Here is a 288358-nt window from a genome sequence, read left to right as displayed (position 1 = left end):
TACCGGGAATTGTTAGCGACCTAGATATACTTAATTACTGTGGTCATAAATACATTCAGAGTTAGGAAGTAATCGAGTAACAGTAATCGAATTACTTGTAACGATTACATTGTTAGTAATTTTTACTTGTAATCGTTACTTTTTACAAAATGTAATATTTACTTGTAATCGTTATTTTTTACAAAATGTAATATTTACTTGTAATCGTTACTTTTTACAAAATGTAATTTTAACTTGTAATCGTTACTCTTTACAAAATGTAATTTTTACTTGTAATCGTTACTTTTTTCAAAATGTAATTTTTTACTTGTAATCGTTACATTTTACAAAATGTAATTTTTACTTGTAATCGTTACTTATTTCAAAATGTAATTTTTTTCTTGTAATCGTTACATTTTACAAAAAGTAATTTTACTTGTAATTGTTACTTTTACAAAATGTAATTTTTACTTGTAATTGTTACTTTTTACAAAATGTACTTTTTACTTGTAATCGTTACTTTTTACAGAACGTAATTTTTACTTGTAATTTACTTCTCGAAAATAAATTGTAAACATTACATTTTAGTAACTCATATACATCAAGCGGAAACAGAAACGGGTCAAAATGAATGATGATGATGATGATGATGATGATGACAATTCTATTACAGCAGAATCAGTAACTTCACCGATTCTGAACGAGGCACTTTCATACCTCTCCAGTTCTTCCAAAGACATAATTCTTATACCAACGATTTTCTTAAAATTAAACACGGGTATTGCTTTAGGTGCCCCTATAGTAAACGCAAAGATGCCCTTTCCCCCGAAAACGTCGAAGGTTAGCGATGCGAATTTTAACAACCAATTAATTTAGTTGCAAAGTTATTAACTAAGACAGAAATGACGGAGAACTATCATTTTGAAAGTTCCAAAGTATCATGTTTAGTCTCGCCTAGTGATGATAGCCACTTAATGTCTCTATGCTAAAGAAACACGCACACAAAATAAAGTAATACATTTTCCTTGCAAACTTTGTATTATGTGGGGGAAGATGTCAGTGATTTCCTTAAGACTAGCCCAATTTTACTCATTACTTATCTAAAAAGTAATTTGTAATTTGTAATTGTAAAATATTTATTTCTCAGGTAACTGTAACTCAGCCCAATTACTTTTTTTTTTGTACTTTTCACACCACTGAATACTGGTGCGAATAAAACTCCGTCTGTTTTTTTTTACTCTGGTGTATTTCAGGATGACCCAGTAAATGTACGTACACACATGTATAAACTGTACATACACAATTCTATTTATCCATGCATAACCACACTCGCTAATTACAAGTCTCTCTTCCTTTTACACAGCAGGCGGTCCAGCCCGTTGCTGTTATCTGGGGACGGCTATAATCCTTACTTTCACTTCTCCAAGTCCAGTCACCTCATACAGCAGCTGCGTGCAGACAGCTAGGTTCGAACACAGTGCTACTGGCTACAAAACACACGATGACTATTCCTTGGTTCGACTCCACAGACAGTCCTGTAATTCACACAGTCGCATGCAGTAAACAACTAAACAGCTCAACACTATTCAACAGTAGGACGATACTCACAACAGCGAATATTAATACACTCACGATAACTGCTTCAATCCCTTAAGAACTATCCCCGCATTCGCCTTAGGGCAGGAGAATGGAAAACCACGGAAAACCATCTTCAGGGCTGCCGACAGTGGGGTTCCCTGAACCCACTATCTCCCGGATACAAGCTCACAGCTGCACGCCCCTAACCGCACGGCCAACTCGCCCCCTGCATTACAGTAGTTGAATATTATCGATTGTCATTGTAGAGCCCGGATTTTTATGGAATAATAGGTTAGTACGCAAACTTACAGAAGCGAGCAGCAAGTATAGTCTACCATCACAATGATTATGCTATGGGGCTTGCATAAACATTAGGGGTATGGCCCATCAGAACCCCTATAATTTATGTTACTCTTGCTACATTACGGAAGAGCGGGTGGCCGACACTTTTTACTAAATTACAGTAGTTTGCAATCTAACCTGTTACTGCATGAAAATCCGGGCTTTAGTCATTAGCAATCCAGACCTGGAAGATGTCATTTCTTAAAAGTTGTACCAAACCCGATCATGGTGCATTGCATGTTCCTTTTATTTTATGCTTCTTGCGCTTTCCCTACAACTTTCTTAAGGTGGAAATAGCACCTTTCGAACAGACACTCCTCAATTGGTATTGATGGGGATCGCTGTAAACACCTAGGAAAGATCTTCACTAGTGTCATCGCATTAATGAGAATGTAAATAAAGGTTACAGATCTCTTCATCCGGTTATGAGGGTATTTAGAGGCTTGTAGTAAGGATGGAAAGGAGTCACTAGTATGACCCCAATTTAGAGACCTTCACCAGGATTACTTGATTCACGAACTGGGAAACACCCAAAATATCCAAAGGAAGCACCGTGATTTCTTATGAGTGACTTCCAACAACAAGAGTAGTGTTACGAAAAGGTTGCTGGACAATGCTATGTTCCGAGCTGTCAGTGGACAGATGTCTTGGAATGGCAATAGTAGCGGAATAAGTCTGAATAGGGTTTCTGTTAAAATCAAAATAATTGTATTGAACATTTCAAGGAGTTGCTGAAATGTTGTAATATTATTTATTTCTCCCTTACAGGTTCTTGCTATAATTGACGTGAATATGTTCTGCTGGGTAACATGGGACTACGGTACGTTTGCTCTGCATTACTTATTTTAGGGTAAATATGTTCACCGTACTGGGGAACTGTGGTCTGAGGATAGATTATTTAAAGCAATCAAAGGTATTTGTGTTACAATTGGGCTGCGGTGAGAATTGACTGTGGATACCTAATTATAAACTCTTGGTTCAAGGTACTTACAGGGGCTAGACAAGGCTGTAATATTTCACCTTCATTGTTTATAATTTATATGGATCGTCTACTGAAAGGTATAACCTGGCAGTGATGGGTTCAGTTATGTTCGAGATTTTCTTCTGAAGGCGTGGAGTTAAGTTCTCTGCGAAACATAAAAAATTTCACCTTGTTTTCTCAACACGGCATAAGTCCAAAAGACTATATCATATCTATAAGTACGGTCTTTGAAGGCATCAATGTTAACATGTTGTAAGCAGTTTGAGAGCTATGCCTACTTGTTGGTCTTAATAGTAAACGTGCTAGAAGCCTGCATTCTAACGTCTTGGAACTTGAAAATTGGTTAAGATATGAAAATTATCCTTTCCAAAACTAAATTGATGTCAGTAGGTAAGAAAACTAAGTGTACTGAAAGTCAGGTTGGATATTCAAAGCTGGAACAGGTAGATAATTTAAAGTATTTAGGATGTGCATCCTCCCAGAATGGTAGTATAGTAAGTGAGAATGAATCAAGTTACCTCAAAGCCAATGCAGTCAGTTCGCAGTGGCGATCAACAGGATTCTAGAAGCAGTCAGCTCCCGGACGAGGCTATCTTTACGTGAGTGAAAGCCTGGTGAACTCAGGATATCATATTCTTTAAGTTAAAAGTAACGGAAATGAATGTAACGAGAATAATCGCTGGTACAAACAGTTGAGAACAATGGCAGGAGGGTGTTCGGAATGAGGATATAACGGTTAAGTTAGGAATGAACTAGACTGATGAAGCTGTACGCATGTGAGACGAATGGAGGAGGAGAGGTTTCCGAATAACGGACTCAGCAAAAAATGAAAGGGCGTATGGCTTTTTGTGCCGGGAGTGTCCGAGGAAAAGGGCGACTCGCTAGATGCAGGTCCCTTGATTTGACTGCCGTAGGCGACCTGCGCGTCGTGATGAGGATGAAATGATGATGAACACGACACATACACCCAGTCCCCGAACCAGCGAAATTAACCGATTATGGTTAAAATTCCCGACGCCACCGGGACCCCTGTGGCCAAAGGCCAGCATGCTAACCATTTAGCCACGGAGCCGGACAGGGATATAATGAAGATGTATGTTACTACTAGGTCTCGGAAGTTGAAGATACATAAATTGCTTTAAAAAAGACCTATAAAAAGACCTAAAATACATACAAAAATAACCTAATTTGCAAAAAGGACGTTAAAATGGCATCCAAATTAACTCATAATTTTAGTTGTAACTGCATATTTAATGAAGGAATATGATGTTTAAAAATGTAAAATTCTGGTGTATGCACCGTACAGTCGAAAATATACGAGTGAAATACTTCTTTCAGACATATTTTTAGATTAACGTACATACATAATCATTATAAACTGTTATGCCTTTCAGCGTCCAGTCTGCAAGCCTCTGTGAATTTACTAAACGTCGCCACAATCCTCTATTTGCAACTAGTGCTGTGCCCTCATTTAGTTCTATACCTCTTATCTTTAAATCGTTAGAAACTGAGTCTAACCATCATCGTCTTAGTCTACCTCTACTTCTCTTACCTTCCATAACAGAGTCGATTATTCTAATAGGTAACCTATCCTCCTCCATTCGCCTCACATGACCCCTCCACCGAAGCCGGTTTATGCGTACAGCTTCATCCATCGAGTTCATTCCTAAATTAGCCTTTATCTCCTCATTCCGATAACCCTCCTGCCATTGTTCCCACATATTTGTACCAGCAATCATTCTTGCTACTTTCATGTCTGTTACTTCGAACTTATGGATAAGATATCCTGAGTCCACCCACTGGATCATTATCCGCGCAGGGTTCCACTAATAACCAAATTATTAGTTTGCATTCTAACCTATTTCTGCATAAAAATACCGGATCTGGTTGTTACTATGGCAATGATTGGCCCGTAGAACGCTACAATGTCGGAGCAGCGGTGACAACATGGTCAGGGAGAATTGTGTAGGCTCGCGACAAGGAAGCTTCTTAAAAGATGCTGGATTCTGGCTAACAATGGATAAGACAAGCGGAATGATCTGGAAGTGGAAACTATGAGAATCTTCCGCTGGCCTATATAAAGAGCTAAGGTTCGGTGCGAGTCAAGCACGACTCATTCGGGAGTGCGAGAGGGTGTAAGAGTAACAGGTTAGGCGGAGTTCAGCGCGGCGCGTAAGTAGAGCTGTGAAGTGTTCCGAGAATGGCACTGCACTGTTGGGAGGCCATGTTAGAGAGAAAGAGCGTTCGGCCAAGTTAGTGACTACAAACTGCGACAAGTGGAAAATTCGAACGCGTGTGTGTCTGTAAATAACTGTAGATAACAGCTTTCTAAGTCTAGTCAGTAGTAAAACATGCTCCTCTCTTAGTAGTCACTTTAATTATTATTAGTATTACCAAATGATAATGCGACCGAATTCTAATCGTACATTTCCATCAATGTACTGTGTTCAAATTCCAACAGATATTATATACACTTTCTTTACATTTTGACAGGTACGAACAAGACAGAAGTTAATGCAATGCTGAATTCTATGTTCGACCTCGTTTTTGCTATAGCCCTACTACTTCTGTTCTGCTGGGTAAGTAACTCATACAACTGTAACCCTTAACAGTCAAATGAGTTTGGATGGTTCGTACTTATTTTTCTGGAAATGTATGGGAGTTTTAGTTCACATTCTTAAGGCTAAAACGTTTGATATTACTATCTATCTATCTATCTATCTATCTATCTATCTATCTATCTATCTATCTATCTATGTATCGCCAGGCTGGGTGGTTCAGACGGTTGAAGCGTTTGCTTACCCCAACTTGGCAGGTTCGATCCTGGCTCAGTACGGTGGTATTTGGAGTTGGTCAAATACGTCACCGTCATATCGGTAAGTTTACTGGCACGTAAACGAACTCCTGTGGGGCGAAATTCCGGCACTTCAGCGTCTCCGCAAACCTTCAAAGTAGTGGAACGTAAAAGAATTATATTATTATTATTATTATTATTATTATTATTATTATTATTATTATTATTATTATTATTATTTGCGTATGGACACTGTTGGATCACGCAGCGCTTTTATGATTCGGCTTGCACTTTTTCTCTCCGTGGGCTCTCTTCCTTTCTTCGGTCCACCTGGTTCCTGGTCTCTTTGGAACTTCATTCCCTAGCTGTACTTCCCATCTGTTTACTTTTTTACGGAACAAATTTCTGTCCAATATTTCTAATGTATCTATCTGGGCTTTCTCCAGGTCCTTTCTGACTTCTTAGATCTATGGTAGACTTTCCAATTTTCTGCTGTAAGCCTTGTTGTTGGGAGTCTTTGAACATGTCCATAAAATTCCAATCTTCGTTTTCTAATATCTCATGCCAGGTTGAACAGTTTCTGTGTGCTTTACGGAATATCCGTCTGTATCCGTCTTCAGTTTTTTCTGGACAAAGTATTTTACTCATGATCTTCCGTTCTTGCTTCAGAATGTTCTCTAGACCCCCTTTTCTATTGACTACCAGCGTTTCGCTCGAGTATAAAACTTCAGGTTTACCGGGCGAGTTGGCCGTGCGCGTAGAGGCGCGCGGCTGTGAGCTTGCATCCGGGAGATAGTAGGTTCGAATCCCACTATCGGCAGCCCTGAAAATGGTTTTCCGTGGTTTCCCATTTTCACACCAGGCAAATGCTGGGGCTGTACCTTAATTAAGGCCACGGCCGCTTCCTTCCAACTCCTAGGCCTTTCCTATCCCATCGTCGCCATAAGACCTATCTGTGTCGGCGCGACGTAAAGCACCTAGCAAAAAAAAAAAAAAACTTCAGGTTTGATCACAATATTGTAGAGCCCGATCTTTGTGTTTGTGGATATGCTTTTTTTTTGTTGCAAATGTCACATGTTCTCCAGAACGCTGTCCTGAATTTCTGTAGGCGAACTTCCTGTGCTTGTTTTTCTATAGGCCACCACACACAGAAAGCTAAGCTAAGCTAAACTAAGCTACGCGGTGTTCTGAAAAATATCGCTCACAATGCATTTAAGTACGATGACACACACAGGCCGCTATGCTAAGCTAAACTATGCCAAGCTAAGCTAAGCTAAGCTAGACAGATCGCTAGGCACGCGATTTTCTTGGCTGTAGCTGGCCTGGCGCATGCGCTTTTCATTTCTGAGCAGTTGGTCTGGCGGGCTGTCGTGTGTGTTTAGTCGTGTCGTGTGAGTCTCTTCTGGTAGTACTTCGATATTTTAATACAATGGATAATGGGCCAAAAGAAGAACGACTAACTGAGGAGGTAAACATATATACCTTGCCTTTATGATATGTCAGCAAATTACTAAAGAGATTTGATAAGAAAGGAAAACTGTTGGCAGGAAATAAGTTCAGTACTTTAAATTGATTGTAAGTAGGCTATCATTTATAAATTAACTATATAATCAAAATTTTGACAGTTCTAATTGTTTGAGAAGAATACATTTTTCACATGGCTTTACACACATTTACAATTTAGCAGATACTGTTGACGCGCCTGTTCCGCAACTGTGTGCCATATTCCTAAATATATCAACAGTTACTAAGAACGTAAAAGGTAAAATAATAGCATATATTGTTTTAGGTAAGGAACTTAAAAACTTATGAAAAAGACTGAGAGACTGTTTTAGGGAGGCACTAACGAGACAAAAAGAGAGGAAAGTGGGCAGGAAGGGAAAAAATGAAGGAGTGGAGATTCCACAAACTAATGAATTTCCTTCTGCCTTATATTTCTACAAAAAGGTGAGCTGTCATTTTAACGCACGCAGTATCACTAATGTTTAAAATAGTTTTAAAATATTAAAAATTGATGAAATTATGTATGTGTATGTTGAGTATATTATAAATTAAAACGTATGCAATTCATTTGAGGTTAGAAGAAAATAAGACCGTCTCGATTTGTTATGTTTTGCAGCAAAGACGTTATAAATATTTCACTAATAAAATGAACAACATAACTGCGTTTGAAGCACAAGGACTAGGACAGTTCAATATGCTCATTCTCCATAAACAGATCTCCATGTGTCATTTCTTAATATATTTTTGGATGTACATTAATAGCTTAAGTTTCGTTACAGCACACATTCAAACATTGACAGACAGGAAACATATCGACGTCAAGAGGTAACTGAAGTAGCCACCCAGATGAACGTGAAAGTCCGGAATGTGATCTGATGACCTACACTCCTTATCACATATATTTGATTCATCATCTGTTCCGTCCGCCCACACACCTTCACAATCTCAGCCAGTCGAACCACTTCGAAAAAAAATCATGCCACCGAGCAGTAGTGCAGAGAGAGTAATTGATTTTTTACAACAGTGAGACAAAAAATGTGCTGCCTAGCATAGTTTAGCTTAGCTTTTTATTCGTGACATAGCACACCACAGCTTGGCATTGCTTAGCGTAGCATAGTGTAGCGTAGCTTAGCTTAGCTTTCTGTGTGTGGTGGCCTTAACCCTGTTGGTTCTACAATTTCACCAAGGTACTTGAAGTGTGGAATCCGTTCTATTTGCTCGTATTTTGTGTTCAGTTTCTGAATGCTTCAAGTACAAATGAACTTAGTTCTCTGCACCACCACCACCACCACCACCACCACCACCACCACCACCACCACCACCACCACCACCACCACCACCACCACCACCACCACCACCACCACCACCACCACCACCACCACCACCACCACCACCACCACCACCACCACCACCACCACCACCACCACCACCACCACCACCACCACCACCACCACCACCACCACCACCACCACCACCACCACCACCACCACCACCACCACCACCACCACCACCACCACCACCACCACCACCACCACCACCACCACCACCACCACCACCACCACCACCACCACCACCACCACCACCACCACCACCACCACCACCACCACCACCACCACCACCACCACCACCACCACCACCACCACCACCACCACCACCACCACCACCACCACCACCACCACCACCACCACCACCACCACCACCACCACCACCACCACCACCACCACCACCACCACCACCACCACCACCACCACCACCACCACCACCACCACCACCACCACCACCACCACCACCACCACCACCACCACCACCACCACCACCACCACCACCACCACCACCACCACCACCACCACCACCACCACCACCACCACCACCACCACCACCACCACCACCACCACCACCACCACCACCACCACCACCACCACCACCACCACCACCACCACCACCACCACCACCACCACCACCACCACCACCACCACCACCACCACCACCACCACCACCACCACCACCACCACCACCACCACCACCACCACCACCACCACCACCACCACCACCACCACCACCACCACCACCACCACCACCACCACCACCACCACCACCACCACCACCACCACCACCACCACCACCACCACCACCACCACCACCACCACCACCACCACCACCACCACCACCACCACCACCACCACCACCACCACCACCACCACCACCACCACCACCACCACCACCACCACCACCACCACCACCACCACCACCACCACCACCACCACCACCACCACCACCACCACCACCACCACCACCACCACCACCACCACCACCACCACCACCACCACCACCACCACCACCACCACCCCCCCCCCCCCCTGTGAGTAATATTAGTCATCTCTGATGCAGGAGAAGCCAAAGCCTCTGCAACTGTGGTGCTTCTTGAAATTAGTACAGATACTCATCTTCACCTTTCTTTTGATCATCTTCTTGATACTCGAGTGGAAATGTGAGGATTTAGACAACTGGGAGTGTGGGAATATCCAGTTATTTATCCTCGTTTCTCATATTGGACGTGTAGGTGAGTACTGTTAACTTACTGAGCTAAGTTTGTTAAGTTCTTTACTACGAAACTATTGTAAGTCAAAACTAAAATGATATTGTTCTTAGAAACAATTTGATTTAAACAACGCATTCCCTAATGTTAAGTTCTCTTTCCAGACTGGACCGTGTTGCTAGTTTATGTTCATTATGTACAAGTTGCATACGTTTTCTATATTCTTTATCCAGGTGACACTGATGTATCCCCCACAACCTGATTCAGTAGGAAGTAATCATTTTCCCCAGAACTACCTGAGATGGAAAGAGGATGTAAGGTCAGAAGTTGTCTTCTTGAAGAAAGTAATCATGATCACGAGCTCATGAGTTTCAACAAAGTTTAGGATCCTCTCTCCAAACTTTTTTTCTCACTCCTGCACCATAGTTTGCGCTACAAATTATGAATTTCATGTTGGTTCCGTATTGACAAACATGTCTTTCAGAGCCCATATAAAAGAAATATCTACAGCAGCAATAAAGGATACACACGATATAAAGAACATACAACAACCATCGCTAGAAACTGTCATGAAGCTTTTCTACGCCAGCATTTTACCCAGCCTAACATAAGGCATTGAAATCGTGTGGTCCAAATTATCCCTCCATGATCTAGCTATAGCGGAAAAAGTTAAATCCGGGTTCTGGAAAGTTGTTCTCGGCCTATCAAGACTCTCCTCCATTCTTCATAGAAAACTTAAGAATAAATCACGGCTTGGCTTCTACCGTGAGTTACGAGAAGATACTCAAAGACCGATAGCGAAAGAGAACCGAAATATGGAGCGAATTTTACTCCACGGATGCCATGACGATCAATGACAAAAAGCAAGCTAACTTCAACCTCTGACACATCATCACAAAATTCGCAACTCATGAGTTCCATCACAAGATAAGTGCAAATAAACGATTCCATGCACCAAGACAGGACTGTGTGTATGAAGGATGAAAACTTCATTGTGACAGAGATCACGCTATGTACTGCGAACTCAGAGTAGATTCTCTGACAAAATTCTGTTCGTCTATGTAAACTCTTGCACATTGTGCGCATTTCCTAATTAATAATAATGACAATACATATAAATGCAATCCTTATAAAATAATTTTATTAACAGCTCCGCCTATTCAATACCTGTCTTTGTACAGTGTATTTAAAATGTCAGGATATGCTTCGGCCTGTCATATTTGGCCATCTTCATCTGCTGTAAAATTTTAGCTATACACTTTAATAAAAAAAGTGATTGTCATTACAAAGAAGCAAGTTAAAAGAGGATATTAAAAACATATACAAAATGTCCACTTTAACGGGCGTTGAATTGCTGACTGTAAGATGGAGAATGTAAAAGTGGTTTCCTCTTATCAAATCAAATGGCCATTGTAAAGACATCGCTTAAATAAAAAAATTGGCATGTTGTTGTGTGCTAGTCGTGATGAGACTGGAAGCATTTGACTCTAAGGACCTTGACAAGCTTTCTGTGGCAATATATAACATTCTACTGCCAGTCAGTAGCTATACGGATCTTTATTTTCACTGCCATTCTTTAATTGTCTTTACTTGTGTGATTCCCATTGTTGGTGTATTTTTCAAAATGCTAGATTTTAAATTTTCGGATTTTGGATACCCCTGTGGATATTTTTAGAAGAAACAAAATAGACTTTTTTGTTCTTGTATTATGTATGTTTTCCCTCCAGTGTTCGTTTTTACTCCATTTGTAAGCGTGTGCTAATAGGAATTACCAATTTTTCCAACTTTTATTTTTCTTAATAAACTATTTTAATTAATTAATAACATGTGGAATAAATGTCTGATCTAAAAGTTATTCAAAATTTAGTTGTCTATGTTTTACACTCCCTGAGTAAGTTTTGCTTTCATATTTTTTTTAAAAACAGAGAGGTTACATTATTTTTTACGAAAGCCTACATTTTCATTCAAAACCTTTACATTTTCGCCTGGCACTAAAAGGGTTTCCAAATCAACAGGTGGTATATACAGCGCATGGGTTTGCTTTTCCTTATTCAGCCTCTTGTCAGCCTAATCAAATATGAACGAGACTTTCTTAAATCTCTTCATTCATGGGCGCCCGCAAGGTGGGGTAGGGGGGAAGGGGGTAGCTTGCCCCCCCCCCCCTGGAATTCTAAAAAGTCATCTAGCATATTTTATAACCGGAAATTTCTGTAAACAATTTAATGTTGCTGACGTTATATTGGTTTTTATATTCAAGAAAATTGTTAATGTGCCCCCCTCTGGAAAATATCCTGCGGGCACCCATGTCTTCATTAGATTAATATGTAACAAAACACACATAAAAATAACCTTTCTACTTAACTCCCACTAACATCTGCTCATTTTTGTTCTATCGCACTGGCAGTCTGCTGATTGTTTCTTCATAAAGAAGTATTGTATTGGTGCGTGGCCAATTGCACACCGTCTTGTGATTCTTTACCATAGGAAAACTCAGTTCCACCAAAGTATTTCTTCAGAGTTTCAAACAAATGATAGTCGCATGGTGACAAATCTTGAGAGTAAGCGGGGCAAATCGATAGCTATCAAGAGCATTTCTTTTTAATACTGGGCTATCCAATCTGGTGTCTTGGTGTTATCAGTGGATGTCAATTACAAGAAATTTATATAGAAGAACCAAACAAAACCCCATGGCACTACAGCCCTTGAAGGGCCTTGGCCTACCAAGCGACCGCTGATCAGCCCGAAGGCCTGCAGATTTCGAGGTATCGTGTGGTCAGCACGACGAATCCTCTCGGCCGTTATTCTTGGCTTTCGAGACCGGGGCCACTATCTCACCGTCAGATAGCTCCTCAATTCTAATCACGTAGGCTGAGTGGACCTCGAACCAGCCCTCAAGTCCAGGTAAAAACCTCTGACCTGGCCGGGAATCGAACCTGGGGCCTCCGGGTAAGAGGCAGGCACGCTACCCCTACACCACGGGGCCGGCTTGATATAGAAGAAATCGGCCTTTTTTTGTTCTGGTACTCCCTGTTCTTTCACTGACTTGTCACTGTGTTTATCCTATTGTGCATTCCAGTTCATGCACGTATCATTCTTCATATGCCTTGACATACGTAGAACAGTCATTACGTTCGTGGACTGGCCGCCTAGTGGCGCTGTGATGCATTACAGCAGAGAGTTTACACCACAGGATGTTGCCGTGACAGTTCTTCGCTAGTCCCAGCAAGAGGCAGTTGTGTGCATGACTACGGTCTCTGTTGTGAAGGGTAGTTGAAGGTCTGCGGCGGAACTTGAGAATGTCGTATTGTTGGGAGATCAAAAGAATGCACATGCCCAGTGAGGGACGGGGCGAAGGGGTTTTCACCAGCAGAGCCAGTGACGCAATGGTTACCATAGCAACTCCGCTACTACCCATGCGACTTTATATTATCTTCTACTGGCAACTCTTCGCCCTTGTCAGTTGTAATCCAGCAAACTGCGAAGTGTGAGTCAATGTTTTCGTGTAGCAGATAAGAGCCGATCTGTCCGGGCAGAACAGGAAGTTCGTGCTCGCAGGCCACATTCCTCATTCTTGCATTCTTCTCATCTCTACACAGTAGTTTGAACAACGGGCGAATTTCAAGGTCTGCTAAAAATGAAGCAAATCCGCTAGCGAAACGTTTGAGATGATCAAGTCGAAATCTCCCAGATCACCAAGAGGGAAAAAAAACCGCGAAAAAACGGTCGAAAGACTATGTGAATCTTAAACTGTTAGCGCTAGTCCACGAACATATCGACAGTAGTACATACATAGGTGTACACTACTTTGCCTACACTGTAAGCGCCAGTCTAAGAAGTGATTGTCTGTAGTACATGAGTGTACGCTGTATTGCCTACAATGTAGGTATCAGTCCACGAAAATATTGACTGTAATACATACTGTACGGAGATGAGAAGAATGCGAGAGCGGGGAATGTGCCTGCAAACACGAATTTCCTGTTCTGCCCAGACAGATCGGTTCTTATCTGCTCCTGACTGCTACAGGAAAACATGGACTCACACACAGTTTGCGGTGTTCAGCGTCTTGCCTGATCTAATCATATGTGTGAACACTCAGATGAACATGGACGAATCTATCTGAATTTTTCACTTAGTTGGTTCATATATTGCTCGCACATACCAAATCACAGCCTTAATAAGAATAAAAGTCTGCAATATTACTGGCTAAATCTTTTGCAAGCATTATTTCAGCATGCTACGAAAACGCGGATTATTGCCTCAAAAAAAATACAGCGACAAAGTTGGAGATAAAGGTTCAAAGTTTATATTATATCAAATCTCTAGTTGATTGTGCTATTAGTTCATGAGTAAGGGTACGTATTTTGAGGTTGGTGCCACTGCTTCAATGTGTTCGGGTTTCTAGCGAAAGAATTACTCTTAGTAATGATAAAGCATGCCAGATGTATGGTAAAACATAATTTATATAGACATGTCATGTTCCAGTAGGCCTATTTTTATTTGCGTCCATTTTTGCATTTCATTGATGACTCATTCGCCTCAGCATAACTCTCGTCCGTTAAGAAATCAATTGTTATGAACCTCTTCAGTGACGCATTTATCTATCATAGCAATGAATCCATATTAAATGTTATTAAAAATCACTATTATATATGGTATTGGCCTACATGATATACTTTATGGAAGGAGATATACAGTGTACTTATTTTTAATTTATTTCATTCAGGTTGTTTAATGAAATGAAATGATGTTAAAATTCATCATATAATTATATTTTGTGATGCAATATAAACAATGCAATTCAGTAGACATTGGACTTATACCTATTTTGAATCTTCTCTTGAGATTTGAATAATAATAATAATAATAATAATAATAATAATAATAATAATAATAATAATAATAATAATAATAATAATAATAACAATAACAATAATATCCGGATATTTCATCAAAATGGATCTCTCAAAGTTTAATAAAGCATGATAATTCTTTTTCTCTCCGGACGTGTACATTAGGCCGTGTTGTGGTCACCTTAATCGGGCTTATCTAACCGTCTCAAAACGACTAAAAGGTTAGGGAACTGCACCTGTGTTGTATACATTCAAAATGACTTAAAATCAACCCGCTGTTTTCTATTATAATATATGCACACGTAAGCGTTTCACCAGTATCTACCAGTACCTTATAAACAAGCATACGGTAATAATGACCTTTATACAAATAAACCAAAGACTAGAATGTATCCCACTAACAATTGAACATAGTGTATATAATAAAGATAAAAGTACATGAAAAAATATGGTCCATATTCTTATACTTTTTTTCTAGTCCGTAATTAGAACATAATTTCCAAATACTGCACATTCATATACAAAAAATATCTAGTACGGAAAACCGCCCTACATCTAACATATCAAAACAATTAATTCTGAATTACACGTAATAGTAGGTCTCAGTGTTATGATATCTGTCTCAGTACAATAACATAGTTCGTAAGTAACACTTTACAATATATAAACGATGAAGTTAATTGATAGAACAGTTTGAGACTGAATAAATGGCATAAAATACCGTACTGTGGATATTTGGGCAACGGAAACCTTACCTGAGGAACGGACCTCAGCGGTGATCCATCCCCTACACAAGAAAGGTAGTAAGATAGACCTCGACAACTACAGAGGCATCCCTCTAATATCGGTTACGTACAAGATATTTTCTAAAGCCCTGCAAAACAGAGTGGTCAGTCAACTGAATTCCGAATTAGGTGAATATCAGGCCGGTTTTCGCGCAAATAGATCTTGCACGGAGCAGATACAGAACCTCAAGACAATCCTGAGGTACAAGAATCGTGGCGGACACCAATGGGTAGTCATACTGGTGGACTTCCAGAAGGCATGATTCAATAGATAGGCAGACCCTCTTCTCCACCTTATGGGAATTAGGCCTGGACTAATCCAGGCCACGCTGAAAAACACCACCTCCAAAGTAAAGTTTAGAGGTGAGCTCTCAGAGAGTTTCTCTATCCAAACGGGAGTTAGACAAGGTGATGGAATTTCTTGCATTCTCTTCAATTGCGTTCTAGAGAAGATTATCAGGGAATGGACTGCCACATTACCTCCAGGAAGGGGACTGAAAATTGGCTACAAGAAATATAATCTCAGTGTACCTTGCCTGGCCTTTGCCGACGACCTTACCTTATTAGCCAACGACAAAGAAGAAGTTACTCACCAGCTACAGAGCCTCTATACCATAGCAGCTAAAACCGGCTTGAGGGTCAATATAAAGAAAACTGAGTTTATGACTAACATAAAGGGAGTCCCACCTACTATGCCATTGGAAAACACCAGCATTCGTAAGGTTCCTGCAGTGAAGTACCTAGGGGAGTGGATTTCAGCAACCGAGAATGGGACATTAGCAATAGACACCAGATGCACCAAGTTGGAAAGGATCGACCATACCTGTAAGAGCATCTATACATCCAAGTGCCTCTCTAAGAACCTTAAACTCCAACATTACAATTCAGTAGTAAGACCGTCCGTACTGTACGCCTCTGAGTGTCTTCTGATGAACAGGAAAGGTCCACTGAGGAAGCTAGAGCTCAAGGAACGAAAAAACAGTAAGGAGGATTTTAGGACCAATAAGAGAAGGGGATGGTACTTACAGGATAAGGCACAACAATGAGATCTATGACCATCAAGAAGACATAGTTACATCCATGAGGAAGAGGCGATTGACTTTCTATGGGCATTTGACTCGTATGAGTACTTACAGACTTACCAGCAAGATCCTTACCACTACAGGCAGAGGGAAAGCGTCCAAAAATAAATGGATCACCGCAGTGAAGTCCGACTTAGAACAGCTGGGGATTTCAGGACAAACCATACAGGATCGTGTACTATTCCAGCAGTTGACCTTTCAAGGTGTCTTTCCAGAGTCTCTCACCAGCAGACAGAGTACAGGCACCACCCGACCGAAGTGGACCGAGGAAAGGAAACAAGCACACAGCCAGAAGATGAAAGCTTTCTGGGCGAAGAAAAAAACAGAATTTCCATACAAGTAGTCGAAAAGAGCCTCGTGGTCCTCAGTAGGCCCAAACGACAAGAAGAAGAAGATATAGGCTGCAGCTGTAATTAGCAGCCCGCAAGTTACTCTCTGTTACCAAGTGTGTAGCTTCCTCATCACATTGGTTTATGATATTCCTGATCACTTCTCTAGCTTCACTGTGAATTGTCTTTCCCTTCTTACGTACGACAGACATTACGCAGTCTTTACAAAACAGTTATACAGAAATGACAAGAGAAATGAAGAGCAAGAACAATAACAACGAATAAATGGCAAGAAATGAGAAAGGAATACGAACGAACGCAGAACAAAGCAATAGCTGGGTTAGAACTGACAAGAGCGAAAAGCTGCCAGTAAAGGTACGCTTTCCTAGAAGCGACTCCAGCGATAATCGCTCCACGATAGTCACTCAGCGATCGTCGTGGAAGATTCCTCTTCTGAGTTTGCATGCTATCATTGTCCTACACGTGATGATCGCTGAGTGACTATCGTGGAGCGATTATCGCTGGAGTCGCTTCTAGGAAAATGTATCTTAAAGGTAAATGTAAAGTCGCCTGTTTAGTAGCGGGGATGCTATGGTAACGATTACGTCACTGGCTCTGCTAGCGAAAACCCCTTTGCCCCGTGCCTCACCGGGCATGTGCATTCTTCTGATCTCCGAACAATACATACATAGGTGTACACTGTGTTACCTACATTGCAAGCGCTAGTCGAAGTAGTTATTGGCTGTAGTTCATGAGTGTGCACTGTGTTGCATACAATGTAGGCGCCAGTCCACAAACTTGTTGACTTTAGTATGTACATAGGTGTACACTGTGTTGACTACATTCTAAGCGCCAGTCCAAGGATTTATTGACTGTAGTACATGAGTGTACACTGTGTTGCCTATACTGTAGGCGCCAGTCCACGAACTTATTGACTGTAATAGTAGATGTCGCAGTATAAATACTGAGGCGAGATTAATGTGGTTACTTGGTTGCCCAGTCATTTATGGTGGATACTAAGGTGCAATTTGCCCTTGAAAAATTAAGTGGCGTCATGAAGGCAATCCAGCTGTAAACCATTCATAACTCAAATGATCCAGGGAACCTCTAATGACTCTAGAAGTACCTGGGATAAGCTGAGGATCCTGACCTTGTTCAGTATGTGAAGCACCTCATTTCTAAATTGGATACTAATGCCTACCATTCCTCTTCCCCAGTGTTCTACCTGTGCGTCGTGTACGAAGTCTACAGCCTACAGACAATAATCAAGGAATCAGGTGAGGTCGAACCTTTAACTCCACGGACCACGCCAGAAGAGTGAACAGGGGACAGATTCTGTGTTATTGATAGTGAATAAAATACATACTGAGAACAATAAATAGCTTACTTTATGTGGTGGAAGAAGTAGCGGGGAGGACACTGAGTACAAAACATCGACAGTGTCAACTGGAAGTCAGTAAATTCTGAACAGTCCATCTTGGCACATTTTTTGAAATACACTGACTGACAGTGACAATGCAACACCAAGGAGGAGTGGTTCGAAAGGGATGAAAGTTGGGGGAAAAAAACAGACGGCACGGATGAATAATTGATGTTTATTTCAAACCGATATGCAGGTTACACAATGCGCACGGCATCGACTCAGTAGGATGTAGGACCACCGCGAGCGGCGATGCACGCAGAAACACGTCGAGGTACAGAGTCAATAAGAGTGTGGATGGTGTCCTGAGGGATGGTTCTCAATTCTCTGTCAACCATTTGCCACAGTTGGTCGTCCGTACGAGGCTGGGGCAGAGTTTGCAAACGGCGTCCAATGAGATCCCACACGTGTTCGATTGGTGAGAGATCCGGAGAGTACGCTGGCCACGGAAGCATCTGTACACCTCGTATAGCCTGTTGGGAGATGCGAGCAGTGTGTGGGCGGGCATTATCCTGCTGAAACAGAGCATTGGGCAGCCCCTGAAGGTACGGGAGTGCCACCGGCCGCAGCACATGCTGCACGTAGCGGTGGGCATTTAACGTGCCTTGAATACGCACTAGAGGTGACGTGGAATCATACGCAATAGCGCCCCAAACCATGATGCAGCGTTGTCTAGCGGTAGGGCGCTCCACAGTTACTGCCGGATTTGACCTTTCTCCACGCCGACGCCACACTCGTCTGCGGTGACTATCACTGACAGAACAGAAGCGTGACTCATCGGAGAGCACGACGTTCCGCCATTCCCTCATCCAAGTCGCTCTAGCCCGGCACCATGCCAGGCGTGCACGTCTATGCTGTGGAGTCAATGGTAGTCTTCTGAGCGGACGCCGGGAGTGCAGGCCTCCTTCAACCAATCGACGGGAAATTGTTCTGGTCGATATTGGAACAGCCAGGGTGTCTTGCACATGCTGAAAAATGGCGGTTGACATGGCGTGCGGGGCTGCCACCGCTTGGCGGCGGATGCGTCGATCCTCGCGTGCTGACGTCACTCGGGCTGCGCCTGGACCCCTCGCACGTGCCACATGTCCCTGCGCCAACCATCTTCGCCACAGGCGCTGCACCGTGGACACATCCCTATGGGTATCGGCTGCGATTTGACGAAGCGACCAACCTGCCCTTCTCAGCCCGATCACCATACCCCTCGTAAAGTCGTCTGTCTGCTGGAAATGCCTCCGTTGACGGCGGCCTGGCATTCTTAGCTATACACGTGTCCTGTGGCACACGACAACACGTTCTACAATGACTGTCGGCTGAGAAATCACGGTACGAAGTGGGCCATTCGCCAACGCCGTGTCCCATTTATCGTTCGCTACGTGCGCAGCACAGCGGCGCATTTCACATCATGAGCATACCTCAGTGACGTCAGTCTACCCTGCAATTGGCATGAAGTTCTGACCACTCCTTCTTGGTGTTGCATTTGCTCTGTCAGTCAGTGTATGTAGACAAGACCAATAATTATCTGCAATTTTGCTCTAACTTTTTTTAGGTTGGCTCTATGGCGCTGTGTGCTCCCCAGACGCTAGATAGCACTGTTGTCTACGTCTGTGGTAGGTTTGAGCGTTGTCAGATCTGTACAGTTTGAGCTGTTGCACCAAGGAAGTACAGCATTCCGTAATCCGTTTTTTATCTCTGGTCCGAAGATGTACCAGAAGTGGAAATTCATAGAAGACTTTCAGCACATAACGGAGAAAATATTTTGCCACACCGAAGTGGTTACCAGTGTACTGAACAGTTCAAAAGAGGTCGCCCGAGCGTGAAGGATGAGGAAAGATCCGGGCGTCTCTTCACCTGTTGCGTTTCGAGGTGTTGGATCGTACAGTCCCCATCTCACCCTGACGGATTACCATTTGTTTGGTCCACTTAAAAATGCTCTAAGAGACCGTCGATTCAGCTCCGATCATCAGCAGGTGAACGAAGCGGTGCATACGTGGCTTGCTTTGAAACCAAAAAAACCTTTTTTTTTTTTTCAGAAGGCATCAGAAAGCTTGTGAAAGTGTGGACCATTTACATTGACTATGTTGAAAAATAATAACAATAAAAAGTGTGTACGTTTTGTAATAAATTATACAAAGTGATTGCAGATAATTATTCACTTGCCTCGTATTTTAAAGGATACAATATTCTACCTCCAAAGAGAATTCTTCGTTTTTTTAAAAAAAAGGTGTGTAAATCGTATCCAATCAGCTACCAAAATACTGCACATGGTTAACAAATATGGTCACCGAATAAGTAATGGAAAGGAATAATCAAGTACAGGATATTCCCACACATGGGGAAAGTAATCGGGGGGATGGGTGGATAGTACTAAAATAACACAAAAAAAGTCCTGTAAACATATGTTCTACGGTCAATGGTTTACGAGTGACAGACTTTCAGGCTTTGTACGGGAAATTTTGGTAATAGCCTTACCTGGCACATCTTATGTCGAGTAGCTGTCGCCATGTTGGTATTAGCAGCAGGGCTGCTGCATTCTAATACAAGAAGTCTTCAAAATGTCCACCATGCGCCTGAATATACGTCTGATAACTCCGCTTCATTGTCGGACACGTTGCAACAGTTTAGGGATTGCACGTATTCGAAGGCAATATTGTTTCACTCCCTGGCGAAGTGTCGCGTTGTCCGTAACTTATTTTTCATCATCATCATCATCATCATCATCATCATCATCATCATCATCATCTTCTTCTTCTTCTTCTTCTTCTTCTTCAGTTCTCGACTCATGGGTTGATTTGCAGCAGTCTTCCATTCTTCTTTTCTTTCGGCCTTCCGTTCCATGTAGTTAGCGCATTTCATGTCTGGCATGATTTGGCTCATGTATTCCAGATGCGGCCTTCCTCCTATTGTTGTCATTGTGTTATGGAGTAGTAGATTGCCTACAAGTCGGTCTCGTCTAATCTGAATCTGAGGCCAAAGACGTCTCGATTCCCCTGCTCTAACGAACACCACATCATTCGTTTACTCTGTCCATCCAGCTGATTTTGAGCATTCTCCGGTAGCACCAGGTTTCCAAAGCTTCAAGTCTCCTCTTCTCTACTGCCCACACTGTCCATGTCTCACAGCCATACAAGGTAACACTAGAAACATATGCCTTTATCAGCCTCTTCCTTAGATAAGTGGGTCTCGGCCCACAAGTGGCCACGGCTAGTCAATGGTGCAACAGCTCTGCACTCCGACCGACCAACCGACCAGAAGAAGGGTGGCCACGGCTCTACCATAGCTCTACGCCTCTGCATTCGGGAGATGGGACAGGGCTGGCCCCAACCGTCGGCTGTCCTTAGAATGATTTTCCGTGGTTTTCCCTTCTCCTACACTAAAGCGAATGCTGGTACAGTTTCTCACCTCCGTGCATCCCCTTCACCGTAACAAATCTCCCGGACTGAGAGACGGCGTTACCGTGTAAGAGGCCTGCCTCCCCCTTCAGGGCAGGAGTGAAAACGTTTTAGTAGTAGTAGTAGGAGTAGTCTTCCTTGGGTCGGCGGATGCAGACTGGGCCACGGCTGGTCCGTGGTCTGACAGCTCTGCACTCCGACCGGCCAACCGAGCAGAGGAGGGGTGGTCATGACTTTACCGTGGCTCTACGCCTCTGCATTCGGGAGATGGGACAGGGCTGACCCCAACCGTCGACTGTCCTGATAATGGTTTTCCGTGGTTTTCCATTCTCCTGCAGTAAGGCGAAAGTCAGGACAGTTCCTAGTATAGGCCACGGCCGCCAACGCTCTCACCTTCTCCGATACAGATCTCCAGGCCTGAGAGACGGCGTCATCGTCTAAGAGGCCCGCCTCCCACTTCAGGGCAGAAATGAAAACATTTAGTAGGATTAGTAGCCGTAGTCTTATTTAGTTCGAAATTGAGGTTAGTAGATATGTCCATAACGACATGACTGATTTCAAATTTTAATTCTAAATGAGAACGCTCCCCTCATTATAGCTAATAACTGAAAGAACCACCGTAGGGTATATGTTCTTAGCGACCTTTTGTGTTGTTTTGGGGTTTATTATCTATTCCCCTGATTACTTCCGCATATTTGCGAACATGTTGTATATAAGGCGCTGTCAAACTAAAACGGGTCACCTGCCAAAAAGGATAGCAAAACATTTCGTACCTGAAAAGTCATCATCAGAACTGTTAAGGCATTTATCCAACTGAGTGATAAAACGGTGCCATAAGCACTTTGGAAAAAGGGCATCCAAATGCCTTCACGAAGGCTCGAAGATAGTATCTAGCAAAGTAACATTAAGGCGGAATATAAAGGTATATACGAAGAATCAGGGATATAGTTAAACTGTTATTGGAGTAGGAGCAACACGAGTTCAGGAAGAACCGAAGCACTACAGACCTGATATATTTCCTCAGAATGCTAACAGAGAAGCACTGGGAATATGGTAAGAATTTAGTGATGTTTTTTATGGACATCGAGAAGGCCTACCGACAGTCTACCTAGGGAGATAATCTGGGAATGCTTAGAACAGGGCCTCTCAAACGCCCAAAATCTCACGCGTGCAAATCGAGGCGCAAGAGCTCCGTGCACTGTGCATCGCTGCCGCTCGGCACGGCTCGAACCAACGCTTCGTCGCTGGGCTACTCGGCTAAGCTCGGCTCAACTCGGCTCGGATTTGGAGCGTTACGCAGCAAGTGAGGAAGAGGGAGACAGGGGGAGCGAGCGAGACAGGCGTGGGGAAAGAGAGAGACAGCGCTATTGCTCCAAATCGAGGAGTGGGGGGGTCTGCACTCTGGTCAACCAAGCGAAGTCGTCTTTTGCACCGTGCACAGTGCATGCACCAAGCGCATGCACCCTGAGAGGCCCTGGTTTAGAAGGTATAGGTATACCAATATACATGGTCCGTTATTGGACATTACAAATTTTCCAGTTAACTCATTCCTGGTTGCCAGCGTTTCGCCCCCGTGAGCTAAGTTGGGCCCATCAGTTGGCAAGACGCATGGCAAGTGCATACCGTGGAGGCCTCTGCGTAGGCTACTTGGAGCCACCGGCAGTGCCAATGCACTATGAGAGACTTTGTCTCATTTACAAAAATTGATGCCTGCCCAGAATTGATGCCCTCTTCAGAATTCATACTGTGAATGACCGACGTTCCACTTGCCCAACGAAGTTACTCTATACGTGGTGAAGCTGGCCGAACCACATTTTGATGCTGGCTTTAGCCACTAAGTAGGGTCATACTGAACTACAGAAGTGGTCGGACTGGCGACGGAAGAATCTTCAGATAGTAAGAAATCCACCATAACGGTGGGGGGGACCTGTATGACCTCTGCTTGTCTCCTGAGATAATGTTGTAGACTTTGTGCGGGAACGCTCTCGATTTCTTGTTTAAGAAACCCACAAAGGGAATATCCGTCACCTCAGACATAGCAGCCAGGCTTAGTGGCTCAGGCAGATGAGGCGCTGGCCTTCTGACCCCAACTTAGCAGGTTCGATCCTGGCTCAGTCTGGTGGTGTTTGAAGTTGCTCAACTACATCAGCGTCGTATCGGTACATTAACTGGCACGTAAGAGAACTCCTGCGGGACTAAATTACGGCACCTCGGCGTCTCCGAAAACCGAAAAAATAGTTAGTGGGAAATAAAGCCAATAAAGCCATAGCTGGTAGGGAATTCCAGCAGTATTGACGGAATCTCCTTTCTTTCTTAATCTGTTTACCGTACAGAGTTGGTTTTTCCCTCGGACTCAGCGAGGGATCCCACCTCTACCGCTTCAGTGTCTTGGAGCGTGAGGGGCTTTGTGAGGGATGAGAAGATTAGAGGGGATAGAAAAGTAAGAGGGAAGGATGCGGCCGTGTCCTTAAGTTAGGTACCATCCCGGCATTTGTTTGGAGGAGAAGTGGGAAACCACGGAAAACCACTTCGAGGATGGCCGAAGAGGGCATCGAACCTCCCTCCCCTTTACTCAGTTGACCTCCCGAGGCTGAATGGACCCGTTTGCAGCCCTCGTACCACTTTTCAAATTTCGTGGCAGAGCCGGAAATCGAGCCCGGGCCTCCGGGGATGTCAGCGAATCACACTGACCACAACACTACAGAGGCGGACATTTACGGAATCGCAATCGGAAATTAACATGGACCCACTGGAGTGGGGGAAATCTCAAGAAAAGTACTTCCATACTTGCAAAATTAGCCAAGAAGTATCTGTGACATCGGAGCGAGTGTATTCCATTGCCAGTATACAGTATTCGGGAGATCGTGGGTTCGAACCCCACTGTCGGCAGCCCTGAAGATGGTTTTCCGTGGTTTCCCATTTTCACACAGGAAAATGCTGGGGCTGTACCTTAATTAAGGCCACGGCCGCTTCCTTCCCACTCCTAGCCCTTTCCTGTCCCATCGTCGCCATAAGACCTATCTGTGTCGGTGCGACGTAAAGCTACTTGTTGTATTCCATTGCAGGTAACGTTGTACAGTCCGGTCAAGGGGCCCCTGGTTCGATTTCCGACCGGGTCAACGATTTTAACCTTAATTGGTTAATGCCACTGGCTCGGTGTGTGTGTGTATGTGCGTGCGTGTGTTTTTGTCACTAACATTAGAGAGAATAACAGTATCCAAGTAATTGTACATAATGTACTGTAATGTCATCCAAATTTTCGTACAGTATTTATAGAATAAAATGGCCCGACTCCTTAACTGAATGGTCAATTGAGGCCTTCAGTTCAGAGGGCGCCGGGTTTCATTCCCGGCTGGGTCGAGGATTAATCGCGTCTGATTAATTCTTCTGGCTTGGGGACTGGGTATTTGTATTTGTTCAAACACTCTCCTCTTCATATTCAGACAATATACCACACTATCAACCACCACAGAAACACTTAATAGTGATTACATCCCTCCACATATGGTTGACGTCAGGAAGGGCATCCGGCCGTGGGAATGCTAATAATCCTGAAATACAAGTTTATTACCGGGCAGGTGTACCTACGCAACCTAATATACGCCGTGGCATCGCTCTGCAAACAGCTATTCCTCCAAAGTACATATTTATGGTGCCGCTTGTAACTTTAATCAAATTCAGGAGGGATACCTTCTTGTGACAGAATTGTTGTCATTGTGGATACCGGTATTACCGTAATGAAAGTGAATAAATGTTTTCAAGCTAACTGAAATGTCTAGAAATAGGTTTTTTTTAATTTAGTGGATGTTCAAAGATTTTAACTACCAAATAAAGTAATGATGGTTATATTCGAGTATTCATTAACCTGGTTCCAGCCCTCGTACCACTTTTCAAATTTCGTGGCAGAGCCGGGAATCGAACCCGGGCCTCCAGGGGTGGCAGCGAATCACACTGACCACTTCACCACAGAGGCGGACATTTACGGAATCGCAATCAGAAATTATGATTTGGGGTGAAACAGAAGAGGAAGTACAGACCAGACTCAACGTATGGAAATCCCATTTCCAGGAATATAACCTCAACATCAGCGAGACCAAGAGAGTGGTGATGGCAGTCAACAGAGAAGGGCGTCCAGCAAGTGTAAAACTAGGAGACCACCAGCTAGAGTGTGTGGACATTTTCCTTACCTTGGAAGTGTAATCTCCAGTGATAATTCGGTCAGAAAAGAAATTACAAACAGAGTGCAAAAGGGATCAGAATTCTACCAACAAGTAAGAACATTTTTATGGGATGACATGATTCCAAAACCGGCCAAACTGATTATGTTTAACAGCTATTTCATACCAATATTGACCTATGGGATTGAAGCGTGCACCCTCACAAAAAGAGATTCATCAAGACTGCAAGCATCAGAGATAAAATTTCTTAGATCCACCATCCAAAAGATCAAGATGGAAAAGTCAAGAAATGAAGAGGTGAGGAAAGAAGCCGGAATAAAGACATCCCTAATAGACCAAATCGGCACATCTAGACTACGGTGGTACGGGCATGTGATGAGGATGGAACCTACAAGAACAGCCAGAATATATTACTGGAAAGACAGGTGGAGGGGGAAAGACCTCCAGGAAGACCTAAAACCCGATGGATGGACATGATCAAGGTTGATCTAGTTACCAGAGGATGGACAGTGGACGATGTTCTCCATGACAACTTGTATATGGACAGGAAGAAGTGGAATAGGCTCATTAACAGTACCCGGGAAACTGGAACTGTACAATGATGATGAATTATCTCATTCATTGGCGCGCGGCAATTAAGTGTAGCAAGTTACCACAATTTTACACGCTGACTTCGCAATATCTTCTAAACTGCCATACGTGTTGCATCTTATTCATATTTTGCACAGTTCTTATCCCATTAGGAAATCAATGAATCCAACTGAATAACTCACCCTCTTAGAAATCCAATTCAGTGTGGAATGTTTTGAAGCATTTTATTATACTTGCCGCGTACCTATTTACTTGTCCCTCGCGATAATATCCATCAATTCTTCATCAAAAATACCGGTACCTAACATATAAAACATGTGGAAATGATACACTCACATGTACACACAATAACAACTACAGTGCCGATTTGTGGACAAGCTACGATTCGGGAACGTACCACGGCCGACTTGATGCGCCGCTCCGGCTATATAGCGGGATCGCAGCGTAGATCTAGTTGGCCATGGTACATATACAAACATACCGCTTGTTTACGGCGTGAATCTTTTATGGAAAATCCCAGCAGGAAACTAATGTTGCGTTAGGATGGGGGAGTTAGTCGTCTAGCGACCGTCGCATGGAAGCATGTTGCCCTTGTTAGGTTGGTACTGTGCAGGCGCCCTCAAGGGGGATCGAGCTAGCGCTGATATGTCACCACAAACACTTTCTGACACTTCAGCCGTGCTTAATCGTAGTCACTTGATTCAATTTTATCACTAATTTCAGTTCATGCCGTCATTTCACTCAACTTGTCCCATAGGAGTGTAAACCTCGCAATGTGCTTGTCATGCTGGTCACTGTCAGCTTACCGATGTGCGACAAAGTGAACTTGTTGGAATAACTTCTGTTATGTGCTACCACTGCTACCGATACCACCCGTCGGCCTCGCTACACAATATTATTGAAAGAAAGTTTACTGCAATGACCGTTGCCTACGCTATAATACAAGGCCTTGAAATGCACTCGTGGAAACGGGTTGCTTCCTAGTTCACCATTCAGCCGCTAGGATTGCGGTCTTGCCCCCTTGTTTTCGCATGGCCGTATATGTCAATAAATAAAGTATATCCTAAATAAAAAGAACTGAATGTTTTTGCGGGTATTGACAGTACTTTATTTATAGAACGGTGCTGCATTGGCTTGGATATGTCATTGAAGTTTCAAAACTTTCCTTTTGAGGGGCTTCTTATCAAGTTTCAAAACTTTCTCTCTTCTACTTGAGTGGCTCAAAGCAATGCTGTCTAACAGAGGTCTCAGAAATGTTCATAGTAGAAAAAGAGGTGGTTTGTCGCCTTTAGACTTTCCACACTTAATTTCACTGTTGAACATGTCTTTCGAAAAAATAAACGTACACCTTTTAGTAACTCTCTTCGGAACAAATACTGTGTAGCGGAAGTGACAAATTCCGTCGTTCACTGCAGAAGTGCCAGAGACGATGATTATCGGTATCTGAGGGCTCCTCGATCTTGAAAACGAATAAGACACAATGTTGGACTTTGAGTAGCTGGAGAACAGATATGTTCTAAACAGCCTTTACAGTCTTTCTTTTGCCACACGAACCATAATGTCATTGTATTCCGGTTGACGTCTTAGGTAGCTGAAGAAGAGCTCGATGTCATAGCTCGTTAGGTTCCTCGTCAATGCATAATGCAAATGTATACTTATGAGGTATTTTACGCTGGCCACAGTGGACTGGGTAGTCAAGATCTATGCTGGATACATTTCTCTCATGATTCTTTTTTACTTTCTCTGAATGCATTTTAAGTTTCTTCATATATGACAGGAAATCATTAATTAACCAACTGAGGAGTTCATCTTCAGTACTAAAAGATGTTTTTTTTTTTTTGCTAGTGACTTTACATCGCACCGATACAGATAGGTATTATGGCGACGATGGGATAGGAAAGGCCTAGGAGTTGGAAGGAAGCGGCCGTGGCCTTAATTAAGGTACAGCCCCAGCATTTGCCTGGTGTCAAAATGGGAAACCACGGAAAACCATCTTCAGGGCTGCCGACAGTGGGATTTGAACCCACTATCTCCCGGATGCAAGCTCACAGCCGCGCGCCCCTAACCGTACGACCAACTCGCCCGGTTAAAAGATGCTCGTTTGTTCTCGTTCCTGAATATGCCCCATGTGGGGTGTTGCAGACGTTATGCGCATTTAACACTTTAATAAAATGCTCCATAAAACAAATGGCTTATTTTAAACTGTATTTTATGCTCTCGGGACAAAACCACCTCCATACTTTTCAAACCAGAGATTGTTTCAGCTCTTGCTACATTCATTTTCGTGAAATTTGTTAGGCAAATTATTTTCCTCGTTGGTTTCCTAATTTAAGATTTCTGAGTTTGAAGATGCCTCTCAAATGATTGCCGGTCACGGTAGCACAGTTTTAAAAAAGTCCAGTGACAAATTTTGGGATCGCCCGATTCTTATGACTTAACTCGGATCAAAACTTAGGAACAGAGGCCTACTTCGATCAGCTTGAATTCGTATCTCATGCGCAATGCTTCCTCTGTATAATGTTTCGAACATTGAACATTCACTGGAAATTGTGAAACGAAATTCCACTACCTTTAACCCATATATGCCCGCAACTTTTGTTTTTGAATGAAGCGCTCATTTTCACATTTGTTGCTTCTTTTAGTGATATTAGGTCAATGGCAACACTGATTTTGTGTTTCTATTAGCGTTACTGTCTGATTGGCCATGGGTCGAAAACGACCCTGTGGGCATATAAACTACCTTTTCCTAAATTGTTGTCATAATATATCTTACAGTCATTTACTAATACAGACAACCATTATTGTGTGAAATGTTATTGTTTTGTTTATTACAATTATACACAAATATTATTACACAGATAATTATGAGTTCAAGTACAATGGTGAATTACAACACATTCACAAAAATATTGCAGCACTAGAAAGTTACAAGCACTGTGCATCTTACACTGAAGTCTCAGACTTCATGAAAAGCTATGCATGAAACTTTAAGAAACATTTATCATGCAACGCGACATTGCATCTCTTGCATTCTTTCGTGGTTTTACTTTTGCACGAAACACATCTTTTACATTTCTGACCCACAGTAATCATATGACCATCACTTTTGCGTGCAATTTCCGGGACATTCTTTATGACATTCCTTGATCGGGTAGATGGGCCGGGTTGTGTTCGCGCAACTCCATATTTCAGAAGAAGCGTTTTAGCTAGTTCCCTACGGAATGATAGAAGGTCATTGGTTCTTCCAAGGGAACGAGCTAGAAGGTAGGCATTGTTCACATAAACATCTAGCAGCCAAAATACAATTGGTGTGTACCATTTCTTTCCCCTAATTCCAACCCGGTACACAACAGCATTGCTATCCATTTGATCCACTTCGCGCATATAACCATTGTACTGATGAAAACCGAATGTCTGAGGAATGACAATTCCTTTCTTCTGTGCTGAAGAGTACCTTTGCGTGGATCGAATAGGATGAACTCCGTACTCACTTGACAGGAGCGTAACAACGTTGTTATCACGCCACCTAATTGCATTGATACCGTTTAACATGGTGTCAAATGCTCCTCTAGGCTCCTTGCCCATAACATCAATTCCCTTTAGTGGACAGTGTCCTGTACGGTCCTTTCTAACAGTTCCTGTTGCCTTTACACCTTTTGTCTGAAGCAATGACCTTCATCAGCGGGAGGTTGTATAGCCACATCAATAGTTGAAACCTCTTATTTGGAAGAAAACCTTTCAAGCTCTTCTAAAATCTCAAAAGTTATAAGACTGCTTGGGAAACTAGCAAACATGAGAAGAACTCAAGTTTTAGTACCGAGTCGGTAATAGATTCCCGTGATAATTCCCTCTCCCCAAATATAAATACGTTGCAATAATAACGGAAAGAAACTAAGCTATATCTTATCATTGAGCAATAATGCAATTATGATCATATTTGATGAAGTGCATGAAAGGTTCCTTATATGCCCACAGGGTCGAAAACGACCCATATCAAATATCTCGTTTTATTACATGACCATATAGAAAAATTTAAAAACTTGTGACATGTACTCGTAAACTATATTCTTTACTCTAAGTAACAGCACAAGAACCAAGCTAAAATAATACATAGCAAAATTGTCAACTTACATTTTCTGCCGCACTGCATCAATACTATGCTGAAGGATGTAACACAGCAATCTGTTTGCAGTTACAAGGCAAACAATACAGCTTCAAATCAACAATCACATATTCACAATAATAGCCAACATGCTGACAAATACATAATCATGATTTTAAGTCGAAAACGAATGCATGGAGATAAATGATGGCAAATGACTATTGTGGGTCGTTTTCGACCCTGTGGGCATATATGGGTTAATTTCTCGTGAATAAACCATGACTGGAACTGCGAATGCTTAACATCAGACAAATACATAATACATTCACAACCAACTCAGTTAATGAACACGTTTAAAGGCGCGAGCCTGGTAGACAGGGGGCAAGAATGCGATCCTAGCGGCCCGGCATTGAACTTCAGTGTAACCACTTCCATAGCGTTTTACGGGCTCTATTTCCAGGCCTTGTATTATAACGTAGGCAACGGCAATGACACACACCGTATGCAGAACGAGTAGTTAGTGGGTCAGCCGCAAAACAGCGCTGTGAGAGACACTGGCGTTTGCCGAACACGTGTTTGCAACCCGCGGTATATAAGTTAGTACACGAGATGTATGCGTGGAGTACGTTCAACCGTGTTGAAAGACGAATACCGGTACAGTGTAATGTTCCTTGTGCGTGATATCAAGCAGTGAGCGTGTTATAAGTGGTTGTTAAATAATTTTTTCAGCCCGTCTAAACAAAAGGATTTGAATACTTGAAGTGTCAATTCTTCAAAGGAAATCCGGGAGATTTCCAGGCTTGGAAATTTGTTCGCAAATTTTTAAAAAGTAACAGGCACATGTTGAGAGTGAGTATTTTAATTCAGTTCTGTGTATCATCTTTTGCATGCATTTTGAATTTAAATGAGACTAGCTCCTTTATACATGTTTTCCAGTTTAAAACAATGACCAATGTGTGTGTTGTCGTCAGCCCGAAGGCTGGTTGGATCCTCAACAATTCTGCCATGAGCTGTCATAGATGACCTAGGCATCACTGATGAGGTGTACTAGGGAAATGAGGAGCGAGGTAGTTTCCCGTTGCTTTCCTCACTGAGCCAGAAGTTGCTATTACATATCAGTCTGCCAAGCCCACTGAAATGCGTGCACCAACCGACCCTATGAGCAACAGTTTCACACCGTTCATAGCAGGGACTGGCTGCATAAGGATTGGCATTACTAGCATCGCTCATACCTCAGTCACTTTCATATTGTCAAAGCCAAGGATAAGACAGAGACAGATCAATGAAAGTAACAAAATTGCTCTAGCCTATACCAGAAGACTTAGTGCAGTGTAAACACTAGGTCCCGCCAGCAAAGGCATACTGGTGTAAAATAAAGAGCAAACTATCTAGTGAATCCAACTGAAGTTCATTGACAACTTGTAGGGAGTTTTCCTCAGGTTGTGCATGGTGAATAGTCAGAAAGAGGAGCTTGTTAGGACTGAAATACAACTACTTGCTTATGGGCAAGGAGTGTACTTCTTTCTGACAGAGACAGCTGATAGGCAGACAAAATATCACACCAGTGTGTAGAGATAACAGTGGCGTATACCGAGGGCTATCAAGGCTACCGGTGAAGCCCAAACATCAAATGAGAACCATGGAAATCTAAAGCACAATATAATGTGAGCATCTGACACATTGTTTCATTTGCAAAACTTGAAAGCAATGAGAAGAAACGTCACATGTATTTCTGAGAGCAAAGCATCAGAGACTGACATTGCAGCCAAGGTGCTGCGTCTGTCTTCCCTCGCCACATCTCGCGTGGCTTGCTGCTTTATGGCCGATAGGTGCGGGGACCAGAGGGATAGGTGTGCTAGGCTTCATTCCGTCAGATTGCCACTGCTAACAACCATGCATTACTCATCGTATATACTTCCTCACCTCATACTTTTGACTTAATTATATAGATAACAGAGTGCTGGTATTTCACCCCCGTTTACTTCTACATCCTTATATACAAAGACACTGCAGGGTTGCTGTGTTGTAGGAGGAATACAGTTTTATTTTTTATTAGTAGATCTGCTAAAATGAAATGCAATATTTCAGGTTTAGTCTTCTCTTTTGTTGGTTGAAATGGGTCGCTCAGGTACCACCACTGATCTCTCGAGGAAGATAATAAACCTCTGAAGGGTGGGTACGACTGCTGGTAATTCTGCAAAATTCAAAATTTTAATTTAATAATCATCATAAAAATGGTGCATGGCATCTGTATAGGTTTGGTGGTGACCTAATGAGGATGAAATGAATGACAAAGATGTCATAAACACCCAGTCCCAAGTCAGAGAATTAAGAGTACAAGGGGTTTGATTCTGAGAATTGAACCAGGGCCATTGGACCAAAGGCAAGCATTCTATCCATTTAGCCACAAAGCCGGACTTCAATTTGCTAAACCTTAGGCTACCATCTCCACTGATCAGATGTTGATTATTGGGAATAGCAGAGGCCAGGGCAGTAGCTTGTGAAGCAGCCTTGACAACACAGCAGGCTACACCATTAACTATTGACTGCAGCTCAAAATGTTTAAGGCTTGGCGTTCACTAAACCAACTATCAAAAGCGATAACCTAAGTCTAGTGGTAGCCCACATCTTGATCCCAGCATACGCCACTGAGAGATAAAGAAGTGACCTGATGTTCAACTTGCTACCTCACAATCTCTAGGACTAGTTTATTCTCTTGACTTTTATAACATTTTATAGTAGGTCAAACTGTTGCAGCACCAAATTCAGCTGATTAAACAGTCCTACACCCGACTTTTATGTTACCTTAGACACCAATACTGTTAAAACAGAACCTACTGTATTCTCATAATATACAGTTCCTTGAAACATCAAGATATTTTAAAGCAGAATATGTTGTTCTATTCTATTTGAAAAGTTCTGAACAAGCTACTATTCATAAAATCCATTTTCTAGTGCAGCCTATTTTTTTCCTTTTTCAAAGGAATGTTAAGAAACATTGATTATGTCTTCTTGATCAAAAAGTTTGTAAATTCAGTAAGTATATAAGCGTTTAAAGTTCAGTATAGTATTGCATTTGGTTAAATACAAGAACAGATGGCAGTGAGATGTGGTATGATCAGTCAATATAGCCTACACTAACACCGTATGGCGGTGACATGCTTAAACACAAGGAGTGACGACATTAGTTCTTTCACTCAGTGCGTGAACATACTAACATACAGCCAAGAGATGGCAGGAAACTAAACATTTCCCACACAGCTAGCAGAGCATTTTGTCCTTGCCTTTTCATGTTTTCTTTCTGTGTCTCCCTCTTCCCACACTTCCTGTCATTGTGTTTATCACGTTATGTGTGCCTTTCGAACTACTAATCTAGAGCTGTTAAAAACTATTTAAAATAGTAAATGTTTGGTCCACCTTGTCAATACACTTTTTTTATTTTATTACAAGATATTAGAATCATTCCATATTGACGGTTTTCACTTAACAAAAGTGAAAAAATGAGTGTATCCTCCTAATACATCATATATTCCATCATTAGACGGAATAATCAAATTCAAATATGTTTTGGCTCGTTTGAGTCATTTTCAGTGAGAAAAAAGGGGTGGGGAGTGTTGAAATAATTTTCATAATACAAGCTTTAAGAAATGCCAAAAAACACAATGAAGGAACAAATGACAAAACACAACAGGGCCTAGACGGAAACAAAATTAGCAACAATATACAATATTTACATCATCATGTGGAGCAAAAAACAGCTCACTGTGACAAAATTCAGTGAAACAGGGGTTAACACAAAACTTAAAAGAAACCAAAAAAAAAGAGAGATTTTCTGCCTGAATTTTCGACAGTGATTTCATCCTGTTTTTTATTGTTACAAAACCAATATTTTGTAAACTAAGAGGTCCACAACCTCACTATGTGCACTTATTGTTCATTTCCATCTGTATCATTTGTTTTCATTTCTTTTCTTAGTTAACAGTTTTTTGTTTCTTTTCCTGAACACAAGTTAGATAGCCTGCAGCATGTAGCCAGCTTGCTTGGTTTTGTTTCTTTCGCTGTTCCTATGTATGACTTAAAAAGAGTGTGGTTTCCAATACACAAGAAACAGGCAGCAGCTTGGTTGTAGAGCTATTTTTCCAAACATACAGACTATTCAAGGGAACATCCACACATCCACTGTGAGCTCGGCTCTTCCTGACCAACAGACTGTCAGTTACAACTGAACTACTGTACATTTAGTGGCGTCACCTGTGGGGCAGATTCCGTATCAATAGTTCACCTTGTCTTTTCTTAAATAATTTCGAAGAAGCTGCAAATTTATCGAACTTCTCCCTTGGAAAGTTATCCCAACTTGTCCACTTGAATTTCACCTTCTCAGACCATCTCACACTCGTTAACTTGTCTGTCTGGTTGGATCATCAAATAGCACCACCAAAGGCTATGCAGTTATAGGGAAACAACAAAAACCAATGACAGCACCAAAATGAGGCGTACTAGGCAAGACGAGGAGTGAGGTAGTTTACCATTGCTTTCCTCACTGGTCCAGCAAGTGCTACTGCAGCACGACTAACCCTATGAGCAACACCTTTCATGACACTCAAGACACACTTGTTGTCATTACTCAGCAGCACACACACATCCCAACAACTTCCGCGTTGTCACAGCCGTGGATGAGGCTGGGACTTGGGTGGAAGCTACACTTTGCTCTGGTCTGTGCCATGTTCGTTAACTTATCCTCTGTTTTTCTACACACTTTCTTTCCATTCTTCAGCTCTGTTCTGGGTTCGATGAACTTTATTTCTTCTTCGTGAATGGGTTGCTTAGGACCACGCGGTATCAACAGTTTCTAGCCTTCCTGTTGGCCCAGTATTCCTTCATGTGCAACGATTGGGTCTGTTTTCGTTGCTCTGACCATGTATGTTGTGTAGTTCTTCTTCCTCGAAACCCCGTGTGTGAGTGACTTTCCTAATTTCATTCTGGTCAAGTAGGTTTGGTGATCCTAATGCCTTCAGGTCTTTTTCTGTAAGCTTGTACCAATTCGGTCTAGTAGCCTTGTTCTTTATGAATGTATGTATTTTGTGCTTTAGTCTGTTCGGGTCCATTCTTTCTAAGTGTCCCATGAATTGAATTCTTCTCATTTGCATTGTGTCTGTGATTTTAGGATTTAAAAAATATATTTCTTTGTTAGGCTTTGGATAATGTATACCTTCTTTGTTCTCGGCCCCAGGATTTTTCTCATTATTTAAAGTTCTTTCAGTTCTATTTGGTGTTTTAGTGTTTTGTGTTGGAGGTTGAGTGTCTCTGAAACCAGTGGCATATACTGAGGGCTACCAAAGCTATCAGTGAAGCTCAAACCTTAATTGAGAATGATGGAAGTTTAAAACACATTATAATGTAAGCATCTGACACATTGTTCCATTTTCAAAACTTGAAAGCAGTGAGAAAAAGCGTATTTCTGAGAGCAAGGCATCGGAGACTGATATTGCAGCCCAGACTCTCGTCCCTCTCCCCTCAACTCACCTTGCGTGACTTGCTGCCGTATATCGGATAGGAGCGGGAACCGGGGGTATAGGTGTTCCAGGCTTCGCTCTGTCAGATCGCCCCTGCTAACTATCAACCATGCGTTACTCATCGTATATATTTCCTCACCTCATACTTCTGACTTAATCATATAGATAACAGAGTGCTGGCATTTCACTCCCGTTTACTTCTACATCCTTGTAGGAAGACACTGCAGGGCTGCTGTTATAGAAGCAATGTAGTTTTCGTTTTATAGGTATATCTGCTCAAATGAAATGCGATCTTTCAGGTTTCGTGTTCTCTTTTGTTGGTTGGAATAGAACCCGTGATCATCGGTCGGACACCACCACTGATCTCCCGAGGAAGATAATTAACCAGTGAATGATGGGTACGACCACTGTAAAATACAACGTTTTTTAAAAATAATAATGGTGCATAGCATCTGTATAGGCTTGGTGGTGACCTAATGAGGATAAAATGAATGGGGAAGACATCATAAACACCCAGTCTCCAAGCCAGGGGAATTAACAGTATGAGGGGGGTTGATTCTGAATATTGAACCAGGGCCATCAGACCAAAGGCAGGCATTCTATCCATTTAGCCGCAAAACCGGACTTTAATTTGCTAAACCTTAGGCTATCATCTCCATTGATCAGGTGTTGAGTATTGACAGTAGCAGTGGCCAGGGCAGTAGTTTGTGAAGCAGCCTTGACAACACAGTAGGCTACTCCATTGGCTATTGGCTGCAACTCAAAATGCTTAAAGCTTAACGTTCACTAAACCAACCATCGAAAAAGGGTAACCTAGTCTAGTGGTAGCCCATGTCTTGATCCCAGCATACCCAACTGTCTGAAGCATAGAATGCTTCAGTTGTGATTACAGTTGTATAATGTCGGATTTTGCAGTTACAGGAGAGTTTTCTTTTCTTGTATATACTCTTTTTTAATTGAAAAGCATTTTCTGGAGTCTCGATTCAATAGATTTCTTTTCTTTACAGTTTGCTGTAATCCATTCACCTACATACTTAAATTTGTTTACTCTAAAGATCTTGTTATTGCCAATTAGAAGTACATTTGATGTGATTTTAATTTATCTCATTTTTATTTCTATTTATTTCTTCTACCACATTCGTCCCTGATTAATCTGGCGACCTTTCTGTTACATCACACGCACACACGGTGTAACAAGGAACATCTTACTTGGAGCTAGTTGGTGTCTCTCTCCTCATCATTCCCCGTTCTTCTACCTCCATTTCTTTTCAGCACCTGCTGGGCCTGTTTCTTCTTTCCAGCTTCTTCAGAAGGACATACATCAACTCTCATTGATGGGCCATTTCGACAGATCTTCAGTCTTGATGCGAGAAGTGTAGGATAAGAAGTTTCTCCTACCAGAAATTTCTTGAAGATAGCAGATGAAGGAGACATTAAGGTTGTCACATGCCCTCACCCAGCCTGACTCACTCATCCCTTCCATGAAGTACAGGCCATAAGACCTATCTGTGTCAGTGTGACGTAAAAAAAAAAAAAAAAAAAACATGAGTGAAAAGATACAGTATGTGCTATGTTTGGCTGCAAGAATCTATGGTCTTTCTTCCATTTCCCTTGTGACAAGAATGTCTAAGTAAATATTGTATTTATGTACATATTCTCCCAGTGACAAAGAGATTTTGTAGTTTTCCTAAACTTCTGAGCTCCATGACTCATATTTTAACTGGCTTAAAATATAATATGCTTATTTTATTTAATAGTACAATAGTACAATAGTTAGTGATTTGTTGTTGTAGGTGTAATCTGTGGGTTTTGAAATGTCACAGAAGTGACTTAGATAAAGAGTACAAGAAAGAATGGACATTACACTAATATAGGAGCTATAAGATCTGTTCACATTACTTCCAGGTTAGCAACTTCACGGTTTCCCAGTTTTACAGCCAAGGGTACGTTAAATTCTTGCTCAAATTTTACATAAATATTCCTCAAAACATAACTATTGATTGTATTAAGGGATGAAAATATAGCAGCTTTAAAGTTGTTGTGAACAGAATTAAAGAATGATTATGAGTTTTTCTACCTTCTGACAAGATGGCTTACTCAAGATTTTATAGAAAATGTGTTTTCTGTAATTCGAGCTCTATCAAACTAAAAAAGCACTTCGAAAATCACTTCCGGCCTAAATACAGTTCCGGAAAAACAACCAAAAATCACTTGTTTCTTTATTTGTTTTATTTTTTATTCAAATCCTAGCTAAATGAACTTATTTACATAATTCTTTCTGTAATGTGTTCCTTGGTTCAATACCCTAAGGTGTTTTTTGATTTTTTGAAAAATGTCCCTACTGAGGTTTCAGTACACTTGTCATCATATAGGCTTTTATTACGATGGGTTCACCTCTCCCAAAAACATTTTAGAGCTACCCCCAGCCGAAACTTGTAGGCTGCTCCTAACATGGAGAACAGACACTTTCTGTAACTGCTCCTCTGGAGTACAGACGCTACTGCTGATATGGGGTTTCAGTGGCATTTCCTCCAATGAAGGCCCATTTCCCTTCTGTAAGGACTCCTCCGCCCTTAGCCATTGGTCCTTATAGTGGGTCAGGCTATTTACCGCCGCCCAACACTCGGTGTGGAGACACTGGCTGTATGGTTTACTCCATTACCATAGCAGATTAACTGGCCGGACATTCAGCCCTCCTAAGTGAATCTTTCGTAGGAGATCACAGAGTTGTGATAGCTAAATTAAAGATGGGAAAGATACAAAAGATGATTGAGATTTTTTTTTTTTGCTAGTTGTTTTACGTCGCACCGACACAGATAGGTCTTACGGCGACGATGGGACAGGAAAGGGCTAGGAGTGGGAAGGAAGCAGCCGTGGCCTTAATTAAGGTACAGCCCCAGCATTTGCCTGGTGTGAAAATGGGAAACCACGGAAAACCATCTTCAAGGCTGCCAACAGTGGGGTTCGAACCTACTATCTCCCGAATACTGGATACTGACCGCACTTAAGCGACTGCAGCTATCGAGCTCGGTATGATTGAGATTAGGCAGAGAAAGCTAAGGGTGTGGAAATTGCAGGAGAAGGAAATAAATGGAGAGTTCCAGACACACATCAAAACAAGTACACCTAAGGAAGAAATTGGAAGGGTCGAAGAAGAATGGTCATACTTTAAAATAGTCATGTTCGAGTCTGCAGAAAAGACCTGTGGAAGAGTATCAGGCAGGAAGAAAGACCGAGAAATGTCCAGGTGGAATGACAGGGTAAAAGATATAGTTAAAAGGAAGAAACAAGCTTGGAAAAGATGGCTGTGAAACAGAACAACAGAATGTAAACTAGAATACAGGCACTGTAAGAAGAAGTACTCCAAGGTCGTTCAAGAAGAGAAAAAGAAATGCTGGCAAAAATTCACTGAATCTCTGCAAGAAGATACAACTGAAAACAAAAAGATCTTATGCCAGTGGGTTAAAAAGAAGAAAAACCCAGGAGAAGGTGCTAACTTCATTAAAAATGAACAGGAGGAAGTGATGACACAGTTAAGCAGGATATACTGCAGAGGTGGGGAAAATACTTTGAACAGCTTTACAATGTGCAAGGAGAAATCGAAGAACCAGATGGAAGATAAGGAAAACGCGGTGTCGATGGGAGAGATTGAGTGGACCACTAAAAGAATGAAACGAGGCAAGGCGCTGGAATTGACGAGGTCACCATAGAAGTGATAATAGCAGCAGGAGTAGTTGGTCTACAGTGGTTGTATAGACTCTTCAGAGTGATATGGAGAGAAAAGACTGTTCCAAGTGAATGTACAAACTATCAGTCAGTCTGTGTCTCTGCAGCACTGAAGCCAGCCAGCTATACACTTCTTATGACATCCACAATGTGGAACAGTCTTTTAGCCTCCACAAAATAACCCTTGCTTGTGACAAATTCTTCACCTCTTTGTCTGGCAGATACAGTTGGCTACAAAGTGGCTATATTACTTTTTCCACTCACTCATTCAATTTGTCTTGAACATTAATAATCATCTAATAAACGTAAACAGTACAATCTCCATAATTACCGAGCGAGTTGGCCGTGTGATTAGGGGCGCGCGGCTGTGAACTTGAATCCAGGAGACAGTATGTTCGAATCCCACTGTCGGCAGCCCTGAAAATGGTTTTCCGTGGTTTCCCATTTACACACCGGACAAATGTTGTGCCAGTGCAACGTAAAGGCACTAGCAAAAAAAAATAACCACTCCATAATCCAGCCACATGTCCGGTAATACGGCTTTATTTCTCTGCCTGCCATACTGTGTTGAAACATTTGAATTCTGTTTAGTTCTTTTTTCTTTTCAGAGATATTACAAGAGAAAGCCTTCAAAATATCTCTTCACATAAGGAATCAAACTTTCTGGAAACCAAAAATGTAGTTAGTGCGATGTAAAACAATAACAAGAATCAAACTACAATTGACAGATTTTTTATTGAATTAAATTTTTTTTTTAATGTTGTACTCACATAGATAGGTCTTATGGGATAAGAAAGGGCTAAGAGTGGGAATAAGCCATGGCATTAATTAAGGTACAACCCTGGTGTAAAAATAGGAAGCCACGGGAAACCATCTTCAGGGCCGCCAACAGTGGGGTTCGAACCCACTATCTTCCGAATGCAAGCTGATGGCTGCATGACCCAAAACACACTTGCCACTTGCTTGGTTCTTACTGAAAATAACAATGTGCAGGCTACTTCCCTTTGCCAAAATATATTGAAAGTTGTTTGTTCCAGTGGTTTGTAAGTGTTTTTAATTGAAGTGCATATTTTTAAGTATATTTTAAAAATTCCAGTATGTTAAAAAAAGGAATGAGTGCATGGTATTATATATTCCTCACATTTGATATTTTGTTAGACTTAATTTTAATTATTATTAAAATATAATTCACCTCCTATGAAGATACATTTTTTTATTTGCTAGTTGTTTTACGACGCACCGACACAGATAGGTCTTGCGGCAACGATGGGACAGGAAAGGGATAGGAGTGGGAAGGAAGCGGCCGTGGCCTTAATTAAGGTACAGCCCCAGCATTTGCCTGGTGTGAAAATGGGAAACCACGGAAAACCATTTTCAGGGCTGCCGACAGTGGGGTTCGAACCTACTATCTCCCGAATATTGGATACTGGCCGCAATTAAGCGACTGCAGCTATCGAGCTATCAAGATACAAACCCTCTGGGTAGAACTGTTAAGCAATACACAACACCATCACAAGAACAAGGCTAGTAACTTCTTTGGCAGAAAACAGTTGGGAAGTACAAGAAGCCCACTGTGTAACTCAAAATAATTGCCATCAATAAAGTACAAAGAGTCAGCTTCATCATTTTTCGCACAGTGTGCTTCAAAACAGGTATAAACCAGTCAGCAGTCGTCGACCAAGAGAAAGAAGAAATATGGGAGCAAACTGCAAACTTTTTTGAAACTGCAAACAATTTGGAATGTCACAGTCACTGCACTGCTAGTGGGTTGCAGGGGCACCATTCCAAAATTATTTCAACAGTTTTGTTCCCATTTTTATCTTTGAAATAATCTATATAAATGGCATTGTTAGCCTTCAGCGGCTCTCTTCAACTTCTAAGGAATAATCTGTACAATTAGCAATAAATGTCTTGGTTAAAATATTTGAAATCTTCTAAAATGTATTATGTTTACAGATTTATATACCGTAGTAAGATACTTCGTATGGTATACTTTGTCCTATGGGAACCGATAAATTGGGAAGTATGAATACCGAGCAAGTGGCCATACAACTTGGGTTGTGCAGCTGTGAGCTTGCATTCAGGAGATAGTGGGTTTGAATCCCACTGTCAGCAGCCCTGAAGATGGTTTTCCATGATTTCCTATTTTCACACCATGGTTGTACCTTAATTAAGGCCACGGCCGCTTCCTACCTGTTCCTTTCCTAACCCATCGTCGCCATAAGACGTATCTGTGTTGGTGCAATATAGAACAAATTTTTTTAAAAATTAAAAATTGGAAGAGAATACATAGAGCAAATATGGAGTTTGAAAAGAGTCATAGAAAATTACACCTCAAAAGATCTGGTAGTCGTCTTTGTAGGTTTCAAGAAAGTATACGACTCAGCAGACTGTGAAGTGTTAATTGACATCTTGAGTGAATTTGGAATGGATGACAAAACAACAGCTATTATCAAGCAGACCCTAACTCTCATCTGCTCTAAAGTAAAATTCATGGGTGAATTTTCCAAGGAGTTTGAAATTAAAACAGGAGTAAGGCAGGGCAATGGACTATCACTGACGCTCTTTAACTGCATGTTGGACAAGGTTATTCGTGAATTGAAAAAATAACTTTGATAAGACAGCTTTACTGAACCATGTATACGTTGAAGGTTCAAAGAAAGGTCTCAAGATCAACTGTCTAGCTTTTGCTGATGATATAGCAGTCCTTTCTAGAAACACAGATGCAGCTGTAGAACAGATGAATCTTTTGAACCAACAAGCAGAAAAGGCTGTATTTTGGATCTTTGAAAAAACATCCCCACAGCCCCTCAGTGACTGAAGACAAGGTGTGGTAAGACTGAAAGAGTTAACAGCTTCAGATGTCTTGGTGAGATTATGCAGATGGGATCTAATGAAAGAGAAGCTAGCAACAGTAAGCGAGATTGGATGGCTGCAGTGTTTCGCAGAACACATGACCTGTACAAGTAAAAGGCAATTTCAATGCAAGCTAAACTCAGACACTACAACATGGTGATTAAACCCAAATATATGTATGAAAGTGAATGCCTCAAAGTTACTGAAAAGGCTGGTCTAAGAGAAGCTGAAAAGTTTGAGAGGAAGTTCCTTCAAAATATAATGGGCCCAAAGATCATGGCTGGACAATACAGGTTGCAAGGATGAGAGGAACTACAGTGGAACCTTGGATTGCGAGCATAATTCGTTCCGGCAACATGCTTGTAATCCAAAGGGCTCGTATATCAAAGCAAGTTTTCCCATAAGAAACAATTGAAATATAGATGATTCGTCCGCAACACAAAAAATATTTATTCGCATACCATTTCTAAAACAAAATATAACGGAAAACAAATTAAAGTGCACTTTACCTTACCATAGAATCATTGTTGGTGTGAGTGTGACGAGAGATGACATGCGAAAAGTTACTGTGTAGCACGAATTTCACGAACAGAAACACTGCTACCTGTTGGCTCACGGGAATTTTTTCTTTTCATGCAACGAGGAACCTGTCCAATGACTGTTGCTTTTGCCTCTTTTTGAGGATTTCACGAAAATGTGACATTGCATTGTCATTGAACTGATTCATCGCTCGCACTGCTACAGCCTTATTCGGGTGGTGTTTCTCTACAAAATTTTGCACCGTTTCCCACATTTTGCACTTCTCCTGAATCTCAGTTGAAGTGAGAGATTCCAATGACTTTTCCTCCTCTTTTTGCCCGGACGAGATCTCCTCCATAACATCCTCCTGTTGTTTGCGATGCAGGTCCATCAGTTCGTTGGTGGTCAGTTCCTGGCTATGTTCTTCCACCAGCTCTTGAATGTCCATGTCTTTCACCTCCAGCTCCATAGTCTTCCTTATGGACACAATTTAATCAACAATCGGCAGCTCATTGTCACCAACAATCCCCTCAAAGTCACGTCCAAGAACACAGTCAGGCCACAGCTTTCCCCAAGCGGAAGTGAGAGTTCTCTTGGTGACTCCATCCCTAGCTTTATCGATGATCTTCAGACAGTTCACGATGGGGAAATGATTTCTCCCAAACTCACGGAGGGTAAGGTTTGTTCCTTCGGTCAATTCGAAGCATCGCTGAAATAGTGCTTTGGTGTATAGGTTCTTGAAGTTCGAAATGACTTGCTGACCCATAGGCTGGAATAGTTTTGAGAGGAAGAAACTTACCCTTAACGAACTTGATTTCCTTCAGTAATGGTTATGAATTTCATGTTTTTGGTCCTATTGAACTGAGAATAATATATAAGTAATAATAATAACAACGTAAACGTTTAGATCTTTTCAATACTAAAATGTATTCACAAAATTATAAATTACACGGTACTAGTTTCGACCCATCTAGGGGTCATCATCAGCCGTATTGGAGCAAAGATCACTTTTGGCGAAATCCTAAGAAAATGTTATTTTAAAGAATAACAAGTGAAATGAGATGTTATTATGATAATAGTTAATAATACAAGGAATATACATACTAAGAGGTTTTTAACAAAGAATAAAGTATAAATGGGGTGTTGTAAAAATTATAATCATGGAAATCAGTAAGTTCTTGTATTGAAATGACATATATAAAATTATATATGGCTTAGGAAGAGGGCTTAAGGTGGGGCTGAAGGGTGCGGGAGAAAGTGTAATTGTCTTGGAAAAGTACCTTTGATTAAATTTAGGATTGAGTTTAGGTTGGCTGCATTATTGTTTCTGAGGAAAGTGATAAATAGATCGAAGAGTATGTTGGGTTTCTCTGAGATTTCATTGAGATTGTGACTGGCATTAAAGTATTGGTCTAGGTGTATGTAGTAATTTTCCATTATGTTGAGTAAAGGGCCCTTGTTTGCTAATACGAGGATGTCCATGTCTTGTTCAATATTGGTGAAATTATAACCATAATTTCACCAATATTGAACAATCCTCCCACTTAATATTCAAGATGAATCTCATTTTCTGTTGGTGGAAGCGCTCAAGTTTTTTGATATCACAGCGTTAGTGTGTCCAAGTTTCACAGCCATACAGCTGCGTAGAAATGACAACAGCTTTGTACACCATGAGTTGTATGCAGTTTTAGGTCGTTATTCATAAAGACTGTGCATTAACCATCCGAATACTACATGCTACTGTATAAATATACAATATTAAACAAGGAGTGCATAAATGAACCTTTCTGAATAGTATGGTATTTTAGTACTTAGACTTTCACAACCACTAAATGACATAATAATATTAATAACCTGGGGATATTAGGTCACATAATGTTAATAATCTGCTGACGCGTTTCAATCCTGCGACCCTCCATACTTAACTTGTCAAAATCTTTCTCCATGACTCTGGAGGCCCTTTGATGAACTATATTTCTAACAGGGTCTCTTTAGCTTGAGTCTGCTTACTATGGAGTGACTGTTGCCAATACATTATTTATTATTGCTCTACCCTGGTCCCAGGATCGAAATGCGTCAGCAGATTATTAACATTGCGCGACCTAATATACCCAAATAATAATTATTATGTACAGTTTTTTTTTTTTCAATAAAACCGGAACTTTGTACCACATTTTGAGAAGCTAGCTCTTTTGTGATGTTATCACAACAATTTGGTGATACAGCCCATCAATTCTTTCTAACTCCTAGAACTCATGGATTTAAATAAGGACAATGATTTGGAACTTTAGAGAAACTGTAGCATTCTTTATTTCTTTTAAAACTCTTGATACAGACATATACATACATACAACGCACTTCATATCTATTAAAAAAATGTTTTAAAAAATGCATACAGGTCATCTGGAGAGTATTCTGGATCATCGATTCTTCACCAATCATCAATGCTGTATTACAAGCAGTTCTGATAATATTTTATACATAGGAAATAATTGCACAACCAAAATAAATAAATCAATCACAGTAAAATAAATTAGCTAAATTCACATATGTACAAAGCGTTAAATAACGTCTGAGTGGCACAACACATTTGCCTCTCCAATGATTAACAATATGTCGCTTCAAATTTTGTGCTGAACTCGATAAAAACACATGATTAAAGCTAACAAAGATGCAAGAGGCAAGTTGGTCGTTCATGCAGATATAAAGGGGACTTGCACACAATCACATTTTCCATCACATCAAGGACTTTCTACAACAAGCTCCAGATTCACAACATTCTTCGTCAAATATTGTCATAAGTCATCAATATTCTCCACGTAACTGGAAGAAGTAACTTTTGTCTTAAAATTCTTGTTAATGTAACCAATATGAATATAGAAAATAATAAGGAAGATCTACTTCTGTTTTTAATCTTAAATACAATAACTAATGTATAATCTTGACTCATTTCTCATGGTTCCTTTTCTTAGCATTAAAAAAAAAAATCACCACCAGGAGACCTAACTATTTAAGTCTTGATATTCAGTGATGGAATTCATAATGAATCTTCATCGTTCAAATTAGATGAAACTTCAGTTTACTGAAAATGATGGCTCTAAAGGCAAAATAGCTAAATAATTTAGAAAGGAGGAGGAAACCACTGTCACACCTGCACACGTCTTGGATGACTACAAGCTCGGCAAAGCCCTTAAAAATGCCCACCATCAACGTACTCGAATGATCGCTAATGCCTTGTGGGTACATCAACACAAAGTATACGAGGAAGTTCAAGGACTTAGGCTCATTGGATCCTCGAAGTGGATAGATATGATAGTCATTCCAACAAGCTCATTTCGTGGGTTTATATCTGACCCTACCATTAGAGGTGAGGCTTCTGAAACTCAATCAGCAGAAGTTGATGAACAGAAGGGTGATGTCTATGAACCCACTATTCCATACTATAAAGAAAAGTGTAAGTTAATGTTTATAGAAGTAGAGGGTATTACGGTTGAAGCTAGAAGCACAGTAACAGTCATATATGAACTGTTCTGTGAGCTGGTCAGATTGGATAACAAATTTATGAATAAGTCCTTTCCAGTACTTAAATTTATGAATAAGGTGGTCTTTGCAGCTGTCAAGGGTTCATTTGCACTTGTGAGGAACCATCTGCAAAACAGCTGACTCCTCTCTGCTAGAACATATTTAGGCTGTTACTATAAATAACATAATTTTCTTTACGATTGCTCGTGTTGGACTACACAATTCTTTATTGCCCTTATTTTACCAAGTCAACTTCTTATGTTGTGATTTCTTTCCCTTCATTCTGAGAAAAGTCACTTCAGAATTTTAGGGACAACTTATTTCAGAATTTCAGATAATTCTCACAGCTACAGAAGGAATGAAAATAAAATAAATTTTATACGATTTTGATGGCTGAATCAGCTTTAGCTGCCCAAAATCACAGGTCTGAGAGACCAATGGATTTTTAGAAATAAGGATATTTGTGTTGTACACATCATCATGAATACAATGCGGTTGAAATTGCATTATTAGCTTTTGTTGCTGAGTGCTTGTCCCTTGAATGTGATGTTACTTACAAGCCAATGTTGACATTTTCATCTTTGCAAGATGCCACAATTGTCAAAGTTTTTAGTTCCTAGAATTTTTAAACATTTTAAATGTCAAAATTGGCTTGTAAGTAACATCGCATTCAAGAGTCAAGCACTCAGCAGCAAGTACTCCCTACATTTATAAATGATTACGATAATCAAAGAGGGGAAGTTATGGTCAAAAGAAGACCAATTTTGATTTTCCCTGAACAGATGAGGATGGAAAATGAATTACCCTTGGCACAGAATACTGAAAACTACTGTATTTCATAATGTAAAAGTCAGACTGTTATCTATAGACAAACTGATCAGGACCACATAGTCATTGTATGGATTTTTCTGTTTATCATGATCAAGAATTATTTCAAAATCTGAGGTAGATCAATAGCTACATTTCTAAAGCAGATCTGTTTATACTACCTGTTAGCAAACATAGGCCTAAAAATTTCCTCATCTCCCTGACTGTCACTGCATCAATCGGCATCATATTTTCATCATCTGAAATGTCATCTGCTACCATTTCATCCAAAACTGCCAAAACTAAGTACAGAAATCAATCAAAGCTTCACTGAACAGTATAAGAAGATTTCCTATGTTTGGATTCCATCAATAAGCAATTATTTGAACCAGTGTTCTAAAACATTACATGGAAGCTAATCACTGAAAATTAACATCTGAATTTATTCTTCACATAATAGTAGCACCATACATTTTTTTTTTCCTCCAAAAATATTACAAATGTGACAATTATGCAATGAAATACGGTATTTTATTCATTTCTTTCTGGCTTGGATTGAAAGGATCTTGGAATATTCACTGTAAAGAACTAACAAGACTGTAGTGAATGTCTTCCCTGATCATTCTGGTTTCCAAAATCTTGTCAGATCAAACTGATAAAATGATGGCAAATTTGAATGTGTACAAGGGGAAAAGGGGAAGCAAATTTAACCTAATATCACATACGCTACTGGCTCAGCCACTTCACTTAATAAATTATCATTGTTGTTATGTACAGTAATACTGTTTAGTGAAAATATTTTCTCCGTGTATCACTAAACTAAGATTGGCACAGTCCACAGATGTCCTTTCAGCATTACAACATCAAAATTAGACACAGGAGACAGCATCAAGAATAACAGACAGTCACGAGGAAGAGAGAATAGCAAATCTGCAGTAATGGCTCGAGTAATAAAGCAATGGAGATGGATGGCTCACTGTAACAAATGAAATGAAATGGCGTATGGGTTTTAGTGCCGGGAGTGTCTGAGGACAAGTTCGACTTTGCCAGGTGAAGGTCTTTCGATTTGATTCGATTCGATTTGATGCCCGTAGGATGAAATGATGACGAAGATGACACATACACCAAGCCCCTGTGCCAGAGATATTAACCAATGATGGTTAAAATTCCTGACCCTGCCGGGAATTGAACCCAGGACCCCTGTGACCACGGGCCAGCACGCCAACCATTCAGCCATGGAGCCGGATACACTGTAACAAGGAAGTGTTCTTCAAGAACAGCAGGAGTCCAAAGAATTCTTCAATGGATCAAATCAAATTGGGGTCGCTGGATGAAAGATCAAATGCAATTGAAGACCAATCACACCATCATCCATCCTATAACACTCTGTGGTATCGAATCTTGGCCAATTACTAAAGAGACATAACATCAATGAAGCATCATAAATAATTGGGTATTGAGATGGTCAGCCCTACATCGTTAGATTAGATTGTAGACATAAGAAAACAAGCATTAGGGAGCCCAATGCTTCAATCATTGGCCAAAGAACAGCCAATCAGCGCCTCCCACTTCAGCGTGGCGGAGCAATAGGCGAGCAGCGCACCATAGCCTGCACTACATAATGAGTTGGAATTGCAACACCACTTCATTCCATTGTTAACTTCGCTGCTATGGAAGTCGGTCGGAACCCCTGATAATTATTACATGTTATAAATCTCATTTTTGGTCCGTATTGAAAATTTACAGTTCAACAACAATAAAGGTGTTTTAATTTAATCCACCTATTCAATACTTTTATTTTCACTTATAATGGTTACATAAATAGACTCACAGTTAAATGGGACATGTTTCGCCCTCAATTAAGGGCATCTTCAGCCTAAAAACAATCATCAAGAATTTGAATAACTGGCTAAACTTTTAGCTTCCACTTTTAATATTAGTTGTACTCTTGATGATTGTTTTTATGCTGACGATGCCCTTAATTGAGTGTGAAACATGTCCCATTTAACTGTGAGTCTATTTATGTAACCACTATAAGTGAAAATAAAAGTATTGAATAGGTGGATTAAAACACCTTTATTGTTGTTGAACCCCTGATAATGCCAAACGCAGTCTTCGGTGAAACGTCGGGACCATCACATGCTCCTGGACCACGATCTACAAGCCCGGAAAACATAGACATGATCAGTTACATTTTGATCAAGGCCACTGTAGCTAAATTAGTAGAATATCAGCTGCAAAATCCGAGGGTTGGCGGTTTGGTACTCTTCGGTATCCAGTTGGCTATTTCTGCTCCATACTTAACATCTCTTCACCACACACTTTAGTTATTCAACACTATCTAAAAGATGATAGTTTGTTTTAACTGAACGACTTTGTGTACAAACTGTACTGTAACTCGCGACCAATGCTATGCAAAGTGAACCTCTCATTATCCATAACACAGAGCCACCACTGCAGACTGTTGCCCCTACACAAGACACAAGAGAAACAGATATGTCCAGTACATTTACAATCCCAAGCTAATGTAAAACGGTCTCGGACATCTGCGGACTTGTGAGGCTCCGAAGGTGCCCGCTCGTGGCTAATGTAGACAGACAAATGCAGCAGTTGGTTTGGAAAAGATCCATTAGAAGGTGAGACTAAAAGATATAAGATGAGTGGATAACATTGTCTGCTGAAAGCCGAGAAGCAAGCAGTCTAGCTGGCTTCTATGTGGGACATAAGACTGTAACAGACAAAAGAAGAAGAATGAAAGACATCACCATTGATTGCGACCAATTACAACAAATTATGTTTTTACACAACCTGTCAGTAATAACAAAAATTATTCAGAAATGGTCCACCTTTTCAATCCTATATTACGTTATGTTTACATTAAATTTTTTAGTCGAGGAACTAGTTTCGGCCTTGGCTGGCCATCATCAGCCATAATACAAATCTGTACAAACACATCTAATGACTAAAACAAATGTACAAACATCCACAAATGACATTAAAAGGTATTAAAGACATGTAGAAATCCTGAAAGGAACAATGTGCACAACACGTAAAACACAAAATGGAATTAAAATAGGGCTCTTAGGGCCTGCACTGCAACAGCCAGATAAAAGTGCGATTTAAATTTATGTGGCAGCTTGCACATTTATCTGGGAGTTTGGTTGAAAATGCATACTATGACTTTAGTTTATGTGCAATCTGGGAGAATATTCTCAAGTTTAGCTATGCCGAAGCTGGAGAGGCAGTTAACGCTCTTATCGGGGACGCTACAGTAAGAATCAAGATGGCTATACATCAATATGAATCTATATCTGCATGATGCTATATGAAAAATAAGTTGTTTTAATGTAATCTATTTACAGTATATATTTATAATATATATCTTGCTTCCTGTCAAGCTATCGCAGAATTTTTAAAGATTTCCCAAGCTAACAAGTTGTTGCTACTAACTATATCAGTTGCAAGCACGCAATTCAATAGCAAGCTGCCATGCAGTTATTTATGGATTCGAGTTCCAATAGTTCAACATTTTTTTTAGCTTCTAAATGTTATTCAGTAGGGTACTAGAGGTGATAGTACACATTTCTTAATCATTAGAGTGCGTGTCAAAAGTTTGGGCTCTATTCCAAATCTATCCACAACGCACATATGGTGTAGAGGTATACCACATTGTTCATGGTGATTCGTCCGTCGAATGAGACTTGGAGGTTATATTTCTTTGACTTTATAACAACTTGCTACTAAGTATTTACACTAAAGTAAGATAAATGCTTGCCAGTTACTATTCTAACATTGTCTTGGAAAAAAGAAAGTAACTACTTATTAACTTAGCAACAATAAATTGAATAATTAATAATAAAATTAATGATCATCCGTTGCATACAGTGGAGTTGATTACGAATGGAAACGTTATTTTTGTTGCAAGTGATAAATATCATTATGGTACCGTATTGAGGATACTATACTTGTAGGATGCTAATTAATTTATTATTTAACCACCTGTTCAATACACTAAAATTTTATACAATTAGGAATTGATCATTGTTACCTTATGAATGTGAGACATGTTTTGGCTTTCATAGAAGGCATCATCAGTCACTGTACCTCCTCAAGGTTAAATCAGCTTTGAACAGGGTTCGTAAACATGGGAAAAGTTTACTGAACATTATGGGTGGAGAATCGTTTCAATTTCAATTAATTTGACTACTGGTAAATGTGGTAACTGAACACACTATTTTTATGGTTGTTGTCATACTTACTAAGATGTAATATTAACATTTTTACAACAGGAGCAGTCTAAGGAAAAGAATACAATATTCGGTATTAATGTTTATAACAACAATATCAGCCGTTGGCTGTTGATTACTAGCTGTGTAAGGAACATACACAGTGCTTAGTAGCAGTGGTCTGATTTGAAAATTTAAATATTACATTATTTGGTACCTGATATGGTTTGGAAGTTTTTTAATGTATTCAATTTTGTAGTCGATTTTAGATCAATTTTAACCAGTTATTTGATATGGTTTGAGGTAATGATACGGCTGACGATATGTTTTGGAAGTTTTTTAATGTATTTTAGATCGATTTTATACAAGGTACCTGATATGGTTTGGAAGCTTTTTAATGTATTCAATTTTGTAGTAGATTTTAGATAAATTTTAACCAGGTACCTGATATGGTTTGAGGTAATGATACGGCTGATGATGCCCCATAGCAAAGGGCAAAACATGTCCCAAATCTCATTTTAATGAGAATTTAACTCTCTAAGTTTAACATTTTAAGTTGTATTGAATAGGTGGAAGAGTAATAAATTTCTTACATTTATCATAAGATACTCTCAATCAGTGGTGGTGGGCTCTCAGGAGCACATGAGCACGTGAACCAGTTCTGAAGCATATTCACGCATTCATGGATAATACAAAATTGTTTCCTTTGTTTCTGCCTGATTTTATCAATCGATCGAAAGTATTCGACTCATATCGAAGGTCTGTTACACTGACAGCTGTTTGTTTCGACTGACAATGCAGGGAGACGCTGGAGATTTTGCTACGAGCCTGAAGACTATACACATGCGCATAGACGTGACCTCATGGTTTATGCACAGATATCTCCATAAGCGAGGAGCACAGTAAGGTACGTGCCTTTCCATCTACAACTACCCTCAAACAAGTGATAGTATTACAGTTGATCACAAGGGTCCGCCATCTCCCATGTTACAGTTGGCCATACCTCCCAGAAGTTTCTATTGCATTACATCGCCGGAAGATTTCGCCAGTAGGCAATTCTGAACAGGGTTCGTAAACACGGGAAGAAGTTTACTTAACATTATGGGTGGAGAATCGTTTCAATTTCAATTAATTTGACTACTGGTAAACGTGGTAACTGAACGCACTATTTTTATGCTTGTTGTCATACTTACGTGAACTCTGTGCTATGTAAATCTAAGAATAGTGTTCGCATCTTATAATATTCGCTACAATGCAGCATTGTAGCAAAGTTGCTGTGAATTTTACTCTTACCGAGCTGAGTATCAAACCTGCCAACTTAGGGCCAGAAATCCGTCTAAGCCACTCAGCCCGGCAGTCGTAATGTTATTTAAAGTTAAAAACTTCATCACTGATCCATATTGAACTAATAATTACATGCTAAAAAGAGAAAGATGTTCCACCTATTCAATACAATAATATTGTTGCACGAATTAATGTAGCAACATATTTAATATGTTATGGGACTGGTTTCGACATATGTCCATGTCATCATCAGCCGACACAAAAATGGCAAGAAGTCAACACAATTGTAACACTTATGACACTTTTCTTGAATTAAAAATAGAAGTTCATGTAGAGGTTCTTGAGCACTCTTGCTGTAGATCTTGAGCTTAAAAAAATGATGCAGTGTAATTCACAATTGTTGTTATTCAAGGAATAAAATTTGTTGCTAGGTAACAAATGGTATGATTTTGTTTTAGTACTTCAAAAGGTGGATAGTGGTATATATAAAAACTCTTAGAATATGAGACTATTAGTACTGATATGGATTTTATGAGATCTAAGGAAAATAAAATAAATTAAAAATAAGAAATAGAAAAGTGAAAATGGTAAGGTAAGTAATATTATGAGGCTCACGTTAATTTAGCCTTATCATGAAGTACAAGAGTAAGTAAGAACCGAAAATTGAATATAGGTAGGGGATAGGAGGGGGGTAAGGGAGTAAGGGGAGTAGTTTAAGGTGAGTCAGGGGGCTGGGGTGTAGTGGTAAAGGCAAGTAGCGCGAGAAGGTGTTGTGTATTACATGGAAGATTGAACGCCTACTTGTCAACTTGAAGCTTTTGAAAACTAAGATATGGAAGTCAAAAAGAATGTTCGCTTTTTCAGACAAATCGTTAAGGTTTTGGTTAGGATCAAAATATTGATCAAGGTGTATTCAACAATTTTCAGTGATATGAAGAAGAGGGCCTTTGTTTAGGGTACTGAAAATTTCAATGTCTTGGTCTAATGTAGTGAAATGATGTTTTACGTCTTGCAAGTGTTGCCCTATTGCTGAGAATTTATTGTATTTTATCGCGTTAACATGTTCTGAATATCTAATTTTGAAGCTGCGTCCAGTTTGTCCAATGTAAGAAGAATCACAGGGCAACACATGCAAGACGTAAAACATCATTTCACTACATTAGACCAAGATATTGAAATTATCAGTACCCTAAACAAAGGCCCTCTTCTTGATATCACTGAAAATTGTTTAATACACCTTGATCAATATTTTAATCCTAACGAAAACCTTAACGATTTGTCTGAAAAAGCGAACATTCTTTTTGACTTCCATCTTAGTTTTCAAAAGCTTCAAGTTGACAAGTAGGCGTTCAATCTTCCACGTAATACACAACACCTTCTTGCGCTACTTGCCCTTACCACAAAACCACCCTGACCCACCTTAAACTACTCCCCTTACTCCCTTACCCCCTACCTATATTCAATTTTCGGTTCTTACTTCCTCTTGTACCTCATGACAAGGCTAAATTAAAGTGAGTCTCATAATATTACTTACCTTACCATTTTCACTTTTCTATTTCTTATTTTTAATTTATTTTTTATTTTCCTTAGATCTCATAAAATCCATATCAGTACTAATAGTCTCATATTCTAAGAGTTTTTATATATAACACTATCCACCTTTTGAAGTACTAAAACAAAATCATATCATTTGTTACCTAGCAACAAATTTTATTCCTTGAATAACAACAATTGTGAATTACACTGCATCATTTTTTTAAGCTCAAGATCTACAGCAAGAGTGCTCAAGAACCTCTACATGAACTTCTCTTTTTAATTCAAGAAAAGTGTCATAAGTGTTACAATTGTGTTGACTTCTTGCCATTTTTGTGTCGGCTGATGATGACATGGGAAACCGGTCCCATAACATATTAAATATGTTGCTACATTAATTCGTGCAACAATATTATTGTACTGAATAGGTGGAACATCTTTCTCTTTTTAGCATTGTAGTCGTAATTTTAGTTTTGTTGTACACTCACTCATTAGTCTCAGAAAAATGCATCCTTGGTTATAGGAGTTCTACCAAATTTTGAGTGGAGAAGCAAGCGTACAAGGAGCTTATAGTGTAATTATTTAAGTAAGTTATTTTGTAATGATTTGCATTCTACTTTAGTATATTTGAGACGTGAACATACATTTTGATGTGAACCCCCTGAAAATGTTGTCACGAGCCGCCACTGTTCTCAATACGGATTCGCAATGATTTTCATTACTTGTAACATAACCACTTAGTCGAGCAACTCGTCTCCTTTCTCCCAAGTCTTCCCAGCCCAAACTTAGCAGTATTTTTGTAATGCTACTCTTTTGTCGGAAATCACCCAGAACAAATCGAGCTGCTTTTCTTTGGATCTTTTCCATTTCTTGAATCAAGTAATCCTGATGAGGGTCCCATACACTGGAACCATACTCTAATTGGGGTCTTACCAGAGACTTATATCTTAAATTCCCCCCTCCGTTACATCATTACTACAACCCCTAAATACCCTCATAACCCTGTTCAGAGATCTGTACCCTTTATTTACAATCCCATTTATGTGATTGCCCCAATGAAGATCTTTACTTATATTAACACCTAGGTACTTGCAGTGATCCATATAAGGAACTTTCACCCCCATCAATGCAGTAATTAAAACTGAGAAGATTTTTTCCTATTTTTGAAACTCACAACCTAACTTTTAACTCTGTTTATCATCATACCATTGCCTATTGTCCATCTCACAACATTATCAAGGTCATTTTGCAGTTTCTCACAATCTTTTAACTTAATTTTTACTCTATATAGAATAACATCATCCGCAAAAAGCATTACCTCTGATTCCACTTCTTTACTGATATCATTTATTATCGTTTAAGAACAATATGTATAAGGCTCTACGAGAAAACAGGTTTACCAATGCCTTATTGCAACACAAATCAAACAAACATAATATTTACCTTTGAGAATGTAGTCCGTCAACAAGGTGGGTACTGTGGGACTATCCTCGTTGATGGCCTTCAGGACTGCAAGAGAAAATCAGGTGTTAGTGATTCCTACTTACAATATAATGTAAATGGAAAGAGCAAACAAGTAATGGATGATTGAACTAGCCAGTTCATATGGCCCCTGCCTGGAAAAACTGGTGATTTATGACTGAAAATTATATGTGGCAAGTTAGTAAAAAAAAAAAAAAGTTAAAAAAAAATTTGAGAAAATTTAACACATTGGTGACTATGAAACCTACCAGCGGGTTACACCAACTCATTACTTCTGGAGGTGAGACCCGCCAGCGGATCTCATGACACATTGTATATAATGGAGCTGCACCACGCTTCGTTCACAGATTAAGCTTTTGTACTTTCTAATTTGTAAAGTAAATTGTTATGATGTGGAACAGGATAATTAAGAATTGATTTAATGTGCATATTCCATGTATTTAAAGTCTTTTATATGAAAAAATGCTTACAAATATAAGAACAGAAGTGTATTTGACCAGTAGTCCAATATTTTAGGGTACCTAACAAACCCCATATAAATAATGAGCAGTGATAATAATAACAATAATCTGATGACACTGGCTGAATAGAAATCTGCTTGCACTACAACATTAATTAATTAATTAACTACACTGCAATGGCATTTATGCACACACACTAACACGCTAACAGCTAATGCAATCCCGACTACTATGGCACTGCACTGTTTCACTGATCACCATCACAAGTGATAATAACAACATTCATGAAAAACAAATAAACAGTGCACTCCGGTATTTCTCCCTCCTTGCTCGAATTTCAAGGCCTGAAAACGTATTTAACAATTTAACCACCCTACAAATAGTGCCGTCATGTTTTGGTTACATTTTGAATCTTTATTTTAGCTGCTTTAGAGAACTGAATTGTTTAAATAGTCAGTATAATGGAATTCATTGTTTTATGTAAAATGTTTTGAAATTAATCTCTAACAACAATTAATGTAAGACGCGGGGGAAAAAGCCTGGTTACATTGTTAAGTGGTTGGTGATGTTGCTGAGGGCTCCGCCGTTCAGCGCTTACACCCACCTGCACTCTTCCTTCCCCTGACAAGCCCATATCGTCCTTGCAGGCTCCTCCCGCTCCCCGCATACTTGCAAACTCTAGGAACCTACCGAGTGCTCTCCTGCCACAGTCCGAGCGCCTCAAGACTAAAGAGAAACACCGTGCTTGCTGAACACAGCCACGGTCTGAAAGCCTTTGCCATTTCCTTGAAAATATAAAAGCAAAATGTTTACAGCCGAAATAATAAAGATAGCATTGTATAACCAAATAGCACACCACATAAGTTTGACTTGGCTACATTTGTCCATCTCTTTATGTAATCAATAACAGAGTGAAAGAATGTTAAATGGTTTTTTTTTTTTTTTTTGAAAAGGCAGCGGGGCAGCGCCTAGAAGCCCTTCATGCACGAACTGCCACTGATAATGAGTGAAAAAAAGTTCCATAACTCAGGCTCAGTTACATCTGTCCGTTTATTTGGTTTTGTGTTTCTTCCATTTTGTTTTGTTTCCACCAATATGCAATCAATGATTTTGTTACTGAAAAGACCTTTGAGTACCTTCACAACAGTACCTTCGAAGCAACAAACAATACTGCATAAAGACTGCCAATTTCAGTGTAGGTTACAGAATGTGCACCACCCCCTTGTGGTTCTTGTGGACTATGAGATCCACCGAGCGGTCTCTGCACACAATGCACGTTAATGCCTCAAGGTCATACTTAAGATATATACCCATCAAAGTTCAGGTACCTGTGAATTTTTACTTCGTTCCGGAGAGATGAACTCTGAAAACAATATGCCATCATCAACATGTTAAATGATCAACTCTGTCAGACAAGTGCCTCACAGGTGTTGAAAAGACTGAGGTTGTGATAGTGATTATTGTTTTAAGAGGAAGTAAAACCGGGTAACCATCCTCTATTAACACTAATAGAGGGAAAAAATGGAAGGGTTCCTGTACTTCAAAAAATTAAGGTATTGGCCAAATAAATATAAAAGCTGTGAAGGGTGTGAAAATGAAAGACTCCCTAGGCATTTGAAACCTAATACCATCATGGTCAAAAAAGAATCAGAGTTTCTTTCCAGTCTCTCTCTCTCATTCATTCATGCCATTTCGGCCAACTAACAACCACATCATTTCAACTATCTCCTTTTGGCTAGTACTCCCTCATTCATTGTAAGTGTTGTTCCTTTCTTGCTTTGGTCCACGCCTTCCCTCTTTTCAGCTTTGGCTTTTCTTGGAAACTCTTGTGGTTGTGAAGATTCTTCTTAAGTGGGTTGTGCTCCAGGATTTCATCATGTGTGATGCCCGCCTCTTGTAGATCTTTTTCTACCTCACTGAACCAGGCTCCTTTTGTCTTACCATGGAAGTAGGGTACCATCCACTTGGTTGATCTTGCAGGGCTCATTCTCGTCACATGACCACAGAAAACAGTCCTTCTCTTCTGCAATGTATTGGTTATCTTTTCTACGTGGAAACAGACCTTGTGGTTGTGCTGTCTTGTATATTGACCTTTGTTTTTGATGGGGCTCAAATTTTCCTCAAAATATTTATTTCTTTGATCTCAAGTTTATCCATTAAGGCCTGTTTGATTAATTTCTCTCTCTCATGCTTCAGCTTACTCATGTCAAGCTCCTCACTTTCATCTATTCTACTCGACCTCCCTTGTTCAACTCTTATTCTTTTCTGACCCCGACGGTATTAGATATCGAGTCCTAGGGAGTCTTTCATTTTCATGCCCTTCATGGCCCTTGTCTTTCTTAGGCTGATACCTTCATTTTTCGAAGTGTCTGTTTCCTTCCATTTTCCTCTCCGATTAGAGTTATATATAGGGTGGTTGCCTTGTTGTACTTCCTCTTAAAACAATCACTACCACCACTCTCTCCCACACATATTAAATAAATGTACATTAAAAGTTGTAAAGAACAGTCATAATACTGGGGTGAAAGAGGGAGATACATTAGTCCAGAAAAACAGGTTTACTTACTCTTGATAAGGACCTGAAGAGCCTGGTTGTCTGGTGGTCCACTGCCCAGGTGGTAGGGGATCACCGTCGTCAGGTACTGAAACAGCATGAAATTTTATCAATGAGGGCATGATGACAACTACTGTGATCTGATTACAGTAGGCCAATAGCATTAGTCTAACTATACCTTGAGAGAAATCAGATCAAGGAATAGAAAAGCTAACAATGCAAATACATCTAATGGAAACAAGAGAGGTCCACCTATTCAATACCATATAATGTGTGTCCTCAAATTTAATCTGCTCGCACATGGTTTAATGTTTTTTAGATTCAGAGGACTTTTATCAAGAGGACGCATATTCATAGTTTTAAGACAGTTGGTGCTATTTTTTAAGTTTAGGTCATAGGTTAATGTTTATGGATCCCGTTTTTAATTTGGTCTTGTCGGTTTTGTAAAATTTGTATGTACTTTATGCATTGTTTATTGTAACTTTGTCTATGTATATTTTTCTTATTTTTGGCTGATGATGATGCACACCAGCATCGAAACCGGTACCGAGTATAATAAAATGTTATAATTTTTCTTATAAAAAAAATGGCGTATGGCTTTTAGTGCCGGGAGTGTCCGAGGACAAGTTCGGCTCGCTACATGCAGGTCTCTTGATTTGACACCCGTAGGTGACCTGCGCGTCGTGATGAGGATGAAATGATGATGAAGACGACACATACACCCAGTCCCCGTGCCAGGGAAATTAACCAATGAAGGTTAAAATTCCCGACCCTGCCGGGAATCAAACCCGGGACCCCTGTGGCCAAAGGCCAGCACGCTAACCATTTAGCCATGGAGCCGGACGTTTTCTTATAACATTATATGGTATTGTTTCCATTAGATTCTCGGTTCAATACGAAATAAACATGAAGTTTTTAAACTTGAATGCAAATACATTACAGCATTGATGGCATTTTGCAAAAAGTCAACAAACTGAGTCACAAAATATTCTCAAGTAATTGAATGAAGAAAAACATAATTAAACAGTGCAATTTTGTTACTGTGCAGTGAAAATGAAATGAAAATCCACAGACTGTTTCCAGTCATTGGACCAGGTCAGGAATGGGATGAATGAAGCCCCCATCTGGTGGCGCAAATGGGAATTGTGCCTCCTGCATTCCTCTGCAGTAATGATTAATGACTGACAAATGAAATGATACTGGAGAGTGCTGCTGGAATGAAATATGACAGAAAATCAGAATACCTGGAGAAAAACCATCCTGCCTCCACTTTGTCCAGCACAAAACTCATATGGAGTGACCAGGATTTGAACCATGGAACCCAGCAGTGAGAGGCCGGTGCGCTGCCACCTGAGCCACAGAGGCTCTTTACTGTGCAGTACCGGTACCATTTTATTTTCAATTTAAAAACATTTTTTTTAATACACTCTCTCTTGTTTCCCACAAACCACTTCATAAAACTTTCTTGCATCCTCAACAGCATTACTTCCATTTCTTGCCCTAATCCTTCCACAAGTTCATCCCTATTATTAGCTAATTTTGTCTAAAGCATGTCATGCATATATCCCCACAAAAACAAAAAAAAATCCATTTCTTGATCTTTCCCCATATACTAACAGCATATCCACAAACTCATCATTACTAAAACAACCCTCCTCCATTCAGTTACAAACAGGCAACTGGAATGTGTACTAAAGCTCTACTGTTGAGTGGTCATAACATCAACAAATACTCCTCTTCAAAAGGCACAGTGCTTTAACTAATTCCTATATAGTGATGCGTGGAAAGACATGCTGCTTTTAATATGAACCAGCAGCTTTACCTTTAGTTAGAATAGACCATCCCGCCGCACAGTTTTATTTACAAAAGCTTCCTTCAGTTGAAGATTGTCACAATGGACAAAGCAAAACAAGTCAATGAAAATGAACTGAAGGCAGTATGCTGACCATTAAGCCAACTCGTCGGTCGCCCATCTTACTGAGTGGTATGTATCTAAAGCATGCTGTTAATACTATAAACCTTGAATAGTGCATAACTTATTTTAAGCCTGGTATAAGAATTTCTTTTGACGCTTTCTGATTCAAAGTTTCAAAGCATTTATACTGTGTTTAGAATTGAAGGGCTTAGTGGAATAAGGGTATTAGATTGCCTGTAACTTTATCAAAATAATAATTTAAAAAAATGTTTATGGATTGGGTTATGTAGTTACTGTACCTATTAACTTCCTGCAAATGTAGGGCAGTATATTTTGATAATTACTATAAATATCTTTCACCTGACTAACGATATATACTGGAGGTGATATTTAGACAAAATGCACGTTTTTAAATACAATGGATTTAAAATAATTCTAAATAACAGCATTTATATTAAACACTAAATAACATCATGCTCATTATTTTCTATTTCATTTTCATTGTCTGATTTTTAAATGTTGATAAAAGCCATGGTGAACGGGAGGTACAGACTTCAACATTGACATTCTATCACACAGTTTAGCAGCTTTGTTGGGCCTTTCATTAGGATACTTTGGTTCTAGATTGGTCCATTAGGTAATCAGTTAACCAATCGGAACCCAGGTATCAGGCAGATGCGCGATATCCCCTTATTCTACTCAGAAGATTGAGACTGCTTTGTAAGGCCTGTTATCTTATCCTTTTTAGTATTGGTATGGAGCTATCCCGCACTCTAATACTTCAATAAACTGATGCTAGATGGACCCAGCTTACATAATATGTATCCAGTTCTATTTTCACCCAACTGAGGGATACCCCCTTATTCCACTAAGTCCTTCAATTAATTTCTTTTAAAGAACTAAGGTATATATGATATACGGTATGTTATACATTTACAGTTAGATGAGGGGACATCCCTCCTAATAAAAGACACCTCTCAAATGCTGACAAATTGCTATATCCGTTCAATGTCCATAAATGACAGATATTACTGTAGCTTATATCATGAGAAAAAAACTCTTCCAAAAAAATATTATTAATATCAAACAATTATTCATTCTTATATTAAGAGCCTAAGTCTTTGGTCTGATAAAGCTACAAATGCTGTAAAGAGAATTTATCTATTGTAGAACATACCTTGGGGTCAAGCCCGTTGGGCATTCGTACGGACCCATTAGCTCGACTGGTCCGCTTCCTCTCTACATGGTATTGCCTCCTCTTGTTCTGGACGGCCAGTAACAGGGAGATGAACGTGTTCTTCAGTTCCTTTTCATACTCCAACTCGTCTCGCAGCGCAAGCTCCGCGATGAGCGTCTCTGAAAATTCCCGTATCAACACTTCGAGCTCCAAGTAGAGTTCGTTAAGCTGGGACAGGGTCAGCGTTTTCAGTTCTAGAATATGAAGAGAAGATATAAGCAAGTTAAAAATAAATGGATCACTGGAACTCAAATGATTCACATTCCTAATTATTATTTATCATTAATTTTATAAGAGCCTTTGAAGATAGCAGTATGTGAAGATTGTTCATACAGATGAAAATCCATTATATAAACTAGCATATAATCATTTAGGAAAGAAAAGAAAAAGAAGAAAAAGTTAAGATTTGAAGTTCTTGAGTATATTTAAGATGTAATCTCATTTAAGATCATCTTAATATTGACTTCGCCGGGCTGAGTGGCTCAGACGGTTAAGGCGCTGGCCTTCTAACCCCAACTTGGCAGGTTCGATCCTGACTCAGTCCGATGGTATTTGAAGGTGCTCAAACACGACAGCCCCGTGTCGGTAGATTTACTGGCACGTAAAAGAACTCCTGCGGGACTAAATTCCGGCACCTCGGCGTCTCCGAAGACCTTAAGAAGTAGTTAGTGGAACGTAAAGCAACTAACATTATTATTATTATTATTATTATTATTATTATTATTATTATTATTATTATTAATATTAATATTGACTTATTTATATGATAGTAGTTTCCTCATGTACCATTAATAACTGTTTATTCACCTATTGTGATAAAATAGTTCTTTAGAATTAGACTAAACTAATGAAAACTGTTATTTTGTTTTACTCTTTGATGTTGCAATTATATAAAATCTCTGTTTGTATGATCGGTGATGAAGAGAATGGTTATTGTTTTGAAAACATCTACGATTTTTTACGAATAAATAAGGTTTATTATCTGAAAGTGTATTAACAAGGCATATCTTACCAGCATACTATTTTAAGTATTTTTTAATGAGATTACACAAGTGAATACAGGAATAAACAGAACCTATTAGGGTCAAATTTATCAAACATGACCTATCGACACTTACATTCCTATTCTCCTTTTTCCGGTTACAGACTGAGTTGCAAGACACCAACTGCCTGAAAAGTACAGTCAAATGCAAGACATACATGCTCTTTTTCTCTAATGAAGTGTCAAATCTCACTGCAAATATCACCAGTTTTCTTCATACCTACATTACTCAGAATCTCTTAAACAAGGCACAATAACTTACTACAAGAAGATGGGAATTTTCTTTTCTATTTTCTCAGTAGATCTGAGATCGTATGTTAACACAAGACTATATTTTAAAAAATATTTGGATATGTTATCCCAAATGTTTTCAGGCAATAAGTTTGTAATCTAAGACTAGATATCATGGATTCTATAAAAAGTGCAACCTTGACATGTTTTTTTAACTATCAAAAAATAGTGGTACATTTAACTATATGAACAGTAAATATTATAAATGGCCATATCCAGTTATAAATATATTTTAAAAATCATTATTATTAAAGTTTAGATACAGTTTTTGATGTTTCAAAACGGAAAATAGAATTTGTAACAATGTTAGCACTAGATTTTGTCTCAAGATAACTATTAAAATACAAGGAGTTTCAGAATAATTTTTAAGAAGTCATTACTCATTTAAACAAGCAATCTTACTTTAATTTGTCCTTATATCCTATTACCTCCTTTAATCTGATAAGCAATTTGCCAATTTTGCTCAGTTATTAATGTTTTCTATCAATTGTGTAACACCTGTTACAATTCCTGTAACACCCGTTACATTCAAAATAGTAAAATAACAAGAAAAACAGTGATTGTCCTTTGTTTGAATTATATGTTTAATTATTCTAGAGTTTCTTTGGTCTGCAATAAAATGTGCATGTTTCTATTAGGTGTCATCTCACAGAGTTTATTGATTTTCACCATCTACCTCAACAAATAGATTGCATTCATATAACACCTGTTACAGTATGTTTTTTTTAATATTTTATTTTATATATATTTAAAATACTGGGAAAAGTTTTATTTCAGAAAATAATAGCCCATAGTACTTACAAAAGTAAGAGCTATCTTTTGCAATTGATGAGATTTTGATCAATTGTTGTTTCATTCACCAAATTTGTCTTTTTAACTGTTCAACTGTTACACCCATTACAATGGAGTGTCTCCATTACAGTGGAATGTCTGTTAAATAGTTAATTTCATTTATCTGTCCCCCCTTTCTCCCCAGCCCCCACCCCCTCATCTCCTTCAAGGCTTAACAGTGGAAGTTCCTATGGTGTTGTGAATGTTTTAATACTAATGTGTTTTTATGCCCTTTAAGTATATCACCTACACATGCTATAGCTGATGATGTGTAGATATTAAACGAAACATGTACTACTGAAATGTAAATTTGCCTTAGGCCTGAGGCAATTTGTTATAATGGTTTACTTCACTTAGTTGAAAGTCAAGATGGTTCAAAGAATGTGAAAAAAAAAAATTTGAGACAGATCAGCATTCCAGGAAATGAGATCAGTGTCATGGACGAATTCAGACGGTTGGTCAAAAGCTATCTGGAGTTTAAAGAGACGAAGGGGATCTCTGACAGAAGAGCAAAAGAAGGCCTTAAGAAATACCAGCAGGTTGTCAAAGTCAGCAGACGAACAAGATCTAGACACTAAAATGTTTTCATGTACGGTATATATGGAATATCAATAAATTTGTATTTAAAATTATTTATCTCTCGTGAAAAGTTTAAGATTTGCAGTTTTGTTAGTTTCACACTAAACCCTTGAATTGACTGCTCATAATACTATATATAAAACAGATCAAAAAATGGTATTAAGAGAGAAGAGTTAGAACTTTACTAAGTCATCCATCAGGCAAAATTATACATGAGAAATGTAACTGCTTACAAAACATTAGATAAGTTATATGTCATCCTTTCTTGAGGAAACTGTGTGAGGTAGAAACTGTTCCTCATCTTTTATTTGAGTGTCTAATTTTTGACAAGAGTATAGATATGAATTATTAATGCGTTTAAACACATGCAATATTGAATACCAAGCACCTCTCACTATAATATTTCAGAGAAGATGCTGTTATAAAGTGTTTGTTAAATTTCTCCACCTCATTTATAAGTCATCTCCATTTTAAATACAATTTTCATGTATTAACCTAGCCTCACTATCTATAGCCCTAATATACTACTTGTAAAATAGGGTTTGTAACTGGATATTCAATAATAATATGTGAGGTAGAAAAGAAGTATGATGAGATTTTGAGATTCAATGTAACTTAACGAATTCCCTACAGCAATTTGCACACTCAAGCCTCTTCAACAGCTTGTACTGGTGAGGGGGAGTCTGAAGTGGTTGGGGGAGATTGAGGTAGGAAGATCTCAATATGCTACTCACTATCTTCATAAAGTGGGGATTGCAGCACCTCCTTGTTCTTCATGTCGAGAGTGTCTGAAGAGTCCAGTAACGATCCATCTGAGTCGGGGGAACATTCCGTGGATGGAGTCTCCTGGAAAACACATAACACAACTCATATAGCAAACGAACACTGTTATAATGGAGGGTTGACTTTTACAGTCTGAGTGGATTTTACATGAGATTGATGTGACTGATTTGTTCTTTTTAGAGTCATTAATTCATAAAGCAGTCTGATACATGACACTCTGTCCTGAGATAGTTCTTATATCTTTAAGCAACAATACAATACACTTTAGATCTACACAAAGACTTTCAGATAGAAACAGCAACTCTTCTTTAGTCAAAAATTATGAAATTAGGAAGGTAACCATATTCACCATCAAAAACAAGAATTTTACCTAAAAAGAAAAAAGTTCTGAATTTGTGCAGAAAGATATAATTGAATATTTTTAGTAAGTACATGAAAACAAGTCTATTAAACAAACGAAATAAACTTTATGGTGCTCTACTGGGCTTTGGCCCACCAAGCGAGTGCCAGCCTGAACACCTGCAGATTACAAGGTGTCACACGGTCAACACAATGAATCCTCTCGGCTGTTATTCTTGGCTTTCTAAACCGGGGCTGCTACATCAAAACCAGCCCTCATCTCCAGATAAAAACCCATGGTATAGTTGGGAAATAAACCCAGTTCTGTCTGGTAAGAGGCAGGCATACTACCCCTAGACCACTGGGATGACTGATTACCGTACAATTGTATTAAACGTTTCTTCCTCATTGTACTTCAATAATATGAACAAATATACAATTCAAACTACCCTCCTCCAAATCCTGATTAGTTTGATTCATCCACACTAGCATATGTCCAAACTCCCCCATTCTATTTTTCCACCATTTTATCACTTATTTTTTCCTTCTTCATCTCTCATTATCTCTTTCCTTCCTGACTGAACAAATTGTTTATAAATAATGAACGTAGGTTTTCGTGGCTCATTGTATTAACGTAAATAAATAAATGAATACTGGAGTAAAGCCACTATATTTATTTAATGAAGCCGAGCTTTCAACCAATTGCATTGGCCTTCATCAGGGCATGTTAAGTTCTGCTTCCGACAGTGAGCAAAGAAATTCAAAGAAACGTGGAAACCATGGCCGTGCTATACGCAGCCTGTCCCACTAATTGGACTCGAGGATAGTCGATGGTTTCATGAGTGCGTCCCGCTGTTCCGTCATTCATTTAATCTCATTAACTCCTCTGATGGGGTTGACGTCAGGAAGGGCATCCAGTCATAAAAACCCGCCACGACAGATTCATCTCACCTCATACCCGACGCCGCGCCGTAGAGAAACGAGACAAGGGTTGGACAAACAAATGTTCTATTTCGGCCATTTCCTCGATGTTTTTGTTTCCTTACTTGATGTTAATTTTTTACTTGGTAGGCACGCTTGGTGTGCCTAGGGACATTCTGAGTATTGAATGAGTTGACATCACTGCTACATGCAAAATATGAGAAACTACAGTAGTATGAAATTGCGCAGGTTGCTGCAATAACTTTTACATATAGTTACATAAAGCTTAAATATCATCGCCCTTAAGATCTGTCTACAAGGATTGGATCTATAATTCGCTATCATTTTGCGAAAACCCTGATTAGAGATGGCTTTGTGTAATATGTTATTCTCCAGTTTCACAATATGTCGGAAGAACAAACAACCGTTCCAATAAAAACACACACCCAGTTCACAAATTACAAGCGGAGAATCGCCGAATACTGTACAGTACACTGTCACTTGGATTGCAACAGCGCCCGAAAACAAGACACCTACAGTAGATCTCTGTAGTTCCTGTCACATTGACCAACACACCGAGTGACTTTTGACGTGTGACGTGGTTTTAGCAGAAGGAAACCTTACGTTGAATGGACAGCTCTGTGGAACAGGATTACTCAACATAGAGGCCATTAGTACGCCTCCATTCAGCGAGCTATCCCACACAAATCATGGTATCAAGACGTCAGATGGGCAAGAGGCAAAGTAACCAACATCATCCGGATAAGATTCAACCATGCTTCATTCCCCGCTCACCTCAACAGGATGGGAGTCCTCCAATCAGCAGAATGCCTGTGTTGTGCAAGAAACACAAGAGATCTGAACCACCTCATCTTCAAGTGCAGCAGAACTATGTCCTATGACATAGAGTTGTTCGGACCGGGCGGAGTGGCTCAGACGGTTGAGGCGCTGGCCTTCTGACCCCAACTTGGCGGGTTCGAACCTGGCTCAGTGCTCAAATACGTCAGCCTCCCGTAGATTGACTGGCACGTAAAAGAACTCCTGCGGGACAAAATTCCTGTGTCGGGGCGTAAAATAATAATAATAATTATTATTATTATTTTTCGACACCCTTGAGCACCTTCGAGTTCCATTTCCAACACATATCCTGCTGTTAATTGCAAAGTACGAGTGTATATTGCAAGCAGTATAATATTTACCCGGCGAAAACTGGTGTAGACATTTAAAGAAACAAGATTGCTCATTCCAGGTCGCCTGGTGGCCATACTTGTTGAGGCGTCAAGTCTGTATGGTCTGACACCGAGGTTAGCCGGTTCGAGTCCCGTTGCCCCCCAAAAATTCACCATCAGTATGTCGGTCGGTAGAATTGCAGAGTTAGTGGTATAGACTACAGTTTCCAATCATTAGATTGCGTGCCAAAACCTTACATTCAATTCAATTCCCCTCCACACTGTTCATATGGAAGTGAGGGGATATGGCACTGTTGATGGCGATTCGTCCGTTGGATGGGGATGTAAAGCCTCGAGCAGACCTGTTGGTGCTTTTCGACAAGAATAGTCTATATGCCGGTACTGGATTTCATCCTCTCCCGGTCTACTATCATGTATCCCGTCATTTATTTCATCTCATTAACTCCTCTAATGACGACGTAGGAAGGGTATTCGGTCGTGAAAACTTGCTATGTAGATTCATCCCACTTCATACCCAACCCCGTAGAAAAACGGGGCAAGGGGTGGATGTACACAGTAGCGTAGCCGGTATCGAAATATGGAGGAGGGCGGGGTTATAGTTACAAAATGATAGAACATACGTGTGTCGTGCGCGCAAGCGTGAGTGTTGTTATCAGTGCACTAATAGAAGTAAATTATGTTGATATTCATATTGCAATAACGGTATATTACACAATCTTACATTAAAATACAGAACAAGAACAATATGATTAAGGTGAACAGTTTTACAGTAAATAGTATATTCAGATTACAATCTAAAATCCAACTTTCGAGGCTCCTTAGAAAATGGATTCAACAGATCTGTTGGTTTTACAATTATGTCTCTGTTATTTATTTATTTATCTAGCGTATGGCAAAGTAACTACAGAAAGGAATACAAAAATACACAGAATACACACACACACAATACAATATATACAGAGACAAGAATGCTGGTAGTATTCACATTCACCGGGCGAGTTGGCCGTGCGCGTAGAGGCGCGCGGCTGTGAGCTTGCATCCGGGAGATAGTAGGTTCGAATCCCACTATCGGCAGCCCTGAAGATGGTTTTCCGTGGTTTCCCATTTTCACACCAGGCAAATGCTGGGGCTGTACCTTAATTAAGGCCACGGCCGTTTCCTTCCAACTCCTAGGCCTTTCCTATCCCATCGTCGCCATAAGACCTATCTGTGTCAGTGCGACGTAAAGCCCCTAGCAAAAAAAAAAAAAAAAAAAAAAAAAGTATTCACATTCAGAGAGCAATGTTCAGTTGATCCAGCCAAAGTAGGGAAGGAGGTGCAGCGTCAATGATATCCTGGAATGGTCCATCGTACTTCCTTAGTGGACATTCCTTCACGATGTGCTTCACAGTCTGGGAAGGAGCTCCACAGTCACAGGTAGGAGAATCCCGAAGTCCCCACATATGTAACATGGCGTTAACTCTGGCAAGGCCTGTTCTTAAGCGGTTTAGTTTAACCCACTTATGTCTTTTTAGATGGAATTCTGATAGGGCAGTAGTAGGGTATTCCGCCATTTGATGTTCTATAGGTGCAGAATTCCAAATTTCAGGACATCTTTCTTTGATATTGAAGTCAGTTACGCCGTGCCATATTGAGTTCCTTGAGCTAAGACGAGTTGGTGGTAGGTCTGTAATGAGCTCATGAATTGGGAGGTCTTGGGGATGGTGTAATTTTCTCCACTCACATATTGTTGCATACTGTTGTCTTAGTTCTGGTGGAGGTATGTTCAAAAGAGCTAACCTATTGAGTCGATTTTCTTTTGTTTATGGTCAGTTTCTAATTCCATGGTGGGGACCCCTCCCCCGTTGGCTACGCCCCTGGATATACAAAAGTGTTTATTTCATGTGTGTTTTATTTCCTTTTTCCTGCTCTACTGTAGGCTTTTTCTAGCATTCTATATGTATTTTACCTTGTTATCCAATTGTTTTCCCCTTTTTGCTGTGATATGTACATATTTTGTGCTAGTTGCTTTACGTTGCACCGACACAGATAGGTCTTATGGCGACGATGGGAAGGAAGCGGTCGTGGCCCTAATTAAGGTACAGCCTTATGTGAAAATGGGAAACCACGGAAAACCAACTTCAGGCCTGCCGACAGTGGGATTCGAACCCACTATTTCCCGGATACAAACTCACAGCCGCGCGCCCCTGACCGCACGGCCAACTCGCCCGGTGTAATATTTTAATCACTGCACATTGCTGATAACCAAGTGCCCCGAGGACGAAGGGCAAAATAATAATAATAATAATAATAATAATAATAATAATAATAATAATAATAATAATAATAATAATAATCCCATCCGTGGTGGCGCATTTGGATGTGCTGATCGCTTTAGTATTTGCGAGTGTCCCTGGTTACCTGCGTTCGGCTTGAACTATTTTCGGTACACTCGGTTTTCTACTTTTGACCATTAGACACCAAACTGTGCGCCGGAGTCCAGAGCTACACTAATTGTTAGCTGCGCGGCACGGTGATTTTAGTACCTCAATATGGCAGCGCTATTGTACGGCCCGATGACGCCGTATTATCGAGGTCAGACTCTTGTTACTAGATACTTCCTCTCTACAATGAGATACTGAACACTGTCGTCTAGAAATTATTTCAATTTGGAACTCGTGGTTTTCCAGCATTCATCGACCCGAGTACGGTTCCGAAAATAAACAGTTTTGACAGACATTTTTGGTACGCAGTATGATTTGAACATATGCGACCCTTTTCCTTATATGATTAGGTGGCATAACAGTGTTTTTAATTCTTAATTAACATTCGGAAACGAATACTACTTTGGCGCAAACTAGGCAATTCTACGACGGCTTTTACTCGTTCTGGAAAATGTTATAGTTTTTTACACCAATGCAATTTTTTGACAATAAAATTCAAAGTAACTGTGATGCAATTTTGACTGTTTGTTGGATTGTTCCTAACATATTATAATATTTTAAATTAACAGGGATGAAATGCCCCCAGAAAAATTATTTCGCTAACGTCCGAGCATTTTCTTAGTTTGGTTTTTCTAGATAAAGATGGTGGAAATCATGACATTACTTGTTTGACGTAACTTCCGAATGGAAGCGCCTAGCACACCGGGGTTTTTACAGCAATATTCCTTGGGATCCGCTCTGTAGGCGAGACAGGTTCAAGGTTTCCCCTCAGCCTGTCTAGAAAAATTGAAATTCTGAAAGAAAAAAATGTCAAGGGAAATTTCATCCGTGTTAATTTAAACTATATTAGAAATAAGAAAATGAAAACCTACATCTGTTTTCCACTCATTGACCGGGTCAGGGATGGAATGGATGAAGCAGATATAGGTTTTTAGTACGATGGGGTCGCCACTCCCAAAGTGATTTATTACTGACTGACAGATGCTATGAAATGAGAATGGAGAGTGTTGCTGGAATGAAAGATGACAGGGAAAACCGGAGTACCCTGAGAAAAACCTGTCCCGCCTCCGCTTTGTCCAGCACAAATCTCACATGGAGCGACCGGGATTTGAACCAAGGTATCCAGCGGTGAGAGGCCGACGCGCTGCCGTCTGAGCCACGGAGGCTCTATATTAGAAATAATCCAACAATAAATCAACATTGTATCACAGTTGGTTATTCAATTACTTTGAATTTTATTGTAAAAATGTCAATGAATTTCGTTTGCTTAAAAACTATAAGATTTTCTAGGAGCAGCTATCTTCGTAGAAACTCCTGTATTCGTTTTCCAATGAAATGAAATGGCGTATGGCTTTTAGTGCCGGAAGTGTCCGAGGACATGTTCGGCTCGCCAGGTGCAAGTCTTTCGATTCGACGCCCGTAGGCGACCTGCGAGTCGTGATGAGGATGAAATAATGATGGAGACGACACACACACCCAGCCCCCGTATCAGCGAAATCAACCAATTATGGTTAAAATTCCAGACCCTGTCGGGAATCGACCCCGGGATCCCTGTGACCAAAGGCTAGCACGCTAACAATATTTAGCCATGGAGCCGGACTTTCCCAATGATAATCTATACATATAAAACGCGAACGTGTATCTTCCCCAAAACTCAAGCTCTTAAACCAGAGGGAGTTAAAAAGTGCGGTTTGTACCCAAATCTTCCAAATCGTCTCAATAGTACAGAAAAAATCTTGCATTTCTTGAAAATTCAACGGAAATATATTTATTTTATGTAATTCATATAATTACCAGCCGCACCAGGATTTGGATCGACCTTGATGCATAGATTGTCGCTAGGCGACAGCGACTTACTCTGTATCATGATAGTCCGCTAAGAAATACTGTATGTAGGAGGATGGGAACACGCCGCCATGTTTTATGAAGTACATTCCTTGCTAGGAGGTTCATGTAAATAGGCAACTCATTGTCTGTTATTTGGAAACAGCAATCCAACATGCCGTGTTCGAGATGTTCTTTCATGTAACTAGGCAACTCATTGCCGAGGAATCTATTTATTTTCGTACCCGATGGAAAAATAAAGAATTTCATGTATCCGCTCGAGTTGCAATGAACATCATGCATCATACAAATAAATCGCCATTTATGTAAGCATATAGAAATAGTTTGATCAAATTAATAGACATAGGAATCTTAAAAAATAGAACATGTGTTCAGTAATTATTTGTTTTGTAAATAAATATAATAAGAAATACCGGTATATAAATAACAAAACCAAAAATCATGAAAAGATATTAATAAAAAATTGCATAAAGTAGAATTAATTAAAAAACATCTTTAATTTATTGAGGCGTAGTAGCGCATGCCGCATATCAAATAGTTAACAGTTAAAAACATTGTTATGACACTTAAAAATATAGGAAAAGGGTCACGTATGTTCAAATCATACTGTGTCCCTAAACTTGCTGGCAAAACTATAGTCTTATTCTACTTCGGAAGGTTGAGAACCGCTGCTGTAGACCTTCTCATTTAGAGCACTAAGCTAATCTCTGACAGCCACAGTATACTTGTTTTTAAAGCAATAAAACTCCCTGAAGGATTACGAAAGAAAAACTAATATTGTAAAGAAAACATGTTGTATGCTCTTACCTGCATCATGTCGTCTATCTCTCTTATAACCTCCTCGGCGGTCTTGACAGGCTCTGTATCCGTCTGCAGGCCGGACAGGATGAGGGAGTGCATGTCGAGGTCACTAGCCACAGCTTCGTCCTCTGAACTGAGGTCCAGCAGCTCTTCGTCAGGAGACAGTTTATCCTGCACACAAAAAGTATCCCTTTTAGTCGCAGCTACAAAGACGTAAATACGTATGAGCTTTGCGGCGTGGGAGTCTCGAGAGAACCCGATGTCATTCGTTTTGCGCCGCGAACGAACGAGGCTGGGAGCGAGTGGTCGATACTCCCGTTTCAACCCTCTTCGTGGTTGTAGGGATATCGTGGTCTGTGTGAAGTCTACCTGATAATCTGTCTGGCTGTCGCTAGTGTTGCTAGAGCTTTCGAATATAGGAAGATCACCCGATTACAAAAATAATAAACATTCTAGTAAGTGTGAAACTATGTAGAAATGTTCTGGTTCGACTCCCTTTAGTCGAAAAAATGTCACCATCTGAAGGCTGGCCGGCAGGTTAGGAGAGCTGGTGGTACATAATTTGTAATCACTAGATTGCGTGCCAAAAGCCTGGATTAAATTTCAAAACTCCCCTCAGTGCTCATATGAAGGGAGGGCTAATGATGCTCTTGTTGGCAATTTGTCCGCCGGATGGAGACGTTAAGCCTTGAGCAGACACCTTGGTGTTATTCGACAGGAGTAGGCTATGTGTCGACACCGGATTTCACCCTCTCCCTACATCATCATCATCTCACAACCGACTCGCAGGTCACCTACGGGTGTCAAAGAGAGAAACCTGCACCAGGCGAGCCCGGCGTGTCCTCAGACATTCCTTCCACCTGTGGGTGGGGGCGGTAGAATAACTTCCACGATATCCCCTTCTTGTCGTAAAAGGCGACTAAAAGGGAACTTGCCCTTAACTGAGTCCTGGAATTGTTTCCACTTACTTGTGCCAGCCTTCTCGCTTCCTTGGCCAACTCTTGTTCATTTCAGATCCCGACGGTATTAGATCATGAGGCCTAGGCAGCCTTTCATTGTCACGTCCTTCGTGGCCCTTGTCTTTCATGTTTCGAAGTGTCGGCCCCTTCCATTGTTTCCCTCTGATTATTGTTAATAAAGGATGGTTACCTACTTGTACTTCCTCTTGAAACGATAATCACGATCACACTCCCGATACTAAAAGCCATACAATAAATAAATAATAACTATTTGATTAAAAAAAACACAATTAGTTTTTACTAGATTTTTCGGAATTTCCTTCCAAAATATTATATTTTTGATCTGGTGATTTCAGCGTTCGAATAACACCGGCCATGGTTTTACTTGTAAGGCCTAGAGCTGGGTATGAATGTGGTAATTGACGAGGGAAATGTGTACGTATTGAAGGACAACTTTAAGGTTTCTACTCCTGACGACAACTTATTACCCCATATGTGAATCACTTCTTACTTGTAGCCACTTTAGGGAAGTCACCAATTTCACGGGATATTCTAAGACTCTCTGTAACATGACTGGTTGCTAGAACGCTGCTACTTTTGATTATATCACAACATGACACATACCATGGTTCTATTTTGCTAGCGATAAGTAGCATTACGAGGGGCCGTAGACCCGGATTTTGGATCCCTTTAGACCATAAGCATTATAGATTCAGGAATGTGCTCTAGAAGCAGTCCCTTGGTCAATAATACTATTGTTTTAAGATAGTTTCTGAGAAGGTGGGGCATTGCGGGTCAGATCCACTGATTATTTTAAATTAGTATTCATCCATTCATTCTTCATCGTCACGTTTTGGATTCTGCTCAATGGATGATTTCGGACTTTTAAATTGTCATTACATTTGGCCTCATTTCATATCATTAGGGGCCGATGAGCTAGATGATAGGCCCCTTTAAACAACAAGCATCATCATCATAATTATCAGCAGCAGCAGCTGCTAGAGCGTTGCTTCAAGAAAACATTAACGGTATCCATTTGAAGAGTTGACTGACTGTCTTTCCTATGAGTTTATATTTAACTCAAAAAATAAATAACGTGCTGGTAATAATCTACAGATTACAAGGGTGCCAATACAAAATTCCAGGTGACCGTACATCTGTGTGGTGATGAGCGTGGACCAGTGGTTGTCGTTCTATGGGGGAGGGAAGCTTCACCGCACTGATGACTATCCCATCACTGTGGATCAATACTGGCATACCATGTAAACTATTTTGGTTACAAGGGTGAAAATACGCTATCCAATGGTGTGATCCCGTTTCTTTTTTTTTTTTTTTTTGCTAGTTGCTTTACGTCGCACCGACACAGATAGGTCTTATGGCGACGATGGGACAGGGAAGGGCTAGGAGTGGGAAGGAAGCGGCCGTGGCCTTAATTAAGATGCAGCCCCATCATTTGCCTGGTGTGAAAATGGGAAACCACGGAAATGATCCAGTTTCAACAGGATCTCTAATTCCAACCAGTCGTGTCGTTCACGACTGTTTTGGGCATAGAACTTATCAATCGGATTATTCTGGTTTCACATATAAATCCTATTCAATAAATCTACGGTCAGGTACAAAGTCACACGAGGTCAAAATGACCGCAACCGGCTCCACGAACACAAAACTATTTGTGGATTTCGTATCTTACGCGAGGGTGTCGTGTGTTGGACGATTAGAAACTTTTATCAGGGCCTAGTGGGCTCGGTGCTTCAACGGAGGAAGGAGCAATGGAAATACAACAGAAGTTTCAATTTACTCGAACTCCATCGATATAACGATCCTTTTCAGGATTTCAGGATCATCAATAACCCGAACATTGCATACAGTGATGCAAGTGTAATGGACAGTATAACTTGGAAACTATTCTCTAATCCATCGGTAAATAATGAAAATATCGTGCTCGATTATTATTATTATTATTATTATTATTATTATTATTATTATTATTATTATTATTATTTACGTAGTTATGTACGGACTTTATTTGGTATAAGTCGTGATCGTATTATTTGTGTGTTATATGACCTGTATAGTGTAACTAAACATATGAGGTTATGTCATGATACATCTGCTGTATGTATATTAATAACAGTTCATTTAACGTAAGAACACGTAATTAATAGTATATCATTTATTATTACCTGCAAGTATGATGTATAAATCCAGTGTAATGTTCTGCAACACACGGTAATAGTCCAGAACAACGCATCTTGTCACTAGAATTGTGTTGGAGACTCTACAAATTACGAGAAAACCTGTGGTGTCATACTCTTCTAGAAGCCTGCCCAGGCAATGTATATAAAGAGGCATCCTTGGGAATTAGAGTTAAGTTGTTTAGCGAGACTTGTAGTGGAAGTTATTAGCTGTGTGTGTGAACCCATGTTGTGAGTCTGTTGTGTTGGTAATCGGTTGACATGCTAATTGAGTAGTCTTCTTCTTCTTCATAGCAGTGTTTTGTCCAAGACGGCAGTTTATTAGTCTCTCTCTCTCTCTCTCTCTCTCTCTCTCTCTCTCTCTCTGTGTGTAATGTGTATATAATTTGTAAATAAAAAGTGTACACAACTGACAGGATCTCCTGTGTGTCCTTGTGATTACAACAACAGGCCTAAGAGTGGATGTAGTGACATCGTATAAATTCGAAAATCCGAAAAGACAAGGGAAAAAAGAACAGAGGAGGGTACTTATTTGAACCAAGGTCCTTTCTCTGTTACATGCGACACATGCCAACTGCTGCTGAAATAAGATTATAATATAGGCTGTCTCTTTTCACAGGCCAATACGAAGTGTAACTTCCACTGCAGTCTCAGCTTCTTTCAAGGCTGTGGTAGTATGGAGGCTGCAGCCTACGGGTGGTGCTGAATAACGACATTCAGAGCACAACTAATGTATTTGAACGACATTTAATATAAAGCTATTACTTTAAGCCCCACCAACTACTTTTACAGTTTTCGGAGACGCTCTGTCGATTGGGGAATCGAACCTATGCTCTTCGGGCATGAGAAAGAAACGCTGTCCTTACACTACCTCTGACTTCTAGGGGATAGCGAACTCGGCTAGAAACCGCTCTGAGTGGCGGTAGTACACGCATGCACAAAAATGGTGCCCCGTTAAAAAAGTATGGCCTCCCCCCAAACGTACTTAACACGGGGTTTTCATCTTTCATGTCCGACCTCCCTTGGTCAATTCTTGTTCTCTTTCCAACCGGACGGGATTACGTCTGCGAGGCTTAGGGAGCTTTCCATTTCCTCGCCTTTCATGGCCTTTCCCTTTCTTTTGCCGATACCTTCAATATTAGAAGTATCCGGCTCCTCTGACTAGCGTTGAGATTATGGTTGCCGAGTGTGATTCCTCTTGAAACAATAATCACCACAACCGCCGATGAACTCTTATGCGTGCCGTATCTTCAAGTTTTGACGGAAATAAATTGTAAGCTCTGTTGTGCCATAAAATAGAATATTTACATTTCAAAAACATAATTTTAGTAATCATACCTCCTGTGGAGATGTACAGTTCCTGCTGCTACGTGCTAACGATAATGTTTAAAACGTGTGATAAGATAACCTACTTTTGATAAGCAGTCGACTACTTTCTACACTGGGCAATAATGAAGGTAAACAACACGTCGATTATGGCTGACAGCAAGGAGCACATCCGGCTGTCCCACAAGGAAATGGCCTTTCTAGACAGATAAATAAAAGCTAGCATACATCATAAGAACCAATTTTAATAAATGGGGCGGAAGGTACCTGACCGACCATTCTCCCCAGAATAATCCCCCTGTGAGTTGGGACGGTAGAATAACACCCAGGATATCCCCTGTCTGTCGTAAGAGGCGACTAAAAGGTTCCCCCAGGGGCTCTCAGCTTGGGAGCGTTGGTTGGCGACCACGGGGCCTTGATCTGAGTCCTGGCATTGCTTCCCCTTACTTGTGCCCGGCTCCTCACTTTCATCTCTCCTATCCGATCTCCCTTGGTCAACTCTTGGTTTTTTCCTACCTCGACGGTATTAGAGCATTCGAGGCCTGGGGAATCTTTCATTTTCACGCCCTTCGTGGCCCTTGTTTTTCTTTGACCGGTGAAATGAAATGGCGTATGACTTTCAATGCCGGGAGTGTCCGAGGACATGTTCGGCTCGACAGGTGCACGTCTTTTGATTTAGCTCCCGTAGGTGACCTGCGCGTCGTGATGAGGATGAAATGATGATTACGACGACACATACACCCAGCCCCCGCGCCAGCGAAATTAAGCAATGATGGTTAAAATTCCCGACCCTGGCGGGAATCGATCCCGGGACCCCTGTGACCAAAGGCCAGCACGCTAACCATTTAGTCATGGACCCGCACTCTTTGGCCAGTAACTTCATTTTTCGAAATGTCGGATCCTTTCCATTTTTTCTTTCTCATTACTGTTATAGAGAGGATGGTTACCTCGTTGTACTTCCTTTTAAAACAATAATGACTACTGCCACGCTCAGTATAATATCATTCGAAAAGAATAGAACAGGTACCTGCAATACAGAAGCGCCAAAATACACTGACTGAGCAAATGTCATGGGATAGCGGAGCACTGATGCGCAGGTGTGTTGTCTGCGCACCACACGCTCCCTGTGCCAGCGGCAGTTGTATAGGAGACCTTGTGAACAGTGGGTGTGCATGTGACAGGTGTAACATGGAACGTCGTCGTGAGTTGACACCGTTCGAACGGGGTATGGTGGTCGGTGCCCGACGGATGGGAAGTGCGATTTCGGAAGTGGTGCGGGAGTTCGGCTTCACGCGATCAACCGTGTCCAGGGTGAATCGTGAATGGTTGAATGCGAGTGTGACCGTCCACAACAGACGAACGACCGGCCGTCCAGCCACCCTCGATGACCGTGACTGGCGACATCTGAGACGGATTTTCAATAGTGACAGATGGGCAACCGTGCAACAAATCACGGCTCAATTCAACACAGGCCGTGCTAGACACGTCTCCCTGTGGACAATCCGTAGGAACATGGGTTCTATGGGGTATGGGAGCCGGTGCCACTGTTAACCCAACGTCATCGGGCACAACGATGCGCATTTGTCGCCATGTTCACCAACCCACGCTCCCATGTTGAGAGAACCTGGGGCCCCTTTTAGTCGCCTCTTAGGACAGGCAGGGGATATCGTGGGTGTATTCTTCATCTGCGTTCCCCACCCACAGGTGGTAAAATTAATTAAAACTCAGCTATTGATCCCCCCCCCCGACAGAGGCCTGGTTTACTCTGCCATCTGGTAGAGTAAAACGGGAAGTTTAAAACTGATGCGCAGGCAGCCTAGATGGCGTTGAGGCCATACGACGACGCTGATGGCCCGATGTCCTTCCTGGTACCAATCTATGTGGTGGGTTGTATTCACTGTTGCGTATTTCTGTGGTAGTTTGGTGTATTTATAGGAGCATATGCATATTGAGATGAACACAAATACTCAGTCCCCAAGCCAGAGGATTTAACCATACACACTTGAAATCCTCGGCCCGTCCGAGAAACGAACGCGGGACCATCTGAGTCGAAAGCGAGTACGCTGACCATTCAGGCAAGGAGGCTCCATGGCTGGTCTTTGGTCACAGGGGTCCTGTGTTCGATTCCCGGCAGGGTCGAGAATTTTAATAATTTTTGCTGGCACGGGGGCTGTGTGTATCTGTTGTCTTCAGCATCATTTCATCCTCATCACGACGCGCAGGTCGCCTACGGGTGTCAACTCAAAAGACCTGCACCTGGTGAGCCGAACTTGTCCTCGGACACTCCCGGCAATAAAAGCCATACACCATTTCATTTCATTCATCCAAGGAGGCGGACAAACTTTCTTCCACTTTTCCCACTTATTTCTGCGGTTTCTGGAGCCTCCCAACTTGGTCCAGGGTTTTAGGCTGGATGTCCATCATGCCACTATTTGTTTTTTTAAGATTAAAATCTTAACACAGGGATTCGAACGTCAGCCTTTCGGGTGGGAAAGCGGATAAAAGCAGACGTCAAACATATTGAAAAAAAAAAAAAAAGAACGCAAAAGCATAAGGAATATTCTAGCCCATGGCGTGTTTGTGTTTGAGACTGATTTTTTGGCATTGGTTATTTACGGAGATGTTATATAAGCAGCCGTGTGGCATACGTGCAGCACACTTGGACTCACATTGCAACGGAAGCCTCCGATTGATCCTCTCAAGCCAGTCTTCAAGCCACGTGGAGATTTAGCAAACACCACCTCGCAAAGCCCATTTGAATTCTCCCGCGAAGCGATCTGATTGACTAACTTCAGCAGCAGAAAAAAAAAAAAAAAAAAAATGGCGTATGGGTTTTAGAGTCGGGAGTGTCCGAGGACAAGTTAGGCTCGCCAGGTGCAGCAGGTCTTTTGATTTGATTCCCGTAGGCGACCTGCGCGTTGTGATGAGGATGACATGGTGAAGACCACACATACACCCAGCCCCCGTGCCAGCGAAATTAACTAATTATGGTTAAAATTCCCGACCCTGCCGGGAATCGAACCCGTGACCCCTGTGACCAAAGACCAGCACGTTAACCATTTAGCCATGGAGCCGGACACTTCAGCAGCTGATAAAATGACAACAGCGCGAGATATCGGATTTTGTTTTTCAAATTATGTATCAGTATGACCAACCTCTAACGCTTATATACCGGTTCACGTTATTTCCGACCACCCTATGTACAGAACAGAACACAACACACCGCGCTACCACCACCACAGGAACAGGCAGTAGTGAACACATACCTCCACATAAAGTTGAAATCAGGAACGGCAGTCGACTGTAAAACAGGGAGACACAGTTCGCACCTGTGACCCCACTAGGACGTGGGAAAACCGGTAGTAAAGAAGAAGAACTGTAAGATATGAAATATCGAATGGGCCTTAAAAATTTCCACTATCGTTACCGCCTTTGAATTCGATATATTGTGATCAGGAGATCGATACTTTGCCTCTGATCCGCAAGTTTCGGATAGTGGAAACCTTTACCTTCCACTCCTTCAGGGACCTTCATGGCCTGTACAGAGGTGTCATTTTGTTCGCTCAAAGCACACAAATATCCTAATCTCATTAATCAGTGACCCTGAACAACATCAGCTATCCGACTAACGATTAATGGGGTTTTATCGTCCGGAAGCCAGCCGCTTCCTGGAAGTAGACACAGGGGTGTTTCAAATGAATGGATAGTATACTGGGTGGGTTGAAAAATATTACATTCCAAGCTTTCGCTATCACTTCAGGAGTGAATTACGATTGTAATTCAAAGTAACTACTATAAACATCTGAGGTACTTCGAGGATAAAACACTGGCTTGTTACGTGCTCTCATATTCGTTTGCCGGTTGGAAATGGACACTGGCTATCTTGGTGTTGGTACGGGCCAAGGCAGCAAGGTTATTTAGCCTCTCAAAACACTGCCTGGCGAGGATATAGGAAGAATTCACGCCACTAGAAAATTGAGCGTGTTGGAGAAAGAAAGGGGCGCAGAATATGAGGAAATTAAGGACGCACTGGATCTTCCGTTGCTAATACCACTGAGACTGCAAGACAACAAGAGTTAACCAAGGGAGGTCAGAGAGAAATGATTACAGGAGGAGTTTGATGATGATTACTGTATTAGTGGGAAAAACTGTGGGATAGTCAGCCTCACTGCAGCTAAGTCACAGGGTTGTGGTTATTCTGTGCTAAATGTTACTTGCAGCAGAGCAGCCAGTTACTTTCTATTCATCTTGCAGGCAGTAGCATGTGGCCATCCCAAAAAATCCTGTTAATGGAGAGTGTTGCTTTATTTCGGATTTTATTTAACAAATGGATTTTAGATCCGGGGGGTGGGAGGACATGTTCGGCTCGCCTGATGCAGGTCTTTCTGTTAGACGCCCATGGGCTTCCTGTGTGTCTGGGTACGATCATTGCGGCGAAGCTTGGAATTAAATCCAGGCTCCTACCCTGCCAGCCAACATTCTGATGGTGATTTTTCTTTTCCTCCAACGGGATTTGAACCGGCTAACCACGGATTCAGACCTTGAAGACTTGGCGTAGTATCAATCATAGCCGTCAGCGGGGTTTTATTTCGGAAATCTCATTACATCCAGTGTTCCAACCCAACAACAACGTTCAATTTTACAGTTTAATGTAACTTAAATTTTGTGATCATAAGCCAAGAGATGAGCCTCCGTGGCTCAGGAGGCAGCGTGCCGGTCTCTCACCGCTGGGTGTCGTGCTTCAAATCCCGGATACGCCATGTGAGATTTGTGCTGGACAAAGCGGAGATGGGATAGGTTTTTCTCCGGTTTTCCCTGTAATCTTTCATTCCAGCAACACTCTCCAATATCCTTTCATTTCATCTGTCAGTCATTAATAATTGCCCCAGAGGAGTGGGACGGGCATGATTCCTATCCTCTCCGCTAGTTGGGGGACTCGTTCATTCTATTCCTTACCCGGTCAAATGACTGGAAACAGGCTGTGGATATTTATTTACAAGCCAAGAGGTCTACAATATTACGTGCAACCTAAGCTAGCATTGATCCCCATGAGGAACTTTCACCCCATCAACACGGCAATGAAAACTGAGAGGACGTTTCCTCTTCGTGACATTCGCAAGCTGACATTTCATCCCTCCTTCTAACGACATCGTCGAGGTCTTTCTGCAGTCGCTCACAATCCCAATCACAGTCATATTTATTACTCTATACAGTATAACATCATCCACAACAATCCTTATCTGTGATTTCACTTCTTTACTCATACCAATTTACATATATATGAGTGTAAGAAAATACATAGGTCCAATAGTACCGCCTTGTGGAACTCCCCTCTTAATCATTACAGATCAGACAATACTTTTCCTATTCTAATTCTCTGAGTTCTGCTTTCTAGAAATGTAGCCACCCGTTCAGTCACACTTCTGCCTAGTTCAATTGTCCTTATTTTTGTCAGTCGTCTCGCATGTTCTGGTAGTTGTGATGATCATCTTACCTTAGTCTCGTTAAGGTTTAAAGCTGGCATGTGCAGCTTGCGAGCGTACGACTTGGACCAGTCTATTGGAAGGATATTTCCGAAGTTTCCGGTGATGGTCCACCACATCCTGAAACAAAAGAGAGTAAGCTTTAATAGGTTGGCTCGGAATACGGTATGAGAATAAAGATAATAATTATTGATTGTTACAACCATGCGTCTCCACAATCCTCTATTTGCAACAACTAACTCTGTGCCCTGGCTTATTTGAGCACCTTTAATCAATAACCTTCAACGTCTTGCTCTCCCTCTGCTTCTCTTGCCCTCTATCTCCGAGCCCATTATTCTCCTACGGAACCTGTCCCCCTCCATTCGTATCACATGACCCCACAAATGAAGCCGGTTTAAACGTACAACCTCATCCATAGAGTTTAATCCTAACTTAGGTAGCGTTTATATCGCCTTATACCAAACACCCTCCTGCCATTTTCCCACATTTTTGTGCCAGCAATAATTCTCACTACCATGTCTGTTACATCGAACTTACGAATAACATCACTTTTTCCATTCCCCAAACCAGTGTGGCTGCCGGGAATGACAAAGAATTCCCACAAAAAATGGTGTCAAATTCGCCTTTGGGAAAAAAACAAATGATCATACTTTCAATAAATGAAACTCATAAGGATGTCTCTCCGTCATGGCCATCCACCAGTACTTCACATCACAGCCTGCAAGATCACATCGACCCTTTGTACTGTAACGACCCTCTTTGATAATATATCTCTCAGTCATGGCCGTCTATCAGTACCTCACATCACAGCCTGCACGGTTGCTAGGTATCATCGCGTCACACATTTTGTATCACTAATTTCGTGACGCAAGTTATTATCAGATGACCCTAACCCATAAGACATATTTATGTGAAAAAATGTATTCACTTTACAATAAAATACATTATTGGTGTAACGGATACCAAGAAAAACATAAGTCGAACATAGGAAATCTTCAGGCGGCGCAACAGATGAATTTGGGTAAGGTGGTGTGTGTTAAAACAGAAAGAACCGGACCGCGAGATTGTTCTCTGGAGTGTCTTTTGACTTTTCTAAGCATTTTTCACTAATAAATATTTTATAGTGGAAATATTCCTAGGAGAATAGTTTTGGTAATTGTGTCGAAAAGCGCAGACTCAGATAGTCTCTAACTTCTAAAATCTAACTAAATAACATCCGTGTAGGAAATGCCAATGCCTAAGACACTTTTTTATTATCAGGGAATTTTCAGAGATAGAAGTCTCTGAACATTCGGGATTACTGCTGTTTGTGACCAGTCATTAAAAAAAAACACCTGCAAGACGGTTAAAATGATGTGTGCCAAATGCTCTATTCTCAAAAATGACTTTCCTGCAGATGTCAGTGTCCAATTATTTGGGAATTATAAACAAAAATATCACTTACATCGAAGATTGTGGCAGTCTGTAGGCCTATAGTCATAGTGAATGCTGACTCTTCGCAAGTTCGCATTGTAATTCGTAAGTGCTTGTATCGAAACGGCTACGAACACAGGGGTATTGTATTGGCCACCACAATGCATAACTGTTCCAGAGAGATTCCACTACTCTCAACGTTCAACACAGTGAACAAGTTAACAATGACAACTAAACAGCGGTCATACAATAACAACTCAACAGCACTACAACATTCCTCATAACAATGACAATTCTTCTCACGTCAGGTGTTCCCCACACTGACTCCACGACGGTCTACAGTCCTCGAGAGTACACAATACTCCACTTAGTACTCCAAGGCAGTACACGCACAGTACTCCAAGGTAGTACACACAGACACAATACTCCGGTTAGTACTCCAAGGCAGTAAACAAAAAGTACTCAAGTTAGTACTACAAGGCTGTACACACACACACACACACACACACACACACACACACACACACACACAGAGAGAGAGAGAGAGAGAGAGAGAGAGAGAGACAGTACTCCAAGGCAGTATACATACAGTACTTACTCTGTGCTTCAGCACGACGATACTCAGGCTATGGTGGGACACAGCACTACTGCCGTCCCAGTCCAACTATTCCCATTACTGACTTTGCGGCAAGCCACCTTTTTACATCCTGATGGTAGAGTACTACAGACTTAGGGGCTCGACTAAAGACGGAACATCCTCGTTGCACCTTCCAGAGGGCACACTTGGAAACTAAGGAAAGCACAATGCAGGCAGAGGCCGGCCATGCCTTCCAGGCCGGATGGGAGGTCTACGGTCTGATTCACTAACCCTTTCCAGGAAATACCGAAGGGGGCTACGAGAGGGCTTGCACCTAACAATATCTGATATGAATAAACGGCAAGGAACCTTGCTTCTAAACCTAACTAACCCTAAGAGCATCAACAAAGATTGAGAAGAAATTTGTATTACCGAGGAAATAATTCAAAATAGAAGAAAATATAGGAGCTTAATAAGCTATAAATTTGCAGAGAAATCTAAAAAAAAATATACAGGAACGCAGAAAGGAAGTCTGTGAAGGATTGAAGAGAAAGTGGGGAGAAACATAATAATAAATAAGTTCAAAGGCGTTCCTTAGATGGACGTAGCGACATAAAATAGTCGATCACCCTCGAATTGTCATGATATATTTTAGGAATAGTTTCCCTCGGGAACAGAAGCTAGTTGCATTTAAACAACTCAATTGCAACCAAAATCAACTATGATCGAACCCACTATCTTGCATTTAGAAGCTTAGTGACAGAAGGGAACGACTAATCGAGTTAAACACACTACAACTGGAAGCTTTCCTTGACACGTATTTAATTTGTGTTTAGGTATCGTCACACTATATTCCTTGAACCTTGAAACGTTAACATAAGCATTAATGATGTATACTGTTATCATAGCTTATGCTAACATTAGGCAAGGTTCCACTGTCATTGACGATCCCTGACTCACTCGAAATCTAAATATGAGACTGATGTTCTTTCTTTCCAGTGTTGACAAATGCAAACTTCAGAACAACCTAGGAATAAATTAGCATCATTGAGCACTCACTGATGTCTTCTCTGCAGCATGATAAATTAGTTTCCTGTTAGCACAAGGAAGTCCACAGTTAGCAGCTAAAGATAAACTAAGGTAAGACAGAAAGGAAAGACGGCAGTAAAAAATTAGGCGTTCTGCGAAGTAATAATGGGGCTACCACAAAATACACAGCTAGTAGTGGAGTTAAGATTCTATATGAAGATATAAACATACAGGCCATGAAGGCCCTGGAAGTAGTGGAAGATAAAGGCTTCTGTTATCCCTAAACTCGGCACTTGGTGAGGTAGCGCTTAGCTCTACGCCGGGCCGTCTTTGCTTGCCCCCATGAATTAACCTGGTACTCATTTTTGGCAGTGTTGCCAACTTAGTGGATTTCCCGCTAAATCTGGCGGATTCTAAATCCTTCTAGCGGAGAAAAATTTCATTTAGCGGCTAGCGGAATTTTGATGTGTCAGAGGATTTTTAAGTGGCTTTGTAAAATGTAAACGTAATGCCACACATTTATGGCATAAATACTACTGAATCAAATTAGTGGGGGGGAAATGAGAATGTACCTAGTCCCCGGGGGAAGTACCACTAAAGTTGTCTCTCCATTCCGTCGGGTCGAGCTTGTAAATCACCTTCATGTAATTGGGAAGTACCTACTGCTTTTTATACTGGACGAGATCAGTTTTCCTTTGTGAGTGTGTATGTAATAGTTCAGTTCATCACTGGTGTCTACGTGGTACTGCGTCATTCTACAGCAGCACCACAGGGGTCATATTTTTTAAAATATTTAGTATTTTAGTGATTTTCGTCAGTGTGTTGGACTTGCATTCTGTGTTTTTTGATGTTTAAAAGATTTACTTCATCAATTTATATTACCTCTACCTTAATGACTTGTTGTGCTTACTGTATGCGCATGTCTAAATATCAAGTGTATTTATTCTGGAACATTGTAGTTTATTAACCACTAATCACTTTGCCGAAGTTTGCAAGACGATGTTTACAGACTCGGTTGTTGCCAGAGATTTTCAGATGTATAGAACAAAGTATATTGAAATAATTAAAAGACACTTGGCCCTCATTTCATAAATGAGTTGAAAAACTCATTGACGAATCAACAGATGTTGGAGTCTTAAAAATCCGCGGAACAAATTTTTACGTAGTAATAGCATCCTAATGCCGGGTGATTGTAGTACCCTGTTTATAATGCACTGATTAAGAGGGTATAGCTTGACAGTAAGCTGTAAGCAGTTAAGCCCTAGATTATCTTATATTTAATAAATCATACTCTCTTTTAACTAAGTGCTGCTATTGCAGCCATTCTCAATTCTATGCGCTATTAAGCTTCGTTCAGACTGGGGAAACAACATGCAAAATTGCACATTTTATTTGTTATTAAATTAAATGTTGAAGAATCTAGCAGATTTCTAGCGGAATTGGGACAGTCAATTAGCGGTTTTCATTCTCACAGTGTTGGCAACACTGATTTTTGGAATAGGCTGGGTGAACGCAGGGCCACGCACACCTTCGGAAATGGATATCTCGTTTCTTAGAGTTTTCGTCTTTCTGACGGGGATGCAAACAGATAAAAGTGAAACATATGTTCGAACGGGACATTGCCGGGATCATGGCAGCAAGTTTTGATATCGAATACTTTTTTTTCAAAATACGTCTTATGGCTGGGGATCTTCCGAAAATTTGCGTTTACGTAACGCGACAAAATGTGTGACGGAAGTGTAACCATAGCAACCGTGCAGGCAGTGATGTAAAGTATTGTTTCCTAGCAACCGTGCAGTTAGTGATGTAAAGTATTGTTTCCTAGCAACCGTGCAGGCAGTGATGTAAAGTATTGTTTCCTAGCAACCGTGCAGGCTATGTCATGGATGGCCATGATCATTTGATTTTCGCAAAGGGAAAGGAAATGGCGTATGGCTTTTAGTGCCGGGAGTGTCCGAGAACATATTCAGTGGTGGTGGTGGTGATTTTTGTTTTAAGAGGAAGTACAACAAGGTAATCATCCTCATCGCCAGGAGCAGGTCTTTTGATTTGACGCGCGTTGTCATGAGGATGAAATGATTACGAAGACAACACATACACCCAGCCCCCGTGCCAGCAAAATTAACCAATGATGGTTAAATTTCCCGACCCTGTGGGGACCGCTGTGACCAAAGACCAGCACGCTAACCACTTAGCCAAGGAGCCGGACTTCGCAAATAGAAAAGTGGTTTCTTTTTCCAATTTGTTGTACGTCGCTCTGACTCAAATAGGCCTAGGTCTTATGGCGACGATGATATAGGAAAGGGTTCGGAGTGGAAAGGAAGCGGCCGTGCCCTTAATTAAGGTACAGTCGCAGCATTTGCCTGGTGTGAAAATGGGAAACCACGGAATACCTCGTCAGAGATGCCGACAGTGGGGTTCGAACCCACTAACTTCCGGACGCAAGCTCACAGCTGCGCAGTACTAACAGCATGGCCAACTCGCCCAGTCGGAAAGGAAACGACCGTGGCCTTAATTAAGGTACAACCCCAGCATTTGTTTGGTGTGAAAATTGAAAACCATCTTCAGGCCTGCCTACAGTTGGGTTCGAACCCACTATCTCCCGAACGCAAGCTGACAACTACGTGACCTAAACCACGCAGCCACTAGCTGAGAATGAGTTTTATGAGCAGGCACAGCCCGTTTCCAGTCATTCGACCGGGCCGGGAATGAAACGAATGAAGCCCTCATTTAGCGGCGAGGATAGGAACTGTGCCGACTGCCGAAGCTTGACGCACTCCTCTGGGGCAATGAATAAAGACTGACTGATGAAATGAAATGATAGTGGAGAGTGTTGCTGGAATGAAAGGTGACAGAGAACACCAGAATATCCGGAGAAAAACCAGTCCCGCCTCCGCTTTGTCCAGCACAAATCTCACATGGAATGACCTGGATTTCAACCACGGAGCCCAGCGGTGAAAGACCGGCGCATGAGCCACGGAGGCTCTACTCGGTATGAGTATTGTTGAAAGAAAATAAACGCCTTAAGTTCTCTGCCCTATTTACGTACGACCTTTTATTACCTGATAAGTTTATGTGTGCAGATTACATATCCAAAGTCTATATGTGCAAATTACACTTCATTCATGTCGTATAAGCCTACCTGCAAAGTGTGTGCATTTTACAACCCCCCCGAATTTTCTTGCCGTTTGTTGCGTGTCGAGGCTTTCTCGGTGCTGTGTGTGATCTAAGATGCAGTAACTTGGTGTTGTTTCTTTGACTAGAACAACATAAACGTATAATTCTTCTTGATGAAGTATTTTAGGCCTGCCAAGCCTACTGTGTCCAGCCCAATGATAATCAGATATTAGAATGGCACGTGGCCAGCTTGGAGACATCCTCTTTTCTACTGCTTGGCATTTCATAACCGGGTCCATTGTCTCATATAACGACTGCTCCCTGGCTGTTCTCATGGCGCTGAGTGAAACGTATTCCTGCCCTCTGAGCTAGCGTACAACCCTTGTTCAATCAAGATTCAATCTCAGACCTCTGACCAGATATGCTTTCCCTACACCATGGGACCACCATGACAGGCAATCTATATATCTGTATGATGTAGTAGTTTGAAAATACTGTACAGTCGAACAAGAAATGAACATTCGTGTTTACCATCTTACCTAATTATTGAAAAATGAAAACCTACAACCTGTTTTCCAGTCATTGACTGGGTCAGGGATGGAATGAATGAAGCAGATATAGGCTATTAGTACGATGGGGTCGCCACTCCCAAAGTGATTTGACTGATAGATGCTATGAAATGAGAATGGAGAGTGTTGCTGGAATGAAAGATGACAGGGAAAACCGGAGTATCCGGAGAAAAACCTGTCCCGCCTCCGCTTTGTCCAGCACAAATCTCACATGGAACGACCGGGATTTGAACCACGGTATCCAGCGGTGAGAGGCCGACGCGCTGCCGTCTGAGCCACGGAGGCTGCACTTACCTAATTATTATGAGAATATAATTCACCTTCCATTTTTTCTCCGGGTACTCCGGTTTTCCGTGTCATCTTTCATTCCAGAAATACTCTCCACTATCATATCATTTAATCTGTCAGTCATTAATCATTGCTCCAGAGGAGTGCGATAGGCTACGGCAGCCGGCACAATTCCTACCCCCGCCGCAAGATGGAGGCTTCATTCATTCCATCCCTGACCCGGTCATTGACTGGAAAACAGATTGTAGGTATTCATTTCCTTTCAATTCACCTTCCATGTAAATACAAACCCTGTAGGTACCCACAACACACACTATTATCTGTATTTTATGTCAAATATTTCAAACAGAACTCTTGTGTTATACAACAAGCAGTTGAATGGATTAAGAATCACAATTGCACTTAAGTCACATTTTTGTTTTTGTGTTAAATATTATTGTTAGAATGGCGTGTTCGTGCTCCAGTATAAAACCGTCAAAAAGCATTGAAGTCACGCCCAATTTACATTTGGAGACGCACGAGCATGCCATTCTAACAATATTTTTTTTGCACAAAAACAAGAAGTGCTAAAATTACTTAAGTGGTGTTTGCAAGAGAGCACCTCAATTGTAATGCACGTATATTGGGCGATTCTTAGGCTGCTTTGAATGCAAATCAAGACAAATGTAATTTACATTCGATTACTGTTAATATAAGATCACATGCGAAATGAACTGAATGCCCACCGCTGCGGAAAAAAGTGATATTTAATTATGTATCTAGCGTATGTAATTCCAAAAATTACTAACATGCAACATAAAGAAAGAAAAAGTTCCAAATTAATGTCTAAATTATTTATAAATTGTACAGCGTCTAGAGTAGCATCCAAAAAATCCAGAAAATATCCTGTCTGATCGTTTGTCAGTGAACCGCATTTGCATGTTGACCTCAGGATTTTCTCCCCACTTGTACATCGGGTGAGCACATCTATAAGAATTTGTTCTGATCCTGTTCAGCGTCGACCACGTTCTGCGAGGCAAATTCAGAGTATCAGGTTTGTTTAACACTGCCTCTGAGGAACGATGCAGGTGCGGTGGAGAGCTGTTAATCCGTTCCAGGCCAGATTGATGTGAAAGTTAGTATCTACCTGCCAGGTGTTTAGCTGTCTTGATTGGAGGTTCTCTAGATCGGAACCTGTTTACTTCATTGCCTGCATTATCCTCATGAATAAACAGATAAGGGCTGGCAGCTATATTCTTATACTCCCTGACTGGAGCACGTTCCCTTCGCAGCTGAGGTGGTGATTATTGTTTTAAGAGGGAGTACAACTGGGCAACCATCCTCTCATTAACACTAATCAGCAGAAAAATGGAAAAGGTACGACATTTCGAAACATGAAGATATCGGTAAAAGAAACACAGGGGCGTGAAAATGAAAGACGCGCTAGGCCTTGAAAACCTAATACCGTCGGGGTCGGAAAAGAACAAAAGTTGACCAAGAGAGGTTGGATAGCATAGATGAAAGTGATGAGCCCGGCCCAAGTGGAAGCAGTGCCAGGACTAAGCTGAGAGCCCCGTGGTCGCCAACCCACGCTGCCCCAATTAAGAGTCTCTGGGGTTCCTTTTAGTCGCCTCTTACGAGAGACAGGGGGTACCGTGGATGTTATTTTACCGTCCCCACCTACAGGGGCATCGCAGCAGAGGTGGGAGAGTACGACTTACGGTTTGGCAACCAAAAACCTTGAGTGAACTTCTTTGTGGCCTTATGATGCGCATTTATTTGGATTTCATTGGACGTCGTCAGAATTCTATGGTGTACCAACTTGTCTACTGAGATGTGTCTCAGTTCGTACCTAAGTACTCCTGAACACTAAACGACTGTGTGTGGAGTTGATCCTGAAACCTTCGTCTGGCTTCTTCAGCCGGTTCGCGACCACTGCGCGTTGAACTGGGACAAGGACAGCGAGTTGGTAGACCTACTGAACCATACCGGGCGAGTTTTGTCCGCGTCGCGCGTATTTGTAGCCTACTACCCCTGCTTGGGTAACTTGTCACCATGTGTAGCGGAAGTCCGCTACTGTCCATCGGCAGACAGCAGAGGCTGTTTTGGCGCTCGGGACATTGAATTCAGCTGGCGTTTTCCCTCCATGTCCCTCTCCCTTCCTTTCGTCACAGACACACATTATTGTCTCATCACGTTCAAGTTGTGGAACGCAGAGGACCATGAAAACGATCCCAATGAGGAAGCAGTTCATGTCGTTATCTAGTAGGCGGTGTTTTGCGACACGCGCGCGCCCTGTCACACTCAGCCGAGCGGTAAACGTCCAGCACCTGTCGAGCCGGCAGACCAGAACTGAACTAAGCACGCTGATGGCAGGTCTGTGTCCGTTCGTTCAGTTGCTGATATGACGGTACTCTGTGAAACTAGTGGGTGTTGGGTTACCGTTCACGTACACCACGTGTCTAGTGGGCCGTGAAGGCTGGCCGCAAGGTCATTCCGTGTGACGTGATGGGAATGTTAGCACAAATTACTCCCATTGTTCATCTTGTAGCTTCAATTAGTGAGGGACAAAACTGCGCACATCCGTCCAGTTATACCCCAGGGCAGTCGAGAATAATAACATACACTGTAGGTAATGAAATTAGAATAGCTGGGTGGAGTGCATGATACAGGACCGAAATGTTGTTAAGATCAACTTATCAGTTGTTAAAATTTTCCCCGAATACATTCATGCGAAGAGATAATTTCAACAAGGTATGATCAGTAAATAGTAGATAATAATAATAATAATAATAATAATAATAATAATAATAATAGTAATAATAATAATGTATTTAAATTAATGAACTAGACAATGAAGCGAACACAAGAACTAAAAAAATGGAATTAGCGTACCAACTGCGTAAGGATGCCTATAATAAGAAAAATCTTTTTAATCAAATTAGATATAACAAGAGTAATAACGGCAGAAAGTCTCTGTGTTACAGAATGCACGTTCACCATAAAATCAGGAGAGATTTTTTTTTTAATTTGCTTTACGTCGCACCGACACAGATATGTCTTATGGCGACGATGGGATAGGAAAGGCCTAGGAAGTGGAAGGAAGCGGCCTTGGCCTTAATTAAGGTACAGCCCCGGCATTTGCCTGGTGTGAAAATGGGAAACCACGGCAAACCATCTTCAGGGCCACCGACAGTGGGGCTCGAACCCACTATCTCCCGATTACTGGATACTGGGCGCACTTAAGCGACTGCAGCTATCGAGCTCGGTGGAGAAATGTTTAAGAGGTAGTGAAAAAAGGAAAGACAGATTCTGAAAAAAAATGAGAGTTTAGGTACAGGAAGGACGAGGTTCTCATTAATATCGAGGAAAGAGGATACAATCAGAAATAGGAGAGTTGCCCTCACTGCTGGGTTCCGTGGTTCAAATCCCTGTCACTCGATGTGAGATTTGTGCTGGACAAAGCGGAGGTGTGACAGGTTTTTCTCCGGATATTCCAGTTTTCTCTGACATATTTCCTTCCAGCAATACTCTCCAATATAATTTCATTTGCCAGTCATTAATCATTGCCACAGGGGAGTGCGACAGGCATCGGCAGTCGGCACTTCGCCGCTAGAAGGGGGCTTCATTCATTCCATTCCGGATCCGGTCTAATGACCAGAAACAAGCTGTCGATGTTCATTTTTTTACAGAAGTAAGAATGGGAATCTGTGGGTTCAAGGGATAAAGAAAAACATGGACAAAATGAGAATAAGACATAACTTAATACAGGAAATAACTTATTTTAGAAGGCTAATCCAAGATTTTAGGGGTTTCCTGGAGAAAGAAAGCAAGAAAAGAAGTTACGTCTGGACGGAAGAGGGGAGGAAGCAACAAAGCGAAAAAATGAAGAACTATCGGCGAAGAAGAAAAGAAGCAGGAATTAAAAACAAGTGTAATGGGTTGCTTTATGTGGTCCTTCGATAGCCAAATTCGAAAGAAGAAGAAATACACTCAAAACAAATAGCTGAATTCTGCGCAAACAGGAATAAAGCCAACACAGACACTACGAAATGGATTGGAGAAATCAAAAACTACCTTGCATTTGCAGAAATCACAGAAGAAAACATCCAAAATTCACTAATGACAAGGCGTCAAACTGAAGAAACGACCGAATCAACATAGACCGAAGAGAGGAAAGAACCCTACAGGAAAACGAATGAAAGAAATATATGTTCAAAGGAAGGCGAACTAACATTTCTAAATGCTTTGCGTTGTTCTAAATGGGCTTATTCGATGATAATAACAATAATGATAACAACCGTACAGCCTCAGCTACGGAGTTGCAGACCTTCTGAAGAAGTGTCGTCTATACGACCTGTGTAACAATTTCGACATTCCAATTATGCTGGTATCTAGGAGCGAAAGCAGAATTCTACTGGACGCTTCTTGTGGCTGAGACAACTTGCCAACAACAACAACAACAACATAATGGAGTGCCAAGACTTTCGAGGCCAATTACCATCGAATCCACGAACATGGGATCGTGAAACGGATACACTACTACTGATCTACCCGTACAACTGAACAGCTAGCAACTAATTGCCATTCCTTTTTTATTTTTTACATAAAAATGTCTTATGGCTGGGGGTCATCCAAAAATGTGTGTAACATGACACGACATAATGTGTGACGGAAGCGTAACCAAAGCAACCGTGCAGGCAGTGATGTAAGGTATGGATGGTCAGACAGTGTTATTTAGCAACCGTGCAGGCAGTGATGTAAGGTATGGATGGTCAGACAATGTTACCTAGCAACCGTGCAGGCAGTGATGTAAGGTATGGATGGTCAGACAATGTTACCTAGCAACCGTGCAGGCAGTGATGTAAGGTATGGATGGTCAGACAGTGTTACCTAGCAACCGTGCAGGCAGTGATGTAAGGTATGGATGGTCAGACAATGTTACCTAGCAACCGTGCAGGCAGTGATGTAAGGTATGGATGGTCAGACAATGTTACCTAGCAACCGTGCAGGCTGTCTTTATGGCTGGCTACCAACTGAAATTAGCCGCCGTTGATGGATGGCCATGACCGGAAGATATACTCGTATTTATGATCATCTGATTTTTGCGAAGGGGAAAGTGATTTCTTTTTCTGGTACTCAGAAGAAGCATCCTTTATTTAACTTTTAAATCTTACAATAAATGAAATTTGCTTTGAAGTACGTAACAAACGCCATTTATAGGTAGCCGGCAGAGACAGAACGTCTTTTATGCTCGACGATGCCGAAATATAAATATTATATGCCAGAAAACTGAATCTTAATGAGGCTCATTATAGTTCAAGTTTCATTATGATACAGGTTCTCCACCAATCAGAGTTCTGATTTTCATTATGATACAACTGTTTGACCAATTAGGTAAGGATAGCATCGCACCTGCGCTCAGCGCACTAGCTTCGCACTTGGTCCCAAAATCAAACATCTCGGACACACATATTAACATCAATGCACCTTCTACTTCCAATATTCCACAACCACACGGCACATTCCCGAAAATTCACTTCACCACATGTACAATAAACAATTTGTATTTGAAATAAAGCTAGGTTATGATAACCTCCTGTCAAAGCTTTGAAAAATGACATTGTCAAGGTCTCTTAGTGTGTAAATTGTAATACTCGTGTCTTAATTATTGCCATTATAGGCTTGTTGCATAATGTACTATTTTTAACACACACTGTAAATTCTGTGAAGAGACTTTTCTGTCCAAATTTTTTAGTAAAAGCTCAACCATCCTTTCTCGCAACATGCAAATGACCTACAATATTGACCAGAGGGATAATACTACTTTGAATATGCAATTGCATATGCATTATGGAAAATACTATTCATAACTCTCCCTAGCCTATTCACAACAGAGAAACACGGCTCGCTCATCAAATCTCTCCCATTATTCTCCTCCATGGAACAGCCGCATACAATTTACGTACGGCTTGTTCTCCGTGTGTCTGCCGCAGGAGAATAGACCCGCTTGCCACCTGACGCAGGATGAATAGAGATCAAAGCTTCATTAAAAAAAAAAAAAATCGAACAAATAGCAACTAGCTTTGTTTAGTTTGGTATCAAATGAGTATGTTCAAAACTAATGTGATGTCAGTAGGGAAAAAAACGAAAATGGTTGAATGTCAGATCGGGAATACAAATCTTGAAGAGATGGATGTGTAATATACGAAGTCAGTTTGAATCAAGCTGCAGCAAAGCTAATGCAGTAAACGCACAGTTGCGACCAACAGAGGCACCGACTCCGGGAGTGCTAGGATGCTCGAACACTCTCCAAATCTTTGGTAGGGGTGTTCAACACCCCTACAATAAGGGAGACGAAAGATTTTAAAAAGAGGTAACAGAAGGAAAAGAAAGAAAAGAGGAGGGATCTTAATTTTTCGTCGTAAAACTTAACCCTAGCATTATCAACGAGCTGAGGAGTTCTCCAAAAAGATTTTGTTTTTTATTCACAATCACAAGTTAGGTATATGGACATTTTATTTTATTAATTAGATCTGATTCACCCAAAACTTGATCTAGGTTTATTGATTCCAGAAGTAGTTAAACTGACTAAGTTTTTTGTGTAATTTACACACCTATCTCATGAAATTTTCTTAGGCGTCATGTGACAAATTGGAATTTTTCATTTCATTCTCAACTTACTAGATCCTCCGTGACTCAGGCGACAGCGCGCCGGCCTCTCACCCCTGGGTTCCGTGGTTCAAATCTCGGTCAATCCATGTGAGATTTGTGCTGGACAAAGCGGAGGCGGGACAGGTTTTTCTCCGGGTGCTTCGGTTTTCCCTGTCATCTCTCATTCCAGGAACACTCTCCAATATCATTTCTTTTCATCTGTCAGTCATTAATCATTGCCCCAGGGGAGTGCGACAGGTTTCGGCAGCTGGCACAATTCCTATCCTCGCCGATGGATGGCACTTCATTCATTCCATTCCTGAGCCAGTCGAATGACTGGAAATAGGCTATAGATTTTCATTTTCATTTTCTCAACTGAATAACCAAAGTATGCTATGCATATAAGACAGACGGAACATGTAATAAAAGTTGAATCGGGAGTTTTGCAGGTCATTTGTGAGACAGGTATACAGGTATGTTTAATTACTTTCTATTATCATTAATATTTCACAAAATGCCCGGACTAAAAGTTTTAAAATCTCCAACTACACTGAAAATTACGATAAAAACGTCTAAAATAAATATGGATAGAAATGACCAGTTTAGGAAAAGAAAGTGGCCAAAATATCACTAGTGGCTTTTTTCGAAAATTTGTGGCTTGAAATGGCCAGATCTAGCCATATAGTGACTGAATTGGCAACCCCGAGTCTAATATCCTTAAAATGCAACAGATTTCTGCTCATTATTTAGCCAATCTACTTCAGTAGTGTCATTATCAACCTAATTTCATTGAACTTTCAATGTCAACTGTTTGTGTAAATCGTCTGCTGCTTCCAAAATTGTATGTTAACTTGTGGAAAGAACAAAGAAGTGTTATCCTCGGTTGGCAGACCTGCAGACGGCTCCACCCGGACGCCTCGACATCGATCAGTTCCGGCTGTGTTATGGTGTGCGTACCGGCGCAGGACATAGCTCTACTCCACGACAATCTTACAGCACCAGTGCACTTAAGCTTTACCTTTGTAATTTAACACACCGCTTATCTGAGACATCCTGAATCGTTGGCGCCGGCTTGTGGCTGAATATGTACAGGGAGTGAGAGGTAAGAGGGCACAGGATAGTTAGACATGCTTATAAAGGTGAGGATCGAATTAAGGAAGACAAACTGAGCGAACTGGCCGTGCGGTTAGGGGCGCGTAGCTATGAGCTTGCATTCGGGAGATAGAAGAAAAAGAAAGCCCACCTACATGATATTCGTAGGTCTAGAAAAGGGATCCGATAATGTTGATTGACGAAACTATTTGAGATTCTGGAGGTGATCGCGATCAGATACCGAAAAAGAATTATCTACAGTCCGTACAAAAATAGGTCACCGAGCTCGATAGCTGCAGTCGCTTAAGTGCGGCCAATATCCAGTATTCGGGAGATAGTAGGTTCGAACCCCACTGTCGGCAGCCCTGAAAATGGTTTTCCGTGGTTTCCCACTTTCACACCAGGAAAATGCTGGGGCTGTACCTTAATTAAGGCCACGCCCGCTTCCTTCCCACTCCTAGACCTTTCCTCTCCCATCGTCGCCATAAGACCTATCTGTGTCGGTGCGACGTAAAACAAATAGCAAAAAAAAAAAAGGTCTGTAGATATAAGAATCGAAGGTTACGAAAAGGAAGCCGCAATCCAGAAAGGAGTGAGGCAAGGCTGCAGTTTGTTCCCTCTCCTTTTCAATGTTTATATAGAACAGAACAGGCCGTAAAAGAAATCAAAGAAGAATTTGGAGAAGGGAGTCGCAATCTAAGGGGAGGAAATCACAACACTGAGATTTGCCAATGATATTGCTACTTTGTCACAGTCTGCAGACGATCTGGGGAAATTGCAGAATGGTATGTACACAGACTTGGAAAAGGACAACAAGATGAAAATAAATAAATCCAAAATAAAAGTAATGGAGTGGAAGTCAGGTGATGCAGGAAATATCAGACTGGGAAATAAAGTCTTATTCTTCTTCTTCTTCTTGAAAGGTGTGGTTGGACTCATGTGTTATCGTCCAGTCACGAAAAATAAAGTCTTATAAATGAAGCAGAGTGGCGTTACAGATGGTCGATGCGATCTTGCAGGCTATGATGGGTGGCCATGGCCGAGGCATATAGAAGGCTGTTTAATCAAAGAGGCCTCATCTCATCACACTCTAGAGGACTGATTATTTCATTCGTGGTAGTTTCGTAGGCTCTGAGTCAGATGCTCTGAATCCTACACCTGTGGACTCCAATTAATTCTATGTCTCGCGAAAACGGTTCGTCAGATGCAAATAAATGAATCGTTATCAATTGGAGTTTCATTTATTGAAATAAATTTTTGTGCTCCCTGTGTGTGGGGGCATCCCCTGCCTCGTAAGAGGCGACTAAAAGGGGCCCCACGGGCTCTTAATTTCGGAGCGCGGGTTGGCGATCACGGGGCCTTAGCTGAGTCATGGCATTGCTTCCACTTACTTATGCCAGGCTCCTCACTTTCATCTATCCTATCCGACCTCCCTTGGTCAACACTTGTTCTTTTCTGACGCCAACAGTATTAGGTTTACAAGGCCTAGGGAGTCTTTCATTTCCACGCCCTTCATGGACCTGTCTTCCTTTGGTCGATACTTTCATTTTTCGGTGTGTTGGACTCCCATTTTTTCCTCTGATTGGTGTTAATAGAGGATGGTTGCCTAGTTACACTTCCTCTTAAAACAATAATCACCACCACCAGACATTTTTGTGATAATTTGATTTACCCAAGGGGAAACATTTTTTTTGTTTTTTTTTTGTTTTGAGTGACTGGACATCCACATCATGCATCATAAATTCACAAATAAACCACGTAAATGTTATAAAGGTATCCTAAGACGTTTAGAATTTTAACTCCTGTCCTCATCCCGAGGTGTCGCGTCTCTTTTCAGACACACCACCAATGGAGGCGACCTACATGAACCTCTTCAACCAGGCACCAGCCCTCCTGCCCTTCTTAAATCTCTGCCAGTATCGGGAATCGAACCCGGGCCCCGCAGGACGGCAGCTAATAGCACTAACCGTTACACTACGGAAGCGGACCCCTAAGAGGTAAAATAGGACATTATGAGGGTGTGTGTGAAAATATGAAATGGCTGTTAAACGTGGGTGGAATGAGGTTTCTGGACGTGCCACAGTATCTGATTAACTGCGGCGCACGACGTGGGCCGGATTCAGCATCAAACGTACACGACGCGTCACGGTCGGCAAGAAAGCCGTGGAACTAAGTGATTAACTGTGATGCAAAATGCTTCATGAGGTGTGCAGCACGAAGAAATAATTGGGAGTGAAAAACCTCCTCAGGCCCAGGGGTGTAAAATATCTAAATACGGGGCTGGCGGTGATTATATTATATTTTAAGGCCATCTGGACATGAATTTTGCTCATTTGACAGGTTCATATCGAAGAAACTATTTTTTCGAAAACTACGAAAAATGTTCAGCGAGGGAAAATTACAGCCGCTCTTTCCTTCAATAGAAGGAATTTGGAAAAAGTCTCATTTTTTAAAAAAATAGGGAAGAAATGGGTAGCAGGCAATGATCTTTTCATTTTCTTACCTTAATGGCATAACAGCTGCTGAAAACATTTGTGCAGACCTAGCATCTTCGGAAGAAATTCTGAGACATGCATCTAATTCGTCTTCTGTTATTTCACGTATTACACTTCTAATTTCGTTTTCCAAAGCCTGTTGCACGAGGATTCTTCCGATAGACTTTCTTTTTCACATGAATATCTTACGACTGAGGGTCATCCGAAAATGTGTGTAACGTAACGCGACAAAATGTGTGACTGAAGTGACGCCACGTTAGTCGTTACCGTAGGCCTTGGTCGCCAAAGATGCTGCGGCTACAAGTTGAGTTCCTTTGACGTAGAGTTGCAGTTCTCCTTGATATAACACGAGTTTCAATTATTAAAAGACATTCATGATCATTAGCTTTTCGCGAAGGGAAACTTTTTTTTTTTTTTTTTTTTTTAAACAAAGCACGGACGGATGATTTTGACATTACAGAACTTCCCGATAATACTTCTGCACACACCTATCATAGGATTTCTTTGCTCAATGGTGTACTTAACCATAATGGATTATTCTTACTGTGTACTTTATAATCACCATCATTGAGCGCGTCAAGTAAATCAGGTGTCTCTCTACCTCAAGTACAGAGGTCTATTACGACCGATCCCGAACCTTGCAGGCCAGAGGATGGAACAATGAAATTCTTGTCTGTCACCCACCAGGTAGTTCCCTGCTCGTCCCTTGAGTGGGCAAAACAGCCTGTCCTCGTCAGTTCGCTATGCGCGCCTCACTTGAATTTGCCGTAAACGCTTGCCAGTTGGTCATTGTATCACCAGTGTGGGAAAAGCAGTAATAAGAAGACCTGCACTGAGGCTGGTAGCTCTAGCTTTTATCATTCCTGAGAAAAGTGTACCTAAAGTTTCAAAAATGCTACTTTCGGAAATATAACGGTAGCTGATAGCTGAGGTAGAGTGGCTGTCGTGACGCCATATTTAAATAGTTATTTAAAATATAGGTCATCAGCTCGTTGCTCTAGCGAGCAGGCATTATTTGCTCATATGGAGGAAGAACGGAACACCAGACAGGCTTCATGCATACCAGTGGTGGTACGCGGAGATAATGCTGCCATAAAATTCGTTTGTGCTTGTTCTTATTCACCTTCTTCTTCTTCTTCTTCTTATTATTATTAATAATATTATTATTCGAAGTATGGCCCATGTCCATCCAAGAGGATACATATTACAGAGCATACTAGTATGAAAGGACGAGAAAACTATTCGTAGACAAAGGAAAAAATATAGCATTGTATAAATCCGGAATGTTGTATTGTCGTTATGTTGCGTTGAGCTTGGTATATTCTGCGGCGGAGTACTGCGCACCAGTGTGGTTGAACAGCGCCCATACTAACAAAGTTGATGTCCAACTTAATAGTACTATGCGCATTATTACAGGAACAATCAGGTCTACTCCCACAATCTGGCTGCCTGTCCTAAGTAACATACCACCTCCTAACCTGCGAAGGAAAGTAGCTTTGATCAGAGAATACAACAAGATCCTAGCAAACCCTGGACTACCGGTACACTCTGACATCTCAGACCTCAAAATCAAACGACTTCGTTCGAGACATCCACCTCTTGCAGCCGAGATCAATCACATCGGATTCAACATCACCGATTCCTGGAGGGAAGAATGGATGCAAAATGCTCCAGCTATATGCCAGAAAATGCCATGCATCGATAAGACAGTTCCAGGGTTTGATCAACCCCGCAAGGTATGGTCAATGCTCAACCGACTCAGGACGGGACACGGAAGATGTGGGGATTCACTTTTTAAATGGCGAATGCTCTCCTCGCCGCTATGCGACTGTGGTGCACCGCGACAAACTATTAAACACATCAGGGAGGAATGCAGCATCAGAGCATATGGAGGGCCATATGAAGACTTCTTGATGGCAACCCCAAAATGTATTGAGTACATACAAGATCTAGATATTTGTTTGTAGATTGGTTCATTGGTTATTTTTGTTCATTTGTAATAATGTATTTGTATGCCATACGCTAAATAATAATAATAATAATAAACTACAGTATTAGGCACTTACGTCAAGAAGCTACAATTTATATAATTATTTTCATATTCCTCTTAAAGGAACATACATTTCAAATTAATTTTGGTATTAGTGACTACGAAAGCAAAGAAACAAATTACATTATATACCGGTAGTTGGTGTAAATCTGCCCCATAGGGCCTTCGAGCTCTTTCAGATTATATTATATTTATCGTTCGTACTATTGTTCGTGTACTGGCAAGTCGCAATGCATAATTTAGTTTTAGATCAATGAGCCTACTTCTGTGCCTTGATTTACAAATCTCCATTAATGAGAACAGCTGTTTGCATAAATATGTGAATCCGGTCATGCTTAAGATGTTTGCATTACGTCTGTACATTCTCTTTAGTGGAATATAACTATAAAACTCAGTGTGTATTTATGTATTTATCGAATTGTCACTCAATCAGCTCTAGCTTCGATAAGCATGACTTTTCGAACTTTCCCTCCGTTTCTCATTCAACTGTTCCCATCCTTCCCAAGCACTGAGCACACTTGCTCTAGTTTGACGATGCCTGATTTAAAATACACCTCTGTTGCAGGAACATACGCATATTGCATATCTTTGTATTGAAAAAAGTGTAAAACAAGAAAGTGAAATGTCGATCATTTTTCTCGTCCAGGTGCCCTTAAGAGGAAATACAACTAGATAATCTTCTCAAGTTCTCCGTGTTCGGAGAAGATTTACCGTTATGAAGAGAGTAGAATAAGAAAGATTGTTAAGAGGAAGAACATGACTTAAGCAAGTAGAAACAATATCTGATGTCATATTCTGTTACTTCTCTAAAGAAAGTTATTTAACACTACGGCGTTGTATTTAGTATCACATAACCTAGCTCAAATTTCACTCTTGTATTGAGAACCTTGCGTTAAAATACGTGCTGCTGTATTACAACACGCTCGAGCGGAGCGACTCTACCCACTGCAATGGCATGTACTGTACAGTGGAGATAATGTAGGTCCGAACACGGAGCCTGAGGGAACACTCCTTCAACACAAGCAGGTGGTCGCTTTTCGCATCGCTATCAGCGATTCAAGAAACCGGTATCATCGACTAACACCTGCAAGTGAACACCAGCTGAGGTTATGCAGCAGGCGAGGACGCCTGCATAATATTTTCATAGATGGACTCACTCTGGTGTCAACAAATCGTTTTAGCATGACGCTGATTACGGATCCTAGAGCAAGACTATCAAAATCGGCGGAAATAACTGAATCTTCGGATAACGAGTACCGCTGGATAGAAATATATTACAAAGGCAACCAGACAGGAAATAGATGAAAAGTAGTATGCCGTAACCTGTAAACTCGCAGTGAGGAAAGAGAAAGTCTTAGTAAATATATATAAAAGAATTAAGCAGGGAGACTACCCAAGTGGTCAATTATGTACTCAAAGAACTGGTTGTTGTAATTATGTAATTGCTAAACTGTACATACATTTTGTTTGCTTCTCATATGCTCACGGAAGGAAATAATGTTAGCGCTGGCTTGTCGATGTGGTAGCGGCATGCTGCGTTCGCCAGAATGGACTTGGGTTCAATTCCCCGTGAGAAAGTCGAAACATTTATGAGGTGACATATGACCCTACGTTTCACTCAGCCTACAGCAAACATGAGAACTAAGTTAATTCCTGGGGCAAAGGCGGGCATAGAACTAACTGCTCTATCCCGCAAGGTTTGAATTCTGGAAGCCTTTTTATTTCCTCGCCTCCTCTAAACGGATATGACTTAGGAAGTAGTGCTAGCCGTGAAATTAGTTGACTACTTACGATTCTAAAACAATGCGTGAATAAAGTTGTATGTCTCCGCGTCCATTTCTGACTCAAAACAAGCAGAAGAATGGGAACAGGAAGAGGCTATAATGTTCAATACCATCAAAATACACAGTTCTAGCCTTTCAGGCAAGCAACTCAATGTTGAAAACATCCTAAGAATATGAGCTACGAATTTTAGGTAAATAAAATATTATAAAGTATGAGAATATTTTTTTAAAATTTATTCCTAAAAATTACAATCCTTTCCTTAATCATCGTTATCCGGTCTATTAGATTGGCAGTTTGCCTTTTTCTATCACTACAAGCGCTAATGTGAGCCATTGCATTGTTTCACTTAAGCACCACTACGAGCGCTAGTGTGTGTCAATGCAGAGTTTCACTCAGCCCTTCGGTGTGGACATTTTTCAAAAATAAAAAAATGCCTGAGAGCATTGAACCAAGGAACACATTACAGAAAGAATTATATAAATTAGTTAATTTGGGTAGGATTTGAATTAAAAAAAGAAAAGCAGTAAAGAAACAAGCGATTTTACGCTGTTACGCTGTTTTTTCCGGAACTGCGTTCAAACCGGAAGTATTTCGATTTTTTTTACAAGACTCGCAATTTGAAACCTTTCCGGGCTCTTTAGCCCTTCAACTTTCGGCACAGTTGAGGAAATTGCTTAATTTTACGTGTTTCGTAGTATGGGCATCCCTACTTTGCCAAGAAATCTTTCCAACATTAAAACTCTGACATTATTATTATTAGTCTATTATTATTATTATTATTATTATTATTATTATTATTATTATTATTATTATTAAATATCCAGAGCAGTTTGGAACCCTATTTTACATAGTATACTAGGGTTATATTTAAAATACCTATACATATTCTATTTTAAAATGAAAATGAATTCATGTATCTAATCGGCGGAAAATGAAGTGGATGAAGTTAATAGAATATTTGTAACAGCATGGCTTCTTAAACAAATGATAGGGTTTTGATAATGCATTGTTGCAATAATTTAAATGAGAGTTCAGGTCATGCTTTCTTCTTTCAAATGCAGCACTCTCAAACAGTAGGTGATCCACCGTTTGTGAGGATTCACAGACACACATGTAGCCATCAGGACGATTGATTAAAAAAAAAACTGTGACATATAGGCCTACATGTACTTGCTGGATAGGAGCATAGACACCGCCGTGTGATCTTCTCTATGGACAATTTCTCTCTTGAAAATGGGATAATAACTGTTCGATGTGATTATTTTAAATCCTTCTAGGTTGTGGTTTTTGAACCTCCGTGGTTCAGGCAGCAGCGCGCCGGCCTCTCACCGCTGGATACCGTGGTTCAAATCCCGGTCACTCCATGTGAGATTTGTGCTGGACAAAGCGGAGGCGGGACAGGTTTTTCTCCGGGTACGACGGTTTTCCCTGTCATCTTTCATTCCAGCAACACTCTCCATTAACATTTCATCTGTCAGTCATTTACCATTGCCCCAGAGGAGTGCGACAAGCTTCGGCAGCCAGAACATTTCCTATCCTCGCCGCTAGATAGGGGCTTCATCCATTCCAGTCCTGACCCGGTCAGATGACTGGAAACAGGCTATGGATTTTCATTTCATAGGTGGTGGTTTTTGTTTTAAGAGGAACTGCAACTAGGTACCCATCCTCTATGAATGAATTAAGTGGAAACAAAAATGAAAACGGAGGAATTTGAATTTTAAAAGAAGATGATTTGATTAAGCCGAAAAGGATACTGAAAACTTTATTTTTAGAAGCCATTCATTCACCCTTTCTTACACATAAGGTGAATGACGATTTCAGCTGTATTCCCGTCAATGGCTAGTATGAATTCAAGTGTCTCATGCAATTTCTTAGGCCAGAGGGATCGGCGCGCTCTGTGAGGATGTGAGCCAGGGTGAAGTCGGCACCTCAAGAACACACTGGGGAGGTAAGAGTGCGTAGCTCCTCCATGACCTCCACAAAACTACGGCCCCTCTCCGTGAAAGTCGGAAAGAGGACCGCTACACGGCAGTTCTCTTCATAATTGCTCTCAGCTTGTTGGGAGTTCGGATAGCTAGCCACTCCGATTCCCAGGACGCCAGGATGGTCTAGGTAGTAGAAGCTCAAGATGGCAGTGCTACGTCATACCGAGGTTAGAGGTTTGTTACTACACTGGTGGCCATATTTCTGGAAACTCTTTTACATTTGCAGTGTATTTTCACAACACGTTTACTTATCAGCAGATGAACAACATTTAAAACCTCGTTAGTAGCTGAGACACTAATGCTGATCCGAACTAAAGGTAATTTATCCTTAAGTTTGTGCTATTTACAACACCCACGGTATACCCTTCCTGTCGTAAGAGGCGACTAAAAGGTGCCACAGGGGCTCTGACTTTGGGAGCGTGGGTTGGTGAGCACAGGATCTTGAAATAAGTCCTGGCATTGCTTATATGTACTTGTGCCAGGCTCCTAATTTTCATCTATTCTATCCGACCTCCCTTGATCAACTCTAGTTCCTTTCCGACCCCGACGCTATTAGGTTTGCGAATCCCAGGAAGGCTTCCATATTCACGCCCTTTGTGGCTCTTGCCTTCCTTTGCCCGATACCTTCATTTTTCGAAGTGTCCAGCCCCTTCCATTTTTCTCTCTGATTAGCGATATATAGAGGATGGTTGTCTAGTTGTACTTCCTCTTAAAACAATAATTATCACCATCACATGTGGTATTTGCAAATACTTTCTATAGAAAAAGAGGAAATTAATTTTGGTATATTTTACTACTACTACTACTCACCGCTAGTAATGAATACAAATGAACACTTGCAGCACTGCTGAAATGATTTATGCTTGTTTTCGTGATATTTGGTACTTTTTTTTTTTTTTTTTACTTCTGATGGCCATTTCAGCAATGTTGAGTACCGGTATTAATTTTGTAACTCTGAATTAAGTTTCCATCCAGGTACCATTGTTACTGCTTCATCAGTTAAAATATTATCTCAAACATCCAAACTTGTATAGTCTTACACGGCTGTTGATATTGTGGTCATAGCCATAGGATCTCCAGTTTTACGTGGAATCCGAACAATAAAGAAGTGATCTTTCATTTTTATATAGAAATAGTTTGGAAAATGGGAGTGAAATGCTGCATTGCTTTGTGTGAATCTGCATTTCGGTGCTCTACATTAATAAAGACAGGACAATGTTCCAGTTTTTTGTTGTTGGGTATTCTGCCTGAAGGCTGGTTAGATTCTCTGCAGCTCCGCCAACAGCTGTCATAAATAGCCTAGGCGTCACTGAAGAGTAGTACTAGGGAAATGAGGAGTGAGGTAGTTTCCCGTTGCTTTCCTCACCGACCCAGCTGTTGGTATTACATATCAGTCTGCCAAGCCCACTGAAATGCATGCACCAACCGACCCTATGAGCGATATTTTCATACCATTCATAACAGGGACTGCCTGCATAAGGAATGTTATTACTAGCATCACTCATACCTCAGTCACTTTCATATTGTCAAAGCCAAGGATGAGACTGAGACAAGTCAATGAAAGTAACAAATTTGATGTAGCCCATACCAGAAGACATAGTGCACTGTAAATACTACATCTCACCAGCAAAGGCATTGTTCCAGTTTAACGAATTGGAATGTTCCTTGAGACTGGCTCTGTCGCAGCCTGCTAGATTCCAAGATCCACCTGTCTTATAATGTCATTAGTATCTTAAAATAATAGGTTATTTGTAATTTTTTGTAGTTAAAATGCGTTAATACATCTATTTTGATATTACAAGTAGACAGTTTCGTATTGGTGGAACTAAGAATGAGTAAATAGGTGTAATAGCTCGCAACTGGTATTAATGTGAAAAGGGAGATCACATCATAAAACAAGCTGACCAGGCCTGATCTAGTGCAATGATACTGTCGACGAAGCGAGCGATGTTTTCTGCTAGCTTAGTAGTAACGTTGCTATGACAACGGCCGAGCGAGGAAAGCATTCACCCCACGGTGTTTATGCAAACATGTTGCCGAGAGGAGAAATGTCATCGATACTATATAGCTCCCAACAGTGGAATTACCTCAACGATACAGGTTATCAAACATAATGTCCACCTCCGTAGTGCAATGGTTAGTTCTATTAGCTGCCGTCCTTGGAGACCCGGGTTCGATTCCCGATACTACCAGAAATTTAAGATTGGCAGGAGAGCTGGTGTCCATCTCTGTGATGTAGTGGTTAGTGTAGTTAGCTGCCACCCCCGGAGACTCGGGTTCGATTGCCGGTTCTCCCATGAAATCTGAAAAGACCGGGCGAGTTGGCCGTGCGGTTAGGAGCGCGCAGCTGTGAGCTCGCATGCGGGAGATAGTGGTTTCGAACCCCACCTTCGGCAGCTTTGAAGATGGTTTTCCGTGGTTTCCCATTCTCACACCAGGAAAATGCTGGGCTGTACTTTCATTAAGCCCACGGCCGCTTCCTTCCCATTCCTAGGCCTTTTTTATCCCATGTCGCCATAAGACCTATACCCACGGCCGCTTCCTTCCCATTCCTAGGCCTTTTTTTATCCCATGTAGCCATGAGACCTATATGTGTCGGTGCGACGTAAAACAAATGGCCAAAAAAAAAGTGGTACGAGGGCTGGAACGGGGTCCACTCAGCAATGGGAGGTCAACTGAGTAGAAGGGTGTTCGATTTCCACCTCAGCCATCCTCGAAATATTTTTCCGTGGTTTCCCACTTCTCCTCCAGGCAAATGCCGGAATGGTACCTAACTTAGACCACGGCCGCTTCCTTCTCTATCCCTTCCAATCTTCCATTCCCCCACAAGGCCCCTGTTCAGCATAGATGGTGAGGCCGACTGGACGAGGTACTGGTCATTCTCCCCAGTTTCATTTCCCGACCCAATGTGTTACGCTCCAGGACACTGCCCTTGAGGCGATAGAGCTGGGATCCCTCTCTGAGTCCGAGGGAAAAACCGAACCTGGAGGATAAACAGATTAAGAAAGAAAGGTACAACTGTTCGGCAGCCACAAACAAACAAACAAACAAACAAACTGGCTCCAATGTGTCTCAAGAGGAAATTTAATGAGACCCAGTTACGAGTTACTGGAGTTACTGAGTAGAGGGGTGTTCCATTCCCACCTCAGTCATCCTTGAAATGTTTTTCCGTGGTTTCCCACTTTTCCAGGCAAATGCCGGGATGGTATCTAACTTAGTCCACGGCATCTTCCTTCTCTCTTCCTTGTCTATCCCTTCCAATCTTCCATTCTCCCACAACGCCCCTGTTCAGCATAGTAGGTGAGGCCGCCTGGACGAGGTCTGGAATGGTCCTCATCCTCAGTTTTATCCCCGACCCAAAGTCTCATGCTCCATGACACTGCCGTTGAGGCGGTAGAGGTGGGATCCCTCGCTGAGTCCGAGGGAGAAACCAACCCTTAAGGGTAAACAGATTAAAAAAGAAAAAGGAGACCTGGTAGGGACTAGGTCGTTAATAAGGTACATGCAGCTCACCTCCATTGCGAGTGCAAGTGCTGCACTACCTCGGGAGGAGGATACGAATTACGTCCAGCACCTTGGCTAAATGGTCAGTGTAGTGGCCTGTAGTTCAGAATGGCTCGGATTCGATTCACGACCCGGTCGGGGATTTTAATCTTAATTGAATAATTATTTGGGCTCGCGGACTGGGTGTTTGTGCTGTCCGCAATATCTCTGTAAAGCACATGTAACGCTATCCTCCAACATAGTAATACGCGAAATAATATTAATCATAATAACTATTACGCATATAAATGCCGCAGGGGATAAATATGACAACCATCAAAACTAAAATTGGTGCCGCTTCCGTACCCGGTGTGCAGACTTAGGGATGATGTGCAAAAATACCGTAAGTAGCAGAAAGGACGGATCCTTCCTTAATGCTTGCTAGAAATCCACGATCCCGCCCCAAAAAGTATTCTTACTTATATAGCAGAATCAAAACCGAGACTGTGTAAATCAGCTGAATGCAACCGTGTGTTGTGTTCCTATTGGCCGGCCAATGTTCGCGATGTGTTCCTATTCGCCGGAAAAACTTCGTATTGTCTCCGACAGAGCTCGCATCGTGTGCAAGTACAGGGCTGCCATATTCCCTAAAAGTAAGAGGACCCTATCCAGACCAATGGTTTTGTTATTAACCTACCCTAACATATCCAGACCAATTGTTGGTATCACGCGGGACACTAGAGGCCTAAGGGCCGCTTTGCTTGCCCCCAGGCCAATGGTCTAGTCACTAGCCGGACCTAACCAATCCAGACCAATGGTTTTGTCACTCCCCGGACCTAACCAATCCAGTCCAATGGTCTTGTCACTAAGAATGCATAAGTTGACAAGCCTGCCGAGCCGCGCCATGTTGAATCTCTAACCTCACTTTCGCACACCGAAAACGGAAGTTTTACCCTAAAATTTTCCAGAAGATGAATTTTAATATTTCAAGACTCATTTTGGTTTTGGCCGGTGTTTTAAGACCGGATGCCCTTCCTGGCGTCACGCGATTCTTGAGATGAAAATCCCGACACAGAATCGACCAGGATTCAAACCTCGACCTTGTGGGTGGGAAGCCAGCAGCTAAGCCACTGAGCTAAAAAAATAAACTGTATACTAAAAGGTGTGTACATAATTGTGAATACCAGATCCAACATCAAAGAAGCTAACAGAGGGATACAACTAGAACGGAGAAAAATCAAGAGGACTGAGAAATTTAAGAATCTCAGCGAATGGATTGAACCCAACTTATCAGAAAGAGCATCATTATCCATGAAGAGAACACTTATAATAAGAAATGCCTGTCACGCAACCTGAAAGTGAAGCATTACACGTCAGTCATACGACCAGAAGCTCTGTATCCCATAGATTGTCTTTCATCGAACCGAAGATGTCTGAAGGAGAAAATGGAAGTCAGAGAGAGGAGAATTCTCAGGGAAGATCTGAGCTCCGGTAAAGGAAGATGAGGAATTATGTAGACGGCAAAATTCGAGCTTTACGAACATATAGAGAGGCTCTCGGATTGTGCTAGGAAAAGGAGAATAGCTTTCTGTGGCCATATAGTAAGAGTGCTCCCAAAAGACTGACCAATCACCTGTTCATCTTCTGGCAGAACAAGAAGATTCGTACCACTTGGCTGACAGAAACTGAGGACATCAAAGAATTGGGAATATCAGATCTTCAAGATAGACGTACCCTGAAAGAAGTCCATGGATTTCAGGGGAAAAAACCGGAGGAAAAGTACCCCCTGAACTGATGAAAGAAAGAAGTTACACCGTCAGAAAATGCGTCAATGCTGGGCAAAGATGAAAGCCCAACAGTTGAACAAGCGTGGCACAAAGTCCGCCCATGCGAACCAGGAAGAAGAAGAATAGATCTCAAAGGGTTAAGAACAAGAAACTGTCAACCAAGAAGCTCCAAGCCACAACAATAAATCATCAGACGATTCATGGATAAATTATCGATTCGTTTCGGTCCAGCCCTCAGTAGGGATTACTAACTCTTTCATCCGTCAATCAGTGCCCGGCTGTTAAGGAAATACAGTGTCAATACCACGGTGAGTCTTGAAGCATGACGTTAAAAGAGCGGAACAGACCATGTTGTAACACGCCCATCTGCTAATAGGGTGCGAACTAAGACACTCACGTGGGCGATGACACCAAGTAGCACCGGGGTTTCCATTCACATGCTGCCAGATATCAAAGTAGAACTGTTACTGTTGTTGTCTTCTGGTCGTGGTCACTATTGTTTTAAGGGGAAGTCTATCTACATAAGTTGCTGTTTGGGTCATCAGTCTATAGACTGGTTTGATGCAACTCCTCCAATCCTACCTTTTGCTAACCTTTTCATTTCTACGGAACTGCTACTTCCTACATCTATTCTAATCTGTTTCTCATATTACTACCTTCAGTGCCCTCAAAAACTAAGTTAAGAAGTCCCATCATTCTGTCCCTTTTTCTGGTCAAATTTTGCCAAATCGATCTCCTCTCAACAACTCGATTCAGTCTCTCTTCATTCGTTATTCGATCCTCCCATCTCACCTTCAGCATTCTTCTGAAACACCACATTTCAGACGCTTCTTTTCTCTTTCTTTCTGAGCTTAGTCCATGTTTCACTTCCATATAATGCCATACTCCAGATGATATTCTTCAAAAACATCTTTCTAATTCCTACATCAATGTTTGTTTCTTGTTTGTGCTAGTTTGCATTTTACCTCCTTGTTACTCCTGCCATCATTAATTATTCTTCTATTTAAGTAACAATATTCCTATACTTCATTTCCTAATCTAATATTTCCGGCATCACCTCACTTGGTTCGACTGCACTCCATTACTTTTGTTTCGGTTTGTTAATTTTCATCTTGCACTCCTCCAAGACTGTGTCTATACGATTCCCCTTAATATATCTACGCCACTGTACGCTGTTCAAATCATATATCGCTTAGTAGAAAACCCGGCTTTCCCTGGACTTAAGTAACGCAAAGGAGACATTCTTCTGGACCGTTTTCCGGTGATGTCGCCACAAAGAAAGAGACAGACAAAACTTGAAGTAATCCTACTTTCAACTTTTGTATGACTAATCCGAGATAAAAATGAAATATTAGGCCACAATTTTAAGTCTACAGACAAAATTATATTTTTTATTTAAATATAGTGGTATATACTTTGACACAGAAAACAAAAACCAAGCAAAGCTTGCAGATAGCACAAATGAAAGAGATAAAAGTTACGAATCAAACCACGAGTATTAGAATGACATTACATTTCCTGCTTCTATATAATCTTTGATGGTTTCGACAACTGAACAGAATGAAAAACAAACGATTACCCAAGCAGGTGTGGGAACCACGTCCAGGAGAATGTGGGAAAAAAGAATCTCATAGGAAGGCCGCAGAGGACTTGGAATTACAGTATATCATACAAGAAGTTCTAGAGAGCCGGAACAATTCATGGCAAAGAGGCCATCGAAAACAGAACCCAGAGAATTCAAGAGTACAAATTGGAGCAAATAGGGACTGGAATAATTTAGTAAATTTCCAACTTCTTTAAAGTTATTTAAGAAAATAATACTGTTATTTGCTTTACGGTCCACTAACTACTTTCACGGTTTTCGGAGATGCCGAGGAGACGGAATTTACTCCCGCAGAAGTTATTTTACGAGCCAGTAAAGCTACCGACACGAGGCTGACGTATTTGAGCACCTTCAAATGCCACCTGAACCGCCTGAGCCACTCAGCCCAGCCATTTAAGAAGAGGCTAGGTAAACAACTGATAGGGAATCTGTCATGTGTGTGACAACCCTAAACGTGAATGAATGAATGAATGAATGAATGGAAAAAAATAGCGAGCTATCTGTGAACGTCGACGCCGGATGATAGAAAAGCACTGGATTGACGATATATATGAATCTTGACCTTGAGATTTGCTAGTTTCCGCGGGCAGTGTGCAGCTAAGAATAGTACAGGAAGGCCAAGGCATGAATATATAAACAGACTAGAGTACATATACATAGAAATGAAACAGTTCGCAGGAAACTTGGTAGCATGGAGCCACAGATTCCTGTAAGTTAATTAGATCGTCGATTCGAGGGCTAGAAGGGAAGACCCGTCCGCCATTTGTCGCCATGGAAAAACATGACTTGGCCATCGAAAACAGTACTTATGTAGAGTGTTTATTGGGATGAATTTTTTACTATTTCTTAATATGAAATGATGTGCAGAACACAACTATATACCTGTTGTACAGTACCATCCAAGTGGAGTATCCACCAATTAGAAGAAGTTTATGCTAAGTGATCAGATGCTTCCACGTGCCATAGGTTACTTCATGACATATACAGGTTTAGGAGAGCAATATATGGTTGTATTACAGCTCAACAGTACAGTACAGAATGAGGATAGAGAATTTTTAAGTTGCAGCAATATTTCACGATTTTGTTCAGCAGTAATGAGTAATCTTCACAATGGTGCTAAAAACTCCACAAGTTCGTACACCGATACCCCAAACACTTAAAAATTTCACTTTGAATGACTATAACACACACGTAATAATAATTGTTACCTCCGGCTCCATGGCTAAATCGTTAGCATGGTAGGGAATTTTAACCCTCATTGGTTAATTCCTCTGGCGCGCGGGTTGGCTGTATGTGTCCTCTTCATCATCATCATCATCATCATCATCATCATCATCATCATCATCATCACCACCACCACCACGACGCGCATGTCACCTACGGGAGTCAAATCAAAAAAGACCTGCACCTGGCGAGCCGAACATGTCCCCAGACACTTCCGGCTCTAAAAGCCATACGCCATTTCACTGCCGAGATGATACCTAACTAAGACCACGCCCGATTCCTTCCCTCTTCCTTGTCTACCCCTTCCAATCTTCCCATTTCCCCACATTCAGCAGAGCAGGTGAGGCCGCCTGGGCGAGGTACTGTTCCTCTTCCCGAGTTATATCCTCCCCGATCCAAAGTCTCAGGCTCCAAGGCGGTAGAGGTGGGATCCCTTGCTGAATCCGAGGGAAAATCTACCCTGGAAGGTAAAGGGATTAAGCAAAGAAAAAAGAAACCTTTAATTCTCTGATTTATGTAACCCAACTATTTACGCCCTCGAATGTTTTGTCATCACGACAACGGCAGATCAAAAGGCCTTACTTTCCTCCAATGCTCATGCAAGTTAGCGATCTAGATTGTATTATAAATCTGTGCATGCAGCGCTGTGTGTGTGTCTATGGACAGATAATCCAAGAAACCCATAAGTAGAAAAATTCAAGGAAAAAAGGTAAGAAAAGGCAATAGAGGCGTAGAAACCCTTTGGCCGCGGCTGTGGATGGGGACCAAGAGATTCCAAGGCGAGTCTTGTTGACAAACTCGCACTTTACACAGCTGGTCGTATCCACTCCCAAGTGAGGAGTGGATTGTGAAATCTGAGTAGTATTACGACTTGCTAATTATATCCTAGAGTGAGGTTACGGAGTGTTATCCCTGTAAGTGGCACTCGATAACAGAGAAAGTGAGACTTAACCAATGCGGCATCTCAAGGAAAACTGCCGCTTTTACTGATTCTCCATCCTCATATAAAGCTCCGGAGTGTATCAAACTTCATTCTCAGCAGTTTCAAGGTATCACAGCTAATATATGTGGAATGTCGATTTTGTTGAATTGTTCGTCAAGTCATATTCACGCAGTAAAACCTGTGTTGTTGAACACCCCCGTGTGTTAGACGCTTTATTATATTAGACACCCCGGTATCCTGGAAGCTGGACACACCTTGTGGTTCTGTCCTGGACGACTATCGTGCAACTAGTCCTTTCTTGCTTGTAATTTTGCGTTTACGGTTATCTGGTTTGAGAATAGAGGAGGAAGAGGAGGAGATAGATTATTGCATGCTTTTGACAGTATGTATGCCCCTGTGGTGTAATGGTTAGTGTGATTAGCTGCCACCCCTGGAGGCCCGGGTTCGATTCCCGGCTCTTCTACGAAATTTAAAATGTAGTACGAGGGCTGGAACAGGGTCCACTCAACCTCGGGAGGTCAACTGAGTAGAAGGGGAGGGGGGTGTTCGATTCCCTCCTCAGCCAACCTCGAAGTGGTTTTCCGTGGTTTCCCACTTCTTCTCCAGGCAAATGCCGGGATGGTACCTAACGTAAGGCCACGGCCACTTCCTTCCCTCTTCCTTGTCTGAATCTTCCAATCTTCCCATCCCTCAACAAGGCCTCCGTTCTGCATAGCAGGTGAGGCGCCTGGCCAAGGTACTGGACCTCCTCCCCAGCTGTATCCTCCACCTCGAAGTCTCACGATCCAGGATACTGCCCTTTAGGCGGTAGAGGTGGGATCCCACGGTGAGTCCGAGAAAAATCCTACCCTGGAGGGTAAAGGGAATAAGAAAGAAAGAAAGTTTGACAATATACTTATCCATTCAGTTAACACTGTGTTTCACCGAGCTCGATAGCTGCAGTCGCTTAAGTGCGGGCAGTATCCAGTATTCGGGAGATAGTAGGTTCGAATCCCACTGTCGGCAGCCCTGAAAATGGTTTTCGTGGTTTCCCCATTTTCACACCAGGCAAATGCTGGGGCTGTACCTTAATTAAGGCCACGGCCGCTTCCTTCCCACTCCTAGCCCTTCCCTGTCCCATCGTCGCCATAAGACCTATCTGTGTCGGTGCGACGTAAAGCAACTAGCAAAAAAAAAAAAAAAAAACCCCACTGTGTTTCCTACAATATTATTACAATGGTACGACAAACCCAGAGGCTTGCAGTGTGGAAATCAGTCTTCTTGAGGTGTTTACCTGTGAGTTGCTTTTTTTTTGTATTTTTTTTGTTTTTTTTGTGCAGTATCTCGGTATGAGTAAGTCCGTCTCATTGGCTGAATGGTCAGCGGTGACGCCTTCGGTTCAGAGGGTCCTGGGTTCGATTCCCGGTCGGGTCGGGGATTTTAATCGCGCCTGATTAATTCCTCTGACCCGGGGACTGGGTGTTTGTGGTTTTCCCAACACTTTCCTCTTCATACTCAGACAACACACTGCACTACCAACCACCACAAAAACACGCAATTGTGATTACATTCCTCCATATAGGGTTGGCGTCAGGAAGGGCATCTGGCCGTAAAACAGGGCCAAGTCCACATGTGCAACACAGTTCGCAACCGCGACCCCACAGGTGTGGGAAAAGCAGTAGAAGAAGAAGAAGAAGAAGAAGAAGAAGATCAGTATGAGTAAGTCAGCCTCTGTAGCGTAACCATTAGCACTATTAGCTGCTGTCCTCGGGGGCCCGGGTTCGATTTCCGGTACTGTCAGAAATGCAAGAATGACAGGAGGGCTGCTGTGTGGTTAACGTGGTACATGCAGCTCACCTCCATTGCGCGAGAGTAGGGGCTGAAAAGAGCTGCACCACCTCGGGATGAAATGAAATGGCGTATGGGTTTTAGTGCCGGGAGTCGCCGACGACATGTTCGGCTCGCCAGATGGAGGTCTTTTGATTTGACGCCCATAAGCGACCTGCGCGTCATGATGAGGATGAAATTATGATGAAGACGACACATACAACCAGCCCCCGTGTCAGCGAAATTAACCACTTATGGTTAAAATTCCCGACCCTACCGGGAATCGAACCCGGGACCCCCTGTGACAAAAGGCCAACACGTTAACTATTTAGCCATGGAAACCTCGGGATGAGGACACGAGTTTACTTTTAGTATGAGTAAGCTTTAGTTAGTGGAATTAACCATTGCAAGGAAGAAAGAAGTTCGTAATCGTTTGTGTTGAGGTGTTAGTTGTAGGAAAATTGCAAACGTGTTTGGTATTTCTGAACCAACCCTTTCAAACATTAGCAGCAATATGACCTAGTATTGAATGCATAATAACAAAATTACAGTGGACAAAGAATAAGCGCTTATAAAACTATTAACGACGAACTCAATGACGAAATGTTAGAAATTTTTCGTTCGTGTCAAAATAAGAATATTTCAGTGAACGGGCCAATTCTTCACTATTAGACATCACAACAATTTCAGCCAATAAAGGGTGGTTAGATCGTTTTCGCAAAAGTAACAACGTAACTTTCCAGTGCTTTCTGTGGTGAATTAAGTGGAATTGACAAGCAAGTAGCGGAATATTGGAAACTTCTACTGCCTTATATAACTTATTTTTTTTTCTGCAGAAGACAAATGGTATGCACGCGAAACAGGATTATTCTACCTCCACTTTAACATATGTATACCGCATTAAGATAATGATGTATATGGGTCTGTAGTAATCCCTCTTGTTTCAGTAGTCCCTTGACTCCTTTCTATTACTTCCCTCTTCCTTGGACACCCCGTAAAAAAAGGACGCTTTTTTTAAAAAACCATACATGTCCAGGTCACAGAGGCTTCACTGTAATTTGAATATAGTGTTTATCCGTACTGTGCATTCATTTTCTGTCGCGATCTTGTGCGGGTTGATAATATAAACGATATGGAGACCATATGCTTCATTTTTGAAAGCGATCTATATCCATCATTCTGTTGAAATTGAATAAACCGAAAAAACTGCCAATCAGTTTTCCATTAAAACTTACCAGTATTAGATTAGAGACATCCAAAATGTCTGCACACTTGTTTTTATATCAGTCTGTTAAATAGCAGTCGAGAAATAACATTATTAACGTGAAGAGTACCATTAGTAGTAATAATGTTCTTGGTTTTACCTCCCATTAACTACTTTTTAAGGTTTTCGGAGACACCGAAGTGCCGGAATTTAGTTCCGCAGGAGTCCTTTTACATGCCAGTAAATCTGACCACACGAGGCCGACGTATTTGAGGATCTTCATTCAAATACCACCGGACTGAGCCAGGATCGAACCTGCCAAGTTGGGGTCAGAACGCCAGCGCCGCAACCGTCTGAGCCACTCAGCCCGGCGGGGTAAACACTTGATTATAGGCGGTGGAATTAGGGATTGGAATAATTTATCAAGGGAGATGTTCGATAAATTTCCAACTTCTGTGAAATAATTTAAGAAAATGTAAACTACTGACAGGGAATCTCCGTCCGAACAAATGGCCAAGAAGTTGTTTTCCCCTTTTTTTCTTGCACACCTATAATTAACGAAATCTGTCTGTGTTTTAATTTCCTCGACTTATAAGACGCTTGCCTCATCTTGTGACACAATGACTCTTTGTCCAACATCTTCAGTGAAATGCAACGTTTTCTAAAAGCCTACTTGGTCTCGGTGCGATGAAGACACTGTGTCTCGTGAGAATAATTCCCTCGTGGGAGAGTTAACTGTGTGCATTGTGCAGGGAGGTCAAGAACATGACACTTCCCAAGAACAGTATTGTCAGTAAGAATAACTGAGCCCACTTCTTATCTCAACAAGCTTTGAAGACTGCTGTTTCCGTTCCACTCTGACAGCCTTGGAGGATTCTTGGCCAAAAAGTAACGAGCAGTAGGAATGAGAAGTTTTTTCTTAAACATCTATAGTGAGATAAGACTTTTCTGCTAACAGCTCTTTACACAAATGAGTGTATCCTCATAGAACGCTGATTTAGAATAGCATTACCATATTCTGAACTAAGAAAGTCATTATATTAATAAAAATCACCTTTCCAATACATGCCAATCTTTTATAATTAGGATAAAACTATTAATAAATATTATAATTAGGACATGTTTCGCTCATGCTTAGTGAACATCATCAGCTAGAAATAACTTAATACAAGGTAGGTGAGGGTCCTGATCCCGCCATATACAAAAAAAAAGGGTCTAATAATACATTGATAAAATACAAATGTTAACTATTTTAAAATAATCAATAAGATTATAGTATGTCTATTGAAACAAACAGTGATCATTAAAATTGCTTAAAATGTGAGTGGAATGAATGACATGAAGATGTTACAATAATTTGCTGTGAGTGGTTGTTCGTATGAATCGATGATCATAATAATGGCATTAGACTGCTTGTAATTAAAAACAGTTTTTCACGCTAGAGTGAGCTCTTGTAGTGAATTATGATCTTGTTTCGTAGATCAAACGTGATGAGGTCTGTTAAAATCACATGTATTTGTTGAAAAACGAACTGCACAAGTGGATTAAAAAACGTCGCCTGGATCGGCGTAAAAAAAAACCTCACATTTTATGCAATTTTAATGACTATTTGTCTCAATTGTTAAAATTCGTATTTTATCTATATATTTAAAAAATTATGAAAACTAGTCAGTTAGTCCGGCCATTCTGTCCAATCGATTTCCTTCATTCTTTTTTTTTTTAACTGAAAAGTATTCATGCACAGATTTGTCATCAGTCACTTAACTTCCGCCTTCCTCAAATTATTTGATTTTTTCAAATTTTTGTCTCTTTGAAGCAATCATATTTTTGGTTCTAATTGAGGTGCGGAGTTCGTTTTGGGCTAAAAACACTCAGTGGATCAAGCGCTTTCTTTTGAGGTACCGGTAGTAACTACTTAAATTGGTAGATTGTGAGAAAAGTTATGAGTACATTCGTCTCCATGATGAAGATCTTTGAAGGACTTTTTAACAGTTCGGCGCGTAGTGTTGTTCCAAGGAACGTTTAATTCAATTTCTTTGTGTGATGTATTTTCGAGTGTTTTGTTGACATAATATTACATTCTATTACCGCAGCAGAGCATGTGCTTTATTTCATTAACTCGAAACTTTGCAAACACATCCGTGAGGATAGTAACGAACAACACCATACTTTGTACATTGGGGGCGGAGCCAGCGGGAAACTGCTAGTCAATGTATTATTAGACTTTTTTTTGTTGCATATACCGTGATCCCATGACCTAGCTTGGATTAAGTTATTTCTAGCTGATTTCTAGCATCAGCGAAACAAGTCCTAGTTATAATATCTATTAATAGTTTTATCCTAAATATAAAAGATTGTCATGTATTGGAAAGGTGGTTTTTATTAATATAATAACTTTCTTATTCTGAAATCCAATACGGTTTTAAAATGAGATTAATAACTTGCAATATTCTGAACTGCCAAAATGACATTCTTCTGCCTGATTATCTCTTTCTGTGCATCATTAACTGACACAGCAAAATAAAACACAGACTGCGCGTCACGGAACGTCCAGCTTTAAGTTTATGTTCGGGAGAAGGTGAATTTAAACTCAAACATTCGCAGCTCATTTACCAGTGTTGTTCCTCAAATAAAACGATGTCTACTAATTTCCCAATACTAACCCTTTAACACTCAATCGGCGTCGGAAATATACCTGGGATACGGGTACAATAAATAATAATGCCAAGCAAGTTGGCCAAGTGGTTTGTGTCACGTAGCTGTTCGAACCCCACTGTCGGCAGTCCTAAAGATGGTTTTCCCTAGCTTCCCATTTTCACGCCAGGGAAATGCTGGGGCTGTATCTTAATTAAGGCCACAGTCGCTTTCTCCCCAGTCCTAAACCTGTCCTATCACAATCGTTCACCATAAAGCATATCTGCGTCGGTGTGACGTAAAAGAAATAGCAACCACGTGGTCTAAGGGGCCTCAAAGAAACAACAATAATAATGATAAAATGAAAATCCACAGTTTGTTTCCAGTCATTCGACCGGGTCAGGAATGGAATGAATGAAGCCCCCATCTAGCGGCGAGGATAGGAAATGTGCCGGCTGCCGAAGCCTGTCCCACTCATCTGGGGTAATGATTAACGACTGAAAGATGAAATGAAATGATGTTGGAGAGTGTTGGTGGAACGAAATACGACAGAAAAAACCGGAGTACCCGGAGAAAAACCTGTCTCGCCCCCGCTTTGTCCAGCACAAATCTCACATGGAGTGACCGGGATTTGAACCACGGAACCCAGAGGTGAGAGGCCGGCGCGCTGCCGCCTGAGCCACGGAGGCAATAATAATGATGACGATGATTATAATAATAGTAATAATAATAGTAGTCCAGCTTGTTGTATGAATGGTCAGCGGTGTGGCCTTCGATACAGTGGGTATTTGGTTCGAAATCCGGCTGGGTCGGGAATTTCAACCAAGATTAGTTTGGGTCTCATTATTACCTCTTCATCAACATACCATACACCACACTATCAATCACTACAGAAACACGCAATAGTCGATACATCGCTCCGCATAGGGCTGGCGTCAGGATGAGAACCAGCCGTAAAACTGAGCCATATCCACACTAAGAGTCAACCCCAAGAAAAACCGAGTAAAGGCCGAGAACAAGAAGAAGAAGAGGTGCCAATACATGCGTTTGTAAGTAGGGACGAGTTCGTATCACTTCCAAGGAATGTGAGAGTTTATCGGAATTAGAAGAGGACTATGACGTCTACAAGGCTTTCCTTTCCTGGAAACATCATTGACTTCAATTACTCTGTTATCGTACAGGAAGTTAGAGCTGCAGCAGCTGGCAGCACAATCGCTTGTGAATACATTGCTTCCATAATAAACCATGAGCTATTCAGAAATAGGAAGTGACTACATTACAGTGACTCGTGTTGTAGTAAGTGAGGATGAAGCAACATCTGAGTTTAGGCGTCATAAATAGAGCAGACACCCAGTAATTCAAGTGTTACTCCATGGTTATAGAGTGAAGTGTTATCAAATAATAATAATAATAATAATAATAATAATAATAATAATAATAATAATAATAATAATAATAAACCGAGCGAGTGGCTGCTTGCGCCGTTTCGACCATGCAGCTGTCAGCTTGCATTCGGGAGATAGTGGGTTCGAACCCCACTGTCGGCAGCCCTGAAGATGGTTTTCCATGCTTTCCCATTTTCACGCCAGGCAAATGCTGGGCTGTACTTTAATTAAGGCCACGACCGCTTCCTTCCTACTCCTAGTCCTTTCCTATCCCATCGTCGCCATAAGATCTATCTGTGTTGGTGCGACATTTAAGCAGATAATAATAATAATAATAATAATAATAATAATAATAATAATAATAATAATAATAATAATAATAATAATAATAATTAAAATTGGAACAAAGGCTAGGAAACAGAAGAATTCAAAGAATTCTACAACTGAGATCCAAAATTGTCTTGCATCAATTCAGGTCCTCTACTTTCTTTTTCAAAACCAAACCAAACCAAACCAAACCGCATGTCCCACCAGCCTTAAATTGCCTTGATCTACCAAATGACCGCTGCTCAGCCCGAAGGCCTGTAGATTATGAAGTGTCGTGTGGTCAGCACAACGAATCCTCTTGGTTGTTTTTCTTGGCCGCTATTTCACCATCAGATAGCTCCTCAATTGTAATTCCGTTGGCTGAATGGACTTACAACCAGCCCTCAGATTTAGGTAAAAATCGTCCTGGCCGGGAATCGAACTCGATACCTCCGGGTAAGAAGTAGGCACGCTACTGCTACACCACAGGCTATTTCTTTTTCTTTTCAGATAGCTATAATGTGCTACATTTTTTGCTAGCTACCAACATACGGGAGAGGGAGGGGAGAACTCATTAAGAAAGCAGCCAAATGGGCATCAGTTATTATTAGGTCATATCTAGAGTTGAATTTCCTCACAACTTCAGTGCCAACAGATCTCACTTTTTCCAAATTGGCACACATTTCAAGATCTGGAATACACTTTCTGCATTCTTTTTCAAACACATGTTTGCCATTTTTTCTTAATATCTCCATAAATGTCACCTCTATGGTCTTGGAAATTTAGCTCCAGGGACTCTTAACTTGGAAGCTTGGGTTGCGATTTTAGCTGAGTCCGGATTGGCTTCCACTTGTGCCAGACTTGTCACTTTCATCTGTCCTACCAGATCTCCCTTGGTCAACTCTTGTTCTTTTCCGATCTCGACGGCATTAGAGCATTCGAGACCTAGGGTGTCTTTAATTTTCACGCCGTTCGTGGCCCTTGTCTTTCACTGGCCGATACCTTCGTTTTTCAAACAATAATCACCACCACCCTCTTGGAAATTTAAATTAAAAACTGCTTATTTCTACACTGACTGTTTTAACTAATTTAAGTTTGAATTTTAAACGGCCTAGCACTGAAAGTGAAATTACGATTTAAATAATAAAATACATTTGATTAGAGGCATGATTAAATCAGTGATCACATCATTTGATTTGAATCTTGACCCGCTCTGATGATGATTGTTGTTATTGTTTTAAGGAGGCAAACTACACGGTCATAAGCTCCCAAATTATACTTAATGTCGCAATTCCATTGCTAATGCTCATTTACTGTTAAACTTTTTTTGAGACGAACATGTCTTATGGCTGCGGGTCATCCGAAAATTTGTGTAACGTAACGCGAAAAAATATGCGACAGAAGTGATGTCATATTAGTCGTGACTGTAGGCCTTGGTCGCCAAAGTTGCTGCGGCTGTGGATTTGTATAAAAATAGTGTGTGTTGAAACAACAGCTCAGGAGGTGTTGGTTGAAATAGAATGTGTACCTCCAGTGACGTCACATTAGTCGTGACTGTAGGCCTTGGTCGCCAAAGATACTGCGGCTGTGGATTTGTATAAAAAATAGATCGTGTTGAAATAACAGCTCAGGAGGTGTTGGTTGAAATAGAATGTGTACCTCAGGTGACGTCACATTAGTTGTTACCGTAGGCCTTGGTCGCCAAAGATGCTGCGGCGTGGATTTGTATAAAAAATAGATCGTGTTGAAACAACACCTCAGGAGGTGTTGGTTGAAATAGAATGTGTACCTCCAGTGACGTCATATTAGTTGTTACCGTAGGCCTTGTTCGCCAAAGATGCTGCGGCTGTGGATTTGTATAAAAAATAGATCTGTTGAAACAACAGCTCAGGAAGTGTTGGTTGAAATAGAATGTGTACCTCCAGTGACGTCACATTAGTCGTTACCGTAGGCCTTGTTCGCCAAAGATGCTGCGGCTGTGGATTTGTATAAAAAATAGATCGTGTTGAAACAACACCTCAGGAGGTGTTGGTTGAAATAGAATGTGTACCTCCAGTGACGTCACATTAGTCGTGACTGTAGGCCTTGGTCGCCAAAGATGCTGCGGCTGTGGATTTGTATAAATGAAATGAAATGTCGTATGGCTTTTAGTGCCGGGAAATCCCAGGACGGGTTCGGCTCGCCAGGTGCAGGTCTTTCTATTTGACACCCGTAGCTGACCTGCGCGTCGTGATGAGGATGAAATGATGATGAAGACAACACATACACCCAGCCTCCGTGTCATTGGAATTAACCAATTAAGGTTAAAATCCCCGACCCGGCCGGGAATCGAACCCGGGACCCTCTGAACCGAAGGCCAGTACGCTGACCGTTCAGCCAACGAGTCGGACGATTTGTATAAAAATAGTGTGTGTTGAAATAGAAAGTGTACCGTCAGTGATGTCACATTAGTCGTGACCGTCGCCAAAGATGGTCTGTGAAATGATGCAAATAAATCGTTCGGTATACATTTTTGAGTTTAATTTATTGAGAAACATATTCATGATCATTAGCTTCTCGCAGACGGAAAAGTTTATTTTTTCTTAAAACTCCTTGCTATTTGTACGTGTACCGAAACACACAAGTAGTGATAGTAAAAAATCAAACAGTAAACGAGACACTGATTTAATGGGATCGTGCTGACTTACAGCGGGCATGAGCGAGTAGCAAGCTCCTCATACAGTCAGTCAGGGCCCCCTAGTAATAAGTGACGATAGCAGAACTTGTGATGTAACTCAAGAGCGGTTCAACGAACCGATGTACTCTACGTTGCGAAACAGAGCTCTTGGAGAGAAGTTATAATACAGGTGGGCAACACGCCTACAGGTGCTTGAAGGCTACACAATTACCATCTCATTACTCTCTTCTTAACTCCTCCCGTAGTTCTTTGACAAGTCAGCTGTTATTATTTCTTCTTATTATCTCCCGACAACAGTTTCCGGTCTCGAGAGGAAACCGAATGGTGCTGCTTGGAACCTGTAGAACTACCACTGTACTTGTTAGCCTGTTTCCGCTAGAGAGAGGACATCGCTTTTCGCATTGCTGATAAAGTGGTAAGTGTCAGGTCTTCGGTTCAGAGAGTCCCAGGTTCTATTTCTAGCCGGGTATGGTTAAACCCTCCGACTCGCGGATTCGGTGTTGGTCCCAAGACTCTCCTCTTCACGCAACGGACAACGCGCCTCATTAACAAAATACCACACAGACACGCAGCAGTGAATACATCCTTCCACAGAAAGGGCATCACGTCGTAAATCAGTTCGCGCCCGCGACCCTATTAGAAGAAGAAGAAGAAGAAGAAGAAGGGGCTAGGTGGATTAGCTCAGACGGTAGGCCTTTGAGTGCTGGCTTTCTGTATCCAAGTTGGCAAATAACGATCCCAGTTCTGTCCGAACGCATTTAAAGATGGTCAAATTCGTCAGTCTCGTGTGGCAGAGTTATTACGACGTAGAGGAACTCCTGGATCGTAAAACAACTTTTAACGTTGGTTGTTTTTTTTTCTTTTACAATCTGCTTTACGTCACACCGACACACATAGGTCTTACAGCCATGATGGGATGGGGAAGGGTTAGGAGTGGGAAGGAAGCGGCCTTAATTGAGGCACAGCCCCAGCATTTATCTGGTGTGAAAATGGTAAACCACGGAAATTCATCTTCTGGGCTGTCGACATTGGGAATCGAATCCACTATCTCCCGAATGCAAGCTGATAGATGTGTGACCCAAACCGCACAGCCACTTGCTCTGTATTATTATTATTATTATTATTATTATTATTATTATTATTATACTAGTGGACTCGTGTTGCTCCGCAGCGTTCGTTATAAACAGGTCAGATAATTCGTCTTGATACGCCTGCCGTAGTCATATTGTTTCGCCTGCCCTTTTCAATGGTTTTATGAACCTTTAATAAGAAGCGCGTTATAGTATGCCGAAGTCGTAGTCAGAATTCGTCCATTTGGTCAAAATCTATCCATATATTCGCTTTTTCTATCCTTCAGTTCTTGATGCAAAGCTTGGTACTGTCTCGTACGAGGGAATGGTATTTTTAATCCCAGTTCTTCTGCAGAACGGTTGTCTTGTGGGTTCATAGGTTAGTCTGGAAGGAGCGTTTTTTGCCTGGCAGAGAACTTTTTTCAGATACGTAGCCTTCACTCTTTCTAGTGTAGCTAGGTTATCCTGCGATAGGTGTTCTCAGATAATGTCTAAGGCGTATGTCATGATGCGATCTGTTCGTACGTAGACCAATTTCTCTTAGCAGCATGCAAGTTATGAGGAACGCTCTGCCATCTGTTGCATATATTTGGAAGCTGGGAAAGGTCAGAGAATCAAAGAGTAATGATAGTTTTCCGTAATCAGAGGAAGTGTATACTTTCTGGCTTGACAGCTAGTAGCATGCAATCACATTAGGATGAAAATCACATAATTAGATCAAAATATTAATGAAAGTGTTAGTCGCTTAGCAATCTGCTAAGTACAGAAATTGCGGGTTAGGGTAAGCCTTCGCCTGGCAATTATTGGAATGATCATTTGTTCTTTGATTTTATGATTACTCAACGTTGGCTGAACTTAGAGACGTATCAGTGTCTCATGATTCACCAGCAGATATTTCCGGACAAAATAAAACAAAAATGAAGCAATCTGTTCACTAGAACGGACGGACCAAAGCTCTTTTAATATACAGTAGAAGTCCGATAGTCCGGCACGATCGGGACCGGCTCGGTACCGGATTACCGAAAATGCCGGACTATCGGGCGGTACCTCTTACTACGATACAGTTTAAGGTGTACAGCGAAAACAGCTGTAACGCGGCGTTTTGCAGTAAAATGTTGATCAAGAGAATCATTAGTTTAATAGCTGCCTCTGTGGGTCCGTGGTAGAGAGTCGGCCTCCGGATCCCAAGATAGCGGGTTCAAACCCGGCAGAGGTAGTCGGATTTTTGAAGGGCGGAAAGAAGTCCACTCGACACTCCATGTCGTACGATGTCGGCATGTAAAAGATCTCTGGTGATACATTTGGTATTTACCCGACAAAATTAATTAAATCTCAGCCATAGACGCCCAAGAGAGATCCGGGTCACTCTGTCTGCCATTTAACGGACCTAGAGTAAAATGGAACGTCGAAATTGACGAGCAGACAGCCAGATGGCGTCAAATCGAAATGTCTGCACACGGTAGCTGAGGCCATACGATTATTATTATTATTATTATTATTATTATTATTAGTTTAATAACACACTCTCCTTTTCAATCGTGCTTTTTCCTATTGCCATTCCATAATAATGCCGAAGTTCATCGATGTTTTTATCTGTAAGTCTTCCTTTACCATTTAGAGTCTTTCCATCTACAACTTCTCTTTTCGTTCCGTCCGCTTCAATTTTTGAAGGCATGTTCCCATCCGTTTTTTAACGTGGCCCATGCATTCCATTTTTGAAATCTGTGTTTTATCATATGGTTGGCTTTCCAGTACTCAGGGTAGCACACAGCCTGAATATTTCCAGAGATGGAGATATTTATGTAAGTCAATGCATAACAACTGGATTGTATCAGATACATTTGCACTATTAACTTTGAAATAATAAAAAATACACTTCCGATGGTTTCGACAAATAATGCATCAAATTGTTCAGGGGAGATCATTATTAAGAGATAATAACATTTTAAAATCCTGGAATGGTGCCGGACCATCGGGCGTTCCGGACTGTTGGATGCCGGACTAATGGAATTCTACGGTACCGGTATAGATTATTAGAAGCCTGCCACGAGAGAGTAAATTGAGGTTGGAATCCCTTCCTCGGCCTTTATGCTCTTACAAGGGAAGTGAGGTTGAGTCTGATTTTTATTGTTATTTCTATTAAGGTTTACATTAAGTGTTAGGTCGCAGCTTCTGTGAGGGTTAGGAGCTCTAATGCTAGTAAAGTGTCGACCAGATTTAGTCAACAGCTGTTGGATAGTGGCCAGGCAGTCTATCTGGGCCGAGTGACGTCATTCCCGGCGCCAGCTCCATCGATCTGTCAGCAGGTTGCAGCAGTTAAAGACGATCATACGAAGGTGATGGTCCTCGATGAGAACACAGGACGCTGGCAGCAGTGTCCAGGATACGCTTTCTCTGCGCTAGATCTGCTGTCCCGGAGCGGAGGGACAGTGCCCATGCCAGCCTTCTCTCTGCGGTCCACAAAGGCACGAAGAAGAGTGCAAGGCAAAGGCTTTCCACTATTCATAACTTCGATACATACAAGGGTTTGAACAGACCCACTGCAATGCAACTTATTGGGATGATCAATTGCAACACCATAAACTGATTGGTACAGTAGACTCCCGTAAGTCCGCCTCTGTGGTGTAGTGGTTAGTGTGATTAGCTGCCACTCACGGAGTTCTGGGTTCGATTCCCAATTCTGCCACGAAATTTGAAAAGTGGTGCGAGGGCTGGAACGAGGTCCACTCAGCCTCTGGAGGTCAACTGAGTAGAGGGATTTCCATTCCCACCTCAGCCATCCTTGAAGTGGTTTTCCGTGGTTTCCTACTTTTCCTCCAGGTAAATACCAGGTTGGTACCTAACTTAAGGCCACGGCCGCTTCCTTCTCTCTTCCTTATCTATTCCTTCCAATCTTCCCATCGCCCAACAAGGCCCCTGCTCAGTAGCCTATAGCAGGTGAGGCCGCCTGGGCGAGATACTAGTAGTTCTCCTCAGTTGTATCCCCTGACCCAAAACTCACGCTCCAGGACACTGCCCTTGAGGCGGTAGAGGTGGGACCCCTCGCTGAGTCCGAGGGAAGAACAAACCCTGAACGGTAAACGGATAAAGAAAGAAAGAAAGAAAGAAAGAAAGAAAGAAAGAGTCCACTTAAGTCTACCTAATGTGGACCAAGAGGGCGTCGAGTTTTACTGAATAAAGGGTGGATTATTCAAAACTCATAGGATTTCTTCTTGCTAGGGGCTTTACGTCGCACCGACACAGATAGGTCTTATGGCGACGACTCATAGGATTTTGCTGCATATTATTCTAATGAAAGTTGTAGCATAATACAGGACACAGTAAAGTACAACATACCCTAAAGTAATTGTTAAAAATTAAGAAAGGAACTTAAATACAAAACTGAAGAAATGACGTGTTCTTTGTAGGAGGGAGAAAATGTCGTGATACTTGACTGTCACTCGCACTCGTTTGATTTTCATGCAGCTTCGTCACGTAAACGATGAAGAACGTAATGTCCATTGCAGATGCACCTTCAGCGGCCTGCAGTCCTTCACTGTGGTTAACTTTTCCATTGTCCTGCACCTCCTCTGATTAATCTTGATTTTTATCTACATTCTCTTTCACTAGTGCAATAATTTCACTATTTAAAGGTTCACAGTTTTCATACTGCCCCATTCATTCTCCAACATCATCACAAGTGACATCTTCGCAGCCTGGTATTTTCTTCAATAAGTCCTCTATTTCACTTTTTTTAAAATCTCTTCTCTGCTTTCTTGAAACTCGTTTCTTGAATGGTTCGGTAACTTTATCCAGGAACGAATGACGCTTATGTGCTCGATTTCATTCCAAGATTCAGATATCCACTACACAACATGTAACATGTCTATTTTCTTTAGCTTATCGATCATATCACACCCTTCCTCCATGGCTAACACAAGAGAAGAAAGAAGTTTACGGGCTTCCAAAATGCACTGGTCGATTAGTTGACACACCGAAGTCGCGGTAAGAGGGAGAAACCACGCCTCTTAAAAATTGATCAGTGAAAATCATTTAGCGATTAAAAAAAGAAGAAAAATTAGTGCTCGACAAGTTGTCGGGGTGTACCGAATGCGGAGTTATCGGGAGTATACAGTATTACTTATTCAAAGCATGATAGAACTTGGGCGAGGAGGCGCTAGTGTTTGTTTATCGCAGTTGGTAGATGACAGCGGGGCGAACACTGGGCACCTCAGTGGACGAAACTAAGCCCCATGGCGCTTCAGCCCTGATGGACCTTGGCCTACTAAGCAAGCACTGCTCAGCGGGAAGGCGTGCAGATTATTAGGTGACATGCATTCAACGAACCCTCACGGCCGTTAATCTTGGCTTTCTAGACCGGGGCCGCTAATTCACCGTCAACTAGTTCATCAGTTGTTCGCATGTAGGCCAAGCAGACCTCGATCCAGCCCTCACATCGATGTAAAAATCTCTGACCAGGCTGGGAATCGAATCCGGAAAGAAAAGCCATGTTGTAGACAAGTGAGAATATGAGGCAGAGGACTTGCAAATTATCCATCTTTCAAGAAGTTGATACACCGAATGAGTAGCCTAAGTTACTCTCAACTCTCATAATTCTATCCAGTAGTAAGTTGAAAATGAAAATCCACAGCCTGTTTCCAGTCATTCGACCGGTCAGGAATGGAAGAGTGCCGGCTGCCGAAACCTGTCGCACTCCACTGGAACAATGATTAATGACTGACAGAAGAAATTAAAGGATATTGGTGTACCCGGAGAAAAAAAAAACTGTACTGCCGCCGGTTTGTCCATCAAAAATTTCACTTGGAATGACCGGGATTTGAACCACGGAACACAGCGGTGAGAAGCCGGCGAGCTGCCACCACGGAGGCTGTAGTAGTAAGTTGAGGTGTTTTCTTTTTACGTCGCACCGACACAGGTAGGTCTTATTGCGAGAATGAGATAGGAAAGGCCTAGGAATGGGAAAGAAGTGACAGTGGCCTTAACTGAAGTACAGCCCCAGCATTTGCTTGGTGTGAAAATGGGAAACGACGGAAAAACATTTTCAGGGCTACCAACAGTGGGGTTTGAACCCACTATCTTCCAAATGCAACTTGATAACTACGTGACTGAAACCGAGCGGTAAGTTAAGGTATTGAAGGGACTTGTTCAGCCTACAAGTTTGTCCTGAGAGACAAGGGGAGAAGTTTGGCAATAATAATAATAATAATAATAATAATAATAATAATAATAATAATAATAATAATAATAATAATAATAATAATAATAATAATGAGCGGCTTGGCTAAGCTGTTAGGGTATGTATAGCTTTGCTTGCATTCGAAAGATGGTGGGTTTGAACCCCATTATTGATAGCAGTCTTGCTGGTGGTTTTTCAGAGTTTTGCTTTTTCACACTAGGAAAATGCACCTATTCTATTAAGGCCACGGCTGCTATTACCCTTCTAGCGTGCCAGTGTTAGTGAGACATGCTTTTTTTAAATAATTTATTCGTAACTGTCTCGATTTATGAGTAGTAGTTCATTGAAACATAAATGAGATGAACCTTCAATGTTACCCTCCTTCAAGAGAAGGAGGAAGCCAAAGGTAGACAAGCACTGACTTAATATAGACTGTAGGTCACACGTCTAAGGTGTATTCACTGCCCTTTCCATTTCGCAATGTGATAGTAAAGATCATTGTACTGGCAGTCACACTGGGATGAGGTCTTGTTGCAGACAGACCCCGCGGCTGGTGGTAATTGCTCTAACAAGAGGATGCAGTGACGTCATTCAACACACACTGATTCATCCCGCAGCTGCGTGACTGCGTGTCCTTAACAGGAAGGAAGGAGCAGTGGCGTTCCGCTAACCCCCCGCGGAATAAACCACAGGAGAAAGTGCAATTCCCCTTCCCTCCGCAAAATCTGATTAAAGTTTCTACTTTACTTCATTGTACCTACAAATATAAATATGTACCCGAGGATCAATTTCGGAAGATAGGACTTGAAAGTTTCTGGAGATTTACTCAAAATTTTGGAAGATGTTTTAAAAATTGGTGTCGAATCTCCCTATGGGGAAAACGAATGATCATAAATATGTGTTATATGTCTGTCGGTCATGGCCATCCATCAACGGCTGCTAATTTCAGGCCACCGTCAGCCATAAGACATAGCCTGCATGCACGGTTGCTAGGTAACAATACTTTACATCACGGCCTGCACAGTTGCTAGGTAACAATACTTTACATCCTGCACGGTTGCTAGGTTACAATACTTTACATCCTGCACGGTTGCTAGGTTACAATACTTTACATCACGGCCTGTACGGTTGCTAGGTTACAATACTTTACATCCTGCAAGGTTGCTAGTTTACAATACTTTACATCCTGCACGGTTGCGAGGTTACAATACTTTACATCACGGCCTGTACGGTTGCTAGGTTACAATACTTTACATCACGGCCTGTACGGTTGCTAGGTTACAATACTTTACATCCTGCACGGCTGCTATAGAGCATCCAGCGTTAAGAAAAGACTACAGGCCTTATGGGCTTTTACTTCTATTGGTGTTACCCACTTTAGTTCTACATGTATATAAAAATTATAATGAATTCCTAACAAAATGTATAATTTTTCTTATGAAACAAGCATTGGTTGTGCCATACAATACTGAAGAAGACGTAAAATCATTTTGATATCTTTGAGTTTACCCTTCTAAATATCGTATATGCGGTTCAGTACACGGAACAGCCGGCCATGCTTGTCGCATTGCGCGCCACATTTCAGCGTGTAGTGCGGAAGTGTGTACAGTAGTCAACACGTGTAATAACTCAGCTTAACCACTGCGAATCATCATTGGTGAGGTCAGTGCGGCATGTTTCCCTTTTTGTGTGTGTCACTCATTACAGTGATTGCTTATGTAAGGGAGATATTCGGCAGAGTGAAGTGATCGTCTTCCTCGGGCGCATAGTGTTTTGTTATAAATACAGTATATTGTGTTTCATTTTCCGTGTATTGCATTGCTTTTGGTTGTGTGTATCGTGTATTGTTTTTGTCTGTTTAGTATTTTATATAATCGATCAGCGAGTAATACATTTAAATTATAGCTGAACATGTGAAAAGGAGAAGTAGTGAATTTGTCAGGAGAAAGGAACGGCAAATGGTGCTTAATTCATTTTCATATTTGAAAACAAAGCATCCAGGACGAAGTGTAAACTGGGTAGTAGATAAAGCCGTGAAGTTTTTAGGAATTTCGAGGTCTTCCGTCTTCAAAATAAGGAAGGAAGCCAGCGAAGGGCCACTCCAGAGTCCCAGCAAGAAGCGGGAAAGGAAAAAGTCAATTCGCAGTAATTCCAGACTCATTAAATACGATGATTTTGTCAGAAGTGGAATACAGCGCACTGTTCATGAATTCTGTTTTTGAGATGAACCGCCAACTCTGAACACAATCATCACTTCCGTAAACAGCAACCCCGAACTACCTGATTTTAAGAAATCATACGAATAGGTCATTCAGCATTCTGTATTTTATGTTGCGGAAGAATATTTAAGTTATCGTATTTTGTGATAAACATGAAGCCCTTGCATCTGTTGTCACTTATGAGTAAATGTATCTGAAATGACCTGAAGGATACATCACCGATATAGAGATATCTCGCCGTCAGCTTCCTGTGTTGTAACCACACAGTATTTGCCTTAATAATAAAATGTTTCTGGGGGCTCCCGTAAAGCAACAACGATCATGAAACTTTCTCAGATATAAGAAACAAGACAATCATTTCGGTTTCTGGACATGCATGTTGTCCGCATCCCTGCATGTTCAAACTCTTACTCTATTTCCAATGTTACAGTCAGTGGGCTATTATCCTTAGAAACGTTATGGCAAAACGAAATTTCATGACTGTAATTTCATTAATGACTGGAGATAATCTGGCATTTATATTATTATTAGTCTTGCAACAGCTGTACCAAGCGATGTATAATTTTATGTCATCACTGTATTTCACAAGCAGTGTCCGAGCCGCGGTGAGTGAGCGAGTATGGCAACAGTGGAAGGCAGCAGGCCCATAAGGCCTGTAGTCTTTTCTTAACTCTGGATGCTCTATAGGTAACAATACTTTACATCCTGCACGGTTGCTAGTTTACAATAATTTACATCCTGCACGGTTGCTAGGTTACAATACTTTACATCACAGCCTGTACGGTTGCTAGGTTACAATACTTTACATCCTGCACGGTTGCTAGGTAACAATACTTTACATCACGGCCTGAACGGTTGCTAGGTCACAATACTTCACATCCCGAACGGTTGCTAGGTAACAGTACTTTACATCACAGCCTGCACGGTTGCTAGGTTACACTCCTGTCACACATTTCGTTATATGACACTATTTCGTTACACAAATTTTGGGATGACCCCCAGCTCTAAGAGTGGTGATTAGTGGTGATCACTGTCTTAAGAGGAAGTACAACTGGGAAATGATCCTCAATTAACATTAGTCAGAGTGGGAAAAGAAAGACAACGGCCACGAAGGGCGTGAAAATGAAAGACTCCCTAGGCCTCGGAAACCCAATACAGTACGGGTCGGAAAAGAGCAAGAAATGAGCAAGTCAGATAGGATAGATGAACGCGAGGAGCCTGGCACAAGTGAAAACAATGCCAGGGCTCAGCCAAGGGTCCTGTGGTCACCAACCAACGCTCCCAAGTAAAGAGCCCCTCGGGCCCCTTTTAGTCACCTCTAGCCGAGCTGAGTTGCTCAGACGTTGAGGTGCTGGCCTTCTGACCCCAATATGACAGGTTCGATCCTGGCTCAGTCCGGTGGTATTTGAAGGCGCTCAAATACGTTAGCCTCGTGTCGGTAGATTTACTGGCACGTAAAAGAACTCCTGGAGCACAAAATTCCAGCACCTTGGAGTCTCCGAAAACCAAAAAAGTAGTTAGTGGGACACAAAGCTAAAAGCATTATTATTATTATTATTATTATTATTATTATTATTATTATTATTATTATTATTATTATTAGTCACCTTTTACGACAGGCAGGGGATGCCGTGGGTGTTATTCGACCACCCCTACCCACAAGCCTGTATAACGTAACACAACTGAACATGTATTTCCTCATCTTGCATTCAGGAGATATTGAGTCTGAACTCCAGTCCGACAGCCCTGAAGACAGTTTTCCGTGGTTTCCCATTTTCACACCAAGCAAATGTACCTTAATCAAGGCCACGGTCGATTCCTGCCCACTCCTAGACCTTTCCTGTCCCATCTCGCCACAAAACCTATCTATGTCGGTAGAAACAAAGTATTCCGAGTTTGATGAAAAGTATGCCCTGCCATTTTCACGTGATACTCGAAAGCTATATTTAAGATAATTGCCAAAATTCACTTTTGGTATCTTTTCTTACCATATTTTGAAATGCCTTACTAGCACGCCGTGCTGTGACTCAAGTAGAGACACACACACACACACACACACACACACACACACACACATACAGAGAGAGATAGAAGACAGACCGCAGCCTTCCTGGAGCCTCTCTTGTGGGTGACTCATGACTCCGTTTGTTTTAATTGACAACACTTGGGATATAGGTCAAGTGCAGCCTACACGGCCTGTTGATGAGTACTCTCTCAAGCTGGATTTCACCCGATTATGCTGTATACTCGTTTTACAGTGAATCTTTTGAAAGAAACGCTCGAGGCAACGGAGGACTACTGCCCTAGGCTCAGCTTCACTTAAAGGTAAACAAAACGTTTGTACTGTACCAGTATACCAGTAATTGGTGCGAGGAGATCGGTATGGCTAAATATGTCCAGAAGAAGAGATAGAATGATATGACACATATTAAGGCACCCAGGACTTGTGCAGTAGGTTTTTTGAGGGAAGTGCAGGAGGTAAGAATGGTAGGGGTGGACCAAAGTATGAATATGACAAGAAGATTAGAGCAGATGTAGGACGCAACAGTTACGTCGAAATGAAAAGGTTGGCACAGGATAGGGTGGTGTGGACGCTGCATCAAACCAGTCTATGGACTGATGGCTCAAACAACAACAATTGCAACTTCATGTTTTTTGATGTAGGTACTGTTGGGGCCGAGGAAACCTCGGTCTATGGATCTCCTTTGCAATGTACGTACTCGAAAATAAAAGCCACCTTTGTGAGAAATGCCACTTCGTACACTATTATTATTATTATTATTCTTTTTGCGTTCCGGCCTTCTAAGGACCACGTTACAATTTCAATTGTTCCTCCTTAGTTGTTCTTTCCTTTTCTTCCAGTATTCTTTCATTGTTTCACTGTGTTTCTTTTTCCTGTCTTCAGTCCACTTTGTGCCCGTTTTCTTTTCCTTCCTCCCTTGGAATCCTTCCATTTGTAAGACTTTCTTCCTAAAAATCTTTCTTTCCAATAATTCTTCTTCTCGTATGTTGTTCCTTTTCAGGTCTTTCTTGACTTCTTGAATCCAGGTGGTAGTTGATTTCTTTTCCCAAAGGTACTTGAAGATTCGTTTAGTTAGTCTATTGTCATCCATTCTGTAAATGTGTCCAAGAAATAGCAGTCTCCTTTTTCTTATTGTTTCTGATATGTTTTCTACGTTCTGGTAAATTTCATTGTTACTTCTTAATTTCCAAAACTCTGCAATTCTTGGAGGACCTAATATTTTCCTTATAATTCTTCTTTCTAATATTTCTAATTTATCAAGCTTGTAGTTCAGTGCTAGACATTCGCTGGCATAAAGGCATTCTGGTTTCACTACTGTGTTGTAGTGCTTTATTTTAAGTTTTCTTGATAAGCACTATTATTATTATTATTATTATTATTATTATTATTATTATTATTATTATTATTATTATTATTATTATTCCTTGGTCCAGCTCCTTGGTCGAATGATCAGAGTACTACTCTTCGATTTCAGGGAGTCCCGGGTTTGATTCATTGCTCTGGTTCCGGGATTAGGTGTTTGTGTTCGTCTCAATAGACTTCTCTTTATACAGGATGTTCCGAAATAAGTAGGAAGTAATCGGGGGATGGTACTACACCCCAAAACCAAAACAAAAAAAGTTCCTGTGAACATAATTATGTCCTACGGTCGAGCGATTACGAGCTATGCCTGTTTTAGTTAGTAGCTGGAATGAGGGGATAGTTCGTGTTTGGTATGAAGGTTGGAATCAGACATATCATGGGCATTGCAGGATATCGACAGGATGACGAACACGGTTGGCATCAAAGCCTGGTGTGTTCGAACGTGACAATCAATGAGGTGGCGTGCATTCAGGCGCATGGTGGACCTTTTGAGCACTTCTTGTATTAGAATGCAGTATCCCTGTTGGCACATCAATATGGTGGCAGCTACTAGACATGGGATGTGGCACTTCTCGTTCAAGTCTGAAAGTCTGTAACTGTTTTGTGGTCTACCAAACAACCCTTGGTTACTTCCCAAATGTTTTGGAACACTCTGTATATACACAACACACTACACTACTAACCGTCATAGAAACACACAATAGCGAATGCATACCTCTCCACAGGGTTAGCGTCAGAAAGGGCACCCAGCAGTAAAACTAGACAAAATATATACCTAGTGCCAACCCCAATAAGTCGACATTAAGGCCAAGATGATGATGATGATGATATTATTATTATTATTAGTAGTAGTAGTAGTAGTAGTATATCATTCTCCCAATATTGGAAGACGTTAAGCAAATAACTCAATCAGTTCTTCTTGTTGTTCCAATAGGCTTTCATTCGTTCCGAGCAGACTTGTTTACGCTCTTCCGACCACTGTTGTGGTTGCTCTGATGTAACTTCCCAGTTGTTTACTTTGTGTCTATAGATGTCTCTTTTTAGAATGTCTGTTGAACTTACGTTCGCGTTTATGAGGTCCTCTGGAGTTCGTTAATCCAGAGTGTTGAGTTCTTTAGTGAGGTTACATAACCTGTTATCCTTTTTTTCAATCGATTTTCTGGTAATCTATTGATATGACCGAAGTATTATTATTATTATTATTATTATTATTATTATTATTATTATTATTATTATTATTATTATTATTATTATTATGTTGTTCCGCGGAAGTATCTTTTTTTAAAAAAAATATAATTTGCTTTACGTCGCACCGACACTGATAGGTCTTTTGGCGACGAAGGGTTAGGAGTGGGAAGGAAACGACCGTGGCCCTGATTAAGATACAGCCCCAGCATTTGCCTGGTGTGAAAATGGGAAACCTCGGAAACCCATCTTCAGGGCTGCCGGCAGTGGGATTCGAACCCGCTATCTCCCGAATGCAAGCTGACAACAACGCGACCCAGACCACGCGCGAAGTATCCTTCACCTTTGTGGTGTAACGTTTAGCTCTATTGACTACTGACGTCGGATGTTCGGGTTGTATCCCTCCCCCTCCCCCCCCCCCCAGTTCTGTCGGAGTTATAAAATTGGCAGGAGGGTGCGAACTTATTCGACCATCGGTCCATAAAGGGTTAATGTTTTTAATGCGATTTGTTTTACGTCGCACCGACACAGATAGGTCTTATGGTGACGATAGGATGGGAAAGGAAAGGCGTAAGAGTGGCAAGGAAACGGACATGGCCTAAATTAAGTTACAGCCCCAGCATTTACTTGGCGTGAAAACGAGGAACCACGGAAAATCATCTTCATGGCTGCCGACAGTGGGGTTGGAACCCACTATCTCCCGGATGCAAGCTCACAGCTGCACGCTCCTAACTCGCCCGGTTAGGGTTAATGTTGAATACCTAATGATATCATTGTTATACTATTCAAGATAAAGACGAGAATGACCCCCTCTTGGAGGTGATAGGCTACAGTAGTTGCACTACCCCCTCAAACAATGCTCATTCTAATCAATTAATTTATTTGGCGCTAGCTTGATAGTTGCGCTACTGACATCCAGTCAAGATGTCACTGTTCGAGGTCAAGGTGAGGACCCATCTGTACTCCAATCCTTGACCTTGTGAGAGGAGTACTGATCCCAACTTTCACTGACCCTCTTGGCACCAAGCAGCCCGTACTCATTTCACGGTGAAGCTGCTACAAGATGCCTCCTGTAACATACATAGTACACTTTCTGTCACAAGAGAGAGCGGACGTTTGTACGAGAGAATCAGCGTCAATACAGTCTTGTCTTACTCTTGAATACACAGTATGTTAACTTTGTGTCCAAGAGAACATGGGAATGCAGAGGCGCCATTCGTGCTGTAGATGGGTACGAAAGCACAATGAGATGGAGAAACAATTTAACAAGATTATGTTAGGTGTTCTCTGATTCATACTCTCTGACTATCCGTGTTTACATTGTTGCGAAGTGGAGTTGAACCAGTCAGAGACGATTTTTAATAAAACAGTGTGGAAAGCAATTACATTACCGTATCGTTAAGTGTCATTTTCCGAAATCAATCACATTACCGTACCGTTAAGTGTCATTTTCCGAAAGCAATTACATTACCGTACCGTTAAGTGTCATTTTCCGAAAGCAATTACATTACCGTACCGTTAAGTGTCATTTTCCGAAATCAATCACATTACCGTACCGTTGAGTGTCATTTTCCGAAAGCCATTACATTACCGTACCGTTAAGTGTCATTTTCCGAAAGCAATTACATTACCGTACCGTTAAGTGTCATTTTCCGAAAGCAATTACATTACCGTACCGTTAAGTGTCATTTTCCGAAATCAATCACATTACCGTACCGTTAAGTGTCATTTTCCGAAAGCAATTACATTACCGTACCGTTACGTGTCATTTCTCGAAAGAAATTACATTACCGTACCGTTAAGTGTCATTTTCCGAAAGCAATACATTACCGTACGTTAAGTGTCATTTTCCGAAAGCCATTACATTACCGTACCGTTAAGTGTAATTTTCCGAAAGCAATTACATTACCGTACCATTAAGTGCCATTTCTCGAAAGCAACTGCATTACCGTACCGTTAAGTGTCATTTTCCGAAAGCAATACATTACCTACCGTTAAGTGTCATTTTCTGAAAGCCATTACGTTACCGTACCGTTAAGTGCCATTTTCCGAAAGCAATTACATTACCGTACCGTTAAGTGTCATTTCTCGAAAGCAAGTACATTACCGTACCGTTAAGTGTCATTTTCCGAAAGCAATTACATTACCGTACCGTTAAGTGTCATTTTCCGAAAGCAATACATTACCGTATCGTTAAGTGTCATTTTCCGAAAGCCATTACATTACCGTACCGTTAAGTGTCATTTCTCGAAAGGAATTACATTACCGTACCGTTAAGTGTCATTTTCCGAAAGCAATACATTACCGTACCGTTAAGTGTCAATTTCCGAAATCAATCACATTTCCGTATCGTTAAGTGTCATTTTCCGAAAGCAATTACATTACCGTATCGTTAAGTGTCATTTCTCGAAAGCAATTACATTACCGTGCCGTTAAGTGTCATTTTCCGAAAGCAATTACATTACCGTATCGTTAAGTGTCATTTTCCGAAAGCAATTACGTCATAGTGTGAAATAAATGACACTTCAGTAGCTACTTCTCGTACACTTTTATTCAAAGAGCGTCTCTGATTGGTTAAAATTTCCTCTCGAGTAGTGATTTTTAGAAGTTCGCTCCATATTTATCATTTGTTCACATACTGTTGTGTCGATAGTATTGGTCACGGCCACCTAGATCATGCATTACTTGGGTGGTGACGTGTCAAAATTATTTCTAATAAAATATTTAATTTAATGTTTACGACTCTGTTGTCTTAGTGGACTGTTCAGTGTTTTATTTTAACGTTAATTTTGATATTTGAGTACCACATAACTCCATGTGCACACTTCGTATATCTCTCCTAGCAACATACTCGCAAAAAAAAAAAAAACAACGAAAAACATCACTGTATTAGTCAAACATGGATGATTTGCGTGATGATGCGTCAAAATGATTATAATTAAATATTTAAATTAAAAGTAAACTAGGGGTCCCGTGCGAGAAATGTCTCATGTTCATAAAGTATGTGGTGGAGTAGCCCCCTGGTGAACTAAGGAATACACAAATCAGTACAATATTAGACAGTCTTACTTAGGCTACTACTTAATGTAATCTTTGATTTTTTAACATTTATGGTATTCACTTGAACGGAAGCAAATGCGAGTGCATTATTGTACTGACGAAAGTTCCGGAAGTAATTTTTGGGTTTACTATCATTCTTTTCTTAACTGATAATTACAGCATATTATAGTGATATAACACAGACGTCCCAGCGGACAAAATGTGAAGTGAACAGCAATGATGGCGCGTATTTTCCTACAGCAACAGTATTTGCAAATCGCACACTTCGTATAATTTTTAAACTCATTTTTTAAAGAAATTATCGATATTCATGAAACGAGAGTGCGATTCGTCACTGATAATATCTATTCTCTTTATTTTGAATGCTCATTTGTCACGATCGGTTACTTGTGAGCGCCGTAAAAGGGATCTATACTATTGAAATGCCCTAATATATATGATTCACCATAATGTGAAATAAAATATTTTATATTACGAGTAAGATATTTCGAAACTTTAGTGGCTGTTGCGTAAGTAACTATTTCCCTACACTTTTGAGTGTGAAAAGAAGTGATATTTGTCAGAGTGTGGAATAAATAGATATACTGTAGTAACTTATTCTTCGTAATACACTGTTCCTAGTGAAGTCATATATATATAGGCCTATATATATAAGAGTTTTGTCTGTATATTGCTCAGAATTTTAAAAATGGTATTTCTGTATCGGCCATGTCCACGGTAACAAGCAAATGCACTTCTTTCGTCATGTCTGTCTGTCTGTCTGTCTGTCTGTAGGCCTACGGGTATCACGAGAAAATAGCTGAAGAGAATTAGATGAAAATCGGTATGTAAACGTCGAGGAATAAAGCACTACAGTCTACGCTATAAATACATTTATTCGCGCTGGATGAAATGGTGGTTCAGGGGAACACTCCTAAAATGTAATTTTTAAATACTTATGTTATTATTATGTACTTTAATAAAATCGTATTCATAACGTGCACACGACTTCATCTAGAATTCTGTATACAATGTCGAATTCCGTAGCGAAGCACGAGTACACCAGCTAGGTTTATATAAATTTGTGTCTATGGTAGGTTAGTATAATTCGCGGGGGGCCGACAACCTTCTATGTTAGGCTCCTTAAAACAAAAAGCATCAGCAGTATAATTCGCGTACGACAAGTTTTAGACAGTCCGTGTGTTAAATATTATTTTAACTCTATCTTAAGAGGACTTAAGTTATCCTGTTACTTGATCTTAATCTACACTATTATGTAAGGTGTTGAGTGATATTCCTCAACACTTAGTAGCATGCGATCTTATCAAGGGTAAGGCGGTATAATTTGGATGATAAACGGTGGAATTACAAGGTATGACGGGAACACATCTGACTAATAACACAATTATTACGAGAGGATACATCCCAGTAACGAGTTTGGAGTCTAGACTGCTGTGAACCAACTGGCTGAACTTCCACCTTCGTATAAGGATCCTACATGCAAACGTCTGCCTCACAAGTGAACTACACTCACCGGCAAAAAGAAAAAGCCAAACCATGCGTATTTCCAACGAAATTTAATGTTATTCCGTTTGAAACGTGGTTAAAATAAAATATTATGACATTATAATAATATGGCAGTGTATGTTAAATTAAAAAAATCCCATTTAAAACGTTTCAGCTCATTAATTGAGAAACGTTATTGATCGTGACAATCATAACAGTTAAAAGTAGTTAGTGGGACGTAAAGCAAATAACATTATTATTATTATTAATCATAACAGTCCACCAACACGAATTTGGAAATGTCGAAAGCTGGACCTCTGCGCCGTTTCGTATGCAGTCCATTTGTCCACATGTTTTCAATAAAATTCCATTGCTTCAGTACTGGGTATTACCTCCTCTATCCGCAGTTACAGCTGTGATTCAATCAGGCAATCTCGAATGTTATCTTGTGCTATGGGATCCCATTCTGCCTGGAGCGCAGCCCCAAGTTGAGCCAGTGTGCCAGGGAAACGACTCCTATAATAGCACGTCTCTCCAGCATATGCCAGACATATTCTATCGGGTTTAGATCAGGACTACGAGCAGGCCACACCATGAGCTCAATTCTTCTTGTTATTATTTATTCATCGTTAGGGCCACGAAGTACCGCGAGATCTCAACTGTTTGTCTTCTTGCGTGCCCACCAGATTTTCATCCTTTCGGAGTGTGCTTTCTTCCATGCATCAGAATGGACATGCTTCAGTCGAGTTGGGACTACTTCTTGATGAACCTGTCTAAGTTTGTGTTTGAGCGGTGCTCGGAGTTGAATGTCTGCTTCTGTGATTTCTTACTTTAAAAGATCCTCCAACCAAGGAGGAATCGTTTTGAAACTTTTGAATTAGGATAGCAAACGTTTACAGATTCTTTCAGCTGGCAATCTGTTGAGGCGAGCGTAAAAAATGTATCCCTCTTTTCCAGATTATGCTTGATATCTTTTCGGTGTGGGTGTGTACTTCTAAGTTACTCCGAAGTCTCCGAGGTTGGGACCAAGATTTTTTCGGATAATCCTCCTTTCCTTAATTGGTAGCTTCTCAAGCAGGCTGTGTGTTCGATGTGTTAAACATTCTGCTGCATATTATTATTATTATTATTATTATTATTATTATTATTATTATTATTATTATTATTATTGCGTTAGGGCCTACTAGGGACGACGTTCCAATTTCAATTCTTCATCCTTTGTTGTTGTTCTTTCCTTTTCTTCCAATATTCCTTCATTGTTTCACTATGTTTCTTTTTTTTTCAGACCACTTTGTGCCTGTTTTCTTTGCCTCCCTCCCTTGGAATTCTTCCATCTTTAAAACTTTCTTCCTGTAAATTTCTCTTTCCATTAGTTCTTCTCTGATGTTGTTTCTTTCCAAGTCTTTTTTGATCTCTTGAATCCAGGTGGTTCTTGACTCTTTCTACCAAAGATATGTGAAGATCTTTTTGGTTAGTCTACTGTCGTCCATTCTGTCCAAAAAATAGCAGTCTCCTCTTCCGTACTGTTATAAATATGTTTTCTATGTTCTGATAAATTTCGTTATTTTCTAAATTCTGTAGTTTTTTAGAGGGCCTAATATTTTTCTTATAATTCTTCTTTCTAGTACTTCCAACATTTCAAAGTTTATAATTGAGTACTAAGCATTCACTGGCATATAATCATTCTGGTTTCACAACTGTGTTGTAGTGCTTTATTTTAAGATTTGTAGATAATTTTTGTTGTATGTATTTTTTGTTATACCATGTTCTTTCCATTTTGTGCATCCTTGCCTCTGTAACAGATTTTTCCAAACCAATTTCTTGGATTGTTTCCCCCAAATATTTGAATTGCTTTAACCTTTCCATAGAACCAACATCTGTTCCTAGCAATTTTGGAGCATTTTTTATATTCGTCATGAATTTTGTTTTCTCTGCAGAAATTCTTAAGCCTGCCATGTTGGCTGTATCTTCCGCTATGCCGGTTCCAAGCCCGGGGCCTCATCTTGCAAGCGATGGGGAAGGAGGAGGGGGACGATTATGAACCTCGTAAAAAAAACCAGGGACCATCTGGGTCCTGATGGTAGTACCCTGTTACAGGGCCCTGGCCTAGGGTTACAGGTGAAAACTGGTCAACGGTCTCGAAGGTGGAGGAGTAATCTCGGTTCCCAACGGCAGACAGAGCGGAAGAACCTAGTGGAGTAAACCACGAAAAAAATTATCATTTCGGACTGACAATCCGATCTGAACTTGGAATTTCGGTTCCCACCCTGTACTATGTACAATTTCAATTGCAGAATGGAAAAATATTATTTTTATTACCACCGACCGGAGTGGCCGCGCGTGTTAACGCGCTACGGGTATGGAGCCATGATCTGCATTCAAGAGATAACGAGGTTCAAACCCCACCGTCAGCTGTCTTGGAAATGGTCTTCTGTGGTTTCGCATTCTCACTTCCAGGCAAATACCGGGGCAGCTGGTATTCATAAGCCACACCCGATTTATTTCACCTTCTCACCCGATTTCATCTATCATTCATTTCATCTTCATAAGCTCCTCAACTGAGGCTGACGTCAGGAAGGGCAACCGGTCGTAAAACATGCCATCACCTCATCTCCGACACCGTATCAGGAAGCAGGACTAAGGAGTAGCCATACACGGTAAAACCTGCTCAAAGCGGAACTTGAATAAACCGGAAACTTATCTGCTGCTCCTTCTGCCGCTTTTCCCACACTTGTGGAGTCGCGGGTGTTAACTGTGTCACACATACGGGATCTGGCCCTGTTTTACGGCCGAATGCCCTTCCTGACGCCAACCCTAATTGGAGGGATGAAATCACTATTGCGTGTTTCTGTGGTGGTTGGTAGTGTAGTATGTTGTCTGAATATGAAAAGGAAAATGTTGGGACAAACACAAACCAGACGCAATTAAAATCCCCGACCAGGTCGGGAATCGAATCTGGGACTCTCAACGCTGACCAATCAGCCAAGGAGTCGGACAAAGCGGAAACTTGTTTACTACGGAATATGTTCTCGGTCGCGGCGAATTTTACGGCGTTATAATGTTCTTTTGTATAATGCGGAATCTCCTCAGTGTGGAAAATGAAACGAAGAATGAACATATTCTTTAAAGCCTGCTTGTACAATGCAGAAAATATTAGTAACTGTTGTAGTCGTATGGAAAATATTTGTGCATTTCTGGAGCTGGTATGATTAATGTCATTGTTTAGACAAACTGACGCACATGTTTGGAGAGAGAGATAATACGGATGGTGGAAGGAATGAAGTGCTTGAAAACGCATCGGCGATATCCAACTTGTGTCTAGCAAGAAACGTTCCCTGAGGGGCAGAGAACTTTATTCGAAGTGATGAACAACTTACGACACACCACATTTTTGAATTAGTTACAGCCCTTCTAGCAGTGAGAAAGGCTGAGAAGATGGAAGAAGGAGACGAGCAAGAAGACGAAGATCAAAACTAGACTCAAACCCATGAACAGACCCACAATGACGTAAAGCGATTTGCCTTTATGTCTAACCTTTTTTTTCTTTTTGGCTAGCTGCTTTACGTCGCACCGATACAGATAGGTCTTATGACGACGATAGGACAGGAAAGGGCTAGGAGTGGGAAGGAAGCGGCCGTGGCCTTAATTAAGGTACAACCCCAGCATTTGCTTGGTGTGAAAATGGGAAACCACGGAAAACTACTTTCAGGGCTGCCGACAGTGGAGTTCGAACCTACTATCTCCCGAATACTGGATACTGGCCGCACTTACGCGACTGCACCTATCGAGCTCGGTTTGTCTAACTCTACCACTCTTCTTGAACTAATGTACTAACCTCAGAACTGCATTCAGAAAGACATGATTAGAAAGAAGAGGAAACAAGTTTGTTTGTTTGTTTGTTTGATCTGTGAAAGAAAGCTTAAAAGTGTTTTGATGTAACCGTTAAGAGAACTGTGATGAAAATCAGTTTAAGGAGCGTATATCCGGTGTTTTGAAATGGTGTAATGTCGTGTTGTGATAGTATCAAAATGATGTGATAATAATAATAATAATGTTATTTTGCTTTACGTACCACTAACTACTTTTACGGTCTTCGGAGACGCCGAGGTGCCGGAATTTAGTCCCGCAGAAGTTCTTCTACGTGCCAGTAAATCTGCCGACTCGAGGCTGACGTATTCGAGCACTTTCATATACCACCGGACTGAGCCAGGATTGAACCTGCCAAGTTGGGGTCAGAAGGCCAGCGCCTCAACCGTCTGAGCCACTCAGCCTGGCCTCAAAATTATGCGCTGTGTATAATACTGTATGTAGTAATAAATAATGATGAGCCTCCGTGACTCAGGCGGCAGCGTGCCGGCCTCTCACCGCTGGGTTCCGTGGTTCAAATCCCGGTCACCTCATGTGAGATTAGTGCTGGACAAAGGATAGGTGGGACAGGATTTTCTCCGGGTACTCAGGTTTTCCCTGTCACCTGTCATTCTAGCAACACTCTCCAATATTATTTCATTTCATCTGTCAGTCATTAATCATTGCCGCAGAGGAGTGCGACAGGCTTCGACAGCCGGCACAATTCCTATCCTCGCCGCTAGATGGAGGCTTCATTCATTCCATTCCTGACCCGGTCAATGACTGGAAACAGGCTGTGGATTTTCAACAGTAATGAACAAATCAGAGTAGTACATACAATACATCAACCTGGATAGTCGAGCGCCATGCGTAGCCAGATGCAGGTGAGCTCTAAATCATATTTTAAAACACTCTATCATATGTTGTGTAACGGTGGTGGAGATTTGTGCCAAGGAACGATCTTTGTGTAATGTGGAAACTCGTCTATCTCGGAAATGCCCTTCAGGGAAGCAACTCAATGTTGAAAACATCCTAGGGATATGAGCTACCAATTTTAGGTAAATAAAATATAACAAAGTCCGTGTCTGTGGTGTAGTGTTAGCGTGATTAGCTGCCACCTCCAGAGACCCGGGTTCGATTCCCGGCTCTACCACGAAATTTGAAAAGTGGTACGAGGGCTGGAACGGGGTCCACTCAGCCTCGGGAGGTCAACTGAGTAGAGGTGAGTTCGATCCCCACCTCAGTCATCCTCGAAGTGGTTTTCCTTGCTTTCCTTGCTCCCACTTCTCCCCCAGGCAAATGCCAGGTTGGTACCTAAAGGCCACGGCCGCCTTTTTCTCTCTTCCTTGCCTATCCTTTCCAATCTTCACATTCCCCACAAGGCCTCTGTTCATCAGAATAGCAGGTGAGGACGATTGGGCGATGTACTGGTCCTCCTCCCCAGTTGTATCCCCCGACCCAAAGTCTCACGCTCCAGACACTGCTCTTGAGACGGTAGAGGTGGGATCCCTCGCTGAGTCCGAGGGAAAAACCGACCCTGGACGGTAAACGGATTAAGAAAGAAAGAAAGAAAGAAAGAAAGAAAGAAAGAAAGAAAGAAAGAAAGAGAAAATATAATAAAGTATGAGAATATATTCTTTATTTATTCCTAAGCATTACAATCCTTTTCTTAATCATCGTTATCCGGTCGATTGGATCAAGACCAAGTGTTAATTAGATCAGCAGTTTGCCTTTTTCTACCACTACCAGCGCTAATGTGAGTCAATGCAGAGTTTCACTTAAGCCCTTATAACTACATTCGGTGTGGACCTTTAAAAAATCAAAAACGCCTGAGGGTATTGAACCAAGGAACACATTACAGAAATAATTATGTAAATACCTCGTAAGTTAATTGGGCTAGGATTTGAATAAACAAGAAAACGAGTAAAAAAAAAAAAAAAAAAAAAGCGATTTTAGGCTGTTTTCCCGGAACTGCATTTAGGCCGGAAGTGATTTTCGAATTTTTTAGCTTGTTAGAGCTATCGAAGACGCACAATTTGAAACCTTACCGGGCTCTTTATCCCTTCAACTTTGGACACAACTGAAGAAATTGCTTAATTTTACGTCTTCGTAGTATGGGTACCCTTACTTTGTCTGCCAAGAAATGTTTTGTACGTTTAAACATGGGTCCCTTGCGATTCCGCTTTGAGCAAGATTTACTGTATAATTATTACTGAGTTTTCTACTTGCTGCTCTTTCTCTTCAGAAAACAAATATAATGGCACGTTCTGAGCACATGTATACGCCCTCACCGCAATGCTGAAAGAGAGAGTCTCGTTGGCACAATATTACGGTACTGGCGAAGTTTATATAGAAGCACACAGCATGAAGGTCCCGCCACGCTGTTTATAAGAAAAACCGGTACCTGGCTAGTTAGAGTACAATGTTGATGAGAAGATAAGGACTGCGATGTTGCCATAACACAATGCTTTCACAGCCAGGTGCTTTGAGAAGACTGGGTCAGGCCAGCACCGTGACCCGTGAAAATGCGTGCCATTTCGGTAGTGATGGGATAATCGAATAACCTCCATCTGGTTATTTAAATAATCGAATGAGTTTCAAATATTATTCAGTTGTATCGCATAAGTCCGCCTCTGTGGTGTAGTGGTTAGCGTGATTAGCTGCCACCCCCGGAGGTCCGGGTTCGATTCCCGGCTCTGCCACGAAATTTGAAAAGTGGTACGAGGGCTGGAACGGGGTCCACTCAGCCTCGGGAGGTCAACTGAGTAGAGGTGGGTTCGATTCCCACCTCAGCCATCCTCGAAGTGGTTTTCCGTGGTTTCCCACTTCTCCTCCAGGCGAATGCCGGGATGGTACCTAACTTAAGGCCACGGCCGCTTCCTTCCCTCTTCCTTGCCTATCCCTTCCAATCTTCCCATCCCTCCACAAGGCCCCTGTTCAGCATAGCAGGTGAGGCCGCCTGGGCGAGGTACTGGTCATACTCCCCAGTTGTATCCCCCGACCAAGAGTCTGAAGCTCCAGGACACTGCCCTTGAGGCGGTAGAGGTGGGATCCCTCGCTAAGTCCGAGGGAAAAACCGAACCTGGAGGGTAAACAGATGATGATGATGATGATGTATCGCATAAAATATTCGGATGCGACATGAATATTTTTTTTTTTCGGTTTAAGTGAAATCGACTGAAATAAACGAACAGGTGAACTCTCATGACAAATAGAATTACGCATTTTTTTCAAATGTATTTGCAAATGTTGACACTAAATGAGTGAATTAACTGTCTTAATAGCATCACTTGCCCGCCTCTGTGGTGTAGTGTCTAGTGTGATTAGCTGCCAACCCCGGAGGCCCGGGTTCGATTCCCGGCTCTGCTACGAAATTTGAAAAGTGGTACGAGGACTGGAACGGGGTCCACTCAGCCTCGGGAGGTCAACTCAGCAGAGGCGGGTTCGATTCCCACCTCAGCCATCCTGGAAGTGGTTTTCCGTGGTTTCCCCCTTATCCTCCAGGCAAATGCCAGGATGGTACCTAACTTAAGGCCACGGCCACTTCCTTCCCTGTTCCTTGTCTATCCCTTCCAATCTTCCCGTCCCCCCCGCAAGGCCGCTGTTCAGCATAGCAGGTGAGGCCGCCTGGGCGAGGCACTGGTCATCCTCCCCAGTTGTATCCCCCGACCCAGAGTCTGAAGCTCCAGGACACTGCCCTTGAGGCGGTAGAGGTGGGATCCCTCGCTGAGTCCGGGCGAAAAGCCAACCCTGGAGGGTAAGCAAATTAAGAAAGAAAGAATATATATATTACAGTATGGTGACTAATATACAAACAAACAAACAAACAAACAAACATGTAATTGTAAGTTTTTCAATCTGAGTAATAGTTCTGTAGGAAAACAGTTCTTATTAGTTTACTGAAAAGTACTGCCAGTAGAATAATTTCACCCATTCATTTACTAGAGGGGTTGGCTGGCCGATACGGTAAAGGCGTGCTCGGTTCGCCCGGAAGAAACGAGATTTCCTCTTCCAGAGGTGCACATGGCCCTGAGGTTCCCTCAGCCTACACCAAAAATGAGTACCAGGTTAATTCCTGGGGGCAAAAGCGGCCGGCGTAGAGCTAACCACTCTACCCCATCAAGTGCCGAGGTTACGGTTAGTGGAAGCCTTTACCTTCCACCCCTCCAAGGGCCTTCATAGCCTTTACAGAGATGACTTTGCTTTTTTATTCATTTACTAGAAAAGGGAACCTTAATACCCAGGGGCATAACGATAGGGCCTGTAATGCAGGCGGGCCCGGGTCTATAAGGGGCCCCTCGAGCTCCTCGTATAAGAAAAAAATTAAAATATTACTGTCACTCTGCACGGACATGATATGGGCGGTTTTGTAGAATCAGTCGAAATAATTGTATGTTTTTTTAAATTTACAATTTGTACGTAGAGGAATTGCCATTTGGTCGCAACAAGCAAAAGTTTATTGTGTTGAGCTTCACACAGCACACCTGTAAAAAAGAAAAAAAAACTTTCCCTTGCCATTTCTCGCGACACCGCTACACGTTCCTCAGAAAAGGCCGGCACTAAAACATTTAAACATAATTAATAATTACAGCAAAGAAAATTGATACGAAATTATCATATTGGACTCAGTGAGGGATCCCACCTCTACCGCCTTAAGGGTAGTGTCCTGGAGCTTCAGACTCTGGGTCGGGGGATACAACTGGGGAGGATGACCACTACCTCGCCCAGTCGATTTAATTTATTTAATTTTTAATTTTATTTTATTTTATTTTATTCGTATATTTTGCTGTGTTGTGATCGACTAAATTATTGTAACCGAAACTTCGGTATAGGTTACAGAGTTGAGTTCTGTAGTTACTGATTAATGATAGGAGCTCCAGGGACTATTCCTCGATTCATCGTGAATTTTTGGAAGCATGTTAATTTAGAGATTGTGGAACTACAGACTATGTCTTTGTTAGCTTTACGAGATTCCATTTCATTACTGGGAAATCATTGCTACGAGTTATAACTCTTATACTTTAAAATACATTATGAGAATAATGTAATCAACAAAATTATTGTTATCCAGAATTACAATGTCATTTGTTTCGTCATGCTTTGTCCACTGTGGCAACCTTCAAATAAATAAATCAATTAAATTACGAACATACAACTGGTCCAAGGCTGGCAGTTCAGCGGCTTGTCCGTTACATCACGGAGGCAGTCAAATTAAATCTATTAAAACATTACTATTTAATGATCTTACAGTTGTTTATACAATTTGACAATATATTGTATTATTTCTACCTGCTGTAATTAAATTTATATTAAGTTACTCGTAGGTTTTCAATCTATTTGAGGGGGCCGAATTTTTATTTTTGCAGGCCGCCTCGAATCACATTCGTTACGTCGCTGTTAATACCAACATGTGCTACATATAATTAGGGGCTGCCTGGCCGAGGCGGTAAAGGCGTGCTCGGCTCGCCTGGAAGGACGTGGGTTCGAATCCCCGTCAGGAAGTCGTAAAATTTAAGAAATGAGATTTCCACTTCCGGAGATGCATATGGTCTTGCCTACACCAAAAATGAGTACCAGGTTAATTCGAAGGGGCAAAGGTGGCCGGGCGTAAAGCTAACCACTCTACCCCATCACGTGCCGAGGTTAACAATGGAATAACGATGGGATAGGAAAGGTCTAGGACTGGGAAGGAAGCGGCCGTGGCCTTAATTAAGATACAGCCCCAGCATTTGCCTGGTATGAAAATGGGAAACCACGGAAAACCATCTTCAGGGCTGCCGACAGTGGGGTACGAAGCCACTATCTCCCGAATGCAAGCTCATAGATGCGCGCCCCTAACAGCACGGCCCGGAACAAACTACTTGACGACATGATGCACTCGTAAACATTTGAAACATTATAAAATGAATTTCTCTTCAAAGTTAAAATGTAGAATAAACAGGAGTGCCAACAGTCTGCCTCATGGTGCGCGCCGTGAACAGGCCAAATCGAGCAGTCGAAATATCCACTCCGCTGCTTACATCTTGCGGGATTAAATTGAACGGGAGAAGCATAAAGCACTTAATGGACGGTTTGTTGGCGCGAGCACTTTTGTGTGAATTGGCAAAATATGAAGAAAATGAGGGGAGAAGAAATGGCAGAAGATTGTAGGTGTATTAAATTAACTTTAGAAAGAGAGCCGAAAGCAGACTACGCCCTGTGTTGACTTTACGTGTTCACTCGTAATGGCGTGTAGCCTCCCGGAAGGCAGGTCTTGCGAGTTGACGCCGTTATAGGCGAAAGGCACGTCTGTGAGGATGGGGCCCTACCTAGAATGGTATCTAGTGCTGAAGACGGAAAAAAAACCCATCCCCCGAGCCATACGAATTAAGTAATGAAAGTTAAAATGACTGACCCTGCCGGGAAACTAACCCGGAACCCCCTTGGACCAAAAGCCAACATGCTAACCATTTTATTTTCGAGCCGGATATGTGTTAACTGTAAACTTAAAATATACATTCCAAATCGTGTAAACCGATATACGTGGACTTCAACGTGATATGACTTTGCCGGGTTGAGTGGCTCACACGGTTGAGGCGCTGGCCTTCTGACCCCAACTTGGCTCAGTCCGGTGATAGTTGAAGGTGTTCAAATACGTTAGCCTCGTGTCGGTAGATTTACTGACACATAAAAGAACTCCTGCGGGACTAAATTCCGGCGCCTCGGCGTCTCCGAAAACCGTAAAATTAGTTGGTGGGACGTAAGGCAAAATATTATTATTATTATTATTATTATTATTATTATTATTATTATTATTATTATTATTATTATTATTATTATATGATTTCGTTATGAGGTTAAAAATTATAAAATAATATAATTATAATGTCCGTCTCTGTGGTGTAGTGGTTAGTGTGATTAGCTGCCACCCCCGGAGGCCCGCGTTCGATTTCCGGCTTTGCCACGAGGGCTGGAATGGGATCCATTCAGCCTCGGGAGGTTAAGTGAGTAGAGGAGGTTCGATTCCCACCTCAGCCATCGTCGACGTGGTTTTCCGTGGTTTCCCACTTCTCCTCCATGCAAATGCCCGGATGGTACCTAACTTAAGGCCACGGTAGAAGCGGTAGAAGAAGAAGTTCTTACAAAGCATGGCTTCAACATTCGTCATTCATGTTATCTTCCTTAGCTGCTCAACTGACGTTGGCGTCAGGAAGGGAATCTGGCCGTAAAACGTGCCAAATACATGCATATTACCTCATCCCCGACGTCCTGAGAAGAAACGGGACTAAGCGGTAGACAAACACACATTATTTATTTATTTATTTATTTATTTATTTATTTATTTATTTATTTATTTATTTATTTAATTTATTTATTTATTTGCTGTACGTCGCACTAACTACTTTTATGGTTTTCGGAGTATTTATTTATTATTTGTATATTTATTTATTTCTGATTCGAAAGCTGGACATAAAATGTTTCGTCGCCGGTTTCTCATCAAGGTAGCCGCAGTTCGAATACCGGTCAATTCATGTGGCAATTTTTATATGAAAATCATGTTCGAACCCTAGGTAAAACTGCAGGTCCAGTGGTTATAGACAGTTTTGTTTTTTCAAGAATAGCAGGCGGCGGAAATCGAATCAGCGGGCAGTGACCAGCACCATCCTATGCTGTTCGATTCCACACTTCAGTGAATAACCATGACTGTGGAGTACGCTTGTGCGATAGAAAAGTACATGCGAGTCTCTGTTCCTCGCTTTATTTTCATTACAGGCCCCGGTAAACTCGTAATGATATGCAAACACACGGAGACCCCGCTCTCTATAGCGAGTTCCTTTGATAACGGAGCTCGCCGAGTACAAAGACTCTCCCGATGGCTGTGTAGCTTGTAAACTTTGGACGAGATAATGTGCTTCCTAATTACCACAAACTCGTGTGCCAATTAAGAGTCACTCCCGGCGTGATGGCGTAGCGGACTCAAGGGTTGAAATCTTCGCACCAGTGAGTTTTGAAAGTGAGGTTGTACCTGGGCCTCTGTGGTGTAGTGGTTAGCGTGATTAGCTGCCACCCCTGAAGGTCCGGGTTCGATTCCCGGCTCTGCCAAGAAATTTGAAAAGTGGTACGAGGGCTGGAACGGGGTCCACTCAGCCTCGGGAGGTCAACTGAGTAGAGGTGGGTTCGATTCCCACCTCAGCCATTCTCGAAGTGGTTTTCCGTGGTTTTCCACTTCTTCTCCAAGCAAATGCCGGGATGGTACCTAACGTAAGGCCACGGTCCCCCACCAAGGCCCTGGTTCAGCATAGCAGGTGAGGCCGCCTGGGCGAGGTACTGGTCATCCTTCCCAGACCCAGAGTCTAAAGCTCCAGGACACTACCCTTGAGGCGGTAGAGGTGCGATCCCTCGCCGAGTCCGAGGGAAAAACCAACCCAGGAGGGTAAGCAGATTAAGAAAGAAAGGTTGTACTTGGATAGATTGAGGATCATAATTAACACTTCGAAGACACATCACGAGGAGTGTCATTTTTATGTATTAATACATAGTCTACATTATCGTTATAGACTGTTATGCCCTTCAGCGTTCAGTCTGCAACCCTCTGTGAATTTACTAAACGTCGCCACCATCCTCGATTTGCAACTAGTGTTGTGGCCTCATTTAGTTCTATACCTCTTACCTTTAAATCGTTAGAAACTGAGTCTAACCATCGTCGTCTTGGTCTACCTCTAATTCTCTTACCCTCCATAACGGAGTCCATTCTTCTCCTAGGTAACCTATCCTCCTCCATTCGCCTAACATGACCCCACCACCGAAGCCAGTTTATGCGTACAGCTTCATCCATCGAGTTTATGTATTAACGATAGCTAAGATTTCAAAACTTGATGTTAGATGCTTAAAAAGAAGAATCCCGTAAGAACCGTCATAAATTCAACGAAATATGATTTCAGCGAAATCTATATAAAATTATAACTTTGTCTTCTTTCTGTTTTTTTTTTTTTTTTCGCTTTACGAGGAAAGGCCTAGGAATGGGAAGGAAGCGGTCGTGGCCTAAATTAAGGTACAGCCCCAGCATTTACCTGGTGTGAAAATCGGAAACCACGGAAAACCAAACTATGTCCGACTCCTTGGCTGATTGGTCAGCGTTAAGGCCTACGGTTCATGGGGTCCCGGATTCGATTCCAGACAAGGTGGGGTATTTTAATCGCATGTGATTAATTCTTTTGGTTCGGGAACCGGGTGTCTGTGTGTGTCCCCCAATGTTCCTCATCATATTCAAAGAGCAACCGCCACAAAAACACGCAATAATGATTACATCCCTCCACATAGGGTTGGCGTCAGGTAGGACACCCGGCCGTAAAACAAGACCAAATCCATATGTGCTACACAGTTCACACCCGCGACCACAGAATTGTTTGAAAAGCGGTGGTAGAAGAAAAAGAAGAAGTCCTTACAAACCATTTCTTCAACATACGCCAAGCAGTCCACTGCTTTCATGACATCCACGTTGTTTATGGAACAACTTCACAACTCCCCTCACCTTATGTTTAACACGACTCCTCACCTAATCGTCACTTGACAAACAGCAACGGGTGAGTAAGGGGAAAATGGGGAGTTTATTTAGTAAACTTGTGTGCATATTCGTCATCATGTCAGCCAGTTCCGCTAAGATGCATACCACATCATGTTTGGTCTCTCCTAGTGATGATAGCCACTTAATATATCTATACAAAACACACACACAAAATGGAGTAATATATTCCTTTTCCTTGCATACTATGCATTATTCCAGCCCCAAGCGATAAGAAAGCAGTTACATTATTTCCTTGAGTGGCTCAGACGGTTGAGGCGCTAGCCTTTTGACCCCAATTTTGCAGGTTCGATCCTGTCTCAGTACGGTGTCATTTGAAGGTGCTCAAATACGTCAGCCTCGTGTCAGCAGATTTATTGGCACGTAAAAGAACTCCTGCGGGAATAAATTCCGGCATCTCGGCGTTTCCGAAAACCGTAAAGGTATTTAGTGGGACATAAAGTCAATAACAGTATTTCCTTAACAGTAACATTCCGTAATGTACAATTATTTCAGAGTGATGAAGAAAAGAACATTTAATTTTCCTGCAATCCATCCATGTAATTTTCCTTTATGTAAAAGTAATTTGCTGGGGCTGTACCTTAATTAAGGCCACGGCCGCTTCCTTCCCACTTCTAGCCCTTTCCTGTCCCATCGTCGCCATAAGACCTATCTGTGTCGGTGCGACGTAAAGCAACTAGCAAAAAAAAAAAAAAAAGTAATTTGTAATCCTAATTCAGTAAAATATTTTTCAACTAACTGTAATCGAGACAAATGACTTTTCCTTGAACTTTTTCTATCACTAATTACAATAATAATAATAATAACTACTTTGACGGTTTTTAGAGACGCCGATGTCCGGAATTCAGTCCCGCAGGAGTTCTTTTACGTGCCAGTAAATCTACCGGCACGAGGCTGACGTATTTTAGCACCTTCAAATACCACCGGACTGAGCGAGGATCGAACCTGCCAAGTTGGTGTCAGAAGGCTGGCGCCTTAACCGTCTGAGCTACTGAGCCTGGCTCACTGGTTTCAAGTAATCCGATTACTTTTACACAATTACTTAGCAACACTCATTATTAAGTTTCGGATGCTAAGGAAATGCCCTTTAATTCCTGAGGTCATTTTACCCGAAATATGAGAAACAACTGTGAATAATGGGTCACTGTCCCCGATGAAAGCAATTTCATGTTGCATATAAATGCATATTTCGGCCTCTTTATTGCTTTGCTCATTTTAGTGATATAAGGTCATATTTTGCTCGATGTAAGGTCATATTTTGAGCATATGTTTAAAATGAGGCGTCATTTTTAAGAAGGCATATGTTATGTGCATCGATTTTCAAGCACGGGATCTCAAAATACTATAGTAGATATATTTTTCCTTCTTTTTCCGAAACAGATAGCAGGTTTAGAAGACATGACTCTGAGAAAGAGATACTGAACGAACGTACGCCGACAGTTATGAAAAAGCATGCTAATACTTCATTTTTGGCATTCGGGAGATAGTGGGCTCGGCCCCTACTGCCGGCAGCCTTGAAGACGCTTCCTTCCAACTCCTGACCCTTTCCTATCCCATCGTCACCATAAGACCTATCTGTGTCGGTGCGACGTAAATCAAGTTGTAAAAAAAACTTTCATTTTGGGTTATTTTTAAGAAAATAGAATGTGAACTACGACTCAGGGCTATGATACTGAATGCATAGCCTAAGTCATTAGCTTGGGTCAAATTCCATTCTACCTTCAGTCCCGGAAGGACAAATACAATTACCTAAGTATGTATGTATGTATGTTGGGTATTCAGTTCGAAGGCTGGTTTGATCCTCCACAGCTCCGCCGACAGCTCTCATAGATAGCCTAGGAGTCACTAAAGAGGCATACTAGGGAAATGAGGAGTGAGGTAGTTTCCCGCTACTTTCCTCACTGAGCCAAGCCCATTGAAATGCATGCACCAACCGATGCTATGAATGTATAAGGTGTTAATTTACTTGCAAAGCTCTGTCCGTTTGCATGATTAAATGTGTCTGCTGTATTATCACTTTTTGACATGTCTAATACTCGAATACTTTCTACCTACCCCTAAATTCCAGAAGTCTAATTTTACGGTTTTATGTCATATTGAACTAGTTTTTAGGGCACATTTGCTTGCATATTTTGTACTTCTTTAGCTCATACTTCCGAACCCTAATGATTAATAATAATATTATCAGAGAAAATGTCTGGTGAATCCTTTCGCTAGGAGAGAAGAAGAAGAAGAATAAGAAGAATAAGAAAAGAACACAAACGAGAATAACGCACCGCCGCTCGTCGGAGATTTGAATGTGCGGGTGGGGAACCAGACTGGCCGACTATCAAGCACAAGGAGAAGGTCAGCGACCAACAAAGAATGTGGGCGTAATGAGAGTAGACTACCTGAAACACGGGAGTAGAGTTTTAGAAGTGATCACGGCGCGTCCCACATGAAGCGTGCACAACACATCTGGACATACAAGCTTAGAACGTTTTGACACACACAAAAAGTAAGCTTTATAAGTAACACAAACCTAATTCCTCAATATACAAATATTTCCACAGGTATGCTCAACTGAGGACCACGGCTGAGCTGATTTTTACAAAATCTCTTCCATTTGTCGCTGAACTGTTTCTAGCGTTCTTCTGACCAGGTTTTGTTAGTTCCAGTTAGTGGCGTAACGTTCGGGCCTTCAAGGCGTGTAATGAAGGCGGGCCGGGGGCGTAAGGGGGCCTGCAGAGACTTTCCCCGCAAAAATAATAAAATAACAATAATAACAATAATAATACAAATAATTCATTTAAACCGAGCGTAATTCTGCACATGAAAGATGGTATGTTGTTGAATGGCATGAAAAAATATGTGTACAGTTCTTAAGTAGAGGAATTATCAGGTAGTTGCATCTAGCTGCAATTATTATTATTATTATTATTATTATTATTATTATTATTATTATTATTATTATTTCTCCGTTAGGGTTTTACAGGGACCACGTGCCAATTTCAGTGCTTCATCCTTTGTTGTTCCTTCTTCCGAGAATACTCCTCCATCTTCTCACTATGTCTCCTTTTCCTTTCCTCGGACCACAACTACAGCTCATGAGATTTTGACATACAAATATGTCTTTTAGAGATGGAGGTCATCCAAAAATTTTGTGTAAGGAAATAGTGCCATGTAACAAAATGTGTGACGGATGTGTAACCTAGCAACCGTGCAGGCTGTATGTACGAAGGTATGGATGGATGGCCAGGCAATGTAACCTAGGAACCGTGCAGGCTGTATGTACGAATGTATGGATGGATGGCCAGGCAATGTAACCTAGGAACCGTGCAGGCTGTATGTACGAATGTATGGATGGATGGCCAGGCAATGTAACCTAGGAACCGTGCAGGCTGTATGTACGAATGTATGGATGGATGGCCAGGCAATGTAACCTAGGAACCGTGCAGGCTGTATGCACGAAGGTATGGATGGATGGCCAGGCAGGCAATGTAACCTAGGAACCGTGCAGGCTGTATGTACGAATGTATGGATGGATGGCCAGGCAATGTAACCTAGGAACCGTGCAGGCTGTATGTACGAAGGTATGGATGGATGGCCAGGCAGGCAATGAAACCTAGCAACCGTGCAGGCTGTATGTACGAATGTATGGATGGATGGCCAGGCAATGTAACCTAGGAACCGTGCAGGCTGTATGCACGAAGGTATGGATGGATGGCCAGGCAGGCAATGTAACCTAGCAACCGTGCAGGCTGTATGTACGAAGGTATGGATGGATGGCCAGGCAGGCAATGTAACCTAGCAACCGTGCAGGCTGTATGTACGAAGGTATGAATGGATGACCAGGCAATGTAACCTAGCAACCGTGAAGGCTGTATGCACGAAGGTATGGATTGATGGCCAGGCAGGCAATGTAACCTAGCAACCGTGAAGGCTGTATGTACGAAGGTATGGATGGATGGATGGCCAGGCAGGCAATGTAATCTAGCAACCGTGCAGGCTGTATGTACGAAGGTATGGATGGATGGCCAGGCAGGCAATGTAACCTAGCAACCGTGCAGGCTGTATGTACGAAGGTATGGATGGATGGCCAGGCAATGCAACCTAGCAACCGTGCAGGCTGTATGTACGAAGGTATGAATGGATGACCAGGCAATGTAACCTAGCAACCGTGAAGGCTGTATGCGCGAAGGTATGGATTGATGGCCAGGCAGGCAATGTAACCTAGCAACCGTGCAAGCTGAGCCGTACGGCTGGCGGTCATCTGAAATTACCAGCTGTTGATGGATGGCCAAAACCGACAGACATATCAGACATATTTATAATCATTTGATTACCTCGTAGGGAATTCGTACCATTTTTTATTATTCTCCCCTTCGGGCTGTTGCAGGTTGAATCAGAATGCTGTAACAGTGTTAAAATAAGAAGCGCACAAGTCTGCCCTTCTCACTGTCCTTTATAAATGCTGTGGGAGCAGACCAGGGAGTAGTGTTTCATGAAACTTTCCCAGCCTTGCAATGCGTGGTGCACTACGTGTCCTGTAGCCTGCTCTTCAGATCAACTCGTCATTCAGATTTCCTGCTGACTCATCGCGCTGTCGGCACTGTGCGTGCATCTCACGTCTGGGATGAGAATCAAAACATGACCTTCATCTAGAGCGATCACACGACCTGATATCAAGGATGGGAGAAATAAATATAGACCCTGATGTTATTGAACGAGATCGAGCGAGTTGGCCGTGCGGTTACGGGCGCACAGGTGTAAGCTTCCATTCGGGAGATAGTGGTGTCGAATCCCACAGTCGGGAGCCATTAAGACTACGGCCGCTTCCTTCCTTCCTTCCTTCCTTCCTTCCTTCCTTCCTTCCTTCCTTCCTTCCATCTCCTAGCCCTTTCCAATCCCTTCGTCGCCATACAACCTATCTGTGTCGGTGAGACATAAAGAACATTGTTATTGAAAGATATTTCGAGGGTTCTAAACATGGCGCGCTTTCGAAATAACAATATTGTTATCACTATAAACAGAATTTAAGGTTTGTATACATAATGAAAATTATAAGTTTGTTTAACTAAGAAACCCTTCCACGCTATATAAAGTTACACACCGCCAGTTCATTGTATGTATGTCGCGTGAAAGCGAGACAGTTTCTGAAACTAGTCATATATTTTACAATTGTTTTTGCTGGTCTGAGTAGCTCATCCGGTAAAGCGCTGGCCTTCTCACCTGATTGATTTCACTTACTATGACTGACAAATCAATCACCTATGATCTGCATCTAGGGCAGTGGCCTAGGCTTTCACCACGGTCTGCAATCAATCAATCAATCAATCAATCAATCAATCAATCAATCAATCAATCAATCAATCAATCAATCAATCAATCAATCAATCACCTTTGATCTGCATTTAGGGCAGTCGTCCAGGTGGCAGATACCCTATCTGTTGTTTATCTAGACTTTTTTTTAAATAATTGCAAATAATTTGGAAATTTATTGAACATCTCCCTTGGTAAATTAATCCAATTTCTAACTCCTTTCCTGAAAATGCATATTTGTCTCCATTTGTCCTCTTGAATTCAAACTTTTCCTACTTTTAAAACACCACTCAAACTTATTTGTCTACTAATGTCATTCCACGCCACCTCTCCACTGATCCCGGCTTAGCAGGTTCGATCCTGGCTCAGTCCGGTGGTACTTCAAGGTGCTCAGATATGTCAGCCTCGTATCGATAGATTTAATGTCACGCAGACTAACTGCTGCGGAATAAAATTCCGGCACCTCGACGTCTCCGTAAACCATACAAATGTAGTTAGTGGGACGCAAAGCCATTATTATTATTATTATTATTATTATTATTATTATTATTATTATTATTATTATTATTATTATTTCGGAGAGCCTCCTTTGTCAGGCGCCAGCGCGCCGGCCTCACACCGCTGGGTTCCGTGGTTCAGATCCCGGTCACTCCATGTGAAATTTGTGCTGGATGAAGCGGAGGCGGGACAGGCTTTTCTCCGGGTACTCCGGTTTTCCCTGTCATATTTCATTCCAGTAATACTCTCCAATATAATTTCATTTCATCTGTCATTCATTAATCACTGCCCCGGAGGAGTGCGACAGGCTTCGGCAGCCGGCACAATTACTGTCCTTGCCGCTAGATGGGGGCTTCATTCATTCCATTCCTGACCCGGTCGAATGACTGGAAACAGGCTGTGGATTTTTCATTATTTCGGCTTGGATGCTGTGATAATTGGCACTACGCTGTTTAAGGAGGGGGCCTAAAACGCCAAAAATCAAACCCCATGGCGTTGCACCCCTAGAGAGCCTTCGTCTAACAAGCGACCGCTGCTTAGTCCGAAGACCTGCAGATTAAGAGGTATTGCATGGTCAGCGTAACGTATCCTCTCTGCCGTTATTCTAGACCAGGGCCGTTATCTCACCGTCAGATAACGCCTCAATTATTTTCACGAAGGCTGAGTGGACTTCAAGCCAGTTTTCAGATCCAGGTAAAAATGTCTGATCTGGTCGGAAATCGAACGTGGGATCTCCGGGTAATGAGCAGACTCGCTACCCTTAGACCGAGGAGCAGGCTGGCTAAGGAAGGAACAATAAAAAATATTGGCGATCTCGTTTCAAACTTTATGTTTAAAAAATGAGGTCATTCCTATTTTTTAAAAAAATCATCTCGGTGTACGATGTTAAAAACGGTTTCAAATTTCCTTTCGCGAAAATCAAGTTATCATAAATATGTCTTTCAATAAATGAAACTCAAATTGATAACGGTTAATTTACTTGCATCTAACGAATCGTTTTCATGAGATATCTGTATGGAATGGGGAGTGGGCAAGTGGGGTTTTTTTTTGCTAGGGGCTTTACGTCGCACCGACACAGATAGGTCTTATGGCGACGATGGGATAGGAAAGGCCTAGGAGTTGGAAGGAAGCGGCCGTGGCCTTAATTAAGGCACAGCCCCAGCATTTGCCTGGTGTGAAAATGGGAAACCACGGAAAACCATCTTCAGGGCTGCCGATAGTGGGATTCGAACCTACTATCTCCCGGATGCAAGCTCACAGCCGCGCGCCTCTACACCCACGGCCAACTCGTCCGGTATGGACAAGTGTAGGATTCAGTGCATCCTAAGGGGGAACTGACTCATGGCCTATAAAACTACCACGGATGAAATAATCAGTTCTCTAGAGTATGATGAGATGAAGCCTTTTTTTAAAAAATAGCCTTCTATATGTCTCTGTCATGGCCGTCTATCAGTACTTCACATCACAGCCTGCACGGTTGCTAGGTAAAGTCGTGTCACACATGTTGTATCGCCAATTACGTGGCGCAAATTTTCAGATAGCCTCCAGTCACGTGTCAAAAGAGGAAATGCCTGGGGAAATGCTAATCCTATTTTTATCCAACCTATGGGCAGAGCTTGCCGCCTGTGGGGTGATTAATGAATGCGCGAACTATACAATCCAGCAGGTTGCACGCAGCGATTTTGTAATACCTTGAGTTATCGACGTTCAGCAGTGCTTATTTTTAGTTTATTTCCACCAGCTCTGAGAGGGAACATCTCGGGATGTCTCTCTTACAGCATGAAACGTGGTTGCAGATAACAGCTGCAACTGATGGAACAATGGTCTCGCGACAGCCCATTGTCGAGATGCTGGCTGTCTTTGTTCATTGTCACAGCTGTCGTGGTGTGCCATACTAGAGATTACGTCAGTAAGAAAACCTGGAACTCTCTTTTAGCCGCTGAACCACTTACGTAACCCAGAGCCCGTGGGTAGACACAGTTTATGTTATGCTAAAAAGAGTCTTAAGGACAAGGCATGGAATTTTACCACGCATGCACAGGCTTAGCAAGCATAACTTACTGATAATTGTGACTTCGTTGTTGGTCCGTGATAAGGAAAAAGTTAGCACGTTATCAATATCCAACATATTAAGGACGCACGAGGCATCCTACTTTCACAACTTCTTCAATGCTGCCAACCGTCCGGTAATTTAGAGAGACAATATTTTTAATTTATAACAAGATTGAGAGAGACAATATTTTTAATTTATAACAAGATTTTTAATTTATAACAAGATTGAGTTCACGAGGAGAAATGTCGAGAATTCACAATGTTAATCTACATGGATAAAGCATTACGAAGACTCAAAAAGGATGTATGTATCACTAAAACTGTTGAAGAAAGACAAACTGAATATCTGGCACACACGGTGAGACATCCTGAGAGGTTTGAACTCTTTCAGTTAATACTAGGGAAGGTAACTGGCAGTCATGCCCACTCCTGATGACCGGGTTAAAAGCTTGGGGTTCGAATCCCACTGGCTGCAGCCCTGGAAATAGTATTTCGTAGTTTTCCATTTTCACACCAGGCAAATGTTGTACCTTAATTAAGGACACGGTCGCTTCCTTCCCACTCCTAGCCCTTCCCTGTCCCATCGTCGGCATAAGACCTATCTGTGTCGGTGCGACGTAAAAACAACTTGTAAAAAAAAAATCGGATATTAAAACCTAAACACTTACAGAGATCCCCGTGATGTACTATCACTCCATGAACACAGTAATTAAAAATGAGAGGACGTTTCTTCGTACTGAAACTTACAACCTGACTTTCCATCCCGGTACCATGCCATTGTCTGCTGTCCATCGTAGAACATTGCAGAGGTAGTTTCTGTAGTTCCTCACAACGCTGTAACTTACTTACTACTCTATACAGTAGAACATAATCCAGAAAAGGCCTTATCTGCGATTCCAGTTCTTCACTCTTGTCATTTATTAGGTACCGTATATAGGAAAACATAAAGGTCCCATGATAGTGCCTTGCGGAACCCCACTCTTAATCATTACTGGATTAGATCATTTTATTTGATGTCTTTGATGTTCCACATTAAGATTCAAAGGCAGGTAGCGTGATTTGATAGACCAAGCCAATGAATGCCCTAATATAGCAATAGCTTACAATGCCTTAAGTTCCTTAAACTTGCCAATAGCGGCGTTACACTGACTGACTATTGTTCACTGAGGTGTGCTCTGTCACTTCTACTACGAATCATCTCCGCTAGATGGCATTAGGCCTACTGCTAGAATTACAAAAACTCACCCGTCAACGACGGCAGAGAACAAAATAATTTGCTGGTAGTTTTAAAGCGAAGAAAGAAATGGCGGTGAGCACTCACTGGAATAATCACGACCTTCCCCTGGTGAACGCCGGAGAAGCCCAAGATATCGATTCACTGAGGCCAAACAGGAGTCATCGCTACCAAGTCCCCTCGCTCAGGGTTGGTGGGCGTGACTACCTACACATCTGGTGCACGGTTCCGTTTCTGTGGTCTGAAATGTCCTGTAACTCAGAATATCCATTTACCAAATGTTACTTCATCATTATTATAATCATTTTGTGGTTTTCCTGGTAACTTCGTGGTATTCGGAAGTCTACAACTACTCGTTTGTTTTGACGACTTCATTGAATTAGTGAATCGAAGGTTCGCTCATTTCTGGTATAATGAATCACACGCGCAGCGTAGGGGAGGAATCACTTAGACGGCAATGACTCAGACGGGTTAGTTCAAGTCCATTGCCACTGCCGCAATCGTTGTAAGCAAATTTATTTTTCAGGGAAAAACACAAGAAACTCTGCCACAGTTTAGGTTCTGCGAGCTCCGCCGAGAAGTCACGGCACTTTACGCGTCAGAATAATTTCGTTGTGCAGAATGGACTCGTCCTTCACAGTCCCCCGAGGGGTATCAATGCAGAGCGTAACAAGCTGTCCAGCTCGTAATTTAACTGTACAATGCCAAGTTTGCTCTCTCACTGTCTCTCTTGGTCAACACTCCAGTACACCCAATATTCCTCGTCCCTGCTAGCCTAGCTCGTTCATGCCCGTCGAGCTCTGCAATCGGACGGTCTCAGTGTTTTTTTTAACAAATGAATATTCTAGAAATTCTACGAGAGGAATGGAGGATTATGTTTTTGTTTCGTAGATCTGCAAAAGTCATATCAGTGTACCAAGGGAAATATGTTAGCCGTACTTGTCGATTACCAGGTGTATGCATAAGTCTTTTCTGGTTTCACTAAGAGATGGCACCAGCGAACAGTACGCAGCGTATGAAGTTGACACATGCGTCAGTTTGTTCATCTGACATTAACCTACCAACACACACAAGTTGAGTCCGCCAAACACTAGCGTCTGTGTTGTATCGTTCAGTGATCATGTCGACGTTTGTGGCTGAAAAAGAACATTTGCGACACGGATTGCTTTTCTTATTTATTCAAAAGAAAAATGGTGTGGAAAGTCATCGTTTGATGGTACAAACATATGGTGAACACGATCCATCGATTAGAACATGTGAGACACATGTTCTAATCGACAAGAAGACCATGCTGTGTGTCTGGTGGGACTAGAGCGGTATTGTGTATTATGAACTGTTGATGCCCGGCGAAACTGTTAATGCACAACGCTATCGCCAACAAATGATTAATTTAAATCACGCATTGATCGAAAGACGACCGAAATAGGCCAGAAGACATGGTAAAGTGATTTTGTTACACGATAATGCGCCGTCTCACACAGCAAAACCGGTGAAAGACACCTTGAAATCGCTTGGATGGGACATCCTTCTGCACCCGCCGTACTGCCCCGACCTGGCACCATCTGACTATCACCTCTTCACATCAATGGGGCACGCGCTCGCCGAGCAGCACTTTAGCAATTTCGAGGAAGTTGGAAAATGGCTCGACGAATGGTTTGCCGCAAAAGACAAGCAGCTTTTCTGGCATGGTATTCATAAGTTACCTGAGAGATGGGCGAAGTGTGTAGAAGCCGATGGCCAATATTTGAATAAACAAAAAATAATTTCCCTTAAAAATTACGTGTTTTCTTTACCACTAAAACCGGAAAAAACTTATGCATACACCTGGTATGTAATTAGAAGTAGGTTATTACTAGAGCGAGGATATTTATGCAGTAATGGGCTAGAATAAAAATGTACTGAAGCGAGTGGCAAGTATACTCTAATCTGCACAACGGTTATGCCATGAGTTTTTGCATAAACATTAAGGGTTCGGCCCATGATAACCCCTATAACTTATGTTATTCTCACTACATAACAGAAGAGCGGCCTAGACGACTCTTCCGAATAACCGAATTAGTTTGCATTCTAACCTTTTACTGGGCAAAATTCCGGGGTCTAGTAACTACAGACAAGCAACGACATTTATACTGACAATCGGGTAGCAATGACAATTGATGGCAGAATAAGTTACTGGTTCAACGTAATTACAAAGATTGACAAGGGTGTAATCTTTCACTTTTGTTGTTCTCAGTAGGTAGATTGTGCGCGGATCGTTTACGAAACTTTTAAAATAGCTGGGAGAGATTCAGTTTGGTAGAAATGTCAAAGATTTGGTCTTAATGGGGTAATCACAAAAAGCGGGATTGTAAGTAAAGGTTATAGATCCCTGCACATGGTTATGAGGGTATTCAGGGGTTGTCGTAAGGATGTAAACGAGAGAGTGTATAAGCCTCTACTGTATGCAAGCCTCACCAGAGATACTTGAAACAAGAACTGGAAAAGATTCGAAGGAAAGCAGCATCCTGTGTTCTGGGTGATTTCCAACAAAAGTGTAGTGTTACGAGAAAGTTGCAAAGTTTGGGCTGGGAAGATTTGGGGTGAAGGAGAAGAAGAGCTCGACTAACCGGGATGTTTCGAGCTGCCTCATAGTGTGGAATGATATTAGAAGAAATCTTCAACCCTGCACTTTTCATAGTTCCTAACTGTCCACGTCTCACATCCGTGCAAAGCTCTGTTCCAGACGTAGGGTTGGGATTCATCGGAAAATCTGTGTAACGGAAATGTAACCTAGCAACCGTACAGGCGGTGATGTAAAGTGATGTTACCTAGCAACCGTGCAGATTATGTCTTAGGGCTGGTTGCCATCTGAAATTAGCAGCCGTTGATGGATGGCCACGACCGGGAGACATATTCAGGATCATTTGTTTTTCTCATAGCGAAATTTGATACCAGTTTTTAAGGAACTCCTACGTGACCTCTGTACTCACGATGTTGGATGTTAGGTGACTTTTTTCTTTGAAGAATGCTTTCTTTTGGCCTGCAAGATTCGACTGATATCAGCGTTGTTTCTCAAGTCAGATGTAACATATTTCCAGGTAACATTTCTTAAAAATCGTGTTTACTAATGCCAAACCTCGTGTTCCATCGAAATCCAATATTATTCTGCGACTTTTCCTGATTCTCTTGCGCGAAGCTACATTGCCTATATTCTGGAACGAGGTGAGGTATCTGTTTTAATATTTACGACACCTGCCCACTAACTTTCTCTGTTAAACGGTTCGCTCTGTGATAAGAATACAACCCACCACAATGACACGTTCTCACATGGGTTATTCATGAATCGTCCGAGCACTGTCGCGTGCATAACGGTGCGGCCACGTAATATATTATGAACAAATAATAGAGCCTTATGTCACATCCTCGGCGCACACTTCACACCAACACACTCACCGTATCAGTTTCATTAGACCGGGCGAGTTGACTACGCAGTTCGGCCTGTGTACCCGGCTCGCGCTGTGTAGTGTTCAGCGGCAACTATAACTTGACATACAATAAAACCTCATTAACACGAAGAATGGCTGCCTCTGTGGATCAGTGGTAGAGTGTCGGCCTCCGGATCCCAAGATGGCGGGTTCAAACCCGGCAGAGGTAGTCGGATTTTTGAAGGGCGGAAAAAAGTCCATTCGATACTCTATGTCGTACGATGTCGGCATGTAAAAGATCTCTGGTGACACATTTGGTGTTTACCCGACAATATTCATTAAATCTCAGCCATAGACGCCCAAGAAAGATCCGGTTTACTCTGTCAGCCATCTAGTGGGCCTAGAGTAAAACGGAACGTCGAAATTGACGAGCAGACAGCCAGATGGCGTCAAATCGAAATGTCTGCACTCGGTAGCTGAGGCCATACGATTATTATTATTATTATTATTATTATTATTATTATTATTATTATTATTATTATTATTATTATTATTATTATTATTATTATTAACACGAAGAATCGGTTAACAAGAATAAAATTTTAGTCCCGGCACGGAATGCATTATTTCATATGGAAGGTCTCCTCGGTTACCAAGAACTACGTCATAGCCTTCTGCAACAGTACATATCTCACTTAGCGCGAACCACCGATGCAATTCACCGTGTTGTTTCCCTCCTAGGAATGCAAGAAATGACCATTGTCAAAACCCCATGGCGCAAGAGCCTGGAAGGTCTATGGCCTACCAAGCCACCGCTGCTCAGTCCGAAAGCTTGCATATTATAAGGTGCTGTGTGGTCAGTACGACGAATCCTCTCAGCCGTTATTTTGTGCTTTCTAGACCGGGGCCGCCATCTCGTCATATGTAATCACGTAGGCTGAGCGGACCTCGAACCAGCCCTCAGCTACAGGTAAAAATATCCCGACCTGGCCGGGAAAGGAAGCCGGGGCCTCCGGGTAAGAGGCAAGCATGCTACCCCTACACCACAGGGTCGGCTGACCATCGCCAAACCCTAGTTTATTTGGATGTTAAGCCACGAGTAAGTGATGGATTTACATGGACAGCCGGGCTGAGTGGCTCGGACGGTTGAGGCGCTGGCCTTCTGACCCCAACTTAGTAGGTTCGATCCTGGCTCAGTCCAGTGCTATTTGAAGTTACTCAAATACGTCAACCTCGTGTCGGTAGATTTCCTGGCACGTAAAAAAGAACTGCGAGACTAAATTTCGGCACCTCGGCGTCTCCGAAAACCGTAAAAGTAGTTAGTGCGACGTAACGCGAATAACATTATTTATTACTTACATGGACAGTCGTGGCCAACACTACGCTTATCATCGGCCTCACATACTAACACGACCGTGGTTTGACAAATTACGTTTTAGTAGGAGACGCCTTACGTCAATCCGTTTCGGCCATGGCTGCTACACAAATCATCGAATTAGAGTAGTGGATTTTTCTACTGAATGTGCGGCAAGGACCAAGAGGAAATTGCCGATGTTAATCACATCATTCTCGGATGCAGTAAATATCGACATGCACAAAGTGTCTTATATGAAAAAGTGGCCCGTATTCGTGTCCCTTTTCCTGTAAGATCTGATAACTTTTACAATGAACTTCCCCAATTTTTTATTTATTTATTTATTTATTTATTTATTTATTTATTTATTTATTTATTTATTTATTTATTTATTTATTTATTTATTTATTTATTTATTTATTGGCTTTAGTAGTGGCGAAGTTAGGGCTGGTGGCCCTCTCTTACACTTAACCACATAATTAATTTACAGATAATACATATATAAAAGAAATGTACTATTCTATTATAAAATGAAAGATAAGCTAAAAATTACAGATTTGGACAACATATATAGTGAAGAAAGAAAGCAGAGTTCAACAAATAAAGTAGAATAAAATTCGGAGCGTAAACATAATAAGAAAGAGACAAAGTCGTAATGAAAATGTAAGATACAATCTGAAAAAATAAGCAATGCATAAAGAGAACACAATAAGTAATAAAGTAAATGGAAATATAAGTATGGCCATAAAAGTGATCTATGTACTTGAGTAAGAAGCTAAATATTATGTACATTACATAATAATAATAATAATAATAATAATAAGAAGAAGAAGAAGACATTTACCGCCGAAGGCTCTTTTTTTTGTGTGTGCGCTGCGAAGTAACTAAAATGAGTTGTTTTCCTTCTGTATTGAGAGATTTCATCCATTGCATGTAATATACAGAGTGTTCGGAAACGAAGTGAACCGGCTACATGAGCGCTAGAGGGGATCATATTTAGGGAAAGTATTTTCAGGCACTGACAGGTTAGAATGAAAACGTATTTGAACAAGGCGCAAGTGTCTGCTACCCGTACAACGGTTCTGCAGTGAGATTTGTATAAATATTAGCGATATGAACTACCAGGACCCCTAAATGTATGCAACTCACCGACATGACTGTAGAGCGGCTAGCTTACACTTGCGCCTTGTTCAAATACGTGTGCATTCTAACCTGAATACTGATAAATAATGTGAAGAAAAAATCGATATCTTGCGCCGTTGTCATTTTGCCAGCTATTGGCGTTATCCATTTAGATCGCTTCGCGGGTGAATTCAGATGGGCTTTGGGAAGCGGTGTTACGTGACTTTAGACCGGCTTGAGAGCACCAATCGAAGAAACAAAAATTTTGCCAGGGGAGGGATTTGAACACGGACAGGATCGCCCCATAACAAGTGACAGCGGCTTAAACCCACAGTGTTTTTATATTTGAGGCTGATATTTCGGCATGATTCTCAAGCCACGTGCAGATTTAGTAACACCGCTTCGCAAGCGGCCGTGGCCGTAAGTAAGGTACAGCCCCTGCATTTGCCTGGTGTGAAGATGGGAAACCACGGAAAACCATCTTCAGGGCTGCTGACAGTAGCGTTCGAACCCACTATCTCCCGGATGCAAGCTCACGGCTACGCGGCCCTAACCGCACCGTCAAGCCCTTTCCTATCCCATCGTCGCCGTAAGACCTATCTGTGTCGGTGCGACGTAAAGCAACTTGTAAACAAATATGTAATTGTACATAATGTTTTGCTGGCTAAATGGCTACTTGCCGAGTGCCAAATCGTGAACTTCACTGAATCAACAATCACCTTGTATGTCAGCTTGTATTCTTACCCTACAAACTCAGTTCAATAATGTGCATATTACATGTAAGGAAAGGACACTGTTTGAGGGAACGGGAGTGGTCAGAAAGACAATATAAGTCCATCTAGCCGCCACGAAATTTGAACCACCTTGAATATTTTAGAACGTTTTGCTGCAACATCCTAAGCCACCGGTGAGTTTACAGATGGCCGTGAAGTGACGAGGCACTTTCGTTCCAGTGAGTGATAGCAAAACATGGAGTAGACTTACTTGAATTCTTCTCTCAAAGATGACTTGTGAGTACCTACTGCCATATACTGGACAATGCACCAGTAGTCTGTAATTCTGTACTGTAAAGCGACTTACAGCATAGATCTTAAATTTGGGTACCCATTTAACATAAACTCTGATTTTCCGGTCCCTGGATTTCGTGTCAACACGGGATCAGTCACGCTGTTAGAAAAAAAAACCACAACAACACATTTTTCCTTTGCGAAAATCAAATGATCATAATTATATATGTCTCCCGGTCATGGCCATCCATCAACGGTTGCTAATTTCAGATGGCAACAATGCGTAAGACACAAGACGCACCCCGCACGGTTGCTAGGTAACAATACCTTACATCACTACCTGCACGGTTGCTATGGTTACATTTCCCTTACACATTTCGTCGCGTCGTGTTACACACATTTTCGGATGACCTCTCAGCCATAAGACATATTTATGTCAAAGTCTATTATCGATAGTCTTTTTGGTCTCCGTATTGTGTATGCTTAGATCAGCGGGTAGATGTCTCCGGAATGTTTTCCTCTCTTCCTTAACGAAGCCATGTCGTTATTTTTACGGTCAACAGGGGTTGCAAGTGACTTTTTAGAACATTCTGAAGTGGACACGGCCCGCATGTTATTTGGCATCTAGCCGCCGAACTACTCATACCAGTGTTGTCATAGATTATTTCCAACAACGCGACCTGCGGCGTCATCATTATTTCTGTTTATACTGTAGTGACGTGTGTGTAAATTTGGGGTGTATATCAAAGCTACGAACATACAAGAGGGTCTAATTATAAATCGGATGTAAGAAGAAGATGAAAGTGTGATTCCTGATAGGGTCTAATCTTGACGATAGTGATGTAAGTGACAAGTCTCTGGTAAGAACCCAACCGGCGTATGGTTCCAATGTGTGGGTCCCTCACTAGGATTACTTGTTTGGAGAACTAGAAAAATCCAAAGAAAAGCAGCTCGATTTTTTCTGTATGATTTCTGATAAAACGGTAGCGTTACGAAAATGTTGCAAAGTTTGGACTGGGAAAAGACTTGAGAGAAAGGAGACGAACTGCTCGAATAAGTTGTATGTCGATGGAGAGATGGCGTGAAATTACATTAATAGACGAACAAGTTTGAGTGGTTGATGAATATTGAATTTTCACGACCGCTGCTTTGCAATCGAAACCAACTTTCAACCTATTAGGTCGTGTTACGTACATTTAGTACGTGTTGAAGAGGTGTTAAGTACAGAACAAAAATGGCCAACCGGACACCAGTGGGATCCGAACCCACAATCTCACGATTTCGCGTCGGCTGCTCCCTTACTCCTCGTCCTATCAATTAATATTTGCCCCAATCTGTCCTCTTGAATTCCAACGTTATCTGCATATTATGATCTTGCCTACTACTAAAGGCTCCTGTACATAGAACAACAATCTACACGAAATCATTCACCGTTACCGCAGCCCGACAATGGAATCTCTTAACCAGTGGACGTCAGAAGCATGTCCAGCAGCTCAGCTTTTAAAACATGGCTGTGTCGAAATACTAGGTAAACATACATGAATCATCAAGTTTTAACCTGAAAATACCTCCTCCTACCTCCTCTTCATCATTATTTCTGTCTTCCTTTCACAGTTCTTCTTCTTCTTCTTACTAATCCTTCCCTTCACCTCTCAATTGAAGGCTATATCTCGGGATATGGAAAAAATTTATATATTTGTGAAACTTTCCCTTAAGTAGTATACATAGTACTCATTATTCACATATTTTAATGTACGCTACGCACGATGTGTGTTATATGGATGCTATGATTTGGTTTTTTACGTGTGATTATTTTTATCAATACTATTCCTGTTATTACTGTTAATTTTGTTTTCATATTATTGTCATTAGTAGTTATTATTAACACTGTTATAGGTTAAGACTGGTTTAGTGTAAGAAAGGGGCGTAGATCCCTAACTTTGCCAGAATAAATGAAACATTATTATTATTATTATTATTATTATTATTATTATTATTATTATTATTATTATTATTATTATTATTATTTCATTCCACGCCAGCTCACCAATGACAGCTCGAAACTTACCACATAGTCGAGCATCTCATCTCCTTACTCCCAAGTCTTCCCAGCCCAAAGTTCGCAATATTTTGGTAACACTACTCCTTTGTCGGAAATCGCCCAGAACAAATCGTGCTGCTTTCCTTTGAATTTTTTCCAGTTCTCGTATCAAGGGGTCTTGGTGAGGGTCCCACACACTGGAGCCATACCCTAGTTGCGGTCTTACCAGAGACTTATACGCCTTTACCTTTACATCCTTACTACAACCCCCAAATACTCTTATAACCATGCGAAGGGATCTGTAACCTTCCTTAACTACCTCTTTAATATGATTACCCCAATGAAGATTATTCCTTGTATTAAGACCTAGGTACTTACATTGTTCCACATGAGGTACTACCAACCCATCAAATAATAGTTAAAACTGAGAGGACTTTTCATTTCATTTAAATTTATACCATTGCCTGCCGTCCATCTCACAACATTGTCTAAGTCGCCCTGCAGTCGCTCACAATCCTGCAACTATTTTACTGCTCTATACAGTATAACATCATCCGCAGATATCCTTATCCGTGATTCCATATCTTTAGTCATATCATTTATATATATATATATATATATATATATATATATAAACAAAGGTACAATGATAGTGCCCTGCGGTACCCCCTCTCAATCATTACAGGAACAGATAACGCTTTACCTACTCTACTTCCCCTTAAAACAATAATCACCATCAATACCCAATATCGATTTACCGTCACATTAACATATCGCCGTTGATCCTACGAAAACCTCTATGCGAAATATTTCAGCTTAAAACTTTGCCCGGTAAGGTTGTGTCATCTATGGTTCAATACTGTGCGAGCTACTTTCAAATAATTCTTCCTCCCGGTGATATATGTGCTGCGGGTCAGTGTTTCTCCCTTAACATTATCGACTAGCGTTTTTCGCAGGCGCAACGACGGTATACACTTTTGCGCCTACGTTATGATAGGATAGGTAAAGAAGGCTATCGGCCCTGGCCTTAATTGAATTACCGGCTTGCCTAGTATGACAGTGGGGAACAATGGATAGCCACCTTCAAGGCTGTCTACGGAGAAGTTCGAACACACCATCTCCTGAACACCAGCTCATAGCTACACGACCTCGCCGCTTAGCTAACTCTCCTAGTTTTCCGAATCATCCAAAATACCAAAACTTTAATCTCTTTAATAACTCGAGAAAGAAAGAAAGAGAAGGAAGCATTATTAATACAATAAACACGGTGGTCGGGGGCGAAAAATTAACAAATTTGAAAATAATGTTATTTAGTCGGTTCTTACTCACAGGGTTTGAAAATTTCAACTTCTTAAAGCTCAAAGGCAAGTGTTATAAAGTTACCTTTTATTTGTTGCAGCATCAATAGCACCACGCCATTACTAACCTTAACCGGTGTTTTCTGAGATCACAATTTTTCACCACATATTAAATTCTACACGCACTAATTCTCAGTGATTGTAAATACTGTAATGAGTTACTAGATTCTTTCGTGAAAAACTATGTACTATTCAGATATTCATAAATTTTATAGGAAATTTATTGTACTTCTTGTTTCCAAAACTTAAACCACCATAGCACTTTTATTTTTACCTGCATTTTTATAATTTCTTACTAAGTTTAAACTAAACATGTATAATTTAAGCTTGCAAAATATCAATGTTAATACCATCAGTAGTTATAATGCTGTGACATGTACATAATCGTCAGGTGACGGTACTCACGCTCCTTGATTTTCGGAGTGCATTTGATACAGTCATCATACAACTCCTTTCAAAATTGTGCTCCCTTGGGGACGACAGAAGAGCTCTGAATTTCTTTGTATCCTACCTCACAAATCGTTGTCAGTGCGTCTCGGTAAACAGTGTTACATCTAAATGGGCTATCACATTATCCGGCGTCTCTCAAGGATCTGTGCTGGGCCCTTTATTATGCAGCCTGCATATCAATGACATTTCATCCCAACTTCTCCACTGTAAATACCATATATATGCTAATGACTCACAGGTATATTACCGTACTGTTATAGATGGTTCATGCGACGTGATCTAACGGATTAATACAGACCTATAACGACTCTCACTACATATGCCAGACACTACTTCTTAATCAACAACCCACGAAAGACCCAAAGCATAATAATTGGACACCAAAATTACTATGTGCTTTAATATTAAAAATCCTCCCCCAATTACCTTCGATGATACTAAAGTGCTGTAGTCCAAGATAGTTACAAACCTTGGGGTTACCTTAAATGAGACATTGACCTGGACTGAGCATATAACTACGGTGTGCAGAAAGGTACACGCATCCCTTTATCCATTAAAGCGCCATAAGAAAGTTCTAATGAGGTATTTTCCATCACATCCTCCCATTTACGTATTCAGCACGTGTATCGACAACCTGGTCGCTGTTTCCATAACAACAAGCCCACTGCTCTGGAAGATATTCGGTTGTTTTCTTTATCGAGGCACCAGCTTCTTGCCCATCTTACAAACACAGTACTATGTGTTCTGCTGAAGTAACTAAATAGAGGATGTATATCTTAAATCGTCGAGTCCCTTGTATGGCACTATTGTCAGCCCAATTCAACAGCCATCTAAAAGGTTACAGGATGTTTATATCCACCACGGTTATGAATATAAGCTTTGAGTGTGTAAGTTAAACAACACTGTTGGGAAATTTGAATTACATTAAATAATATAATGCATTTTTCACGGATGTTGACATTAGCTTTTAAGAGGATGCACTGTCCATAAAAAGGACGGTACCGTAATGAGGTATTTTCATGTGTATACTACCAGTTTCCCGCTGGCTCCGCCCGCAAAGTGCAAAGTATGGTGTTGTTCGTTACCCTCCTCACGGATGTATTTGCAAAGTTCCGACTTAATGAAATAAAGCACATGATCTGCTGCGGTAATAGAATGTAATATTATGTCAACAAAACACTTGAAAATACATCACACAAAGAAATTGAATTAATCGTTCCTTGGAACAACACTACGCGCTGAATTGTTGAAAAGTCCTTGAAAGATCTTCGTCATGAAGACAAATGTACTCATAACTTTTCTCAGAATCTAGCAATTTAAGTAGTTATTACCTCAAAAGAAAGCGCTTGATCCACTGAGTGTTTTTAGACCAAAACAAACTGCGTACCTCAATTAGAACCAAAGATTTCATTGCTTCAATGAGAAGAAAAATGTTGAAGAAATGGGACGTCAAATTGAATGTGTACTCATAACTTTCCTCAGAATCAACCAATTTAAATAGTTAAGAGCTGAAATGAAAGATCTTGATCCACTGAGTGTTCTCAGGTCAAAACGAACTCCGTACCTCAATTAGAGCCAAAGATATGATAGCTTCAAAGAGACAAAAAATTGAAAAATCAAATAATTTGAGGAAGGCGAAAGTTAAGTGATTTATAGTGCCCCGATGACAAATCTGTGCATGAATACCTTTCAGTTTAAAAAAATGAAGGAAATGGACCGGATAGAATGGCCATACTGACTGACTTTAATTTTCATCAATTTTTTTAATACGGTATATAGATAAACGCCAGAGACCGAGCAAGAACCTGGCGAACTGGCCGTGTGGTTAGGGGTGCGCAGCTGTGAGCTTGCATCCGGGAGATAGTGGGTTCGAACCCCACTGTCGTCAGACCCGAAGATGGTTTTACGTGTTTCCCTGTCCCTTAATTAAGGCCACGGTCGCTTCCTTCCCATTCCTAGCCCTTTTTTTTATCCCATCGTCGCCAAAAGACCTACCTGGGTGTGGGTGCGACATAAAGCAGCTTATGTACCTAATCATCAGATGACGGTGCTCAAGCTCCTTGATTTGAACAGTGCATTTGATTCAGTCAACATACAACTCCTCCTTTCAAAATTGTGCTCCCCTGGCGGCGACAGGTGAGCTCTGAATTTCTTTGTATCCTACCTCACAAATCGTCGTCAGTGCGTCTCGGTAAACATAGTTACATCTAAGTGGGCTATCAGATTCTCTCCGGCGGTCCTCAAGGATCCGTGCTGGGCCCTTTATTATTCAGCCTGTATATCAGTGATATTTCATCCCAACCTCTCCACTGTAAATAGCATATATATGCTGATGACTCACAGGTTAAAAAAAAAGCCCGAGTAAGTGGCTGCGCGGTATGTAGCTGTGTCGGTGCGATGTAAAGCAGATTGTAAAATATACATTGTATTAAAACTGGGGCGAAAGTAATGTTGAGATACAGACATTATACTCGGTAGATTGAAACTAGTTTCTTTATTTGAACATTCTCCATTCACACAACGTATGCGCGTCAAAAGAACTTGCGGCCGTGTCCCGATACCGCCCACCCAGGGGCGTAACGTTAGGGCCTATAATGCAGGCGGACTCGGGTCTTTAAGGGGCCCTGCAGATTCCTCGGGAAAAATTAAAAATACTGTACGGATAAAAAATCAGGACGGTTTTGCAGGATCAGTCGAAATTTGCAGGTAGAGGAATTGCTACTTGGATGCAGCAGTTTATTGTGTTTGGTGTAACACAGCAATGTTTATAGCCGGGCTGAGTGGCTCAGACGGTTGAGGCGCTGGCCTTCTGACCCCAACTTGGCAGGTTCGATCCTGGTTCAGTCCGGTGGTATTTGAAGGTGATCAAATGCGTCAGCCTCGCGTCGGTAAATTTCCTGGCACGTAAAAGAACTCCTGCGGGACTAAATTTCGGCATCTCGGCGTCTCCGAAAACCGTAAGTGTAAGTAGTGGGACGTAAAGGAAATAACATTATTAATATTAAATAATGCTTTCTCTTACCACCTCTCGTAACACCGTGACGCGCTCCTCAAAAAAGACCTGCACCAGAACATTGAAAAATAATTACAGCAATGAAAATTGGTTAGAAATAATCATATTAGTTAGAAAACGATACCTTCCTGTTGTGTAGTGCAGCTGAGATCGTATTATGCACAAATATTGCAGAACATGTAACTGTTGTCACATATTTAATGGACAACAGTGTGTAAGGCCAATAAAGAGTTTGTGTAGTAACAATCAGCCAACTCAGTTTTTAACGAGGTCTCTCTGCTCGAAGTTAAGAGAATAGGCTTATGGGTTGTGCGGATTTATATTTTTCAAAACTTTTTAAACAGTTTTTGATTTAAATACAATCGGAAATGTTTTCTGTGTTGCAATCCAATAAATTATTATAACCGAATTTTCGGTATAGGTTACAGAGTATAATTCTGAAGTTACTGAAAAATTAAACCAACCACGGAGGCAATCCAATGAAACAGTTTAACCCTTTCGTTCCCAGACATTTTGGCATGGTATGTGCACGAAATCCCAGGCCCTTTTCTTGCTATATTGTAGTATTTTACTAAAATGTGCATATTTCACTTATTTACTGTCCAAATTCAAAAATTATTTTTATGTTTTATTTCTAAATACACACTCTAAAAGATACTAAATGCAAAAAGTAATTAGTCATGCAAAAAATATATAATTTTACAAAATCTAGTGACCAGATCAGAAAGGTTTTTCTTTCACATTTCGTCAAAATTTCAAATACACAAACAATAGCTGGGCCCCAACCATCCATATAACTTAAAAGAACGTTTTAAAAATGAACAAAACCACTAAATTTTAGAACTGCACAAAATAGCAGGACTGCAGACTACACCGTTCACTTCCCTCCAACAACACAGTCACCGAGCTGCAGTCGTTTAAGTGCGGCCAGTATCCACTAATCAGGGGATAGTGGGTTCGAACCCACTGTCGACAGCCATGAGGATGGTTTTCCGTGGTTTCCCATTTTCACACCAGGCAAATGCTCGGGCTTTACCTTAATTAAGGCCATGGCCGCTTCCTTCCCATTCATAGGCCTTTACTATCCTATGGCGACCTATCTGTGTCGGTGCGACGTAAAGCCAAAAAAAAAAAAACAACAACAAACAAACACATAATCAGCTGGCACACAATGTCTTCTAGACTTCGCTCGCTTCTTTCGATACTGTATACTATACTAATGTTTGTCTAAGCGGTTGATATGAGTAGAACATTTCTTCCCGATTAATTTGGTGTATGTTACGCGTATATTTGAGACCGTATTATATTTTCAAAAAAAAAAAATTACGAAACGTTCGTATACACGGACACTGGCAGCAAAAGGGTTGACCATTATTTAATAGTAATCTTACTATAGCAAATAATACCTTTGATCATTTAACTCTACAGCATATTGCATTATCTCTACCTCCTGTTATTGCATTTATTCTTTATACTTAATTCAATTTATAATTTTTATTTGACGGGGCCCGAATTTTTATTTCTGCAGGAGGGCCCGTATCACGTTCGTTCGTTACGCCCCTGCGCCTACCACTTTGTTTTGCGGACCTCCCTCCGTGACCACTCGTTTAGAGACTTCATCATTCTGCAACTATCACTGTGCTAATGTTCTGGTTTACTGACTTGTGTCCCTGTGATCAATCTATCGATGCGACTACAGACGCTGTTCCTCTGATTCCTAATAATCCAACCGGGAAACTTACTTTCTGACTTAAATGTGTAAGACTGCACAGAAATTCTCTCCCAGCTTCTTTCCTTTTGTATTTAAACACACATTCATTATAAGCTGATACTGAATAGTTCTCAGAACGTGTAGTTGTATACAACAGAGCACTTCGTATTTGGTATATTATAAACATAGGAAAAGACCTTCAGAATTCTACTGTACATCACGTGGTCACCATATGGCGTACTTCCAGAGCCAAGCCCCATCACGGCCTCGTAAAGTGGTGAAAAAGAACAGATGTCCGACGATAGAGAAATTAGCGCAAAAACAAGTGTGTCGCAATTCTGAAACGCATACCATCTGAACGAGCAGCGTTCTTAAATTGATTTCTTAACAAGGCACAGACTATGATCAACTGACAACTTGGGAGAGATTATTATTGTTATCCCTGGCCATTTCTCAATTTACTCGGTTGTGCACTTGGCCCTGTTTAAGGACGGATGCCCTTCCTGACGCCAACAATATATAGAGAGGGATGTATTCACTGTTGCTAGTGGCGACTGTGTATGCAGTTGAAGAGAAGTGTGTTGAGAAGAACACAAACTCAAGGGCGCCCATGCCCGGGGGCAAGGGGGGACCGTGTACCCCCTCTAGCTCTCAGGGAAAGGCAAAAATCTAATGTAGTGAGGTGTTTTCCTTCAAGAAAATTATTTAAAATTCGGTATTACGTAGAAGTGGTAGTACCGCCCGCCTCCAACAGGCAGGGGATACCGTGGGTGTTATTCTAGCGCGGAATACAAATCGCCATTCATCTTCCAAAATATTAAACATATTACATATCCCCAGGTCCAGGCCCCCCTTACAAACTGTCATATGGGCGCCCATGCACAAACTCCCAGTCCCACCAGGCGAGTTGGCCGTGCGGTTAGGGGCGCGCAGCTGTGATCTTGCATCCGGGAGATAGTGGGTTCGAACCCCACTGTCGGCAGCCCTGAAGACGGTTTTCCGTGGTTTCCCATGTTCACACCAGGCAAATGCTGGGGCTGTACTTTAATTAAGGTGACGGCCGCTTCATTCCCATTCCTAGGCCTTTACTATCGTCGTCATCAGACATATCTGTGTCGGTGCAATGTAAAGCAGTTCGTAAAAACACCCACTCCCCAAGCCAGAGGAATTAACCATATGCAGTTAAATCCACGTCCCGACCAGGAATCGAACCCAAGGCCCTCTGAAGCGAAGGCCAGTGCACTAAAAGTTCAGCTATGAAATCGGATATTATTATTATTATTACTCAAAATCGTCGGGACTGTAGAATGAATTCGTCAGTTCACGTGATTTTTCAGATGAACTTTCTACTGTGCAGTTACTACGATACGAATATTATCGATCGATGGGATGAAAACAAGCCAGTGCGCAATAATAATAATAATAATAATAATAATAATAATAATAATAATAATAATAATAATAATAATAATAATAATAATGATAATAATAATAATAATAATAATTTCCGTTTTCAACGCAATCTTCCCAGGTATGTGTGTGGCGGGCTGGTAGGGAGGAGGATGTCAGCAGAGCACCAAGTTCAGTTTAGGATTTTTTTGCTAGGGGCTTTACGTCGCACCGACACAGCTAGGTCTTATGGCGACGATGGGATAGGAAAGGCCTAGGAGTTGGAAGGAAGCAGGTGTGGCCTTAATTAAGGTACAGCCCCAGCATTTGCTTGGTGTGAAAATGGGAAACCACGGAAAACCATTTTCAGGGCTCCCGATAGTGGGATTCGAATCTACTATCTCCCGGATGCAAGCTCACAGCCGCGCGCCTCTACACGCACGGCCAACTCAGTTTAGGATTTCACCATGGGTTTAAGACCATACGCCCTTCTTGTCGCGAGAGTCTTAGAAATGTCCGTTATTTAATACTAAGAAGGAAGATTCGCAGTGTACTCATAAATAAACAAATGTCGTTTCAAGATCGCTGGGTTATCTTCATGTCACAGAATTGACATACTAGTTATTTCTCCTTGCCTAGCATCTGCCGATAACAGTGACCTGATCACGGGGACTGAAGTCCATAGTCTATAAAACAAGCAGAGGTTAACGCGGAGGCTGTCAAACTTGGAAAAGAGAAGCGTACTTATATTCACAACACGCGTCAATACGAATAGTTTTATATTCAGGGCGCTTTTGTGAAGGTGAACATATTCTCATAATACTTCACCTGATTGTCCTGGGTTCATTTCCAGCCTCTACCACAAGTAAAACTGGCTCGAGGTTCCAAAACAAAGGTGCACTCAACTGGGTGATGACGACTGAGAAGAGATTATTTGATTATCTCAGAAGAGATTCCGTCCTTTTTTCTATTCAACTGCAGGTTAATATCGAGATCGTGATGATCGATTGGTCACGGCTGAGAGATTGCTTATGTTAGGAACTTCGACATTATTGAAGCGAAAATCCATCAACTGTTGTGGAAATACGGTCAGCAGAATTATGGAAGTTTCAGAATTTCTTTGCGGACTTACATATTTGCCTGCCACTAAATGAAATAAAATCAAACGTCGTCCTTCTCATTTTTAGATGTTTTGCATTTCAAAATAACTAACATGTTATTTCAATTTCTGGGGATCAATGGTGGAGGGTTGGCCTCCATTTCCCAAGTTAACGTGTATAAAGTCGGTAGAAATTTTGAAAGGTGGAAAAGAAGTCTATTGGACACGCGATGCCATAGTGAGCGATAAAAGACCTTTCGTTACACATTCGGCGTTTACCCGACGGAAGTAATTAAAGTTCAGTAATTGGTTTCCAAAGAAAGTTATAGTTTCTCTTGTGTGATAGAATAAGGAAAAGGAATGTCTAAATTGACGCTCCGATAGCCTAAGTGGCGGCCAATCAAAATGCCTGTACGATTATCTTGAACCCGGATGTTTAGCCAGTAATAAGTTAGAATGCAAACAAATATGGCTCGCAGGAAGTTTTTTTTTTTTTGCTAGGGGCTTTACGTCGCACCGACACAGATATGTCTTATGGCGACGGTGGGATAGGAAAGGCCTATGAGTTGGAAGGAAGCGGCCGTGGCCTTAATTAAGGTACAGCCCCAGCATTTGCCTGGTGTGAAAATGGGAAACCACGGAAAACCATCCTCAGGGCTGCCGATAGTGGGATTCGAACCTACTATCTCCCGGATGCAAGCTCACAGTCGCGCGCCTCTACGCGCACGGCCAACTCGCCCGGTGCAGGAAGTTTCAACTAGCCCGCTCTTCCGTAATGTAGCGAGAGTAACATAACTTCTAGGACTTCCAATAGGTCGGGCCCCTAATGTTTATGCAAATCTCATAGCAGAACTGTTGTCCGCGTAGAATATACTTGTTACTTGCTTCGGCAAGTTTGCATTCTAACCTATAAATGCCTGAACATCTGGGTTCTAAAACAAAAACAAGAACCAATCCCCATGACGGTTCAGCTGTGAAGGGCCTTGGCCTACCAAACAACTGCTACTCAGCCCGAAAGAATAAAGATCACAAGGTGACATGCGGTCGATGCGCCGAATCCTCTCAGCTACCACTCTTGCCTTCCAGATCGGACCTACAATCTTACAATCCTCACTCCTCAATAATTGTTCTCATGTAGGTCGAGTGAATGTCTAACCAGTCCTCAGATCCAGATATGACTTGCCTGGCCAGGAATCGAACCCGGGTCCTCCAGGAACAAGATAAGCTCTCTGCGCCAGACCGCGGAGCCGGCCATAAGATTATAACTATTTTTATTTCAAAAAATTGCCTGGAACAAGTAGGAACAGTGTTACTGAGAAGAATCTGTATGTTCTTGCCACAAAGCGCGCCTTCTTTTGCATGGCTATAGAGACAGGTTCCCTCAGAGAATAACAAGAGGTTGTGGGCGGAGAGGGAAGAGAACAGTAATTGCGTATTGTTTGGAGAAGAAATGGGCGAAGACAAGACTTAATTACAGACCATAAGAGACGAAACTAATTACTACGGATTACAGAGGGAGAGGGGAAAAGAAGATTGTAGGATAATTCAATTATCTAACAAGGTAAAGGGGTACGATCATTAGAAGAACATCTGATTGAATATTTGAGACTCACCGAGTACTAGCAGTTAAACAAGGGGCTGCCTGGCTGAGGCGGCAAAGGACGTAGGTTCGATTACCCGCCAGGAAGTCGAAAAATTTAACAAACGAGATTTCTACTTCCGGAGGTGCATATGGTTCTGAGGTTCACCCAGCCTACACTAAAAAACAGTACCAGGTTAATTCATGGGGCCAGAGGCGGCGGGGAGTAGAGCTGAGCACTTTACCCCACCAAGTGCCGAGGTTACGGATAGTGGAAGCTTTTACCTTTCCAATATCTCCCGTACGCAGATTACTTTGCTGTTGAACCAGTCGTTGACGGTTAGTGAACATCAAGATTCACTGACATTCTGTCTGTGCCTCATTTACAAGATACGACAAATGCCCCTTCGTTTCCTATAGATTTTAAGTGACCGAGCTCGATAGCTGCAGTCGCTTAAGTGCGGCCAGTATCCAGTATTCGGGAGATAATGGGTTCGAACCCCACTGTCGGCAGCCCTGAATATGATTTTCCGGGTTTCCCATTTTCACACCAGGAAAATGCTGGGGCTGTACCTTGATTAAGGCCACGGCCGCTTTTTTTCCCGGTCCTAGCCCTTTCCTGTCCCATCGTCGCCGTAAGACCTATCTGTGTCAATGCGATGTAAAGCCAACAGAAAAAAAAGAGAGATTTTAAGCGGCATCGGGGAATGTAAAGTTTTTCCCGAAGGTGTTCTTTAACGGGAGAGCGTACCTCCTATCCCCACCATGTTTAATTTACAAAGTTTACCTCCATTTTCTCATAAACTAATAGAGAAATTTCTTCTAATTTTGATGAAGTTCTAGACTGATGTCCTTGTTATCTGCTGACATTTTTATAACATTAGAATTAAAATATATTTGTATTTATTTTTTACGAAATGCATTTTACGTCAATTTTAAGCAAATAAGTTCCTCATAACTTATTCTCATTTAAAGGTAAGACTCTGAAAAACTCTCAGTTGTTAAAAATGTAGGTCTACTATATTGATTTAAAATTTCAAGTTATTGTGGTTTATAGTTTCAGAGAAAAAGGGACATTTGTGTGAACAATAATCGTATCAGAGAAAACTGGATTTAAAAGAATGATGTTGCTTATGTTTAGTACATTCCTGCACCATCAAACTGTTCACCTTCCTTCTCCAAGTTTTCTTTGGCCCTCTTCAGATACGTAGATCTCTTCCTAGCCACCATTGTAACTATGGCAACCACTATTCGTCTATGTACACTAGGTCAGTAGCGTCATCTTCTGGCTTGCACTTTCTTCCTGTAACTAAGAGCTTGTATCAAGTGAACCACGTTCTGCTACCAGTGTTGTCTATGTACACTAGGTCAGTAGCGTCATCTTCTCACTGTGCGCTTTCTTCCTGTAACTAAGAGCTTGTATCAAGTGAACCACGTTCTGCTACCAGTGTTGTCTATGTACACTAGGTCAGTAGCGTCATCTTCTCACTGTGCGCTTTCTTCCGGCAACTAAAAGCTTGAGAAAATCTCGTATCAAGTGAACCTACTTCTACTCCTCAGTCCAGAATAAAATTATGCAACTGCTCAGAAAACGAACCCAGGGCCTTGAAATAAGAGACAGGCACTACCTCTACACCACAGGGTTGGATAATAATGCGGTAATCATTATATTAGTATTATATTTACGAGGTCTAGAATGTTTTCCATTTTCTCACAATTCATGAGCCTTATGCGGATGCACTCGTGTTTCTTTGGATTTATTGGACTCTTTATCTCCCCTGTGGGTGAAATCAAAGGAAGCATTATCTGTACCCCTGTATGTCGTAAAAGGCTACTAAGAGGGAACAAGAACCTGTATTCGCTCTCCCGCCTTCTAAGCACATAAAAATGTAAACTCGTGTCCTCACACCGAGGTGGTGCAGCTCTTTTCAGGCACACCCCCAATGGAGATGAGCTGCATGTGCCATTTCAACCACACACCAGCCCTCGTGCCACTCTTAAATATCTGGCAGTACCGGGAATCGAACCCGGGCCTCCGAGGATGGCAGCTAATATTGCTTATCGTTACGCCACGGAGGCGGACATCTAAGTCCATGATTCTATGGTTTTCCGCGTATCGGGAAAAACGTACTAGTGCGAATATTTCTTCGCATTTTCCTTCTCTTTTCGATGGACATGTAAATTATTTTCCTAATCAATGCGGACTAAACGCCATCCGATTTTACACCTTTCACAGGCAATTGCCACAATAATCACCACTATTGCCTGTTAATTCGTTCCCATGGCGACCGAATAATACCTCCACGTCAGCCATGGTCGCCGTTGATGGACAGTAATTTGAATTGTAAAGTATGTGCATGTATTAGATTTGATATTTTCGGAATTATCAAAGTTTTTAAGGTGGAATGGAGGGCGTGGTTAGCTGAGTGGCTGAAGGATACGGTTCGAATCCCGGTCGATCGTGGGTCGATATTTTCATCTCAAGAATCACGTAACATCAGGAAGGGCATCCGGACGTAAAACACTACTCAAAACCAAAATGAACCTATATGACTCCAGCGTTATCCAAAAATATCTGAGATAAACTGAAAATTAAGTTTTTTTAAAAAAAACGAAGTTTGTTTAAACTGTAATAATCTAAATTACCTTCGTTATAATTCTCCGTACGGTACAATAAGCAGGCATTTAGGACTTTCGCCTACGTAGCAGATTCCCTATCTGTTGTTTACCTCATCTTCTTTGGAAATTTATCAAATATATGTCTTGTTCCAATCCCTAATTTCTCCTTCTATAAATGACTATTTGCCCACTTAGTCGAGCAGCTCGTCTCCTTACTCGCAAGTCTTCCCACCTCAAAAGATGCACCATTTTCGTTAGACTACTCTTTTGTTGGAAATCGCCCGGAACAAACAGTACTGCTTTCCTTTGGATCTTTTCCGATTATCGTATTAAATAATCCTAATTTGGGTCCCATACACTGGAACCATACTGTAATATTGGAGTCTAAACAGAGACTTACGCGCCCTCTCTTGAATACTCCTAAATACCCTCATAACCATAAATGGGTGAAGGCTTTAGCAGACCTACAGGCGCAGGTCTCTTGGGCGTAGGATATGTCGTGTAGGTGTTGGGCGTGTGGGAGATATAAGTGAATGCGCATAATTTGGTGTATTTTTTTAAATTACGGGAGCAGCAGACAAACTCAGTAGCGGCTCGCGGCACTCCGCCGCCTCGTCTTTCTTACCTTTTAACCCTTTCAGACCGAGTACGCACAATTGTGCGGGTTCGTATTTTGTTTATTCCTGACCGTATTTGATGTTTTTTCGGCGCTAGACCGGACTGCAGTGATTGTGCGGGACACGTGGCGTCTATTTCAATTGTTTGTAGTATGTGCTTGACCGCCAGGGCGAAGGAATAAGAGTTTAAAAAGCACAGTTGATCGGCGAGATGGCGAGAAGCAGTAGTGCCAAAAGTAAGTATTTATTTATTGCTTTTATATTAATCTAGAAGCTTTACTGAATACCGGAATATATTCAATGAAGTGTGTACATTGGTTAGTGAACGTAAATTTTGAAGATGCATCATCGTATGTGATACAACGAGGTTTTGAATTTTGATACGCACAATTGTGTGGGTCCTTTTTTTCGAATGTTAGTTTTTATTTTGTAAAATAAACTATCAATATGTGTATTGAGGAGCATTTTAGTCAGTTTTTGACATACAAACAAAAATTCACGCCTCCAGTTTTCTTTCAGGTCTGAAAGGGATATGTAGCCTTTCTCTCGATCAGCCACGGATACTTTGCGCTTGTTCGATTCTTTTGACTCAATCTTTCCTCTTCTTTCCTTTTAATGAACCCTTCAATCTTCTTTAAAATAGTGTGAGACATTTAGACAATTTTAAGTAAGTTAACAAATATTTCGCAATTTTTCACGTACACAAACAAGTTTTAAAAGAAATTTGCTCATTTCGAACATTGACATAGGAATTAGAAATATATTTTTGACAAATTTCGGCTGAAGCCTAGCACTGTATGGAAAGGAAACTTGGAAAAATAATTAGCTCAGAAAGAAAGAAAGAAAGAAAGAAAGAAAGAAAGAAAGAAAGAAAGAAAGAATAGAAGCTTTTGAAATATGGTGTTACAGAAGAATGCTGAAGGTGAGATGGTTAGATCGAATCACGAATGAAGTGATACTGAATCGAATTGGTGAGAGGAGATCGATTTGGCTAAATTTGATCAGAAGAAGAGAGAGAATGATAGGGCACATCTTAGAACAACCGGGACTTGTTCAGTTCGTTTCTGAGGGAAATGGAGACGTTAAGAGCGGTTGGGGCCATGTTGGCAGGTTCGATTCTGGTTCAGTCCAGTGGTTTTTGAAGGTGCTCAAATACGTCAGCCTCGTGTCAGTAGATCTACCGGCACGTAAAAGTACTCCCATGGGACAATATTCCGGTACCTCGGTGCCTTCGAAAACTGTGATAGCAGTTAGTGGGGCGTAAAGCAAATATTATTATTTTTATTTGTTTATTTATTCAGTTCGTTTCGACCCATAAAGGATCACATAAAGCAAATTATGAATTGCCTGTTTTTCCAGAATTCTTTCATCACGTCGATATGTTTAGCTCGACGTTCGTCAGCCCATTTTCCCCTAGATTTACTTCCCAAGTGTAGATCTTATACCTGAAAGTTTTGCGGTCTCCGATATCTGTAGGTGTGATGTTGGCGTTATTGAGATCATTTTGGACTTGTTTGACCAAACCGTTGTCGTCTTTAATGTTTGTGAGTACATCAATATTTTCTTTGTTAGCCGTTTGTCATCTAGCCTCATGATGTGTCCAGAACATTTCAATCGTCGTTTATGGAAATCGGTTTCAATGTTTGGGTATTTTTCTTGTGCAATTTTAGACGATATCCTTCATCTGTAAGTTTTGAGCCAAGGATTTTTCGGATGATTTTCCTTTCAGCTTTCTTGATATTTTCGAGATCCCCTTCATAATTGAGGTTTAAGGTCTCACTGGCATAGAGTGTTTCAGGTTTGACGACCGTCGTGCAATGTCGAAATTTTGTGTTAATGCTCATGCATTTTTTGTTATAAATGTTCACAGTTTTTCCATATGCTCTCCGAATTTTGAGTTCATGTTTTTTTGTGATATTCTTTCTGTACCTGTAGGTTCAATGATTTCACCTAATTATTATTATTATTATTATTATTATTATTATTATTATTATTATTATTATTATTATTATTATTATTATTATGTCAGCATGTCCTTCTGTCCAAGGCCTGTTCTTTGGTCGCCTGATATCCTCCACTCTTCACTTCGTTCATTATTATTATTATTATTATTATTAATATGATCCATCCTTTTCTCCCACCTTGTACTGTACCTTCGAGAACTATTGTAGAAGTCTCTTTTTCTCTCATAACATGGCCTATCCAGTAAGTTTTCCTTTTTAAAACAGTATTCAGGAAAGTTCTGATCTTTGACTCTCTTTACTACTTGTTCGTCTTTCACTATCTCTATCCACTTTATTCTTTCAAATCTCCGCCAAACTCGCATTTCAAAAGCTTCGAAACCCTATCTCGTTTATTTAGTGCTCTGTTCCACAATCGTATAAAACAACTCTCTATACAAAACCAGTATTTTTGTAAATTTTAACTCCATTCCATTGCATAACAAGGCGTTTATTTTTGTTAAATACCTCCTTTGCCACTGCTATTCTTGTTCTTATCACTTTCTCACGTGTCCAAATTTTATTTAGTATGGTCCCTAAGTATCGGTACTCTAGGGTCACGTTTAGGAATTCCTGCTGTATAGCTAAGCTCAGTCGTCGTCTTTGTGGCTCTAACAAAACCTCGCTTGGTGAGTTTTTCTGCACTGTGTGTGCAGTGCGAGGTTAGTTCTGCGACCCTCCTCCTCTGCTAGCTCCCACCACATTCCTCAGCTGATCCCTACACAAGACGTGTGTGGGACGGTCAGCGCAATACATCTCGTGTTAACCAGTTGAATAACAGACAGGCGTCACTGGGCTCATAATAGTGGGGACCTGGTTCTTACACAGCCATCCATCACACTTGCTGGCGGGAAAACACCTACCTCGTTTATTGCCACAAAATGAAGCCAAACGAGGTCCTTTATAAGCTGGGCTGCAAAAACTACTGTGTGAAATATTTCAGCTTAGAACTTTGGCCGGTGTCTGCCATCTAACGTACAATATTGCGTGAATATTGTCAAGGAATTCTCGTTCCTTATAATATATGTGCTGCGGGTCAGCATATCTCCAAAACGATCATCACATCCCGGTTTTCGCAGGCGCACCAACGTGTGACTTTCGTTGAGGTTGAGTGCCGTACCAGTTTTGTTACGCCCTCACCATGAACTATACCCTTTTCTGTAACAGACGTAGTTGTTGGTAGGTAGCCACATTCAAGGATCCCCCTGTGGGATATTTATTTATTTATTTATTTATTTATTTATTTATTTATTTATTTATTTATTTATTTATTTATTTATTTATTTATTTATTTATTTATTTGTCGTGTGGCTTTTAGAGTCAGGAGTGTCCGAGGACATGTTCGGCTCACCTGGTGCAGGTTTATCTATTTTACGCCATGGGCGACCTGCGCGTACGCACGTGGGATGATTATGATAATGCGGTGGGGAGACGGTGAAATCCGGTGTCGGCACGTAGCCTACTCCTGTCGAATAACACCATGGGGTCTGCTCAAGACTTGACATCCCCATCCGACGGACGAATCTCCATCAACAGCGCCATATACCCTCACTCCATGTGAGCAATGCGGAGAGGTGAAAATGTTTTCGAGCAACGGGACTCGAACCGGTTAACCGGCTGGTGTGAGTGGTACATTACATCCACGGTATCTTCTGCCTGGCGCAAGAGGCGACTAAAACGGGGGGAGGATGGGGGGGAGAACTTGATAGCGCTTGACTATGTAGCTCAGACGGCAGAACACTGGCCTTCTGAATCCAACGTGGCAGGCTGGATCCTGGTTCAGACCGGTGGTATTTGAAGGTGCTCAAATACGCCAGTCTCGTGTCCGGTAGATATACTGGCACGTAAAAAACTCCTGCGGGATAAAATTCCGGCACCTCCACTGAACTTGGGAGCGTGGGTTGGCGACCACGGTTCACCTAACTTAGTCTGGCATTTCTTCTACTTGCGACAGGCCCCTCATCTTCATCTTTCCTATCCGACCTCCCTTGGTCAACTCTTGTTCTTTTCCGAACCCAACGGTACTGTGTTTATGACGCCTAGGGGGTGCTTCATTTTCATGCCCTTCGTGGCCTTTCCCCTTCTTTGGTCGATATCCTGATTTTTCGAAGTATCTGACCTCTTCCAATTTTCCGTGTGATTAGCGTTAGAAGAGGGTGGTTGCCCAGTTGTACTTCCTCTTAAAACAATAATGACTACCACTAGCAAATTCAAGGATGCCATTATTTCTACAGTCATACACGTAGCGCTAGCGAAAAGAAGTGTTAAAAGTATGCGCGTTATTCCCCTACACTAGCAACTTACCCCAGCGTTGCACGGGAGTAATTTTGACTCTATGACAGACCTCAAAAGTAGACTCCGGATTTTTAAACAGTAATAGGTTAGAATGCAAACTAATTTAGTTATAAAGAAGTGTCGTCCAGCCCGTTCTTCCGTTATGTAGCAAAAGTAACATCAATTCTACGAGTGCTAATGGGCCGTACCCCTAAGGTTTATACAAGACACATAACATAACCGTTGTGCAGTATAGAGTATACTTGTTCCCCGCTTCACTAAGTTTGCATTCTAACCTATTACAGCATAAAAGTCTGGACTCGACTCATAAGATTTCCTTGTAGATAATATTAGTTGTTTTTCCTCCACATATAATATTCTTACGTACGACAGTACGACGCTCTTTCAAGGCCCTCCCGCCCACCTGCCGGGCAGTTAACTCTCTCCTTTTTCCTCCTGCGATATGTAAACAATTCCTACGCTTTCACAAAAATGACGATAAAACCTAAACCATTTATGCAAATTATATGTTGTGAAATCTCGATAGAAATATACCGTGCTGTAGTGGAAATTTGTTTTAGAGAGAGGGATTTAGAATAGTCTGACTCGTTGGCTGAATGGTCAGCGTACTAGCCTTCGGTTCAGAGGGCCCCGGGTTCGATTCCCGGCCGGGTCGGGGATTTTAATCGGTTCTGATTAATTCTTCTCGCTCGGGGACTGGGTGTTCGTGTCCATCCCAACACTCTCCTCTTCATATTCAGACAACATAACACACTAGCAACCACTACAGAAACACGCAATAGTGATTACATCCCTCCAGATATGACTGGCGTCAGGAAGGGCATCCGGCCGTAAACAGGGCCAAATCCACATGTGCGACGCAGTTCGGGCCCGCGATCCCACAGGTGTGGGGAAAGCGGGAGGAAAAGAAGAAGAAGAAGAAGAAGAAGATGGATTTAGAATGACGATTTCTCCTGTTAACTGGTGAACACAGTAACACCCGAAAACTGAATTACATTAACTATCTGCCACATCATATAATTTAATTCCCACTAATATGAGGATGTTGCAATTAGGGATGGCAAGGATTTTGCAGGTCTTTACAAAAGGGCTCGGTATCTTTCCACGAACACCTACCACCAATCCGATCCCCTCGATACGTTCAAGGCAGTGGCGTATACTAAGGGCTACCAAGGCTATCGGTGAAGCCCAAACCTCAAATGAGTACCATGCAAATCTAAGGCACATTATAATGTAAGCATCTGACACATAGTTCCATTTAGAAAATTTGAAATCAATGAGAAAAATCGTCGCACGTATTTCTGAGAGCAAGGCATCGGAGACTGATATTGCAGTTTAAGCACTGCGTCCCTCTCCTCTCGTCTCAGATTGCGCGACTTGCTGCTGAATGTCCGATAAGTGATAGCTGGGATAGGTGTGCTAGGCTTCGCTGCGTCAGATCACCACTGCTAACAACCATGCATTACCCATCGTAATACTTCCTCACTTCATACTTCTGACTTGTAGATAACAGAGTGCTGGTATTCCACTTCCGTTTACTTCTACATCCTTGTAGGAAGACAATGCAGGGCTACTGTTATAGGAGTGATATAGTTTTCTTTTTGTAGGTAGATCTGCTCAAATGAACTGCAAACTTTCAGGTTTAGTGTTCTCTTTTGTTGGTTGGAATAGTTAGCACCCCTGATCATGGGTCGGACACCACCTCTGATCTCTCTAGGAAGCTAACAAACTAGTGAACAATGGGTACGACCGCTGGTAATGCTGTACAATTCAAACTTTCAATAATAGTGCATGGCATCTGTACAGGCTTGGTGGTGTCCTAATGAGGATGAAATGAATGGCGAAGACGTCATAAACACCCAGTCCCCAAGAGTACTAGGGGGTTGATTCTGAGAATTTAACCGGGGCTATCGGAAAGGCAAGCATTCTATGCATTTAGCCACAAAGCCGGACTTTAATTTGCTAAACCTTGGACTACCATCTCCACTAATCAGGTGTTGATTATTGACAAACGGGCGAGTTGGCCGTGCTTTTAGGGGCGCGCAGATGTGGGCTTGCATCCGGGAGATAGTGGATTCGAGCCCTACTGTCGGCGGCCCTGAAGATGGTTTTCCGTGGTTTCCCATTATCACACCAGGCAAATGCTGGGGCTGGACCTTGATTAAGGCCACGGCCGCTTCCTTCCCACTCCTAGCCCCTTCCTGTCCCATCGTCACCATAAGACCTATATGTGTCGGTGCACCGTAAAACCAATTTAAAATTTGTTAAAAATATTGACAGTAGCAGAGGCCAGGGGCAGTAGCTTGCGAAGCAGCCTTGACAACACAGCATACGCCACTGATTCCAGGTTGTACTTGTTCGTAGATGTAGAGCCTCCGTGGCTCACGCGGCAGTGCGCCGGCCTCTCACTGCTGGGCTCCATGGTTCAAATCCCGGTCACGCCATGTGAGATTTGTGCTGGACAAAGCGGAGGCGCGACAGGTTTTTCTCCGGGTACTCCAGTTTTCCCTGTCATCTTTCATTCCAGCAACACTCTCCAATATCATTTCATTTCATTAATAATTCATTAATCATTGTCCCAGAGGAGTGCGATAGGCTTCGGCAGCCGGCACGATTCCCATCCTCGCCGCTAGACACGGTCAAATTACTGGAAAACAGGCTGTGGATTTTCATTTTCACTGTAGGTTCGTAGATAGTCTTCTCATTGTCAACCTACTGTGGCTGGTCTGTATTCTTATGAGATGAGAGTTTCGTCATTTTTGGCCACCCTGTACCTGTTGCGGTGTGTGGGTTGTTTTCTTCTTTTGCAGGCACGGTTGCTCGTGGAGAGAAGATTTGGCCGAGTTGGCCTCGCAGAGAGCGCTCCACTTTCACAGTTCTTGGCCTTCAGTCAATGTAGCAGGCAGGAGCAACCCGTTCGAGACAAAACTTTCTCCTTCCCCTCGTGAGTTGACGAAGAACAGCAGCAGAGTTGGCAAGCGAAGACCACACGTGTTTATCTCGGATCGCGGGGTTATCAACAGTTCATAAACAGTGTGGCCCCCCTTGTTTCATCGAGGTTACACGTCTTCCACAAGTTCAGGTGTAGCAGGCGCCTTGAAAGAATGCCATGTGCATTAAGTGGCTGTCTCCGAGTTGAGACGTGTTAGAAATCAGATCAACAATTAGATGTATGGCTTTTCATGCGTTTGCTCTATTAACCAGCATTTCGTCCCAGGTCTGACACCAGACTCTTCAGAGTGGGATGTGCCAGACCCCACACACCGTCGCTGGGTGTATGCAGGTGAACTTATCAGAAGCCTATTTATGGGGCACAGTCTGATAACTGCATACGGGACATAAAACTCCACAATGGAATTAATGCCCGCCTAGCAATTCCAAATGGAAATTCTAAGTTCCCATGGAGGGAATTAGATATTGTTCCACCAATAGAGCATATAAAAAATCAGATCAACAATTAGATGTATGGCTTTTCAGGCGTTTGCTGGCACATCCCACTCTGAAGAGTCTGGTGTCAGACCTGGGACGAAACGCTGGTTAATAGAGCAAACGCCTGAAAAGCCATACATCTAATTGTTGATCAGATTTTTTATATGCTCTATTGGTGGAAAAATATATAATTCCCTCCATGGGAACTTAGAATTTCCACGTGTTAGAAAAACATATTATTTCGAATTGTTTCGCGGAGGTCATAATCAAACAGAAATACGACAGAGAGAGATAGAGATAAACAGTAATAAATAATAATATAATAACAGCATAGACAGAGAACGGGTAGATAATGTAGAACAGTTTACATATCTGGTAGCATTATTAGACTAATGGAAGAAATGAAATCAACCCTGAAATTAATAAGAGACTAAGTGAAGGTACAAGATTTTATCGTCAAGTCAGAGAGCTTTTATGGGATGACAGAGTACCCAAGAGAAAGAAATTAACATTAAATAAACAGTATTCCATACCAACTGTAACACACGGACTGTAACTAATAAGAGAAAAGATAGTAAGATCCAAGCAGTAGAAATCCAATTTTTAAGAACATCTGTTAAAAAGACAAGAGAGAGAATTCAAACTATTAAAATTAGAGAAGAACTGAATATAGAACCGTTAGTACAGAACATACAGAAAGCAAGACTGAGATGGTTCGGATTTGTAAAAAGAATGAAAAAGGGAACGGGTAGCAGGAAGGGAATTGGAAAGAGAAGTTAAGAGAAAGAGACCAGTTAGAAGGCCGAGAAGAAGTGGATGGATCAGATTTGGAAGGACACTAGAGAAGCTGGATTGGATGTGGCGGATGATGATGATGACAACGATGATGAATAATAAACTTCTCTGGCCACATTCTCAGAATGAACAATGAAAGGCTCACCAAAAGGATTCTCAACCCTGCTCTCTCAATGAAAGTCAAGAACTGGCCAAGTGAAATAGAAAAAGACCTTCAGGAAATTGGCATCGCACAGGAAATTGTTCTAAATCGACTCCAGTTCAAAAAAGCAATCAACAACCATCATTTTGCTGAGAAAATGAATACCAGGACGAATAAATCGTGGACTGAAGAACGGAGGAAATTTTTCACTGCCCAGCTAAATAATAATAATAATAATAATAATAATAATAATAATAATAATAATAATAATAATAATAATAATAATAATGTTATTTGCTTTATGTCCCACTAACTACTTTTACGCTTTTCGGTAAGACAGAAGTGCCAGAATTTTGTCCCGCAGGAGTTCTTTAACGTGCCAGTTAATCTACTGACACGAGGCTGGCGTATTTTAGCACCTTCAAATACCACCGGACTGAGCGAATATCGAACCTGCCAAGTTGGGGTCAGAAGGCCAGCGCCTGAGTCACTCAGCTCGACGATCTGGAAAGAAACAATATACGAGAAGGAAAAGCAACAGAGAGAGAGAGAGTTTTTTAGAAAGAATTAAAAATGGAAGGATTCCAAGTCGGGAGGGAAATAAAACAGGCGCATAATGGTCCGAGAAGAAGAAAATGAGACATAGTGAGCAGATGGAGTATTGGAGGAAGAAGAAAAGACAACAAAGGATGAAGCATTGAAATTGACACCTGGACTCTAGAAGACCCTAACAGAGAAATAATAATAATAATAATAATAATAATAATAATAATAATAATAATAATAATAATAATAATAATAATAATAATCTACTAAAGGCAAAGCCTTGTCGCTGTAGCCATATCTGACGATCTTCTGCTAGCCTCTCCATGTTGCTATATGAACCACATGCCAGTTCACCGACGGAGTTCCTCACGTATGACATCCTTGCTCGTCCCCTGGGTCTCTTTCGCAGTACTTTACCTTCAGTGATGTTTGGAAAAGAGAGTCACATCTCAGAACGTGTCCAAGGAACTTTGCTTTCCTCTTCTTTACCGTTTTTTTTTTTTTGCTATTTGTTTTACGTCGCACAGACACATCGATCCTCTTTTACGTTCTTTAAAACAAAGTCATTTGTTTTTTATCTGTCCAACTGGTTTTTGTAATTCTTCTCCAAAACCACACTTCAGCAGCCTCAAGTTTTGTTTCTTCCTGTTTCCGTAATGTCCACATTTCGCACTCATACGGTAAGGTAAGGGTTATTCTGCCCGAAGGCAGGTCCGAACCTCCGCAGAGGTGTTCCTGAGCCGGAGTTTACGTTCAGTAGGATGGCAGGTTCCTTTCCGCTCCTCCATTCCCTTACCCCCCACCAACTGCGCGTGGCAACCCATCCAACTCCTGACTACGCCCAATGTCGCTTAACTTCGGAGATCTCACGGGATCCGGTGTTTCAACACGGCTACGGCCGTTGACACTCATACAGTAGCACACTCCAAACAAAGGTCTTGAGAAATTATTTTCTGGTCTCCAAACTGAGATGGCTGTTTAGCAACAAGTTTTTCTTATTTTGGAAGGCCTGTTTTGCTACCACTATTATTTTCTTGATTTCTGAAAGGGACCTGTCATCACAGGTAATTATACTACCCAAATAGGACAATTCTGTGACTTGTTCTATCAGCGTGTTATTTAATTTTAAGTGTTTTCTACCTGTAGGCTTCTTTTTTTCTACTATCATGAATTTTGTTTACTTAACATTTATTTTTACTTTAAAATTTTCTAAGGATTTATTGAGTGTTCTCACGTCTTACTCATATCCTTTTCAGAATTAGCTAAGAGAGCAATATCATCCGCGAAGCACCTAAATTTCATTAAAATTTACCGCTTTAGTGTGCTCTTTCATTTCTCTAAGTGTATTTTCTATAAACAAGTGAAAGAGGTATGGTGGCAGTGGGCAACCTTGTCGCACTTCTCTAATTTTTGCTTCTCTTGTTAAAACAAACAAAACAAACGCTATGGCACTACAGCCCTCGAAAGGCCTTGGCCTACCAAGCGACCGCTGCTCAGCCCGAAGGCCTGCAGATTACGAGGTGTCGTGTGGTCAGCACGACGTATCATCTCGACCGTTATCTTGGGTTTCTAGACCGGGGCCGCTTTCTCACCGTCAGTTAGCTCCTCAATTTTAATCATGTAGGCTGAGGGGACCTCGAACCAGCCCTCAGATGCTGGTAAAAATCCGTGACCTGGCCGGGAATCGAACCCGGGGCAGGCACACTACCCCTACACCACGGGGCCGGCGCTTCTCTTGTAGTACCATTAATATTAACTTCCGTTGTTTGAGCTTCATATAGATTCAGAATAAGGCGCATGTCTTTTCAGTAAACTCCCATATTCCACATTACTTGAAAAAGCAATTTCCACTCAACATTATCAAAGGCTTTTTCCAAGTTACTGTTATTATGCTTATGCGGACGACTTGGTCCTAAGAACAAACTGTACTGAATGCCCGTTACCAAGCATTCTAGAGCTACGAAATAGGTGCAGCGAATTTAGTATGGAATGAAAATAAGCCTTTCCCAAGGCTAAAGTGGTGTCGGCAGGGAAGAATCCTAAGAGAATTTAATGTCAGATAGGAAATACATAGCTGAATTTTAAGTATTTAGGATGTGTGTTCTCCCACGACGGTAGTATAGCAGATGAAATTGAATGAAAGTATAAGGCAGTGAGATCGCAGTTGCCATCAACAGTATTCTGTTAAAAAAAAGGAAGAAAAAAAGTAAGTTGTCGGACGAATCTATGTTTGCATTGGTGTGTTTTTCAGATCGTCTTTGCTATAGATAGCGAACGAAAGCTGGATGGAGTCAGAATAACTTATTTATAACTTGGACAGGCCTGAAAGTAGCAAGAATGATTGCTGGTACAAACAGGTGGAAACAACCGAGCAACTGGTCGCGTGGTTTGGGTCTCGTAGCTATCAGCTTGTGGCAGGGAGATAGTGGGTTCGAACCCCACTGTCGGCAGCCCTGAAGATGGTTTTCCGTGGTTCACACCAGACAAACTCTGGAGCTGTACCTTAAGTAAGGCCATGAAGGCTTCCTTCCCACTCCTAGGCCTTTCCTATCCCATCGCCGCCATAAGACCTATCGGTGTCTGTACGAAGTAAAGCAAATTGTAAACAGGTGGAAACAATGGCGGGAGGAGATAAAGGCTAAGTTAGGAATAAACTCAATAGATGGAGCTGTGCGCATAAAGCGGCTTCGGTCATGTGAACCGAATGGAGGAGGAAAGGTTACCTAAGAGGATGACAGATTCGGCTCTGGATGGTAAGAGAAGTACGGACGATGGTAGACTCAGCTTTTAATTAACAGATTTGGAAGTAAACGAGGCCATATAGCTAGTTGTTGATTCAGGATTGTGAAGGCGTTTACTAAATTCAGTTGGTTTTGGGACTGAGTATCTATGCTCTCCCCAACATCCCTGTAACTCGTACACCACACACAATGCTACTTACTTACTTACTTAAGTCGTTTCTTTCTTTCTTAATCCGTTTACCCTCCGGGGTTAGTTTTTCCCTCGGACTCAGCGAGGGATCCTACATCTACCGCTTCAAGAGCAGTGTCCTGGAGCGCGAGTCTTTGGATATGCGAGACAACTGGGGTGGAGGACCAGTACCTTGCCCAGGTGGCCTCACCTGCTATGTTGAACAAGCGCCTTGTAGGGGATGGGAAGATTGGAAAGCATGGACAAGGAAGAGAGAAGGAAGCGGCCGTGGCCTTACGTTAGGTACCATCCCGGCATTTTCCTGGATGAAAAGTGGGGAACCACGGAAAGCCAGTTCGATAGTGGCTGAGGCGGAAATCAAACCCCCTCTCCTCAGTTCATCTCCTGAGGCTGAGTGGACCACGTTCCAGTCCTCGTACCACGTTTCAAATTTCGTGGCAGAGCCGGGAATCGAAGCCGGGCCTCCGGGGTGGCAGCTAATCATATTAACCACTCCACCACAGAGGCGGACAATAATACTCTTTACTACATTAAAAAGCAATTTTCCATACACAGCAGACATTGCTCGCCCTCACTAATCAGGGCTGTGTCCTGTAATAGCCACACGCAATTATATCATCATCGTACCCAGCTCCTTTGCAGAATAATTGCGAGTGGCCTTCTGTTCACGGTGTAGGTTCGATTCCCAGTCGCGCCGGGTATTTTAGCCGCGCCTACGTAACTGCTCTATCTCGGGGTTAGAGTCTTCCTCATAATCTTAATAGACATCTTGCCTTGGCCATGATCTTTATGCATGATCTGACACCGTGGATAGCCAGTTCGAATCCCGTTGGTGAAAAAAAATCACCATCAGAATGTTGGCTTACAGGGAAGGAGAGGTGGTGCTATACACCAGATCGTGTGCCAAATAGTCTGTGTTCGATTCCAAACCTCTCCGCAGTGCTCATATAGAGTGAGAGCATATGGCGCTGATGATGGTGATTCGTCCGTCGGATGGAGACGTTAAGCTTTGAGCAAACCCCTTGGTGTTATTCGACAGGGGTAGGCTATGTGCAGACATCGGGTTTCACCCTCTCTCTTCCTCCTCATCACCATCGTTTCATATCTTGCTGTGCAGGTCACCTAAGGACATCAAATGGACCTGCACCAGCCGAGGCGTGCATGTTCTCGGATACCCCCGGCACAAAAAGCCACACGATAAACAAAAAAGAAACCACTTTTCCCCATACATAAATCAAATGCATCATAAATACGTCTCCCGGTCATGGCCATCCATCAACGGCTGCTAATTTCAGATGGCAACAAGCCATAAGACACACCCTGCACGGTTGCTAGGTAACAATACTTAACATCACTACCTGCACGGTTGCTATGGTTACACTTCCCTCACACATTTCGTCGCGTCATGTTACACAAATTTTTGAATGACCCCCCCCCCCACCCATAAGACATATTAATGTCAATAGATATCTTACTTTACACAAAATAGTAAACTCATCCCTTCCCATAGGGTTAGCGTCAAGAAAGACACCACCGAGCTGGATAGCTGCAGTCGCTTAAGTGCGGCCAGTATCCAGTATTCGGGAAATAGTGGGTTCGAACCCCACTGTCGGCAGCGCTGAAGATGGTTTTCCGTGGTTTCCCATTTTCATACCAGGCAAATGCTCGGACTGTACCTTAATTAAGTCAACGGCCGCTTCCTTCTCACTCCTAGCCCCTTCCTGTCCCATCGTCGCCATAAGACCTATCTGTGTCGGTGCGACGTAAAATAACTTGAAAAAAAAAACACCTGGCCGTAAAGCTGGGCTTAATCTACATTAGTGCCATCAACGGGCAACCCATAAAAATGCCAAGAAAATCATCATCATCCAGCTCTAAGCAACGCCAAGCTGGTCCCAGAAAGTAATACTACGTTGTGCATGTTATTAGGAGAACTTTCGTGACAACTTTTGTTTAAATCCATGAAATTAAGGCGCCAACAACTAATTTCACATCAATTCAATTCTATTCTTCCGTAATGTTGCGTGGAACAAGCGTGCATAATAACAGTAATTGCCCAAGTTACCCACATCCAAAACCACTAGCACAATAGAGCCCTCTCTGAATACCAAACTGATTTTCTACAATCCTTCAGGTGGAGTTTTATTAAATGAGGACATTCTTTCGGACCACAAAACAAAGACCACATCTAGTTCTGTACAGGTTTTTGTTTTCTCGCCGGACCCTTTTGCAGTACACACAGGTGTTCGTCAAGGAGATGGACTCTCTCCTCTTCTGCTAAACTTTCTTTTTGATAAAGTCATCAGAGAGTAGGAAGAAGATATCACAGACATAACCATCGGGACTGGTGGGAACAAAATCAAAGTGAAATGCTTGGCTTTCGCAGATGACCTAGCTATCATCACTAACAACAAAGAGGAAACTAGGTATGCTACCGAGATATTACACGGAATAGCATCACAGGCAGGCCTTTAGATATCATTCGATAAAACGAAGCATATGCAGAATTTTCAGCAAAAGTGCAAGAAAGATACATTTTAAACGGCATATGGGACAGTTTCACGGGTATCTTTTTTTTTTTTTTTTTTTTTTTGAACACCTTAGAGAAATAATTCTTCCTTCGGGATCAGACAGTTTGGCCAATACAGAAAGGGTCTCGAAAACTTCAGAGGGCACTCAGACTGACATGGGATCACTGCAGTAATGTCACGAAATGCTAAACTGAAAGATTACAGAACAGTTAATCTACCGGAAGCTGTATATGCATCAGAAGCCTTAAATTGAGGAGGTAGATATTTAAAAAACCAAGAACGTAAAAGAAGAAAATGGAATTTGGATCAAAAGGCGAACTGCATACCTCTACACTGTAGTTACACAGATAGTTTCATCAATACTGTAAAGGAGGAGACGTTTGACATTTTTGGACATATTTTTAGGATGGATAATAATAAACTCACAAGAAAGGTTATTCAATGTAAAAACATCCCAAAACAGGAGAATAAATTGGATGGAGGAAACAAGAGGACACCTGAATGAACTGAACATCAGGGAAGACACCATGAGAAATCTTAAAGCCTTCAGGACCTCAGTAAATAAACACACATTTATGGTTAAAACTAGCAGCAAGACTGGTACAAAGTGGTCAGACGAACGAAAGAGGCAACACAGTGAGTTTATGAAGAGATTTTGAAAGAATAGGAAGGCGAAAGTGATGAAGCCATGGAACAAGTTCCAACGCGCTCTATAAATGGGCATAATAATAATAATAATAATAATAATAATAATAATAATAATAATAATAATACCGTACCTCTAATGTCATCACCCATAATTGAGAAAATACTGGAAACAGTAGTGGAAATACTTAAGACTTGAGAAGCTGCCAAAACCTGTATTGTGACAAAGAAAAACATTAAAAATACGTTATGAAAGATAAATAAGCTGACACTATATTGTATATGGCGAATTCCCGCTATACCTGTGACAAATCATAACTCTTACGAATTGTAATTCTGTGTCAAGTTGTAGCTATGACAAATAAATTGTGGCGGATGCCCGGTATGAGCCGTGCTGAGTGACTTATTCAGATGGCTGACCGCAGGCTGTTTCAACCAAAGGTGGCATACTCGACTCCGGTTCGGTACAGTGGTATTTGAAGATGTTCAATTACGCCAGCCTCGTGGCCATAGAGTACTCGGTCTGAGGCGACTAAAAGGGGTAACTCCAACTGCTCCCATCGTAGTAGCGTGAGTTAGCAACCACGGCTCCGTTAACTGAGTCTTGCACTGTATCCGTGCCAGGCTCCTTACTTTCATCTTTTCTATGCGATCCTGAACGAGTTAGGTTTGCGAGGCCAAAGGGAGTCTTTATTTTTCACGCCCTCTTAGCCCTTTGCTGTCTTTTGCCGAATCTTCCTTATACAAAGGGATGGACCTCTTCCATTTTTCTTCCAATGAGTATATTCTCGAAGGGCCGGACTCCTTGGCTGAGTGGTCAGTGTTAAGACTTCGGTTCATAAAGTCCCGCGTTCGACTGTCGACCTGGTCGCTAAAATCAAAACCAGAAATAATATTCTACACAAACTTGCTGGTACATCACGGGGAGTTAATGCTCACATCCTACGATCCACAGTGTTAGCCCTATTATATTCTGTTGCTGAATACTGCTGTCGAACCTGGATCAGTAGTGGTCACACTAATAAAATACATGTACAACTGAACCAAACTGTGCGAATAATCACGGGATGTATTCAGAGTACGAACACACTATGGCTAACTTTTTCTCAGCAATATTCCACCTTCAATACTAAGAAGATCAAAGCGCTTCTAAAGGCACGGAAAAACATTCAGCAGAATTCAGAGCTGCTCATTCACCAAGATATTGCACAAACAGAACATCAATGCATCAAATCAAGGAAACCACCGCAGCGCACAGCAGTTAAGCTAGAGAGATCTTTCTTCAAAGTTACCAGTTCACAGACATTTCAGTGGAAACAGTCTTCAGTAATCAATTTACATCTAGTTGAAGACCCTTCTATGCGAATACAAGAATTCCACCTTCCCAGACGTCAGTGGATGATCATCAACCGGATCCGAACCCGACACGACAGATATGCATATCTGCTACACAAATGGGAATTGGCTACTTCTGCAAATTTGACTGCCGTGCCTCCTTGCAGACTGTGCACCACCTTGTCGCTGACCGCCCTCTTCATATTTTCAGAGGAACGATACCGGACATCCGTCATACATCAGTTGAATCAATATAATGGGCCAGAGAATTAGACCTAGAATTGTAAGATTGTACGAGCTTATGACTGTGCACATACTATAAATAAATAAATAAATAAATAAATAAATAAATAAATAAATAAATAAATAAATAAATAAATAAATAAATAAATAAAATGTTTGTGGCTCGGGGACTGGTCGTTTGTGTCTGTCCCAACACTATCCTCTTCATATTCACACAACACACCACCCTACCAATCACCTCAGAAACACGCAATAGCGATTACATCCTTCCACACAGTGTTGCGTCAGGAAGGGCATCTGGGCGTAAAAAGGGCCAAACCCACATGGACTGATACAACTCGCACCCGTGACCCCACAGGGTGGGAAAAGCAGTAGTAGAAGAAGAAGAAGTGTATTATCGCAGGATGTAGAATACTAAGTGATATTGAATCAAGGTGCAGTGAGCTCGCAGTTACGATCAAGAGTATTTTGCATGAAAAAGGTCACCTCTCGGACGAAACTATCTTTACATCGGTCTGTTTTCAGATCAATTTTGCTGTACGGGAGTGAAATCTGAGTGGACTCAGGATATCTTATTAATCTTATAACATACATGAAAGCAGCGATAATGATCGCTGATATAAACAAGTGGGAACAATGACAGGAGGGTACTCGGAATGAGGAGACAAAGGTTAAGTTAGGAAAGAACTCGATGGATGAAGCGGTATGCATAAACCGGCTTCGAAATTGGGATTATGCGAGGCGAATGGAGGAGGATAGGTTGCCTAGGATAGTAATGGATTCGGTCATGTAGGGTAAGAGAAGTAGAGGGAGGTAGACTCCGTTTCTAATGACTTGAAGGGATGTGGAATTAAACGAGGACATAGAACTAGTTACAAATACAGGACTGTGGAGTTGTTTAGTAAATTCACAGAGGCTTGCAGACTGAACGGTGAAATGCACAACAGTCTATACTGAAGAAGTACGTAGTGTTGCGAGGAGTTGGTTGTGGGTGGGGGCGGTGCAAAAGCATCCACGATATCCCCTTGCTGTCATAAGAGGCGACTAAAAGGGGCCCCAGAGGCCCTCAACTATGGAGCGTGGGTTGGTGACCACTTTTATCTATCCTATCCGACCTCCCATGGTCAACTCATGTTCTTTTCCGAACCCGACGGTATTAGGTTTCCGAGCCTAGGGAGTCTTTCATTTTCACGCCCTTCGTGGCCCTTGTCTTCCTTTGGCCCACACCTACATTTTTCGACGAGTCGGATCCCTTCCATTTTTCTCTATGATTAGTGTTATATAGACGGTTGCCTAGTTGTACTTCTTCATAAAACAATAATCACCACCAGCACTACCACCGCCACCACAACCTTGCCTTTAAAACAATCACTACGACCAGTGCCTCGTAGAGTCACTGCCTATGGTCTCACAATGTTTTGATATTTCCAGTAGTCTGCTGCTCTGTGCTGTTCGGAATTGTTGGAACAGTTTTCTCTTTTGAGCGGTGAAGTCAGAATTTGTCCTGAGTTTCTTTTAGCAACAAAATATGGTGTCTTTGGACAAGTCTATTCTATTTTACCCAGCTCACGAAAACACGAATCAGCTTTATATATGAATGTCACAGAGCGACAGTTGAATCATGCTTCCGAGAATTCTGTATTTGTTAGACGAGACTGGCCTTTGCCATATAAGTTGAGCTCTCGACTCGTATTACAGGGCACACGCTAGACCCCTTTGTTGCCGGCAGATTGTGTTCCCCATGTAGAACGGAAATATCGTAATGCAGAAGACATCCTTTCACCTCTGTATGGTATCGCTGAGTGAACACCGAGAGTAACAGCTTCGTGCTCAAACTATGCCACACAATGCTCAGCGAATTTCAACAATAAATTTTGGAATACATGGCTCAAGTTACTAACAGCTACATAAATAAAATAATAATAATAATATTCTCAGTACACTTGTTGTTTTCAAATAGGCGGTTTGGTGCAAGATTGTGTAAGACTGTTTTTGCAATCGAGTTCTGTCTTTAATTTTCTCAGTTATTAAGACTTAGAAGTGAATGAGGCGCCACTTAAAAGGAGCAGGTCAAAATGTTAAAATAATTTGAACAGAACTAAAATCGAACCATTGAATCACGAAATACAATATATATATTTTACAGAAGTCCTTCGATAAATCGCAATTGGATGTAAACGTAAGATAGCTGTATATTAATGTTATATATCGCTGAATAGGGAGGAAACGAACAATTCAATAATATGCATATCATTTGTGGTGGTTACTTCTATCAAAGGTTATTAAGTTGTAAATTTTATTTAAATTAATATACGCCAGTTTATTGTTTCTAGTTCTGTTGATTGTGAACTGTGGCACGATACGCACGTTTAAAATGCCCGTATTGTATCTTACTTCAGTTATTTTTATTATTATTATCATTACTATATTTAATCAGTTTACTGTCCATGGTTGGTTTTTCCCTCAGACTCAGCGAGGGATCCCATCTCTGCCGCCTCAAGGGCACAGAGGTGTCCTGGAGCATGAGACATTTGTTTCGGGGGATACAACTGGAGAGGAGGACCGGTACCTCGCCCAGGCGGCTTCTCCGGCTATTCTGAACCGCGGACTCGTGGGAAGTTTGAAAAGGATAGCCAAGGAAGAGGGAAGAAAGCGGCCGTGGCCTTAAGGTAGGTAGGCCTACCATCTCGGCATTTGCCTGGAGAAGAAGTGGGAAACCACGGAAAACCACTTCGAGGATGACTGAGGCGGGAATCGTACCCCCTCCCTTCTACTCAGTTCACCTCCCGGGGCTGAGTGGACCCCGTTCCAGTCCTTGTACCACGTTTTTCACATTTTCGTGGCAAAGCCGGGAATCGAACCCCGGCCCCCGGGGGGGGGGGGGACAATTATCAAACTAACCATTACACTACAGAGGCGGACTATAAAATAACATTTGAGTTTTATTTCTTCATTTACACTCTTCATATGAATGTTTTCGGCTATAACCTAAGAAGATATCCTCGTAACTCTGACTCCTCCTCACGCGTAAAACACTCCGCGGTTTGCAAGTTGCGTCGGGTGAAACGAAATGTCAGGCAAGCGAAGGTTGGCTTTTTCGGGACTCCACTGTCCTTAAGGTCAGGAATAAGCAGGTTATGCATTAAGCTGTATATTATTTGATTATTGTACAGTGGTGTAGAAATTCTTAAGGGGAGCAAAACAAAAATTGTAAAATATATCCGTCAAGTTATTGTGCTGAAAACCTGCACATAACAAATGTTGTAAAAACTCTAATTTTCAATCTTCTTTTAGCAATAATAATACTAATAATAATACCAATAATAATAATAATAATAATAATAATAATAATAATAATAATAATATAATATTATGAAATATTATAGCAAACTCAAAGCAAAGTCACCTCCGTACAGGCCATGAAGGCCCTTGGAGGAGTGGAAGGTAATTCCTGGGGGCAAATGTTAACCTCGGCACGTGATGGCGTAGAGTGGTTAGCTCTACGCCCGGCCGCCTTTGCCCCCAGGAATTAACCTGGTACTCATTTTTGGTGTAGGCTGAGTAAACCTCAGGGCCATATGCATCTTCGGAAGCGGAAATCTCGTTTCTTAAATTTTACGACTCGAACCCACGTCCTTCTGGGCGAACCGAGCACGCCTTTACCGCCTCGGCCAGGCAGCCCCTATGAAATATAATAATAATAATAATAATAATAATAATAATAATAATAATAATAATAATAATAATAATAATAATTTACAATCTGCTTTATGTCGCACCGACACAGATAGGTCTTACGGCGACGATGGTACAGGAAAGGGCTAGGAGTGGGAAGGAAGTGGCCGTGGCCTTACTTAAGGTAAATACAGCCTCGGGATTTGCCTGGTGTGAAAACTGGAAACCACGGAAAACCATCTTCAGGGCTGTCGACAGCGGCGTTCGAACCCACGATGTCTCTAATAGATTTTTACTATACGAGTTGTAAGAATGGAGATATTTACGAATTTAGAATCCGACTGCCTGGTCCGTGAACGGCGAGTACTGCTAATGTGGAAATATTGCTTAGCCACCATGCTAATTAGTCGTCAGCGTCTTCGCCAGGTTCGACCCCCCCCCCACCCCCCCGCCAAGCTGAGAGATTTTAATCTTAAAACAGTTCATTTAATTGGTTCCGGGACTGGCTTTTCGTGCCGTCCCCAACATCCCTGCAACTCATACACAACACACAGTTTCCTGTATAACACGGCCGATACCGGCCACCCACGTCGGAGGGTTTGCCTTACAAAGGCTGCACCAGAGTAGATAAACACACGACATTTATTATTATTTTATTATTAAGCCCAGTGGTCATGGTCGTTAAGGCGTGAAGTCTACATGGTCTGACACCGTGGTTAGCCGGTTCGAATCCGGTTGATCGGAAACATTTTCACCAAGAGTATGTTGGCCGGCCGGCAGGGTAGAAGAGATGGGGGTGTACAACTTCTAATCACTAGATTGTGTGCTAAAACCCTGGATTTATTTCCAGACCTCTTATTAATGTTCTATTCTCTTTCTTTCTGAGCTCGTTACCGTCCATATTTCATTTGCAAACAATGCCACGCTCCAGACGAAAATCTTCAAAAACATCTTTCTAATTCCTATACCAATGGTCCCTGTGAGCAAATTTCCTTCCTTAAGAAAGACTTTCCTTGCTTGTGCTAGTCTGAATTTTATGTCCTCCTTACTTCTACCATTGTTAGTTGTTTTACTATACAAGTAACAATATTCATCTACTCCCTTCAATACTTCGTTTCCTAATCTAATACTTATTGAATCACATGGCTTCGTTCAACTGCACTCCATTACTTTTGTTTTTGACATTAATTTTCGTCTTGTACTCCTTGTACAAAGACTTGTGCATACCATTCAGCAATGTCTCCAAATTACCACTTTTCCCAGATGTTTTCTAAATACCAAATAATTTTGTGTTGCACATGTGGATTTAGACTTGTTTTGCGGCCGGGTGCCCTTCCTGAAGCCAATCCTATATGGAGGGATGTAATCACTATTGTGTGTTTCTCTGGCGGTTGGCAGTGTGGTGTGTTGTCTGAACATGAAGAGGAAAGTGTTAGAACAAACACACACATCCAGTCCCCGGGCCAGAAGAATGAATGGAAGGCGATTAAAATCCCCGACCCGGCCGGGAATCGAACCCGGGACCCTTTGAAGCGAATGCCTCAATGCTGACCGTTCAGCCAATGAGTTGGACATCCAATGACTCAAATAAGTATTAATATTATGGAACTTTGCCTACTGCCATTTCTTGATGGATACAGTACTTTTGTATCCATCTCTTGGCACAGGCCAGAGTAAAGTGTAGCTTTCACCGAAGTCCCAGTCTCATCCATGGCTGTGACAGTATGGAAGCTGCTGGGGTATGGGTGGTGCTGAGTAATGACATTCAGAGCACGACTAGTGCATCTGAATGTTATGAAAGGTGTTGCTCATAGGGTCAGTCGTGCTGCAATAGCACTTTCTGACCCAGTGAGGAAAGCAATGGCAAACTACCTCACTCCTCGTCTTGCCTAGTACGCCTCATTTTGGTGCTGCCATTGGTTTTTGGGGTTTCCTTATAACCGCATAACCTTTGGTGGTGCTATTTGAGGATCCAACCAGTCTCTGGGCTGATGACCTAACAGACAGACATTATGGAACTAGCAGGTATCTGGGTTATGTTAGTCAGGTGGTGTGTAAAAACGACAGGGCGGTGTACCCATCAAAAATCATAATAAGAATAATAAAATGTATGTTGTTGTTGTTTGAGTCAGTCCATAGACTGGTTTGATGCAGCTCTCCATGCCACCCTACCCTGTGCTAACCTTTTCATTTTTACGTAACTATTGCATCCTACATCTGCTTGTCATATTCCTATCTCGGTCTACCCCTACCGTTCTTACTACCTATACTTCCTTCAAAAATCAACTGAACAAGTTTTGGGTGTCTTAAGATGTGTCCTATAATTCTATATCTTCTTCTCGTCAAATTTAGCCAAATCGATCTCCTCTCACCAATTCGCTTCAGTATCTCTTCATTCGTGATTCGCTTTATCCATCTCTCCTTCAGCAGTCTTCTGTAACACCACATTTCAAAAGCTTCTATTCTCTTTCTTTCTGAGCTAGTTATCGTCCATGTTTCACATCCATACAATGCCATGCTCCACTCGAAAGTCTTCAAAAACATCTTTCTAATTCCTATATCAATGTTTGAAGTGAGCAATTTTTTTTTTTTTTTTTTTTTTTTTTTTTTTTAAGACAGGCCTTCCTTGCTTGTGCTAGTCTGCATCTTATGTCCTCCTTACTTCTGCCATCGTTAGTTATTTTACTACCCAAGTAACAATATTCATCCACTTCCTTTAAGACTTCATTTCCTAATTTAATATTTCCTGATAAATGCATGTATCAGAAACAATTTGTGTTTCAATAAACGGGTGATCTATTCTGTTCTGCTGTAAATGCTTGATAAAAACGCACCTGCATGCGTAAGTCTGAAAGTTATTTTATGTGGGAGCAGGTTGAAGGACACTTCTCATTACACAGGCAGAGCGGCTCCCTAGCACACCTCTACCCGTATAAAAGGTCTGACCAGGTACAAACGAGCCTGGGGGGTAAGTTGACCTGCCTGACAAGTGGTCGGGGAACGGACGGGCAAGATTTCAGTTTAAATACTGGTTAAACAGAGCGTGGGCCTCCAGGCAGGCGGTAGACAAACGTAAATGCGATATTCCGAGAATGGACTTCACTGCTTCGCATTGTTTATAGAAGCGTGCGTGCTTAGAAGTATATTGAACATACTATTGTATAACGTTTGAAGTAATTGTCGCAGTACCGCCGACACGGAAGGAGCTCAATGGAGTTAATTTCCTCCCACTGGCTGTTGTTTTCTTTTATCCAGTTGCGTTCAGCAGAGGCGGGCTAGTTCTTGCTTCCCGTTCGGAAGGCTGAGGTTTGAATCCTGGTCGATCCTGGGTTGGGAATTTCTCCTCAAAAATCACGTGGTGTCAGGTAGGACATCCGACCTTAAAACGAACCTGGTTGGCTCCAGCGACCCCAGAAATAACTGAATTAAGCTGAAGAAAGTAAGCATTACAGATAGGATCTATCTATCTCTCGTATCATCTTATATATTATTTCAGTAGTATAGGTCCATTTTGCGCCGGGCTGAGTGGCTCAGACGGTTAAGGCGCTGGCCTTCTAACCCCAACTTGGCAGGTTCGATCCTGGCTCAGTCCGGTGGTATTTGAAGGTGCTCAAATACGACAGCCTCGTGTCGGTAGATTTACTGGCACGTAAAAGAACTCCTGCGGGACTAAATTCCGGCACCTCGGCGTCTCCGAAGACCGTTAAAGTAGTTAGTGGGACGTAAAACAAATAACATTATTATTATTTATTAGGTTCATTTTGCGGCGCTCACAAGTAACCGATCGTGACAAATGAGCATTCAAAAGAAAGAGAATAGACATTAGCGGTGACAAACTGCACTCTAATTTCCTAAATATCGATAATTTATTTTTTTAATGAGTTTAAAAGTTGTAAAAAAGTATACGATTTGCAAATACTGTTGAGTAGGAAAACACGCGCCACCATTGCTGTCCACTTCACATTGTGGCCGCTGGGACGCCTGTTTTATGTCATTATAATATGCTGTAATTTGCAGGTAAAGAATAATAGTAAAACCAAAAATTACTTCCAGAACATTCGTCAGTATTAGCATTTCCTTCCGTTCAAGTCGATACCATAAATGTTAAAAAATCTAAAAAATCAAAGTGGTAAGTAAAGGGTGTCTAATATTGTACTGATTTGTATATTCCTTAGTTAACCAGTAGTTCATCAGGTGGCTAGTTTTATATTAAATTAATGCATGTATGTATGTTCCGAAATAGCTCTAAAACGCATGGAGCAGTTTCAACCAAACTTGGTACACATATCACTTACTATTACGAGGAAAATACTGTGAGCTAATACACCCCTAGGAGTAGGGGTGGGGAGAGGGTGATGTAAAGACAATTGAAATCGAGACCAATATTAATGTTCAACCCACAGTTTTCGGGGTTCTTGAGATGAATAGTGACACTCCGGATGCCGTGTAAGTCCCATTTCAGCACTCACCGGCAAGCAGAGTGCCAATGGGGTGAAAAAGAAAAAAAGTCCAATATGACCTAGATTATGGATCTGGAGGAAAAGTACTTTGGGGATAAGAAAGCCCAGATAACCTTGCGGGCGGGGTAGGGGATGACATAAAAATAAACGAAAACCACCAATATTAGTGTCGAATCCATAGTTTTCCGGGTTGATGAAATTAATAGTGACATTCGGGATCCTTTTAAGTCCCAGTTCGGCCCCCACCGAGATTAGTGTTGAAGGCACAGTTTTCGGAGTCGCTATGCTGACTGTTGATAGTCCCAGTGACAGTTGGACTCGTGCTCAGCGCGACACGTAAATACTGTACATGCAGTTATAACTTAATTTTATTATTTATTTGAAAGAACCACCTATTTCCCCAGACAATCTCGGCTATCGCCAGGACAAACTTAAACGCAAAATAAAATAATTAAAACTTGTAATTAAACACACAACAATAACTCTAAAACCACAAAATAGTTCGTAATCAACTTCACAATAAAGAAAACCACATAATTAACAGCGAATTCAAATCCTAACAGTCAACATTTTAAAATGTACCCGGACAGCGCCGGGTACTACAGCTAGGTCCCAACTTTTAAAAAAAGGTGGGGATCCTGCCTAAAACACTATACTAGCCACCGATACAAAACAGTAGTTAATTCGGCATCTTTACGAGTATTTCAGTTGGTCAGCTACTTGTTGCAGATTTCAGGCAACGAAAAACCGTAGTTAATCCGACATCTTTACGAGTATTTCAGTTGGTCAGCTACTTGTTGCAGATTTCAGGCAACGATAAACAGTTGTTAATTCGACATCTTTACTAGTATTTCAGTTGCTCAGTGAGTTGTTACAGATTTCAGGCAACGATAAACAGTTGTTAATTCGGCATCTTTACCGAGTATTTCAGTTGCTCAGAGAGTTGTTGCAGATTTCAGGCAACGATAAACAGTTGTTAATTCGGCATCTTTACGAGTATTTCAGTTGCTCAGTGAGTTGTTGCAGATTTCAGGCAACGATAAACAGTTGTTAATTCGATATCTTTACTAGTATTTCAGTTGCTCAGTGAGTTGTTGCAGATTTCAGGCAACGATAAACAGTAGTTAATTCGACATCTTTACGAGTATTTCAGTTGCTCAGTTAGTTGTTGCAGTTTTCAGACAACGATGTAAAACGTGAAACTAAGAACAATACTATTAGAGTCAGAAAACGATGTTTTCCATGGAAAAAGCAGTCCCCTTTGAAGAAAAGAATTGTAGGGGTACGGCATCCACTTGCATTCTTCCTGCATTAAGGTACTGATTGCAAGCGTTTTCTTTGTACACCGTGGATAGTTTACTTGGTAAATAACATATCGGAAAGATTCGCGAACCACACAGATAGTTTGAAGAACTTTTTATCACTTTTACCGATAGAAAAACGTGATGAAAAGAAACAAGAAAAACTCATCGGGCTAGCAATATTTTCCTAAAATGATCTTGGTCACGACAATAAAATCAGCTGAATTTGAAGTGTCACTTGAATTTCAAAAGGAAGAAATATTCCGGATAGTGCTAAGGAATTCCTAAGCTGTTGTAAACAATATGTATTTTACAATGTTGCTGGCAATCGTTTGCATATTACCTGTTTCTATGAGCACCATAAAACGCTTCGTCGAATCAAGACGTATCTAAGAAATACGATGAGTTACAGACACAATAACCTGAATATCCCCAGAGAAATAACAGCAACTATTCAACAAGTGATCCACCGATCCTCACCGGCTGAACTTCCACCTGTTATTATAATTTATAATTACACTGATTGTTAATTTTTTAAATATAGAAAAAAAGGCTTTGTATCGGATATGAATAAGATCTTGGATAAGAAAAGTCTACACTGCCTGAATAACATTGTCTTTAAAACATCAGAAATTAAACATCTTTATTCCATCTCCTCGGAGCGGACTGATTGCATATGATTTGCAGCGGTTCAAGACACCAGTGATCAGGGTTTTCCATTAGCGCAGGAGGTCTCCCTCAAATTATAAACTCTTAACGAAATAATCCTAATTGCAAATTAAAGGTGTCTTGCGTATTAGTTTACCAAATTAACATTACAGCAATTAACTAATTCAGGCTAAGCCAGTGATTATGACCAGTAATTTTTTGAAGATACTGTAGCTTAGAATGCGAACAATAATTCCTTTACCCGCACGACAGTTTTGCAATGAAATTTGCATAAATAATTGGGGTACCATCTGTTATAATCCCAACTATTAACTCCTGTTAAACAACCGTATGGCGGGTAAAAGGATACTTGTTTACAATCTGATTACTGACTGAAATTTCTGGCCCTAATTATGGTTATTACTTATTATCAACTTAAGTTTTAGGCCTATATAATTTAATACTAAGTAAATTATTCTAGTACCGGTATACTACACATTGTTTATTAAGGCTCCCTCTACCGGTAATTGTATGGAAGTTTTTATTCACTCTGAATACATCAATATACAGGAAAAATAGATCTCCCCTTATGAAGAATGAAGGTAAGCAATTAACTAATAAAAATAATAATAATAAAAATAATAGCACTGAGCGTGTTTGCTACGCGATACTAGTCGCGTACCTGTCAGCTCGTGTTCGGGATATGTTAGGTTCGAACCCCTTCGTCGCCATTTCCGAAGAAGATCCGTGGTTGCCCATTTTCACACCAGGGAAATGCCTCTATATTCATTATTATTATTATTATTATTATTATTATTATTATTATTATTATTATTATTATTATTATTATCCGACTCATTAGCTGAATTGTCAGCGTTGAGGCATTCGGTTTAGAGGGTCCTGGGTTCGGTTCCCGGTTGGGTCGGGGATTTTAATCGCCTCTGATTAATTCTTCTGGTTCTGGGACTGAGTGTTTAGTGTTTGTCCCAACACTTTCCTCTTCAAATTCAGACAACACATTACACTGCCAACCACCACGGGAACACGCAATAGTGATTACATCCCTCCATGTAGGGTTTGCGTCAGGAAGGGCATCCGGTCGTAAAAGAGGGCCAAATTCACATGTGCTATACAGTTTGCACCCGCGATCCCACAGGTGTGGGAAAGTGGTAGAAAAAGATTATTATTAACATTATTATTATTATTATTATTATTACTTAACCGTAAAATGTTAAGGTAGAGACTCGAACAAGCAATGAAAATGATTGGCAACGAAACTTGCGCAGAATTTCAAGCTAGTCATGAAGGATGGTTTGAATTCACAGATATGAATAACAAGTTAAATGACGTGCATCCCTAAAACGCATCTATACTGTATTCTAATTTATTCATATGGCATTTATTTTTCATAAAATCAAAAATCTATATTTAATTTACTACCGTGCGAGTTGGCCGTGCGGTTAGGGGCGCGCAGCTGTGATCTTGCATGCGGGAGATAGTGGGTTCAAACCCCACTGTTGGCAGCCATGAAGATGGTTTTCCGTGGTTTCCCATTTTCACACTAGGCAAATGCTGGGGCTGTTCCTTAAGGCCACGGCCGCTTCCTTTCCACTCCTAGGCCTGTCCTATACCATCGTCGCCATAAGACCTATCTGTGTCGGTGCGACTTAAAACAAATTGTAAAAAAAAAAAAAAAATGGATGCAATTTATAAGGGATAAGTATTAAACAAATAGCTACTATTTGTTGCGAAAATGAAACTATAACTGTACCGGTATACGTGCTATTTTAAAAAAAATACCATCATTTCTTTGAGTTTGTGATTTGTTGCGACTTTCTACACCGCCCTCTTTCCGACTCAAATATTTCTGGTCGACCTACCCAGCAAATAAATTTCGAGTGCAGAGAAAATATGACTGAAAAGGCACTTATGAACACGTTACTCCAACTGATAACTTATCATATCATTCTAGCTTATCTCATAAACACTTTATTTGACGTCACGGAAACAATCGACATTCCATATCCGCACACCAGATTTCACTTGACACTGGCGAAGCGTTTGCTATTTTGTAACAATTGCACGTGATTTTAACGTAATTCTTAATCCATAGTTCTCTTCCGTATTGTAAATAAAATGATCACAGTAATTGTTTGAATCAATGGGAACACACTATTAAAATTAGCAGTAGAATGTAGATTGTTTCCTTGAAATGTCACCCATTGTTGACAAACAAAACACCATATTAGCAGAGAATATTGCAGCCGCAATGACCCGGTTAACATGCGCATGCTTAATGTAGATGCGACATGAAGTAGAAGAAATAATAGTACTTACTGGCACTCGTTCATGATTTCTTCCTGGGTTCGAACCTGGACTGGGGCGAGTTTCTCCACGGATTCATCGTAGTTACAGAAGCACCTGGTAATCTTGTCGTCGAAGGTATTGACTAGATCCTCGAGCGATCCCGAAAATGTTTCGGTAAAGTTGTCCGTCACCGATGCCGTATCTGTCGTGTTAGTGCCCACTGCCGCTAAAAGGGATGGGGGTACAGCCGTCGGGGCGTTATCATTGACTAACTCGTTATCATCCCCGTTCGTTGTCACTATATCCTCCTTGTAATTGTTGGAGTTCCTCGCGTCTTGCTGCAAGAAGTTGTCATCCTCACTAACTGTCATAGATGACGTAGTACTGCTGCTGCCAGTTTGGTAGTCTATCATCCCCCAATCCTCCGTCTCCTCAAATTGGGCTAGCGGCGCCTCGAACTTCAGCTCCGCCATCTTGTTCGCCATGTCCCTCATCGCTACCGCCGCTGGAGAGCGACTGCGCTGGTCTGGTGGCGAGCAAGGCAGCCTGCAAGCAGGCAGGCAGCGGACGAGACCTGCGCGTCACAGTCTCGCCGGCCGCGAGAACTGGGATTAGTTTCTTCCTTGCCTTTTTTTTTTACTTCTCCAAGATATGGTATATAATTTATAGCTGTAATCTTATTCTTACAGAACCATATTTGCGAAAAATGAGGAGCGGAACTGTGAAATAATTCTATTTGTGCGGATTACGTCTCGGGAAGTACGAGAAATTGTGGCGCTGTTATTGCGGTATTGATCGTGGGCTGGTGGGCACAGCTTTCTAGGTCGACCTCTCTGAAAAAAGAGAACAAAACGAAATGATCTGCAGGATTATCTCTTGACACACAATAGGCAGCTGATGAGAGCAAAACAAAATATACATCATAAATTATCTCATCTTTTTATTTATTTCTAAAAAATATTGAATGGATTAGATCACTTTCTATGGCCACGAACTAAGAAGAATGTTCAATAGATACCGTATGTGTAGGCCTATAGATTATTTGTAACTATTAACATGTACACTCACCCACATAAAAATTGACCGTTGCAAATTATGCCATTCTTTCAAAAGCCTCTTGTTTGAAACTGGATGAATATATTTTGCAGGTGGTAGGCTTACAAGTTCAGTAGAAATCGGTTATAAAGACTCCGAAGGGAGGTCAAATGGACTGTATTGCGATTGACCTGTCTAAAACATTTGATAGGGTGGATCATGGGAGACTACTGGCAAAAATAAGTGCAATTGGACTAGACAAAAGAGTGACTGAATGGTTGCTATATTTCTAGAAAATATATCTCAGAGAATTAGAGTAGGCGAAGCTTTATCTGACCCTGTAATAATTAAGAGGGAAGTTCCTCAAGGCAGTATTATCGGACCTTTATGTTTTTTTATATATATAAATGATATGAGTAAACAAGTGGAATCAGAGGTAAGACTTTTTGCAGATGATGTTATTCTGTACAGAGTAATAAATAAATTACAAGTTTGTGGGCAACTGCAACGTGACCTCGATAATGTTGTAAGATGAACACCGGGCTGATGAACGGGGTTAAAAGTCAGGTTGTGAGTTTCACAAATAGGAAAAGTCCTCTCAGTTTAATTACTGCGTTGATGGAGTGAAAGTTCCTTTCGGGGATCATTGTAAGTATCTAGGTGTTAATATAAGGAAAGATCTTCATTGGGGTAATCACATAAATGAGATTGTATATAAAGGGAACAGATCTATGCTCATGGTTATGAGGGTGTTTAGGGGTTGTAGTAAGCATGTAAAGGAGAGGGCATAAAAGTCTCTGGTAAGACCCCAACTAGAGTATGGTTCCAGTGTATGGGACCTCACCAGGATTACCTGATTCAAGAACTGGAAAAAATCCAAAGAAAAGCAGCTCGATTTGTTCTGGGTGATTTCCGACAAAAGAGTAGCGTTACAAAAATGTTGCCAAGTTTGGGCTGGGAAGAATTGGGAGAAAGAAGACGAGCTGCTCGACTAAGTGGTATGTTCCGAGCTCTCAGCGGAGAGATGGCGTGGAATTACATTAGTAGACGAATAAGTTTGAGTGGCGTCTTTAAAAGCAGGAAAGATCACAACATGAAGATAGAGTTGGAATTCAAGAGGACAAATTGGGGCAAATATTCATTTATAGGAAGGGGAGTTAGGGATTGGAATAACTTACCAAGGGAGATGTTCAATAATTTTCCAATTTCTTTGAAATCATTTAAGAAAAGGCTAGGAAAACAACAGATAGGGAATCTGCCACCTGGGCGACTGCCCTAAATGCAGATCAGTATTGATTGATTGATTGATTGATTGATTGATTGATTGATTGATTGATTGAGACCGCCAATCAACGCTCGTTGCAGGCCATAGACGCACAAACCGGGTTTTTTGTTTTGTTGCAAAAATGCAATATCTCTAAGTTTTTGACTGTACACTTACAGTACGTGGTTAATTATCAGAATTGAGTTAAAACTTCAAAAAACATAACTGAGATAAGTAGCGTGTTTACAATACAATATTACCGGGCGAGTTGGCCGTGCGGTTACGGACGCGCAGCTGTGAGCTTGCATCAGGAAGATAGTGGGTTCGAATCCCACTGTCGGGAGCCCTGAAGATTATTTTCCCAATTTCACACCAGGCGAGTGCTGGGACTGTACCTTAATTAAGGCCATGAGCGCTGCCTTCCCACTCCTAGTCCCTTCCCATCCCATCGTCACCATAAGACGTGTGTGTGTGTCGGTGTAACGTTAAACAAATTGTAAAGAAAATAAGAAAATACAAAACAGTATTTGTGGAGTGATACTGAGAGAATTTGAATTGGCTTTTCACTTGAAGATAGGCCCATTGATCGGCACATTCTTTGTTCCCTGTTGCTTAAACCATCTGCGTAAATATTCAGATATTCTGGCACGGTTGAGTTTTAAAGAATTTTCTTCGAAAAGAGACTGTATTATCTCTCTGTCCTTCAAAATTGTAGAAATTAATTAATCAATCACTACTGGTGTGCATTTAAAGCAGTCGCCCAGCTGGCAGATTTCCTACCTGTTGTTTTCTTAGCTTTTCCTTAAATGATTGCAAAGAAATTGGCAATTCATTGAACATCTCCCTTGGTAAGTTATTTTACTCTCTAACTTCGCTTCCTATAAACGAATATTTGCCCCAATGTATCCTCTTGAATTCCAACTTTATCTTCATATTTTGATCTTTCCCACTTGTAAAACGCCACTCAAAGTTATTCGTCTACTTATGTCATTCCACGCCATCTCTCCACTGACAGCTCGGATTCAGTGTGCTCACGTTTGTTTCTCCATGTTCTAATCGACATAATTATTACGTGTGACTTTCTGCAATATTAAAAATTTCCTTTTACTTTGCGACATCTTCACAGCGATGCTTGCCTTGACAGGAAATCTACAATAATAAGCGTTACATTGTTGTCGTCCGCCTCTGTGGTGTAGTGGTTAGCGTGATTAGCTGCCACCCCCGGAGGCCCGGGTTCGATTCCCGGCTCTGCCACGAAATTTGAAAAGTGGTACGAGGGCTGGAACGGGGTCCACTCAGCCTCGGGAGGTCACCTGAGTAGAGGTGGGTTCGATTCCCACCTCAGCCATCCTGGAAGTGGTTTTCCGTGGTTTCCCACTTCTCCTCCAGGAGAATGCCGGGATGGTACCTAACTTCAGGCCACGGCCGCTTCCTTCCCTCTTCCTTGCCTATCCCTTCCAATCTTCCCATCCCTCCACAAGGCCCCTGTTCAGCATAGCAGGTGAGGCCGCCTGGGCGAGGTACTGGTCATACTCCCCAGTTGTATCCCCGACCAAGAGTCTGAAGCTCCATGACACTGCCCTTGAGGCGGTAGAGGTGGGATCCCTCGCTAAGTCCGAGGGAAAAACCGAACCTGGAGCGTAAACAGATGATTATGATGACATTGTTGTCAATATCCCCCAATACTTAACAGACAAAAATCAACATTGGAAGTTGTGGCCGATACATTTCTCCGAAAATGTGATCAAAATACAGCTTTTAATACGATAAGCCGTTATAAGCGACAACGTACTAAGCGAGTTAGATCTCGCCGTTATATCCAGTACGTTGTTAAAAGCGATGTCGCAATAAACGGTTTCGGCTGTGTCATCTGTTCAACCACCGGCTATCCACAGTTTATGAATATCCTCGCGTTTAGAGAATGCATGTATGTCGGGTATTCAGCCCGAAGGCTAGTTTGGTCCTCCATAACTCCGCCAATAGCTGTCATACATAGCCTAAGTGTCTCTGAAGAGGCAGAAGAGTGAGGTAGTTTCCCGTTGCTTTCCTCGCTGAGCCAGAAGTTGCTATTACATCTCAGTATGCCAAGCCCACTGAAATGCATGCACCAACCGACACTTCTTCTTCTTATCTTCCTATCGTTTTTCCCACACCTGTGGGGTCGCGGGTGCGAACTGCGTCGCACATGTGGATTTGGTCCTGTTTTACGGGCGGATGCCCTTCCTGACGCCAACCCTATCTGGAGGGATGTAATCACTACTTGCGTGTTTCTGTGGTGGTTGGTAGTGTAGTGTGTTGTGTGAATATGAAGAGGAGAGTGTTGGGACGGACACAAACACCCAGTCCCCGAGCCATAAGTATTAATCAGAAGCGATTAAAATCCCCGACCCGGCCGGCAGTCGAGCCCGGGACCCTCTGAACCGAAGGCCAGTACGCTGACCACTCAGCCAACGAGTCGGACATGCACCAATCGACACTATGAACGATATGTTCACACCGTTCATAGCATGGACTGGCTATATAAGGAATGGTTTTACTAGCATCACTCATACCTCAGTCACTTTCATATTGTCAAAGCCAAGGATAAGACTGAGACAGGTCAATGAAAGTAACACATTTATTCTAGCACATACCATAAGACATAGTGCACTGTAAACGGTACACCTCGCCAGCAAAGGCAATTTGAGAATGTCATCATCATCATCATCTGTTTACCCTCCAGGGTCGGCTTTTCCCTCGGACACAGCGAGGGATCCCACCTCTACCGCCTCAAGGGCAGTGTCCTGGAGCTTCAGACTCTTGGTCGGGGATACAACTGGGGAGAATGACCAATACCTCACCCAGGCGGCCTCACCTGCTATGCTGAACAGGGGCCTTGTGGAGGGATGGGAAGATTGGAAGGGATAGGCAAGGAAGAGGGAAGGAAGCGGCCGTGGCCTTATGTTAGGTACCATCCCGGCATTCGCCTGGAGGAGAAGTGGGAAACCACGGAAAACCACTTCCAGGATGGCTGAGGTGGGAATCGAACCCACCTCTACTTAGTTGACCTCCCGAGGCTGAGTGGACCCCGTTCCAGTCCTCATACCACTTTTCAAATTTCGTGGCAGAGCCGGGAATCGAACCCGGGCCTCCGGGGGTGGCAGCTAATCACGCTAACCACTACACCACAGAGGCGGACAATTGGAGAATGTAACAAATTAAATATTTCTTTGGCGGACAATTTTTTGTGTGGTTGACTGTACTTGAAATATGTGACCTCTTAATGGAGGATAGCATATAAAGAAAAGGAGTAAAAACTAATTTTATTTTTAAAATTTCTCTTTTAAATTATCAAAAGATCAAAGCGTCACTTTTTATTTTACAAAGATGCTATGCTTGTAAATACTAATTTCTGCAAACAGACGTGTTCAAATTCCAAGCTTTGAAGGAAATAAGTAGGTCCCATTTATAATCATTCTAACTTGAATGTTAAAGTCTTGATCTGTTTAGTGGTCACTCGTTGGACTGGAACCCACACCAGGATTACTTGATATGGGAAATGGAAAAGATCCAAAGAAAAGCAGCACCATTTGTTCTTAGTGATTTCCGAGAAAAGGGTAGTGTTAGGAAGCTTTGCGGTGAGGAGACGAGCTGTTCGACTAAGCGGTACGTATCAAACTGTCAGTGGAGAGATGGCATGGAATGATGTTATATAGCAGAAGAATAAGCTTGAGTCGAACTTTTAAAAGTATGAAAGATCACAATATGAAGATTAAGTTGGAACTCAAGAGAAGAAATGGGGGGCAAATGTTCATTTATAGAACAAGGAATAGTCCTCCTCTGTGGTGTATGGTTAGTGTGATTAGCTGCCACCCCCGGAGGCCCGGATTCGATTCCCGATTCTGCCACGAAGGGTACGAGGGCTGGAACGGGGTCCATTCAGCCTAGGGAGGTCAAGTGAGTAGAGGTGGGTTCGATTCCCACCTCAGCCATCCTCAAAGTGGTCTTCCGTGGTTTCCCATTTCTCTTCCAGGCAATTGCCGGGATGGTACCTAACTTCAGGCCACGACTGCTTCCTTCCCTCTTCCTTGTCTATCCCCTCCAATATTCCCATCCCCCCTACAAGGCCCCTGTTAAGCGTAGCGAGACCGCCTGGGTGAAGTATTGGTCATCCTCCCCAGTCGTATCCCGACCCAGAGTCTGAAGCTCCAGGACACTGCCCTTGAGGCGGTAGAGGTGGGATCCCTCGCTGAGTCCGAGGGAAAAACCAACCCTGGACGGTAAACAGATAACGAAGAATGAATAATAACAAGAAGAAGAAGAAGAAGAAGTGGTGGTACTCAGATATTAATTTGGTCTCATTAAATTAATTATCTAAAATATAAATAATATAACATTTCTAAACTTTTTATGTCCGAAAATCTGGTGGAAATAATCCCCATCAGCCCTTAATGACGCACCGACCCTGGATGTTACATTTATCATGTTAAATTACCGCTCTTGTTATAATACTGTATGTACGTAATGTTTTCGCGTTAGCCAGTACCTGCAGTTCGGCTACTTCGGCCGCCATGTTTTTTTTAATGTTCCAGTCTGAGTATTGGAATCGGTCTTGTGCATAGAGATCAGTGGTCTTGTCCTATCCGTGAAAACATCTTCGGACCGGCGCTGGGTATCTACTAGCTCGTCATAAAATGTGACGCGGTTTTGCAACGCCGATATCTCCGCATCTATTAAAGATGCCGCTATCATAATTATATCGTCTTGACAACAAAAATAATTCTATGAAGTTGCCCTTCAAAACAAGATGGCCGCCAAATAAGACTCCATTTTTGCGTTTACGGGCTCGAGAGCAATCCTTATAACTTCCGAATCGCCAGTCCGATTTCGAAAATCAAAGTGCAGTTTGGAAGCCTACATAACCCTACAAAACTACTTATTAAAATTATTTCAGTTAGTGAAGCTGTTAGCGACGGACATTTCTTTGAAAAAAATACTTTATGAAATTTTCTACACATTTTTATAATAACCAGCAATTAAAGGACAACAAATCAAGCGAGAACATTTGATACTCCACCATTGATAAGAAGACTACATTACAAACAAAATGAGACCAAGAACAGCTCTGTACGACCAAAGTCGAGTGTGCAGTGGTCACAAGAAGTATAGACTTAATATTTGCTAGAGACATTCACCGGGCGAGTAGGCCGTGTGGTTAGAGTTGCGCAGCTGTGATCTTTCATTCGGGAGAAAGTGTGTTCGAACCCGAATGTCGGCAGCCTTGAAGATGGTTTGCCACTTTCACACCAGGAAAGCAAATTGTAGTATTTTTACTAGTCATTTATTCTTTGTTTTTCGAATGCAGTAAGGATGCTCAAGGACAACTTTGTAAGTGCAAAATTAGAGAAGAGTATGACTGAAGCAGAATATTTGCTTTGCTAGTAATTTCTTAATTGTTACATCTTCCGTAGGGTTTGTGAAAGAAGAGCGGTAGGCCTTAATAACAGTATAAACAGTAATAGGCGAGAATGCAAACTCATTTAGCTAGTATGAAATGTCGTCTAGTCTGCTCTTCCGTAATGTAGAGAGAGTAACGTAAATCCTAGGGGTTCTAATAGACCGGGCCCCTACTCTTTATGCAAATCTCATAGCAGAACTGTTGCCCGGGCTAGTGTATACTTGTTATTTGTTTCAGTAAGTTTTCATTCTCACGTACCTATAAATCTCGACTGCAGTTATTACAGACTAATTAAAATTGATTTACTGTGAGATGCCTCTTCTCCACATCTCACGGAGAGAGATACCTGATATTGTGGTGCAGTACAAAAAATACAAAATACGGTATGTCAATATTCTTAATTCTATGGCAGCATGAAATTTAAAAGCGAGTTTCTTCGGAAGGTTTGAGGGAGTGATAAATACCTATTATTTTCTGTAAAGTTAAACGCTGTTCAAATAAATGTTTATAATTCTTCTTGTTTCGTATAGGCCGACTAAAGACCACGATATTCAATTGTTGCGTTTGGGATGGGTTTTGATGTTTGCCCTCTGTCTGTGTTGTTCCTTGCTCTCCTTTGTCCAGAGGGTACCTGTCTTCCTTCTTGGTGGTTTGTCCTGCAACCACTTTTGTTTAAGCATCCTCCCGAAATATGTTCGTTCTTTTAGTCTCTTTCTGTTCCTCCCAGTTCCTGCAGATCTTCCTCTTTTGCCAGTAAACGAGAAGCTGGTTGGTCAGATGCATCCTGTATACGTGTCCATAAAATTCTAGGCGTTTCCTCCTGGCCACATCAGTGATTTTTTCACAGTATTTGTAGAGCTCTTAGTTGGGTCGTCTTTTGTATTCATTCCCTTCCTTGACTGGTCCTAATATCTTCCTCAATATTTTTCTCTCCTGGATTGCGAGCTTGTCCGTGAGTCCCTTCCAGTTGAATAGTAGACATTCTGAAGCATATAAGGCTTCCGGGCGGATGACTGTCTGGTAGTGCTTCATTTTAGTGTTTCGGGAGAGACACTTTTTATCGTAGGTGTTCTTGGTCAGTTGATATGTCAGTTCTAGCTTATTAATTCGAGTTCCAGCCATTCTTCCAGGTAGTTAAACCTGTTGGTTTTCTCGATCGTTCCTGGCTCCAGATGCAGTGTACAAGGAGATAGATTCACTGATGTTTGTGATATATTTTGTTTTCTCTAGTGAAATATATAGCCCTGCCTTTGTTGTTTAAATGTTTATAATATATACAATTGGCTTTACGTCACCAGATAGGTCTTATGGCGGCGACGGAATTGGGAGGGCCTAGGTGTGGGAAGGAATCGGCCGTATCCTTTATTAAGGTGCATCTCCAGCATTTATCTGGTGGAAAAATGGGAAGCTACGGAAAATCATCTTCAGGGCTGCCGACAATGGGGCTTGAACCCACTATCTTCCGGATGCAAGCTCACGGCTGCGCGACCCTAACCGGACGGCCAACTCAGCCGGTGTGTTTATAATTACATCGTTAGAATAAAGGATGTAAAAACAGTTGATTATACATCCTTTTCATTTTTCATTTTCAAATATGGCAAACCTGCTTTGAGCGGTAGACTCCTTGGACCTTCCTGTTTTCAGATCGGTTATTATATTTACGGAAAGGATTTTTAGACACGGATAGGCTAGAATGCAAACATATTTCAACAAGGAGCAACTATCATCTAGCCCAGGGGTTTCCAAATGGCGGCCCGCGGGCCGCATGTGGCCCGCGAAGCCATAAAATGCGGCCCGCGAGAGCATGTGAATAAATAACGCGAAGAATAGTTAAAAATAATATGTTATAGGTCGTTCAAAAATGTATTAATTGTTGTATTCGTTATAGACCCAAGTCCGAACTAGTTCATTCGTTAATATTATTTCCTCTTGTTTAAAATTCACTTGATCTGAATGGATTATTTTTCATTTTTTAAAATTTAAAATCCAAATTTCAGATAATAATGGTTGGGTTTTACGTTCCACTAACTATTTTTCATGTTTTTCGGAGACGCTGAGGTGCTGGAAGTTTGTAGCGCAGGAGTTCTTTTACGTGCCAGTAAATCAATCGACACGAGGCTGACGTATTTGAGCACCTTGGGAATGATCTAACATCGAACCTGCCAACCTGGCTTCAGAAGGCCAGCGCCTCAACCATCTGAGTCACTCAGCCCGGCTCCAAATTTCACTCTTTTGTGCAATTGTAAAATAATCTTTTACCTAAGTAATTAAAATTATCAAACCTTTATTTCAATATTACGCATATTATTTTTTTCATAATGGTACTTCTGTAGGCCTACTATTTTACGAAAATTGGCCTATTATTCAAGCGCGGCCCGCGAACATGACTAAGGTTTCCAATATGGCCCTCGAGCCCTTACAAATTGGAAACCCCTGATCTAGCGGCTCCACAGTTATGTTAGGTGAGTTGCATACATTTGAGGGGTTCTGCTAGTTCAGATCACTAATATGTAATGTAAATCTCACTGCAGAACTGGTGTGCGGGTAGGGAGCACTTGCGCCTTGTTCAAATACATTTGCATTCTAACTTATTCAAACCTAAATATCCGTTTCTTAATTATATTTTTTGCTAGCCTTTATAGTTTTGTTATTATTGAAGGAAGTCTGTTGTTTACTTTTTTGAGACGCGGATTTTCACAGGGGAACTTTGTACGGAAAGAAGACGATGCAAGTTTTCTGCGTCAAAAATGCTGGGTGCGCTCCTTGTGTCACTGGAAGGTCTTTTGTCTGCAGATTAGAGACTGCTGACATTCCCAAGAAGGGAGAAGGAACCCTGTTAAAATTCTTCTCCACCAGGCGCTCCCCTTTAGGGGTATAAAGCGAGGTAACTTCAAAGCGGTCACTCAAGCATAACGAGATGCAATTTTCAGTACAAGGTCTGTCTCTCACGTTGTCATAGTAACGCTGGCTGTCCCTTCCTCCTGTAGCAATAACTCAATAGTACTCCCTCGCCTCAAACATATATCTGTCATCCATGATTGATGGAGGAGCTCGTCTCTGCCTGGTCCAATTCAGTTAGTTCTTATCCGGTTAGCGAGGCCCATATCGGGGAGAGGGCACGGCTCAGACCACCTTCAACATCTGCCAATTTAATAGTTCACTGTTACGTCCCAGCAGGTCATATCTTGTGAGACCAACCGAGTTGGCCGTGTGGTTAGGGTCCGGCACCTCTAAGCTTGCATTCCTGAGATAGTGAGTTCGAACCCTACTGTCGGCAGGCCTGAAGATTGTTTTCGCTGGTTTCCCGTGTTCACACCAGGCAAATGCTGGGGCTGTACCGGTACCTTAATTAGGGCCACGGCCGCTCCCTTTCCACTCCTAGCCCTTTTCCATCCCATCGTCGCCGTAAGACGTCGGTGCACCGGGCGAGATGGTCGTGCGGTTAGGAGCGCGCAGCTGTGAGCTCGCATCCGGGAGATAGTGGGTTCGAACCCCACTATCGGCAGCCCTGAAGATGGTTTTCCGTGGTTTCCCATTTTCGCACCAGGCAAATGCTGGGGCTGTACCTTAATTAGGACCACGGCCGCTTCCTTCCCATTCCCAGGCCTTTCATATCCTATCGTCGCCATAAGACCTATCTGTGTCGGTGCGACGTTAAGCAAATAGCAAATTCAAAAAGACGTCGGTGCGACGTAAAGTAAATTGAAAAGAAAATACTGTGAGAGATGTTTAGCTACCATCGGACTCAATCAGTTTCTAGTATTGCTTCAATTTTCTTTTGTCGGGCTCCGCACTTTCATTTTTACTATCCTACCTCTCTTCTCCAACATTTGTTCTCTTCCGACCCCGACGGTATTAGGTTTGCGAGGCCTATGGATTCTCTCATATTCAATCCCTTCCCTTTCTTTTCTCTATACCCTTATTTTGTCATAAATAGGCCTTAGAGCTCGTGGCCATCCGAAAATTTGCGTAGTGTCCTGTAACAACATGTGTGGCGTGGTGTTACCTAGCAACAGTACTCTGAGAGCTACAGAGCCCGTTGATCTGTATGCCATGGCCTTCTGTCTGTACTAAACATTACAGCCTGCACGGATGCCAGGCAAATACTTTAATACACCAATACCGGACAGCTGTATCTCAACAGCATTGAGTGGAGTGCGAACAGCGATGGTGGTGACATCTAGCGTGTTGGTGTGAACTGCATACTTGTCTGTGCTACAGCTGAGAGGAATGCACCACACTCATTGGAAATATTTTTGTTAAAATAATTAAATAATCACAATAATTAAGAATGAATTTTTTTTAAAATATGAAATTCCTCCTTCATAAACTTCCAAACGAGCACTGTGTTAGCCGCGCCTTTCATTATGTCTTAAAAATTATAAAGCAGAATCTGTTTAAGGATCCACCCAGCCTCTGGGGAAATACTTAATAACTACACCCTCCTCTTCTTTCTAACCTTTTCTCAATTACCTAGCGCAGGATTTTGTATGGACTTAGCCTAGTTTTCCGGCCGGATGCCTTTCATAACAGCAATCACATGTGGAGGGATATATACCGTACTCACTAGTGTTTTTGTGGTTGTTTTTTGCATGATGTGTTGTATATACTTGAAGATGCGTATGAATACGAACACAAACCCGTAGACCTCGATCTACAGGAATTAACAGACGCGATTAAAATCTCCGACTTAGCCGGGAATCGTACGAGGGCCCTCTGAACCGAAGGCCAGTACGCTGACCATTCCGTGGTGGTGATTATTTTAAAAGGAAGTACAACTGGCCAGCCATCCTCTATTAACACTAATCAGAAGGGAAATGGGCCGGCCCCGTGGTGTAGGGGTAGCGTGCCTGCCTCATACCCGGAGGCCCCGAGTTCGATTCCCGGCCAGGTCAGGACCTGAGGGCTGGTTCGAAGTCTACTCAGCCTACGTGATTAGAACTGAGGAGCTATCTGACGGTGAGATAGCAGCCCCGGTCTAGAAAGCCAAGAATAACGGCCGAGAGGATTCGTCGTGCTGACCACACGACACCTCGTAATCTGCAGGCCTTCGGGATGAGCAACGGTCGCTTGGTAGGCCAAGGCACTTCAAGGGATGTAGTGCCAAGGGGTTTGGTTTTAGAATGGAAATGGAAGAAGTCCAACACCCTCCAAAGAATGAAGGTATCATAAATGGGGGGCACGAAGAGCTAACCAATCAGCCAAAGAGCCAACGGGGACAGATAACCTAACAACATCCATGATTTATTAAGATTTTGGGAAAGGGAAGAAGCTGTAATTAAGAAACAGTAGTTTGGTCCATTATGTTGACTTCTTCTTCTTCTTCGGTACGGCCGATCTTTCCGAACTCTACAGCACAACTCAACCTCACGCTGCCATCTCGCTTTTGCCGTTCTTTGAATTTTCTGTTTTACCTCTGAAGACAAAAATACATAATATATAACACATATTGGGGTTACGTGAGTGAACTACGATGTTCCTGACAAGGATGAAGGGTCCAGAATTTCCTAAAGTCTCTTTCACAAATTAATGCATGAAGAATTACCATACACACGTTTTAAATTAATTGGACTGGTGCTCAAGCCTATGCCAATAATGCACTGAAATAATTTTCTTACGCCGGGCTGAGTGGCTCAGACGGTTAATGCGATGGCCTTCTGATCCAATTTGGCAGGTTCGATCCTGGCTCAGTCCGGTGGTATTTGAAGGTGCTCAAATACGTCAGCCTCGTGTAGGTAGATTTACTGGCATGTAACAGAATTCCTGCGGGATTATATTCCGGCACCTCGGCGTCTCCGAAAACCGTAAAAGTACTTAGTGGGACGTAAAGAAAATTATTATTATTTTCTTACAGTAAAAGAAAAGGTGACTGGATTCGAAACTCATGGCTTTGAATTTTCAATTTCAAGACTACCACGATAACCATTACGCTACAGACCCGCAAGTTTTCGATAGTGAAATTTATGGCACTGTTTAACAATATGGACCCTCAAGCTTGAGTATACTAGAGTTGCATATTTGTTAATATTATTGGTTTTACGTCCTACTAACATTTCAGTAGGGTATTTGATTGAATTTCTTAATATAAGGGGCATAGAATGTAACCTCAACACAGATGGAAGGTCATTACTTTTTGTAATACTTGCGGTCCTTATCATTTCCCACGCCCATTATCTTGCTGGGTAATTTGTTCAGCGCATAACACTTTTCTTGGAATATAACTGCAATGTAAGATTATTTAGTGGCAAACACTGATACATTATAAACAACACGGCAGTGCGCCAAGAATCATGCAGATGGCAATATGTTTTTGAAGAGTTGGTCACACCAAGCCATGTAGGTAGCAGCACTATAGGCTTTCTCGCTGAAAACAGCAAGCTGTCCGGTATTATCATATTAAAGTATTTGTGCCAGGTAACATCATATCACACATTTTACTGAAATGCTATGTCAGATCATTTGATTTCCCGAAAGGAAATTTACCGTCATTTTTTTTTTTCGAGGGTCCCTCTTCTAATTTTTCCTCTGATTGGTGTTAAGTGAGAATGGTTGTGTTTATTGTTAAAACAATAATCACTAGCATCGCTGCCAGCAGAGCAAGATCGTCACATGTCTCTCATCATGGAGTCCGCAATTCAAATCCCTGACAGTATATGTGTGACTTCTGAAATGGAAATTCACTTCATGTCATCTGCAGATTTTGAGAGAAGACAGATGAGGCCAGTGTTTCTTACAAGCGGTACTGGTGATTATTGTTTTAAGAGTAAGTACAAATAGGCAACTATCCTATATTAATATTAATCAGAGAGAAACAATGGAAGGTTCCGACACTTCATTTTTTGAAAAAGAAAGATAAGGGCCACGAAGGGCGTGAAAATAAAAGACTCCCTAGGATTCGCAAACCTAATACCATCGGGGTCGGAAAAGAACAAGAGTTGACCAAAAGATGTCGGATAGGACATATGAAAGTGAGGAGCCTGGCACAAGTAAGTGGAAGCAGTGCCATGACTCAGCTATGGGCCCCGTGGTCACCGACCCAGCGTGCCAAGCTGAGAGCCCCTTGGTCGCTTTTAGTCGCGTCTTACGACGGGCAAGGCATACCGTGGGTGTTATTCTACCGCTCCCAGCCACAGGAGGTATTCCTTACAAATAATCTTAAATATTAGAATTAAACTCATAAATATTTTCTTCGAATACAACATGCCAACGACGTCATGCAACCTCTGTGGGTGGGGGACGCAGACGAAGAATACACCCATGGTATCCCCTGCCTGTCGTAAGAGGCGACTGAAAGGGGCTACCAAGCATTGATTGAAATGAAATGGCGAATGGGTTTTAGTGCCGGGAGTGTCCGAGGACAAGTTCGGCTCGCCAGATGCAGGTCTTTCGATTTGACTCCCGTAAGCGTCGTGATGAGCAGGAAATGATGATGAAGACGACACATACACCCAGCCCCCCAGCCAGCGGAATTAACCAATTATGGTTAAAATTCCCGACCCTGTCGGGAATCGAACCCGGGACCCCTGTGACCAAAGGCCAGCACGCTAACCATTTAGCCATTGAGCCGGACATTTATTGAATTAGAACCATGATACTACATGTATTTAGTACCATGGGTAGCCTTTACTTGCGAGTAGTACCACTATAGTACAAAATAGGTTTGTGATTAGTAGCAACAGAGGGTGAATCGGTATAGATTTTACAGTACACTATATGCGGACAATTACGGGCTTACTTTGTCCGTGATTAGTACAATTGTGAGAAACCCCAGGGGTCTGGGCGTTGTCTGTGATTAGTGCCACTAGATGAGCGACGCCGTGGGTCTGCGTTGCCTGTGATTAGTACCCACGAGATATTACGTGTCCCAGTGATTAGTAAACCTATGTGAGAAACACCATAAGTTTGCGTTGCCTGTGCACATTCCATTACCTGTGAGTAGTACCACAATGTGTGGAATACCGCGAGTCTACGCTACTTTTGATTAGTACCGCTACATAAGAAATACCATGGTTGTTACTCTCCTAGTGATAAGTACCATTATGAGGGGCTGATGACCTGGATTTTAGACCTCTATAAACAACAAGCATCATAGATTCAGGATTGTGCTCTGGTAGCAGCCCCTTGGTCAGTTTAACGCTAGTTTCTGGGAATGTGGGGCATTACGGGTCGGATCCACTGATTACTTAAATTTATAATCATTGTTCATCGTCTCTTGTTTGAATTCTATTCAGGGGATTAATTTTGGACTTTTAAATTATCGTTACATTTCGTCTCATTTCATACCATTAGAGGCCTAGTTGTTGGGCACCTTTAAACAAGCATCATAATCATCATCACGTCATACTGTCTGCTGAGTGCAGAGACTTATAAACCAAGAGTTCAGACAGCAGCTTAACCTGACTAAGGGCCGGTGTTATAATGAAGGTTTAAACTGAAGATTGAGTTAAACTGTAACTTGAGTTTAAACCGATGTTGAGTCTTATAATGGCCGGCCTAAGTTAAACTGAGGTGAAGAGCGAAATATACGATCTTGGTAGCAGTGACTTGAGAGAAAAGATGACTATCGATAATGCTTTGTTTACTTCTTGCAGGTAAAATGGCGGATAAAAACAATAAACGTTGTTGTAATTTTACTTGTAAGGAAATAGAATTGCTTGTACAATTAGTATAGAAATATTTATATAGTCCGTGAAACAGTGGCCTTATGAATTCCTCCGAAACCTCCCATTTTAATAAATATACTACGGGAGGCATAAAACCGCAATGCTATTAGTAGCTGACTGAGGGGTTCTACAACATGATTTCTGAAATAGAAGGAAGTTACTTTATTTTCTAAAATTTACACTTTTGACATTCAAACAGTTCAAAAAGTAATTTGTACATTCTTACCTTTTCGTTGCATGTTTTATTCTAGCACCAGTTTGCTGAAACAGGGTTAAGACAGCCTGTTTTGTAAGCCTAAACCTATTTAAAAACTATTTTTCATTCCATTTATGAAAGTGACGTCCTCTTGCTCGGAAAACTCGTAGTGCCCGTGGTCGTTCAATAATTTGAACCACTTCTTCGTCATCGCTTAGTATTTCTTCAAACACCTCAAAAATATCTTCGAGATCCATTCGTTCTGCCATGTTGTAAGGTTATGTACTCTTAAACTTCAGTTTAAACGGTAGGTGAGTGGCAGTGAAATTAATCTCTAGTTAAACTTAAAATTAAGTTTTATAATACACGACTAACTGATAAACCGAAGTTTAAACTGAATCAATAGTTTAAACCTCTATTATAATACCGGCCCGAATACTTTGACATCCAGACAGATGATACTACTGTAGGCTTTGATGTCAGGTATGGCCAGACTATGTTACCTAGCAACCGCGTAGACCATGTCGTGACGGCTGACTTCCGTTTCACCTCAGCTCCGCTTAAGCTTAACAACTGCTGGCGATACCCTATCACTGTCGTTTGGATGAAGTGGCGCCAAGTCACGAGTGTCCTCTGTGACCAGAATATCGCACTGTGCCTCATTAACCACACGATCGCCCGTCCAGTGACACTATGAGATGGAATGCTGGTCAGGGACGAAGAGATGCCTCACAACAACGGATGCTGAGATGGTTTATGGAAGACGCTAGGCTTGATCGTGTCAGAAATGAAACCGTATGGCTCAGTGGGGAAAGCAACGAGAAACTTGCTTCTTCCCTAGTATGCCTCTTCAGGGATGCCCGGACTTGTTTACGGAGGATCCTGAGTCTGTAAACAAAGACCGAACGAGTTGGCCGTGCGATTAGCGGCAAGCAGCTCTGAGCTTGCATTCGGGAGATAGTGGGTTCGAATCCTACTGTCGGCAGCCCTGAAGATGGTTTTCCGTGGTTTCCCATGTTCACTCCAGGCTGTACGATAATTAAGGCACCTGGCGAGTTGGCCGTGCGGTTACGGGTGCGCAGCTGTGAGTTCGAATCCGGGAGATAGTGGGGTTCGAATCCCACTGTCGGCAGCCCTGAAGATGGTTTACCGTGGTTTCCCATTTTCACACCAGGCAAATACTGGGGCCGTAGCTTACTTAAGGCCACGGCTGCTTCCTTCTCACTCCTAGGCCTTTCCTGTCCCATCGTCGGCATAAGACCTATCTGTGTCGGTGCGACGTAAAGCAAATTCTATTCCTTTAGTTTTTTTGCATTCACGAACAACTTTTTCCAAAATTATATTTCATAGTAGTGAGGATACCTAAACCATCTCCTTCTAGAAAACTGGTTCCTATTTTGAACAGTTCAGAAATTTCTCCCAGAAAATTAAATTTTCATGTTGTGTTGGTTAGAGTTTGTTTGATCAATTCTCTTGTTTTCCAGTTATTTTCCTTTTATTATTATTGTTATTATTATTATTATTATTATTATTATTATTATTATTATTATTATTATTATTATTATTATTGTACCGGGCGGTACACCTCTACACCGTTTATTTAAAAGTTGCGCCAGTTGAAACTCCTCTTCTGGAGGAAGGTTGAACTTTATCTATTCTATTAATTCTCTACTTTCTCAGAAGATGTCACCACGTGGAAAATTTTGAGTTTTTGAACTGTGTCACTTTTGATGTGTTTTCGTTTCGCTTGAAGTAAGAAGTGTGAACTTTCTCTTCTAGAGGACACTACTGAAGATCAACAATAGTGCGACCTAGTGCGGAGTCAAAGAACTATTTTGTTGGAGAAATTTTTATTTCAAAAGTTTGTTTCTTGTTAAATTTCTTTCTGTTATTGTTTAAGTTGGCTGTATACCCCTCTTGTTCCCCTTGTTTTGGATCTAGCCAACCCCGAATTTCCTTAATTAATTTTCCACCAATAATGTGTTTCTTCTTCATCTGGGTAGGGGTTTCTTTTCCCGAACCAATAAAGATTTTGTGGGAGGGTGTTTTCTTTCCCCTAACGCCTAGAAACTTCCGCGAGAGTATATAAACTGCTGATTTTGGGGTCTCCGGGCCACTTCTGTTCCATCTTTCAGTGTATTAAGTACATAGCAGGAGGCGGGAAGCGCCTCTTTCTTCTTCAGCCGTTCAACACCAGGTAATGGCCTATTAATAACTTCTTTTTGCTAGGTCGGCGGTTTAACACTCGCGGCGGGTTCGAAGCATTTCCATCATGTAACCTTTTCCTAAAATGTAATTACTCTTTTCATCTTTTTCTTGTAAAGCTACATATTGGGATAGAGAGTGCTAACCCTCTCGAGCTCCCACTCACATTTGTTTTGAGGTGAACTTATTTTCTCAAACTATTCTTCGTTTATGTAATGTAAAGTGTTCTTCTCTAAGTCACCTCTGTAGTATGGGATTAGCCCTTGCGTTAGTGGCCCCAGAGCCAGATTAGGTTTTAAAAACAAAGTGTATTAGGAGTGCAAGTTCGCCTCCTCTCAAATTGTTATTTTAGAGGTCATGTAATCAACCTTCTTTTCATGTAATAGACCTCCGTAGTTTGGGTATTTTACCCCTGTAAATACGTCCTTAGAGGACAGCTTGAAGGTAGAGTTTGGTGTGGCCTTGTGATAGGCTTACAATTTTGAGAGCGGATCGCTCTTTGAAATTTGTTTCTGTATGCCTCGTGCAGGCTTTATGTGTAATGTTTGGAGCCAGTGCTCCTGGGCATGAATGGGGTTTTCTGCCCCTTGGCTAAAATTTTCTTTGGGAGTAAGGCGGGGCTGATTGCCCAAGAGTTATGAAGTAAGGGCACTGAGCCCGAACCCAGTAATCTTGTACCTACATTTTTGCTACTCTGTACCTGTTATGATTGTTATCTCTTGTTTTGAAAAGAAAATATAACCTAGTTAAATTTTAAATTAATTTTACATTGCCCGTTAATTTCGTAGCTTGAAACCCATTCACACCCGCACCTTCTTTCACCTCTACCTACCACGGATATCTCCGTAACAAGTGGTAGCAGAGCGTGGTTGAATGGGTCTCAATTTAGCCCCTTTTGACGGCTAAACATTGCTTTGATTCGAACTCTAACAATTTTCTCAGTTGCTGGAATTTTTTGAGTTTTTCAAAATTGTTCTGTCATCATGACCGGCCCTCGCGATGTTCTCCTCCTTAACTACTTGCGCAAAGAGGAGTTGATATATGAGTTAACTATCAGAAACGTTCAATCTGGAGGCACGGTTGCAATAGACACTAACAAGCTTAGAGAGTCCCTTGATTTGCCCATTTCCATCCCCAATTTGGGAGAGAAAGAAATTGATGACTCTCTTTCCACGATTGTCGAGAATATTACTGGGCTAGCATCGGTAGTCAGCTTTTTTGATGAAAACGATCCATCTCCTAATCAAATTAAGCGTGTGCAAGGCAGGCTGTATCACTTTGCAAATAGAGTTAATGATCTGTTGTCTCTAAAGGTGAATGACGTTCAGAGGAAGCAAGCTAATACGCTCCTTGAAACTATTTCTGAATTGTCTAATAAGGTCACTCAATTGCTAACCGGCGAAGCTCCTCCCAAAACTGATCAACCCGCCACGGTGAATGTAGGTAACGAGGAAGAGCCTCCTCAGGGAGAAGTCAATAGGATAACCGTTGCTGCTCAAACTATCTCTGCCCCATCGAACAACGAATCTGAACGCCGTGCGTCATTGAGTAACATCCGCTCTGAATTAACTTCTTTGCCATTGAAACCTTTAACGACTATGTCACCTGGGTTCAGCAGCTTGCCTCATCCATTGGCAATGTTGCTTAGAGGTATCTCTAAGTTTTCCGTCAACACCACCAGTGACGTAATTTCATTTTTAAGATTTCTAGTGGAATTTCAGGATCATGCCCTTGTGTTTTCTCTTTCCCCATGTCAAATTTTGCAAATTATCTATTCTTATGCTATTGGTGTTCTATCTGACAAAATAGTTAGAGCCATCGCTGAGCAATCTTCTATTGAGGATTTCCATGCCCATTTGCTAGCTAACTTCATCCCGGCTAGGGCCAGGTCCTCCCTTATTCAGAAATACTATTATCGGGTACAGCGCTTGGATGAAAACCTGGCAGACTTCATCCAAGATATTAAGTTTTATACTAGGGTGTTTGCTCTTCACTTCCCTGAGGATCAAATTGTACAAGCTATTGTGGAAGGTATTTCACCATCCTATAGGTCATATTTGTGTTTCGCGGCGTGCCCGCAAACGTTCTCGGAACTTGAAGCATTGGCAGTCTCAGCGGAAGGAGTTAGATACGCCGATTCTTTGCGTGTCGCGAAAGAACCCCCGCCTTCCTTTAGTAACACTCGGCCTCCACCTCGCCGACCAGTCAATCCCCGTAAATGTTATGCTTGCGGGTCGCCTGACCATCTGCGGAATAAGTGTCCTCTGATCAAGTCAAGTGGGACAAGGAATGGAGCAGGGTCATCACAAGGCTGTTTTAAGTGTGGGGCCTTCTCACATATCGCCAAGAATTGCCCAAACTCAAATAGCACCCCCTCCTGCTCAACTTCTGGTGCAAATTCCAGCTATGCCAATAATAAAAAGTGACTAGTGGCGTCGGCTGAGCCGACTAATCCATCTTCCCGAGACTCAGCCCCTAGTAAACAGGTTGTAAATGCAGAGAACGACCAGCCTTCAAATTCATCTTTTGAATGCCCTAAAGAGTGTCTTAGGATTGCGGCGGATACCCCCGCACCTGTTCCTTTTTTTAAGATTGAGTTAAATAACGAGCCTATAACAGCTCTCTTAGATTCAGGCAGTGTTTGTTCCATTATTTCGGCTGATTGGTATTCTAAATTGAAATCTGTTTGTAAACTCCCTGACTATGTCTCTTCTCCTGTTCAATACGTTTCGGCTAATTCATCTCCATTAGAAATTCTAGGTTCCTTACTGGTCAAAATTCGTGTTTTTAAGTTTACATGGAAAGTTAAATTGTTTGTGGCCAAGCAATTGTCTTGCCCCATTATATTGGGAGCTGACTTTATTTCTCACACTGGTCTTGTGCTCGATCTCCAGACTAGGTCGTGCACATTCAAATTTGCTTCTAGTCGTAAAATACCACTATTAAAGTGTAATTCTGTGTCATGTTCTTCTATTTCGCCTACCCAGGATGAGATGTTGTTAGACCTTAGACATCTACCTGAGGAGCAGGCTGATAGTATTCGCAAACTGTGTCAGTCGTTTCCCGAGGTGTTCTCTGATACTCTTGGTGTTACTGATCTTATTGAATACAAAATTGAGGTCACGGATTCGATTCCTGTCCGTTTTCCACCGTATAGGCTATCTCCACCTAAAATGAAGGCTCTGAAGGAAATCATCGATCAGATGTTGAAGGACGGTATTATTAGGCCCTCTAAGTCAGCGTATTCTTCGCCTATTTTTCTAGTACCGAAACCCCAAGGAGGTTTCAGGCCTGTCATTGATTACAGGGCTCTCAATCGGAAGGTGGTGTTGCAATCTGTGCCCCTTCCCGACCTTCATTCTTGCTTTTCATGGTTTCGAAAGGCCAAGTTCTTCACCATCTTGGACTTGAATCAGGCCTATAATCAAATTCCCCTTGCCGAAGAGTCTAAACATCTTACAGCGTTTGCCACGGACTGGAACTTATACGAATACAACCGCGTGCCTTTCGGGCTCCCCACGGGGGCAGCTGTGCTCACTAGGCTACTAGATAGGGTCTTCTCCGACATCAAATTTGAGTACTTATATCACTACTTGGATGATGTCGTCGTATTTTCCGAGACTTTTGAAGAACATCTAGATCATCTGCGAGAAGTTCTGAATCGCCTTCGTAAGGCTGGGTTAACTGTCAAGTTGTCCAAGGTTGCCTTTGCTAAGCCCTCTATGTCATTCCTAGGGCATATTGTGTCACCCGATGGGGTAGCTGTCGATCATTCTAGAACACAGGCCATCCGTGATTTTAAACCTCCTAAGGACATCAAAGGTATCGCTAGATTCATTGGTATGGTGAATTTCTTCAGGAAGTTTATTCCTAACTTCGCTAATAGAGCGGCGCCCTTAAACCTTCTTCGTAGGAAAGGCATCAAATTCGAGTGGGGACCTTCTCAACAAGCCGCTTTCGAAGATCTTAAATTAGCTCTCTGTAATGCCCCTGTACTTGCTATGCCTGATTTCTCGAAGAAATTCATCGTCCAAACGGACGCGTCGTCGTCAGCTGTAGCTGCATTCCTTCTTCAAGAGACTGAACTAGGGAGGCGTCCCATCGCCTATGCATCTAGGACTCTATCGGCTCAAGAAGCCAAGTATTCCATCTATGAGCTCGAAGGGTTGGCAGTCTTATTCGCCTTAGAAAAGTTCCGTCTCTATCTGGAACATGTCAAGTTCGACCTGGAGACAGATAATCAAGCCTTAAGCTGGGTCTTAGGTAGGCCGCGTCGTACTGGTCGTATAGCCCGTTGGGCCATCCGTATTTCTGCCTTCCAATTTGATGTACGACATATCAGAGGTACCGAAAATGTGGTGGCTGATGGACTCAGCCGTATGTTTTCAAACGAGGTCGAGACCCATGAACCGGTCGACAGTTCATCACCTTCCGAGTCCATACTATCCGATGTTAATGACATCTTAACAGATGCTCCCATGCTTTTTAGGGATATGGAGAAATACCAACGTGAAGATCCGACGCTGGCTCCTATAATGGAAACCCTTTCTTCTGGGGAACATGCTGTCCCTTATGTTCTGAGGAATGGTGTTCTATGTTGCCCTTCGAGGCATGATAAGTTGATGAAAGTTGTTGTTCCAGCGGTTCTTGTACCTATGATCTTCAAGTATTATCATGAGACCCCATTAGGAGGGCATCTGGGTATCTTTAAAACTCGTGAAAAGATTCGTGAAATGTTCATCTGGAAAGGTATGGACGGTGAAATTCGGGAACTCGTAAAAGCTTGTAAATCTTGTTTGATCAGTAAACCCACCATGTCCACTAAAGTAGGCCTTTTGTCTTCTCATCAAGCGTCGCGCCCCATGGAACGTCTGTATATTGATTATGTGGGACCCTTCCCCCAGTCAAAGGGCAATGCCAACAAGTTCATCTTTGTGTGTGTAGATGGTTTTACAAGATTTTCCTGGTTATTTCCGACTAAGCTGGCTACCGCTCAGTCAACCATTACTTGCTTAAATTCTATTTTTGCTTCTTTTGGTCCGTGTCAATATATTGTATCTGATAATGCTAAGGCGTTCACATCAAATTTATTTCGTAAATTCTGTTTTGACTTGTCCATCTCTCATGTAACTACTTCTGCTTATTACCCTCAACCTTCTCTGGCTGAACGGGTTAACCGTAATCTCAGGTCCGCACTCATTGCCTATCATCATGAAGATCCTTCCAGGTGGGACACGTCCCTGCATTGGATAGCTTTTGCTTTGAATTCGGCGGTTCATGAATCTCACAAGTTTACTCCAGCTTCCTTGATGTTCAAGTTTGTTCCCAACTCGCCGCTCTCTAACCTCTGGTCTTTGAATGAAATTCTACCCGAGACAATAGATCCGGATAACATTAAAGATCTTTGGAAGAAGGCTAAAGCCAATCTTAAAGTGTCTCATGAAAAGGTTAGGGAAAGGTATGATCGTGGACGGAGACCCACCACTTTGAAGGTAGGTGACCAGGTTATGGTCAAAAATTTTGTTCCCGCGGGCAAGCTTGCCCCCAGATTTCATGGGCCTTGTATCATTCTCGATTTTCTGACGCCGGTTACCTTATTGCTAAGTAATCCAGCCACCGAGAGGATATTTAGAGTTCACCTGTCCCAGGTGAAACCACTGTAATTTCTGTGTTAACTTGCTTCATATTATTTTGAAAGGATATGAAGGTTATATTTTTTTTTGAGTTTCACTTTTAAGGCATTCTGCCCCTTCTGTAATATTTTGGTTTTAGATGTAAGCCTTGTGTAAAACCTGCCCCGACCCGTTAAACTGCCATCCTGTTCTTGCCACGGCCATTACCACGCTCCCGTCTCCTGCTTCACCTTACACTGTGGCTTCATAATAGTAAATGCCATGGAAATCTACACGCCGCTGGCCCCTCAACCTCTCCACAAGCCTGTACCCTCAAAGAAGATGATAGTCCAACACAATTCTGCCGCCTAGCTTTAATGTTTCAGCGCCCCCGCAGCCGCGCAGCGCCGTGCAGCGACTGGGGAGGGGGATGGGCCCCCTCCTCTCCAGCGAGGACGACATGTGCACGGCGAACCGGAGCTCTCCTCCCGGCCAAGGCTGATGTGCGGCGCACGACCTACTACATGCCCGCAGCCTGTATCTGTTCACCGCGGGCGCGGCGGACTTCAACACCTCTGCTCCCCTCATAGTGCGGGCGAGCGGTATCTCAGGGTACTTAAGGGGTCCGAGCGGCCTCCGTTGGACGCAAGCTACAACGGCCGGTCTGGCCATCCGACTCAATCTACATCAACTACATGGACAGTTACTATAAGAGATAACTACATTTGGGAATTTAACAACAAAATTTTGAAATTGAAACCAACCAAATTACTAAAATCTTATAAATGCTTCCGCAATTAATCTTAATATCAACATCAAAACTTGGACCTTATTTTGGAAACAAGTTTATGTTCTTCTGTGTTACCCCTTGGAGGAACTTTTGGGGGGGGAGGTCTGTACCGGGCGGTACACCTCTACACCGTTTATTTAAAAGTTGCGCCAGTTGAAACTCCTCTTCTGGAGGAAGGTTGAACTTTATCTATTCTATTAATTCTCTACTTTCTCAGAAGATGTCACCACGTGGAAAATTTTGAGTTTTTGAACTGTGTCACTTTTGATGTGTTTTTGTTTCGCTTGAAGTAAGAAGTGTGAACTTTCTCTTCTAGAGGACACTACTGAAGATCAACAATAGTGCGACCTAGTGCGGAGTCAAAGAACTATTTTGTTGGAGAAATTTTTATTTCAAAAGTTTGTTTCTTGTTAAATTTCTTTCTGTTATTGTTTAAGTTGGCTGTATACCCCTCTTGTTCCCCTTGTTTTGGATCTAGCCAACCCCGAATTTCCTTAATTAATTTTCCACCAATAATGTGTTTCTTCTTCATCTGGGTAGGGGTTTCTTTTCCCGAACCAATAAAGATTTTGTGGGAGGGTGTTTTCTTTCCCCTAACGCCTAGAAACTTCCGCGAGAGTATATAAACTGCTGATTTTGGGGTCTCCGGGCCACTTCTGTTCCATCTTTCAGTGTATTAAGTACATAGCAGGAGGCGGGAAGCGCCTCTTTCTTCTTCAGCCGTTCAACACCAGGTAATGGCCTATTAATAACTTCTTTTTGCTAGGTCGGCGGTTTAACACTCGCGGCGGGTTCGAAGCATTTCCATCATGTAACCTTTTCCTAAAATGTAATTACTCTTTTCATCTTTTTCTTGTAAAGCTACATATTGGGATAGAGAGTGCTAACCCTCTCGAGCTCCCACTCACATTTGTTTTGAGGTGAACTTATTTTCTCAAACTATTCTTCGTTTATGTAATGTAAAGTGTTCTTCTCTAAGTCACCTCTGTAGTATGGGATTAGCCCTTGCGTTAGTGGCCCCAGAGCCAGATTAGGTTTTAAAAACAAAGTGTATTAGGAGTGCAAGTTCGCCTCCTCTCAAATTGTTATTTTAGAGGTCATGTAATCAACCTTCTTTTCATGTAATAGACCTCCGTAGTTTGGGTATTTTACCCCTGTAAATACGTCCTTAGAGGACAGCTTGAAGGTAGAGTTTGGTGTGGCCTTGTGATAGGCTTACAATTTTGAGAGCGGATCGCTCTTTGAAATTTGTTTCTGTATGCCTCGTGCAGGCTTTATGTGTAATGTTTGGAGCCAGTGCTCCTGGGCATGAATGGGGTTTTCTGCCCCTTGGCTAAAATTTTCTTTGGGAGTAAGGCGGGGCTGATTGCCCAAGAGTTATGAAGTAAGGGCACTGAGCCCGAACCCAGTAATCTTGTACCTACATTTTTGCTACTCTGTACCTGTTATGATTGTTATCTCTTGTTTTGAAAAGAAAATATAACCTAGTTAAATTTTAAATTAATTTTACATTGCCCGTTAATTTCGTAGCTTGAAACCCATTCACACCCGCACCTTCTTTCACCTCTACCTACCACGGATATCTCCGTAACAATTATTATTATTATTATTATCGTCATCATATGATATAACAAGCCGTAAGAAGCCAACGTAAATCGTCACTGATAATGTTCGTCCTACGGCTCATTCTCTTGAGTCAGAATCCCTTGTTCCTTGATCAGCATCTTTCACGATCTGAAAGTGAAACCCGCACCGCAGATGCCAAGGACGTTCAAGTTGACCGCATCTTCAAGCTGAGGTAAACAAACCAGACTGAACTTGAGAAAGAAAGTTAACTCGATGTGAAGGAATCTTAAGCTGCAGTCAACCGTCTACTGAAGCTGTAGTTTCTCGACAGCGATCAACACCTTACGTTGACGATGAGCGCTTTCGGTAGTACGCTTTTAGTCACTGTCACTCAGTCTCGTAGGGAACGAACGTTACCATTTCTCCCCCATTACTGCTCAAGCTAGCTATTTATACCGTATGTGGCAAAAGAAACAGTACTGAACAGTAACGGCCGGCCCTCAAGGTCTCCCGGACGGTGTCCTCCCTAGAGAACGAAAAGCTTCTTTAGTTTTCTCTCGACATTTGAAATCAAATATTGGACTCGAAGAAAATTACATTTCATTGTAAAACTGTAAATTCTCATCAATAAGGAAGAGGCAAAATTCAAACTTAGGTGACTGACTTTCAGCGCGCAGTTCGCTGGTAAATGTTTTCATGTTGAAGATAAGACACGGACTCTCGAGCTTCCGTCCGAGGACATAGTGTGGGTGAGGGGGTAGAGATGTAATGGGGAAGCGCACAGGTGGACGGTTTCGGGGGGAGGAAGGGTGCGGGAAGAAGCTTTGACTTGGGCAGAGTCTGTAGCAGTAAAGATGTCCTCACCAAACCCCTACACAAGCATGCGCCAGCCAAATAACAATGGTTGCATATAATAAAATTAAATAATAATTTATGACCTTGTTTGCTTTATTATTTATATTTTAAGAACAATAATAAATAATAATATTGAAATGTGACATTTGAGACCAGAAATTTTGATTCAAATTGGGCATCTGGCTTGCATCCCGCGTTTTGTGAGAGTTGGCAGCAGTGAATTAGTTTGTTTTCGCGCGGAAGACTTGAATGAGTGCGCTGGTACTGGTTAGTAGCAAAGAAAGGTTTGTGGGAAAAAGTACTGTGGCCACCCCCTCGACCTGAGAGTTGACCGTCCGCCACTGGTACTGAAGTTACCAACGCGTTCTGAACCTCAAAATACGTCACGTCTCTAACTGTGTCGGTATAAAATGTGTTCAAACTGTACACCAGCACGTCTCACGCGTTGTCCATAACGGTGCTGTACATTGTAGAACATGTTGACTAACACAGGTTACCTCAAGAACACAAATCTGTACCTGAGAGGCAAAAAGGTGTTTGTCCATTTGTTTGTGATTCTGAGTTACGGCCAGTTTTGTGTTCAGTATAATCAAACGCATCTATGCGGATTTAGAATATGATATAAAGGCGGTAGTCCAGAGGGGTTTTAGGAGGGAAAAGGCGCGTGTGGGACATCCGCCTTTTGCAGGAAACACTTAACAAAATGGTCATAAGCCCTTTTCTTCTCAGGTGATGAAATAATAACGATACTTTTTATTTCTTCTTTCCCAGAGTTGGGTTCTGAGAGTTGAGCAGCAAATTGCTGAACTATACACAATATACAAACACCAGCAAACGATATTGCCAAAATTAGGCAGTGACACGCCCCTCTCACGGTCTCTCGTTGTTTTGAAGAACATGATTCATTCTCTAAAGCTTTATTATATTTTTATAATATCAGAGCGTACACGATAATATGAAAAAAATATTTTTAAGCTTGAAGTGAGTATAACAACTCAGTTATAAGTTGAAATATTTCGCATTGCCTTTCCTCAAAAGCTACCTACGATGAACAAGTTACGTAGATGTAAATCACAGAATCATGACGAGAATATTTGACGCCCAACAGAATAATTCAATGCTGGGAACCACTAAGCGTAATTAAAAAACAACCAAAAGTAACCAGTTCGTACTTCGATGACACTCACTACCAACTGCAACTAAACTAAGCTGAAAATAACCTTCAACTAGTCCGGCAACGCGGTGTAGGGGTCTGTCACCCGGCGGCCCCCCGTTCGATTCCCGGCCCGGTCAGGGGTTTTTAATTGTAAATGATTAATATCCCTGGTCTGTGGACTGGGTGTTTGTGTCGTCCTTAACGTTCCTTTCCTCACATTCAACACTTTACTATTCCGCCATTTACAAAATACACGCAGGTGCAAGTAGGGGCAAAATATCTTTCTAGGTCGACGCCCCGAACAAATAGCATTTAAAAAAATACCTTTCAACTAATAACTTCAGCGAATTATTTATATTAAAACGAATAACTCCACACGTAGAATGGAATAACTCTCTGGCATTACAAATACTGTACGCACACACAGTGATGAAATAATATAACAAAACAAACGGGAATTTGACAGCAAAGGACAGCAAGTGACAATGAGGCAATGCAGGGTGGTCGGAAACAATGTGAACCGGGTATATGAGCGTTAGAAGGTTGGTCATACTGATAAATAATTCGACATCTCGCACCGTTGTCATGTTATCAGCTGCTCAAGTTGGCCAATCAGATCGCTTCGCGGACGAGTTCAAATGGACTTTGCTCAAGTTGGTCAATCAGATCGCTTCGCGGACGAATTCAAATGGACTTTGCTCAAGTTGGCCAATCAGATCGCTTCACGGACGAATTCAAATGGACTTTGCTCAAGTTGGTCAATCAGATCGCTTCGCGGACGAATTCAAATGGACTTTGCTCAAGTTGGCCAATCAGATCGCTTCGCGGACGAATTCAAATGGACTTTGCTCAAGTTGGTCAATCAGATCGCTTCGCGGACGAATTCAAATGGACTTTGCTCAAGTTGGCCAATCAGATCGCTTCACGGACGAATTCAAATGGACTTTGCTCAAGTTGGTCAATCAGATCGCTTCGCGGACGAATTCAAATGGACTTTGCTCAAGTTGGCCAATCAGATCGCTTCACGGACGAATTCAAATGGACTTTGCTCAAGTTGGTCAATCAGATCGCTTCGCGGACGAATTCAAATGCGCTTTGCAAAGCGGTGTTGCTGTATCTGCACGTGACTTACGAACGGCTTGAGAAATCAGCATCAAACTTAAACACAGCGTTGGTTTTAGTCAGTGTCATAGTAGCGCGATCGTGTCAGCTCGAAGGTCTGCAGGGCCTGCAATGCAGGCGGGCCCGTGCCTGTAAGAGGCCCCGCAGACTCGTCGTAAAAACTCAAAATAATATCTAGCCTAATGTGTCTCTGCACGGAAATGATCAGAGCGGTTTTGCATAATCAGTCGAAATAGTTTTTTTTTCAATTTGTACGTAGAGGAATTGCCTTTTGGTTGCTTCTAGCAGCTGTTATGTTAGGTGTAACACAGCACAGCTGTAAAGAATGCTTGCCCTTGCCGTTCCTCGCAACACAGCGACGTGCTCCTCACAACAAAAGACCTGCACCAAATTATTTTAAAATAATTACAGCATTGAAAATTGATACCAAAATACAACCTGCGACAATAAAGTTCGGTGAATAGTCCTGTACTATCAACATAGATGAACAATGCACGACAATGACCTTACTGCCCTTCGAAATAGTCCCCTCCCATAACTATGCACTGCTGAGATCGACGATACATGTCCTGGAAATTTTGCAAGAAGGCTTCCTTTGGGATGGTGTTCAAAAGCCTCGTCACGTTTCGTTGGATGTCAGGAATATCGTCAAATCTCTTTCCTTTCAAAGCGAGTTTGAGTTAGGAAGAAATCTGGAGGATCCTGTGAAACCTCTAAACGTGCCTGCTTCTGATCGTCAGTCAAGTGATGTGGCACAAGACGAGAACACGTTTTTCCTCTTCCCCAACTTCTGGGTAACGATTTGTCGCACGGATTCATGGTTAATCTGCAATTCATCCGCTACCATGCGCACAGTTAATCGCCGATCGTTCGTGATGAATGTCCTCACCTTCTCAATGTTTTCGTCACTGACGGCGGTCGCCGGTCTTTCGCTACGGGGGTTGTCAGAAACGGGCGAACCACTTGTACACACACTTCAAGGATAGTGCTTGATCTTCATAAACACATACCAGCATCGCATGCGTTTCTTTCGGTGCCTTGCCAAGCTTAAAACAAAACTGTGCATTGATCTTTTGGTCGTTTATGTTCCTGTTCACAGTTCAGAACATACGTACTAAACACGCACAGTGTCAAACAGGTCTTATACGGCACACACACGATGCTCAACTGAACAACGTTGGGAGCAGATGGCCAAAACCTGCTGCTACTCAGGTGCAGCGTTGCGTGTCGCCAGTGTTGCCTGATCAACCGCTCTGACTTCATTCACTGAACTTTATTGTCACAGGTTGTATCGTATTTTATGTAGAAAATGATACTTTCTTGATGTGCACCTGAAATCTTTTTATGCAGAAATGTTGCTGAACATTTAATTTTTGTGACACATTTATTCGACAACAGTGTAGAATGTCAATAAGAAGTTGGTGTAGTAACAATCATTGAACTCACTTTCAAACTAGCTCTCTTTGAACAAAGGTAATAATAGGCTTATCAGTTGTGCTGTTTGATATTTTTCAAACTTTACCCGAACAGTTTTTGATATAATTCTGTTCGTATATTTGTCTGTGTTGTAATCGAATACATTATGACTGAGCCTTTGGTATCGGTTACAATGTTTAGTTCTGTGGTTACTGAAAGATAAAAGCAATTTTAAGTAGGAACAGCTAAGTGGTGTAAGGTTGGCAGCTCAGCAGCTTTGCCGTTAAACTGTGGGGGCAGTCAAATAAAACGTAATAAACTGGGCGAGTTGGCCGTGCGGTTAGGGGCGCGCGGCTGTGAGCTTGCATCCAGGAGACAGTGGGTTCCAACCCCACTGTCGGCAGCCCTGAAGATGGTTTTCCGTGGTTTCCCATTTCCAAACCAGGCAAATGCTGGGGTTGTACCTTAATTAAGGCCACGGCCGCTCCCTTCCCATTCCTAGGCCTTTCCTATGCCATCGTCGCTATGAGACCTATCTGTGTCGGTGCGACGTAAAGCGTATAGCAAAAAAAAAGAATAATAATAATTTTGAATATTCTTACAATAATGAATAATACCTTTGTTTAGCCAACGGCCGTAGCCGTGTTGAAACACCGGATCCCGTGAGATCTCCGAAGTTAAGCAACATTGGGCGTGGTCAGGAGTTGGATGGGTTGCCACGCGCTGTTGGCGGGGTGTAAGGGAATGGAGGAGCGGAAAGGAACTGGCCACCCTACCGCACGTAAACTCCGGCTCAGGAACACCTCTGCGGAGGTTCGGACCTGCCTTCGGGCAGAGTAACCCTTACCTTACCTTACCTTTGTTTATATTTATTTATTATCCAAGTCCGAAGTCAGTACAATATATTTATAACTACTCTATTTATACTTTGCTTTTCCAGTATTCAACTGTCGAGGTGGCACATTCATTGACTTCTACCAAATCCTTCATAATGGTTTACGCAGATTTCTAGAGATAAGAAGGTGTGCATGATCTTGCTTTTCACCACACTCACACAAATCTTCATCAACGTGTCCCTACCTTTTCAAGTTGGTTTTGCATCGCGCCACTCCAGATCTTAATCTGCAAAGCGTCGTCCAATGTCCATTTTGAAGATGTCGTCCTGTAGCTGGCTTCTCTTTCACTTCCCATACTCATACATGCGACTTCCTTCTCCACAGCTCCTTTCGCCGAGATTCGGCTGATGATGATGGGAGTGATGTTGTTTGTAGGAAGCTCTTCCTCGATTTCAATCTTGATGGGTGGGCGTGAAGTCCAAACATTGAATGTCTTGGATCTGTTTCTTGCTTCGTCTTCTCAATCTCTGCTGCAATGTGTCTCCTAACATCTGAAAGTGCTACTCCCATAAGTGGAAATATCTTATTAACAGGAGTTGGTCGTAAGCAGCCTGTAACAATGAGACCTGTCTCGTGGAGGGCAACATCCACTTGGTTTGTATGAGCGGAATTCCTCCACTCTGCAGCAGAGAAACACAGGGCAAGAGCAGATGTACGGAGGACGTTAGGCTGTGCTCCCCATGTTGTGTGTGTGAGTTGACGAATGTGATTATTCCTGCCGTATACCTTCTGTTTGGTATCTATACAGTGTTGTTTATAAGTTTGGACACGGTCAAACTTTACCCCTAGATATTTGGGTTGATCACAATGGTTTGTTTATATAATTTGACCATGTTAGTTATTCATAGGTTTTGCATTTTATTCGAGGGGGCCCGAATATTAATTTTGACCGGGGGGTCCGTATCATATTAATTACACCATTGGAGGTCTGTATTCAAACTCCTCATCTAACGAAGTTTCTGATGCTTTCATGCCGATTTTAAGCCACGTACAGATTAAGCAACTCCGCCTCTCAAAGCATATTTGAATTGGTTCGCTAAAGTGATCTTACCGGCTAACTTCAACAGCCGATAAAACGGCAACAGTCGACATATCGAATTATTTCTTTCAAATTACAATATTTAACAGTATGACCAACCCTCTAACGCGGCTTTTACAAACAAATACAAGACAGTTAAAATCTGCAACAGACGGGAAGGGAATCCAGCACTTTAATACGGTGGAGGTAGTTGGCATAACATCCGTGTCTGATTCGCATACATTTAGAATATCCTAATTTTTATGAGTTTTTTAAAGTTGAAAACATTTCTTAGCACACACAGTGGGGGATCCCCATTCTACTAAAAACGTAAAATTAAGCAATTTTCTCAATTATGGCGAAAGTTGAAGGGCTAAAGGACCGGGAAAGGTTTCAAATTGTGAATCTTGGATAGCTCTATCTTCTTCTTGTTCTTCATCTTCTTATTATTATTCTTTTGCTACCGCTTTTCCCCCACACCTGTGGGGTCGCGGGTGCGAAATGTGTCGCACATGAGGATTTTGCCCTGTTTTCCGGCCGGATTCCCTTCCTGACCCCAACTCTATATGGAGGAATGTAATCATTCTTGCGTGTTTCTGCGGTGGTTGGTAGTGTGGTATGTTGTCTGAATATGATGAGAAGAGTGTTGGGATGGACACAAACACCCAGTCCCAGAGCCAGAATAATCAATCAGAAGCGATCAAAATCCCCGACTCCGCCGGGAATCGAACCCAGGACCTTCTGAACCTAAGGCCAGTACGCTGACTATTCAGCCAACGAGTGGGACGAATCTTGGATAGCTCTATCAAACTAAAAAGCAAAATTCGAAAATCAATTCAATTCCGGAAAAAGACCCTAAAATCGCTTGTTCCTTTACTCGCTCTTTGTATTCAAGTCCTAGCCAAATTTACAGGTCCGGTGACCTTAAACGTTAGGCCTCTTTAAACAACAAGCAACTTATTTACATACCGGGCGAGTTGGCCGTGCGGTTAGGGGCGCGCAGCTATGAGGTTGAATCCGGGAAATAGTGGGTTCGAATCCCACTGTCAGCAGCCCTAAAAATTGTTTTTCGTCGTTCCGTCCTTCCCAGTCCTAGCCCTTTCCTATCTCATCGTCGCCATAAGAGCTATCTGTGTCGGTGCGACGAAAAGCAAATAGCAAAAAAACGTATTTACATAATTCTTTCTGTAATGCATTCCTTGGTTCAATACCCACAGGCGTATATTGATTTTTGAAAAATGTCCACACCGAATATAGTTATAAGGGTTTAAGTGAAACTCTGCATTGACTCACATTAGCGCTCGTAGTGGTAGAAAAAGGCAAACTGCTAAACTAATCGACCGGATACCGATGATTAAGAAAAGGATTCTAATTTTTAAGAATAAATAAAGAAAATATTCTCACACTTTATTATATTTTAGTTACCTAAAATTCGTAGCTCATATCCCGCGGATGTTTTCAACAATGAGTTGCTTGGCTGAAAGGCTAGAACTGTGGATTTTTATTTATTTTAGTGCCACGGTGACTCCACCTCGCCATGAAGTTTCAACTCACCATTTGAAGGTTAAAACAATGATGACTATCGCTACCACTAACTGTGGTTGCACGGGGAATCGAACCCAGTGAGGCTGAAATCCTGCACCAGAGGAACTTCGTGTATTTTAACCGCAAAAGAGACCTCATACATTATTTTATTTCTTCTTTGTCTCTCGGGGTTTTGGCCCTCACATGAGCTCATCACAGATTCATGATTACAAGCCGATTTCGTGCAGGCTAAATCTAAATGAAGACCTCAAATCAATGTGCTGTGCAAAATCAAATAGAATATGTATGTTCGGTGACATGTAACAGAGTTGCTAGGTACCCAGTACTTGAAAGAGAATGCGTGAGTTACACACATCGATTCATCCATTTCAAACTGTGTACGTAGCCTAAATCATGTACATTCTAAACCGAAAGCGCGACAATAGTTTATAAACCAAATGTCACTAGCGCAGTGTACAGCGGAGAAAATTGGATTAAGTTGAAACATTCATCTGACAGGCACTGCACCACAACACTCCAATATATCAAGGTTAGGCGAGCTGTGTATTGGAAATAAATTAAATAATATCGTGTGCTTTATATGTTATTGAATCTCGAACATTTTGGGCGAATGACCAAAATGAACAGCTTGAATTCGTCTGACATAGAGAAACGAGCAACCAAATAATACACTATTAACTAATTAAAACAGATACATACCAAGTAAATAAGAACAAAGCAAGGAATAACAAATCAAATCAAAATAAATAAAACAATGCAAATGAAAATGTCAGATAAAAATAAAACAAGATAATCCAAACTAATACAGTCCAAGAATATAAAAAGAACTAAACAAAATACAAACAACGAAAATAAAAATCAATAATGTAAACGAAGTGAATAAAAATAATAAGAACACCATTTAAATTCGCCCTCGAAGCTGTTTGATTGGCTGATAAAATGACAACGCGGCGAGATATTTTTAGTAATTATTTATCAGTATGACCAACATTATTACAACTAAGATAAAAAGGTCTAAACAAGTAAAATCTGTCTGTCTGTTAGGTCATCAGCCCAGAGGCTGGTTGGATCCTCAAAAAGCACCACCAAAGATTATGCGGTTATAAGGAAACCCCCACAGCCAATGGCAGCACCAAAATGAGGCGTACAAGGCAAGATGAGGAGTGAGGTAGTTTGCCATTGCTTTCCTTTTTTTTTCTAGTTGTTTTACGTCGCACCGACACAGATAGGTCTTACGGCGACGATGGGACAGGAAAGGGCTAGGAGTGGGAAGGAAGCGGCCGTGGCCTTAATTAAGGTACAGCCCCAGCATTTGCCTGGTGTGAAAATGGGAAACCACGGAAAACCATTTTCAGGGCTGCCGACAGTGGGGTTCGAACCTACTATCTTCTGAATACTGGATACTGGCCGCACTTAAGCGACTGCAGCTATCGAGCTCGGTCATTGCTTTCCTCACTGGGTCAGAAAGTACTGTTGCAGCACGACTGACCCTATGAGCAGCACCTTTCATAACACTCAGATGCACTAGTCATGCTCTGAATGTCATTACTCAACACTACCCATACCCCAGCAGCTTCCATATTGTCACAGCCATGGATGAGACTGGGACTTCTGTGGAAGCTACACTTTACTCTGGCCTGTGCCAAGAGATGGATGCAAAAGTACTGTATCCATCAAGAAATGACAGCAGGCGGAACAAGTAAAATAAAAGTAAATAAAAACTAAACTTAAGCAAACAAAAATATCAACATGTAAACAGACGTATCCTTATCTCGCAGCTGGAAGCAACAACAGGATCCATAACATGATGACAGCCAATTTCATTCAGATCACAGATGGCGAAACCACATCGAAAACAATCACTCAGACCAACGGCGTCCTACAGGGAGACCCATTACGCCCCCTACTCTTCAATGTCGCCACATACGATGTTGTACAGATGATTAGACAAGAGACGGAAGATATAAAAATCTACATATATGCGGACGACATGGTCATTGGATCGAATTCCACCTAAAACCTCCAAAAGCGCCATAAACCAAGTTGAGAAGTGGGCACAGGAAAACAAAATGGAAATTAACACCGAAAAAACTGTACAGATGACATTCCGCAATGGAGGCCGAGAAGCTGCGGACCGAAACCTCTTGTGACAGTCAACAGCTTCAAATACCTGGGAGTGACTCTGCAAACCACCGCCAGATCTTTCAGAATACACGTGAAATCCCGTGCAGCATCTGCCACAAAAGCAATTTTTGACATCAAAGAATTATCCAGATTATCATTAACAACCGCTATGGCCTTATTCAACGCAAAAAATAGTTCCCATCGCAACATACGGAATAGATATTATTTGGGATAAGTTAAGTCTAAAAGATCTAATGACTTTGGAAGCAGTTAAATCAAGATTCTTGAAAGCCGCTCTAGGTGTTTCGAAACACACAAAGTCGAGGCTAGTGTACGAGCTAGCGAGAGAACCGTTCTTTATAGAAGATCTGCGTATGAGACTCCCCTCTACCGACAGCTCGAATAAACTGCTCCTTGAAAGACAAAAGAAACGAAGACAAAATTTCGCTGGACTTTTATACTACAGAAGCCATGGTTAAATAGATCTTGGGCCAACACGAATCAAGACCTCCGACACCTGGTGACCTCAATAGCTGTGCATGGGTACCACGACAAAGTATGCAAGAACAAGCGTTTTCACGATCCCGGGAATAACTGTATATGTGAGTTGTGCGATCAACCTTGTGATCGTTACCACATTACGAGTAATAACCCTGGTAGACTATTGTGCTTAATTAAAATGTGTACAATCAAAATGCGGGGTAAAATGTATCGCCAAAAACTTATGTAACATATATACTGTACACAACTTGTGTGCATCTCTTAATAATAATAAATATTAATAATAACCACCGAAAAGTTAAATACAATTAAACAGAATAAACATTTCTAAAACCAAAGTAAAAATTAGGAAAAATAACTAATTAATACATAAAACTTTAAAAAAATCAGAAGGGTGGGGAGTGGTGGGGGACGGTTTTCGTGACAAAGAGGCGTGACACAAGTCTCACTTTGCGAACTAACTTGTCTGCCTAGTCGCCTAGCAACACGGTGAGCATGCTCGAACTGTACCACTCCGTATCATTCCGCGCGTGCACTTTTGTAAGTCGTATGGTTCTGCGCGGTTTCAATTTGCGAATTTGAAGCCTGAGAAGATTTTCTACGGCACATTTCAGTTCCATTCGAATTCCTCTTTAGAATGAAACCAAAACAAGGTACTGTCCGCGAAACTTTTAGTCGTACTTCGGCTCCCTAGTGCTGAATTGGTAGACACCGGTTATCTTCGAGATTCGTATTGACAACCTCTGACACAAAAAATATGAATTGATTATGCATCTCCGTAAGACAGCTGACGTTATAACTGCAACACTTTAAACACTGTTTTTTCTTTTTTTTTCTAGCTGCTTTACGTCACACCGACACAGATAGGTCTTATGGTGACGATGGGATAGGAAAGGACTAGGAGTGGGAAGGAAGTGGCCATGGCCTGTTCAAGGTACAGCCCCAGCATTTGCCTGGTGTGAAAATGGGAAACCACGGAAAACCATCTTCAGGGCTGCCGACAGTTGGGTTCGAACCCACTATCTCCCGAATACAGGATACTGGCCACACTTAAGCGACTGCAGCTATCGAGCTCGGTAATCCTGTTGTTATTTACACAGCAAGAGATAATTGTTTGTTTGTTTGTTTGTTTGTTTGTTTGTTTGTTTGTTTGTTTGTTTGTTTGTTTGTTTGTTTGTTTGTTTGTTTGTTTGTTTGTCTTTCCAACCCTTGACTCGTTTCCCTACGTGGTCGGGTATGAGGTGAGATGAATCTGTCGTGGCAGGATTTTATGATCGGATGCCCTTCCTGACGTTAACCTCATCAGAGTAGTTGATGAGATGAAATGAATGACGTGATATATAATAGTAGGAATAGAGAGGGTGGAACCCGGTGCCGGCACAAAGCCTACTCCTGTCGAATAGCACCAAGGGATGTGCTCAAGGCTTAACGTCTCCATCCGACGGACGAATCACATTCATCAGCTTCATATGCCCTCACTCTATATGAGCACTGTGGAAAGGTTTGGAAATTAATCCAGGCTTTTTGACACGCAATGCAGTGATTAGAAATGTTATACCACCACCTCCGGCCGGCCAACATTCTGATCGTGAAATTTTTTTCGACCAATGGGACTCGAACCAAATTAGCTTTTATGAACTTTTATTTGGAATATTCATGCCCAGTTGACACTGTTCCCATGCCAGCATGGCCGCTGTGAGTTGAACCTCTGTTCTTTGACTTCGCAATTTTACCCACACCACTCTAGCACTCAATCACGCCAGAGTGACAGATGACGATCGCGAGAATGCCATTGGCTACTCAGAGGTACAACTCTGACAAAGTAGTCTGTTATTAAGGACACATAATAGTCTGTCACTTTGTCGCGGACGAGACTTGGGTCTCTAAGGCGCATATCACTCATCGCGTGCTCCTCACGTTCCGTGTAGTAGCGAGGACGTGCCGGCAGGTAGCCTGCCTCGCACCTCAATTGACTTCTCATCAACCCGCGCAACCATGTTCTTTGGAAGTTCATTTAAATTACTTCCCACCGTCCTTGACTACGCCCTAACCAAGACACACCAGAATGTTTTAAAAAAGCACTTCAACAAGACTGTGTCTTTGAAACTTTGTGGGTTCACATCCTTGGAATTCTAAATAGCTAAGTTAACAAGAGCTGGAGTGTACCATACTATCTCATATTACAGCCGGGATGTGCCGATTCGTTTCCCTTCTGTTCATCAAGGTTTTATTTCCGGTGTGAGGGGTGGTTAAGATGTAAAGTGGATTAAGATCAAACTGTTTGCCCTTCTCAAATAGAGCTTATCCTAATGTACCGAACAAATGTCTGGTATTAGAACAGGAAAATTGATGCAATATGTAGAAACCACCCGACTACTACTACTACTATTAATTGTTTAATACAGTATGTCTTCGGAGATCGCAGCGTGTAGCATTTGACAGCATCTACCTGATAATTTAGGGCAGGGGTGGCGAACCTATCACACACGTCCCACTAGGTAATATATTTTAATGTTTTTAACATGTAATACATAGGTCGGGAATCTAGCAACATAGCATATTTTAATGAAATGAAATGACGTATGGCTTTTGGTGCCGGGAGTGTCCGAGGACAAATTCGGCTTGCCAGGTGCAGGTCTTTTGAATTGACTCCCGTAGGTGACCTGCGAGCCTGGATGAGGATGACATGATGATGGGGGCGACACACACACAACCCCATGCTAACGGAATTAACCAATTATGGTTAAAAATCCTGACCCTTCCGGGAATCGAACCCGGGACCCCTGTGACCAAAGGCCAGCACGCTAACCATTTAGCTATGGAGCCTGACCATATTTTAATATTACGCTTTAATAAAGAAGTATGTCTCAATTAATGCTATGACCATAATTTTTTACAAGATTTATTAGATTAAATTATATTATTATTAGATTATACCTTACTCTTAAAATGTATCCGTTTTAAAAATGTAATTTTCAGTGATGTTTGCAAAATCAGATCATGAAACTTTCAGTTGAATGCATTTATATGTAATACGATACATAAATGAAGTCAAATGATGGATTTCTTGATGATTCTGTAAGAAAATAACCGGTGGCACACAAGACAGTGAAAAGTAATAAACAGGACCTTAATTAGCACGCTAGCCCGTAAAGGTTTGCGATCCCTGGTCTAGTGTATACTCTGGTGTCCCTCAGGGTTCGGTTTTAAGTCCCTTTTTATTTTGAATGTACATAAACTGCATACCTAGAGTTTTCCTCCACACGGCGCATCATATGAACGATGTTTTACAGATGTATTACCATTTTATTGTAAATTATGTTAATATTACTAAAATAAATTTAGATATAGAAATATTATATAAATATACAGTATATCAACATATTTGATTATTAAGTGAAAATAAACCCTTACCTAAGCATGTACGATACCGCATGAATGAATGAATCTTCTTTAACAGTGAACAAACTTCTTCAACTGTACTGACAAAAGGATCTGCTATCAAACATCAGGAAGGTGTCCTGCCACGCTAAATATCATATAAGATATGTGAATGGTGAAGCTCTAAGAGGAAAGCATTATACAGTCTATTGGGAGGTACATGGATTGTCTCAGGCTGGGTCAAGCCGTCGGATTGACATGATACCTTCGGGCTCAAGTAAAGGGTTCATTACAGACCTCACAGTTAGAACCGAGGCATCATTCACTCAACCATATAATGTACACAAGGAGAAATTTGACATCTATGAACCTACAATTCCATATTACGCTGAGAAATATCCTCTGGACTCCATAGAAGTTTAGGATTGATGACAGGAGCAAGAGGCGCCATTAATCATACATTTTACAACTTTTGTAGGAAATTCAATTTGGATAACTAATATATTAAGGACATTGGGTTAGCAGAAATGAAAGGCTCGTTAACAATGATAAGAAATCATTTTCTCGTAGCTATATCTTTGTACTATAAGGAGTGCATCATCGATTTCAAAATTATTGACTTATACGATTTTTGTCAAGTTATGAGTAGGCTATAGTATGGTATACTGATAATTCATGGACTTATTTTATACGATCCTTGTAGTTGTCAATCAAATTTTTATGTAGGCTTTGTCTTTTTGGCAGCCTCCAAATGAGAGAAGCACAAATAAATGCATTTCTCTCTCTTATTAAGAAGTGTCTGGTGTAGTGATAGAGTGATAGAGTGATAAATAAGTTACAAGATTGTGAGCAACTGCAACGTGACCTCGAAAATGTCGTGAGATGGACAGCAGGCAATGGTATGTTGATAAACGGGGTTAAAAGTCAGGTTGTGAGTTTCACAAATAGGAAAAGTCCTCTCAGTTTTAATTACTGCGTTGATGGGGTGAAAGTTCCTTTTGGGGATCATTGTAAGTATCTAGGTGTTAATATAAGGAAAGATCTTCATTGGGGTAATCACATAAATGAGATTGTAAATAAAGGGTACAGATCTCTGCACATGGTTATGAGGGTGTTTAGGGGTTGTAGTAAGGATGTAAAGGAGAGTGCATGTAAGTCTCTGGTAAGACCCCAACTAGAGTATGGTTCCAGTGTATGGGACCCTCACCAGGATTACCTGATTCAAGAACTGGAAAAAATCCAAAGAAAAGCAGCTCGATTTGTTCTGGGTGATTTCCGACAAAAGAGTAGCGTTACAAAAATGTTGCATTGTTTGGGTTGGGAAGAATTGAGAGAAAGAAGAAGAGCTGCTCGACTAAGTGGTATGTTCCGAGCTGTCAGCGGAGAGATGGCGTGGAATGACATTAGTAGACGAATACGTTTGAATGGCGTTTATAAAAGTAGGAAAGATCACAATATGAAGATAAAGTTGGAATTCAAGAGGACAAACTGGGGCAAATGTTCGTTTATAGGAAGGGGAGTTAGGGATTGGAATAACTTACCAAGGGAGATGTTCAATAAATTTCCAATTTCTTTGAAATCATTTAGGAAAAGGCTGGGAAAGCAACAGATAGGGAATCTGCCACCTGGGCGACTGCCCTAAATGCAGATCAGGATTGATTGATTGATTGATTGATTGATTGATTGATTGATTGATTGATTGATTGATTGATTGATTGATTGATTGATTGATTGATTGATAGTGCATCAGCTTCACTTTCGTCGAAATTTGATGCATCTTCCTTTCCCTGTGAGAAAAATGATGATTCGAACTATGGATTTTCTATTTTGGATAATGGTGCTTTATTTTACAGTGATAATCCAGTGGAGTATAAAATGAAGCTACAGTGAGTTCAGAATTTCTTCAATATTCGTAAACATTGTCCTGTAAAAACTTACTACAAGAGAGCAGGGTGGTCGAAACCCTACTCAGCTGCTTCCTTAATGCTGAGAATGTTAACATCTAATGCTCCCTCGTGTTGGCCACGTCCATTGTTCACATGAGTCAAGCTAACACTCCTCGGGTTACTAACCACAGAACAGTTAAGTGCTTCAAGTAAATCGATGTAACTGCCTTTCAGTCATACAATGACCTTAAAGTAGGAGAAATACAGCTCGAAAAATATGCTTCAGATACTACTAACTTACTACATATTAAGTCATGTAATGTTGCTAAACTAATTTGTTCCTGAAATGTTAAAAGAAATTACAAACTTCTAAGTATGCATGTCAACAGGTGTTTTAATTTATTTTTCATTATAAAACATAAATCAATGTTTTTTAAAGGGTGTAATTCGAGGAAAAGTGGTTCGTTGATCACGAAAAAGTTAGTTTTGAAGAAAAATATCTTGAAAAACGTAATGATGATAGTGTGAGATGATAGAATAGGTTAATTTTAATGTCTTCAAAAGAAACTGTATATGAAATATGAGTAAATTCGCTCTTTTAAGAATATCATTAGAGCATTAAAATATAAATAATAGGGGTATTAAATGGCATTAGTGAATGAAGTTTTAATAGAAATGATCCAAATACACCATAAAAATAAGAAACCACTTTTCCCTTTATGAAAATCAAATTATGTCTCCCGGTCATGGCCCCATCAACGGCTTCTGATTCCAGATACCCACCAGCCATAAGACATAGCCTGAACGGTTGCTAGGCAACATTGTCTGACCAACCATCCGCTGCCTGCACGTTGCTAGGTAACATTTTCTGACCATCCATCGACTGCCTGCAGGGTTTCTAGGGTTACACTTCCCTCACACTAATTTCCGTAACGCAAATTTTCAGGTGAGTCCCAGCCGTAAGACATAATTTATGTCAAAAATAATTCATAAATTAATAAAAAAACAGAATACATGTGAGAACTGATTTGAGAGATCAGTGCCGGCCTGAGTGGCTCAGACGGTTAGGCGCTGGCTTTCTGACCCCAACTTGGCAGGTTCTACCCTGGCTCAGTCCGATGATACTTGAAGGTGTTCAAATACGTCAGCCTCGTATCCGTAGATATAATGGCACGTAAAAGAACTCCTGCGGGACAAAATTTCGAGCACATTTTTATTCTTCTTTTTTAATCATTGTCACATTTCTGTTTGTAGGCCAGCTGAGAAGTTCTTCCTAAAATGGCATGTGTTCACTTGGAATGTACTGCTTCATTAGTTTTCAAGTCTTGCATCCCTTTCTGTTCTATCGGCAAGTGTCTGCTGGGTAGGCGAGTCTTCTCGGTAAAGGGAAAGATCCTCGCTCAATTGCCATGAAGAATGTGTGGCTAATAACGCGTTAATATTATTGAACCCATTAATGTAACCAATTCTGAGTATATGAAGTGAAAAATACTAATTGCAAAATTGATTCTCTCATTTTTTTGGTTCTTCAAAAACACTTATAATATTCATTACATCAGAATTTAAAGAAATTCAGATAACCACAACACACGGCAGCATTTTGTTTTCAGCTATGCAACGGAGCACGTCCAGGGACTACAGCTCAGTTAAAATAAACTGTGATATTTGGTTTCCTGTTGCCAGACAACGAATGGCATTAGTGAAGCCCTTGTAAAGATAAACTATGCATATATCCATGTAGGTACTAAAGCAAGTGAAACATAAAGAAGAATAGTCAAAAAAATGACACAACCCTTTAAAAAATGTACTGATTCATGTATAGTATCTTAAGTGTGTATCCTTGTTTATTATTATTATTATTATTATTATTATTATTATTATTATTATTATATATATGAACTACCTTTTTTGCTATTTGCTTTACGTTGCACCGACACAGATAAGTCTTATGGCGACGATGGGATAGGAAAGGTTTAGGAATAGGAAGGAAGCGTCCGTGGCTTTAATTAAGGTACATTTGACCGGTGTAAAAATAGGAAACCATGGAAAACCATCTTCAGGGCTGCCGACAGTGGGGTTCGAACCCACAATCTCCCAAATGCAAGCTCATACCTGCGCGCCCCTAACCGCACGGCCAACTCGCCCGGTGATGAACTTCTTCTTCTTCTTCTTCTTCTTCTTCTTCTTCTTCTTCTTGTTTCGTATAGGCCGACTAAGGACCACAGCATTCAGCTATTGTGTATGGGGTGGGTTTTGTTATTGAACGAGTAATTGCGCATTCTCTGAGTGTTATTCCTTCCTCTCCTTTGTCGAGAGGATACCTGTCTTCCTTCCTCCTGAGAGATATCCTGTATTTTAAGTCTCTTCCTCCCAGTTCCCGCAGATCTTTGATGGTCACATGGTCTGCCTCTTTTGTCAGTAAGCGAGAAGCTGATTGGTCAACCTGGCATGATGCATCCTGTATACGTGTCTATAAAACGCTCATATAAATTGATTAATTTAAGTTACAGTGGTAGTAAGGTTCAGCCAAAGGAATATAATTGAATGTGGTTATTTTTATTATTTTGTTACTGAAAACATCTGTCCGGATTTTGTCCTAAATCATCATACATATGATAATACTGTATGTTTTTGGATCTACAAGTTTACACATTTATTCTAGACTGGAGCCCGCTCTATCAGCGTCATATAGTTCGTCATTTGTAATCACGTTGGCTGAGTAGACCTCGAACCAGCCATCAGATCCAGGTAAAAATCTTTTTCCTGACCAGGAATCTAACCCAAGGCCTCTGGGCAAATGGCAAAGGCGCTACCCCTACACCACGCACTCACACCATACACTCCAAATTTATTCTTTTTACGCGCAAATTAACAAGCACTTGAATTGGAATTAAGTTATACAAATCCTCGTCAGTCGATGTTGAGGAGCTCATTCTGCACACCAAAGCTCAACTGGGACAATATACTGTATGTGGATTTAGGTCAGTGCTGCATTGCGACCGTGTCGATACGAAGAACGAGGATTATAAGGTTCGATGGTAAGGGCTGTGCCGGCCCCGTGGTGTAGGGATAGCGTGCCACGCAGAGGCCCCGGGTTCGATTGCCGGCCAGGTCAGGGATTTTTACCTGGACCTGAGGGCTCGTTCGAGGTCCACTCAGCCTACGTGATTAGAATTGAGTAGCTATCTGACGGTGATATAGCGGCCCCGATCTCGAAAGCCAAGAATAACGGCCGAGAGGATTCATCGTGCTGACCGCATGACACCTCTTAATCTGCAGGCCTTCGGACTGAACAGCAGTCACTTGGAAGGCCAAGGACCTTCGAGAAATAGAAATCGCGTATGCCTTTTAGTGCCGGAAGTGTCCGAGGACATGTTCGGCTCGCCAGGTGCAGATCTTTTGATTTAACACCCCGTAGGCGACCTGCGCGTCGTAATGAGGATAGAATTATGATGAAGACAACACATACACCCAGCCAGAGAAACGAACCAGTGATGGTTTAAATTCTTGAACCTGCCTGGAATCGAACCCGGGACCCCTGTGACCAAAGGCCAGCACGCTAACCATTTAGCCATGGAGCCGTACAGGACATTCGGGGTTACTGCGCCATGCGGTTTGGCTAGGTCGCTGTCACAAGTCAATACGACTTTCACCCTACTGACAGAAAGTATTTCACTGAAATGCTCTTAATTTTAGGTATAGATATAATGTTGATCATTGCACATATTTCAAGCTAGTTTGATGCATATCAGACGATTACAGAGCAATGGCAAAGCTTACCTTGTCATCGTAAAGCTGTCATGTGGGAAGATACTCTGTTCGCTTAGGTTATATACACTAGAGTTGTGTGTGTGGCCTAACCGGAGGCGCTTGCGGTGCTCGTTCTGACATGCACAGAACGTAAAAATACGAGCGTGTTCCTTAACGGGACATTATGGCAGAGGTCGCGATAAATACCGTACGTGGAATATAGGAACCATCCCTCTTTCTTACATTTTTCATAAAAGTCAAATGGAGAACGATTATTCTAACTCATGTTGTTGTTCTACGTCTCTCAGTCTTTGGCTATCACTACAACTAGTGCGTCTCGATTATCTGCCAGGCTGTACGGCTGTTCAGTTCTTGTTCCTGTCCAAGCTTTAATATTGATGAGACAAATCATTTGCCTTCTCCCTCCACTCACCACGCAACACATGGCCCTGCATTTAATGACTGCCAGTAGTTCTGTTTTACTGTTCGTTCTCTCAGGACTGTTCCGCTAGTAATTTGTTGGACCCAAGAGATTCATCTATGCAACCACTATTCCAGAGCTTCCAGCCGTTGAATTGTAGCCTGCTTTAGAGTCTAAATTCAACCCAATAAAGCAATGCGGACCAAATATAACATTTTCTCTCTCTTTGCGTTTAGGCCATCTGTGGACCACGGTGCTTGTGTTCTAGCTGTGTTTTTGTCTTCGTCTGCCCCTTTTAGCATACTGGATTGTGTTCTTAGTGGCCTCTTGAGCCTTCCTGTTGGCCCAGTATTCCTTCATTTTCTCGCTGAATTCTTTCCTGCGCTCCTCTGACCAATTCCCGGCTCCTTTGTGGCTAGCTGATGTAAGGGATGTTAGGAAAGGTTTAGTTTTGACCATTAAACGGTATGCATTTCTGTCAGTAATGGCGGCTTGTTTAATATTAAGCTCTGCAAGATCTTTGTCCACTTGTTTGGTCCAGGGGAATCCAGTAGCTTTGCCTTTGTTAGCAACCTTGAAGATCTTATGGGATAATCTATTAGGATCCATTCTGTATAGGTGTCCATAGAAAGTCAGACGTTTTCTCCTGATGGCATCTATGAGGTTTTCTTGATGATGGTAGAGCTCATTGTTGGGTTTGTACCATCGCCTTCCATCTGGTAGGATCCTTGGCCCTATTATTCTTCTCAGGAATTTCCGTTCTTGCACTTCCAGGGCTCTCAGTGGTTTTTTTTAAGTTAGGGATAGGCATTCTGCTGCATAGAGGACTGATGGTCTGACTACTGCATTATAGTGTCTCAGTTTTACATTCTTTGATAAATGCTTTGAGGCATACAGTTTTCTGCAGGCATGGTAGGCCTTGTCTAATTTGATTCTCCTTTGTTCAAGAGCCATCGTTTCACTTAGGTCCTCCGATACCCACTCTCCGAGGTACTTCACATTTATAGCTCTCTTGATGTGTTTTGTATCACTGACTCCCATTGTTGTAGGGGCATCTTTGATGTTGGTCATAAACTCGGTCTTTCCAATGTTGATCATGAGGCCCGCTTTAGCTGCAATAGAGTGCAGTGTTTGAAGCTGCATAGTGGCCTCATGCATGTCGTTTGCTAATAAAGTAAGGTCATCAGCAAAGGCCAGGCATGGAATCCTCAGGTTGTCTGATTTAAACCCCATTCTTAATCCGGTGTTCTCAGGTAATGACCTGGTCCATTCTCTTATGATCTTTTCCAGGACACGGTTAAATAATATGCATGAGATACCATCTCCTTGCCTCACCCCTGTTTTGATTGTGAAGCTCTCTGATAATTGACCTCTAAACTTAACTTTGGAAGTGGTGTTGTGCAGGGTGGCTTGCACCAACCTATTAATTTTTTCGTCTAGTCCCAGTTCTCTTAAGGTGTTGAAGAGTGTGATCCTATCCACGGAGTCGTATGCCTTCTGGAAGTCGACAAAGATAGCTACCCACTGTCGGCATCTTTTCTTGCTATATTGAAGGATGGTCTTCAGATTTTGTATATGTTAAGCACAAGACCTTGCAGTTCTGAACCCTGCTTGATATTCTCCTAATTCTTTATCCAGTTGTCTTGTTATGTGCTGTTCCAGAATCTTGGAAAAGACTTTATACGATACTGAAAGGAGTGATATTCCTCTATAGTTGCTGGGATCTGTTTTGCTTCCCTTCTTGTGGATTGGATGGATAACAGCTGATGTCCAATCATCTGGGAGCCTTTCCTTAGCCCATATGTCCAGGATTACTTTGTGTATGTGCCTGAATGTTTGCTCACCAGCTTGTTTCAACATTTCTGCCACTATTCCGTCTTCTCCAGGAGCTTTGTTGTTCTTGAGAAGTTGAATGGTCTCTCTTACTTCTTCATAGGTGGGAGGAGGGATGTCTTTGGTGTCCGGGTTAGCTGGTTCTCTAACTGGGAGGCGCTGCGCAGGTTCTTCAGCATTCAAAAGTCCTTGGAAATAATCAGCTAGGGTCTTGATGCAGTCATCATCATTGAGGCACAATGATCCGTCTGTTCTCTGGAAGTGTAAAGTTTGGGGTGTGAACTGGGTCGTCTGTTGTTTTAGACCTTTGTATAAGTCTCTGGAGTTGTTTTTTCCAAAATCCTCCTCGGCTTGCTTAATCAGTTCTTTGTTGTATTTTCTTTTCGCCCCTCTTATGATGCTGGAGGTGTTCTTTCTTTGTGTAATAAAGGCTTGTAGGTTGGTTTCGTTTTTATGATGGTTCCATTTGAGCCATGCTAGTCGCCTGGATTCTATAGTCTCATCGCATTCGTTTGACCACCATGGGTGCTTGTTTCCTTTAGGTCTGTTGGGGATCGTCTTCTGAGCCGCGTCTGTTATAGCATCCCGAAGTGGGTCCCAATTTGTAGTGGTGTTAATCCTATTGATGTGTTGGTTCAGACTCTCTTGGTAACTTGCATTGTCTTCTTTAAGTTTGGTGATATCAAACCTAGGAATCTTCTTTTTCTTCATAAGCATAGCCTTGGTCTTATACAGTGGTTTCAGATTCATCTTAACCATGGACAGGTAATGATCGGAGTCTATGTTAGCTCCTCGTAAAACCTTCACGTTCATAATGTCGCAGTGGTGCTTCTTATCTATTGCTACGTGGTCAATTTGGAACTCGCCCATCATGCTGTTTGGGCTGCGCCACGTCATGGCCTTCCTAGGTAGGCGTTTAAAAGCCGTAGACTTCAAGAGTAATCCATACTTGGTGCACAGACTGATTAGCCGTTCCCCATTCTTGTTGGTTCTCTTATGGGCAGGGTATCTTCCTACAATCTTCCGGTATTTCTGTTCTCTCCCAATCTGAGCGTTGAAATCTCCCAGCAGTATTGTCGTATGATGATGTGGGATGTGGTCTAGGGTTTCCTCAAGGGTGTCCCAATACTTATCTGTAGTCTCTGGGTTTTTCTTGTTAGGGTCATTGGTAGGAGCATGGAAGTTAACCAAAGAGTATCCCCTATTGCTAGACCTGAAGGATATTACTGAAGTTCTATCATTGGGCGAAGAGAAGCCAAGTATGTTAGCAACTAGTTTGTGGTGTACTGCGAACCATGTCCCCAGGAAGGGTACATTCATCATGACTCTCTTACCAGGCTTTCCCTTATATATTCTATATTTTTGAGACTCCATGGCATCTTCATCTGGGAACCGTGTCTCTTGTAAGGCTGCAATGCTGATGTTCTTGTCTTTCAGGATTTCAAGGGTATGTTTAAGTTTCACGATCTTGATCAGCGAGTTAATATTGATTGTAGCTAGGTATGTGATGTTCCTTTTTCTTTTAGTTCTGACTGGGTCACATGAAGGCATATGTCCCCCAGAATCCGATGACCTGTATGCCCCGTCATGAACGGGGGTGGATTGGTTACCACCTGGGGATTTATCATTATTGTTTTCGTACTTCATGTTTGATACAGTCTATCACCTTGATAGTCAACAACTCGTCACTTTCGCGTGACCAACTATATAACATTTTACTATTTACTTTATGAGATTTAAATTGAGAGCTTCGTTAGTGGTCCTGGCTATTTCAATACGCGCCTTCATTCATTTCCACATCACGGTCGAGGTTACCAGTAATCCAAAAGCCAAGGTATTTGAATATGTTTTTGTTGTATCGGTTTATCGTTGAGTTTTAAGGAACTAGTTCCGTTCTTTGTCTTGCTGATCTTCATTAATTTTGTTTTGTTGATGTTTATGTAAGGCCCATCTCGTGACTTACTGCATTTAATTTGTTAAGAAACAGCTGTAAGCTCTCAGTGATTTCAGGAAGAATCACAATGTCAGCTGCATATCTTATAGCACTCATTGATTCTCCATTAACCTTTATTATCACTTCCTCAAGCATACTCTATTAAATCTTCATGAAATAATAAAAACTACTAACAGCCAGTGATTAAATACTAATGTTACAGGTAATTATTTAATCAGTTTTAGGTGCTTCTCTATGGTCAATACAATTATGTAATAATTAAAACCTGAATTTTTATGCAATAATAGGTTAGGTAAAGTGCAAACTAATTTAGTAATTACGAAGTGTCGACTTCCGTAATGTAGCGAGAGTAACATAAATTATAGGGGATGAGATTGACCGTACCCGCTAATGTTTATGCAAACCTCCCAGCATAACCGCTGTGCAGGCTAGAGTATAATAATAAATCACTTCAGTAAGTTTACATTCTAACCTATCATTGTCTAAAAATTAGGGCTCCAATATATGGTAATACATACATGAATTTTTTTTTCCTTTCCATTCCCTTAAAAGGTTGCGGGATCGCTTTCCGTTTAATAAGACGAAGTTACTTGTTCAGTACTTAATTCTGCCCATCTTCGATTATAGTGACATAATATACAACCTAAACAGCACATTTAGCGCTGAACTTCAGCGACCATATAATATATGCGTCCGCTTTATATTATATATATGCCTAGGTTTTGATACAAATCACCCTATCTTGAACATCTGTTGTGGTTATATCCAGCAGAGACAAGAAACCTTCACTAGGTCTCACTTTTTCTACGTACATGTACACCAAGTTACCAGAGAAGAGATCTTAAAATACTTATCATCCCCAAACAGTATCCCTACAAGGTCATAAACCTCTTCTCTGCCGAGTTTCCGAATTTACCGCATGGCAAGTTACGGTAATTCTTTCATACTTGCAGCCATACCTCCTGGAATCCCTTTCCGGATGTAGTTAGAGACATACTGTGACCGTACCGGCACAATTAGTATTTATTTCAAGTGATATGCTTGGTAAGGAAGCTGGCAGCAAGCTTTCTTTGTGTGGATGCTGGGGGTATCGTCAGGTTGTGCAATACGAAGCCCGCCAGAGAGGCGCCTTCACCCGCCCACTGGGTGGCTTAAGGAATCCCCGAGCTAGGCACACGTCAGAGAAGAAGCAGGAGAAGAACACTATTTAGCGACTCCATATTGGAAAACATCTGCCAGCGTACAGCGATGCCAGAGCGATCGGGCTAAATTTAATGCATTTTTGGCGTAAATAAGGCTTTATTAACAAAACTGCACCTGTTAGAGGAGTGTGCTGAATTTTGGTGGAATTATAAAGTCAAGAGTTCTGATAGAAAATACTCTCCAAGCGAAAGGCGTTGGTAAACAAGTTATATAAGACCCATAGCGTACGGACGCCATGGCTGAAACCAGATGCCTTTGGGGATTCCCTATTTCCCCTCCAAGCTGATTAATTAATTACTGCAGATCCGCCGAACATATTCAACTCCGCATATCATAGCGTCCTTGTGCACATCCAAGTCACACAGTCTAGCGTATTGCTAATTTCGACAGGCTGGGTTATCCAGGAAAGGCCAGAATCAGAGTGGGGGAAGGACATGCTAGCCGCCCCTATTCCCGGTTTGGCTATAAGTTGTTGCAGTTTCTCGGGGGAGTGAGTAGTCGAGAACGAGCTTCAGAAGGTGGAACTACGTGCGGTCCGCGAGCGAGGTCCACCTCTTTTTTTTGTTTGAATAACTGACACAAAGAAACGGGAGTGAAGTTTTAAAAGTGTTTTCCAGTGTGCAGTGATAGTAGGAAATGTAACTATATGACAGAGGTATTTGTGCGACATCCGATCGCGAAGTAAACTCTGAATATTTGTCATTATGTCTTAGGTAGTGACTGTAAAAGGCTAATGTCTGTAGCAGTAAGGGAGCTCAGTTTCGAGGAGTCTAACTTTGGGATTTGGTAAACTTTGTTTCAAAGAAAATCAGATCGTGTGAAGAAATACTATCAGTTAAATCCATGTAACACTGGGAGCAGGATTTCCGGAACAGATTATAACACCAAGTAAAGGGGAATGATAAGTACAGGATCTGATTTAATCGAGATAAGAAAGTAAGAAAAGGAAGGTTGATATAAGTCACGGACGTAGGAGGCGATAGACTTGGGAAGGAGGAAACCACGAATCACAGCTTGCCTGATTTAACGAAATAGACTAGCTGAGATATCCATAACAATTAGCATCACGTAACTAGCATCGCTCTAGAACGATAGAGGGGAAGTTGGATGGTGTCGAGTGATCAACAAGTGTGCAAGATTGTGTAAATATAATTGCAGTGATTTGTTCACCAGGAAGATGGATTACTCCAGCAAGGTCATCACACGCCTAGAACCAAGGACTGCACGAGCCGGCGACATGGAGTGAGCACCGATGGCAGGCCCCTGAAAACTTCGGACGGGGGCCAGAAAAACATCATAAACTGTTGAGTATTGAGCTAATTTCTTCCAATGTTAGTATTTCCCCTTGTAAATAAAGTTACTGTAAAGATAGGGTTAATGATGAGGTAATTGATAGGTTAATTACCTGGAGTGGTCGGATGACCCTTGTTTAATTTGTTTTTTGTAAGTAGATATGGGAAGGAAGTGAACCAGGAAGGATGTATAGAGTTTGGGACCCCTTTTAGCGGATGCATGCGCACGCTATGCTATATTTTTTTTGTTATGAGTGCTGAGAAGGATTTAAGGGGGAAAATAAATAGAAAATTGAACAGGTTAATGCCATAATTTCATCTGCGTGACTGCATAATGCGAGCATGGATTAGTAGGTGTCAGTATCATTAACATGTACCTATACAGAAGTTAATGTGGGATAGTGACAGCACTCAAGTCATAAAAGTAGAGACAGTAGTTAGTTTTTGCATGCTAGTGTATAAGTTTGGCTGTAACTGAAGACGTTCGAGAAAAGACGTGCGGAGGTTCAAACCTGGCCCACCCTACACATTAGCTAGGCTAATAAAGTAGAGATTTTCTAGTTGAGTTTGATCATGTCTGAATATTACTATTATTATTATTATTATTATTATTATTATTATTATTATTATTATTATTATTATTACTATTATCATTATTATTATTTTCTTAATGTAACTTGATCAGTGTTTTATACCGATACATTTCAAGCAACAGGTTAGTGGATTATTATTATTATTATTATTATTATTATTATTATTATTATTATTATTATTATTATTATTATTATTATTATTATTATTATATGTATTTTCTTAAAGTAATGTGATCGGTGATTTTTATATACCGATATATCTCGAGTAGTAGGGTAGTATATGACAGGTACATAATCTCGCCTCAAGGGGGAGAGATTAGGGGACATTGTTCTTTGGGTTAAAGGCTGACGTAACTGTGGTAAAAAACGTACGACGGAAGAAATGTATGGTTGAACCCCAGACTCCTGGAGAGTTGACGGGATTTTTGGTATAAGATAGCGGCTTAATTTGAGAAATGATTCAAGGACATAATGATAGTATGAGCTGGTTCGAGCAGGTGTACCCTGCATTAGCTCGATTATATGATTTTGATGACTCGCTGGCTGCCGATATTGAGTGCGTTAAATGGTCTCTCGCCGCTGTGCGAAGGGAAGATTTATGGCCCCAGAATGGGAAGGTCCTTGTGAGAGGGCAGCTGAGGGGAGTCGTTTGGCCGAGAAATGTTCTTTTAAGACGGTGCAGTCTTCTGTGAGAATAAAGGCAGAATATTTACGTAATTACCACACACGATCCACCAGCCATAATCTAAAGGCAATGTAGGAATTTATGACTGTTCTTGACATGATTAGGTTAATTAGGGTTTTTATTTCAGTGTCCCTGATGGAGACGACCAGAGTCTCAGGTTCGAACCTCAATAGAGCACAGAAGAGACCGATAGCTCGCTCAAGTAGCGGGTGCTGCGAGATGAAATACAGCCATTTATACTTTGTGTTGGTGTATAATATGTGTTTCTTTTTCAGAGTGTGATCTTGTTTTGTGTTATGTACTGTTCTGCGCGAATTTAGACTTCGTGAATTTTTCACTGGTAGTTGTTGGAAGTGACGGGTTCGTTGTCGAGCCTGTGTTCGTGTGATTTTTATTTCATTTGTCTTCCAATTGGTGGAGACGCGCAATATTATTTCCTTTTCCATGGTTTACGTAAACATATGATTATTTCTGCAGTATATTTTTCTTTATTCACGTATAGATATTTGGTGGCGGTAGATATAAGATAAAATGACCACTCCGGGGTAGTTGAATTAGTGTAAGTAAATGTTTAACTTCATGACATGGGATTCGGTCCCAGGGAATACTGATATTTGGAGGAAAATGGTTCGAATTGTAACTGTAAATAGGTAATCTGTGTTATATTTTGTTTGTGTAACACTCAACAGTTTTTGATATCCAACGGGAGATAGACAGACAAAACAAATGGTATGGACGTAGTATGTCAACGAGATTGGACATCCCTCGGGGATGTATATTTTTCTGTGTATGTCAAATCAGGTATCCATCAGCTTGTTAGTTCGGATGGAAGTATTCTTGCATTTGAAGTATCCTTAGGAACTGTGGTCATCCACATAAATATTCTTATGGAATGTAGATGAAGTTTAGCTGATGAATGGTAGCACGGATTTACCGTTGCTAAATATTTGTATTCAACTTGTCAATTTATATTAATTTTCCAAGGATGTCATAGTGTATGTGTATATTTCAACGAGCGCCTTAGTAAATTTGGAAAACTTATTTGTGCTTATTCTTTGCCGAAAAACAAGCATCCAAAATCCTCTTCCGTTCATTGTAGGCCTTTAAGGTAGTTTATGTTTTATAGCCTTTATTTGCCGCGAACGTTCTTCGGCCCTGAGGAGTCCGTGTTCAGACCTCAGGAACGGGAGAGTAGCTCTGATCTAGCTAGGTCGAATGGTCGATAACCCTTCATGTGAGTGGATTAAGTATACAATCCCAATGAGGAGAAATCGGCACAGACCGAAAAGATCCCTTGACTATCGACTTCCGTGGAGCATGGTCCCATGTGTTCGTGACCCGAAAGGGTGGGTTTGTTGTCACATGGTCCCATGAGTCATGGGGGACGGTGGGAAAGGTTCCATATGGCGCCCTCCGTGTTGGCATTTTCGGCATTTTCGGCATTTGCGTGTAGGCATTTTCGGCATTTTTCGGTAGGTATTTTTGGATTTTAATGTTTTCTTTTATTGGGCGCATGGCACATATGCCTAAGTTAAAATGGATAGGAATGGCCAATTATGACAAGGAACTGATTTAGTTCATACTTGGATGCACGTAATTGGACCAGTAGTTAAATCTGAATGACTAAGTAAATAATAAATGTTAATTTGAGGAATTTTTTCGGTATGTCGTGGTTATTATTATTATCATGGCAATAACCATGACGGTCATTCAAAGCAATGGACGTACCCGGAAGGTAAATAAGGATTCAATCGAGTCCAGGAAACAATGAAATGATTTTCCAGAATCTGGGGAAAAGTGAATATCGATACCCTTCAGGTAATCGTATTCGCGGGTATGAGTCGGAAGGTACTGTTTGATGTAGGCCTCATTGCTAGTAGTGAATGTTATTTACATATTAAGGTAGATTTCTCGTGATTTAGCAAGGGTAACCTCAGGCCCTTGAGCTGATTATGAAATGGCAATAAATTAGGTTTCAGACGGAAAGTCTTGGGACGGTATGACCTATTGTATCGGGTGTATCTGCCTCAATGCTTGACGGATGACCTGTTTTATTGGCATATACCACCTGTGTTGGTAATTTAATGCGCGCGTGATTAATTTATTCAAAATTGATTATTGATAAAAAAGGCTATGTTTTTAAATCGTGATTTTGCTCTCGGTGAAATAGGGGTGTACAGGTTAGGCAACTTCGAGTTCGCCGTATTTGAGGCGATGTTTTGGAAGTAATGTTTTGATTTTGAAAAAAAATTTCGAAGTTGAACGGGGGGAACGCATTCTTGAACGAACATTGTTTTGTGTGTCTATCAACCCGAGGTCCAAGGTCCGAAGGTGAAGGGGGTCTCATTTTAATGAAAACAGTTGTATTACGATGGATATGGAAGTAGTCAGGGAACTCTTACGGGAGTTGCGCGAGGACATGCAGGGTATGAAGGAACTGATGCGGGAAAATAATGAGGAGATGCAGGAAAAACTGAATCAAAATAATGAGGAGATGCAGGCAAAACTGAATAAGAATAGTGAGGATATTCGGGATAATCTAACGGAAAAACTGAATCAAACGAGTGAAAACATTCAGGACAATTTAACGGAAAAACTGAATCAATCTAGTGAGGATATTCAGGAAAAGATGACGGGAAAACTGAGTCAGGCTATTGGAAACGTTCAGGAAAACATCAAAGAAATGATAGACCAGGTGCAGACAGAGTGTAAGGTAGGAAGGGAGGAAATAAATAAGCGATTAGAGCGAATCGATGAGCGGCAGGACGAATTGGTCGAACAATTGAGAGTCGATCGGGAACGCTGCATTAAGATAACCGAACGCTTAGAAGAACGAGTAGGGAGCGTAGAGGCAAAGCAGGAGGAGATCAGTAAGACCATGGATACAGCAATTGAACGCATTGACTGTGTTGAGGCTCAAAGCACAAGTGTCGCGGAGCAGTTAGACGAACATATGAAGGCGACAGTTGAATACCAGGAAAATCAGCGTAGGGAAACTGAGGCAATAACTCGGGAAATATCCCAAACCCAGATGAAGCTGAATGACGTACGCCATAAAGCCGAAGCGTTACGACAGGAGTTTACCGACGCGATCGAACAGCGTGTAGCAGAAGAAAGAGAGATAACGTCCGTAAACATTACCGCGATCCGGGAAGAAATCGAAAAGAGGGACGATAAACTTTCAGACAGGATCGAGGATTGGTCACATAGAACTCAGAAGGTCAAGCTCAAAATAGACATCCACGACGCCATAATTCAGGAATTAAAGGAAGAGTTTGGGAAAATTAAAGTAGGGAAGAGTTTTCAGGAAGTTGGGAAGGAATTTAGCCCAATGAAATCAAGTCAATTTAATCCGTTCGATACAAAGCCCGAATCCGAAAGATCAGGACTCTTCCAGAACATGAATATGAGTCAAGATCAGATAGCGGGGACATCAGGGAATAACTCAACACTCCTTCCTGTCGAACCGATCCCCATCTATAATATGGTGAAGATGGCGGACGACAAACCAAAACGTTTCAAACCTGGCGGGAATATGACGCCAAAGAAATTTTTGATTGAAATGGACGGTTACATGAGCGATAACCGGATCTCGTCTGAACGAAAGTTACGGGTTGTCGAGAAATTTTTAGAGGACCAGGCCCTTGTGTGGTTCCAAGCATTTCGATACTGCTTCGACGGGTACGAAAGCTTTAAGAGGGCATTTCTCGACAAATATTGGGGGATGCAAACGCAGCAGGGTTTGCGCCTCGAACTGTACTCACGTCGGTATTCGATGACGGGACCGACGCGCTTCTGCGAGTACTTCACAGGACAGCTAGTGAAGATGAGGGAGTTGGATAACCCTCCGGCAGAAGGCGAGTTATTGGCAGCGCTCACAAAACAATTTCCCGCTGACGTGCAGCGTATCTTGATAGCGGCAGATGTAAAAACAGCTGTTGAGATGGAGCAAGTGTTACGGCATCTGGACCAGACGTCAGGTGGCCAACACATGCGGACCAGGCAGACTGAAATGGTAAACATCGTGAACTGCCAAGGAAATCCTAATTCGGTCGGTCAAAAGGACCAAGGGACAAGTACGCGGGAGTTGTACGCTACAAATAACCATTCAAGGGATAGTAGGTGGAATCCTCGTCCGTGGAAGGAGGATAGGCGGAGTTACGGTCGGCAATCCTATACGAGAGATAATTACCGTAAGGACCGGCGACCCTATCCGAAATGGCAACCTAGAAACGATAGGAATCCGCAACCACGGGGAGACTATCGTCAGGGAGACCAGAACGACCGCAAGAAAGAATCTCAACGGTACGTTAAGGAACTGCGCGAGGCGCGAAGTAATGGAGACATATGGGAGCAGCCCATAAGGCAACTCTCCCAAACAAATGAGTGTCAAGGGGCGGAGAGTCTTGCGTTACAGCAGCATAACGCGAATCAAGGGAGGTTGAACCCCTGTGCGCCAGAGTATGAGGCCACAGAGGGGAATCGCCTTCAAAAAAAGCCCAACTACTAAGCGGGGAGATAGCCGGATTTTCGGAAGCTATCGATCCTCAGGAGACGTTATGGACGGTCATTACGATAGACACCTGGGTGGTGCAAGCTGATGATTTACTGGAGGAACAGTTGAAAACAGACGTTAAGGTCATAAGAGAACTACCCGTTATTTACATCAGGGTTAACGGGGTTCGAGTTCGTTGTCTTGTGGACACGGGAGCCAGCGTGAGCGTTGTCTCTAGAATTCTATTACAAGAACTTCAATCCAAAAATGATATCCCGGTTATCCCAATATCAAATGTCAAGGTTCGTGGAGTAATTCCGGACAGGACCACAATCTGCAATAGCCAAGCGTATCTGGACCTGGAGATTGGAAAGGACATTGTTTCCCATCCATTTATCGTTTTATCCAAAATTGAATATAATATGATCATCGGATCAGACTTCTTAAGGGAATATAAAGCCCATATTAATATGGAGACGAACGAAATTTGTTTAAAATTTGATTCGGCCCAAACCGAGATGAAGTTAAATGATTTTGAGGACTTAGAAACCGAGGAGAGAATTTGGACGACACAGATCTGTTCAGGAAGCACGGAGGGAGAAGAAAGCGGGATAGGATTGGACGGAATCTGCCACAAAGTCTTTGAGGAATCTGGAATGACAATAGCAGCATTGGAGACAGAAGAGGAACCATCGTTGGATTCAACCATTCAAGGGAAAATTCATGAAGCCAAAATTGGGGAAAATGAAAAGGACCAATTACTCAAAATTTTAGAACAATGTAAAGAAGTTTTCGGTTCACGACCGGGGAAGATCCCAAACTTTCAATATACCTTGGTAGTCAACAGTTGGGAACCTTTTAGGCAGCGCCCGTATCCGGTACCAGAAAAGTATCATGACAAAGTCAGCAAAATCATTGGCGAGATGGAGGCTAGTGGTTTAATTATGAAGTCCCCAACGCCTTTCCTGAACCCACTCGTAATTGTTGAAAAAGCGAATGGGTCTCTTCGCGTTTGCCTTGACGCGAGGGCTATTAATAAACGCTTAGTCCCAGAGTATGATCAAGCCCCTTGTATCAAGGACATCCTGAAGAAATTTCGACATATGAAGTTGTTTTCTGGGGTCGACTTAACTTCCTCTTTCATCACGTAGAGTTAGACCCGAAGACCAAAATTTTGACTGGGTTTATGTTTGACCAGACGACATACGTCTTCAATCGGCTTCCGTTCGGCATTATGAACGCGGGATCTGCTCTTATCCGAGCTCTCGATAGAAACCTTAGCGAAGAGGTAAAGGCATTTACGGTAAGGTACATCGATGACATTTTGGTGGCATCTGAGACAGTCGAGGACCATCTCGAAAAGATCAAGAAGCTCTTGCTCGATCTGGATCGAAACAACTTTAAAGTCAACCTTCCAAAGTCACAGTTCTGTCAAAGGAATATTTTGTTTTTGGGACACGTGATTGACTCCGATGGCGTGATCCCAAACCCCGTCAAAATTCAAGCAATTCAGAACTTTCCAAGACCAACTAGGGTCAAGCACGTTCGGCAATTTTTAGGGATCTGTAATTTCTTCTCTGATCACTGTCCTGGGTATACCGAAGTCGTAGCACCCCTCCAAAATTTGCTAAAGAGAAATAACCGTTGGAAGTGGGACGAGGAATGTGAAGCCGCTTTCAATAAGACGAAGGAACTCCTCGCCAACAGCATTAAATTAGGTTACCCAGATTATTCTAAGAAATTCATTGTGCAAACAGACGCATCGAAAATTGGGGTCGGTGCTGTACTGTACCAAGAAGACCCGGAGGCACGACCAAAAATCACGTATCTGGCATTTATGAGCCGCAAATTGAGAACTCACGAGCTCAAATACACAGTGACTGAACTCGAGATGTTGGCTATCGTCACAGCCCTAGGTCACTGGCGGAAGTATATCTATGGCTTCCCCATTGTCCTTCGGACAGACCATAAGGCCTTAACTTTCATGCTCAAGTCGACAATGACGAGCGAAAGGGTCAATCGTTGGTGTCTTTTCGTCCAACAATTTGCCTTAACGGTTGAGCATTGTGCTGGAAAACACAACATTATTGCAGATGCACTAAGTCGAAACACGAATCCCAGCGAAACTTCCATTTTTCACATCCAGCTGGAAGACGAAGACCATGCGACTCTAGAAAAGTTGAAAACTATAGGGGAGGAGCAGGAAAGATATCCGGAAACAGGGAAATTGATCGAGTTCTTCAAGCGGAAATTACAACCGGGTACCGCCGAGCACTCAGAAATAGAGAAGAAGGCAGAACGGTACAATTACTTCAACGGGATTCTCCATAAGTTTGTCGATGATAATCACACTCGATACAGGATTGTAGTGCCGCCCGTTTTACAAGAGGACTTAATCTGGTTGGCACACCGAGCCATTGGTCACGCCGGGATCGACAAGGTTGTATCAACGTTAAAGGAAACCTTCATTTGGCCAAATATGAGGAAAATTGTCCGCCGTGTACTGATGACATGCGATATATGCCAGCGGGTGAAGCACAACACCTTTTTGCTTAAACAACTGCCGCGACCTTTGTTGCCGAAGCAGCCCAAAGAGCTCTTCGCGCTAGATTTTTACGGTCCCTTACCCAAGGCACGACGCGGGATGCAGCATATTTTGGTTTGCGTCGATGTCTTTTCGAAGTTTATCCAACTTTGCCCCGTACAAAAAGCGAATACCAGAGCTGTCATCAATCAGATAAAGAATAAAATCATTCCGAGGATGGGTAAACCGGAGTGCATTTTAACAGATCACGGTTCTCAATTCACGTCCGGAGCTTTTAAAAGGGATATCGAACGACTGGGAGTGAAGCATCACCTGAGTTCAATTCGCCACCCCGAATCAAATCCAGCCGAGCGAATCATGCGGGAGATAGGAAAATTTTGCCGGATCTACTGTGCCCGTCAACATTGGCGATGGGTGGACGTCCTTCCTATTATTGAGGAATGTGTGAATGGGACGGTCCACGAGTCGACAGGGATGATCCCAAGCGTCGTTCACTTCGACGAAATTCCAAAAAGACCCTGGGTGAATGCAATCCAATGCCCTCAAGACCCCCGCTTATCCGTGGAACTCTGCATACAAACGACGGCGGAGTATTTGAAAGAACAGGCAGAGAAGCGATTACGGCGATTGCGTGGAAAAAGGTACCATCGTCCATTGCGAGTTGGAGAACTTGTTCTTGTCAAACGACCAGCGATCTCCGATCCCGCAAATAAAATTTATCATAAGTTTGCGGAGCTATACATTGGGCCGTATCGGGTCATCGAAAATTTAGACAATAATTCCTACAAGGTCCAGAGCATGGACGGCACGACTGAGACCGTATACAATGCCGCCAATTTGAAATTGTACCATCCTCCAGGAAGCAGCAGAATAGACGCCAATCAGGTAGACGAGAACGCCGAAGAAGAGGAAGAGGATTTAGAGAGAGACGAAGATGAGGATCCAGGGGACGAAGAAGGAGATGGTGAAGAAGATCCAGCAGTCCATGTAATGACGGTGGAGGAACGAGATGATTTGAGTGACCAGAGTTGTGAGGAGTGCGTAGAGATGTACCAGAGACGCGACATTATGGCACGAGTATGTTTCTTGCTCCAGAGAGAAAATGCCCAGTTGAGGTTGGAATCGCAGAAACTTAGAGCAGCTAAAGAAGATTGATCTTAGGACGGATTGAGTAGTAATTATTCAAGAAATTCGCAACTCCGTTTCAAATTTCTTGAAACCAACGGAGGGGCAGATGTGACCGTACCGGCACAATTAGTATTTATTTCATGTGATATGCTTGGTAAGGAAGCTGGCAGCAAGCTTTCTTTGTGTGGATGCTGGGGGTATCGTCAGGTTGTGCAATACGAAGCCCGCCAGAGAGGCGCCTTCACCCGCCCACTGGGTGGCTTAAGGAATCCCCGAGCTAGGCACACGTCAGAGAAGAAGCAGGAGAAGAACACTATTTAGCGACTCCATATTGGAAAACATCTGCCAGCGTACAGCGATGCCAGAGCGATCGGGCTAAATTTAATGCATTTTTGGCGTAAATAAGGCTTTATTAACAAAACTGCACCTGTTAGAGGAGTGTGCTGAATTTTGGTGGAATTATAAAGTCAAGAGTTCTGATAGAAAATACTCTCCAAGCGAAAGGCGTTGGTAAACAAGTTATATAAGACCCATAGCGTACGGACGCCATGGCTGAAACCAGATGCCTTTGGGGATTCCCTATTTCCCCTCCAAGCTGATTAATTAATTACTGCAGATCCGCCGAACATATTCAACTCCGCATATCATAGCGTCCTTGTGCACATCCAAGTCACACAGTCTAGCGTATTGCTAATTTCGACAGGCTGGGTTATCCAGGAAAGGCCAGAATCAGAGTGGGGGAAGGACATGCTAGCCGCCCCTATTCCCGGTTTGGCTATAAGTTGTTGCAGTTTCTCGGGGGAGTGAGTAGTCGAGAACGAGCTTCAGAAGGTGGAACTACGTGCGGTCCGCGAGCGAGGTCCACCTCTTTTTTTTGTTTGAATAACTGACACAAAGAAACGGGAGTGAAGTTTTAAAAGTGTTTTCCAGTGTGCAGTGATAGTAGGAAATGTAACTATATGACAGAGGTATTTGTGCGACATCCGATCGCGAAGTAAACTCTGAATATTTGTCATTATGTCTTAGGTAGTGACTGTAAAAGGCTAATGTCTGTAGCAGTAAGGGAGCTCAGTTTCGAGGAGTCTAACTTTGGGATTTGGTAAACTTTGTTTCAAAGAAAATCAGATCGTGTGAAGAAATACTATCAGTTAAATCCATGTAACACTGGGAGCAGGATTTCCGGAACAGATTATAACACCAAGTAAAGGGGAATGATAAGTACAGGATCTGATTTAATCGAGATAAGAAAGTAAGAAAAGGAAGGTTGATATAAGTCACGGACGTAGGAGGCGATAGACTTGGGAAGGAGGAAACCACGAATCACAGCTTGCCTGATTTAACGAAATAGACTAGCTGAGATATCCATAACAATTAGCATCACGTAACTAGCATCGCTCTAGAACGATAGAGGGGAAGTTGGATGGTGTCGAGTGATCAACAAGTGTGCAAGATTGTGTAAATATAATTGCAGTGATTTGTTCACCAGGAAGATGGATTACTCCAGCAAGGTCATCACACGCCTAGAACCAAGGACTGCACGAGCCGGCGACATGGAGTGAGCACCGATGGCAGGCCCCTGAAAACTTCGGACGGGGGCCAGAAAAACATCATAAACTGTTGAGTATTGAGCTAATTTCTTCCAATGTTAGTATTTCCCCTTGTAAATAAAGTTACTGTAAAGATAGGGTTAATGATGAGGTAATTGATAGGTTAATTACCTGGAGTGGTCGGATGACCCTTGTTTAATTTGTTTTTTGTAAGTAGATATGGGAAGGAAGTGAACCAGGAAGGATGTATAGAGTTTGGGACCCCTTTTAGCGGATGCATGCGCACGCTATGCTATATTTTTTTTGTTATGAGTGCTGAGAAGGATTTAAGGGGGAAAATAAATAGAAAATTGAACAGGTTAATGCCATAATTTCATCTGCGTGACTGCATAATGCGAGCATGGATTAGTAGGTGTCAGTATCATTAACATGTACCTATACAGAAGTTAATGTGGGATAGTGACAGCACTCAAGTCATAAAAGTAGAGACAGTAGTTAGTTTTTGCATGCTAGTGTATAAGTTTGGCTGTAACTGAAGACGTTCGAGAAAAGACGTGCGGAGGTTCAAACCTGGCCCACCCTACACATTAGCTAGGCTAATAAAGTAGAGATTTTCTAGTTGAGTTTGATCATGTCTGAATATTACTATTATTATTATTATTATTATTATTATTATTATTATTATTATTATTATTATTATTATTATTATTACTATTATCATTATTATTATTTTCTTAATGTAACTTGATCAGTGTTTTATACCGATACATTTCAAGCAACAGGTTAGTGGATTATTATTATTATTATTATTATTATTATTATTATTATTATTATTATTATTATTATTATATGTATTTTCTTAAAGTAATGTGATCGGTGATTTTTATATACCGATATATCTCGAGTAGTAGGGTAGTATATGACAGGTACATAATCTCGCCTCAAGGGGGAGAGATTAGGGGACATTGTTCTTTGGGTTAAAGGCTGACGTAACTGTGGTAAAAAACGTACGACGGAAGAAATGTATGGTTGAACCCCAGACTCCTGGAGAGTTGACGGGATTTTTGGTATAAGATAGCGGCTTAATTTGAGAAATGATTCAAGGACATAATGATAGTATGAGCTGGTTCGAGCAGGTGTACCCTGCATTAGCTCGATTATATGATTTTGATGACTCGCTGGCTGCCGATATTGAGTGCGTTAAATGGTCTCTCGCCGCTGTGCGAAGGGAAGATTTATGGCCCCAGAATGGGAAGGTCCTTGTGAGAGGGCAGCTGAGGGGAGTCGTTTGGCCGAGAAATGTTCTTTTAAGACGGTGCAGTCTTCTGTGAGAATAAAGGCAGAATATTTACGTAATTACCACACACGATCCACCAGCCATAATCTAAAGGCAATGTAGGAATTTATGACTGTTCTTGACATGATTAGGTTAATTAGGGTTTTTATTTCAGTGTCCCTGATGGAGACGACCAGAGTCTCAGGTTCGAACCTCAATAGAGCACAGAAGAGACCGATAGCTCGCTCAAGTAGCGGGTGCTGCGAGATGAAATACAGCCATTTATACTTTGTGTTGGTGTATAATATGTGTTTCTTTTTCAGAGTGTGATCTTGTTTTGTGTTATGTACTGTTCTGCGCGAATTTAGACTTCGTGAATTTTTCACTGGTAGTTGTTGGAAGTGACGGGTTCGTTGTCGAGCCTGTGTTCGTGTGATTTTTATTTCATTTGTCTTCCAATTGGTGGAGACGCGCAATATTATTTCCTTTTCCATGGTTTACGTAAACATATGATTATTTCTGCAGTATATTTTTCTTTATTCACGTATAGATATTTGGTGGCGGTAGATATAAGATAAAATGACCACTCCGGGGTAGTTGAATTAGTGTAAGTAAATGTTTAACTTCATGACATGGGATTCGGTCCCAGGGAATACTGATATTTGGAGGAAAATGGTTCGAATTGTAACTGTAAATAGGTAATCTGTGTTATATTTTGTTTGTGTAACACTCAACAGTTTTTGATATCCAACGGGAGATAGACAGACAAAACAAATGGTATGGACGTAGTATGTCAACGAGATTGGACATCCCTCGGGGATGTATATTTTTCTGTGTATGTCAAATCAGGTATCCATCAGCTTGTTAGTTCGGATGGAAGTATTCTTGCATTTGAAGTATCCTTAGGAACTGTGGTCATCCACATAAATATTCTTATGGAATGTGGATGAAGTTTAGCTGATGAATGGTAGCACGGATTTACCGTTGCTAAATATTTGTATTCAACTTGTCAATTTATATTAATTTTCCAAGGATGTCATAGTGTATGTGTATATTTCAACGAGCGCCTTAGTAAATTTGGAAAACTTATTTGTGCTTATTCTTTGCCGAAAAACAAGCATCCAAAATCCTCTTCCGTTCATTGTAGGCCTTTAAGGTAGTTTATGTTTTATAGCCTTTATTTGCCGCGAACGTTCTTCGGCCCTGAGGAGTCCGTGTTCAGACCTCAGGAACGGGAGAGTAGCTCTGATCTAGCTAGGTCGAATGGTCGATAACCCTTCATGTGAGTGGATTAAGTATACAATCCCAATGAGGAGAAATCGGCACAGACCGAAAAGATCCCTTGACTATCGACTTCCGTGGAGCATGGTCCCATGTGTTCGTGACCCGAAAGGGTGGGTTTGTTGTCACATGGTCCCATGAGTCATGGGGGACGGTGGGAAAGGTTCCAATACGTAGGAGAAATGTATTTAAAAAGAGATTTTTAAATAGAGATACTACATAGAATTAAGAAATTAATTTATAAAGTGATATTTCCTTATAGCAACGGTCAGAAATTCATCGTTCGCTTATAGCTACTATTTAAGTTTAGTGTCAAAAAATTAATTATATAATTAGGAATCTTAAGACATTGTAGTTTGTACAATGTAATATAAGGTGGTTCGCCATTACAGCAGGCTTCATAGCCATGCCACAAAATAATTAAATAAATAAAATTAACAGGAATTTATTTATTTATTTATTTATTTATTTATTTATTTATTTATTTATTTATTTATTTATTTATTTATTTATTTATTTATTTATTTATTTATTTACTTATTTATTTATTTCAGGGTGGTCGGATGAGTACCAAAGGCGTTGTGTGCAAGCAAGCAACGTTATGGTATCAAGTAAAGGAGGTAAGTGTCGACTGATACCAGATGATTATACGTATTTTTTCAAGTTGTCCAGTGGAGAAAAGAAAAAGCTGAAATGTTGGGGGGCCAGTTCCACATGTCTGATCAGTGTATATACCAGGCGGCCAATGAACGTCGTACTTTCTACTTATAAATGTCCCGCATGCATTAATGATGAATGGGATGTCTACTTACTGACTTTCACAGGGTCAAAACTGCCAGCAGGCAGGTTACGTCAGAATATGAAGAGATAAGCGGCATGTTCCTCAGCGCTACCCATCTAATGCAACTCCTTACATTAGTAAGCTTCCTTTTCGACCGCATAGTACATGTCTCTTACCCATCTGGACTTTTTCTGTGCGGATATATCAAATCGAAAGTGTACGAAACTGAGCCAGAACAAGCTGAACAACTACTACAACGAATCCGTGAGTTCTGCGCTGCAGTGACACCTGAAAAGTTGAAACGTGCCTATGCAGACACTGAGAGACGTGTTCAGCAATGCCTGCACCACCAGGGACATGTTTTTTAGCATATCTATTATGAGTAGTTGTAGAAGGAAACGTTCTGTTAGATCCAAATGTGGCATTTTAATATTCTGAGCTTTAAAGCTATAATAATATGTATTAATTTTTTGTTTCATACAAAAGCATTTCTCTTATGAAGTGGAATGCCTGCACGTGTATAAATTAATAAGCCATTAAATTTTCTTGTCTGCGTCCTTGGCGTATTTGGAAATGCACTTTGTTATACAACCTGTGCAGTAAAATGACTTATTTGTTTCACAACATTGGAAATACTGCACATTGTAGCACTCCTTCGGAAACAAGCGATTAGGCATCCCATGCATCACTATTGCATGCGGGACATTTATAAGTAGAAAGTACGCTGTATAGTTCGAGATGATGAATATAAACAGTGTCGGAAAAACGTTGCATATATTAACTCTATGATTCAACATAATTAAAACCAGATGTATTATCTGCAACATTGAAACGGAAAGCGGCGGAGAACATGTCCGTTGGGCCTCGAACGTGTTACGAAGCGAATCGACGCAAGAACTGACAAATCAAGAGCTCTCTTGCGTTGAGCGAAATATGTACAATTAGCATAGCTCCTTCCCGAAATAACAACTGTAGCCCATTCTAAACGAACGAACAGTAGAATTTCCGTACCGAGCGTGCTGGCCGTGTGGCTGTGAGATTGCATTCGGGAGATAGTGGGTTCGAATCCCACCGTCGGCAGCCCTGAAGATGGTTTTCTGTAGTTTCACATTTTCACACTAGGCAAATGCTGGGACTGGACCTTAATTCCATGTTTCCAAATCTTGCAGTAAGACTGACAGTAATATATGAAGGATGATTGGGAGATAATTACAGATAACTTTATGGAAGGTAGGGATGAATGACCACCATTCGAAACACAGGAATTTAAAAAAAAACAATTAGCGAATGGTTTCTCCGAGGGAGTAACTTGAAATAGAGTGAGATGTTTGTGAGGTAGGTAGTAGCTTCGTTTGCCCCTCGGCTACTGCCACCCGCCGTACTATGCTTCAGGCAAACATGCATAATTTCACGTACATCACTGCATTGCGGCTTCAGGGCGTATTCTGCATGCGCAGTGTGGAGGAAACAATTCTAGGAACATCACTGCACTACAGCTTCAGATAGTATGCAGGCGTAAGGCGCATGTAAACATTCTGCGTACGAGAAGCAAACCTTTTCACACTAGGAAATATTGTAATGTATGTTAGCAAAACCCTGAATCGTTCATCATTAAATACTACCGGAGCTACAAACATCAAACTTTCAACTCTTTTTAGTAGGACGTTATTTTGACATTATATGTATTCAGGGGAGTCTCCGTGGCTCAGATGGCGGCGCGCCGGACTCTCACCGTTGGTTTCCGTGGTTCAAATCCCAATCACTCAATGTGAGATTTGTGCTGGACAAAGTGGAGGCCGGCCAGGTTTTTCCCCGGGTACTCCGGTTTTCCCTATCATCTTTCATTTCAGCAACACTCTCCTATTTCATTTAATCTGTCATTCAATAATCATTGCCCCAGAGGAGTGCGACAGGCTTCGGCAGCCAGTATAATTCCTATCCTCGCCGTTAGATGGGGATTGATTCATTCCATTCCTAACTAGGTCGAATGACTGGAAACAGGCTGTGGATTTTCCTTTCATGTATTCAGGGCCCTACCAAGAAACCACACAAAATATTTCTTCTTATATCCCAAACATCGTATTTATAGTAGACTATTTAGTATTAATTCACTGTACAGAAATGTTGCGCACATGGACGATGTGGGGTTATTTTACACCCCAAGGAAAACATCGTACTTTCAGGTACCGGTAGATCATAATGTTACTATATAAACATTCATCTTCATTGTAGAATATTTTACATTTCGGCGTTCAATCTACAAGCCTCTCTGAATTAACTGAGCATCTCCACAGAGCTCTGTGGCTACATTTAGTTTCACTCTTAATAACTTCAAACCATTCAAAAGTTACTTCAGCCATCGTCGCTGTGATCTGCCTCCACTACTCTTACCCTGTATAGTAAAAGAGAGAGCTATTGGGGACACGGTTCATCATGAGACCTGCTACGCGATAATGCTATTAACGAAATGGTTCATCGCTACGTACGCACATACAGTACTTCAGTTCCACATTCCAGCTGATTGAGGCGCTGTCAATTGAAAGTAGGCTTCACTGCTACCTTAGGACAGTCTATAGAACATAGAACTTAATATTTGCGATCTATATGGTGAGAGTACGTATGTATAAAATATAACTTACCATGTTATCCGTAACCAGGAGGAGGAGAGAGAATGTTTTAAATTGACTTAGGGACTAAGCTGTGTGAAAATAACTCAACATAGGGGGTACAATAATAATAATAATAATAATAATAATAATAATAATAATAATAATAATAATAATAATAATAATAATAATAATAATAATAATAATAATAAAACAGTACTCGAAGACATCCTGAAAGAGGAACGTAAAATCATCAGAAAAATTCTCGGCCTAAAACTGACTGACTAAGGATATAGACTGCAATCTCGTACAAAAGCCGAGGAGCTCTCAAACCTTGCGGCCGACATCAGAAAAAGACGCCTGAAATTTTACGGACACATCAAACGCCTTCCAGAAAACAGACTGACAAGAATCTTACTTGAGGCAACAGAAAACATCAAAACAAATAGGTGGACAACGGAAATCCGCCAAGACCTGAAAAAATCAGGAATCAAAGTGGCCGACATCGCTGACCGAACCTGCTACAGGACGAAAATCAACAAGTGGGAAGTAGAGTCAGAGAGAAACCACAAGAAGAAGACAGGAGCTAAGTGGACAGAAGAACGAAGAACCACGATGAGAGAAAAACTGAAGGCTGCCTGGCAAAGAAGGAAATGCACAACTTCTAAGTGAGCTTTGCGTGATCAGTTTTCTGGTCTTTTTCGCATCTAATAATAATAATAATAATAATAATAATAATAATAATAATAATAATAATAATAATGTTATTTTATTATTTGTTTTGCGTCACACTAACTACTTATGCGGTTTTCGGAGACATCGAGGTACGGGAATTTTGTCCCGCAGGAGTTCTTTTACGTGCCAGTAAATCTACCGGCACGAGGCTGGCGTACTTGAGCACCTTCAAATACCTCCGGACTGAGCCGGGATTGAACCCACCAACTTGTGCTCAGAAGGCCAGCGCTCTACCGCCTGAGCTAATTGGTCCGGCACAGGGGTATTAATGCCTGTGA

General features: G+C 41.6%; 1 protein-coding gene across 2 annotated transcripts; it reads right to left on the bottom strand.

The window, feature by feature from the left end:
• Positions 1-48481: 48481 nt before the first annotated feature.
• On the bottom strand, positions 48482-218029 carry Unc-76 (fasciculation and elongation protein Unc-76). Of its 2 annotated transcripts, XM_067155548.2 has the most exons (8): positions 217318-218020; positions 83095-83203; positions 73127-73291; positions 65553-65664; positions 62016-62269; positions 58936-59011; positions 55870-55935; positions 48482-50111 (listed from the first exon to the last, which is right to left on the bottom strand). In XM_067155548.2, exons 1-8 carry the CDS (start codon positions 217779-217781, stop codon positions 50095-50097), a joined length of 1263 nt encoding a protein of 420 aa, XP_067011649.1. In that variant the 5' UTR covers positions 217782-218020; the 3' UTR covers positions 48482-50094. The 2 variants fall into 2 exon arrangements, with proteins under 2 accessions (XP_067011649.1, XP_067011650.1); XM_067155549.2 differs by lacking the exon at positions 73127-73291 and having other exon boundaries at positions 217318-218029.
• Between the last annotated feature and the right edge of the window lie 70329 nt (positions 218030-288358).

The sequence above is a fragment of the Anabrus simplex genome, chromosome 11, assembly GCF_040414725.1.
Source record: "Anabrus simplex isolate iqAnaSimp1 chromosome 11, ASM4041472v1, whole genome shotgun sequence".
NCBI classification, from domain to species: domain Eukaryota; kingdom Metazoa; phylum Arthropoda; class Insecta; order Orthoptera; family Tettigoniidae; genus Anabrus; species Anabrus simplex.
The sequence above is the reverse complement of the archived record's forward strand: the minus strand, read 5'-3'. Positions and strand labels throughout refer to the sequence as shown.

Coding starts and splice junctions, on each gene's coding strand:
- Unc-76 (XM_067155548.2), bottom strand. CDS start 217,781: ATGAGGGACATGGCGAACAAGATGGCGGAGCTGAAGTTCGAGGCGCCG. Junction 62,270..65,552: donor ATCCCCACTTTATGAAGATA/GTGAGTAGCATA, acceptor TTCATATTCTAG/AACTGAAAACGCTGACCCTG. Junction 59,012..62,015: donor CCAACGGGCTTGACCCCAAG/GTATGTTCTACA, acceptor ATGCTGTTTCAG/TACCTGACGACGGTGATCCC.